The following is a 278,181-nucleotide window of genomic DNA, read 5'->3' as shown; positions in this document are numbered from 1 at the left end:
CTCAGTCGGGCGCCTGGACAGAGCAGCAGGCTAGAAGGTGCGGAGAGGGGAGTTGATGGTCGACAGAAAGCTGGGTAGAGCAGGAGGGGACTAGAGGAAGACCGGCCCTGATGGGCAAGGGCAGATTTCCCTGGCTGCTTCCCAGATGACGTGACCCAGGACAGGCCACACTGCAGAGTCACAGCCTCCCTACCTCCCCAAGCAGGGGAGCAGGGACCACAGCAGGGTCTGTTGCTGCTGACGATCAAGTCACAAGCCATCCCAGCACCTTCCCAAAGGCAGCTCAAGCCTGGACTACCCTCCCACCCCACCCACACAGCCGTGATACTCCCAACGAAACTGAAGGCAAGCCGTGTGCACTTCTCAAAGGTTAGAGGAATGAGACGGAATGTCCTTGAAGCATTTCTGCACACCCACCTGGGGTCATAATTACAGAGGCGAGAAGAGGCGAGGCATGACAGCTGGGCCCCTCCATCCTGGCCTGGACCCCAGCCTGCATGGGAGTGGGGTGGGGTCACCTCTGGTCACCCCACAGAGGAGCTCCGGGTCTGAAACCACAAGGAGAGCTGGCTGAGGCTTGGAGCCAGGGCGGCACAGGGCTCAGGGCAGGGATGCCCAGCCCCTGGAGGGGCCCTTTCATCTGAGCACCACAGTGGCCTCACTGCATGGCCCGGGCAGCAGACCTCCCAGCCGCCCAGAGCCCAGGAAGCAGTCGGCTTGCAGAGCTGGCTCTTCAAAGAACCTTCCAGCTAACAGAGGACATTCGGTAAGCGATCAGAGTCACCTCAACAGCCAGCCTTTCCAACAACTGCCAGCACCCCTGGCTATGAGCACCCATCTCAGAACTCTGGGGCCCAGAACCTCCCAGGACCCTTGCCCTCAGCCCAGCGCTCACACGTGTGCTCACACAGGGAACAGCGAGAGGGCAGGGGTCCCCTCTACAAACAGGGGACCCCCTATTGCCTGATTTCCTGATTTCCTTCTGGTCACCCGCTGGGCATCAGGGAGCGTGGCAGCGCGTCCCAGGATGTAAGCCCGGCATCCACCTGGAAGAAGCCCCAGCTGCTCACCAGCAGCAAGTCCAAGGCGCCAGAAACCATCTGGGAGTATTTCATTTCAAGGGTGGCCGCGGCTCTGCGCCCTGTCCCAGCAGGGCCCTGCGGGCTCCGTGTGCAACGAAGGGACTCTGAACAAAGCCCTGAGGAGCTCTCATGCCACCCCAACCCACCACTCACGGAAATGAGGATGCAGGACTGCAGGGGTTCTTGTGACAATTTTCATGCATTTGCATGCACCTTTCTTTCCAAAAATTCTTTGAGCCCACGCGCCTGCTCTGAGCCTGTCCCCACCCGCCACCCGCGGCATCATCAACATCTCCCCGCAGGACGGAGTGTACGGGGCTTGATTTTTACCATGTGTCAGGCTTCCAGTTTACAGATGCACCAAGGTTTATGCAACCAATCGCCCCAGGTGGGACCCAGGATGTCCCCCATCTTTCAACATTAAGGACATGAGAGCCTCCAGCAAGCAGGAGTACAGCTCGGAGACCCATGGGACCGGCTGCTTCCCAGCCTGCCCCGCGACCCCAGCCGGACCCTGCTGTCTCTGCGCCTACTGTCCCCATCCACAGAGGCAGGATTGGATGGTGGTCACTCAGATTATGGGGTACAGAGGCATCTGCCTAGGAAAGGGAACTCAGGGCCACTCCCTCCTCCCAACCACCTCAGATGGGCTGCAGGGAGCAGGGTGAGGGGATTGAGAATGCCTGTCCATGCAGGGACTGCCCCTGCACAGCTGTGCCTCCCCCCCCTCCGCCCATAGCCAGGGCCTCGGTGCCTGGAGGGGGCTCCACTCACCATACTGGCAGCGGGGGCCCTGGAAGCCTTGGGGACAGTGGCACAGTTGGGCTGAGCCAGGAACACAGCGGCCACCGTTAAAACAGAGGCCAACGCTGCATTTGGCTGTGGAGAGAGGAGAAAAGGCACATGAGGAGGTGCAGAGCCTGGCCAGGACACGAAGTCCCTGGGGACCTCCCCACCCCCACCCACTGGGTTAATCTCCCCATAAGCGGAGGCCTTGGGCCTGGATGGGACCCAGACCCTCAACACAGAGAGGAAAGCCCCTCCGCCCGCTGCACCTTGAATGCACTTTGAGGGCTGAGCCCCCAACCCCGGCAGGCAGCCCCAACCTCCCTCAGGTCACTGCCCCAGCTCTGCTGTCCTGGGCCACACACTGCCCCACCCTCACTGGAACCTGAACACCCCAACTCATTTCAGTTGGATGTGAGAGTTCCAGGGTATTTTCTGGAGGCAAGGACGGAGTGGGGGGTGGGGCCTGTGGAAGGAGGGTGGGGAGTGCGGGGGGCAGGGGAACAGCCCATGGCTGAAAGGGGGGCTGAGAGCTTGGCTAAGGACCCTCTCCAGCCCCTGCAAGACCCTGATGGTGGAAACTCTCAGGCTGGTCCCACGCCAAGGACGGGTAATGCCAGCCCAAGCCAGCAGGCCCTGGGGAGGGGAGGAGGGGGGATCCTGGGCTGGAGGTCAGGGCTGGGAAGAGCTGCCTCCTCCACTCTCCAGAGGACACTGCCTGCTCCCAGACCTCCCCACCCCAGCCCTCTGGGCCCACAGAGGCCGCCCACCCATGCCGTGGGTGGGTGCTAATGAGCCCCACCCTCCCAACAGGAGGCCACTAGTGTGGGTGGAGGAGGCTGCAGCTGGCCCAGGTCGGGGGCTCCAGGTGGGGAAGGACAGGTCCTTGAGGCTTGGCAGGCAGCTCCCCTGCGGCCTGACAGTCCCAAACTGCCCACTGTCCCCCATCACAGCAAGTACCCCAACTCCGGCTAGACCAAGTACCTCCTGGGGGGGCTTCCGCACCAATTTTCTCGGCCCTGTAGCCACCATCCTCACACCCCCACGTGCAGGAGGGCCAGGCCAGGCAGGTGGGCTGTACCCTCACCCCCGTGACCCCAACGACCCAGGCCTGAGTCCAGAGGCTTCAGGGGTTCTCACTGGGTGAGGGGACACTCTGAACAGTGACCTGCTCCCCCAGAGCTCCCGAGCCTGGTGCAACTCGTGGGTTCAGCGAGCTTAAATGTCACTGACGGCATTGCCAGCAGGAGCAGGGAGAGGAGCTCCAGACAGCCCCTGGGGGAGGGATGCTGGCCAGGCACATGAGTCCAAGCAGCGCTCTGGACCAGGTGCTGTGCCTGATGAGGAAACCGAGGCTCAGAGACATGCTGCACGTGGCCCCTGGCCACACAGCCAGTGAGGAGGGACCAGGTCCCAGGACTCTCCCACTTAGCATCTGGGGTCAGGAGGACCCGGCCCAGCCCAGGGAGAAACAGGTCCTGTTCAGGATGCATCTTCCTCCTCTACGTCCCATAACCCCAGTCTTGGAGGGATTCCCCCCTCAGGCCACCCTGCAGAGGTCCCAGCTGGCGCTTATTCATGCCCGGCAAACGCAGGCCCCACTGGCTTCCTCCTGCCTGCCCACACCTGCAGCTGGAGGATATGAGCGAAATGGGGTGGGAGTGGGGGCTGGGGGACAAAGTGGGTGCCACAGAGGGGTGGTGAGGAAGCACATAGTGATCCTGGAGACCACACTCATGCAGCATCAATATCCCAAGTGCTGAGGGTCTGAAACCTATTGACCCCTGCACTTCTCTTGAGGGAGAGAGGCCAGCTGTGTTTATTTTTCACATCTTAAGAAGGACTTCATTGTCCCGGAGACCTCCAGCCCCAAACCGCCAAGACGGGCCACGCCTGGGGTGGGGAGAAGGCACCCAGCCTGGAAGCCCACCCCCTGGACTGTGACCCCCAGGGCCCTCTCAGGTCCTGCCCACGTTAAGGACCAGCCTGGGGCCCCAGCTGCCAGCGCTCTGCCTTGCGTCCGCTTCTGATTTTGGTTTCAGAGCTCAGGAGAAAGCAGCCCCGGCAGCCTGTTCCCGCTCCCCTGGGCGGGCGCTCTGCCTGAAGCCTGTGGCTCCTCCATCCCCCAGGCTGGCCCGGCCCTCCCGGATGTCAGGTGCCCTCTCTGGAACCTGTGCCCACAGTGGTCACTCGCCCCTCATCCCACACCCTGCTCCATCACCCCCCAGACTAATCCTAAACAGAGGAAAGGAAACGAGCTCTGAAAAGCCCTATCAAGACCTCGACTCCTACTGTCCCCATGCAACATCCCCGGTGGTCTGGGCTGAAGACCCCATCTCTCGAGGTAAGTCGAGCCAAATCCCTCCCCTGGAGCAGGCAGCGACAAGCACATGGGCCAGGGGACCCCTTGTCTGTCCTGTGTCCCAGACAGACATCCCTCATCCATCGCCACCCTAGGCTGACACAGCTATGAGATCGCTGGACAGACCCCGGACGAGCCCATTGGACCAGTGTCTACAGAGAGACGGCTCTGTCATTTCTGAGCACGCAGTCAATGTAAACAGTGTCACCATCACCCAGAGGCTCGGGCCAGATGCCCAGGAGCCACCCTCACGGGCACTCGACAGCTCACACCGTGTCCAGCGCACAGTCAGGCCAATGGGTTCTACCCCCGCTGTACCTCGAGCACACCATCTCCCTCCATCTCCACACCGGTCAGAGCCGCCACATCGCTCCCCACAGATGCCTTGTAGCTGGCCCTGGCTTTTGCTCCTGTTTACCCACTTTCTCTACCCGCAGCCCTCAAGATATTTTACAACAGGAATCGGACGATGGCAATGGTGGAAAACCCTTTGGTGGCTTCCCACTGACTTGGCACAAAGCCCCCTGACCGCCCGTCAGACCCTGCCCAGCTCTCGGCTGCTGTCTGCCTGGATATCTTCTCTCTTCCCGAGATGTCACTTCCTCAGGGAGTCTTCCTAATCCCCAAATCAGCACTGTGGTACCCTGCAGTCTCCCACCATAGGGCCTCTCCACCGCACCCAAGCAGTTAACCGGGGCGACAGCTTATCTCCCTGGCCATGGCTCCCCAAGGGCAGGCACCAACTCCACCTTGCTCACCGTCGTGCTCCTCGCGCCACCGACACCTGGAAGGTGCTTGATAAGTTTTTTTGAATGAATGAGCAAACGAACAAGACAACTAATGGCAGGCAGAGCTGGAAGTGGACAAGGTATTTGTCGAGAAGCCTTAGGGGGAAGGACAGGAGCTCAGGATTCAAGACAGAGGGATGCAAACGGCAGCACAGCCAGAGATGGGAAAAAAGAAAAGGTTTCACAACAGAGATGCACAAAGCTATGCCCCAAACCCAGAAGGGGTGCTCCTGGTGGCTCCGAGGCTCGTGGGATGCTGGAAAGACAAGGACACCACAGACAGAGCCCGGGACCAGGGCCAGGGGTGGCACGGAGTGGTGCTGGGCACGTTCCACACGTGGCAGGAGTGGAGCTCGGGGCAGGACAGAGCACCGCCACAAAGGGACAGGGCCCCCCGCAGGGCACCCAGGGGTCCAGCCCTGCAGGACCCCACCCCTCAGGCCTGGCAGCACCACGGGGATCTGCCTCTCGTGTCAGAAGGATGTGGCAGTGGTCAGGGACCCCAGGGCAGCGGTCAGCAGCAGAGCCCACCCCTTCCCCTATCACTAAAACCAGCAAACAACGGTGGTGTCTCTCTCCAGGGCACAGCACAGACCAGATGGCGGTGGCACGTTGTCTCCGCCACAAGGACAAGCCCCCAAAAAAAGCCCCCAACAGGCGAGGAGAGAGACCCACAGTCAGAAGGCGGAAGAGCTCGCTCTGAGGAAACGGAGCTCAGGGGCATGAGCCCACGGCTCTAGAGAGCGTTGGGTCTCCTCCGAGGCAGAGGGCGGGCACCGTGTAATGAAGAGAGAGGGGCGGACAGCAGGAAGACCAGGGGACTCCTGGAGACCAGACTGTAAAACTCACAAACTGTCAAACTCACCACATGCTGTCCAACGGGGGCCACGGGGCTTCACAAAACAATGTAGAGGTTTCTAAGTAACGAATTGGTTTTATACTTACTATTAGTTAATTTAAAAAAAACAATGAATCTTACAAGCACCTACTGTGTGCCAGGGCCAAGGCAGGAGTTCTGCTTGGGGACTGTCCCTTGTGGCTGTCAGCTTGGCCGAGACGGCACTCACAGGCCCTTGGGCCCCAGAAGGAACCATCCGAACCCACAAGTGTGAGAAATGCAAGTTCAGGTGCAGGTGACCTGGGGCCACGGTGCCCACGTGCAGGCGGAGGGCAGGCCTGAGCTAGGGCGAGACACTCACAGCTGAAGAAGGCCCCCAGTAACTGCCACCTCAAACCCTGACTGGCTCCCCACCGCCCCAGAGGCTTCAGCAGGGCGAGGGCGCTTGGGTTTGTAGACATGTGTTCAAGTTCCAGTTCTGACACTTATCAGTTGGTTAGAAACTTGGGCTACGCTCCCTTACAGGCCATTTGCACACATCAAACTCGGTATTCTCAACGACCCTTCGCACTGTCCCTGTCACCTCCAACGATCACCTGAACCTGGAGAAGCACACCCCATCTGCAGAGCCCACTTCCAGGGCCGCACGGGTCTCCCTGCCCACGATGCAGAACATCTCTCCCTAGTGTACAGACTGAGAGCCGGAGGCACGGGGATGGTGACCATCACCCAACCGTCCCAGCTTTGGGGTGAGGCTGGGCGGGTCTGCCCACATTCCTAGAATCAATGGCTTGGAGGGCCCTGAGGGGTGTCCAGACCCGAGGGTGCTCTTGGCCGGGCCCGGGTGCAGGACGGCAGCTTTGGGGAGCACGGTGGCAGGGTGAGGGCAGCACGTCTAGACATTTTCTGCGGCATCTTAACAGCCACTGTCTGTTACGGAGAAAGGCCAGAAACATCTGCATGGCTGGACCTCCAATGAACCCGCTACGAGTGGCTGGAGCAGCGCCCAGCACAATGCCCCGTCCAGGACGGGCTGACTATAGAAACCCCCTCCTCTCCAAGGGCTTGGCTTTCGCTAGTTTGGACCCCAGGCCACTTCCCTGGAACTGCTGCCCGGCCGGGCCGCCGGTTCCTTCTCTTCTCTCCCCTGAGCAGCCATCTGGTGGAAAGTTGGAGCGAGCCCAGGCGGGCAGGTGTGATCCAGGCTGACCAGTTTCTCCCAGTCTGCTAAGCCACCCACCCACCACAGGCTGTGAACACAGGGCCGAGGTTGCCAAATGTGCACAGGGAAGAAACGTGGGGCCTTCTCAAAGCCAGCCCTGAGAGTGAGCAGTCGCCTGCATCCCCCGGCACCTCCACCACGGTGGCCCAGAGACCACGCAGGGCAGGCTGGTTCAGCACGAGAGCCCACGAGGACTCAGCGCTGCGGCTCAGGCGTGGTTCTCATCTCATGGCTGAGGGTGCTGGGCAGCGTTTCCTAAGCCTCGCCCAAGCCACTGATAAGAGCTGCCTGTGAGCAGGTAGGCGTGGGAAGCGCAGTGCCCACCTCACGGCCAGGAGTGGCTAAGGAAGGGAAGCCACTTCCTTGGGAACCCAAGGCCCCTCGAGGCCGTGAGCCCCTCCTGCCTTGTCCCTCTGTCCCTGTTCCTGCCACCCAAACCTGCTGGCCCACGACTCAACGCTGGCTGGGGGCTAGGAGCCCCAACCACATGTCCTGACCTCAACCTCCCCCAACCCAGACCCTTGCCACAGGGGAGTCAGTTCAGCTCCACGCTGGACACTGAGGCTCCAAGCTCCCAGAGAAGGGCCAAGGCCTCCAGGCCAGCCCCCTGTGCCATGTGCCGACACCAGCGCCCACCACACAGGTGGGTCCCGGGAGACAGGTGGGTGGACAGACTCTCTCTGCCCAGAGTCAGGCCCAGCTCCCAAAGCTGCTGCATGGCAGCAAGTCTGGGACACAAGCTGGCCACATGGGTTTGGGAGATCGTGTCCTGTCAATAAGAGAGGTGGCAGAGCAAGGGGACCTGATGATGATGACAGAAGCCCACTGCCCACTCCAGGCCAGCATCCATCCCAGGCTGTGAGCCCCTGAGAGCAGACGGGAGCAGGGCAGCATATCTCTGCCTACTCCCCCTCCTCCCTGACCCCCACCATGCCAGCCCCCAAAGGTGGTCGGCAGGCCAGGGGCCATGCACCTGAAACCTTCCAGAAGGGCTGGACCTGGACTGCCAGCTCCACCTGGCACTAGGATTGCTCCAGGTGGTAGTGGCATCTCTGTGTCTCATCACCTGTGCTCCCCACTACACCGGAGCCCCCGGGAGAGGCTCGGGGTCCTGTCACGGTGAATCAGCAGGGCCCCCTAAGGGACCAGAACCCAACTGACCATCAGTAATTCCTGGCCATATCGATGAGTGAAACTCCCCCACCCTCTGCTAAGGTCATGAAGTAAGTCCCAGGACCATGTCTGAGATAGCAACGACACAGAGCTCCACGTGGGTCTCAGCCGGAGGCCGGGGCTCAGTGGGCAGGCTGTCGGCCACCGCCCCGCCCCTGCCCCCCACCAGGCGTCCTGAGGACTCCAAAGCCTCCACATGGGCTCCACGTGCCCTGCAGCGGGACTGTGACTGTGAGTATGAGCACACATATGAGCGAGCGCACATATGTGGGTATGGACACACTTGTGCAAGTGTGAGAACGTACATACATGTGTGAATGAACATGAACCTACATGCACAGGTGTGTGAGCATGAGCACATGCATGCAAGTGCGCATGCGTGATTGAACACGTGTGAGCGAGCATATGTGAGTGTGAGCATGTGTGTTTGAATGGACCCAGGCACATGTGCATGTGTGTGGACACATATGTGTGAGGCTGTGAGTGTGGAAGCTTGTCTGGGTGGACAGCAGGTCCCATGCAGGAGCGGCATGGGTGTGCAAACGTGGGCACCAGGCCATGCTAGTCTGCATGTGACTCCACAGCTTGGAGAGACCCGGGGGGTCAGGGCTCAGCAGAACAACATGCCCCACCCCCGGCAACTGCGTGGGCATTTGTGTCCACACCGAGGACCGGAGAGCCGAGATGCTGGCCCTGCAAATTCCCACGCTGGGCGTGGGGCTGACGGGTGTCCAGAACGGAAAAGGAAAAGCGAACGGCAGAGGCAGGAAAGCAGAGGGCGGCCCTCCCTGGGGTCTCACGGCGGCCTTCCTGCCACTCCAACCAGCAGCCCAGAGCCACAGGATCACAGAGGAGGGAAGAGAGACCGGCATGGCTCACCTCCCAGCAGCGGACGCTGGACACAGGGGCACCAAGCCCAGGCCCTGCCCCAGGGGCCCCTGACCATAAGTACCAAGGCCAAAGGCACGTTAGCACCCAGACCCAGGGCTGCATCCAGCGGTCTGGGCTCCCATCCCCTCGGCCAAGCCCACTTGGGCAGGGGGCAATGGCACAGCCCCTCCTGGGTTCCTGCAGCAACAGACCATGTCAATCCCCCAGACGGGCTGGCATCCCCCGGGCAGCAGGAAGGCAGGAGTCAGTGAGGGGCAGGGACAGCCTGTGGAGAAAACTCTGGGTCACCACAGTCAGTGTCCTCCCAGGGCGCAGTGACCTCTGAGGGTCTCCTCCAGAGTCATGGGCCAGGCCGCCCCCAGCCACCCAGGGCACACACAGGGGGTCTGGAGGCCTCCAAGGTCCTGGGACCCCAAACTTCTCGGAGGCACAGCAAGGGCAGAGACTCCCAGACCCAGCGGCCACTCCATCAGCAAATCCAGAATCCCGCCACTTCTCACCCCCACGCCCCGACCACCCTGGGCCGAGTCCGCCACCTCTCCCCTGGGCCATCGTGAGCTCCTGGCCATCCTGCTCTGGCCTCTGCCCTGCACAGCAGACCGTGTCCCCCCTCCGCTCAAACCCTGCACCGGCTTCCCATCCTTACAAGAGCCCCAGGACCTGCCCCCTTGTGATGGGTTGAATCATGTCCCCCAAAGATTCATGTCCACCCAGGACCTCAGAAAGTGACTTGTTTGGAAATAGGGTCTTTGCAGGTGTGACTAAGGTAAGGACTGAGTTCACACTGCATGGGGATCAGCCCCAAATCCAATGAAGTCCTTATGAGAGAGAAAAGGACACAGACACACAGGAAGACGGCGGCCACGTGAAGACAGAGCAGAGACTGGAGTGACGCAGCCACAAGCCCAGGAACGCCGAGGACCGCCAGCAGCCGCCAGCAGCCAGAAGATGCAAGGGCTCCTCCCCCAGGGCTCCCAGACGCTCGCAGTCCTGCCGAGGCCTCGACTTCAGATGTCTGGCCTCCGGAACCGTGAGAGAGTAAATGCGAGTTTATTCAAGGCCCATATGAGCAAGGCCCACTGCTCACGTCACAAGGACCATCCATGCCCCAGACAGAGGGTCGTCCCAGACCCCCATCCAAGCCAGCAGCCCCTCCCTGGGCCCCTTCCCGCCTCGTTGCGCCCTGGAGCATTTTTCACACACCTGCTGCCACAGAACCGCTTGCTTGCTTTCCTGAGTGTTGCCTGCCATAGGACATGAGTTCACTGAGAACAGGGCTGGAGCCAGTCTCTGCCCTTGCCACCCTCGCGCACCAACCACAGCGCAGGGCCGCCACAAATGTTCGTCAAGTGGATGGCCCGTGTCAGCACTTCCCAGCAAATGCTTCAGGGGCACTTTTATTATTCTGACTTTGGTGCTTCTTTTCCTTCCTTTCTTTTGAAAGAAAGAATTAGTTTGGAAAACACTACATAGTCTGTCTCAGGAATCCACAGTGCCTGTTAGCATATTAAAGGCTCTCAGAAGTCCTGCAAAAACAGAACCTGCTTAACCGTGCTTTGCTCAGAGCTCCCTGGACCACAGAATCCCCTTCCCAGAGCTCTTCACATCCCACAGAGCTGGTGTGGCTCCTGTCACCTCCTCAGGCTGTGCCCCTCCATCCTGTGGCCTCCTCGGATGGACTGAGCCCAGCCAACATGGAGAGAGTTCGAGACCAGAGCTGCAGACGGTGTTCCTGGCACCTCACCCCTGGGGGCATCCACCTCAGGGTCTGCATGCTGAGGGTCTGGGCGGCACAGCTACTCCAGGCCTGGCACGTCTGTGCAGTCAGGGTCCCCCCCTTCAATGAGGGGAAGCCAGGACCCAGGGCAACTAGAGCTGAAACATGAGGAAGCTCCAGGCAAAATGCGTCACCCGAGTGTCACTGATAGGCATGGAATTCAGAGAATCACTGAGCAGGGAGACGGGGCCTCCACAGCAGAAGGGGTCAGAGCCCAGCTGCCCCCCGGGCGCACGTGTGCGGGGCCACGCGGATCCTGGGGAAGCCCCTGGTCATCAGGCAGCACCGCCCCGCCCAGCCAGCACTTCTTCTCTTCGGTCACGGCCTGGTCACAGTGCTGCTAAGTGGGTCTTGGAGAAGTCCCAGCAGCGTTCGGAGCTTCCTGCCATTGTCTCGCCCAGGCACTGCGCCTTCTCCTCAGTCCTACACACACACCCCAGGGCCCTGACACTGCCCCGCACGAAGCTGCATCTCCCAGGTGTGCAGGTGCCTTCCCCAGCCGCCCACACTCCTCCTGCCCGGGGCTCCCGTCAGCTCCCTCACACCCCAGGCCCCACCTGGCTGGCCTCGCCTGCCCGTCCTCACAGCGATGCCCCAGTTGGCTCTGTGCTCCCCATCACACCCTTGTCACATCAGAATCTGCCAGCAGCCAGCCTCCTCATCAGACCTGAGCTCCCCAGGGGCAGGCAGTGAATACTCACGGCTTGGTGGCAGCTGAGCAAAAGCCAAACGAATGAAGGAGTGCAAGAATGAATGAATGAATGAACAAACCAATGCACACGTGCCCACACCCCTCCCACCCGTGAGAACCCCCACCCCGTCTCCTGCACGCACTGGTGACCCAGACACTGGGGGACAAGCAAGGTCCCAAGAGGCCAGATCACAGGGCTTTTCCTGGATCATTAAAACAAACAGATAAAAGCCAAAAACATAAATCAGTAAATCCTGACCTAAAAATGATTTTTTAAAAACAAACAACCAAGAAAGCCAAAGCTTCAAGTTCAGGATACACATGGGGACCCTGTCCTGTGTCTCCGGCGGATGTGACAACCTGGACCTCCCGGGCCTGGCCCCGCATTTCCCCACCACCTCAGCCTGGCCCCAGCCCATTTCCCTCAGCCCCGCGAGGCTCAGGCTGCCCTGTGGAGGGTCCCAGCCGAGACCCCTCCCCAAGCTGAGGAACTTGAAGTGCTTCTGCCCTTCTGGGGCCCCACCTCCCAGTGAGCAGTGTGGCCTGGCCCCCCGCTGCATCCCTTCCCCTGCCGGCCCACCAGGCCAGGCATAAGAAGGCAGAGCTGTGGGATAGGCCCGGAGCTCACACAGAGCTAGACTGGGGATGAAACGCTGTCACAACCCTGGCCCTGTGGACCTGTCCCAATTTGAGCCCCAAATTCCCAAGAAGCCAGCACTCAGGCCTCAAATCCGAAGTAGGGAGAGGTCAACCTGGCCTCCCAGGGTGGGGCTGGGCCTTGGCCCTGCACTTCCCTCACCTGACCCTGGAACGGTTGCTCCAAGACACAGGTGAAACCAAGGATGACCGGACACCAGCTCAGGGGTGCAGGAAGAGACAATAATCACGGGGACGCTGCCGTGCAAACCTGGACCTGCCCCCCGGCTCCCTCCCCCAGCCCATGAGGGGCGCGCACACCCCCCACTCTGAGCCTGCACTGCACTTGTGCACCCATGTCCCTTTCTGGGTGTGAGAGGCCACGCTCCCCACCGTGAACCCCAGGGGTGGCAGGCCTAGGCCCCACTCCCTCTGCTCGCCCATTATTGGTTCACCAGTTACTGGAGCCACCTCTGGGAGGCCTGAGGAGCCCCACCTCAGAGCAGGAACCCGGGGGACCTCAGTTTTGATGTCCGCCTTGCACCCCCATTCAACAGACCCCTTTATTTTCCCAGATGCCAGAAGCAGAGACCGTCTCCCATCAGCCACTGCAATCACAGCGCCAGGGAGAAGGCCGCTGTCGGGGCCTGGCCACCTCGCTGAGGGCCCAGCTGGCCGGCACCCAGCCCCGGCGCCTCTCCTGCCCGCACCGGAGGCCCCTGAGCAGCTTCCTTCTATTGCGTCCTCCAACTCCCTTCCTGGAGAGAATTGTTCATTTCCTCTCCTGGGAAAACATTGCCACATCCTTTTCTTTCCCCTCTTCCCGCTGGAGTTGGCATGAGGACGTCTCTGGACCCTGTTTATGGGCCCCTTCATTTTCTGTGTGAGGAGGGACCCAGGGGCCATGAGGACCGCTGTGTCCAGTTCCCGTCCCAGCCACAGAACGACCCACCCACACTTAGCCCCCGACTCAGGGGAGCCCTGACCCCAGCCACTCCCCACAGCCCAGCCCCATCCCTCACCTCACGTCACCAGATGCCACGTCACTGTTCCAGGGGAGGCCAGACCTCTGGGCCGATCTCTCCAGGGAAGAGATGCTGACTACTCTTACCCAGTCAGCCTCACCTGCCAGTCCCCTGTTCCCACAGCCTCCCACCTGTGCCCATGCCCACTTGCAGGCCCACCTGTGCCCACACCCACCCACCTGTGCTCACAGCCTCCTGTCCCCACAGCCACCTGCAGGCCCACCTGTGCCCACACCCACAGGCCAGCTTCCCAAACAGCTGCTGCAGCTGGACTCCACTGCCGTGAGCCCTGTTCCTTTATGAAGCAGAGGCCTCACAGCCACCCGCTAGGATCAGACAAGTCACTTCCAGCCCCAGCCCGCTTCTCAGGGCCTCAGCCTCTTTGTCTATAAAAGAGGTTGCTGGTGCCCCCCTGGGGTTGGGTTGTCATGTGCGGTGTGGTGCCGCTCGTATGTGCTGATACTCAGGGGTCCCCCTCTCTCTCTGAGGGAGGCAGCGGCTGACTCCACTCAGTAGATGGGAAGACTGGGCCCAGGGTGCCAGCAAGTGGGAGGCGGGACAGGAGTCGCGCGTGCCCACAGAGGTCAAGGGCCCACTGCCCAGCACCAGACCTTTCTGGGAACAAAGCAGGCAGAAGGATCCCGAAAGCAGGGGCATGGGCATGGCCAGGCAGGTGGTCCAGGGGTCACACCCCCTAACACCCACCCTGAGCCAGGCTCAGAGTCGCCTGAGCCCACGGACACCAACTCGTGGCCCACAGCCACCCTCAAACCCCTTCCTGATGCCAGGCTCTCAGGCGCCAGCAGCCAGCCCCAGACCCTCCAGCTCAGAGCCCCCACAGCCCAAGCTTGCTCTTTCTGCAGCTCCTGCCAGCATCAGCGCCGGGGGAATCCACCGTTCCTTCTGTCAGTGTCTCGTTCTAACAGCCTGTGGCGACAGAGTGGCTGAATGAGAGGCCCTGGATGTCGCTCACGCTGCTGGGAGCAGTCGCACGAGCGGGGAAACGCAGGGCCTGCATCCCACCGCAGCCGGAGGAACCCGGTCCCTTAGACACGGCCTCTGCCAAGGGCCGATGTAGTGTCTGCAGAGTGGCAGGCGAGACAGCGGGAGGGCACTCACGGGAGAGGCAGCCCCGGTCGCCAGGCTGCTGGCTCCACCCTGGGCAGCACCTGAACACGGTCTGGGCCTCCATGGTGTACACCTGCCTGTAGCTTGTGTAGTACACGGTTCTAGAAAAGAAAGAGAGAAGGGAAGTGTTGACCATGGAGAGCCCAGCGCTCTTGCCACACCGCCTCCCCAAGACTGCGTCTCCAAGCGTCCCCACTTCACAGCTGAGCAGGTGGAGGCTTGGAGGCAGGTAGAAGGTCTATGACCCTAGGCCGGGCCACACCCGCGTGGACGAGGGGCCAGCAGGGGGGTGCACGGCCATCCGGGAGCCAGCAACAGTGGCCTCGTGCCGTGCTCTGCCAGAGAACACGCTGCCCCGCCCCCACCCCACCCCCACTCAGCTGGGTCACGCTGCCCTGGGTTCTGGCTGCACCCCCGACCGCAGGGCTCCTACACCCCAGCTCCTCTTCAGGTGTCCACAAGGACAGGACTGGACAAATGGACGTGTGGGGGCAGGAGGGAGGGAGAGGGACAGAGAGTGGAGTCACCCAAGGAGAGGAAGGGGACACCCCTGGGGCCACCCTGTAGCCTCCAGACACAGCAACCTCCCCCCCCCCACTGCAGTCTGTAGGAACAGAGACCGACAGCGGCCAACAGCTGCTGGGTCAAGAGCCCTTGAGCCCCTGGGATGCCCAGAGGGCCTGGGCTCCCGTCTCCAGGGAACAAACACACCCTGGCGTGCAGAGGCTCAGCTCTCGGGCCACCCTGGGGACCCAGACCCCATAGACAAACAAGGGCCACTGCCCGGAAGCGTGAGTGTGTGCACACTGCACAGGGCGCCTCGGGAGGGCTGTGCAAAACCCGCCTTGGCAGGACATGAAACCACTTGCCTGGACAGAAACTGACCGCAGCAGCGGACAGGATTTGGCAGAGCGGAGAGTGTTTGGGCCTTCCACCGTAAATATTTATCCCTCTCCCGGGGCTACGTGCTGCTCCCTTCGGGCACCCGGAAGACGGGGCCCACCGGCCCATCGGCCACCCCTGTGTCCTCGAAAGTTAGAGATCCCTGGAGAGATCTGGTCAGCCTGTGCCTCCACGGCCCTCAAGAAAGCTGACCCCTCATTCCCCTGCAGCTCACATGGGACACAGCTCACACGGGACAGCTCACATGGGACACAGCTCACATGGGACATGGCACATGGGACACAACTCACATGGGACACGGCACATGGGATACAGCTCACATGGGAGACAGCTCACACGGGACAGCTCATGGGACACAGCTCACACGGGACAGCTCACATGGGACACAGCTCACCTGGGACATGGCACATGGGATAGAGCTCACATGGGAGACAGCTCACATGGGACAGCTCACATGGGATACAGTTCACACGGGACATCGCACATGGGATAGCTCACACGGGACAGCTCACATAGGACACAGCTCACATGGGACGACTCACATAGGACAGTTCACATGGGATACAGCTCACACGGGACAGCTCACACAGGACACAGCTCACATGGGACAGCTCACATAGGACACAGCTCACACGGGATACAGCTCACAGGGACAGGTCACACGGGACACCTCACATGGGACACAGCTCACACAGGACACAGCTCACACGGAACACAACTCACATGAGACAGCTCATCCAGGACACCTCACATGGGACACAGCTCACATGGGACACAGCTCAGACGGACAGCTCACACAGGACACCTCACATGGGACACAGCTCACATGGGACACAGCTCACGTGAACACAGCTCACATGGGACAGCTCACATGGGACACAGCTCACATGGGACACAGCTCACATGAACACAGCTCACATGGGACAGCTCACACGGGACACAGCTCCCATGGGACACAGCTCAAATGGGACAGCTCACATGGCATACAGTTCACACGGGACAGCTCACACAGGACAGCTCACATAGGACACCTCACACAGGATAGCACATGAGTTACAGCTCACATGGGATACAGCTCACGTGGGATACAGCTCACACGGGACAGCTCACATAGGACAGCTCACAGGGGACACAGCACACACAGGACACACCTCACACAGGAAACAGCTCATGTGGGACACACCTCACATGGGATACACCTCATGCCGGACACACCTCACACGGGACACAGCTCCCACAGGAAACAGTTCACACAGGCTCCCAGGCGCCACCGCAGACCTGGCTCATGGCAGGTCCACGGTCAACAGTGGCTATCAGGCTGGTGCCCGACCCTCCACCTTCTGTGGCCACCTCCGAGCCCAAGCCACAGCATGGTGGGCTCTCAGGAGGCCCTCAGGGGAGGGGTACTGTGTGTGCTCGGTGCTCCGGCCGTGACCTCCCCCCCCCCCTCCCTCCCTGCTCTCTTCCTTTGCGTGGACCACAGCCCCAGAGGGCAGCAGGCCCCTGATGCAGCCTGGGCAGCCCCCCTGCCTGGGGTGGCCTTGCATGCTGGCGGGTTTATCGGGGAAATGCTCCTGATACACTAGGAGCAGGGGGGACATGGATGAAGGAGGGCTGGACGCTGGTCTGGCAGATGGGGAAGGGAGGGTGGGGGCTCAGGGTCAGCTTCACGGGGAAGCTGCAGCCTCTGTGGGCTGGTGAAGGATGAACAGGAGCAGGTCAGCAAGAGGTCATCCTCGGCGCCGGCCACAGCCTAGACAGCTGTTGGAGGGACCCCCGGACGAGGCATTTGGGAACCTCCCACGGCCGGCTCGGTGGGCTCAGTCATGGGCGTCACGGAAGGGAATACGACACGTTAACGGTGCCCAGGGCCCTCCAGAAGGGAAGTGAGGCTGGGTCCTCCCAAACACTGGGTGCTGGGTCCAGGAGACCCCACAGGCCACCTGACCGCCCATGGGCACAGAGGTGGCGAGACGGCTCCCACTCACCTTGAGCGAAGGGGTACCTCGGCTATGTCCCTGAGCCGGGCAAACCAGACGGCTACCCGTCCACCCAGCTGCCCCCAGCCCCGCCAGTGAAGCAAACTGCCCCCGCCAATCCCCGAGTGGGACCACCGTGTTTTGGGGAGGGAGGCTCCCAGGCCCCTCGAGCCGGGCCATGCGAGGAGAGGATCCCCAAACCCACTTTGTGCACAGGCCCCTCCTGAGCCTTCCCAGGAGACCCTGACACAGAGCACAGACCCCCAGGCACGCAGCATGGCAGAGAGCCTGTGGCCCTGCCCGCACATGGCCGGGCAGCATGGCCCCCTGACAGTTGGACTCGCCCTGCCAGATACCCCGCCAGGACGCTGCAGGCACTCCGCCACTTTGGAAATCCTACTCCTGCCCTGCCCAGGCCAGCCTGGAGACTGGCGACGAGAATCGCCTGACCGCCACCACGGGGGCTTCCCCAGTGCAGCCACCACCACACTCGCCAGTCCTGGGTCCACAGGGCTTCTAGCTGCTTCCAAAGCAGTACCCTTTCACCAGGAGCTGCGGAGGAGGATGCAAAGGACGGGACCTGAGTCCCGTTTTGTAAACACACACACATCCTCGAGAGCGTGGAGGCTGGAGGACAGGCTGCAGCATGTGCCTCTGGGGGAAGCATGAGAGAGCTTTCTTCTTTTTGCCCAGGTGTCTCCACCTCAGCTTCCGGACATTCGGGGGGCCCTTCACGGCTGCGGGGCCAGCCTGCGTGCCCAGGAACTCGAGCACTCCTTCTCTGGCTCCAGCAGCCTGTCCTCCCAGCTACCCTACACAACCCAAACTCTCCAGACACTCTAGGGTCCTCGGGGTCAAGGACCACCATTAGAGCTCCGCTGCACCTTCTCTCTCATGAACACGTATGTATCGTACAGCAAACCCACGTTCAAAATGAAAGCTACACCCCCCATGGGGCAAACCAGCCGCCCTGGGGCTCCCGGGTCAGACACAGCAGGTTCACGCCCCACACAGACAACACCACGCAGGCAACTTCCCAAAGACCTCGCCGAGAGGCTGGATACCACACCTATCCGAGGACACAGCCCCATATTCCCTCATCCAAACCAGAGCTGCCCCAGCTGAGCCCCCTCCACCATCCAGCTTCGCACCCAGGCAGAGTCCAGGACCCGCATCTATAAGAAGAGGAGAGGTATGCAAAGGCACACCCTGCGTTTGATTTTGAAATAAAATCTTGAGCAATAAAAGGTTTTGCACGGGCTTGGGAACGAGGCCCAGGGTGAGGCAGCAGCCATCTCCAGCCAGGGACTCAGCAGGCTGGGCGCCCATGTCTCACCTGCTTGAGTGACCAGCACCCTCCCTGCAGGGCCCCAGTCGGCCCCATGGGGTCCTCCCCCGCAGAGACTCCCTTTCCGAAGGGTATTCCTTCTCCCCAAAGGGTCTCCACCTCCCCCACAGGGCCCCCAATCCCCCTCAGAGCCCCTCCTCCCTGCAGAGTGCCCCCCAGCCCACCAAGGCCCGGGTGCCCGCGCAGCAGGAATGCTACAGTCTGGGAATTGGCACTGTGGCAGCCTCACCCCAAGGGGCCTGTGAGAGGTCTTGACCTCAGATGAGGGGTTCAGGGGGCTGCAGGTGGCCCTGAGACCAGGACAGCCCCCGCCCTGGCCACCTCGCTCCTGGGTAGTCAATGCTGCTCTTGGTGTGAGCAGTGACCCCACTCCCATGAGGGACCTCAGGACCACAGCACATACCTCCGCTCGTGGCCAACACACCACACCTGCCGCCCACAGCCCGGCTTCCACACGGGCACTGTTTGGCTGAAGGCCCGCACACAGGGCTGGCGGCGGCCCACCAGGGTCAGCTCCTGCTCAGCACACACATGGGGCCTGGGACAGAGGACAGACAGTCAGCACCCCGACTACCAACAGCTGGCAGGCAGCAGTCCCCCTGCATGCCTGCTCTCAAGTGTCCAGTCATCCGGAGCGGGGTCCAGACCCCAGGCCAGTCCCCACGGCAGGATGCCCAGCCAGATGCCCACCCCAGGCCTGCACGGGGGCTCAAAAGGAAAAGAAACAATGACCACAGGGCCACATCTGAGCATTCCCCCACACATGGGCCACATGCTGCCCATAGCATCGCTCCAATCCTCCCAAGACCCTGACTGGTTGATACCACTGCCCCCTTGAAAAGGGAACTGGGGGTCAGCGGGAACAGCAACAACGTTGACCCTGAGTCTGTCTGATGGCACTCCTAGGTTCTCTCTGCCCCACCATCCCGGCCTCAGAGATGTCCCCCGAGCTGGGCATGCTGGGGCACGCAGCTAAGTGGGAGCTTGCTCCTGGCAGGACAAGCAGAGCAGCAAGGTGTGGAAGAGACGGGAGTATCCAGGCAGCGTGGAGTGGGGGCATGCGGGGCAGGGGCACTGCCGGCTCCCAGTGACCACCATCCCTGCAACTTCAGGGGTTCCCCAGCCCTCCTGAGCCCCGACAGGTGAACGTGTGGACAACGAACATGCCCGCTCGGGAAGGAAGCGGTGGTGAGTGGGACAATGAAGAAGGGGCCCACCCTGCTCCGGAAGGTGAGGGGAGAGGCATCCTGGAGACAGGCCAAGCAAGATGTCCAGAGCTCGGCCCGCCCCTCGCCTGCCCTGATTCAGGGACCGGGTGGTCCCCACAGAGGCAAACTTCAGGAGAGATGGCAAGGCTTCACTGCTCCATGGGGTTTTTGAGCCGGCCAGATTCCACAGGGCCTCCGAGAAAGAGGGTCCGGCCCAGAGCAAGGCGCCTCCTCCTGCATGAGCCAAGCTCTAGGCTCGCGCCTCAGATGAGTCTGCCTTCCAAGCTGGGGGCACAGCAGGCCTGGAAAATGGGGCACAGGCCCCTCCCCAACTCCCACCTGAGGTCCCCACTCTGCCAGGCCACATCGGCCCAGCCCACAGCCCCTGTACCTAAAATCATCTGGCCTCATTTCCACCCTCCCACCCCACGCCAGGCAGGGACTTCATCATCCTGACAAGGCCCCAATGTCCATGGCTGGTCTGCTGGTCTGGCTGGTCCTCCCAGGCTCAGCACTCGGAGACTCTGGCCTGCCCTGGCCCAAGGCCGGCCACAGGCATGCACACCCACATACATGCACACACACATGCACTCACAAGCATGGGTGCACATACATGCAAGTACATGCACACAAATGCACGTGCATACATACACACTCACAAGCATGCGCACACACACATCCTTGCCCTCTGGCTCCAGGTGGCTCTGCCCACGGGAGGACCAGCAGGAGATGGGGGGGCGAGAGGAGAGAGAAGCTGGGTACTTGTCCTTTCTCGCTCCCCTCCTGCCACGGGTGGTTGGGCAGGGGCTGCACACCTCACCCCAGGCCACAGCACCCTTGGGTGCCCCACCTGCAGCTGCAGCTCCCTGGATTCCAGGGAATGGGCCCTCCATGTCCTTCACCTCAGCGATGGAATTGCCTTCCCATGGCTGCCACCCGAGACACCCTCTCTGACCTCGCCCTTCGCCCAGGGAGCAGAGTGCCATGCAGTGGGGAGTCCCCAGCTGCCTCTCCTGGGAGCTCATCAGAAATGCAAATTCTCTGGGCGCCTGGACCCACTGACTCAGAAGCTGGGGAGGCGGGCATCCCACTGTAACGAGCCCTCTGGGGGATACTGAGGCACACTCATGTGTGAGATCCACTAGCCCAGCAGCTCGCAGCACGGACCCTGCTGCCAGGCGGCCTGGGCTTGGACCTCAGCTCCCATGCACATCGAGGAGACTCGCGAGCTGCAGCATGTCTCCGCACCTCGGTTCCTCGCTGGACGATGAGGACTCAGCCCTGACCTCGCAGGCTGTCGTGGGGGTTAAATGAGCCAGTTCAGAAGGCTCCTGACAGCCATGTGGGTGTGAGCTGGTATCGCTACCGATGCTGGCGCACGCGGGCAGCAAACGACTGCTTCTCTATTCAGGGAAAACAGTGCCATTTGCAAACTGAAATCAGCCCAAATGAACTGCTACAGGTGTTGCATCACTTTTGTTCCAAATTCTTTTGCCCACACCTGTGCCTCGCAAGGCAAATACCTACTCTCAGCACTCCCAGTCAAGAGTGGAAGGGAGCGGGCCTCTGAGCTTCCTGGCAGCAGGCCCCAGCCTGACCCTGAAACAGCCCCCGTGCTGTGGGTGGCCATCATGAGTGGCTCCGTCATCCTCTGAGGATGGAGGTGACACTGAGGAGAGCAGTTACAAGCTTTAGAACCAACAACCCAGGCTTGGGGCCTGCTGCGCAGTCTGAGGAAAGTCACTGGCCCTCTCTGAGCCTCTTTCAGCATCTGTAAAGAGGGTGCAATGGCAGCAAGTGCCTCTACAGCTCCTGTGCTCTTGAGATGAGACTGCATGTCTGGAACCTGGCACGGACCCTGGCTCAGAGGAAGGCCCTGTGTTTCTGGGTCCCAGGGTCCCACATGCCCTGGGATGTCACCACCATGCCCTCCTGCCAACCCCAGCTCAGCACACAGGATGCAGCACTGGGGCCTCAGGGAGGTGACGTCACAGAGCGCAGGGGTCCTTAGGGGCGCCAGGGGCTGCAGGGGGAGCTGGGGCAGTGGTCTGGCCACGGGTCAGCAGGAGGAGGGGCAGGCCATGCAGAGCTTGGAAAGTCAGGACGAGGCAGGAGACTACAAAGTGAACACAGCTCCATCGGAGAGGGCTCATCGCAGCCACGGGGCCATCCACTCCCAGACAGAGCACGGCTCCTGGAGGCTGGCGGGCTTTGCCTAGAGCTGGGGGTGAGGGTGGGCACGACATGCATCTTTCCAGGTGGGTGTTCCAGGCCCCTGGGCTTCAGGGTGAGGCAGTTAGGCTGAGAAAACTAGGGACGGCCAACCTGGCCCAAGCAGGGATGGTCGGCTGCACACACCCCCGTGTCCAGGAGGCCGCGCTGCCAAGGAGCGTCTCCATCACGCCTGTGCTCCCGGGCTCCCGTCTGTACCCCCACAGCTGGCCTCTGAACGTGCATCCCCTGGCCTGGGTGCAGCGGGTATGTGGGGAAGCTTCTCGCTCTGGGCTTGGGTGAGCCCAGTTCCAGCCCCAGGGCCTGAGAGTGTCATGACCCCTGGGGTCCCTCCCACTAGACAACTGGACAGTAAGTGCAACGTCACCACGTGTGCAGCGCCAAACACAGGGCCTGGCGTGCAGCAGCTGGCGACGCATGCGCACTATGTCCCCTTCCGCCAGGAGAGGCGGGGAGGCAGGGCCCCAAAGGGGAGGCTCCCAATAGCTGCCCACGGTTCCCTGAAAGTATAATTCAGCCTTCTGACTCCTGCCTGCTGGGCAGGGGGCTTCCAAACGGCCCGAGGAAGGCTCAGCCTGGCAAATGGGGCCGTTCCAGCCCTCAGGGCCAGTGGGTCCAAGAGCTACCTCCAGGTGGGGACTTGAGCTTGGGGGACCATCTCTCCCTGGATGGGAGGGGTCGATATAACTAGCTGACTCTGAAGCACTGGCCGTTTTCCTGGCGCAGCTGCCCAGAGCAGACTCCAGTCCCGGGGAAGCAGAGTCCTGGAGCGGATGTCTCCTCCGAGCTGTGCAGCCCCAGACCACGGCTGGCCAGGGCCCCAGTGTGTGTGCACATCACCTCCCCGTCCCCAGACTCTGCTCCCACAGCCCAGCCAGCAGCCTTGGGCCAGCCCTGCATGCAGTCAGCAGTCATTCCAGGCCCAGGAAGAAAGGCAAGCCATTCTTCCACGGCAGCAGAAATTCAGTTTAGAGGCATAAATAAGAGTTGGATGTTTTGAATCTGGTCACATTTGGCCTATGGGAGCCAAAGAACCAGCCACTTCGTTCTCCACAACCCAGCGGAGAAACGGCTCCAGGGTCCAGCAGAAGAGCCTTCCCCTTACCTCGCTGAACCAGCGGCACCCATGGGGCAAACTGTATGTCGGGGCATGTGCCAGGTGCTTACAAGACCCGCGTGGGCAGCAGGGAGCTCAGTGGGAGTGGGGCGGTCTGAGGATAGAAGCTCCAAGTGGCTACACCCCAGGGCCAAGAAAGAGGGACAGAGGCCCCTAGAGAGGCAGCCACCTCTGCGAGTGGGAGGTTCCCCAAGGAGGAGGAGGAGGAGCAGTGGGTGGAGCCTTGAAAGAGCCCAGGATTTGAAGAGCAGGGAGGAGGGAGGGAGAGGCGGCTTTGGGAAAAGCATGAAGCAGGGAGAGACAGACCTCTCATGTGGCCACTAGCTGCTGGGTGGAAAGGCTTTCCCCAGCCTGGCCAGGGGCCTCCCGGAGCCCCAGGTGAGCAGGCAGACATCACAGAAACGGGCTCTGGCTCCCCTCCCGGGGCTCAGGGACGGGAGTCCAGGAAGAGCGATCAGCAGTCTGCACCATGCACAGGGCAGGAGGCCCCCTCTTGAGAGCGGAGCACTCTGTCCTCATTGGCAGAGCAGCTGCCCACCCAGCCAGCAACCTGGAGTTCCAAGAAGCTTGGGTGTCTGGATGTCCCTGGCCAACCAGGTAAAAAGCTGGCACACTGAGCAGCCGACCGCCACCAGGATAATCCCGTCGGAGGCTGGAGATTTCCCTGGACAAACTAAGCTCCCTGGGACGGATCACAGGAAAGAGGAATGTCCGGCAGAAGTCACGTGGAGAGTAGCGACCTAGCCACTCACATTCCTGGATGCACAGGCTCCCAGAGCCTGCTCCCAGGGTGAGGGTCCTGGGGGCATGGACTGACCCCTCCCCAGCTCTGCCTGGAAGCCTGTCCTCTCCATCCTCCATGGCCAGGTGCACCAGGCCCTCCAGGAGGCCCTAACCCGGGCCAGGCCAGGGCTGCCCCCCGCCCCCCTGCAGCCCCTCGACAACCTTTCCAAGCTCTGCAGGCCCCAGGCCCAGCCCCCTGCAGAAGCACGGCCCTCCTGCTCTTCTTCCAGACTGGCTCACCACGGCACCAGTGTTCCTTTGAGGCCAACAAAGGATCGATTTGCTGTTTAAAAGAGACCGCTAAACGGCCCGTTGGGGAATCATCTTTCAAAATTAAATGCATCTCGGCTGGCTCCCTGACCCTCTCTTCCTGCCCATTCTGGTACTGAATTCCTTCTGTCTCTCAGCCCCAAAGCACACGTGTTTAACACACAAACCAACTCCCGGGCGGCCCCCTGTCTGGGCACAACCCGCCCCTGCACAGGCCCCCCAGGCCCCAGGAGACAGGCTTTGGGAGGAAGTGGGAACTGACTGCTTCCTTTCTTCCTTCTCCAAGCTGGGCTCCCTGGCCAGACCCTGCCCGGCAAGGAAGGACTCAGATTCCCTCACGTCGGGTGCAGAGCGCAGCATCTGCCTGAGTGTACAAACCCACATTGCAGACTTGAGAGAGAAGAGGAAGGGGAAGGGGAGAGGCGGGATGGCCCTGCCACGGAAGCGCCCCCAGACCCAACCCCGGAAACTTGTCTCTTAACCTCCCCCTCCCCAGTTACGGCAGAACCACTGTTCTCAGAGCTCCAGGGACAAAGCCGACCAGGGACCGGGGTCTCTCCGAGCCCTCCCGCTCCCGCTACTCACATGCTGGGCTGCAGGCGGAGCAGGGCGCTGGCGCCCGCTGGCACGGCAGGGAGGAGCAGCACCAGGGTCAGGGCCACCGCGCGCCCCGCCGCCCTCGCCTCCGGAAGGAAAGGCATCGTGCCCGCGGCCCCGCGCCGGGTCCCTCCTCCGGTCCCTAGCTCACAGGCAGCCCGGGGGGTTCGCAGAGCCGCCGCCTCCACGCGCACCATGACCCCGGGGTACGCACGGGGCGCAGCCGCAGGTGTCCGCGCGGGGTCTGCAGAGCCCGAGGACGCTGCAGGTGCGGAGGTTCCGGCTTCCCGCCCGCGCCCCTGGGGCAGCGCGGAGACCTGCCCCCCGCGGGCGAGCCCTGTGCGCGCCGAGCCGCGCGCCCGAGAGGCCGGCCCGCCTTCGCCACGCCCCCGGCCGAGACCCCAGCCCCGACCCCGCCCACGGCCCGTCCCCGCCCACCACGGCCGCGCCACGCCCCCGGCCCGCCCGGCCCGCCCAGACCCCTAGCCCTAGCCCGGCGCCTCCAGTCTTCCAGTCCCCCCCAGGCCCGCTCCAGTCCTCAACCGGTCACCAGCGCCCCCAGTCCCCCCTCCCCAGGCCGGCGCATCCCCTTCTCTCTGCCCACTCCCCTCAGGCTGCAAGTCCCAGGTCCCATGCGATCTGAGAGACCAACCCCGGAGGGACGGAGCGCCAAGGGGCACGCCCCTTACCCCCTGCAAAGGCAGTTTTCCGCGGACCCCGGACCCCAGAGGCCCGCGCTTGAGAGCAGCCCTCAGCCCTTCGTCCCTCTTAAGTACCCTGGGGAACCGGCCTCGCCTTGTCCTCCTTGCGGATGCTCCTTCCACCATCCCCTCTGGCACCCTGTCCCCTCCTGCACCCGGCGAGCCCTCCCTGTGCCTCTGAGCACTCCCACTTGGCACCTACGTTCGTGGTCACCGACCGCCCTCAGGGCATTTTTATCCCTATTCTGCTCAGAGCGTTCTTGGCCGATGGCCTGGGGTTGGGGGCACCCACCTAGTCACCTGAAGCTGTGTGGAGGGCAAGCCCCCGCCAGGCCCAGCTACAGAGGCCCACAGATGATCAGCCTCACTTGCAACGCCTTCCAGGGCCTCTTCCTTGGGACTTTCCTCCTCCAACGCTTCGTGGGGTCTGAGTGACCTGGAAGGCTGAAGAACCCCCACCCTCACACAGAGCATTGGCTGGAGGGGCTTGGGAGGCGGAGACCCCCAGCTGTCCAGAAGCAATGGAGATACAATAGTGCCCCCCATCTACCTGAGTCCTGCACACCACCTGGAGGGTTACAGTCATCCTAATTGGGGGGGGGGGTGTCCTGTCAGGTCTGCCGGCTGCCACTGTACTGTACAGATGGGGAACCTGAGGTCAGGGGGCAGCACCCCCAAGTCACCCAGCTTGTAAACTGCAGATCTGGGAATCGAACGCAGGGTTCTGGCTGTGGGGACCTTTGCTAAACCCCCTACTCTGTTGCCTGTAAATCAGAGAAGACCACTCAAGTGCAGACAGTAGACAAATGTCCGGCAAGTCTGATTGCCCCATGGCAGGGAGGGCATCTCAGTCAGCACGGGCTGTGTAACAAACACTGCAGACCAGGAGGTTTAAACAACAGACGTTTGTTTTCTTGCTGTTCTGGAGGCGGGAAGTCCAAGATCAAGGTGCTGGTGGTGGGGTGGCTGGTGAGCCCACTTCCTGGTTTGCAGAGGGTCCAGCCCCTCCCTGTGTCCTTGCAAGGTCAGGGAGACAGAGAGAGAGCACGAGCAAGCTCTGGGGTCCCTTCCTCTTCTTATAAAGCTCCAGCCCTAGAGGATCAGGGCCTCACCGCCTGACCTCATTTAACCTTCATCACCTCCTTCAAGGCCCCTCCAAATACAGTCACATTTGGGGTTAGGGCTGCAAGATGTGGATTTGGGGAGACACAGTTCAGTCCACAGCAGGGTGATTTCACTGTCTTCTGAAACCCCAAATACAGGCTGGCACCTGCTTGCTGATACCCCAAACGTGACCCTTGTGTGCCTGCTGGGCTCCCAGTCTTACTCCTCAGCCCCTCGCTGGGATCACAGCAGCAGGGCTGACCCACGCCTGGGTTCCCGGCCACACTCTCCCAGGCTCCCTGACACCTCGTCCTCCAAAGACAGGCTCTGAGTGCCCCACACTCCTGGGGTGCTGTATCCACAGTCCTGGGGTACAAGTAGGCATTTGTGAACCCCAAGAGCTTCCCAGCAGGTCCACCCATTTCTCCGTCTTTACAGCTTACCCTTCTCTTCTGGACCTGCCCGATAAGTGCGTGTTGAATGACTGAGTGAACACCTTTAAGATGTCACCAGCCTCTCCTCTGAATTCCATCCTGCCCCCAGACAGTGGAGTGAGGGTGACTCATGGTTTCATAAAATTCCCCAGTTTCTCAGAGGAAGAAGGAAAGAATTTGGGTGGATCCATGTTTGGTGGGGCCTGAAATATATAAAATTGGGGGGCCCTCTTTAAGAAAAGCAATGTAAATAAAAGTTATTTTGCTAATTGTACAAAAATACATGACCCGGTGCACACATTCCAGTCCCCTCCTGCCCCCAACTTGGAAGGGCCCCTGAAGTGCCCACCCACCCCACTGTCCAGGGCATCTCGTACAGGCACCAAGGGGACAGCCCTCAGGCAAGTGCCAGGTGGGCAGGCAGGTAGGAAAAGGGTGTGCTCTTCTTGCTGGAAGTCCCTTTGCTCGGCCACCTGCCCTTCCCCAGGAATCCACTCGGTAGGTCTGTGGCCACCCCCAGACAGAGCCGACATTCCTGGGTGTAGGTGTGGAGGAATGAATCCGCAGCACAGAGCTCCCCTCTCAAAGCAAAGCCACCCTCACGCAGGCCGTCCGGCCTCCCTGATGCTGCCCCCAGCACGCCCGCCCGTCTCCTCTGCCCAGTCTGAAACTTGAGAGGGGGGCAATGGGTAAGCATCTGATGGTTCGAATCCTACTGTGTTTTCTGCACAGATGACCAATGTGCCACAAGAGGGATGCTTAGACTTTATACGTGAAACAAGTAATCGAGCTGCACGTATGTGTTTAGTGCTCTCTCATAAGCGGATTTCACTCAAGGAAGTTTTCTTTTAGGGTCACCAAACCAAACAGATGACACACAGTAAATATCCCCTAAGAATTATCTATCTCTGTCCATTTTCGAAATAAAGGGACAGTGTGTGAGACGCTGCAGACATTTTCCTGGTCTGTACTTTCAGTTTTAATACAGTTGACGATGCTTCCAGATGATATGTTTCTAATTTTGTGTACTCAAACGTATAGTTTTGTTTTTTAGTTTAAACAGTTTTTTTTTAAAAGAAAGTATGGTTTTTCACTCTGCTGTTTCTTCCATTGCTTAGAAATAAGCAGTTAGTGTAGACAGATCATGAATATGTTCTTTCTTCACTGACTTTTTGTATGCGTTTATTCCACATGGGATTTACCCTGCTCTGTGCCGGAAGGCAGGACTCTCACTAGTTGTCCACTTGTGCCGGTGCCACCTGGCCAGCCTGCTTCCACCCACGTGACACAGCATCTCAACTGGACAAATTGCAAATAGGATCTGCCTGTGGGCACTTCCACTGACTCTGGCGCCACCTCCAAGTGGCTTCACCATCTGCCCTGCAGCCCGCAATGAGACAGGTGCGCCATGGTCGTCCTTCCAGAAGCTGCTGCTGACAGGCGTAGGTGACTGCATGGAGCACCTCCCTGTCCCTGCTTTACATTCCCCCGCACACGACACTAGTAATTCCCGCCCGTCATTCTTTCAAATGGACTTTGGAGTCCCTTTATGCAGTTCCTTCAAAGCTGCACTGGACATTTTGTTGGAATTGCACTAAACGTATACGTTAATGCCAGCAGAACCGACGTCTTCACAGTAATCCAACCTTGAGAAGGGCAAGAGTTATCGTGGGAAGATTCACCCTCTGGCAGGGGAGAAGAGGCTGGCAGCCCGCACTGTGGGGCGCTGCCCCTGCTGTAGGGCTGGAGAAGTGAAGCCCTTGGGCCCCACGCTGTGCTCACAAGCCTCTGTATATCCAAGGCATCAGACTCCCCTTGAGTCGAACTGGAGCTCAGGAGGGAGTGTTGCCCACCTCGGGTCTCAGGTCCCAGCCCAAATTCCCATCCCGGAAGCCTTTGCCAACCTGTAGCATGACGTCCCCCTTCCACCTTGGGATTCGCTGACTCGACTTCGCAGGTACAGACACCGTCTGCTCATCACCATCCCTTGTGTTGGTGGGTGTGTGACACCCGACGGAAGGCAACCCTCTCGGGCCAGAAAGAGAGCCCTGCTCAGCAGGCACCAGCGAGGAAGCCAGGCGTTGACAGCAGCCCCACCTCAGGCCTGGCAGACACTCACTAGCCCGCTGGTGACACCCCAGTGGCCTCTCCGGGCTCTCACGTGGAACTGGGCCTGGTGTGGAGCCTCCCCAAGCAGAGGTGGGAGAGAGCACCGTTCCCTTTCACATCAGGCAAACACAGCAAGGTGTGGGGAAAAGCATTTTTAAAAGACGCTGCTTTTCAATATTTTTGTCTCATTCTCTGCGGGAAACAATAAAGATGGCCTCTGGTCCAAAGAAAAATAACATGGGGAGGAGGGAGAGCCCCCCACAGCCGGGCTGGTCGTTTCCATACAAACGGCTTCCTCCCGCCGGCCCAGAGCCACCCGCTGCTCCTCTCCTGTGGTCCACTCGCATCCCTGGAGGGAGGGAAGACAGGGCCCCACGGAGAGGGCTCCACACAGCCTCTCAAGCTCCCGCACCCCCTTGTCGGCTGTCCAAGAGGAGAATCTCCGTCTGGGCTGAGGTTTTACAGACACTCTCCTGAGAGCAAGCAGGCAAATGAAGTAGCGCCAAAGGCATTTTCAGGCCCTCGGATGAGAGGCCCGCGTGCAGGGGGTCCCAGGGGTCTGTGCTCTGTACCAGAGAGGCAGCCTCTGCCGGTGTCCACAGACAGGCCCCCCGGGGGCTGCCTGTGAATCAGCATCACTTCTGATTGGAGCCAGAGGTGGAGGAACCTCCAGACCAGCAAAGTCTGGCATCTGAAACGCTACACCTGACGTTCTGCCAATTCAGTAGGAAGTCCTTGGGTAGCCCCAGAAAAGAAACCAAAGTCAAGGAAGCGGTCTACACAAACTTAAGGCAGGCCATGTGACGGGCCCCCAAGCTCAGTGGGTAGGATGGAGATTCGGAGCAGATGCCTGGGTCAGGGTTCCTCTGCTGACCAGCTGTGCCGCCCTGGACCAGGCGGGGTGCCTTTCTGTGCCTTGGTCCGCATGGATGAAACAGAAACAGCAGGGCAGCATCTCAGAAGCTGGTTCCCGCTCAGCTTCTGACCCGCCAGGCCTGTTGGGCTGGGTCAACATGCACAGCTGCTGTTTGGAAAGCAGACAGGCCTGGCCCGCACGCCCTCGCAGGCTCTCCTCCTCACTCATCCCTGCCCTTACCCGGGGCCGGGGCAGCATCGAGAAGGGTGTTTTAGATCACCTGCCAACACCAAGAGCAGAAACCTTCACCCATTCACATGACAGTGCCAGGTGATGGGGTCCAGCAGTGCAGTGGGGTGAACTGTGTCCCCGAAAAAGAGAGGTCCAAGTCCTAACCCCCAGTCCCTGAGAATGTGACTGGATTTGGAAACAGGGTCTTTGTAGATGTGCTTAAGGATGTTGGGATGAGGTCATCCAGAATTTAGGGTGGGCCCTAAAGCCAATGACAGGTGTCCTTATAGGAGGAAAGAGAGGGGCCAGCCCGGTGGCACAGCGGTTAAGTTTGCAGGTACTGCTTTGGCAGCCCAGGGTTTGCTGGTTTGGATCCTGGGTGCGGACATGGCACCACTTGGCAAGCCATGTAGTGGTAGGTGTCCCATGTATAAAGTAGAGGAAGATGGGCACGGATGTTAGCTCAGGGCCAGTCTTCCTCAGCAAAAAGAGGATTGGTGGCAGGTGTTAGCTCAGGGCTAATCTTCCTCAAAAAAAAAAGAAAACGAGGAAAGAGATGGAGATTTGAGACATACAGAGACACACGGAGAAGGCACACGGCCACACAGAGGCAGAGACCGGGCAATGCTTCTACAAGCCAAGAAACACGGGAGACTGCGGCGACCACCGGAAGCTGAGAGAGGCACCCACGGCCCTCCCTCAGAGCCTCTGGGGGGAGCCAGCCCTGCCCCACCTGGATCTCAGGCTTCAGCCTCCAGACTGTGAAAGAACAGATTTGTGTTGTTTTAGCCACTGAGGCTGTGGTCATTTCTTACGGCAGCCACAGGAAATTCATACAAGCTGTGACGACGCAGACCAGTGCCTGCCCTAGGGGAGCCCCCCCCCCAGAGAGGAGACGGACATGCACGGGGAGCCCAACAGACCCCTCCTGCCGGGGCGTCTCAGCAGCACGTGTCCGCGGGACAGACAGAGGCTCCTCCTGAAGCTGAGTCTGTGGACAGAACTTTGTTGCTGGACACGCTTTTGGCGGTGCAGCCCTTGCACTTCTCAGGAACGAGGCAATAGGCGTCTCCTTGTCCCTCACCTGCCATGCCGTCCGGAACAGAACCAACACCCCAGTCTCAGGCAACGCTCTTTCCAAGATCTCCTGGCCCCTAAACCTAACCTGCTGTTCCCCAGTGTCCTCCTGGCTCTCGCTTGCCGTGGTGTCAGACCTTCATGTGGTGGCTATAGCTCTCAACAGAGTAGGATGTGATGAAAGTTGCCAAGGAAACCACTTGGCCTTTCGAAACTGCAGAGAACTCTGTCCCATCCTAACTCTCCATATCCTGCTCTTGAGCCTTAAAGCCAAGACCTTCGGAAGCCTGTCCTCTTGATCCCGAAGGCCAACATCCCCATCTGCCAGGAAGGGTGTTTCTTTGTCGAAGTTGCCCCTACCTCTGTTGTGACCTGCCAAAGTCAAAGGTCGAGGGCAGTGTCTACCATACACTACACAGCCACTCTTAGTTGCGTCTCTAGGGGCCACAACAGCTGCCAAGCACTGTTCAGCTTTGGACGCAGCCCTGGGACCAGCTGACTGCACAGCTTGATTCCTTCAAGGAGGAAGAGGCTTCGCCCAGAAGGCAACTATCTCTGGAAGGTAAGCTCGGCCCACAGACCCCGCAAATGGGGATGTTCTCTGGGCGGCACATTACCCTCCAACCTGGGGGCCCTGGCCCCCGGAGCACCCTGCAGCTCTGAAGTCCCACCCTTGGGGCTCTCTCTGGCACATGCCTGGACCCACCACACCCCAGACCCCTACTTCCACCAGAGACAGATGTCAAAGGTGGGACCCATTGATTCTGTAAATTGCTGAACCACAGCATCTGGAAGTTAGGATAAGGAATCCACACTTCCCAGCTGAGACTTGGCATCTTCTGCAGGAAGAGAAGATAAATAATGACTTCATCTCCGGCTTAAGTACACACAGCACTGTGCACTGTGCTCCAATTTGGAGGTCCCGTGTGGGTGACTCTGCCACCTGCTGATGGGAGTGGGAACAACCTTTCAAAAGCCCCAGGAAAGAAGTGTCTCAAACACAGGGGGACCCAGCTCAGGGAAACTTCACAGCCAGACCCGTCGCGAGCCATCTTCCCTACCCTATGACCAAGGCGTGTGTATGGAGAGCAACGATTTCCATTTGAAACTTCTCATTGTTTGCACATATATTACCCATCTGTTAAGGGGAGGATTGTGTCCCCAAAAAGACATGCTCAAGTTCTAACCCCCAGTATCGATGAATGTGGCCTTATTTGGAGATGGAGTCTTTGTAGAGGTAATCAGGCTAAGATGAGGGCATGAGGGTAGACCCTGGCCCAACACGACTGGTGACCTTATAAGAAGAGGAGACAGAGACAAGGAGAAGACAGCCATGTGATGACAAAGGCAGGGATTGGGCTGATGCAGCCACAAGCCAAGGAACGCCAAGGATGGCCTGCAGCCACCAGAACCTGGAGGAGGCAAGGAAGGACTCTTCCCCAGAGCCTTGAGAGAGCATGGCCCTGGAGACACCTTGATCTTGGACTTCTGGCCTCCAGAACTGTGAAACACCAAATTTCTGTTGTTTGAAGCCCCCAGTTTGTGGTACTTTGGTATGGCAGCCCCAGGACATGAATATAGCATCAAATGCTGTGTATTGTCTAATACACACACAGTCATCTCCCTTATCACTTCTCAAATTTATGGACCTACAGCTTATACCCCACATCCACTGAAGGCCCTGAAACCTGGGTCAGCATCTCACTGTCATGCCTACTCCTGCCAACATCTTGGGGACCTCAGGACCCATTCATCTACTAGTCCTGGGCCTCCGCTTGCCCAGAGTTCTTTATCCCATTCACTGAGGCATCCACAATGCTCTCTCTCTCTCTGTGATATTTCCAATTCCAGTACCCCACTCACAGACCACAGCTTCTAGATATCCAGGTCTTTCCACCCTACAGCCATTCACTCCACCCAAGTCTCTGCTCTTCATCCCTCCATACTCTCCTAGTCACTAGTTCCTGTTAGATCTGCTGCCATCTCTAGCCAGATGGGAAGTCTGTAGTCAAGGTCCACCATGTTGACAATGTTGGGAGACACTCCTACACGTTCTGTTGGACGTGCCAGGAACACCATGCCCTGACACTTTTTCCTGGACCATTTCTCAGGCTTACGTTTGCAGAGAGAAATCTTGAGAGCGTAGGTAACATCTGTCTCTGGGACAAGGACCAAGCTTGCCCAAAGGCCTGGGTTCCTGCCCTGTGTGCAGCACCCATGTAGGCACAGTGGCATCACCCCTGTGGGAATTGCGGCTCCGGGAACCAGCACACCATGCTGATGGCTGTCCATTGGTTTTCCTGTGCATAAGAAGGTCTTTCATTTGTGACCCAGAGGTCTTGTGTCTTCTGCCAGCATCCGTGGAACTGTAGGAGGCCAGCCTGTTACCTGGAAAGTGGGGCAAAATTCCTGACCCCTCACAGTTCTTGGCAAATATTCCCTCACAGGATCTTGGCCTCTCCTTTCTCCTTTATCTCTAACCACAGCCACCCAGCAAACCCCCAGTCTAGACCAGTCCAGTTACTGGTTTCTCCCACTCCCACCAGCTGCTGGGTGGAAGGCTCCACTGCAAACCTCTCCAAGGTTTCCAGGCTGCTCAGTGATCCCCCCCTCCCCCGCCCCTACTCAGCTCCCTTGCTCATCACCACTCTTCCAAGCCACCTAGCTTTACCAAAATTGCCAGCTCCATCCCCGCCCCCATGAAGAAAATAGATGTCCTGAGACCTCCTCAATGCCCCCTCCCGCTGCATCCCCACCCTCACCTGTCCATACCAGCCTCACCTGTCCACGCCACCCTCACCTGTCCATACCAGCCTCACCTATCCATGCCACCCTCACCTGTCCATATCAGCCTCACCTGTCCACACCAGTCTCCTCTCTCTCCATCTTGTCCCCTGGCAGAGGGTGTCCTCCTTCCGTGAGCTAACACTGAGCCCTGGGCTCTAGGCTCTGGTTTGCCAGCCCCGCCAGGATCTGGTTCCATTAATTGGGCCCTTGTCCTCCTGCATCTTCAACTTCATTTTTGTCATTCACTCCACAGACACCCACTGAGCATCTCAAGGAGCCTGGCTGGGCAGGGGTATAAACACTGACTGAGGGCTAGTTCAGGCGGATCCTCTCTCTCTACGTATTAGCGCATTTAAGCCTTGTGACAACCTGTGAGCTGGGTTTTATCGTCCCAATTTCTAGACACGGAAAGGGAAGCCGGAAGGTTAAGTAACCCCTTCAAGGTCAGCCACAGCTACGCAAGGATGAGCCGGAGCTGAGACCCAGAGCAGGCTGGGCCCTCAGGGACTGGTAGTCCTGTGAAAATGACTCGGGGCCTCTTCCACCTCACCACTGCTACCACCTCCCGGAACCTCCTCCGGAGCACCAATGTCTCTGCTGTTGGCTTTCTACCCTTCCACCCTCAGCCTTGACCCCTGAACCTCGGTTCCCCTTCTCACCCCCTCCCCAGCTCGCTGAGATGACCCTGATCAAGGTCACCAGGAAGTCCTGCTGTCAAAGGAAACGCTGCCTTCTCCCTGGTTCTCACGTTCGAGCATGTGTAAGTGTACTGTTTGCTGGTGACATGAAGCAAGCGGGGAGTGTGTCAGTGGAGGACGGGCTCTCTCCCCACGCCCCTCCTGGGAGCCCCAGCACAGGGAGCAGGGGCGGCTGCTGAGCACTGGCTCTGGGCTGAAGAAGGTCCCAGCTCTTTGTTGATGTGCCACGTTCACAAAGTGACCATCTCTCTGGGACTGTTTCCTCCTCGGTAAAGGGGGTCAGTATTGCCTCCCACCATGCACGTGTGTTTGGAGCAAAGGTAATATTTTCAACACATGTGGCACTTGGCAGAGGCTCAACGGCCAGCATCAACAACCGTGGACACCGAGATGGTTCTAACAGGGGCCAGGCAGGGTGCCGTGCACATCACAGGTATTAACGCATTTAATCCTCCCAGCAGCCACTGGAAGTAGGAACTATCACTATCTACACTTGCCATAAAAGGAAACTGAGGCACAGAGAGCTTAAGCATCCAAGTCTACCTGGGCAGGAGTAGAGCAGCCGGATTCAAGCGCAGGCAGTCGGGCTCCTGAGTGCGCACCCAGCTGCCACCATGGATGGGCTGCTGGCTCTGCGCCGACTCCTCGCCAGGCCGAAGGGAGACTCAGGAGAGGGCTCAGTGGGCACCTCAAGCTCAAGCGCTCAGGCCGCCCCTCGGGGGCCTGATTCAGGCCCACCTGGCAGCGAGTGAGCAGAGCACACTCAGCCCGGGCTTGGCTGCCTGCAAAGAGGGGCTCCCCGGCCCACAGAGGCAGCAGTCCCCATCCCCCGAGCAGGCCGGGGGTCTAGAAGCACTCTGCTACCTGTATTTGCACAGTCACTTAGCACTCTTCAAGTTTTTTGTTTTTCCAGGAAGCAAGTGCAGAGCTATTTCAGCATCTGTGGTATTTCGGCGCCTCCCATTTCTGCTGATGTTGACATCTGAGTAGCAAGTGGCTGTTGAGGACCTACCGAGCCACAGCATTCTCCCTCGAGGCGGGTCCCGGGGAACAAAAGGCCAGGCCACCTTGAACCCTTCACAAACTGTGAGAGCGCCTAAGTCTGCACAACTCAGGAGAGATTTTGCTAACTGGCACAGCTGTGCCAGCCGTGAGGCTGCAGGCACGTGACCAGAACTCTCCAAACCTGTTTCTTCAACAGTAGCAAGTACACGATAGCGTGCTTACATCCCTGGGCTGTTGCGAAATTCAAAGAACTATGGAAGTGTTTATAAACCCAAAGCGCCAATCACATGCAAGGGACTAGTTCCATCAAACTTCCCCAACAAGTGGTGCACACAGACACGCACACCCCAAAAGGACCCAGCACACAGAGTGAACTAGATACAGGACACACACACACACAGCAGAATGACCCAGCATACACGGAGCAGATTATATATGATGCGGGCTTGGTGAGCCAAGGAGTCGAAAGAAAGATTTTTGGACTCTCAAGGTCTGGTGGTAGTGCTCCTTTATTCAGAGAATAGCATGGGGACAGGACCCGTGGGCAGTGAAGGGCTGTAGGCATGGGGACAGGACCCCTGGGCAGTGAAGGGCTGCAGGCATGGGGACAGGACCCGTGGGCAGTGAAGGGCTGCAGGCATGGGGACAGGACCCGTGGGCAGTGAAGGGCTGCAGGCATGGGGACAGGACCCCTGGGCAGTGAAGGGCTGCAGGCATGGGGACAGGACCCCTGGGCAGTGAAGGGCTGCAGGCATGGGGACAGGACCCCTGGGCAGTGAAGGGCTGCAGGCATGGGGACAGCACCCCAGGGCAGTGAAGGGCTGCAATGTCTTGAGGGTAGGGCTAATTTTATAAGGCATGGGTACGTGACTTATTTTCTACTAGACAAAGGAAAGACGATGTAAAAAATCATTAAATGGTATCAGTGCAGGTGGGGTCTGGTTATTGCATGGCCGTATAACTTTAGACATGAATCGGGTCGTATAGATCTGCATGTAGGCCAGGACGCCTTGGGCTTCTCTTCCTGGGGCAGCCTTGATCCACATCAATATATAGGACACAGACACACACACAGTGGAATGACCCAGCACACATGGAGCGGATTATATACAGGGCACACACACGGCAGAATGTCCCGATACACACAGATCGGATTATTACATGAGAGCAAAGAACAAAACAGTGAGGGAGTCGTGGTAAATTCAATGTCTCCTGGGGAGGGTGGTCTTAAACCCGGTGTTGGAGCATGGACACACTAGGGGTGAGGCAAGAAGGAGCTCTGGGTGGGGAGCGTAAGGGGGTGGTGTGAGTAGAGGCAGCAGAAGTCCGAAGTGACCAACTGGGTGAGGATCACAGGTGCTTACATTTGGGAGGAACTGTAAACTGTCATGGATGCACAGCCCTTGGGTTCCCAGGATGACAGTGCAAAGGGGATGGCGATGAGAGGGGCCTGTGGGGGCCAAGACCAGCAAGCTGAGGCCCCGTGGCAGGGATGGCAGACGCCCAGCGTGGCGCTAGCTCCTGGAGATCACTCACAGGGAGAACAGAAGCAATTCTAGTGCCCCCAAGACAAGAGCAGGGCCCGGAGACCTGACCAGAATGAATCCTGGCTCAGCCCTTGATGGAGTGATTGGGCAGGAGACCCCGCCCGGTGTCTGCGCGTCCCCTTCCTTGAAACAGGGGTCCTGGGAGCGACGCTTCCAGGGCGCAGTGAGGGCTCCCGGGACGCGGGCATTTAGCACAGCCCTGGGCCCGCCCTGGCTGCTCCACCCCTGAAGGCACCGGCCCCAGGAGAGTGCCCTGCCTCGCGGCGGCTCCTCCGATCCTGGAAGCCCGTGCGGCCTCTGCCTTCGAGGGGACACTTCCGCGCGAAGCCCCGACCCCTCCAGGCTGAGGGCCGCGCCCAGGGAGAGGTCACCCCGGGGTCGTGGTCCGCGTCCAGGGACCGTCACCCCGGGGCGGGTATCCGCGTCCATGGGGCGGTCACCTCGGGGCTAGGGTCCGCATCCAGGGGGTCGAGACCCCTTCTCGGATGTCCGCCGCACCTCAGCAGGGACTGAAGAACAGAGGGACGTGGACGCCGTGTCGGAGGTCGGGGGTCCAGGCCGCCGCGCGCGGGAGGTGCGAGCATCCTGTTTAGCGGGCGAAGGGTCGCTCGGCTCCTGACACCCCTTCCCGCGGACCCTCCGCGTCTCCCTGGCACCCAGCCTCGTCCCCGCACCTTCCGTCCCGTAAACAGGAAGTGGGCGTGCGCGCGGCGTGCGCTTCCTGCGCGGCGAAGGGCGGGAGCTATTGTGAACGGCGGCGAGCGGGGCCAATCGCGGAAGACGGCTGGGGAACAGCCAATCGCGAGGGCCGGCGGGCGGGGGCGGGGCCCAAGGCGGGGCTGGCGAGGCGGAGCCAATCGCGGCGGCTGCGAGGCGGGGCGGGGCCGGGCGGCGACGAAGGCGACAGCGGCCGTGTCGGGTCCAAGTCCGGGGTCGGGGTCTGCGGCTGGCGCAGCGATGCTGCAGCTACGGGACTCGGTGGACTCGGCGGGCACGAGCCCCACGGCGCTGCTGGCGGCCGGCGAGGAGGTCGGGGCGGGCGGCGACGGCGGTGCGGGCGCGGGGCGGCCCGGGGCGGGCACGCCGCTGCGACAGACGCTGTGGCCGCTCAGCGTCCACGACCCCACGCGCCGCGCCCGCGTCAAGGAGTACTTCGTGTTCCGGGTGAGGCTGGGGGCGGGGGGTGAGCGGAGGGGAAGGGGAGTGGGACAGACGGGGACGGGGAGGGGGACAGACGGGGAGGGACGCAGAGTGACCTCTGCCCTCGACCCCGCAGCCGGGCACCATCGAGCAGGCGGTGGAGGAGATCCGCATGGTTGTCCGGCCCGTGGAGGACGGCGACATCCAGGGGGTGTGGCTGCTGACCGAGTAAGCGGGGCGCGCGTCCTGCGGGGGGGAGGGCGACCCTGGCCCTGAGGCCCTGATCGCTCGCTGGCGCGGGGGTGACCCATCTCGTTCGCGGGCAGGGTTGATCACTGGAACAACGAGAAGGAGCGGCTGGTGCTCATCACCGACCAGGCGCTGCTCATCTGCAAATATGACTTCATCAGCCTGCAGTGCCAGCGGGTGGTCCGGATAGCCCTAAATGCCGTGGACACCATCTCCTACGGAGAGTTCCAGTTCCCCCCGAAATCGCTCAACAAGTGAGTGTTCAGCAGAGAGCCCAGCAGCAGAGCCTGGTAGCCGGCCTGTCTAAAGCCAGCCCCCAGGGGCTCTTGTGTCTGCCCTTAGAGAGAAACATGATGCCTTAGCTTCATAATCAATAGTTTCTTAGAGTGGAAGTGACTTGTGGGCAGCGGGTGCCTTGTAAGGAATCCTGGCACAAAGCGTAGCTGTTAGGCTTGTAGTCAGATGAATTCCAGATATACTGAAGTAGACCTGACGCTGGCAGTTCACCTCGGTCACATGGAGCCCTGCTCTGGTTAGTTTCTAAAAGAAAGAAGTAACAGTCGCTTTAATTGGCAGATATCCCTGAGGGTTAACTTTGAAGATGTTTAAAGCCTAACTTTCAAGAGCTGATCTTCATGCTTTAGGGGAATTTTCTGAAATAGGAGAAACCTAGATATCAGTATAGTCAATTAAACAGTAAATTTTAGAGTTTTGGTCTAGAGATTTGAATAGGGAATTCAGGAGGCTAAGATGAGCTAAAAATTTTAACCAACAATAAAACATTCAGGAAAAAGGACTTAAAGTTATAAAACTGTCACTCATTTAGTTATCCTGTGTATAATATGTTCCTATTACCTCTTTTACTAATTGTGTGAAAATGAAGTTTAGTTTAACCAAATCAGTATATTCCGTTTGTCATGTTTAACAGTACTTAGAGCAGTTGTTGCTGGAGACTGCTGATACTGCTGAAGCCCACAAGCCCTTTTCTGTTGTGAAAGGTCGTAGGTCTTTAGCCACGGAACAGCTTGTTAACATCATACTCCGTGGGTGCCCAGGCTGGCGTGGGAGCGCTGTGGCCTGCTCTGGGGTCTGGCTCATGTCTTCTAACTCCACAGGCGAGAAGGTTTTGGGATTCGCATTCAGTGGGACAAGCAGAGCCGCCCTTCCTTCATAAACAGATGGAACCCCTGGTCTAGCAATGTGCCCTACACCACCTTCATAGAGCACCCGATGGCCGGTGTGGATGAGAAGACGACCTCTCTGTGCCAAGTAAGGCAGGCCGTGACAGCAGCGCTGCGCAGTGGTGACAGAAACATAGGCCTGCACTGCCCAGTAGGGTGGGCACATGTGTCTGTTGAGCACTTGAACTGTGGCTAGTGAAACTGAGAAAATAAACTTTTAATTTTTAAAACTTTTAGTTACCTTAGATTTAAATAGCCCTGTGTGGTTAGTGGTTACTGGTCAGCATAGCTCTATAACGTGGCCCCTTGCAGCCATGATTGTCTTGCAGAAGGGCCCAGAAGGGCTTCAGGGTGACCCCAGCTTGTGCTAGAGCCAGGCAGTCCACATGCTCACCAGGAGAGGAGGCCTCCGGGCCAGTCATGAGCACGGCGCTGGGGCCTGGTGGTGGCTTCCCCACTTGCTCACTAGTCTGGTGGTGGTGGTGAGGACTAGGTAGGTCACTACGGCAAACCCAAGGCCTGCAGGGAGCAAGGATCTGCGTGCACTGCCTGCTGCCCGTCACTGTGTGCAGAGGGGAGAGGTGACGTTTCTAGAGAGCCACAGCGAGGAGGGGAGCTGAGGGCCACCAGGCCATGGCTGGAAGGCTGGGAGGGCTGACACGGATGAGTGGGGTCTTTCTTTGTATGCATCGCTGATTAAGCTCCATGTCTTCTCTCTTTAAAGTTGGAAAGCTTCAAAGCTCTGTTAATTCAAGCTGTCAAAAAAGCCCAGAAAGAGAGTCCCTTGCCGGGACAGGCCAACGGCGTGCTGGTCCTGGAGCGCCCCCTCCTCATCGAGACCTACGTGGGCCTGATGTCCTTCATCAACAACGAGGCCAAGCTGGGCTACTCCATGAGCAGAGGCAGAATTGGCTTTTAGACACGCACCCGGGGAGCTCCTCCTGGAGAAGGCCAGGCAGCCGCGGGGCTCCAGGGTCCGACTGGGGCAGCTCTGCGGCCGCTGCAGGCTCGGCCGCTTACCTTTAGGGATCTGAGTGCGATTAGAATAGTCAGGTGAATTATATTCCTCAACATCCAGCTGATGTGAGCTACAGACAAAAGCAAAATGCGTGTAGCTGTCACCGTGCTGGCTGGTGTCCCATTGTCCAGGACTTCTCGTGTTCTTCCTGGAGTGTCTCCATGTGGCTTCTCGTGGTCCTTCCCACCCCAGCCTTGCAGCATGTTAATAAACGTCGTGATTCCACCAGAACACACCTGTTAGCACTTCAGCTGTGTAGTTTCTTACATCCGGGGAGGACCTCATACCCCAGTGCCTGTAGTTGCAAATATGTTTACACTTGGTGTCAAATTTTGTATTTTGAAATTTAATCCTTTTTTTTTAAAGCTAAATAGAAAAGAAGCCAGCAGACTGGTGAAGTAAGCAAGAGCCAGTCTGCCTCGTCAGCTCCGGAATGAACAGTTGCTTTTGTGTTAAATATGTTTGACCTAAAGTCACACTTTTTCTAAAATTAATCTATATTATGTTAATACTTATGGCATCTTTCCCAGGCTGAAAAAGGTTTGCAGAAAATCACTTTAGGACAGTTCATTAATTTGAGACAGTCACCTTGATAGTTCTTTGCACACAGTTTTGACAACTATATGTATTCTAAGTTTGTATTGTCATATTCGTATTTAAAAAGGGAACTGCGTGGTTTGCTTTTAAAGAATGCACTTTAAAGGAAGCATCTTAGATTCTCATGAAGCAGCTGACACCCGCCTTGGTTACCACAGCTCTCCGTAGAAACAGCTGTATCAGAGCCTCGCCCTGGACGTGCCTGGGCCGCCACACGCCCGGCGCATTTCCACGTGGGGGCCCACGGCCGCGCCCCTGCACCCAGCCACAGCTACCTGGTTTGACTGGAAGCATCTGTTGATCAACCCGAGATGCTGGCTCGTGGGTTTCTTCCTCCTTTACAACTCTGGTGGGTGCAGCTCTAACTGGCATGGATGTGGTCTGAGTGCAGCAGCCTGTCCCAGTCGAAGGGCTGCCTCAGCCCCGCCTGGGCCTTGAGCCTCTGCTTTTTGTCTTGTAGTAAAGACATTAGAATCGAATGGTGGTGTTTCTTTCTTGAAATTGTAATTATTAAAGTAGGTGCAATCACCAAGAAAGTTCCCTCTTAAATGAGTGTATTTTAAAGCTTTAACTGTTTCTGTAATAGCTTTGTAAACCTGTCAGCTTGCTGTGCACGTACAGTCATGAGGATTCCAAGTGACTTACCCTGTACAGCTCTCTTTACAAAACACACCAGACAAGGTTTAGAGACGGCTGGAATCGTTCTGGGCAGCCAGCCAGGGTGGAGACACTACAACCAACTCAGCAGGTCGGGGACCCGACCCCGACCCTGCTGCCCCCTCTGTGGCACCACCTTCATGGCGCCTGGGCTCCCCGCCACACCCCAGAGCAGGCCCACGTGAAGCCCAAGCTGCGCTCCGGAAACCCTCAGTGACTGGCCGCTCTGGAGCGAGCGTGGGGGGTCGGAGGGCGCCGGCTGCTTGGGCCAGTCATGTTCCCCAAGACAGCGAATAAACTTAAACTAACCTAGAAGGGCTTCCGGTGACCCAAACCTTTCAAGAAAACAAGACTAGCTATTTTATGAATTACTGAATATTTATTTTAAGTAACAAAAATTACAGTTTTGTACCATATCTATTTACAAAAAAGCCTTGCTGTAAAAAAATAAAAGTAAATCATTTCACGTGGACCACCACGGCTGGAGAACTTGCCCCAGAGAAGCTCCATTCCTCCCCTGCTGACACGGCCGAGGGGTCCTGCGTCCATCTCACACAGGCCGCTTACGCACAGGTCCGACCTGTGGCCGCCCAGCTGTCTGACGGCTGCACAGACCCCGCCTCAGTCTCCAGGAAACACAGGCAGAAGTGGTCCTTGCTGAGGAGGGCCAGGGAGTCCCCATTTAAATGCCAGCACAGAGAAAGCACCTGAAAGTCACCTGGAGAAAGACAGGCGGCCAGAGGGTCAAGAGTGGGAGATGTGAGGGTCCCCTGGCCAGCGAAGCCCCAAATCCCATGGGCGTGTGGGTGGGCCCAGAGTGACCTAGCTAGAGCCCCAAAGCCACCTCAGCTCGGGTGGGCCTCTGCCCAGCCTATAAAGCGTAGAGCAGCAGGCCCTGTGTCAGCTGTGCACATTGGGGCCTGGCCTTGAGGTTCACCCAGAGGCTGAGGTGACTTTCACTCTATGTTCCAGACAGTGCTTCGAACGAGCCATGGTGTGTGTCTGCTGAAAGACGCTCGTTTGCTAGGGTTCCACCGAGGGGGCAGTGCTCACCTTCCCCGGGCACCTGCACCGACACGCAGCCTGCCGGCGACCACAGGTACACCTTGCTGCCTCCCGTGCAGATGGCCAGCCGCGGCTGCTGCGGGTCCCACTGGAAGGAGCGCACTGGGGACAGCTGCTCCAGCACCACGAAGAGCCTCAGCTTTTGTATGTCCCAGATCCAGATGGCGTTCGGGACATTGTCTGAGGATGGAGGACGCAGACAGGCCTGGGGCTCGTCACTCCTCGCTGCCTGTTTCAGCCCCCGCCCCCTTGGGGTCTACTGCTGAAGACGGACTGAGGAGGCAGACCACGGGGCATGTGGCGCAGCACTGGCCTCTGCACCAGGCTCTGTGGTGGACCTTGGTGCTCCAGTGTCTGCCAGGGGTGGACCGTCCCTACCTTAGATTTTTGGCCACACACACGTTTTGGGGTTTTTTTTATACCCTTTAAAAATGTAAAAATCCTTCTTATATAAACCAGGCCCACAGCTGCAGCTGGGCCTGGAGCCCTGTTTACTGCACACAGAGGAAGAAGAGCAGAGAGGCGGGGCACAGAGGTGGAACGGGGACCCGCTGCTGCTCTGACAAAGATGCAGCCCGACTGCTCTGCGGAGCCACCGTGACAGAACGTCCGCCGGCAGCAGGAGGACGGGAGGCCATGCGGAGGGCCGTCACCTGATCCTCCTCTCAGCCCGTCTGCATGCCTGGGCACCCAAGGAAACTGAGTGGACACAACACAGCATGGGCCCTCGGCCACTGACCGTTCCTCGTCGCCAGGAAGTAGCTGTTGGGACTGAAGGCCAGTGCTCCTATGCCAATTTTAGGGTTCGCTCTGTCAGCAACAGGTTTCAAAGTCTGTAAGGCAACTGGCACCGAGGCGATCTCGTCTAGAATATCAAAAGGGAGGAGACTCCGTCACAGTCTCAGCACAGGGCCCGCATGTCTAAGACCCATCATGGTCTGGGATCCGGCCCCACGGCCGGGAAGAGAGCCGCTACCCTCGTCTGCTCAGTTCAGATGGCAGGAAAAGACGACTTGACACTAAAAGCATTGGGGCAAAATTTTATCGAAAAAAGGGCTTAATGGGAACCTGGCTGTAGTGGTCAGAGGCCCACTGTAGGCCCCCTCACCGCCACGCCCTGCCCGTGGGGCACGCCCTGCAGCCTCAGGAGCACAGTGGCGCCGGGCCAGCAGGGAAGGGGTAGGGACGCTCCAGAACCACCTGCCCCAGCTACGGTCTCAGCAGCGCAAACACCCTGGCATTTCTCGTCTTCTCTCCACTTCTGGCATCTATTTACAATCTGCTTCAATCTCACCTTCAATATTCTGTTTTTAGACTTTTCAGATGTAGAAAAAGCCTCATAGAGCACAGAGGATTTCTAGGGCAGTGAGGATGCTCCGTGTGGTGTTAGTGATACAAAAGTGTCAACACAGGGTCATTGGCTGTAACAAATGTCCCATCTGTGGGGATGATGACAGTTGGGGTGGGTGTGAGTGTGTCAGGGCAGGGGGCATGTGGGAACTCTCTGTACCTTCCACTCAATTTTGTTGTAAACCTAAAACTGCTCTAAAAAAAATAAAGTCTTGGGGCCAGCCCCGTGGCACGGTGGTTAAGTTCTGCACGCTCTGCTTCAGTGGCCTGGGTTCACAGGTTCACATCCTGGGCAAGGACCTACACCACTTGTCAGCCATGCTGTGGCACCGTCCCACATATAAAGTAGAGGAAGCTGGGTGCAGATGTTAGCTCAGGGCGAATCTTCCTCAGCAAAAAAAATATAAAAAATATAAAGTCTTAAAAGAGAATAAAAACATTATAAAACCCAAAGCAGCAGGTTGTAAAATGACAATGATAAAGCTCACATAAGTAGACGCACTTCCTGTGTCCAGGGCACTCCCTGTCCCTGTGTGTTTACTGAGCCCTGTGACAGGCAGGCAACCTTCTAAGACCTCATGGCTGTTCCTACATTTCTTCTCTCTTAAAGCTCATTTGATGCCCTAATTATGCCCCTTTTACAGGCGAGGAAACTGAAGCATGAGTAAGCTGCCACACGGCCAGGATCCAGAACCAGCTCCGAGCTCCCTTTACCACTGCCTGCCTCCTGACCCCTTCTGGCTCATCCACGGAAATTTTATCATTCATTAAAAAATCTGGCCCTCAGAGCACGAGCTGTCAGCTGGATTTCCAGAGCTTGTGTTCAATCCACAAAAACAGTGCCCGGGGGGTCCCTAACTGATGGGGTAAGAAAGACTCTGACTATGAGCATCACCAGGAAGGAGAAACGAATTGAAAAAAAAAAAAAGACCATGTGAAATCTACCTGGACAAAGAGGACTCTATTTCATAAAAAAAAGAAAAGGAAAACCAGCAAATGCCCGCCCTCGGTTGCTCACATTTGCTCTCCGTGCTGGCGAGGGGGCTGGCCGCTGCTCTGGGCGGAGGGAAGGCAAGGCTGCCCAGTGCCAGGCGTGGGCTCTTCTCGGCTTCCTTATACACCACCTGGAAGACACGACAGGCCCCGCCACCACTCAGGACCGGCCGCGAGCGCTCGGTGACAGCAAGGCCTAGCCTGAACACAAGGAGCTGCCGTTGCTGGTAGGGGACGAGGAACCGTGGCCCCCACGTACGGCTCCTCATGGGCATTCTCAGTGTGGCCCCACCCCCAGGCCTGCTCCCTAAGAAAGGAGGACGACGTCTGGTAGCTGTACGTTTACACACCGCCCACCCTCCCATCACGCGGCCAGTCCCTAGGCCAGTGAGCACGTCAGTGGTGACAAGTGACAGAGACAGGCCCAGGGAATGAGGGGGCATCTGTGACCTGAAGCCTGACAGGCAAAAGGTGAGCTGCCCAGGCTGGGTCAAAGGCTGGCAGGCCACACCAAGGCATTGAGAAAGGGCCATCATCTGCCCTACGTCTTTAGAACACTCTCGGGCTGTGGGTGGAAGGGGCTGGAGCAAACCCTTCAAGGCCAGTGGGGTCAGCCCCCGCTACTCCTGCGATTCTATCCCTTGCTCGCCTGTGCCTCTGCTGGTCCTCCAGTCACCATAAGTGGACCCTATCTGACTCACAGACCCCAGATGCCCACTGGGCCCCTCCCCTCCTCTGCCCTTACTCAAACATCACAGCTCCCAGGCCACCTGCCCTCAGACCCTTCTCGCAGCCCCACTGCATGTGCTTGCTCTCCTCACCCAACCTGCCATGTCCTTGACTCAGGTCTCATCTGTGGGCAAACTCACCAACGCTGGGGTATCTGTCTGCATCCCTACTGTCCCCCCGAGGCTGGGGTTTCTGTCCATGTCCCTGCTGTCCCCCTGAGGCTGGGGTTTCTGTGTCCCTGCTGTCCCCCCGAGGCCGGAGTTTGTGTCCCTGCTGTCCCCCCGAGGCCGGGGTTTCTGTGTCCCTGCTGTCCCCCCGAGGCCGGAGTTTCTGTGTGCCTGCTGTCCCTCTGAGGCCGGGGTTTCTGCGTCCCTGCTGTCCCCCCGAGGCCAGGGTTTCTGTGTCCATGCTGTCTCCCCGAGGCTGGGGTTTCCGTCCATGTCTCTGTTGTCCCCCTGAGGCTGGGGTTTCTGTCTGCATCCCTGCTGTCCCCCAGCACTGGGACCAGCTCCTGCTGAGTGAAGGGATGCACACACCCAGCTCAGGGCCTTTGCACTTCCTGTTCCCACTGCCTGAAATACTCTTCGCCGGATCCTGCATCACTGCCTCCCGGCATCTGCCCCAGTGACCCCTCCAAGGGCAGCTGTCCCTGCCCGTCCCAGGGAGACACCCAGCCCCACCCCCACTCCCCAGGGTCAGGGGTCTGTCTGCTCTTTCCCACCATGGCCCAGAGCACAGTGCCCAGCCTGGCCACAGATACTCAGTGCCTCCAGGCAGGAGACCCTAGTTACTGTGCAGAGGCAGGAGCAGATCGGAGAATGAGCCCTCTGGGGAGGGGTGTGAAGGGGCAGGGCAAGGACACGGCATCTGATCCTTCAGGAAAGCAAAGGCCACGGGCAGAGTCCGACACAGGAAGTGTCACAGTGACAGGCTCATGGTGCTAGAGGCGCCTGGGTCACAGCAAGCAGCTTTCTACCTCCTTCCCCAAACATCCAACAGAAACACAGTCCAGACTTACTATTTTGGGATTAGTAATGGTTGCAGGATGCTCGAAGTCTGTGATCATTTTCCAAGTCACATGATTAAGGATGCGCACCTGAGGAGAGACCGTGCAGGTGAGAGCCGCCCTGGCCAGCGCTGGGCTGTGGGGTCTCTCTGCGTGCACTGCTGTTGCTCACCTTCCCATCATAGCTCCCGACTGCCAGGAACTGACTGCTGGGGCTCCAGGCCACGGACTTGATGCCCAGGGACCACTCGTAAGCACAGTACGCTGACAAGAGCCGGCCGTCCAAGGAGTACAGCAGAACCTTATACTGTAGGTGAGACATTCCAATTGGTGTGACAGGTCAGTTAACCTGGGGTGGGTAAGTGGCACAGCCCCGCCAGAGCGAGTGGGCCTCGGAGAGACAACGCAGAGTCGAGGAGGCACAGCGCCCTCCCCCGGTCGGGGACGGGGACGGGAGCTGGATGGGAGACGTGACTGAAGAGTGACAACGTTGTGGGAGAGGGGGAACCAGGGTGTGACGCTAATGACTTGCAGATGAAAGCTCTTCAAGTCAACACCTGAGAGCGAGCGTTCCATCCCGCAGCACAGAGCCTCAGACACACACAGGCAACGGGCTTCAGAGAGAAAGGGGCGGCTGGCTCCTTCCTCATACCTCCAGGCAGGTGTCCCACACCGCCAGCACACAGCCGTTCGGGGCCCATTCAATGCCGGCCAGGTCCTGGGTGTCTGTATCAAAGTGCTGCAAAGGGAGGTGGAGAACAGATCAAACCAAGATACTGTCTTTAACAAACATACATTTATCTTATAATTGATGTTCCTAAACGTTTAGCATCTAACTTCCCCATATAGAAATGGACAAAAACGTCCACAACTCTATCCTTCTCTGCCGTTAAAATACTGCTGAGTGCTGAGGAGGCTCAGGGCCCGCCCGCCCCCCGGTGGAGCCGGTGCCCGGCAGTCCTGGGCCTGGGCCCGCGCCTGGAGTCTGGTTGAAACGCAGCTCACGCTGAGGCCCTGCCCGACACACCACTCTCCTCTTTCCTTTTCTTGCCTAAGTCTCACCCCTTTAAGACCCAGCTCAGATAAGACCCTTCCAGGACGCTCTCCTGCCCTGGGTTGACGAGGCTTCTTCTGCGCTCTGACAGCATTCGGAGATTTCTCTGCCTCAGCCCTGTGTCTCAGTGTTGCCCCGCCTTCAGACGGGAACCCGGCCAGGGCAGGGCGCGGTGCCCAGGCCCTCGGCACCTTGAAGTCTTGCCCAGCGCAGGCACTGGGTCAGCGCTACATACAAGTTCTCTCCTCCCAACATACGAGACAAACGCAAATACCAGGAAACTGAGAAGAAAAGGAAAGTGGCTCGCATCTGAGGGCACAGTAACTTTGAATTGACTTGAAGTTACACGCAACCCCCTTGCCCTCTGGAAATACGAAATCACGTTGCTCTACGCTATACTGAAGACCCCTTGGACTCCTAGAGCACACTGCTCCTGCAGTCCCTCCCCACTGAACAGGGCGCCTTCACTGCCAGGTGGGAGAGGATGTCTCACCCGCAGGAGCTGCCAGTCGCTGCACACAAAGACGCTCACGTAGTCTTTACAGTCCCGTCTCTCAGCCAGCGCCATGTAGCGGCCATCCCTGGTAAAGGTTATTCCTGCCGGGAAGAGGACAGGCCCAGACGTCGAGAAGCAGCCAAATGGGAGGAAGCACACTGCTCATTTTGCAGGAAAAACAAGAACAAGAAAGCAGCGGTCCAAAGAAGGGGACACACAGGGACCAGCCCGGTGGTGTAGTAGTTAAGTTTGTGCGCTCTGCTTCGGCAGCCCAGGGTTCACCGGTTCAGATCCTGGGTGTGGACCCACTCACTGCTCATCAAGCCAGGCTGTGGCGGCCTCCCACATGGCACAACCGTAAGGATTTACAACTAGGATATATCATGTACTGGGGCTTTGGGGAGAAAAACAAGAAAACAAAAAAAGGGGACACAGGACCCAGGACACAAGACCACGTGTTTCCCTAGACAAGGAATGCATGTGTTCCCACGGGAGGAAACACAGCGAGTGCGGCCTGCACCATGGGGTGGCTGGGCTCCCACACTCACACGTCCACGATTTGCCAGGGATGTGTGAAAGATACAGTAACCTGATCCCTGATGAGTCACAAAAGAGAAGTGAAAAACGCAGCACCTCAAGGAGCAGAGCGTCAGGTTCCTCGAAGGGCAGCGGCAGGGGAGACAGCTCCTCACTGCCCTTCTTACTTTTACTTTTGAATTTAATTACTTGGAAGAAGTAAATCTAACGTAAGACTCGGAAATACCCTTTCACTTCTTTCTTTTACTTTTGAATTTAATTACTTGGAAGAAGTAAATTTAACATAAGGTTTGGAAATACCCTTTGGTTGAAATGTATATTTTCCAGTTTCATATTAGCTTAAAATGCCCTCGGCCACATTTTATACTTCCTGAGTCAAAAGAACACCTGCATGATGTAACTGTTGTTTCCACTCAAGAAATGTGTCTGTCGGGGGCGGCCCAGTGGCGCAGCGCTTAAGTGCGCACATTCTGCTTCTCGGAGGCCTGGGGTGCACTGGTTCGGATCCCGGCACCACTCGGTAAAAGCCCTGCTGTGGTAGGCGTCCCATGTATAAAGCAGAGGAAGATGAGCATGGATGTTAGGTCAGGGCCAGTCTTCCTCGGCAAAAAGAGGAAGATTGGTGGTAGCTCAGGGCTGATCTTCCTCAAAAAAAAAAAATGAAAGAAATGTGTCTGTCATCTGGAGGGACACTAACATTCAAACTATAAAAATAAATGTACAATTGTACTTCATTCAAACGCAAGTTTGCTGATGGCAACAAAATAATGGGAAAAACATTCAAATCAAGTCATGCTTTGTTCGTTTGTTAAATGAAAGGTCCATCACTGCAACCTCATGATTCAAGAGTGGACGTCGGCTAGCTCTCAGGGGTCCAATTAAATTGGGCAGTGGCGCTGCGTCCCCTCTCCCAGACGGCTCAGAGGATACTTGTCACTTCTCCCCCCTCTGGGACGTCCAGGTGGGACAGGTGACTGTTTCCCCTCCACAGAGATGGCAGAGTGAGTTAACAGAAGCCTTCGGGATTTCGAGTTCAGAATTCAGTGCAGGAGGTGGGGTCCCGGGACAGACGTCACCTGCAGGGATCTGAATCCAGGTCCTCACCGGGTGCAGGGGCTCCAGGAAAGCCCCGCCTCCTCCACGTCCTTTAGACCCTCTCTAGTACCCGTGATTGTGTCAAGGGGAGTCACACGTGGAAACACCGACAGACGAAGGATGAGGGGGCTGCGACGGGCTTTAAGATCATCGGGGGAGGGTAGAGCAAAGAGTGGCTGTCAGCTGACACACTGTTGAGGCTACTTCTGCCTGTGTTTGAAATTTCCCAGGATAAAAGATCAAGAAAACCCCAAAACAACTATAAAGAAATGGCTTTCGAGTAGCTTTGATTGACTCACCCTGCTGACAAGCTTTAGGATATTTGATGTAAGAGACGGATTTTGTGCACAAGGACCAGACAGTTATCCGCAGCTGTCAGGGAAAAAAGGGAGAAGAGAAGGGAAACGGCACACATTAGCATTTTCAGAGAGAGCTGCTGCAGGAGGAGCCGTCCAGCTGCAGGGCGTCTCCGCGGCGGCCACACCCACAGCTACTGGGGCTCAACTCCGCGCTCTCGGGGTCTTGTTTGCATTCTGCAACACTACTTGAGTGACACAAAGTTAAATATAAGGGCATTTTAGTGCACGAACAGTTTTCATATTACAGTAAACCTAGCAAGTTATGCAGTGAGAGAAACATCCTCCTGCAGGAAAGCCACGCAGGCTGCCTGCAGGGCTCCCGCGCAGCCGAGTCCGCTCCGAGTCGCGGTGGTCCCTCCCCTGCGGGCGCGTCCGGAAACGCAGGCGCAGGAGGGCAGCCTCGCTGTGCCGCTGCCCCTGCAGCCCAGGTGGGCGCGCCGCCCTCCTCCCTCCCCGTGCCTCACACAGGGGGCTGAGGGCTGACCGGCGCGCACACGAGGCCGGAAAAGACGGCGTCCTGACGAGGGACCAGGGCGAGCCCGCCCGGCGGACACGGACACGGACTGTGCTCAGGAGCAAGCACCCGGGCCCGGGCCTCCCGCCGCCCCCGCGCCCCGAGGCCCGCCGCGCACCCGCCGCCATCTGCACGCGATCCGGAGGTGCACGACCGGCCCCGACCCCCTGCGGGGCCCCTGAGCGAATAACCAGCCCCGACCGCAATTTCCCAAAATTTGCTTCTGAGAGCCGTCTGCACGCCCCTCCCGCCGGCTGCGGCGGCGCTTCCCGCTCCAAGGGTCCGCCAGGCGCACGGACACCGCGCGCCCCCGGCGCCCGCAGAGACCGCCCCTCCGGCCCGGGAGCGGAGCCGGACCCCGCGCCGGGCGGGCTTCCCGGGCCGCGGGGTGGGGGGAGCGGAGCGCGGGTCCGCACGTGTACCCCGGGGGGATTCCTGCAAACGGGGCCATCTGTGTTCAGTTTGGGAGGATAAGCAGTGAGTTAACTGCATTTCCCCCACATCGCCTTTCTCGGAAGAGGAAAGTACCTCGGCTGTCCCACTCCTCTCCGACCGCCGGCGCGCACCGCACCGAGGCCGCCGCTCCGGGCCGCGCTCCCGGGCGCAGAGGGCGCAGCGCGGCTGCCGCTGCACCGGCTCGATTCCCACGTCTGTCCTTCCGCGGGGACGGCGGCCCAGGGCGCCCGAGGCCCCGCCCAGGAGCGCGGCCACTCTGGGGACGGCGCCTGCTTCCCTGGGACCCCGGCGTCTCGGGTGACGGAGAAGAAGCGCGCAACTCCCACCCCGCCGCTCCGGGCCTTAAACCCCACCTGTGACCCTGCGACCACCGGGTCTGGCGGCCTCCTGCTGACCTTCCAGGTGTCCCTGTCGGTCACACCTGCCCTCAGGGCGGCCCTGCTGATCGGATGAGGAGCCGACAGCAGGCAGAATGCCTCGTACATTCCCCAAAACACATTGGGGTTTTCAAGAAACAGCGTCCGCGCCTTGTGCAGACAGGACCAGCGCTGGGAGGATTCTGACGGCAGAAAAACGCACAGACAGCCCTTCAAGCCTCATCTTTACCCTCCATCCCCCGTAAAAAACAAAAATTAAAAAAAAAAGGTCTAAAAAACCAAAAAACCAACAACTGTTTATAGCTTTAAAAATCCAATAGGAACAAAAGAGTTAGTTAATAGACACCCCCGCCAACTCTGCTAAGGGCCGCAGCACAGCCGGGGAAGCAGCTCCGGGCCGCCGGCCTCCAGCTCACCGCACAACACGAACCCAGGGGGGCCGAGGGCTCCTGGGGCTGACCGCACCCCACCTCCATCCGCACTCCCACACGCCCCCCACCCCACATCCTTGGTCAAAGGCAGGCACAACCCTGCACAGCCAAGGCGTTCTGCTCACAGGGGATGAACCCACAGGCCTGCCGCGTAGGATTTCAGTCCTGTCCAACTCTCTTCACAAGGGTCGGTCTTTCAGGAGGACTTCACTGTATCTTTCCTGGTCATATTGCACTTCCAAGCATTTCCACATTTAGGTGTACACCGAAATGCTCATTGCAAGAGAACATTCACTTCTGAAATGAGTTAATTTTCTCATCTCCTTTTCCATAATACTTTCAAGTTTTCTTGACATAAGAAATAAGCACATTTTTATTACTATATCATTTGCTGCTGGCAAACTGGAAAACCCTAGTACCAAAGCAAAAATACTCAAAATAACCTTTTCCAACTGAGAAATTGTTTGGAAAATTAACATAAACACAGCAAATTGATGGCAGCTCATCTGAGTTCTTCGTAAGAGAAATGCTGTGTTTCCCTATTTTGTTACAAGTGGGATATGCTGAGAGAGCAAATACCTCCGTGTTCAGATGTGTAACCCTGAGGGACATTCCAGAGCCAAACACGGCTCTTCTCTTGCACCAGTGCAACTAGTCAAGAGCTGATAAAACAAAACTTACAATTTAGGAATAAATTTTATAAAATATGTGCAAGACCTATGCAACAAAAACATTGCTTAGAAAAATTCAAAAAGACTTAAATAAACAGAAAAATATCCCATGTTCATGGATCCACAGACTCAGTCTTGTTAAGATGGCAGTCGTCCCCAAATTGGTCTATAGAGTCAATGCAATCTCAATTTAAAAATCTTAGCAGGATATTTTTTTTAAAGAAATTGACAAATTTATTCTAAAATTGATATGGAAATGAAATGGACCCAAAAATGGCCAAAATGACTTTGAAAAAGGACAAAATTGGAAAACTCACACTGATTTTGGTTTGCAGACTTCCTAGAGTAATGAGGAGAGTGTAGCACTGATACAAAGACAGATCAAGGGAACAGGACGACGTCCAGAAATAGACCCACACACGCACAGGGCAAAGTGGAAAAAGGACAGAAATGCAGAATAGGTCACACCTCTGAACTGAGGAGTTAAAGCCAGAAATTCTGGAAGAAACAGAAGAGACTCTGTGTGCTCTTGGGTGGGTGGGGAATTCTTTAAATACAAAACGCACAAATCATGGAAGAAAAAAATGGATCATTAGACTCCATCAAAATGAAAACCTTCTGCTCTTTAAGACAAACTGTTAACAAAATGAAAAGCAAGCCGTAGACCAGGAGAAAATATCTGCCAAACCTGCACCTGACAGAAGACTTGTAACCAGAATATCCCTCTAAACACCTGACAGCTCAATCATGCAACAAACAACCTAATAAAGAAATGGACAGAAGATATCGTTACAAGAGAAATAATAGGCCAAAAATGGAGTCATTTGCCCCACGACAGCAAACCAAGCCTTGACTGCAGTTTCAACCTCCCCCAGGAATGTGACCTTTCTAACAGTCAATCTGAAACTTCCTGATCAGCACCAGTGAGGTCATCTGCATGATGAAACTCTGTGGTCCTTTCCCCCTAAAAGACATCTGGCCTGAAACAATCCTTTCTTTTCTTCTGCTAATGAATAACTTCCTTGCCCCTTCTGCCTATAAAAACCTTCTATTTTGTACAACTCCTGGAGAGCCCTTCTATTTGCTGGATGGGATGGTGCCCAATTCATGAATCATTTAATAAAGCCAATGACACGTTCGAATTTACTCAGTCGCATTTTGTTTTTTAACAATATAAAGTCAAAAGTTATATGATGGCAAGCGCACAAAAGATGCTTGACATCATTAGTCATAAGGAAAATGTAAATTAAAACCACAATGTAACACCATTACATAGTGGATTGACTAACAGAAGAAAGGCTGTCATCACAAGTGTTCTCGAGAAGGTGGAGCAACTGGAGCTCTCACGCGCTGGGGGGAATGCAGAATGGCAGAGCCACTTTAGGAGCCAGTGGGCAGTTTCTTAAAATGTTAACCCCCCTCCAGCAATCCTACCCCAGGTATTTACCCCAGAGAAATGGAAACACATGTCCACAGATAGACTCACATGCAGATATTCTTAACAGCTCTGTTCATAATACCCTCACACTGCAAACAGCTTGTGTGCAGATTAAAAAACGTGGTCTACCCATGCGAGGGAGATACTCAGCTATAGGGAACCAGCTGCCGATTCTCATGACAACACAGATGAATCTCAAAAACAGCATGATGCCAAGGACAGAAGCCAAATGCAGAACTCTGCATGCCATGTGGTTCCATTTATATGGAATTCTTAAAGGTAACACTATAGCGACAGGAAGCTGGTCAGTGTTGTCTGGGGCCAGAGGTGAGGAGAGGAACTGACTACAGCGTACGAGGTGCCCACTCCGGTGACGTAAATGGTCTCAGTCTTTACCGTGGTGGTGGTTATATTCATCACAAACCACAGAACTGCACCCTGAAAGGGGGTGAATCTTATAAGATGTTTTAATTGGATTTATTGAGATATAGGAAAAAGGTTTTAAATTTGGGTGTATTTTTTTAAGCCAACCACAGGTGATTTACAACATATATATTAAAAGTTACAGATATGAAGAGGCTGAAAGTAAAGGGAGAGGAAAAGATATGCCATAAAAAGCCTAATCAAGGAAGGATGGGATTGCTATGCTAACATCCAATGAAACAGATTTCCCAATAAAAAGAACAAGACATGGAGAAGAACAGTTTATAATAAAAGGGCCAATTCAGCACAAAAATCTAACAGTTCTAAATTGGTACACAGCTAATAACACAGCCCCAAAAATACATCAAAGAGAGTGACATCAGCATCATGGTGGAGTGAGTTGTTCCCTTTGTCTCCCTTCTAAGTTACAACTAAATGGACATGCATTAACCAGCAGAGGGTCCCCTACACAGCACAATAGGGTGCCTCAGAGATCCACGCAGCCATGCATCTGAAGGAGGGTGGACTGGGCCCCTGGGAAGCAGTGGAACTCGATGAGCGCACCCCGACCCCTCCCCGGCAGCAGCGATGCAGGCAGCGGGTCCTCACGCAGCGGCTGGAGCAACTGTAAGAGGAGGCAGGGGCAGCCTGCACACAAACACTTCTGGAGTGGTGGCCCGGCCTGCAGGAGGGATCTGCTGTGGCACAGTGGCCCCGCCCATAGGAGTGCTCCCTGCTGAGTGGTGGCAGCTCAGCCCCACCAAAGGAGCCCTGCCCACCAAGCACAACAGCTCAGCCAAACCGCCTGCCAAGGAAGAGCTGGCCTCTGCGTGAAAGAAGGCGCCCCTCCCCTCCCACCTAGCGCAGCAGCTGAGCCAGTCCCTTGCTGAGCGCAGCAGTCCCACTTGCAGGACAGCGACTGGCCGGCAGAGCACAGAGGCCACACCTGCGTGTGCACGCGTGACCCACCAAGCAGCTGCGGCCAGCATGCAAACGCAGAGCAGCCGTACCTGCACAACTTCCAGCAGACAGGGCAGGATCAGAAACACAGCTCCTGCCCCCACCCCAGCAGTAGCAGGTGGAACCGAAACCTGATCCTACTACAAACATGCTAGCAAAGGGTCAGTTCATCGAACACCATGAAGAATGACAGTAACAATTCAGAGCAGGAGGAAAATGACAAGTCTCCAGAAACCAATCCTGAACTCACAGAAATTTACAATCTAAACGACAGAGAATTCAAAACACTTGTCACAAAGAAACTCAATGAGTTACAAGAAAACTCAGAAAGACAGTTCAATGAGCTCAGGAATAAAACTTATGAGTGGAAGGACTATTTCACCAAAGAGATTGAAGCTCTAAAAAAATAAAAACAGAAATTCTGGATAAGAAGAACACAATTAATGAGATAAAAAATAATCTAGAATCCAAAAAAAATAGAGCTGATTCTATGGAGGACAGAATTAGTGATTTAGAGGATAGAAATCTAGAAATGCTTCAGGTAGAGAAGAAGGGAGAATTAAGGTTTTAAAAAAATGAAGAAATTCTTTGAGAACTATCCAACTCAATTAGGAAAAGCAACATAAGGATTATAGGTATTCCAGAAGGGGAGGAGAGGGAAAAAGGAGCAGAGAGCTTGTCCGAAGAAATTACAGCTGAGAACTTCCCAAACCTGGGGAAAGAATCGGACTTACAAGTATGCGAAGCCAATAGAACTCCTAATTACATCAATCCAAAAAGACCTTCTCCAAGGCATATAATATTAAAACTGCCAAAAATCAAGGACAAAGGAAGAATATTAAGGGTAGCAAGGCAGATGAAAATAACCTACAAAAGAACCCCTATCAGGCTTTCAGAGGACTTCTCAGCAGAAATCCTACATGCTAGGAGAGAACGGAATGATGTATTCGAAATAGTGAAAGACAAAAACTTTCAGCCAAGAATACTCAGTCCAGCGAAGCTACGCTTCCGATATGATGGAGTAATAAAAGGTTTCCAAGATAAACAAAAGCTGATGGAGTTCATCACCACTGGGCCACAACATTACAAGAAACATTGAAAGAAGCCCTCCCATCTGAAACTAAAAAGCAAAGGTTTACAAAACCTTGAGCAAGGAGATAAATAGACAGGATCAGAAGATTTCAGCTCTACATCAGAATAGGTTAGTAAACACTTAATTATAACATAAAAGACAGAGGCAAGGAAAGTATCAAAAGTAACTATAAACACTTGAATTTAGTCACAAACTCACAACACAGAAAAGAACAATTTGTAACAACAATAACTCAGAAGGGGAAGAGGAAAAGGATAGAACCTGCTTAGGCTAATGGAGAAAAGAGGCTATGAGAAAATGGACTATTTCATCTATGAGATCTTTTATATAAACCTCATGGTAACCACTAAAGAAAAAATCATAAATAAAGAGAAAACTGAGAAAACCATCACAGAAAACCACCAAACTGAAATGGCAGTCAGAAACACAAGGGAAAAGAAATAGTGGAAATGTAGAACCACCAGGAAACAAGAGATAAAAGGGCAGTATTAAGCCCTCATGTATCAATAATCACTCTAAATGTCAATGGATTGAATTCTTCAATCAAAAGACACAGAGTGGCTGAATGGATTAAAAAACAAGACCCAACAATATACTGCCCCCAGGAAACACATCTCAGATCTAAAGACAAACAGAGGCTCAGAGTGAAGGGATGGAAGGTGATACTCCAAGCAAATGGCAAGCAAAAGAAAGCAGGTGTTGCCATACTTATATCAGACAGAGGAGATTTCAAGATAAAAACGTCAATGAGAGACAAAGAGGGTCAGTATATAATGATAAAAGGGACAAACACTTATGAATATGTATGCACCTAACAGTGGAGCACCAAAGTATATAAAATCACTACTAACAAATCTAAAGGAAGAAAGTGACAGCAACAAATAATAGTAGGGGACCTCAACACGCCACCTACATCAATGGATAGGTCATCCAGACAGAGAGTCAACAAGGAAACAGTAGCCCTAAATGAAATACTATACCAGACGGACTTAATAGACATATATGGAACAATCCATCCAAAACCAGCAGAATACACATTTTCTCAAGTGCACATGGAACATTCTCAAAGACAGACCACATGCTGGGAAACAAAGCAAGCCTCAATACATTTAAGAAGACTGAAATCATATGAGGCATCTTTTCCACCCACAATGCTAAGAAACTAGAAATCAACTACAAGAAAAAGGCTGGGAAAGTTACAAACATGTGGTGACTAAACAACATGCTACTGAACAACAACTGGATCAATGAAGAAATCAAAGGAGAAATAAAAAACCACTTGGAGACAAATGAAAATGAAAACACAACACACCAACTCTTAGGGGATGCAGCAAAAGCAGTACTAAGAGGGAAATTTATAGCAACACAGGCCTACCCCAACAAATAAGAAAAATCTCAACTAAGTAACCTTAAACTACACCTAACAGAATTAGAAAAAGAAGGAAAAGAAAATCCCAAAGTCAGCAGAAGGAGGGAAATAATAAAAATCAGAGCAGAAATAAATGAAATAGAGACTAAAAAACCCAGAAACAATCAATGAAACTAAGAGCTGCTTCTTTAAGAAGATAAACAAAATTGATAAACCCTTAGCCAGACTCACTAAGAAAAAAAGAGAGAAGCTCAAATAAATAAAATTAAAAATGAAAGAGGAGAAACTACAACAAATACAAAGGATTATAAGAAAATGCTATAAAAACTATATGCCAACAAATTGGACAACCTAGAAGAAATGAATATTCTTAGAGTCACACAACCTCCCAAAATTGACTCAAGAAGAAATAGAGAATGTGAATAGACCAGTAAAGAGATTGAAACAGTAATCAAAACCTCCCAAAAAAACAAAAGTCCAGGACCAGATGGCTTCTCAGGAGAATCCTACCAAACATTCAAAGAAGATTTAATACCTATCCTTCTCAAACTATTCCAAAAAGTTGAAGAAGACAGATTGAAGAAGACAGAACACTTCCTAACTCATTCTATGAGGCCAACATCACCCTGACACCAAAACCAGACAAGGACAACACAAAGAAGGAAAATTACAGGCCAGTATTGCTGATGAACATAGATGCAAAAATCCTTAACAAAATACTGACAAATCTGATACAACAATACATTAAAAGGATCATACACCACTATCAAGTGGGGTTTATACCAGGGACACAGGGATGGTTCAACATCTGCATATCAATCAATGTGATACACCACATCAACAAAATGAGGAATAAAAATCACATGATCATCTCAATAGATGCTGAGAAAGCATTTGATGAGATCCAACATCCATTTACAATAAAAACTCTCATAAAATAGGTATAGAAAGAAAGTATCTCAACATAATAAAACCCATATATGACAAACCCACAGCCAACATCACACTCAGTGGGGAAAAACTGAAAGCCATCCCTCTGAGAACAGGAACAAGACAAGGGTGCCCACTCTCACCATTCCTGTTCAACACAGTACTGGAGGTTTTGGCCAGAGCAATTAGGCAAGAAAAAGAAATACAAGGAATCCAAATTGGAAAGAAAAAAGTAAAACTCTATTTGCGGACAATATGACTCTATATATAGAAAACTCTAAAGAATCCAGCAGAAAGCTACTAGAAATAATCAACAACTACAGCAAAGTTTCAGGGTACAAAATCAACTTTCAAAAATGAGTTGCATTTCTATACGCTAATAAGAAACTAGCAAACAGAGAAGTCAAGAACATAATACCACTTACAATCACAAGAAAAAGAATAAAATATCTAGGAATAAATTTAACCAAGGAGGTGAAAGACCTATACACTGAAAACTATAAAACATTATTGAAAGAAATCAAAGAATACATAAAGAAACAGAAAGATATTCCATGCTCTGATTAGAGGAATAAACATAGTTAAAATGTCCACATTACCTAAAGCAATCTACAGATTCAATGCAATCCCAATTAGAATCCCAATGACATTCTTCACGGAAATAGAACAAAGAATCCTAAAATTTACAGGGAACAACAAAAGACTCTGAATAGCCAAAGCAATCCTGAGAAACAAGAACAAAGCTGGAGATATCACAATCCCTGACTTCAAAATATACTACAAAGCTATAGTAATCAAATCAGCACAGTAATAGCACAAAAACAGACACACAGATCACTGGAACAGAATCAAAAGTCCAGAAATAAAAACACACATCTATGGACAGCTAATCTTCGACAAAGGAGCCAACAACATACAATGGAGAAAGGAAAGTCTCTTCAATAAATGGCGCTGGGAAAACTGGACAGCCACATGCAAAAGAATGATGTAGACCTCTGTCTTACACTGTACACAAAAATTAACTCAAAATGGATCAAAGACTTGAAGGTAAGACATGAAACCATAAAACTCCTACAAGAAAATATAGGCAGTATGCTCTTTGACATCGATCTTAGCAGCATCTTTTCGAATACCATGTCTTCTCAGGTAAGGGAAACAAAAGAAAAAATAGACAAATGGGACTACGTTAAAGTAAAAAGCTTCCGCAAGGCAAAGGAAATCCCGAATAAAACAAAAAGACAACCCACCAACTAGGAGAAAATATTTGCAAATCATATATCTGACAAGGGGTTAATTTCCAAAATATATAAAGAACTCATACAACTCAACAACAAAAAGACAAAAAACCTGATCAAAAAATATGATATACAGATGGCCAACAGACACATGAAAAGATGTTCAACATCACTAATTATTAGGGAAATGCAAATCAAAACTACAATGAGATATCACCTCACACCCATCAGAATGGCTACAATTAACAAGACAAGAAATAACAGGTGTTGGAGAGGATGTGGAGAGAAGGGAGCTCTCATACTCTGCTGGTGGGAGTGCAAACTGGTGCAGCCACTATGGAAACCAGCATGGAGACTTCTCAAAAAATTAAACATAGAAATACCATATAACCCAGCTATCCTACTACTGGGTTTGATCCAAAGAACATTAAATAAACAATACAAAGATTTCTATGCACCCCTATGTTCACTGAAGCATTATTCACAATAGTCAAGATGTGGAAACAACTCAAGTGCCCATCAATTGATGAATGGATAAAGAAGATGTGATATATATATACAACGGACTACTACTCAGCCATAAAAAAGACAAAATCATTCCATTTGCAACAACATGGACGGACCTTGAGGATATTATGTTAAGTGAAATAAGCCAGACAGAGAAAGACAAACACTGTATGATTTCACTCATATGTGGAAGATAAACAAACACGTGGATAAAGAGAACAGATTAGTGGTTACCAGAGGGGAAGGGTGTTGAGGGGTGGGTGAAAGGGGTAAAGGGGCACATAGGTATGGTGACATAAAAACTAGACTATTGCTGGTGAGCATAATGCAGTCTATACAGAAACTGATAATATAATAATGTACACCTGAAATTACACAATGTTATAAACCAATATGACCTCAATAAAATTTTTTAAAAAATTAAAAAACTGGCAGACCACCAGGGCAACGAAGAGGGACCAGCCCTGTTAGATCCTAACATAGAAGAAAACCCCGCTAATGTAAGCAGAGTGGTATCAGTGGACCTGCAATGGAACAGAACGAAAAACCAGAAATGATACTGTCAGTATAAAGAAGTTTAGCTCTTGATACAGGTGGTAAAGATGGATTTTACCAACAAATGTTGTTGAGAATAGATAAAAATTGACTCCTACCTCACACCACACACCATTATAAACTCCACATGAACCTACTAAAAAATTTCAACTGTGTGTGCGTGTGTGTGTGTGTAAAACAAGACAGGAAAGCACTCAAGCTACTAATAATTAGGGAAATGAAAATTAAGACCAAATGCAACACACTGTTTCTACTGGAGTGGCAATCACTTTAAAATCCTGACACATACGCCCTCTCCTATAACCAGGCAATCCCCCCAGGTCACATCCCGGGAGGTCATCTCGAGGTGGGTGTTAGGAGACACGCAAAATACATTCTTGGTAACGTGGGTCATAACAACACAAATGCCCAGCAGCAGTAGAATGGCTAAGTAAATCGAGGCCTGATTTTTCTTACAAGGAATGAAGGACCAGCCATACCTTCAACATGCAAGAATCTCAAAAATAATGTCGGAGAGAGAAAGAAACCCCAGAGAACACATACAGCACAGTTCATCTAAGTAAACCTTCAACAAACCCACACCAAATGGTACAGCGTCTACACACACACACTAGACCCTCAAGAAAAGGAAGGAGGGCCCGGCCCTGTGGCCAAGTGGTTGCGCTCGCACACCACTGCAGCGGCCCAGGGTTTCGCTGGTTCGGATCCTGGGCGCAGACATGGCACCACTCATCAAGTCACGCTGAGGCGGCGTCCCACATGCCACAAGTGGAAGGACCCACAACTAAAAATATCCGACTATGTACTGGGGGGCTTTGGGGAAAAAATGGAAAAATTTTTTTAGAAGTCTTTAAAAAAAAAAGGCAATGCCTTTAACAAAAAAAAAAAAAAAAAAGGAAGGAGATGATGAACACAGGCAGGATAAGGGGCCCTCTGGCTGCGGCCTGACGGGGAGCATGCTATTACTCACCGAACCGTGTCCAAAGGGCACACGGTTTCTCTTCCACGTTGACATACGGGGGACAGGAACTCCATGCCATGTGTCCATCCAGAGGGTGGAATTTGGTCCGAAGAATTATACACACCAAGACTGTTAGTAGAGGCTATATGAAAAGCTCAAATTACCTCTGAACCCTGATTGTAAGCACCTTTCAAACGCCGACACGTACAGTGCTAAGAAACCAGGCAGCCCTTTGCTGCCGGCCTCGCTCCCCAACAGCCTCTTAGCAGACGTCAGATTAAAGATGTTTGAATATCGCAGCAGCAAACATGTGAAGCCACACAGCTGTCTGAAGCAGTTAATTTAGCCATCCTCTCACAGGTGGACACAGAATTTATCCCTGGCGATGACAACTTGGAAAAGCCGAGTGAGATCCTGGCGGAGAACAAACAGTGGCCCCAGTCATGCGCACACGCTGTCACCTATGCAGAGTCTGCGGCCCCCTGAGCCTGGGGTGAGGCTACGGCAAGGCATCCGGCAGCCCAGACCGCGGAACACGCTCAGCGGATTTAGGCCCAAACGCTGGGTTATAATACCCCCTCAAAAAAGCACATTATTAAAGCAATTCACGCATTTTTCTATATTTAAAAAAAACACTGCTGACACCAAAGATCTTATACCAAAACACCTTATATACGCCAAACTCCCTAATTTGATATATTTATGAGATATACTCATACTATGCAAGCTATCTCAGATTTCAAACGTTCATCTTCGCACTCAGAGCCCCAGTGCAGTGCCGGTGGGCCGGGCCAGCCCAGCGTTCAAAGGACCAATGAATGAAGTGGTTATCGACATCCACAGATCAGATGTCTTACAGGAAAGATTTAAATTAGCTCATATTGAAGTTCATTTTCCATTGTTGAATTAAAGGAACTCTTTAATTCCTTAAAAATGTAATTTAAGATTCTTTTTAGAAACCTGCTTTATTTTTCTTTAAAACTGGGCAAAAAAGTTATATAACACCACTGATGCGCTCATAATGCTTGATGACTTAAAATACACCTCCTTCTCCATAAATCACCCGATTTCATGCTCTCAAGCCATTTCAGGAGGAGGAGTGTAAGGAGGCATCCTCGTTTGATTAACGGGGCTTCACACTTACGTGGAATTCAGTCGTGTTGAGAATGTGGCGCCCATCTGGGCTCCAACAAGAAGCCACCAGCCCAGCTGAACCCTCGTCTATTCTGCAGTGCCATTCTGGCTGTTCCAGCGACCACACCTAGACTCAGGAGAGAAACGCAGATCACAAACTAGTCATGCACTAATTAAGCTTAAAAACAACTGGATGTCAGGGCTGGCCAGGTAGTGCAGTGGTTAAGTTCACACACTCCGCTTCAGTGGCCTGGGGTTCACAGGTTTGGATCCCAGGTGCTGACCTAGCACCACTCATTAAGCCACGCTGTGGCAGGTGTCCCACATACAAAATAGAGGAAGATGGGCACGGATGTTAGCTCAGGGCCAGTCTTCCTCACACACACACAAAAAAAACCCCAAAAAACACAACTGGATGAAAACTGCAGAGGCAAAGCACAGGGTATCTTTCAAAACCTTTCACTGTTACGAAGCGCTGGTTCTAGTTTGCACCAACATATAAGCCATACCTCCTGGTGATTTCACTTTGTTGTAGTTTTAAACAGTTTACTCACTTTGCCATCCCTCAGCCCTGACTGAGCTCAGCTTAGGTCTGCAAGCAAACACCACTTCTTAGCGCTTCCCCACACGCGTGCTTCCAAGCAGCTAGACGGCCATCTGTAACACTTCGGGGATGAGTTATAGCTGCTTACAGATTAAGAATATTTAAGTGTTTTCTGGTTTTAAAAGTACTTAAACTACTAGAGAACTACTATAATTTTAGAAGAAAACTAGCTTTGAGCTGCACTGCACGGCCTTGTTTTCCAAACTAGAAGGGCACAGGAAAAGACCATTCCGTCCAGGCTGGGACCTTGGGCAGGCTCCTTGGCTCTGCCCCTGCGGGCACCGTACCTGCACTAGCCCTCGTTTATACATGGCACACAGGATGAAGAGCGAGTCGGCCGACCACTCGATGTGCTGGATCTGGTCCAGGCAGGTGTACAGCTGAAGGATCTGAAGGGTGTTCACGTCCCGGACCACTAACCGATACTGGACACAGGAAGCCTACAAATGGAAAAGACAGCCCTGATGCTCTGCTCTCTCCAGGAAGGTGGCTTTCAGGAAGTCAATGCCCCCCATTCAGGAACTGTTTCCTTCTCTCCTTTCAACATGCTTTCTATCTAGATGGTCTCATGTTTATCATCAATTATATAGCCCATTCCAAAAATGGGTTAATTAAAAGATAAAGTTGAAATATACAAACTGGGTATTAAAACTGCTATATTCCAGTATTAAGTGTTATTTTAAAGCTCTGCTTGAGTCATTTTCCCCTCTAATCATATGTTAAAAACGAAACTTAAGTAGGAAATAGCACTGGGAGAAAGTTCTTATGTGAACTAACCAAACTCTCGCCTAGTTTTATCACTTGCAGACAATTTATGAGGAGTAAGAATTGAGGCCTCACATGCTGACAAGAATGACTACAGAAGCCAGAGTTCCCTTTGTACAAGGCCGAACTCTGAGCCAAACCAACAGAAAGTCAATATATGTGTTTTAACTTGTGCAAATGTAAGGACGCTTCATAATTGCTCATTTACCTACCATGAGATAATAGAAAATATATATTGGCCTCTGCTCCTGGGTGCTGACACAGGTCTCCTGGAACCCGTGCAATTTCCTGGGTGACAGGAGCATCTCTTGGTCTAATGAGGTGACTCTGGGTAGGCTCCTGGATGGGGCTGGTCACCAGAAAGACCAAGCCATAACTAGAAGCTTGGAATTTTCAGGCCCACTCCCCATTCTCTTGAGAAGGGCTGAAAATGAAGTTAATAACTGATCACACCTATGTGAGGAAGGCTCCTAAAACCCCAACAGTACGGGGTTCAGAGAGCTTCCAGGCTGGCAACACATCCACACCGGGAGAGTGATGCACCCCAGTTCCACGGGGACAGAAACGCCTGCCCTTGGGACCCTCCCAGTCCTGGCCCTATGCATCTCTTCATCTGGCTCTTCACCAGCATCCTTAATCACACCCTTTAATAAAGTGGTAAATGTAAGCGTTTCCCTGAGTTCTGTGAGCTGCTCTAACAAATTAACTGAGCGCGAGGAGGGGGGTGTGGGAACCCCTGATTTTTAGCCAAGTTGGAGGTGGCCTGGGGATCCCATATTGAGCACCTGAAGTGAGGGGGGTAGCCTTGTGGGACTGAGCCCTTAACCTGCGGGATCTGACACAATCTCCAAGCGGACGGTGTCAGAATTGAGTTAATTTGTAGGACACCCAGCTAGGGTCATGGATAATTACTTGGTGTGGGGGAAAACTCCCCCACATTTGGTGTCAGAAGTGTTGTGAGCATGGTAGCAGTGTGAGCAAAGGAGACTCAAGGGAGGGAAAAACGGGTGGATCTTCTTACATACCTACATTAACATACTGACTATGAAAGTGTTTGAGAGATGCTGTTTTCTTAAAAACACGGTTCATGTCCATATTTGTCAATAATATCCATATCTAAGCAAATAATTTCTATGTTTGAATGTACTTAGCTACTGATTGTTAATTATATTAGTTTTAAAATCAAAAACTGATTTTTATATGTTAATTGCTTCTTTTTGGTACTTTTCAAGGTCAAACTAGATTATTAGTTTGTGTTTTATGGATTTCCATTAAATCAAAGCCACATAAGTTTTCCATAGAAAAGGCGGAGAGGGAGGGCGACTGCAGATTAGAACAAACATGTGTCACGAGGCTGATTTTTTCACACCACAGCTTTGAAAACTGCTCAGTTACAACGAATTCCTTATGAAGTGGAACATTTGTATCAACACCTGGAAAAACCACTTCAAATCTGTTGCGAGATATTAAAAATGGCAACACGGACCTACTTCCTTCAGTATTTAGGATAGAGCTTCGAAGAACACGATTCCAGCAACATTATTACCAAGTGTTCACAATATCGACCAGTGTAAAAAGCAAAAAAGTACCAAAATTAAGCAAGGAAATATAACCTTTCTCTTTATAATTTGCTGGAATTTTCACAAATGACTTTTAAAAAACTAATTTGGGGGGGGCACTTTGAAAAATACACCAAGGTTTTTCGGGATGCCATTTAAACTAAAGATATTTTGCATTTTGCAGCTGAATACATTTTATGTGATTTAGAATAACACTTTCATAAAAATAAGCAGACACATAACTTGAGTTATATTTTCAAAGACCAAGAACAAAAAGAATATTAATAAAGGCTGAAACTGAAAAAGAACCATGAAGCATCAGTCAGTTAATAGACAGCAAAAGAAACTAAGTACACTTTTTATAATGCATCATTTTTTTTTCCTGAATGGCTTCCCAATGCCAATCATCTCCCACCCACCGCATCCCCTCCCCCAGATTCTGAGGATAAACACTGGTTATATTGGCATATTTCAAAACTTCAGTTTTGTGTGCAGGCTAGCTCAGCGATTTAAGCAGCATTCTGCCACCCATGGAAGGAACAGCCCAAATCCCCGGAGTGCGGACAACTCTCTTTATCTAGAGATAGAACGCTACTTATTTAAACCATTTATATGGCACCTGCTAGACACCGGGGAAAACGGCTGAAAAAGACGACAGAGACTAGCTACACCATTGCACCAGTTTACAGCCAATAGAATCATGTACTTGCCTTTTTGTGACAAAACAACAACGAGCTGATATCTCCTGTGTCCTCAAGTGTGTGAAGACGGCAATGCTTTTGCTTGCCTTTGACAGATGTAAACCCAGGTGCAGGGAGGCTGGTACCTGTCCGGGTCACCTGTCTGCGGCCCGTGCCTGAGTCCCCTGCCCGGGTCCTCTGTCTGCAGCATCTGCCCAGGTCACCCGTCTGCGGCACCTGCCCGGGGAACCGGCCCAGGTCCCGTGCCCAGGTCTCCTGACCGAGCTGCCTGCACCCCGGGCCCCGCGGCCGCCCGCTGCTCCCCGACCCGGGGTCCCCGCGGAGGACCCGCCCTCGGCCCAGGCTCCGCGGGCGCTCACCAGGTACTTGCCGTCCGGGGAGAACTTGCAGAGCAGGCCGGAGAGCTTGAACACCTCGGAGAAGTTCATGGCGGCCGCCGGACCTCGCGCCCGGGACCCCAAGCCCGCAGCCCCGCGCCCCTGCACTGTGCGCCGAGCCGGGACCGCCGCAACCGCCGCCTCCGCGGCCGGAAGTGATGGAAGGCGGGAAGCGCACCGGAGCCTATCAGGGCTCCGGACGACCGCGCGGCATTGTGGGGCTTGTAGTTCGCGCTAAAGGAACCGCCCCGGTTCTTCCGACGCGGGATTCCGCGATGCTGGAGGGTGGGAGGCCTCCGGGTCCGGTCCAGATGGGTTGCTAAGGAAAGGCAGGAGGGGCGCTGAAATTGAATTTCAGATAAACAACGAATCCTTTCTAGGATAAATGTGTTCCCAAATACTGCATGGGGCATATTTATGCTAGAGAACTACATGCTTATCTGAAATTTAAATGTAACTGGGCGTCCTGTGTACTTATGTTTATATATGTATTTATACTTATATGTAAATATATTCACACATAAATATGTAATAGTTTATATACATATGTTATATTTTATACATGGTGTATAAATAAATACTCGTTTGCGTTTGTTTTTTGGCTAAACCGGGCAGCCTGCCTGCAGCGAGACCCTCCCTCACTCTCGGAGCTGCTGGCATCTGGGGGAGAACGAATCCGACCCTCACTCCGCGGGGAGAGCGCCTGGGTCGCGCGCACCCGCCGGTTCCTCGCCGCGTTCGTCTGCGCTCAGACCCGCGCGGAGTCGAGGGACCTCGCTGGGGCCCGGACCCGGCGCGCAGCCGCAGCCTGCCCTCGGCTCGGATGGCAGAGAGCACCTGCGTCCGCGCTGGCTTTGCCCATTGTGCTGTCTTCCCAGCGCGTGCCGGTCCTCTCGCCCACTCAGGACCCGTAGTCCTCTTCCTCAGCCAGCCGCCTTCCCCACGCCCCCGCTGGGCCCCCCAGAGCCTCTGCAGCCCACGAGATCGCGCGGACCCGGACACCCGCGCCGGACCCTGAGTTCTGAGAGCAGAGACCAGGCCTGGGTCCTCCTCGCTTCTCCGCGCGCCCAGCCCCAGGCCTGCTCCCTGAGGACGCCCGCCAACTTCCCAGAACCAAGGGGTAGGGGATGGGTGCACCCGTACTGCTCAGCAGTGCCGGCCTTTTCTGTCCCTGGGCAGATCAAATCCTGTGTGTGATTCGTCTCTGTGTCTCCACCTCCCGAGCCTCGCAAACAGTAGGTGAGCAATAAAGGTGTGTAGAAGGCTGCCAGGCGCGCTGGGTGAGGTGTGGATTCCGTGCGGCCAGAGAACCCGGTCTGCACCAGCCGGTTCGCGCGCGGTTCCGTGGGGACACTGACTCGAAGGTCCCCCTAGTCTGGGGGCATCGGTTCGGAGGCAGATAACGGGTCCCCTGAGCAGGAGAAGGCAGCGCACCACAGGTCCCCGTCGCCAAGAGCCGCTCGAAACTCATCCTGTGTCGGATTCTTCAGCCGAGGCCCTGCGTATGGGGTGGGTGCCCTGGAAGACCCCGCCTGCCCTACGGGGTTAGGGGGATGGCCCATGGAGCTGCAAGTGTCGCGGGCCCGAAGGAAGCCTCGGCCTCAGGCTGGTCTCTGTGCGTGGAGAGCAATTTTTAGTGCTCGACACACGTGTCGCCGCAGACACCCGCGCGTACCTGCGAAAACGCGGAACAGAATCCAGCACCCGGGGCCAGGAGGCGGTGCTGGGGGAGGGAGTAGGGTGCGGGCTGCGACCCGGGAGTGTTTGTGTCCCGAGTTCTCCCTCGAGGCCTTCGGGCACAACCTCCGCCCTGGAAGAGAGCGGGCTGGGGCCGAGAGAATCGCGCCCGGAGGGTCCCCGCCGATCCGCAATGCTGGGCGGGGTCGGGGCGCGACCGTGACCTCAGCTCCTCCTTCTGGGCCGGCCGAGGAGTCCCGCTGGAGCCACCTGGACGCGAACGGCTCCATCTCACTCTCGGTCCTGGGGCTGCGACCCTTATCCCGGTCCCCCGTAGGCCACAGCCAGTGCGGACACTGCAGACCAGGATGGCAGCGCCACTACCATACGCGGCGCTTCTGCTGCCCTTCGGATTCCAAGCGCCCGGCGCGCGGAGTGGCCCAGCGCCGGTGGGGGTGGAGGGCATAGGACTGGGTGACGGGGAAGATGGGGCGTCTGGGGGAAAGGAAGGCGTCGGGACGCGGAGTCTGCATCTCCGACCCCCACCCCCACCCCCGCTCCCGCGCGCCCTTGCCCGCGCCCCCGAGTCGGCTGAAGGTCGCAGTCTTGTCTCGACAGTAGGACGGCCTCGCCGGGGCTCGGCAGGGGCGACGCGCGCCAAAAGACGGCGGGAAGGAAGCGGGGCGGAGCGCGCCGGCGACCCCGACTCGGACGCGGCCAGCTGCGGGGGCGGAGCGCCGGGCGGCAACCTTGGTCCCGGCCTGGCCCCGCCGCCCCGCGCTCCTCCCGCCACGCCTGAGCGGCCCGCGCTGCCTTCCCGCCCAGCGGGCTGCGGAAGGCGCTAACGCCCGCGGCCGCCCCCTTCCCCGCGGCGCCTCCCCGCCCCGCGGCCATATAACCCGCCTCGGGCCCCGCCGCCCGCCCTACCTTCCGGCCCGCGGCCGCCCAGGCGCAGCCGCCTCGCGGCCCGCGCCTGCCGCGCGCCCACGAAGGGGTTACGCGGCGAAGCTGGGGCCAGCGCCCGGCCGGCTCGGGCATCGATGCCCGGGGCTCCGACGGCACCAGGTAGGCAGCGCGGGGGCCCGGCGCGACGAGGGCCTAGGCGGGGCTGGGTTCCGCCTGCGGGGGCCGGAGTCCAGGGCAGCAGGCGCACGAGCTTGCGGCCCCGAAACGGAGAGGGGAGGCGGTGCACGAGCTGGGAGAGTGGGTGACATGAGGTCTACCCTGGAGCCAGACAGGCTACTGGAACGTGGCGTGGGGGACAGGGAGCCGGCCCAAGTTGAGCCGAGGAGGAGATGCGGGGTCCTGCCCAGCCGTGCGGCGGCCTCAGGGGCCTGGAGCGGCCTTACTGGGGTTCCCAGAGGCCCTTCCTTCCACGAACCCCTCCCCACCCCAGCTTCCGAGGAACGGTTCGGAATGTGATCCCGGGAGAGGGTCTTGGGGTGCAGATGCGGGTGGAAGTTGAGAGAAGCGTTTGTCGCTGAGGAGCTCCTCCCCGCCACGGCCAACTTGCTCTGCACCCGTGAGGGCTGTACCAATCCGGAGGCATTAGCCCCCCACCCTGGCAAGGCTGCGTGAGACCCAGGTCCTCCCCTGCGCCAGGAGAACTGGGCGGGACCACTAAGCTGGACCCATGAGGTCGGTTACTAAGGAGCTAGGTTCCAGAGGTGGCTGGGAGTTGCTTGGCCAGGGGCCTGTCTCCCTGGTCTGTTTCAGGTAGAGGAACGAGGAGGCAAAGTCAGACTCTTTCCTGCTCTCTTCCCGCCTGGCTCTCCTTGCCTTGCTGCCACAATCCTTTCAGCCTTTGGACTGGGGGCAGCTATTATTACCTCCTTACTCAGCTTGTATTTTTGTCTGGTCCCTCAGCAGATATGCACAAAGTATGCACATGTCTACATAAATAGATGGGTGACAGGTAGACTACTGTCAACCAGCAACGGGGTTAACTTCTGACCAGAGGTCAGTTGGTCCAAATGCACTGTGGTCTGTTTAGTAAATAGCTGAAGATTTGGGAGCCATTAGCGCAATGGTTTTGTTTTGTTTTGTTTTGTTTGCTGTCATTGTTGCTGTTTCTTTGTTTAGCCCTAATAATTAGCTTTCGGGGAAAATGAGTAAACTGAAATAAAATGCATTGCCCCTTTGATATTTACCAAGAGCCCAGCCACCTATCTTTTGATTTACTCATGAAAAGATGAAAAAGCATTACATCGAGAACGGAAGGGCAGAGTGTCTGAAATTTTGCAACATATGAATTTATGGACTATGCATGTAATTTAAAAAATAAGATAAACAATTGGGCACCAGAAGCTGAAAAAGTAACCTCCTCATCAGTCTGTCAGGGCTGCCCGAGGTGAGCTCCAGGGAGACCTGGCTATGGGTGCTTGTGGGATGACCACAGGATGCTCAGCCCCATCTTGTGGTCCTCCTGGTGAAGGCTCTGGAGCCCGGGGCGGCTGTCTTCAAACTCTGAAGGGCGCCCCGTGGAAAAGGCAGTCTAGAGCAGTGATTAATGGGGTAGATTGGAAGTCAGAATGCTGGAGTTCAAATCTCCTCTTCTCCGCTGACTAGGCATGGACCTCGAGCAAGCTACTTACCCACTCTGAGCCTCAGTTTACCCATCTGTAAAGAAGGGCAATGAGAGTCCCTGACCCAGAGAGTTGGAAGAACAGTAAACAAAATGCCATATCTAAAGTGCTCAGAACAGTGCCTGGCACCCACTAAGTGGCCCGAAAGTGATGGCTGCTGGTCCCAGGTGCTGCTCCAGAGTCCAGAACCAGGAGCCATGACGGAGAGGGCGGGGGGAAGTGCAGTTCCCTGGTAGCCAGCAGGTCTCCCCAGGTGGAATGGAATGGCTGGTGGCGAGGCAGGAATGTGCCGAGGCTCAGGCGGAGCTGATGGTGTTTGTCAGGGGTACTGTAGCAAGGAGGCCTCAGTTTAGTACTTATTTATAGAGTATGCCACACCCACATCCAAGAATGGATTTATAATGTTGAACACATGCAAACGACACAGCTAAAACAGAGATGAAAAGGAGAGGCCAGGGCCTTAGCTGAATAATTCATACGTTTATTTTTCCCATAGCCTTCACAACAGCCCACTGAAGTAGGTGGTATAATTATGCCCATTTACAGATGGAGAGACTGAGCTTTCAATAGGTTATGCAACTTGCCCAGGGTTGCCCAGGTGCAAAGTGCAGGAGTGGACGCTCCGATGCAGATGGTAAAGCCAGACCAGAGCTGCTGGACAGTCCTCTTGCCATCGCCTGGCGTAAATACAGACACAGTCCCCAGACCGCCCCCCACCCCAGTACCAAGGAACGTCCAGGCTGGAAGGGCTCTTCAAGACCACCTAAGCCAGAAGTGTGGAATTCAGGGGTACTTATTTCAGCATTTCCCTTCAGTTATGAAGGTGGGCACCAAACTGCGGCAGTTTTAGCAGTACCTGACTCTCTTCCCAATAGGAATCACTGGTATTTTCGTTGTGCATGACAGTTGCTGCAGAACTTTCAGAATTTCATTGTGCTTGTCACCAGGTTGAAACGATGAGTTGTCAGACCTGCTACAAGAGGCTAGTTAGTGCATAAATAAAGAAGCAGATGCGTTACTCTGTCACAAGGTAGCTTTGAAACTGTTACGATAACTGTGTCAGTTTCCTGGGCCTGCCAGTAATGAATGACCACAAACTACATCGCTTAAAAGAGCAGAAACTTACTCTCTCACAGGCTGGAGGCTGGAAGTCCCAGACAAAGGTGTGGGCGCCGTGGTTCCCTTTGGAGGTGCTGAGGGAGGGTCCCTCCGGTGCCTCTCTCCCAGCTTCTGGTGGCTGCAGGCGATCCTTGGTGTTCCTTGGCTTGTAGACACATCACCCCATCTCTGCCTCCGTGTTCACATGGACTTCTCTCTGTGTCTCTGTGTCGTCTCCTTTTCTGTCTCTTATAAGGATGCTTGTCATTGGGTTTAGGGCCCGCTCTAATCCAGGATAATCTCACCCTTAGATCTTTGTCTTATACATCTGCAAAGGCCCTAATTCCAAATAAGGTCATGTTCTGAGGTTCTGGGTGGACATATCATTTTGGGGGGGGGGTGCCATTCAACCCACTAGAATAACCATAATTCAATATAATTGGTTTCCTTTGTAATCTTTTGTATTTTGCTTTATGCATTTGGGATATTCCTCTGAGAAGGGGTCCACGACCTTCCCCAGGCTTTCAGAGAGTCATGGCACAAAAGGTGGAGAAGCTTGGTCTAAGCCACATCCCTCTTTTCTGGAAGAGGAGCGGGAGACACCCTTGCCCTGTTCCAAGCACGGCTGAGGGTGGGGGGAGATTCCTCGCTCAGCTCACTGCCTCTTCCCAGCCCCATCGCGCCTGGCCCCCACGTTCACAGCCTCTGCATCCTGCAAGACAGGCTGCTCCCAAACTCCAGCATCCCTTTCCTTGGGGACCTTTTGAGCCACCACAGCTCCCAGAGTTCAGGAGAGAGAGCAGACAAGTGGAGGGGCTGTCGGTGCTGTAGAGGTGCTTAGTTATGGGCGGGGACTTCAGCCCGGGCTGCAGGGCTGCAGGGGTCAGAGGAGGCACCCCTGAGGGAGCGAGGGAGCAGGGCAGAGAGGGAACAGCAATCAGGAGACACCAAGCAGCAGGAAGGGCTCTGCTGGGGACAGAGAGAGATGAGGCCACTAAAGGCAGGTGTCAGGCCCCGGAGTGGACACCAGGGCCGGGCACTCGAGGGTCAGTGGCTGGGACCCTCTGTGGGCCTTAGAGATGGAATCAGATTCCCCAAAGAGCAAGCCCTAGGATGGAAGCAGCGGAGTTGCCCCAGGATAGACCTGGGAGGGTGCAGGCGTGGGGGCTTCGCAGCAAGAGCAGCGCGGTCCTGGTGCTCCCAGCTCCCCGCCCCTTCTGTTCTCCCCTCTGTGTTTTGGGTGCAAGCATGAGTTATTACGATGACAGTAGACATTCGTACGTGCCGCCTCTGATGTACCTGCTTACAGATCAGTGCTTCTGGGTGTTTACCCCCACTTAGAGGTGGGCACCCAAGCCAGAAAGTTCAGACAATGTGACTAAGATCAGAGGCAGGCATCAGTCTGGCTGCCCGCGCCCGGCACACCGGGGCAGAGCGCACAGCAGGCAGGGCCCTGGGCTGGTGGTCCAGATCCTGGCTCCTCCACAGCCTTGGCAAGTCCCAGGCTCTTCATCCTTACGGAGGGAGTTGTGGGCCCACCCGTCTGCCTCCTATGTTGTAGAACCCATGCCCGTGAGCTCCCTCTGAGTGGCCCGTGGGGATGCACCTGAGAACCCTCGAGGGCAGACGCAAGGTGCCCAGGAAAGGCTGGTGCAGCCCATTCCTCTCCAACAGGCAGGTACGAGCACCTGGACGTCACCCATCCTGCCCTCCCGACAGCCAGGGTGCAGGGGCCCCGAGCAGGCAGGGCCAGGCAGGGTGACCTGGGCAGCCCAGGCGTCTCTCCTTTGTGATCCTGCTCAGGGTGGCTGCTTGGGGGAGGGACCCGTCCCGATGTGTCCCTGCCCAGCGCCAGCTGGCGAATCACTCCCTGAGGCCCTGGGTGCCTGTGGGGAGGGGGCAGGGGCCTCTAATTGTTCACCTGCTGCTCTGAGTGCCAGGCCCTGGGGGCTGGCACTTGGGGGAGGCTCTGGCTAATTGGGTAGGTGGCTTCTCCTGGGGGCAGCGATGCCTGGGTTGCAGTGGGTCCTTCAAAGTGGGCAGGGAAGATACCCCCAGCCCTCCCGCCCGATTTCCTGGAATGTTAGAGGTGACTTCTGAGCTACGTTTTCTCCATTGGGCTGAAACACGGGAGCAAGACTCAGGGGTTTCTCTTTTGCAGCCTCCTGGCCTCGTGGGGCTCGCCTGGGCGGTACCCACCTGCCAGACAGAGGCTGTTCCTGCGCCCTCGGGCACTTCTTGGCTCCTTGGGGCTGTCGGGGGCACAAGCCAGTGTGGGGATGAGAAGGGCAGCCCGAGTTCCAGTGAGGGTCCTGCCTTCCTGCGAAGTGATGTGGGGGTGTGGTGGCTTGAAGAGTCTCTGGCGGCCCCGGGGAGGGGTCTCACGCAGCAGCCCCCCATGGGTGCCCTCGGGGCTACCAGAGGGAGAGGTGGACTAAACAAATCAAATTGCCCCCCGGTCACCAGGCTGCCAGTCTCTCTGAGCTCCTCGGTCAGTCGTTTGCACTATGCGCAATGCAAATTCGGAGTCAGTTCCCAGAATTACAGACCCAGGGCTGCTAGTCTTTAGTATGCAAATCCGAGCAGGAACTCCCAGGTATTTCAGGAGCTGCGATCGGGATGCGCTGATCAAACCCTTCTCGATCTCCTTTTTACTTTCACATTCTCTGCTTCCCGCAGTCAGTCGATGACTACCGACAAAACCCTCGTAATTAAGAGTCTCCTGTCAATTTTTTTCTTTCGGAGTAAGGCATGCTCCAACTTGCTTCTGGGTTCTTAATTTTTGATCAGAGACGCTCCTTGACTAATTACTTGGCAGTAATGAGGGAGGAGAAATCAAGTTGTGAAAGTTTCCCTGAGCTTTTAGAGTGAAGCTGCAAATTAAAAAATGAGGTATTGGTAAACAGGATGCTAATTGGATTAATATGAAAATAATGAATTCTGATAAAAATAGCAAAATTGACAATTGGAAGATTGAGGTCAAGATAATTCCAAGAACACCACCGAATCTTCATCTGGTTGACGTGGTTTTTAAAAGTATTGGGATAATAGAAAGAGGCAGTTCGCTAGAGTAAAACGTGCAGGCTAAGTAATTTTCGGAAAACGCATTTTGAAACGAGACCGACTTGGTGTGCGCTGAATGTGTGTAAATCGTTCGTAATCCTGGCAGGCTGTTTGTTCAGAGTTTCGAGACAATCTGACCCAGTGTCATTTTGAGTGAGCAACAGAACCTGAGGTCACCGACTTCTTCTTTCTTTTCTCTGTTGTAGTCAAACTCCTCCGTTTCCTTACCTCCCGACAAATCCCCTTCTCAATCGACGTGATGGCAGCTGTACCCTGGGGACGGGAGCCGAGGTCTGGGGATGGCCCGGGTGGGAGCAAGACCTGCTTTGCCCTCTCGGAACCTTTTTGCACACTTTGACTTTTGTGCCGTTCGATGGCGTTTCGTTGACGAGAATCCTCGGAGGGAGAAGGTCGCAGAAGTCGCCGCGGTAGGGTGGTCGACTTGAGAATCAGCCAGAAGTGGGCTCCAGGCCACCCCAGATCTGCCACTTATCTGCGTGGTCTTTCCAAGCTTGGCTTTTGTAAGATCAGGGGAAAACAACACCTTGCTGTGAGGAGAAGGTGCTGGAAGGCAGAGAGCTCTGCACACGGGGGTCCCAGGGAGCGGCCCCACTGCCCGCATCCCGCTCTCCTGGAGCTGGACCATGGGGCTCATCAGGACTTACAAAGAGTCCATGGTGCCTCTCAAAGGGGACGTGCTTTGCCCTACCTTATGGTCCACCACCCCCTATCCCATACCCCTGGGCTCCTGATGTTTCAGAATTCAGATTTTAAAAAAATTTTATTTTAGAAAAGTAACACAGTACCTGAATCCTATATTTTATACACCACCAAGGGGTCTGACAGAAACACCCACCATCAAGCTCATCCTTGTTTCTGCAACAACACACACGGATATTTACCCTCACTGGAATGAGGACCATGAAGAGCCTTGCGTGCCCCCGAGAGGAGTCAGCCCCAATTGTACAGAAAGACTGGTTTTCTGGGCTTTTAGGATAAGTGACTTATTCTCTCTGTGCCTCAGTTTCCTCATCTGCAAAATGGAGATAATAGTTTTTCTCCTGGAGTTGATGTGATCATTGGATGATTAATCTATGTAAAATGCTTAAAATGGTGGCCTGGTGCATAGTAAGCCATTCCTTAGGTATAAAACATTCGCTGTGTGTTCCCTGAGATGTGTCTGCTGTTTGACTTCCAAACGTGTTTTTGGGAACTTGTCGTTGTGCAAGGAGAGGCTACTGGTAAATACTGAAGATGGAGGGAGCAAAGGCAAGGAAGGATAATCCACCAATGAAAGATCGGATGCGAGGATGTCTTAACTGTCCCCTCTGTGGCCCTTCCCCACCTGCCCACCTCACCTGCCCTTGGCTGTAAGCCAGGCTGACCTCTGACCTCTGAGAGGCGTGTTCCCTGGTTGACTGAGCAGGACTGGGGCTGCCCCAGGAAGCCCATCAGCCTCCGAGATGACTAAGTGTTGACCGTTCATCGCACAATCTGCGCACCAGTGTGAAGCAGGGGTTTCTGCTTAGAGGCCCAGAGCGGCTTTAGCTGAACCCCTGCACAGAGAGCTCACAGACGTGTCTTTGAATGAAGGACATTTAGAGAAGGCAAAATAATGGCTCCCCAAAGGCATCCACATCCTCATCCCCAGAGCCTATGGCTGTCTTATTTCACATGGTGAAAAGGACTGTGATTCAGTCAAGGACCTTGACAGAGCGATGATCCTGGAGTGGCTGGTGGGCCCAATGTCATCACAAAGGTCCTTATAAGAGGGAGGCAGGAGGGTCGGAGTCAGAGAGACCTGAGGTGGACGCAGGGGCGGAGCCGTGCGCTTTGTAGATGGGACAAGGGGCTGCCAGCCGAGGAATGTGGTGGCCTCCAGATGCTAGAAAAGGCAAGGGAGTCGATGTCGTCCCAGAGCCTCTAGAAGGAACAAGCCTGCCAACACCTTGAATTCAGCCCCGCAAGACTCATTTCGGACTTCTGACCTCCGGAACTGTAAGAGAACGAAGTTGTGTTTTTCAGCTGCCACGCGGTCCTCTGTTACAGCAGTGACAGGAAACTAGGACAAGGCTCGTGTCTGCGTGGTCGGCCATTCAGCTCTCATCCTGATGGAGACAAGCAGAGGCCTCGCCTTGTGGCTCACACCTGGGCCTCCCAGTTCAAACCCGGGCAAGCGTGTCTTCAGAAGCTTTCTAACCGTGTCTTACGGTGAATGCCCCACCCAGAGCTGCTGGCCCTTTTTTGTGTCAACTGCTCTTTGGCCAGAGGTCTGGCTGCCATCATCAGTCAAGGGCCACCCGCCCACCTTTTGTCTCTGACAGGTTGTCAGAGGCTGTGCTGGGGAAGTTTGGGGCTGTGTCTCCACCATCCCAGCTTCGAAACCCAGACACCAGCCTCCCTGAGCTCAGGCCTTTCCTCTCTCTGTGGGGGAGGGGGAGCTGCCAGGGGGTCACCCCCACAGGAGCCCAGGATGGTGAGCTGCGTCCATCTAAGCTTGGGAATGGGCAGTGGGGACCCCTCCCAGAGTCACCTGGCTTCAATGGGGGACCACCTCCCAGAGGCTCGGGTCCCCGGACCTGCCTGCTGCAGCCACAGCTGCCTGAGGATGGCTTGGCAGTGCCAGGGTGGGGGCGGGGGCACCCACAGCATCCCACTGCCTTCTTTGCCTCTTTTCCAAGGGTGAGGAAACACTTACCTCCCAGCACCGCACACTCACTGTGCAGTCATAACGCCTCACACCTGCATGTGTGCATTGTCACCTTCATGCACACCATACAGGTGCATGTGCACCTGCCATCCCCCACCAACACCCCCCCACACTGGTGCAGCCTCATTCCACGCACGCACACACGGACCACACACAGACACGGGCTGCCCTGCAGAGACAGGTCTGCTTTCCCTGGGAGTCGGGGACCCCAAAGCTGCTTCTTGACACTTTCACAGCCACAGAGCGAGAGCCACTTTCCCCAGGTGACCGGCCCAGACGCTGGCCTCGCCCTGCCTGCCCCAGGGAGTCGAGGGGCAAGCGCCAGATGTCCCTGCCAGCATCCCTCAGAAGCGTGTGTGTGTGTGACATCCCTGAGGGGCGAGGGGTTCAGCTCCAGTGATGGCAGCATCCGGTGGGGGATGTCATCCTGCAAAGCATCTCGCTTCCCAAGGGTTTCTTCTCAATCGCTCCCAGGAGAGGTTGGAACCACCGCAAATGGTGTTTCCCAAACTTGTGTTGTGTGCACTGCATTAGTTTTCTATCGCTGCTGTAACAAATCACCACTGATTTAGTGGCTTAAAACAACATAGATTTATTTTCTTATAGCTCTGGAGGCCGGATGGCTGAAGTGACACTCACCAGAGTGAAGTCCAGGTGCTGGCGGGGCTGCTCCGTCTGCACGCTCCAGGGGAGAATCCATTTCTTGCCTTTTCCGGCTTCTGGAGGGGCCTCATTCCTTGGCTTGTGGCCCCATCCTCCCTCTGCAAAGCCAGCAGCACCGCACCTCTCTCCTCCCTGACCTCCTGCCTCCCTCTCTGAGGGTGCCTGTGGATAAGCCGGGATGCTCCCATCTCCAGATCCTTAATTCCATCTGCAATGTCCCTTTCGCCGTGTCCACGCGGAGCTCTCAGTGCAGCTGCCATGCTGGGGGAAGGAAGGGACAGTGCACGCTGACACAGACTCGTCTCCCAAATCTGGAGGGCCCTCCTCAAAGTCCTTCTGACCAGCAGTTAAAACAGGGGCCTGGAAACTCCGCAGGTGGTATTATGGCTGCAGATTTCATAGGATTATCTGAACTTGCTCCGTGTGTGTGTGTGTGTGTGTGTGTGTGTGTGTGTGTGTGTGTGTTAGACCAAAAACAATTGACTATCAGCAATTTCTTGATTGGACCTAATGTTGCAGAAGATGGGTTCTTTTCTGTTAGGAACACCTGCTCACATACGGCACGTGAAATTATATAATCTGTAGAATTTGCTACAGCCAGAGGGCAGACTGATGTTGAGGCCGGGCAACAGATTCGTGGGTTCATTGCCCCGTTTTCTCTACTTCTGTGTGTGTGTGGACATTTCTACAATGAGGAGTGCAAGAGAAGCGTGCGAACACAGGTGGAGACAGGGGCACCAATCCCGGCTCCCCGCCTCCTGCTCTGGCTCCCTGTGAGCGGGGACCTGTGCGAGTCAGTGTGCGGAGGGCCCGGCTCAGACTGAGCGCAGGCTGGGCCCACCAGCACCAGGGCTCCCAGCCACGCTCCGCCCCGGCCTGCCCCAGGCTTCAAGCCGCTACGCTGCTGCTTCCGCGGCTCCAATGTCATCGCCTAGGAGACCGGACGCTGCTGCCACCGCGGCCACCACCAGCCTGCGGAGCCACAAGCGGAGGGCCTCCCAGCTGCCTCCCCTCCGCACCGACCCTGAGGTAGGCTCAGGTTCAGCCTGGCCCTCAGCTTTCAGGCTCAAGCGCACGGTCCTGTCACTGCCCTCTGTGCATCGGCTCCTCAGGGCCACCCCAGGTGCAGAGCTCCCTCCCCACTGCCTCCTCTCGGGCGCCTGGGCACGGGGTGTGCTGGGGGCAGGGGCACAGTCAGGTGGGCTGGTGGCCAGGCCAGTGAGAGGAGGCTGTGCTGGGGTCCCGGTCTGGGTTCCCCTGGTGGGAGGATGGAGCTGCTGCTGCGGGGCACTCTGGAGTGCCAGCCGGCGGGGTGACTAGCATGGCCCCGGGGCAGGGGGTCAGACTGGGCAGGGGCAGAAGCCACTCCAGTGCTGCCATCTCCATCCCTTGGACCGCTGGGAACTCTCCACTTCCTGCCAAGGAGGCATGGAGCAGCGCAGCTGCCACGGCCCTGCCCCGGCCGGCACTTCCAGGGGCTTGCCTGGCTGGGGGCCAGCCCACAACCCGCCAGCTTTCCCGGAACCTGCCCTGGCACTCAGCAGGCTGCCTCCAAGACATCACTGAGACCTGGGCAGCTGGAGTCCAGCTCCTCTGCCTGGGCCACCTGCCACTGCTTCGGCTTATGTGGCTGGACCCCTGAGGCCAGGGAATCCTCAGGGTTGCCTCAAACTTGAGGGAAGGGCTTGGAGTGGGCGATTCACTGTGATGAGGTCAGAGTGTGTGTGCTTGTGTATGTGTGCATGTGTGAGTGCACATGTGCAGGAGTGTGCGTTGCACACGTGCGTGTAGGAGTGTACTGTGTGCATGCATGCACACACGTGTAGGAGTATGCACGTATGAGCACACTGTGTGCATGTATGGTGCACGCACATGTGCAGGAGTGTGCATTGCACACGTGCGTGTAGGAGTGTACTGTGTGCATGCATGCACACACGTGTAGGAGTATGCACGTATGAGCACACTGTGTGCATGTATGATGCACGCACGTGTGCAGGAGTGTGCGTGTGTGCATGCCGTTGGTGGTGGTGAGAGGGTGAGTGGGGAACCTGAGTGACCGGCTCTCCTCCCCTTGTGATGCTGGTCAAGATGCGGCCCTCAGGGAGCCCGAGGAGAGCGGAGGGGCGAGGACTCACCGAGCGATGCCTAACTCGCAGATGTGTGTGTGGTCCCAGCAGTTACACAGGAAGCCACACTGTGTGCCCCTGAGACACCCAGGGAGCCTGCTAGATGCTTTCATACAGATCCACCCTGGTGGGAGGAGTCACCACCCCTGATCTTCAGACGGGAGGATGGAGGCCCCCAAATGTGCACACGGCTGGTCTGTGGCTGAAGGCGCCTGAAGTCGAAAGTGCATTAACTAGCGTGAGTTGGCTTGCAAGGGGGTCCCAGGGCAGGATGCACGTCCTCATCCCTTCCTGGCTCTCCTGCATCCCCAGCTCCATCCCTTTGGCCCATGGACCCGACCTCACCTGACCCCCAAGGCCTGCCTCACTGACCTCCGGCCTCTGGGTTCACCAGAGGGTGACCTTCCCCACAAAAATCCCACTGTGACCTTCCAGGAGCCGAACCGCTCCTCCCTGCCCTCAGCCCACAGGCTCAGGTCATGGGCCTTCCTGTGGTCGAAACCTCGGGGGGCCCTGTCCACTCTCCAGCGCTATTCCTGTCCCCTCCTGACCTGAAGAGCTGTCCAGGGCCTTCCTCAGCTGAGCTCCACTCCATTGGTGCCCCCCCACCCCTCGTCCCCCAAGCTCTCCATCAGCTTGTGAGACCCACTAATGACAAACCGCCATGGGCCTTCAAGTACTCTTGGACTGACCCTGGCCCATACCCTTTTAGGGTGCCCTTCAAACTCGGGGGTGAAGCCTGGTTTGCTTGTCTGTCCCCCAGGGGAAGGGGCTTCCCAGAGGATGGGGCTGCCTCGTGGGAAAGGGTTAGGTGGAACCCAACCAGAGTAGACTGAAACCCAGCCTTGGTACTTTCGAGCTGTGTGGCCCCAGACAAGTGGCCCGCCCTCTCTGTGCTTCTGTAAGGACATCTAGAGAGTAGAGACCCGGCAGTGCCTTCCTCCTGGGGTTGATTTGAGGATTGAGAGCAATCACTGCAGAGGATTCCAGGCTGGGGCTGGCACAGAGTGTTTGGGAACAACCGTCCAGGGCATGCTTGAAGGAGCACAAGAACTTGTCTAGGGGGAGAGAAGATTCCGGAGGACCGAGCAGGCACCTCCAACCATGGCGCGCTGGCATGTAGAAGGAGTGACATGTCCAGCATGAGGCCTTGGGACAGAAGGGGGCCTGGGAGGCAGGATTGGAGGAGACGGACAGAAAGAGCAGGGGTGCCTGGCAGCCTGGCGGGCGAGGGGTGGCATCTGGTCACGTGAGGCTCCATGGCAGTCCCCTTCCAGGTGGTCCCTGAGGTCGTGGCTCCTCCAGTGAGGGCAGCTATCTGCCCTGCCTGGGCCCGTGCCAGTCCCCTAAACACATGGTGTTGGTCCCACTTGTTCTGCATGTGCCTTGTTCCCAGAGAGCCCACTGGAGGGGCAGTGCTCTGCAGAGGAACGCGGCATGGGGGCAGGTTTTAGTCGAGCAGTACAGGAGTGAGCCCGGCAGGGTCTGGTGGGAGGGCAGTCCGGCACGCACGGCCCCGAGGCCAGCTTGGCGCTCCTTCAGCGGAGTGCCAGTAAGGCTGGAGAGTCACAAACTGCCGGAGAGGCGGGAGATGTGGAGAGCGAGCGGGCCCTGGGGGCTTCCCGGGCCAGAAAAACTCCTCTGACTCAGTTCTGGCTGAGATAAGAGCCGAAGGGTCCAGAGGGATGGGGGACATGGTCCCACCTATGTCCCTCGCTGTGTTGGGAACATCAAGCGAAGCAGAAGCAGGGGGACCAGCAAAGAGGCTGCTGCAGTCACGTAGGGGGACCTGAGGGGCCTGGGACCCGCGTGGCCCTGCGTTGGGAGCACAGGGTTCTAGATAGATGTGGAGGGTGGGGTTGGATGTGGGCAGTGTGACAGAGGAGTCCAGGTTGACCAAGCTGCCATCCACTCCTCAGCCCTCACCCGACATGCACCCGAGCAGGAGGCTCAAACTCAGTAGCCACTCTGACCACAAGCTTCTCTTTGTCTCCAGCCTCAAGAGACTCCCAGCCCTGTAGCCGCCCCTCCTCCCGGGTGGGTCCCCTTCCTGTCCCCCATGCTGGTCTGAACCTGCGTCACCAACACCCACACCTCTGCTCCCACCCCCCAGCTGGGGGCTCCACCCCCTCCTCCAACAGGTGGCTGGTTCTGCTGTGGAAACGCCCCGCCATGGTACAGGGGGCTCATGGCATGTCACATCTCCAGCTCAGGGGTGTAGTGTCAGCCACCCTTGACCTGTCCCTGCTCTGTCCCCTTCCTGGGCCTAGGACCCCCACACACACCAGCATTACGCCCCTGCCCCCCCCCACTGCCCCCTTCTTAGAGGAAGTTTACCCCCTCAGGCCCCTCATGCCTCTGACTCCCCCTTGAACTCACCTGCTCCCCATTTCCTCCAGGCCCCATCTCCCACCCTGCGGCAGGGGCTTGGGTCAGGACCTCTCTTCCGCTCGACCTCCCCTCCTAGTGTCAGCCTCTGGAGCCCGAGCAGGTGTAAGTTATTTCGCCTCCGGCGGCGGGTTATCTACCGCCCACCTTGGCCGGCTCCCGGATGGCGCACTGGGTTTCCACTGCAATGGGGTGTTGGTTCTACTCATTTTGAAGGTGCCTCGTTCCTGAGGAGGCCAGTGATGGGGAGGCCTCTGCAAATGAACAGGGACAGGGCAGCGACCAGACCCGACCTCTCTGCCGTCTGCCCTGCCCTCCGCCCGCCTTGGGACCAGGCCGGGTTGATTCTTCCTCCATGCTCCCACCTGATGCTAAGAACGTCAAGCATGCGACCCTCTCCTGCTGATGGAGCTCCTACTATGTGCCTGTATCCACGCCCTGCTCAGGGCTTTTGCTTTTTCCATGCATCGTGGGAAACAGGCTCAGAACGGGCAAGCCCCCTGTCCAGGGTCACACAGCTGCAGAGCAGCAGAGGGGCCCAGGCGTGTGCTGAGCAGGGCAGAGCAGGAAACCGAGGGACAGGCACCGTGTGTATTGGCATGACCTGCATACTGGGGCGGGGGGAGGAAGACTGTGGGCAGGTCAGCGGACGGCAGAGTGGGCCCCGGATGTGGGTAGGGCCTCGAAGAAAGAGAGGGGCAAGGGACTTCCCAGCCAGGGGCGTGGTTGGCCATGCGGGTGGGAATGCAGGCTGGGGCGCCTCCTTTGCTCGCCTGTGGGAGGACAAGCTGGGGTTAGGAGCAAGGACGCCGGAGCCTGACTGCTGGGTTTGACTCACCGCCCGACCAGCTGTGTGCCCTTGGTGGGGTGACATAACTGCTCTGCGAACGTTTCCACGTGAGCCATGCTCCTCACTGGCCGTCACGGGGGTGGCAAGGCTTCGGTGTCTCTTTGTTCCCGGTGGCTGCCCGCGTGCTGCTCTACCAGGAGCCGGTCTGCGGCAACCCTCTCCCAGCAGAGACCTGTGGGAACCCCAGGCCCTGCCGCACTGTGAAGCTCGGTTAACGTTTTTTGCTTCCAGAAGTGCGTGAAGCCCACGTGGCCTCAGGGCTGCCACCGGTCTCCCTGCCTCACGTGGGTGCTAAGCCAACCTTTAGATTCAAACAGAAACTGCTGGCACCCTCGCAGTGCTCCAGATGGGGCCCGGGCGCTGAGGGAGGCCACCCCGTCCCTGGCCTGGCTGTGGGAAGGCCCCGTGTGCCGAGGCGGAGGCCGGTGGCTGTGAAGGGGGCTGGAGTACAGGGTAAGAGGCTGCTGGGGCTAGAAGCAGCGGGGCTGGGGGATTCCTGGGGCCGCACCCAGAGTCTGCCCCACCGCCTGCCGACAGGCCCTGGCCCAGGAGGGAGAGAGGGCAGCTTAATCGGGCACCTCCAGCTGTTTTCATATTTCACAAGTGCACCCTGCCCCAGGGTGGGGAGGCTAAATTCGTCCCTGAGTGCAGTGCTTGGTCTCGCTGGAGCAGGGCCGAGGGGGAGCAGGGAGCCATCCCCAGGTGACATAAGGCTCTTAGCTGGGCCCTCCTTGCCAGGCCCTGCAGGACCTGCTCTTTCTGCAAGAGGTCCAGGGCGCAGTGCTGGCCGGCCCTGGCTGAGGGTCTTGTCCTGACCTCACCCCGCCCCACCCCACCCTGCTTGGCGAGCGGGGACAGAGGGCGGCCCAGCGCTCCTGTGGCCACGTGGTCCAGGCCGCCAGCGGGAGGGGTGGGCGAAGATGGCCACGGCCCTCGCTCCCTGAGGAGCCTGTGTCCTGGCCTTCATTCCAGGTGGGACCCCTGGCCGGCCCCACCCTGCCGGGCGAGAGCGGCCCCTGTTCTGGGGGTGGCTGGGCCAGCAGAGGCCTCTCCTTACTGAGGGCCCTGGAAGGCTGGGCTCTGGGTGTCCTGCTGGAATCGGGCTGGGCGGTGGCCAGCCCTCGGAGGAACGCCATTTTCTAGCTGGGCTGCCTGCTTCCCTTCCCCCCCGTGTGACAGCCGTGTGACGGCCGCCTGACACTTCTGCCCAGGTAGGGGGACTTCTGGGCACTGGGCCATCCTGCAGTCCCCTGGAGACGGCACCTCGGGGGTGGTTGGAAGGGGCCCGGGAGGCCTGGGCATCCGGCCTACAATGGTCTGGGTTTAGCCTTCATGTCAGGTTTCAGCCCATCCAGCTTTCCTGAAATAAAAAGTAGAATAAACGGTGGGAAGGGAACCACTGGCACAACCGCCGTGTGACTAAGAATAATGGAGACGGATCACTGGGGTGTGGGGTGGCACGTGGAGGTCTTGGGTCTTTTCTTTGCTGAACTGAAGGAAAGCCAGTGTCCCAAAGTTGGGTGTGCTCTCCACGTTGTCCGTCCCTGCGCTCAGGCCAAATGTCGTCGCCCTGCCTAGGGGCTCTGTGGGGGGCAGTAGGAGCCCCTGTGACCAGGGCCCTGGCAGGTGGGAGGGGCTGTCCCCACAGACCAGGTGCCACTTCTGGGGGCACACAGGGACCTCAATTTACGGGAACTGGTTTTGGAGCTCTGGGCAGGGGCGGGCGGAGGGGCCAGGGGACAGGAGGGCGCTGCAATCCTGCCCGACCAACAGGGCTGTCCATGCAGGCCACACAGCTGGAGGGTCTGTGCTCTGCCGCCTGCCAGGTGATGTGGCAGGATGAGGGGGAGCCCTGACTCGGGGTCAGGTGGGCCGATGACCGCCTAGAGCAGGCCGAGTCTGGGCGGGCCTGGAAGGAGAAGGTGGGGACGGGGGGCAGGCTGAGCACAGAGGCAGCTCCCAGCTGGGGTACAGGGGGACAGAGAGGACACAGGACAGCGCAGGGGGTCCAGGGGAGGCTGGAAGCCCTGGAAGACAAGGTCGGCGGAGGGTTGGGCGGAGCGCATGAAGGATGAGCTTCAGGTCCCTCAGGGCCTTTGACTCCCACCGGCCTAGAGCAGAGGGGACCACGCAGGGTCAGGTCCCAGCCAGGACCCTTGGTATCTTGGGGTGAGTTCCCCAGGCCTCTGAGCCACCTGCTCATCCCCGACCTGGGCTGGTGGTTGATACGTGACCAGTGGTGTGAGAGCCAGGAGGCCCTGCCCGGGGCTCGGCCAGCACCAGCACCAGCCTGAAGAAGCAGCACAGCTCAGAGGTCCCCTGCGGCATTCGACCTCTGGTCTAGAACGTTCTCTGCTGTAGGGGCTGCAGTGCATCATAGGATGTTGAGCAGCGTCCCATCCCCCATCAGCAGTAACAATTGAAAATGTCGGCAGATGTGGCCCATGGCCCCACCTGGAAACCGTTGGGTGGAACCCGTGAGTCACACCGAGAAGTCAGTGAGGCGTAGAGTTGAGTCTCCCTCAAGGGAGCTTGGGCCGAGGGCTCGGAGCTGTACCGCTCGCCCGCCCCCAGCCTGAGCTCTGCGGGTCCTGGGCCCCGGGGCACTGCGGGCGGGGAGGGCCTGTTGGGCTGCAGACCCCATCCCAGGCCCAGCTGCCAGCACCGGGGCCCTCTCTGTCCCTCCTGAGTCACAAATATTTGGGGAAATTCCTTTTTTCAGAGAGCCTCCTTTCCATTGCGAACATGGGTCCAAATTTAAAATGCAGCTCGTTGGGGAAATTGGATAGAATTTACAGAAGGTGGTTTTGGAGTTCCTTTTTGTGTCGCCTCTGTAATCCTTGGCCAAAATGCAGCTGATGGGTGATGTCCCTGCCCTGGAGGGAAGAGGACCCATGGGGCCCCAGGGGTCCGGATGAGGGGCTGAGTCTCTGCACAGCACCGTCTTTGGTGAACATCAGCATTTCCTCTTCCTCATGCCCCGAGCTCCTGCTAAGCTGGCAGGTGCTCCCTGATGCCTGCAGGGACCAGGTCTGCTGCTCTGTCACTCGTGACTCGTGGCTTTGGGGGACCTGGGTTCGGTGCAACCAGCTCTTGAGAGTTTCCCAGGGAAGCTGGAATCCCGCAGTGCGTGGCTTCCTGGTTCAAGTCCCACAGTACCCTCTAGGCGGCTTTCTGGACCCTTGTTTTGCTCATGAAGGACCTGAGTGGAAGCCACTAGTGGAGGCTGATGGCCGTCCTCAGGTGGGCAGCTGAAGGGGCCCCACGTGGTGGGCGAGGTCAGTCTGTGTGATGCTCTGCGCCCCCCAGGGGTGCACCTCATGGTGAGTCCTCCCCGGATGCTGGTTAAAGATGCAGATGCCTGGGTCCCCAAAATGGAGCCCCTCAGGGTGGGGCCCTGGAATACCCATCTGACTGGTGTTTCTGCAGCTGGAGACCTGCTGCCGAAGTCTGGGGGTGAGCTTGGGAGGCGCATGTCCTTGCCCAGAGGAAGCCCCTTCCCGGCCCCATGCAGGCCTGCCTCCCCCTGCGGCACCCGGAGCTGCTCCTGGTGGTCGCAGCTAGGTATGTGTGCGTGGCCGTCCGTGTGCGTGGCTGAGTGTGGCCGTGGGACGGGCAGGGATGCTCAGACAGGAAGGGACGCCTTTCTTAGTTTGAGGTTCCGTGGGAAGGACGGGTGTGACGTAAGAAGACAAACGGGAGTGAAAAGTGATGTCCCCTTAAACGTACGGCTGATGCCCAGGTTCAGCACTTGGTCAGAGCCGCAATTCACTGACGAGCTGCCTGCGGGCCCTGCACGGAGGGGCGCCTGTCCACGTTCCTGCACCGACCCCGCGTGCTGAGCACTTGCACTGAGCCCGCCTCAGCTGGGGCCAGCGGGGTGCGGTCGGGCGAGCGCCTGCTGTCTCTGTCTCTGTCTCTGTCTACTTCTCTCTCTGTCTCTCCGTCTCTCTCCTTAGAGTCTGGGGGAGATGATTCTCAGGGGCAGATAATGAGCAAGGTGTTGTTGGAGAGCCATAGGAGGTAGGAGAAAGTGGGACAGGTTGTAGGCTGGATGCCGGGACGGCCTCTGGGAAGGGGCCTTCGGGGCCTGGGGCAAGGGGACGTGTCTGCAGCCGAGGAGCGAGGAGCGAGGAGGGAGGAGCGAGGAGCATGGTGTAGAGGTTTGGGGCTGGAGGAGCCCCTGGGGGCCGAGGGGGCGGGGGTGGTCTCCAGCCCAGGGCCTGGAGGCCACAGTCAGGCAGCTGGGGCTTCCCCCGAGCTTGGGGCACGGCCTGCTGGGGCTTTAGCCTGGGAGGTGACAGGTCTGAGGTCCTGCGGGGCCAGGGTAGAGGCAGGGAGAGCCTGGGCCGGGCGCCAGGTGGTGGGTGAGCAGTGGACCAGGAGCCCCGGGTTTGGCGGTGTATTTGGGGGCAGAAGTAGCAGGACCTGCTGATGGCCTTGGAGTTTGGTGGCCCCAGCCCGCCCATCCTCCCTGCCCTCGCCAGGGCCCCGGGGACTCTGTGTCACCTAGCTTTGTGCGCTGCACTTACTGCCTTCCAGGGAGGCTGAGGCGTCTCCGTCTGCCCGTTCTGGCGGTGAGCGCCAGGGGGGACCCCTGCTCCCTCTCTCTGCTTCCCCAGAGGGCCGGCCCTGCAGGCCTCTCCCCGAGCCACAGCCAGCCTGGCGGGGTGCAGGGCCTCTGAGACCAGCAGCCCGGGGGAAGCAGGGGAGTATGTGGAAGCGGGAGGCGCTAATTGAGGCCCTCGCCTCCCACCTCCCAGCTGTTCCTGTGGGAGGCCCTGCGGGAACCGGGGAGGAGAGGGGGCATCGGGCCCTCAGCCCCCCGGGAGATTCCCGGTGCTGACTGTCTCCTCAAATGCTGGGTGGTGGTCAGCGCTTCATTCCTTCGTATTCTGTTGCATGGGCTGACTACGATGTGTGTGTCCATTGTTCCCTGGTGCACCTTTGGGCCGTTCCCACCTTTTGGCTATTGTGAATGGTGCTGCCACGAAAGAGACAGGATCTTGTCATTCACTTGCTGTATGATGTTAGCCAGGTTGTTTTCCATCTCTGGACTTAGATAGTCCATCAGCAAAATGAAGGGGGTGGATTAAACGGCCCGGCCTATTGAGTCTCGTGTTGGCACACCCTGACCACCCCAATAAGCGGCCCTGACTGACGCCTGCTCACCCAAAAAGAACCAGCCATGGGGAACGCGTGAGGACAGGTGTCTGCCCAGCCAGGCAGCCCGTGCTATTCTGCTTCTTACCAAGTTCACCCCATTCTGAATTACCAAGTGGCCAGCTCCATGCCCAACACTCGGCTCCACTGGGTTTTGCACAGCCCAGCCCATGATGGGAGTGACCTCCCTAGCACAGGAGGTATGCAAGTGAACACTGGCCAGCGCCTTGTTAGAACCCTTGTGGATTGTGTTGGGGTGGCAGCAACTAAGTTAATTTCCAATTCTGAGAAAACCATTTAGTCATTCCTGCACTTGTAGCTGCGCTGTGTGACCCCAGCAGGTCACTTAACCTCTCTGAGCCTCAGTCTTCTGAAAAGTGAGTGGAGTGGTCTATGAGCCTGCAAGAGAATTGGTTTGTGGTGAGTGCTTTCTAAGCTGCTTGTCTCAGGCCATCCTCGCTTGGCCCCACCTTTGCCCTTGGGCCTCCCTTCGCCCATACCCTGCCCAGCTCCTGCGGTGGCCCTCCCGGCTCGAGCCACTGCTCCAGGGATGGGCGGCATGGCACGTGGCGGCCCCGGGAGAGTGTCACAGGCCTCTGTCAGTGCCGGCCTGCCTGGGGAGAAACAAAGCGACAGATTGCGGGCGCGCCCTCCCTCCCCGACAGCCGTGGGCAGGTCCAGGCCTGCCCGCTTGGGCACTGCCAGGCGGTGGCCAAGCTGATTCCCACAGCCTTGCGCCAAGGACGCGGAGGCGGGCCCAGGGGAGACGTCACCTCCGCCTGCATGGGGCAGTGGTCTCCCTGGCCCTCCCTCCACGGTGGGACGGCCTGGTCACTGCCCCCGAGCCTGGATCAGAAGCCAGGCTTGCCGTCTGCAAGGCCTGCTCCTGCCCACCCACCAGGGCCTCAGTTTCCCGCCTGGGAACCGGCAGGATGAAATGAGGGGGCGCATGAAGGGCGAGCGCCTGCCGGTGCTCCGGGATGTCCCCACATGGTCATCGGGGGTCGGCCCTGCCCGCCCCCCGGGATGCTGGAGGAGCACGGAGCACCCCTTCCCAAAGCACTCATGTTGCCCTTTCCTCCTGGCAGAGCCAGCTGCCGCCGGGCCGGGTGTGGGGAAGATGTCCCAGTCCACCGCCACCGACGAGGGGGCCACGTTCGAGCACCTCTGGAGCTCTCTGTGAGTATTTCCTCTGAGCAGCCCAGGCTGGCCTTGGGCTAGCCTCGGCCACCTCACCTGCCCAGCTCAGGGGCAGGGGTAGGCGAGAGGGGTAGGCAGGGGGAGCTGCTGCCTTGGGCCTTCCCCTGGGGACCCGGGGCCCAAAGTCTGAGCTGTTTCCACTGGCCAGCCTTCCAGAGGGCCAGGGCCCAGGACAGGTCCAGGGGCCAGAGCCCATGTGTGGCCACAACTCCCTGGTGCTCACCCAGCCCTGGAGAATCCAGCAGAGGAGGAGGGGGAGGCGGGAGGATGTGGGAGCTGAGGGTCAGCAGGAAGGGGCAGAGGAGACAAAGGACCCAAGGACTCCTTGGGGGCAGGAGAGGTAGGCCCCCACAGGAGCCATGGCCCCACCCCGAGCTCTGGGCCAGGGCAGCCTGGGGCTGACGGCTCTGTCCCCTCTTCCCAGGGAGCCAGACAGCACCTACTTTGACCTTCCCCAGTCGAGCCGGGGGAGCCGTGAGGTGGTGGGTGGCACAGAGGCCAGCATGGATGTCTTCCACCTGCAGGGCATGACCACATCTGTCATGGTAAGTGGGGCTGCCGTTTGCGGAGGACTCAGGGTGGAGGCAGTAAATGTGGACTGTCCTGTCTTGGGACTCCACAGAAGCAGAAACAGGGTCTCAGATGTACAGCTTCCTCTGTGGGTTTTGTCTGGACATTTCAAATTGCAAAGTAGAAAATGTATCGGCTCGTGGATTCAGGCATCTCTGGATCCAGGTATAGGAAGGCCTTTAGGCATGGCTGGATCTAGGTGTTCCAGTGGCTGCCTCTCTGTCTTTTCCCCATGGTGGCTTTGTCTTAGGCACCCTCTCCTTTTGTGGTGAAGGGTAAAGGCTCCACCAGCACCTCCCTCCCAGTGGGGCTGGACCCCTCATTGGTCTGAATGTGGTCATGTGCCCATCTCTGAGCCTCTGATCAGCCTGGGTCCCCTGGAACAGGGTCAGGATGGAATGGAGTGGAGTGGGCTCTGTGCACCACAGGGACTGAGTCATGCGGAAGACGGCCCCAAAGGAAGATCAAGATGCTGTTCCCAGAAGGAGGGGACTGGATGGGGGCATGCAGGGGCAATTGAGGCCCCCGACACCCTGCCAGCCCTGTGGGGTCTCAGGTCCTGACACACTGGACATTCCTCTTGGCAAGAAGGCAGGGCTGTGGTAACTGGGTGGCAGCTGTGTCCTGGCCTTTCTCTCTGGACAACTATTGCCAGGTCCTGGTGTGCCAGGAGGCGGGTGGCAGGTGGGACACAAGAAGGGGGTGTGAGGACCCAGCAATGCCTGCTGTCCTCAGCGCCCCCACCCTGCCGTCACCTCCTTGGGACACCCCCTGCCGGACCCCCGGGCTGCTCGGTCCCTCCTATGAGACTTGCTGCCCAGGGCTCCCTCAGGTGGGGCTCCTGGAGGGAACTTCGCTAGGCACGTGAGGGGACATGTCGGAAATGGCGGTCCCGTCGGGGCACTGGCTTTGCTGGCTCTCGGCTCAGCGGCTGTGCCGGCTGCTGGCCTCCCCCTGCACCGGGCTGAGAGCATCTCGTCTCCAGGCCGGGGGCTGGGGGGCCGGGGGTGATGGTGCTGGCAACTCTGGAGGCCAAGAGGGCACTGAGCCCGGCCCCCTCCCTACAGCACTCCCTCCAGAAGTTGGAGCCCTCACCCAGCACCCACCTGTCTGAGGCACCTTGAGCATCCAGAGAATTGTGGGCCCGTGGGGCTCGAGTCTGTGAATGAGCCAGGTGAAGCGGGGTTGAGGGGAGGCAGGAGGGTCTCCGTCTCCTCCGTTCGGTCTCCATCTCGGATGCTGGGCTGGTGCAGGACCCGCCAGCCCATGGGGGACTAGGGGAGAGCATCTGCTTGTGCAGTCACAGCCCGGAGTGGGGTGAGGGTCTGGTGGGCAGTGAGCTCCCCGTGATGTCCGCTCCTCTGAGGAGCCCCTGAGACTGGATCTGAGGCATCAGACTGCCTGGCCCCGGCCTCCTGCCTCTGCTCAGGAGACTGTCACAGTGGACACAGTCCGCCTGCATTTAGCACCTGTAATATCCCCACTTTACAGGTGGGGAAACTGAGGCAGGTGCTGGGACAGGGCTGGACAGTGTCATCCTCTCCCTTTAGAATGTTCTCTGTTCTGCCAACTGCTCCCCAGGGGCCATCAGTCCCAACCTCTCACCTTTCAGGCCCCCCTCCTGGACTTCAGTGTCCCCCACTGTCCTGAGTTGGTCTCAGCCTATGACAGTGATGCTGTTGGCTGGGAATGCCTCACCGGGGCCCAGACTACCTGCAGGAGCCGCGCTGCATCCCGACCGGCCCTTGTGGTTCTTATTGTGGTTGCAGGACGCCCAGCAACACCCAGCCAGCGGGGAACTTTGAGGAACGAGGTTTTTACTCACAGGTCCTGGGGGCACGTGGCACACCTGGGGCCACACAGCGAGGTCGCGGGTAGAGAGAGAGAGTGCACACACGGACCTGGGGTTCTGGCTCTGTTGGGGTCGGGGTAGGGGGCCTAGGGTTTCTCGGGTTCATCTTTATTGGTGGATTTAAAACATAAGAGGGAAACTAAATCTCGGAGGGAAAAGCAGAGTCGCTGGAGCCGTCAGTTATCTGGGTCGCCCAGCGCTTGCTAGAGGGGAACCTCGTGGGGCGGGCGGCCTGGCTCCCTATCTGGTTGTTTTGCTAGTAGCTGTGTCATCCAGCTGGCAACATGTTTGTTGAGATGGATACCTGTGAAATGGACACCCGGATGACCAAAAGCTTCATGTCAGGCGTTTACATTACCACCAAAAATTTAATTGTCTCAGGCTCTCACAAACTCTCTGTGGAGGGTCCGGAGCTGCCTCCAGGCTCCAGGGAGAGGACCCCTGAGTACCGTCTCTAAGAGGTCTGTCTTTGGAGTTCCGGAAGCCACTGCCCAGCTTACTTACCCCCACCCCCCAGGGCTGAGGGCCTCGGAGACCCCACAGACCCAGGGTCCAGAGTGGGTCCTGGGCGCCGGGAGGCAGAGGGTCCAGTCCCAGGTTCCTGCAGGGTGCAATGGGCTCCCACTGGGAGGATGCCCAGTGCTGAGTGTGTCTGGGCTGGGGATGGGGGTACACGTCTCTCACCAGCCGTGGGGTAATGAGGGTGGATCCTCCCACGTCTGCAGACAACAAGAGAGCTGAATCTGTCAGGTAACAACCCGCCTCCTAGTAAAAGTCATGCATGAAATACCTGAGTGCAAAGCTCAGTTCTCGGAGGTGGGAATTCCCTGGAACCACGCTGGTCTCGGCGGGGGGGTAGGGGGACTGGGCCCCCTGGCTGGGCACCATGCGGTGAGCTTGCCCGTAGGCCACCCCTAACCCTCACGCAGGTGGACAGAGCCCAGGGCCAGAGACAGAGGCTCAGAGAACATCTCGGGCAGCTGGCTGCAGAGCCCCAGTGCCCAGCTGCCTTGCACAAGGGCCTCTGCCCACTGAGTCGAGGCCTGGAGCTCGGGGTGCAGGCACGGAGGCTCCCAGAGCTGAGCTGGGCGCCCCTCCGGCCAGGAGGCAGCCCCTGGAGGAGGCTGTACTGCTGAGGGTGGGGACCTGGGCCCGGCTTGGTGGTGATGCCGGGGGGCTTCTGAGTGCCTCGTCCTCCACCCCCATGGCCACTGGCACGTCCACGTCACTCAGGGAGAGCCTCAGGCTCGGGGGCAGTGGGCTCCAGGTTCCCAGGTCCGGCCTCGGTCAAGAAAGCAGTTGTGGAGTCGAATGTTCTCAGGATCCACCAGCCCTGTGGGCCTGACTCAGGATGCAGGCCCGGGTATCAAGGCTGGCACACAGGTGCCCCCCATCGCGCACTCTCCTGCAGGTGCCCACTGTGTTCGGTGCTCGCCCTGGCCGGCTCTTTCTCTGCTGATGGGTGCCTGTCCCCCACCCCCAGGCTCTGGGCACCCCCCGCTCCCGTTACTGTTGTGGGGCTCCAGTTTAAGAAAGCTGTTCCCTCAGGGACTGGAACAGGGGGGTCAAGGAAGGACCTGACGCCCCAGGCCCACCCTGGGGGTCCTGCGGGTGGAGCTCTCGCACTGGGTGGTAGCCTGGGTTCTGGTGGTCCCTGCAGACCCCTGGGGTCTCACACACACACAGGACCTCTAAAATAGGCCCCCTACCTCCTGCAAGAGGAGAGCTGAGAGAAGCCTGCCGGTCACTGGCCTCAGGACGTCTCCCCTGGCCCTGGAGGCCCCCGCTGTCCGCTGTCCGGGAGGAGCGTGGACAGGATGCAGCCCTCCATCACGAGCGGTCGCGGTGTCACGGCAGGCAGGGGGACCATGCCTCAGAGGCAGGAATGCTTCCCGCCCATCTCCCATCCCCGCGCTGGGCCTGGCTTTGGGCCACGGTGTCCTCTCTGAGTCTGGGTGTCTCCTGTGACAAGAGGAGGGCAGGGCTTTTCGAGGGAGCCCCTCCCAGCTCTGACGATGCGAGAAAAGGGGAGACGATGTGAGAAAAGGGGAGACAGCAGGCGTCGCCAGGCCGGCTCTCCTCCCTCCGCCACGCCTCCCCAGTGTCCCCTGCGGAGTCTGTGGGGCTCCCTCCCATTGGTCCTGCAAGGGTCTGAAACCTTCCTGCTGGTCCTGGCAGCCGGCGCCTCTCCCCTCTCTCCTTGAGCCCTTTCCCGCCTCTGCTGGCGCCTTTCTCTGACGACAGCTGTGGTGGGCAGGTGGGCCACGGGGGTGGGGGAGGGGGGGAGGGTGGTGGGAGGGCTGCAGCAGGCAGGGGTGGCAGGTGGGGCTGATCCACTCCCGCCCCCACCGCCCCCTCCTCAGGTGCCCACAGTGAACTGCACAGAGGGACAGACGCCTGGGGTTAGAAGCTGGCGACACCTGGGGCTCCAGACCCCTGTGGTCACCTAGGGCAGGCTTTCCGGCTGGGGAGGAGACATTTCTCCACAGGGCCAGGAGAAGGGAGGGCATGGTATATACACTCCCCAGAATAGGAATTATCAGAGAACGGGGCCAGCCCCCAGGAGGGGACGGGTGGGCAGAGGGAGGGAAAGGACCCTCCCTCCTTCCAAGGAGGGTCTGCAGCCCCTGGGAAGGTGGGAGTGGAGCTCAGGAGCAGGGAGTGGGCTCAGTCCCATGGTCAGCTCTGGGACCCCCAGCCCGCCCACCTCCAGGAGTGAGCCCCCACCAGCCCTTCCCTCCACAGGCGTCAGGGGGCAGGGCCTCTGGGGTGGACAGAGCGGAGCCCCAGCCAGCCACCAGGTCCCAGGACGGCCTCCGTGGGGTGGGACAGAGCCACCTGCCTATGGATGGTCGGGACGGGTGTGAGGAGTGTGGCCCTGAGCTGGCACATCGCGGGTGCCTTTCTGGGGCATCGTCCCTTCCTGTGCAGGTGGGAGAAAAGAAACGTCCCACCTGGTCCCTCCCACCACAAGTCCTGCGGAAGGTGGTCTGTGAGGTGCAATCCCCGTAAGTTAGTTAGAAGAACAGGTGCCCAGGGCCCCGTGGGGCTGCCTGGGAGGCCACCTGGAGGAAGCAGCAGGGCCGAGCGAGAAGGCCCAGTTCCTGGGGACAGAGGCCCCCGCGCCCCCGTCCCTGTCCCCCAGATGGCCGGGATTTTGGATAAGTGCACAGGAAGTGGGGGACGCTCTGGCACTTTTAGAGTTGGAACCCGGCTCTCAGTCACGCTGGGCATCCCAGCCTGGCTCAGGCTCATGAGGTGGGGACAGTGCAGGCTCTCAGGCCCAGGTGTCCCGAGCCTCTTCAGGGGGGCCCCACAGTGTGGGCGGGGCGTGACCCCTCTGCCCTGGACCCTCTGCCTTCAGTGCTTCCCCCGGGGCTCCTGAGAGGAGGCCTACCTGATTCTGCCTCCCGCTGGGCAGCTTCCAGACCGGGGCACACGTGTGGCCAGCTCCTCCTGGGGCCCAGCCTTGTGTCCTGCAGGCCTGAGCCCTGGAGCCCAGAGGGAGGGCAAGGCCACCCCTGGGCCATCTCTGGCCCCAGGTCCCACAGAGCCCTGGCCTCCTTCCTCCCAAGGCCTTTGCTTGATTCCCTATTCTCCTGGTGAATTAGCCGTTCCTATGTACCAGTCACCGCAAACTTGAAACAGCTCCCGGTTATTATCTCACGGTTCCTGTGGCTCAGGAGTCCTGATGTTTCCACTGGGTCCTCTGCTCAGGGTCTCACCAGGCTGCAGGCAAAGTGTCGGCCAGGACCACAGTCTTATCTGAGGCTGAGGGGCCTCTTCCAGGCTCTGTTCCTTGGCAGAATTCAGTTCCTTGCAGATGTAGAACTGAGATTTCTTCTTTCTTGGTGGCGGTTCACCGAGGGCCCACTGTTCTCAGCTCCTAGAGGCCACCCGCCATCCCCTGCCACGTGGCCCCTCCACAACCTGACAGTTTGCTCCTCAAGGCCATCAGGAGGGTGTCTCCCTGACCTCTTTGAAGGGCTCACCTAATTAGGCCAGGCCCACCTGGATAATCTCCCTTTAGATCAACTCAAAGTCAATTGGTTCATAACCTGTGACTACACAGGTGATGTCCTCACATTCGCAGCCCCGCCTACAGGAGGGGGTGTGCAGGGCATGTACCTGGGAAGCATCTTGGGATTGAGGCCCCATCCCTGGGTCTCTCCTTTGTGTTACCCTTTGCCCATCCTGGTGTCTTTCACCTCAAATTCTTCTTCCCTTTGCCCTCCCCTTTTGGCTATTTATAAAACTGGTTCAATTAAGAAGACGCCCAGCCTTCCACAGCCTCCCTGAGCCAGGCCCTATGCCCGGAGCTTCGGCTGGGGCTCTTTTCCAGCAGGTCCTCCCTTGACAGGCCAGGACACCCGGCTGCAGGACGTCGGGCACTTTGCCCACCTTCCCACAATGCCCTATGGGGGTGGGGGTTCAAACCCAGGCCCCCCTCCTCTCCAGCTGGCTCTCGTGTCCCTCCGTCCAGCCCTCCCGCCCATCCCAAGAGGCGCCCCACCCCAGGCCCTCTTTGTGCAAGGCCCAGCCACATCCTGCAGGAATCTCGCTGAACAGCAGACCCTCCGGGATGGGCGCGGGGGCTCCCTGCCCCAGGCCTTCCCTTCTGCGAGCGTCTTGGACAAGGAAGGCTCTCGGCCACTGCCTCTGGCCAGAACTCCCGACCTGGGCCCCGCTGCAGGCCCCCTTCCTGAACAGCTATGTGCCCCGCAGACCTCTCTTTTCCTCAATTATCTCATTGCGAGGGAGGGAGGCCTGTGCTTTGGGAACTACAGCCACCGCCATGCAGAGTCACGGGAGTCCAGCCCTGGTTGGCTGCGTGTGCCAGGTCATGCCTCTGGCTGCTCCCGCCAAGGTCCCTGGAGCCTGAGCTGGGGGCTCCCCACCCAGTGCCTCGGTGGGCAGCATCTGGCTGCCCGGCCCCACCCAGACTCCCCTTCCCATTAGCCGGAGGAGCAGGTGGCTGGAGCAGCGGCAGGCTCCGTGGTGGACAGCGGCCCAGCCTCCCTCTGCCTGACCCGGCTGCTCTCAGCTCCCCGGGGAGCCCGAAGGTGGTGGGAGACGTGGCAAGAGCAGGCTGAAGACGAGGACCTCGGTGACACCTTCCCGGCACCCTGGGCGCTAGTAAGCCTTTGTTGGGAGGCGGATGCAGCTGATTGGGGGGCAGGGGGGCGGTGCTTGGAAGCATCTTCGGCACGTCCACCTTCTCAGGATTTATTTGTGTGTAACTGATGCCCTGCCTGCCTCCACGGGCGATTCTGGCCTCTGCCAAGTCTGGCAAGGGCAACTTTGTGCCAAAGATGGTTAAATTAGAATGGAAATTCAGACGCCTCTGCAAAGGTGGTGGCAGTGGCCCTCGAAAAGGCCCGGGCTAGACGGGCCACCATCACAGGGACCCGGCGGTGTCGAGGGCTGTCGGTGCACTGTCATGGCTGGGGCCCCAGGAGTCTCCCTTCTGGGCCACGTCCTGTTTCTGGGGGCTCCACACCGGCAGGGACAAGGCTGGCGGCAGCAGGGCCTGGAGCGGCTGGCTCTGGGTTCTCTGACTCCATCTGCTGCTTTGGGTCACGCCTGGGCCGCTCGTTCTGTCACCAGACTCCCTGTGGGATCTAGGGGTGCCTCTCCTCCCCGATCAGCCCTTTGGGGTGGCCCTGGTGGACCACTTACCTTCCCCAGGCAGGAGGGAGATTCACTCCACCCTGGGCGCAGGGGCTGCGGCCACCATCTCTTCCCTTTGGGGGGGGCCCGGCCTTGCCTACTGAGGTCTCAAGGGCCCAGACTGGCCCCCTCATGCTCAGAGGTGGAAGCCTGTGGCCCCCGGGGCCTCCGGCGGGCAGTGGCTCAGGAGCAGCCTGGTGCGGCTTAATTATGGAGCCGGCCAGTGGCCCGGCGCGCTGCGCCCTCCCCTCGCAGCCTCCTTGGTGTGGTCCGACACAGCAGTGGGCAAGCTGGGGCCTGCCCTGGACTTGATGAATAGTCATGAGGAATAAAGGGGCGGGCCGCCAGTTTTGTTGTTGGATGCAGCTCGTTGACAGAACTAAGGGAGATGGAGAGATCGCAAATGCCAGCAGACAGCCCACATGTACCCGAGCATCCTCGCGCCCTCCTTCCCTAGCCGCGGCGCCTCTCTGCCTGGGCCCACCCTGCCAGGTGGCCACCTCCCTGACCCCTGACCCCCAGCCACCCAGACCCATGCCTTGCCCCGTGGCGCGCCAACTCCCCGGCGTGTGCAGACCCCCGCGCACCCACCATGCTGTACGTCAGTGACCCCATGCAGCCCTTCACCACGGTAGGTGTGCCCCATGTGCCCTTTGGATCTATTCGGGGACCCCGTCTCTGTCCTTCTTGGGGGCCTGGTTGGGGCTTTCATCATGGTGGAGGGGTCAGAGGGGCGTTCTCTTGTCTGTCCCCCTGGTGGGGCCCCTGCTGCTGGTTAGGGTGCTGCCATTCGGGGTGCACAGAGGCAGGCAGGAGGGGCTGAGGGGCTGGGAGGAGGTCCCAGTCATAGAGGCAGACACCTGCCTGTCCTGGAGAAGCTCTGAGGACCAGCGCCCACTGGCTAGGCAGGACCAACAGCCAGGGAGGGGCAGGGGTGTCTGGTCACGGCCGGGCGGCTGCCTCTCTCTCCATGTGGGGTTTCTGATGCTGCCTGGCTTTGGGCTGGTGGCTCTGTCCTAGGCTTGGTTCTTGAGCTGCCCTGCCCTCCTCCCAGCTATCAGGAGCTCAGTGTACCCCGGAGGTTATCTTTGCTCCCAGGGCTCTGGCTGTGAGGTTGACACCACCTGCTCCCAGGCCGCGAGCATCCTCACCTGGGAATCTGCTCACTTGGCAGCAGCGACAGGAGTGTTTCCCTGGCCGAGGGCCGGCTCAGTGCAGGTCTGAGCTCCAGGTCAGGGACTTGCAGCAGGCTGGCCTCGAGGTGGAGGTGTCCTGTTGCCCCTCACGGAGGGGCAGCCAGCCTGGCAGAGGCAAAGGAAGGGACTGCAGCTTGTGCTTGGCCCCTGTGGCCCGAGCCCTGGGGACCTGGGCTCATTTCCAGACTTGCCAGGTCCCCGAGGCCAGGCAGGCACCAGGCTGCTAATTGAGCAGGTCGAGGGTGGGGCGCAGGTGCTCCACGCAGGGCCCTTTCTGCTGCCAGGGAGGCAGATAGAGCGGGGGCCATTGGTACCGTGTGCCCTGTGGGAAACCCAGCAGTGGATGGAGGGACAGCATGGACAGTTGGACAGAGTCCAGGTGTCCCCAAGCTCTGCAGGCAGAGGACAGGATCTGTGGATGCCGAGCCACAGAGACCGGGGGGGTACAGTAGCCTCTGGAGACCTGCGGGCTCTCGGCAGTATGCATGCACAGGTGTGTTTAGGTGTGTGTACACACACGTGTGTTTATGTGCATGAGTGTGTCTTCAGCATGGACATGCATGTGAATGAGAATGTGTGTGTGTGGGTGTGTGCATTGTGTATTGGGACAGGTACATGACTGGTGGTGCCTGTGGGTGTGTGTTACCAGGCAAGGCCATGGGAAGAGTGACAGTGTGCATGTGGGCCAGGAGGGGTGAAGGACGTGGGAGACCCGTCTACGTGGCCTGACCCAGGCGCTGGCTCCTCGCACTCGAGTCTGGAAACTCCATGGCATCTCCACCCCCACGCCCCCACGAACTTTTTATCCGAAACTCAGCCCTGGGAAAGGAAGTGGCTGTCCCCGAGTGGGCCAGTGCTGGGGCGGGGAGGAGGCGTCCTTCCCCCTTATCCCTCTGTCTCTGACTCCTTCACCGATTCATTTATCCACCACACACATCATTGGGCTCACACGGCAGGCCGGGGTCCCGTGGGGAGCAGCCTCGTCCCCCAGACTCTCCGTGCAGGTGGAGTGTGAGCCAGGAGGGCTGTCTCGCTGCTGCAGGGGTGTCTGGTTGTCACTTGTGGAACCCAAGACGCAGCCAGAAGGCCCCGGGTCCTGGAGGCCGGTGTCCCTGCCCAGCCAGCCGTGCAGCCCTGAGGACTCGAGGGACTATGGTGTCGCCTTTTCTTGAATGAAGTGGGTGTCGCGGTCTAAGTCAGCCCCGGCTGAGCTCCGCAGCTTTGCGGCGCCTTTCCTGGGTTGAGGGTGGGGCAGAGACCTGCTTCCCTGAGCCCTGGAGCATCGCCTCCCACGTGAGCTGTGGGCAGCAGGGAGCCGCTGGCGTCCACCTGCTGCTGCCGCCTGGGCCCTGGGGACCAGCAGTGGCCAGCCCTGCCATTGCTAGGCTTCTCTGTGGACCAAGAATGACCGTGCCCCTTCGTTTGTCTGTTGGTTCGGTCAGCGTGTCTGTCAAGCAGCGCCAATGCCCCCCAGCCTGGCCCAGGGAGAAGGCAGAGCCTCTTCCCCAGCAGGTGGGCTGTGCTGTGTCGTGCTGATTTGTGAAAGTGTCTGTGTCCTGTTTCTGTCCCAGAAGGAGAGTATTCCAGACCCTTCCCACCGTATGCAAATGTTATGGGTCTGTCGCCTTCATTGTTGCTGAGTGCCCGCTGGGCCGCCTGGCCAGGAAGGAAGCGTGGGGCTGCAGGTGCTGTTGGAGCACCTGGCCGGGCTTCCTGCACGACCACCTTGCTGAGCCCCGGTTCCTAGCTGAGAGCAGGATAGTGCTACCCACGATGCCTGCTGGATGCCTGCTCCGCCGGTGCTGAGCTGGGGCTCGGGGGGCCAGGCGGCTCTGATCCTGCTGGCTTAGCTGCACTCTGGGTTTGCTTTGCCGACTGTCCTTCCCCGTGAGGGCTGAACACCCACCCGCTTACTGGGGTCCTTCAGCTGCCGCCAAAGCAGGGCTCAGGGAGCATGGGGACCAGGCGCTGACTGCACAGGAAGGAGCCAAGGATGCGCTCAAGGGGCCCTTCTCAGATGACAAGCCCTCTCAGATCTGGCTTGGCCCCTGGGTCTCCCCAACTTTTCCCTGTCAGAAACCTCGCGATTTCCTCTGTACCACTCTTTCGGGTGAGTGGCTTGTGACCCCACCCAGCCTCCTCTGGGCCGTTATTTCACTGTTCGTCAGTCAAAAGATCAACAAGGGCAGCATCAGACATCTCTGGCTCTTCCTGCGTCCATCTCTGTTGATGGGGGCCCGGCCTGTCTGGGCTGCAGGGTCCTCACGAGCCGGATCCAGAGCGACTGGGCCTGCGTGGTGTGTGCTGTGCGAACTCGGTCACCTCTGTGCCAGAGCAGCGTGGCTCAGGGTCACCCTCTGGTCCTACGGACAGTGCAGCCTCTGGGCAGGAAGCGCCCCAGGTGGGAAAAGCCAATCAGAGCATCAAGATATATTTACTAAGCACCTATTACCTACAAGGGTATACAGAGCTGCAAGGGACCTGATCTCACAGGGTTCCACACGGGCCTCTGCTGCAGTGCTGAGAGCAGACCACAGGAGGGCAGGGCCGAGGCTGGGAGCCGACTGGAGGCTCCCGGAATAATCCAGGGAGAGCCGCTGGCACCTCGGGCCAGGTGGGAACAGGGGAGGTGGAAACGGCGGTTCTGGATGGGATTTGCTGATGGGCTGGGTGTGAGGCTAGGGGTGACCTGAGGTTTGGATCTAGGTGATTGGGTGAAGGGAGGGGCCATTTATTCAGATGGGCAACTGCGGAAGGGGGATTTGGAGTGAAAAGTAAGTGTTCTGCTTCAACTGTGCTGTGTGTGAGATGCTCATCAGCCATGCGCAGGTGAGAAGGAGCAGCGGGCAGGGAGGAGAGGAGGAGTGAGAGGAAGAGGAGAAGAGAGGAGGGGAGGGGAGGGGAGGGAGGGAGAGCAGGTGAGTGTGGAGTTCCTGAAGTCACTCACGTGAGGGAGGGAGGGGGCGGGAGGGGATGTCCGGGTGAAGCAGGATGGGCCTGAGGAGCATCCTGGAGCAGAGGCATCAGGGAGGTGGTGGGACGCAGGCAGATTAGACTTTGAAGATGACCTTCGGAGTAAGGGCAGGAGAAGAATCAAAGAAAATGTCGAGGTTTTGATTTGAGCCTTGCAGGTGGGAGGGCGGGGTGGGGAGTCTGGGCCATGTTGGCTGGACCCAAGCGGCCACTTGGACACTCTGCGGCAGGTGTCAGGCGGGCAGGAGGGCGTGGGTGGAGATGACCAGGGGAGAGTCCCGGCATGGGGGTTATGGTCAGGGTTGGGCGGGGGCTGCATGGAGGGACAGTAACCGGAGAGGAGACAGCAGGCCTGGGGCCTGACACCCGCCTCCCTGAGGCGGAAATGAACAGAGGGAGAGACACCGCACAGGAGAGGAGGGGGCAGCTTGGAAAGCCAGGGGAGGGTGTGGAGGAGACAGGGAGGGGCAGTGGGGGATCCCGCCTGAGAGGTGGGAGGCGGCGAGGACAGAAAAGAGACGGGGACCACTGGGACCCCTGCAGGAGAGGACAGAGCTGAACTGAGAGTGGCCGAGGGAGACTGGGCTTAGGAATGAGGGGGGCGTCACAAGGCACCCCAACCATGGGCTGCGAGGGCGTGAGGCTCTCCAGGGCCTGGGGAGGGACTGACTGTTCAGAAGGGAGAAAGCAGAGCCTGAGTTGGAGGGATAGAGGGGACCCCATTCACCGGGCTCGCTGCACCTGCTCAGGCTCCTGCCCGCTCAGCCAGGTTCCGCGTCTACCCCGTAGTCCCAGGGCCCGCCCAGCCTGCCCCGAGGGCCAGCCGCCTCTCCCCATCCCCACGTGGATGTCTGGTGGGACCTCAGCTTACCAGCCCGAGCGGAGCTCCCACCTTCCCCGTGGGGGATGCATCCCATCCCAGCTGGTGGGAAATCCCCTCTTCCTCCATGAGGCCGAACCCTGGAGCTATTCTTGACGCCCCCTTCCTGCAGCACCCAACACCCCAATTATTATGGAGCTGTCAGTGTGACCTCCGAATGTACCAGGCCCCCATGCTGCCCCGACACAACCACAGGTCTCTCCATCACGGCCTTTGACTCGGGCCAGAGGGACCCCTGTCTGAGTGACATCCGTCCTCGGCTCACCCTCCATGGGCTCCTGCCTCTTTCCCCTCCCGTGGGGAGGGCCATGCTCCTCTGACCAGAGTCCTGCACTCGCCCTGCCCCTGGCCCTTGCTTCAGCTGCAGGCCGTCTGCCCGCTGCTCTTCCCCGCCTGTCCAGGACCCTGTGGCATCGTTCCCTTCCTGCGGGGCTCTGCTAAGTGCTGCCTTTGCCTGTGGAGCCCCCTGGCCTGGGCGCCCCTGCCCACCTGCCTGTTTTGAAGCTCCGAGCCCCCTACTCGCTCGCTTCCTGGTTTGTTTGCTGGGAGATGAGCTCGGGGAGGGCGTGGGCCTCTGCATCCTGCCTCTCCCAGTGCCTGGGACGGTGTTGAAGGAATGTGCCACCCTCACCTGCCAGGAAGCTGGTCCTGGTCACTGAGCTGGTGGGAGGGGCTGTCCCCACCAGAGCCCTGAACTGGGGAGGGAATGAGTGAACCAGGGCTCAACGACTCCCCGAGTGAGTGCGTGGCTCCCTCCGCCTGGACTGCCCTCCCCCCAGCTCTCTGCTGTTCCTCTGTCTTTGGGCCCCCCCCCGCCCCGCCCCCGCTGTCGCTCGGAGGGCCATCCACAGTGGCACACCCGTGACACCTGCCTTGCCCTCCCTGTGACCTTCGTTGCACTGGTCACAATCCAAATTCTCCTGTTCGTTCTTGTTCTCCCCAACTAGGGAGGGCAGCGACCCTGCCACGATACCTGGTGTGTGTGGGTGGGCCTGATTAGCATCTGTAGGACAGACAGACAGAGGATGCATAGATGCACACAGGATGTCAGGGCCGACACCTGGGCCAGGCTCTTGGGCTGCAGGCGGGTCCACTGCCTCCAGCGGTGCTCAGGGAGGAGGGGGAGCAGTACAAGAACGCCCCACCTTCATTCCAGGCTCCTGGCATCCTAGGAGGTCGGGCCTGGACTGGGTCCATTTCCTGTGGGTTAAATAAAGTCTGTGCCTCCTGTGGGCCACCTGGCTGCTCACGGGCAGTTCCGCAGAGCCTGGCAGGCTGCAGCCCAGAGACCCCACGGGCCCCGCGGATGCTCCATGGTCCAGGCTGCCCACCCGCGCATGTCCCAGCAGCACTGTCTGCAGGTGGAGGCGGCTCTGGGCCTCACGGTCCTGCAGACACACGCCTCGGCAGCCGAGCGGGGCTTCTGGGGGCACGTTTCTCCGGCGTGAGGTGTGGAAAGTTCCATATGGCCCTGGCGTAGGATTGGGCAAGGCCTTGCCCCAGCCCTGTGAGAGGAGAGAGTGTGTGTGCATATTTTCAGGAGGAGAGGGAGCCTTTCCCCCCCAAACACAAGTCGAATCTTGTTGGCATTTCCATCCGTTTAATCACAGACTCCAGGAGATAGTGTGGGAAATACCAGCGGGATGGAGGTCTTGAACCGAATGGGATGGGTTCGCTCCACACTGCAGCCCGGCGTGCATGTCAGTCGCTCACCTCTGGGTGAGGTTGCACCCAAGCCCAGACACGCCTGCAAGAGAAGATCAGGGAGTTGGAAGTTTCAGACTCTATAAAAAAATGCCTGGTCTTGGTATTCTCCTGGGAGCATGAGGGCACAGGGGGTCAGAGCAGACACCTGCCTGGGGGTAGAGAGAGAGAGACCCCAGGGAGAGGGTGCCTGGCTAGCCCTCCCCACGACGCTCCAGGCAGACTCCTCTGAGATCAGTCCCCAGGGCCTCAAAGCCGGGGCTAGTGCCCGCCCTGGACCACACAGTAGCGACAGTGGTGATAACACAGATGGGTGTCTGCCCCCTCAGAGCTCCTCTTCCAGTGGGGGGAGTCCAGTGAAGAGCAAGGTAGAACAAGGTAGCAACAAGGTAGAAGCCAGGGGCTGGGGCGCTGGGTACCGGCAGTGGGGAGTGCTGGGCTGGGCCTCACCCCAGGGGGTGAAGGAGGCAGCTCAGCAGAGATCTAGGGAGGTGTGTGTCTGGGCCCAGCAGTGTCCCTGTGCTGGTCACTACGGAGGCCCTTGCCGTCAGCCCCTCTCCGATTCGGACCCACACTCTGGTCCCATGAGGAAGCCACTGCCGACACTCTTTACCCGGTTTTCCAGAGAGGGGACCACATGGCCAGGCCGTAGTGAAGCTGAGGCTCGGACCCCAGCCTCCTGATTCCCCTGCCAAGCCCAGGGCCTCGTGACGTGTTTCCCACAATACAACCTTGCCGACCTGACCTGGGAGGGACAGATCTGAGCACCGTGCCTTTTGGGCTCAGCTCCAGCCCCTGGCCAGGAGGGGCCAGCCAGGCCAGGCTGCTGGAGGGGGCATCCAGGGAGGTGGGCTCTGAGCAGGCCTGGAGGCTGGGGGCAGAGTCTAGCTGGGGGGTGGGGAGGGGCTGGGGGGAGTGAGGGGAAGGCCTGGGCACCTATCATGTCAAAGGCTGCAGGGCGTGGCGGTTCCCCAGGAGAGGCCTTGTCCTGGGCCAGTGGCGGGTGCGTACAGGCTGGCTTTGGAGGGGAGCCTCGAAGACTGATTACTTGGGGCTGTGAAGGGAGAGGTGTTTGTGGGGCAGAGAGGGAGGGAGGGAGGGAGGAGAGAAGGAGGCAAGGAGGGATTTTCACTGTGAAGCCTCGGGCCCCCATGGGTCACCACCTTCCCCCTCTAGGAAGGTCACTGGCAGATTTTCCTGGGAGATGCTTTCGCGCCCCTGGTTTTCTTCGGAAAGGTTTTGGAGATGTCCTCACTCCCCATCGTCCCTCCCGCGTCTGGGGAAGGGCTGGAGGACTCTGATCTGACCAACTCAGCAGCCAGGCCTCCCCTTCTGGGCCCTCCGGGTCTTGGGAGGGGTGCTGTGTGAGACTATGTCATCCTGACCAGACCTTGAAAGAACAGTATAAACCTTACAAGCCTGAAACCTCCATTTCTGCCATAAACACAAATGAATGCAGGAGGAGCGAGCTGGCCTGCCTGTGGTTTATAAAAGACACAGACTTTAAAAAACAATTTATTTTCCATCTACACCCCAAAATCATTTGAGATGGTTTGCAAATTTTAAATGATAAACACATAAAGTAGGATTTGTATAAAATGGCGAAATCCAGCTTACAATGAAAGGACCGACACCCTGGAGCGGGAAGGGCTGTATTCCCGGAGAATTCACCAGTGGGTGATCTGGTGTGGGGAGGTCAGAAACAGGTGCAGGGGAGACGCCCGCCTGCCCTCAAGGAGAGCTGGCCTGGCCCTGGGTCACTGGCCGGGCTTGGGCCTGGCTGGCCTGGATGATGGTCGGTGCACTTTGTGGCCACTCCCACCAGGGGCTCCTGGAAGGGTTGCCGTGGGCTGGAGCTGCCTTTGAGCACAAAGTGTGCACAGAGCAGGAGTGGGCGTGGTGGGCCTGCAGGAGTGCCGGGGTCTGTTTGTGAGTTCCAGGGTCTGTTTCATTCAACCCGGTTTCTGAGGGTCCAGTCCGGCACCAAGTGTGACGTGACAGGTGGGAACTGACCTCCCTGGGGCATGAGGGTCTCCTGGTTACCCCATCCCTGTGCCTGGTGCTGGGCGACCATGCCCTGAGTGAGTGAATGAGGGTCTGGGTGCCCCCTCTGCTCCTCAGCGTGGCCAGCCCGGCCTCAGTTTCCTCATCTGCAGCTCTTGTCTTGTTGGGCTTTTCTGCGGATGAGGATCCCTATGGCTGTTCTCCAAGTGTGCCTTGACTTCATCCCCACTTTGCAGAGGAGAAAACTGAGGCCTCAGGAGGTGGAATCATGCTCTGGGTCAATAGTGGGGCTGGGACTCGGCCCCTGGGTCTCCTGCCTTCAATGCCCTGCTCTGCCCTCCTGGACCGGGGAGGGCCCTCCTTCCCAATCTCCTCCTGCCCCCAGGACACGTCCTTGTGGGTGCTGCCCACCCTGGACCTGGATGGGCAGAGAGGCCTGCTTCTGAGAGTGGTGGGGTGGGCAGTAGGATGCCCAGGAGAGCCCCCTGTCCTGGGACAGCCAGCCAGGGCCTCCATCTCCTGCCACCTCTGGGGATCCCCACCCAGCTTGGCTGACAAAGGGCACTGGAGGCTTGGGCTGGGATGCCCAGCCTGTGGAGCAGGGGCCGCAGGGCAGGGCTGAGTTCAGGCTCCCGGGCAGGCAGACCAGTGGGCAGGCAGGACCCTCAGCTGCCTCGAGGGTATGGCACAGGGCCTGGCCCTGGATCTGGGAACCTGGTTCGCATGCAGCCTCTGCACCCCTAGCCCCTATTCTTTGCTAAGGTCACATCCCGGCATGCCTCCCCAGGGTGGGGCCTGGGGAGGACCAAAGGCAACAAGGTCTGGGAATGGGGCTGGAACCTCCCATTTTTGAGCCAGCACACCACCTGCTGTCCCCAGCTCGCTATCCCCAGCCAGGTGCTAACCATGAGCACATGTGTGCCTGGAAGGCCCACAGCAGATCTGCAGGGACTGGAGAGGAGGCCCCCCCAAGGCTGAGGATGTGGTGGGGTGGGGTGGGGTGGGAGCTAGAACTGGATCCCACCCAGGCTGGCCCCCTCTGGCCTCTCCCTGCCTCGGAGAATCCTCAATGCCTTGGGACTCCAGGAGTCCTGGGCAGAGGCTGGCTACCTTCCCAGAGGAGTGGGTGCCCAGACACAGTTTAGGACATCCTTCCAGGGACAGGACCTCTGCTTACTCCCTCCCCATCCGGCAGCCTCCTCCCTCTGCAGACAGATGGGTGGCCACAGCCTGAGGTCTAAGCATCCTTGTCTGTGTTCTGGGCCCTGTGTGTGAGCACGCATGTGCACGTGGCCTTGAGGGACACAGCCCATGTGTGCCCTTGCCTGACAGAGCAGAAATAGGCCACCGTGGGATTCTGGTCCAAGAAGCGCTGACCTAGAAGCAAGCCTGGCTACCCTGTGGCAACTGAGATGTGGACCAGGGAGCACGGTGCACAGACTGCCCACGCCCTGAGGGCAGGTCTGACACCCTCCGCCCCTGCCCAGCATCCACATGGGCAGAGAGCCTCAGAATGCATGTTTGCGGAGCAAATGCACAGGGATGGTCGTGGAGGGGCCTGCCTGGTCCTCGTGGGAGAGGTTCCCAGGGCACCGTCCTGCTCTGCTGGACACACTGAAGATCTGAGAGGGGTGCGCTCTCCCAGGCTGGCCCCAACCCCCTTCCAGAGCTCCAGCCCCCGCCCAGCAGGCCTTGGGTGGGGCCTCAGAAACAGGCCCATCGGATACCTGGACGCTGGAGGCGAGGCCACCCGCTGGCTCCCTCACTCTCGCTGGCTCGCTGGGCCCTCCTTGGGTCGGGCCCAGGAGCCCTGCACGTGCATGTAGACACATGTGGGCTGCCTCAGGCCGGGCGTGTCCTAATTAGCCCACTCTCTTGGGAGTTCTTATTGAAAGCAAAACAAACCAAAAATGTCCTGGTTTTGCCCAGGTTCCTCCCTGCTGCCAAGTGGGTCTCGCCTTGGCTTCCGGGGCCGCTGGTTCTGGAGGAATCCCCCCTAAGGCTTCCGTGCAGCCGTGTTGGGCCTCTGACATGAGCCTGGCCTCTGCCCGGGGTCCAGCCTGCCTTGGTCGCAGGTGAGGCAGCTGGCAAAGCTCCCCAGCCGTTTGAGGAAAGAAATGCAAAGGACTTTCCCAGGGTCAGGAAGGAGGGCCCCTGGGGAGCCACACAGTGACCCCACACTTCCTCATCAGTGGGGTCCCCTGCTGCACTCAGAGCCACAGTGTGGGAAGCAGACGGGAGGGAAACTCTGCCGTCTCCTGGGGAAGCGAGACCAGAGAAGGGGCAGTCCCAACGGCGTCCACTCAGACAGCGTCCCCTGGGCATGAGCCGCTATGGTCCGGCTCCCTGGGGAAGAGGGAGCTTCAGAGGCACTGAAGTGGAAAACGCCACCGAGCCTGACATCTCAGAGGGCCAGCAGGAGGAGGGTCCGCAGAGGAGAGCGTGGACCCTCCCCCCTCACTGGCTCCCTCCGAGGGCAGGGGCGGACACTCTGTGTTGAGAGGCTGCAGGTCGTAGAGCGGCTTCTTCGCATGTCGTTAGGACCCTGGCCCACACAGGCCCTGCCCGCTGGAGGCCCCGGTTCCCTCCTGCTATGGCTGCTGGGCCCAGAGATCCTATCGGCCCTGCTCCTTTTGGTTCAGTGACTAATTCCCTGGCACCTGCCTCCGATGGTAAAGAATGTGGACAAGTTAAAATCTGAACAGTGTTGTCGTGGGGCTGCTTCCTGCGCCTCCTGAACAGGGAGGCAGGAGCTGTCTGTCCCACTGGCCTGGGCCGTCCTCCTGTCGGGGATGGAGCGGGGAGGGCATACCTGGAACCCCGCCTGGGCTGTCCTCGATTTTGAGGCCAGGATGGAGGCAAGCTCCCTGCAGCCCTCGGGCAGGCAGCTCAGGGCCCAACCTGGAGAGGGACTCTGGGCAGTGGGCAGGCTGGGTCCCCCTCCCCACCCCAGGGCGCACCAGGCTCTCAGCCTCTGCCGGCGGGAGGGGCAGGCTCACGTCTGGACCACATTCCTGGGCATCCGTTATACTGGGGGAGCTGTCCTGCTGCCGGGCACACCTGCCTTCATCATTCATTCATTCATTCATTCATTCATTTGTTCGTCTGCTGGTCTCCTTGTGCAGCAAACCTCTTGGGTGACCACTCCGTAATGAGAATCCCATGACACCCTGCAAAGGGAGCGCTAATTATAATAAGACGGTAATCGCAGCTGCGAGTCCTTCTTGGCCCGGTGGACACTGATTGAGGGTCCAGTCCGGTGGCGTCCAGGAGAATGGAATTTGAGCCACATATGCAATTTTGCGTTTTCTAGTAGCCACGTTAAAAAAGATGAAAAGAAGCCCGTGGGAGTAATGTAGTAATTTATTTTATTTATCCCAAACTGTGCTTGTTTCAGTACATAATCACGATGAAATTGCGAATGAGATTCTATTTTAGGATCTTCTCTTGGCCCTGAGTCTTTGGAATCGGGGAGCCTTGCCGCCCACAGCACGGCTCAGCTTGCACTCGCCACGTTCCACATCTGTGGCCACTGGCTGCCGTATCGGACGGTTCCACGCGTAGGGGCGCATCCCTAACCCATAGGACGCCTGTCCTTGTAGGGCCCGCAGTCCAGCCTGGGAGACTGAAACTGCGGGCTCACACAGCATGCACCCTCGGGAGCAGCGCTGATGGTCCAGGGGGCGTGAGAAAGCACTTGGGGGTCCCCCTCCCAGCCCCGCCCCCCACCCGGCCCAGGGATGGCTTGTTCTGTCTCCTTATCTTCTCGGGGCTGCGGCTGTGCCTTCCCACCTCCCTTCACTTCCCACCTCCCTTCACAACAGCCTGGGGCCAGGAGAGATGAGGGTGTCCCTTTCTTGTTTTATTTTAAACATGTAGCTTTACAGACTTCTCATTTACATACCACACAACTCACCTATTTTAGGTGTATGGTTCAGCGGTTTTTACACTAAATTCGCAGATAGATGCACCCGTCATCACCGTCAAGTTTAGAACAGTTCTGTTGCCTTAAAGGAAACCCTGCATCCCTCAGCTCTCGGCCTCCAGCCCCCTGGCCCCAGGGCCACCCGTGTCCGTCTGTCCCTGTGTCTCTAATTCTCGGGACTCTTGTAGAAATGGAGCCGCATGATGAGGAAGCTCTCGCATCAGCTTCTCTCACTCAGCACGTCCTCGCGTTTCCCCCAGGTTGTAGCGCATATCAGGATTTCATTTCTTGTGGCGGAGTAATGAGCTCCCGCTGTAAGGACTGCAGTGTGTTCCTGCCCTCCCGTCTGACACGGGAGGGACAGCTCTGACCACTGACATCTGTGCGAGTGGCAGTTAACGTCTGGGGCTGGAGCAGGGAGGAAAGCTCCAGGAGCGCAGGGCTGTGGCGTCGGTGAGGACCCGCCGCCTGTCACCTGTCGCCTCCCTCCCTCTCGGCCCGTCCCCTGTGCTGAGCTTCTCCCAGGCTGGGCAGCCTTCAGCAGAGGATTGTCCCTACTGAGAATCCCCCTCCTCAGGCCGGGAGGGGGCTGGGGCGCTCTGAGGACCCTTGTCACGGACACACCAGGAATGTGTGCCCTCAGTGTGCTGAGCTGGAGGGGGCCCAACCCCTCGGATAGAGACCAAGACTGGGGTGCGAAAGAGGCTGAGCCGGGGTCACCCGTGGTCCTGGGAGAGACCCGGGAATGTGCTGTTTTGCTTTTCCAACCTGGAGGAGGCAGGCTGGTGGCGGGGAGGGCGGTGCCCCGCTGAAGAGTGTGCAGGGCAAGGGACCCTGGTCTCGCGGCCGCCCGCCTCTGCCCTGTGTGGGGACCTGGGCCTTCTGCCCACCAGATAGAAGCCCCCAGTTCACCATCCCACCTGGGGTTCCCAGGGCCTCTGCCCCTTGGATGGTTGGTCTCCTGTGTCGTCTGCCAGACCCACCATAATACCCTGGACAAAGTCACTCCTCACCCTGTGCCTCAGTTTCCTCACCTGTAGACCGAGGATAATAGCACCTCGGGCCTGTGGAGCGGATTTTTTTGGGTGTGTATGCGGAAGACTGGCCCAGAGCTAACATCTGTGGCCATCTTCCTCTATTTTATGTGGGTCGCTGCCGCAGCATGGCTTGACAAGCGGTGCTAGGTCCATGTCTGGGGTCGGAGCCTGTCAACCCCGGCCGCTGAAGCACAGTACGAACTTAACCACTACGCCACAGGGGCCAGCCCCCCTGTGGAGCAGATTAAATTAAACCTCGGAGCCGTCCTGGCACCGAGAAAGAGCCGTTTAAGCATTTGCGGTTAGAGGCCTTTCTGGCCAATGTCAGCTGTTCTGTTACCCTCTGAACCCGAACCTGCCTCCCACCTGAAGCCTCCAGACTGGGGAGGGGTCTCCCTGGCGGGCCCTGCAGGTGGGATCTGATCTGCCCTGGGTCAGAGGTATGAGGCCAGCACCCTTCCCTCCCTCGCTGGGGCCTCCCTTAACTCCTGGAGGGGGCTGATCCATCTCGGGGTCCCAGGGCCCCACAGAGGGTGACCCAGGGGACACACCCACACTGGACAGCTCAGAGTTTCTATTCCTTCGGTGTGTGGCCCTGGGGGAGGGGCCGGGTTGCCAGGGCCCGTGCCTGGGGTAGGGGCAGAGAGTGTGGACCACACAGAACTCTTCCAGCAGGAGGGAAATGTGTGGGGTGGAGGAGGAGGCGGGCAGCACTCTGATGCAGATGGCGGCAGCCCTATTGAAGGGGCCCTTTGAAAGCCACTGACCTTCGGCACCCACCCCCACCCCACCACCTAGAGGGCCAGACCTACGGGCCAGATCTGGTCCCCCACGGCCTCCTGGGCATCCTCTGCACCAGAGCCCAGGGTGAACCCACTGCCCGGCTCCCTGGGGCTGGGGTCTCCCCACTTTGAGTGGTAATGGGGAGACTGGAGGCAAGGATGTCCAGGCTCCGATGCTGCCCCTGCAGAATGCAGTCGGAGCCCAGGAGAGTGTCCAGGGGCTGGGAGCTGCCCGCCCCCACAGGCAGCTCCCTCCAGGTGTGCTTGGTGGAGCCCCAGAAACCCTGGCACCAGGGAGCTTGATGGAGAGGGGAGGGCGAGGTGAATGTCAGTTTATCCCAACACAAGTAGTGACCTGTCGGGTGGGGGGGCACCGAGGGAATATTTGGGATGACTGAGCCGCTGGCCCTTTAAGGCTCCTGTAACAGGACACCTCCCGCCCGGCGCTTCCACTCTCCAGCCTGACTGTGTGTCTCCCCCTCCCTCCTCCCCCTTCCCGCGCCAGTCCCAGTTCAATTTGCTGAGCAGCACCATGGACCAGATGAGCAGCCGCGCGGCCTCGGCCAGCCCCTACACCCCGGAGCACGCCGCCAGCGTGCCCACCCACTCACCCTACGCGCAGCCCAGCTCCACCTTCGACACCATGTCGCCGGCGCCGGTCATCCCCTCCAACACCGACTACCCGGGCCCCCACCACTTTGATGTCACCTTCCAGCAGTCGAGCACGGCCAAGTCGGCCACCTGGACGGTGAGTTGCACCCCTGCTCCCAGCGGGCATCTGTGGGGCACAGGGTGTGGCGAGCGTGGCCGGGTCCCGGGCACCGAAGGTGGGTGGAGCGTGCCCAGCTGTCCGCACAGTGTTCCCGCCTGGCCTGGGAGGCCGGCCGGGAGGAGTGTCGGGCAGGAGGCGGGTCTTGGGGCTGGGCAGTCTGGGCGTACCCACTCCTCAGACCATGGCCAGAGCCGGCCGGCCAGCCTCCCTCAGGCCCCAGAGGGGATGGGCGTGGCCCCCCAGCGAGGTCCGTGGGGCAGAGGCAGACCGTCCTCCCCAAGTTTGTCTGGCTGACGGCAGTCGGTGCGTGCAGCTGGGAGCTGGGGGCTCCGGGTGAAACCCTGTCCTGGGCGGGCAAGAGGCGCGGGCTGCCTGGAGCCATCTGAGGCTGGCCCGGGGTCCCTGAGGATGCTTCCTCCAGGCATCGCGGAGTCAACAAGGAGCGTCTGGTGGTCCGAGGGTCTGGGCTTTGCCAGCAGGGTCTCTGGTCTGTCATTTCTAAGCACAGGTGTGAGACAGGGAAGCTGGGGTAGAACCTTGGTGCTGTGGGCTCGGGTCGTGCCACTGCCACTGTGCCCTTGGGAGCATTCTGGCCGCCATCGGCATTTTGCCAACTTTGATAACATCCCGTGGACCCACGGCTGCTCCCTGAAAGCTAGACATCCTCATGAGTGCTTTGAGTTTGTGTTACCTCTTGAGCCCGCCCTGCAACCCACAGGGTGGAATCTGTTATTGCCCCATTTTACAGCCAAGGAAACTGAGGCATGGAGAGGGAAAGTAGCTTGCTCAGAGTTTGCGGATAGTGAGCAGGGGTTCTGGTGTGGGAAGCCGGTGGCTGGGTTCCTGCAGCTGTGTTCCTAACCACTGGGATGCTCTGTCCTTACTGCAGCTGGGAGAGGAAGGGGCTGCCAGACGTGTCTGCTGGGGCACGGTAAAGGCTGCAGGGAGGCCGAGACCCCCAGAGAGACCGCAGGCTCACCTCCGAGTGTGGGGTAGGGCACTGAGCAGGAAAGGCAGCCCCATGGGCCCTCTGGGTCTCCTGCCCCCAGCAGGAGGGGGGAGTGGGCCTTGCCCTGCGCTCGCCCCATGGACACCTGGCAGGTCCTGGCCATGGGGCAGCAGCACTTCCTCCAGGGAGCAGCAGCTCTGTGCTCACCCCTGCTCCCTAGAAATGAGACCCTGGAGCAGAGAAGCAGGGTGGCCACATCCCCGCCCCACAGGAGCACTGAGCAGGTGACCCCAAGGCTCTGTCGCTTTAAGACCCCGGTCCCACGGTCCCCACTGCCCTGTGCTGGAGGTGGGGTGGAACCTCAGGTAGCCGGTCAGGCTCCGCAGGGGCCAACTGGGGTCAGGGTTCCTGTCCACGGCCCCCTGCGGCTGTCTCTGGTTCTCGCTTGCTGTAGGCCCCTCAAGCTGCTGGCCCGTTGCTGATTAAGGCTCAGCCTGACTCCAGGGCTTCCACTGGCCGAGAGGGGCACCTGGGCCAGAGCCCCCGCCCTGTCAGTGCCTGGTTTTCCTCTTTTGTGAATTTTTACTCCCATGTTCCTTCTTGGTGGTGGTGATGATAGGTTTAAATGAGATGATGCCTGTGGAGCACGGGGCTTAGCACAGTAGGAGCTGGCGTGTTGTCTTTATTATTGTCTTGGTGGGCAGAGGTGGCAATGGAGTGTCATGGAGCCTGGTCCTTCTGGATGAGTCGTTCAGCAGCAGCTGCACCTGCCAGAGGGTTCTCTTGGTTCTTTATTTCCTGTGGGGTCCTGGGCTCCCCACCCTAGCTTTGAGATCCAGCTGGGTGACCAGAAGCCAGGTCAGGAGGCCTCTGTAGCATCCCCACACTTGCGCACCTCTGGTGACAAGAGGCTCACTACTGATCCTATTCCATGTTCAGACTTGTTTCCTAAGCACTTTCTTTCCCCTCTAAGAGGAGCACTGACGTTCTGTCATCAGGGCCTGAGCGTCTGGTCCCCTAGGAATCCTGGCGGGCACTGTGGGGGTCCTGGCTTCCTTCCTCTCCACTGTTTGAGGATGCTGGTGCAGTCTCTGCAGTGTCTGGGGAGCTTGGAGCTCCTTGGATGCTCTGAGCTGGTCCTCAGGGAAGGCTGGGAGCTGCCCCGCTGCCGGCTGCCTCCTCCACCTGGGGGCCCTCTGCCACTTTCCCGGTTCCCTCCACCACCACCTGCCAGGTGTGTGGCCTCAGGGATGAAAGGGCTCATGGCTTGGGCTCATACTTCAGGGCTGGAGTGGTCTACCCTGGCCAGCCTCTCCGGGGAGCAGGAGAAGGCTCACCTGTGCCCAGCAGCTCTGCCTCAGAGCTCCCCTCCCGCTCCCCCATGCCTGAGCAGCAGCGCCTCCCTCCCACCCCCCCCACCCCCCACCCCCCCCCCCCCGCCTGGGCCCTCTGATGCTCTGGATGCTCTCGTGGGGCTGCGTCGAGGAGGAGGGGCTGTTGTCATCATCCATGCTTCCCCCTCCCCAGCCCTTATCGGTGCAGGGGGTGGAGGTGGGACAAACATTGATAATGAGATTTTTGGCACCTCAGCTCTCTGGGAGCAGACCCCCTGCAGGTTCCTTTCCTTGTCCAGGGAGGAGGTGGGCAGGCAGTGGCTCGCGGTGCAGGAAGGGGACTGCCGGGCAGCCCGCCTGCTCACAGCTCGGGGGGTCTGACCGCGTGGGTGCTGCCCAGACTTGCTGTCCAGGCCCCTGCGCCATGCTGTGCGCAGCCCCGCCACGCCAGCCGGCTGGTAACTGATAGATAATTCATATTTTTCTCAAGTACAATTCCAAATTGACTGCTGCCTTCACTCCTTTCCGTGCTCAGGAAACACCCTCACCAGCCCCCAAGTGTCCACAGCTGTTAATGGGGTCTTTGGCTTCTGTCTGGCCCAGGCCCCTGCGGGTCGCCCCAGCCCTGGGTGGTTCAGCTGCCGTGACCAGCTTCCCTTGGACCTCACATCACCCGCCTGTTCTCCTTGGGCACTGAGGGTCTGGAACCCTCAGCTCACAGACCTGTGTGTGCACGCACACATGCATGCATGCACACTCACACACCTGCAAAACCACACACTCAGGTGGACACAAAAGCAGACATGCACAGATGTGCATGCACGCACATACACACATGCATGCACACGTACACACATAGTTGCACACACATGCAGCCTCCTCCAGGTCGCTACCCAGGGTCTAAGGACCCCTCCCCTCCCACTGAAGGCCAGGAGGAGGTGGGTCCCAGGTCACTGAGCAGCCAGAGGAGGGATTGGTGCTCTTCCTTGAGAGAGCCTGTAAACCAGGGACCAGGGCAAGATGGGAGTTTGCCTGGCAGGGTCACTGTGCGGCCAGAGGGGCTGGAGTGCCCCCCAACATTTGCTGCTTGCCAGCATCCTGGCTGAGGCTGTCCACTTCAGGGCCCAGCTGGGGCTTTGGGGAGAGATAGATCCAGTGAAAGATCACGATTTCAAATGAGGGCTGGCACCCTTGGGCACTGATGCTCTCTGGACTGGTGGGTGAGTGGAACTGGGGCAAGGACGGCAGCACCTGGTGCCTTTGTTCCTGTTCCACACCCTCCCCGGGACACCGTGGGTGTCGGAGCATGGCAGGGCCCTCGGCACGGCCTGGCCTTTGGGCCCTGATGGCCACTCTCATCCCGGGGCCTCCCATGGGTTGGTAGTGATGGACACAGCTGGTGACAGGAGTCCTGAGGAGCAGAGAGGGGCAGGAGCCTGGTGGTGGAGGGGGGGGCCTCTGGACACTGTCCAGCCCAGCTCAGCCTCATCCTACTCTCAGGCTTGGCCTCACCAGGGAAGGGGCTGTCCTTGATGTTCAGGAGGTTTTGAGAGGGGACTCTGAGGTCAGGAAGGAAGGCTTGGTATGGTTGGAGCCCTAGCCCAGCCTGGCACCTGTGGGCACCTGGGGGCCGGGGGGCTGAGTCTTACTGCCCACGCGGGCAGCCATGGGGCGTGACGGTGAGGGTGTGTGTGCACGGTGCAGTGGCACAGCCCATCACTGGGGGCCTCTGGACCACCTGCCAGCCTGGACCTCCAGCTGCCCCCAGACCCAGGCGGGTGTGTATGTGTTCCTCCGTCCCTCCTAGGGGCAAGCTGGCCCACATGGTGTGAGCGCCGCCCCTCCTGCCCCCAGGAGGAACATGTGGAAGGTGCTACACGGGATTCCTGGGTAGAATGCGGCTGAGTCAACACTAATGGGTTCGGGAGAAAACTTTCCAGCCCCTCGGAGGTTTGCAAGCAGGAAAATAATAGTGGAGGTGCCCCAACATGATCTTGGTATCAATTGCGTTATCCTAAAAGTTTATGGAATGCATAAGTGGAATTAATACATGTTACTGGCCCCAGAGCAATTACACGTATTTAAAGCCAAGGGAAGAGTTCTAACACTGTTTATTGTGGGGATGAAACAGGGATTATTAAGGGGAAACGGGAGCACTCAGGGAGAAATTGCGGCAATTGCTTGCATTGTGGGAAGCTCTGTGGGGCGGAGGTGAGCTTCCCGCGGTCTGGGCCTGGCTGGGGTCGGTGCCCCAGGTTCACGGCCTCAGGTGGGGTCACCTCTTCTCCCCCCATCTTCTCCAGCAGCTGGGAAGCCCCAGGGCCTGGAGGTCACAAAACTTGGCCTTAGGGACCCTTAGTCGCCAGGTCCTGGCTCGTCCAGCCTAGATGATCCCAGGGGCTTAGGGATGCCCCCAAGGCGGCCCCCGCCCCACACCCCCTGGCTTCTTGTGGGGGACACAAAGGAGAGCCCCTTGGGGACAGGAGTCAGTTCCACAGGTTTGGGGCTGTGCATGGCGCATGACACAATTGGTGTTTTAGGAAGAATCGTCTATTTTCTGGGACTTGTTTACAGAACGGAGATGTGCGTGGACTCTGAGCGTCTGGTTAGCAGTATTGACCGTAACATCCAGAGCTCCTCCTGGCAGGCCCCACAGAGCACGCTGGGTGCCTGACCAAGCGTCTCCCTCCCAGCAGCCGTGTCATAGGCGCTCATGTTCTCCCCACTTTACAGATGAGGAAACCGAGGCTCGTAGAGGTTAGGTCCCTGCTCAGAGTCACTCATCAGCAAAGGGCAGAGTGGGGACCTCTACCCCGGCAGCCTGACCCCCAGCTTTCATCACGCAGCTTGTCGGGGGAGCAGCCTGTGCACCCCCAGGACCCCAGTGAGCCAGTGGTAAGGGGGACTGACCCCACAGAGGTCCAGGGCCTGCCCCTGGGGGAGGGAGCACCTGGGTCCCAGCGAGCTTCAATGACTGTTTGTCAATGAGTGAGTGACAGCTGCGTCCACCTTGGCTGCCTGTTTTTTGTGACAAACAAAATTCCTCAAGAATTTATAATCAGAATGCTCCCAGGCTGACCAGCCTCAGAGGTGAAGGTGGCGACGTGCTGGAGGGGCCCGGGAGGAGGCCAGCTGGGCCTGGGACCGCTCCTCCTTGCCCCGTTCCACACTCTCCCAGGCCTGCTGCCCCCACACCCCCACTTCCATTCGCCCCCTTTACAGGTGGGAAAGTGGGGACTGGAGGAGACATCCTTCCCTGGCTTCTCCTGGAGCCAGTGCTGAAGGCTCGATGCTGTCCTGGACCCTGGGCTTTGGGACTCTGGGGGAGGGTCACGGCTGAGCAGTGAGTGGGGACTGAGCTGGCTGGTTGTGGGGAAAATCCACTTTGGGATTTTTCTGAGATGCCAAGCTCAAGTCCATGGACCTCAGCCCCCAGAATTCCACTGGCCGCGACTCTGGGGGCCCTGGCACAGAGCCCTGCTGGTCCAGCCTCCTCCTAGGTGGAGAAGCCCCTCACCACATCCAGGCATTCTGTCCATTTGCCCAAGCAGTCTCAGGATGAGGGGAGGAGGAGAAATCCTAGGGTGTCAGAGCTGGAATGAAAAGTGCCTGCCCTGAGGAGGTGGCAGGTCGGGCTGTGCACACAAGCTGGGGCTTGGTGGTGGTGGGGGGAGGGCTCCTGGGCTCCAACGGCCGCAAGGGCTCTGAGGGGGCAGCTCATGAGGGCAGGAAAGCGCCCGTGGAAACATGAGTGCTCTCTGGGCTTCTGTGAGGTGGAAGGAGGTTCGGGGGGAAGCACGCAGCGGCCTAAAGCCTGGGGTCCCCCTAGGATTGCACACCTGCCTCCTCCACCGCAGCCGTGCACCCCGGGGCGTGGCACCCCATCTCCCCCTCCACAGCGTCTCCGTGTGCAGGGGGGCGCCCAGCAGTGCCTCCAGGACCTTGGGGAGGATGCCCTGGCAGTGCCAGGTGCCCACCTAGCCTCAGGAACCTGGAACTCTGCAGGGTCAGACATTTAGAAGCCAGTGCCCTCCCTGCCCCAGGCACTTGGCTGGGTATTTAGAGGGTCACTGAAACTTCAATTCCATCCAACTGGAATTAAAAGCTGAAAATGACCACCTCCAAGTGCACAGGGCGGGCGGTCCCCAAGCATGCTGCGGAAGCCGCGGGCTCCTCTCCTGCTGGCCGGGAGGGGGGTTTGTTTGGCATGAAGAGACTGAAGAGACAGCACTCCTGCTTCTGGGCCAGCAGGCGTGTCCTGAACACAGTCCTGACCTGGGGATTTAGCTGCAGCATCCATGGCAGGAAGGTCAGAGATGAGAGGGCTCCACGCTGGAGCCAAGGTGATGGCCCTCCAGAGATACCAGCCTGAGCATCTGCCACAGCTGTGGCCACAGCCTGCTCCCTCCAACTCCCCCACAGCCTCTCCCAGCCGCGCCCCCCCCGCCCCCCCCCCCCCGCCTGCAGCTGGTGCAGCTCCCACCCCGCCTCCATCCAGGCTATCAGGAAGCCACAGGGCGCTGGGGGAAGGAGCTGACCCACCTGTGCCTGCCCAAACCGGACCAGCACAGTGTCCAGAATGATGTGCCCACAGTCAGAGGCTTCCGGGACTGTCCTGTGGGCGGAGGTGCCAGCTGACCCCAGCGCCCCACCCAGGTGGGCTCACCCTTGCAATCACCGTGGGTCAAGGCCAACAAGGTCAGGCCAGCTCAGGGACAAGTGAGGTGGGCATGTGGGTAGTGGGAGGCTCCTTCCCCCTGCAGTGGGCAGCGCTGGGCTGGTCGCCTGCACCCTCACTCCATCCCGAGCTGGGCGTTCTGTGGTCTGGCCTGCAGCCCCGCTTGCTGGGTCCTTGCCAGAGAAAGGCCAGCCGGGGGAAGACCTGCTACACCAGAGATGCCGGCCTTCTCCAGGACAGGTAGGCACTGCTCTCTGGCTGGCAAAGTCAGACACCAAGTTCCTGGGCAGAGGAACCCATGTGTGGGCCTGGCTGAGGCTGAGTGTGCTGCTTTAGACGTGGCCACCGTTTGTGCCCGTGGAGCGGGAGGGGCAGCTGCTGGTGGGAGTTCTGGGGCTCCCTGCAAGTCCAGCCCTGCCCCCAATGACTCAGAACATGCCCTGCTCACCCCTCCATCCCCAAGGTCCTCTCCTCAGTGTCCAGAGGAGGCCAGATGTGCCTGGGTTACAGAATAAGGACAGGATGGAGGCCCAGGGATCCCCACCCTGCTGGGGCGAGTGGGCCAGAGTGAGGGTGATAACAATAGGACCCGCCGGGTGCCCAACGTCGCCTCCTGGCTTCCCTGGACCCCCTTGGGCCCCTCCCCTCTTCACAGGGCCCGCCCCATCTCCCACTGTCCAGGCTTCTGGTGTGGGCCTCAGCTCCTGAGCCATTGGTGTGCAGGACCTCCACACTGCACAGCAGACTGGGCGCCTGCTGGGCTCTTTCCTGGGTCAGCTCAGTGCACATGCTGCCCACCCTCACCCCAACTTTAGCCCAGGATGGAAGCTACTGGAGGCATCCCCTGCCAGCCTGCAAATGTGTGTGGGACAGGGGGCTGCACAGGCCCAAGGCCTTGTGCTTCCAGGCCCTGAGGGTCCCAGTGCCTCCTGCTGACCGGTTGGCACCTGGCTGGAGGGTGTTGAGGGGCAGGCTGCCTAGCTCACGAGCAGTGTCCTTGCCAGCTCCAGGCTCTCCTCTCCCCACTGGGCATCTTACTCCCCGCAGCCTCTGCAGGCTCCCCAGACAGTGCTCAGGGTCACTGGGCACCTGCAGAGCGTGTTTCCACCTCTCATTCCTCCTCTGGGCTCCTGGCAAAGGGAACCCCCGCTGTCCAGCCTGCAGGGTGGTGTCAGCAGATGCATCTGTCCCCTCCTCTAGCCAGGAGCTCTCAAGGAATCACAGCAGCCTCCATGATCCAGCACATCCGCTAGGCCAGGCACTGGCTGCGGCCCTATAGGTGTCCAGGAGCTCCCTGGAGCCTCCAGCCACCCAGGCCGCCGGCCAAGGTGAAGTGTTGGGCGTGAATTTCCTTGTGTGTAGATCCTCACTGCCTTCTGACCATGGGGGCTCTGAAGCAGGCTGGGTGATTGTCACAGGTGCCCTCACCCCCACTCTAGGCTGGTGGCTTCACTGTTACCCTGTCCAGACCTCCTGACACCTCCTAGAGCCCACTCCATTCTCCCAGCAGCTCTCCACTGAGTGAGGACATGAAAAAAGGTCGAGAGGTCCCATGAGGGGGCTGTAGCTGAGTGCCCCTGTGGCTTGTGTCACCCTGGAGGCCACTCTTTACCTGGAAGAAGCATAGGGGTCCCTTACTAGGGGGACTGTAAATGGGGGCTGTTGACCTGGGCTCCCTGTGAGTTTCAGGGCATCGCTCTGTGAACCCACGTGCTCTGTGTATCAGCCCTGGAGCTTTTCAAGGGTGAGAGAGGGTCTGTGGCCTTGAGGAGGTCCTCAAGGGGCTTATAACCCAAGAGAAGAGAGAAATGTGGCTCTGAACACGTGTGCCACACACGCACACACACAGGCTCACAAGGAAAGCAGATAAAAGTGGGCTATATTAAAAAAAAAATTTTTTTAAATAAAAGCCCCCACTGCTGGCCCCGTCTTCCAGAATCTGTTGTAACAGATTCACCCAAGCTGGTTAACGGTATTTGCGGTTTGCAAGATGCTACACGTCCCTGGAAAATGACAGACAAGTTATTATCAGCTCTCCACTCTCCTCCTGCCCAAACCTGTCTGTGCTGGGCACCCAGCTGCCGGGAGCAGGGCGAGGAAATTAACAGCCACCGCGCCGCGCCCGCCACCCGCTGCCCTCTCACCCACCGCCCCCGCACCAGCCCTGCCAGGCCGGGGCTCCGAGCCAGGCCGGGTCCGTCGTGGCTGGGGGTGGGGGAGTCCGAGGAGAGAAGGGGAGGGGAGGGCAGGGATGGGCATACACTGGCGTGTAGGCACACCATTTCCCGCAGACACGAAGGAATACACGCATCCCCAAGCAGGCAAGTCTAGACGGCTCTGTGTCAACAGCCGAAGATAAATAAGATTTTATCAGCTCAGAATCTGTTGAAACACATCCATCTAGCGGTTCTAGGGAAGGAGACGCGGGAGGGAGGGAGGGAGCATCTCCATGCAGCCTTTTATATGGGACAGAAGGACCCAGGAGTCCTCCTCCTCTCTCTCCGGTTTTCCTCAGCACCAAACCCCAAGGCCCAGGAGCTCTGGGAGGAGGGGAAGGAGCTGGGGCGGGGGAGGGCCCACACCCTCCTGGATTCAGACCTGGCTCTTCAGTATTCCAGGGCTTCTTCATCTCCTGAAGGTCCCACCCCCACCCCCTACCCCTGGTTTGGCCACCCCAGGCTCCCCTCCTGCCCTGCAGCCCAGCAGCCACTGTGTCACTGCCAGATGGTACCGGGTGTGGGGTAACCTCAGGCATCCTTCCCTGAGGCTGCCCGACAGGGGCCAGGCTGGGCATCCGTGGGACCAACCCCTTGCCGGTGTAGAGGCTGGCAGGCTTGTGTGCCTGAAGGCCATATGAGCAGCCAGCTAGGGCAGCACTGGGCTGGGGACACCCCTGTGGGGAGTAGGGCCAGGTCCAAAGACGGCAGCAGCCTTGCCTGGGACGCAGAGGGAGGGAGGGGTGTCCTCCTCTCTCCATCCTGAGGCCCGGGCTCCACTGGCCTCGGTGAGGACCTGCCCACTCCAGGCTGTTCTGTGTTCCCAGCCCCAGCCCAGCTCGGAGGGGTGGCTGCTGCCGCCCGCACAGTACCAGGGACAGCTCCTGGCGGCTCCTCCCTGGGGCGGGGCATCCCCACACCCCGCCCCCAATCCCCTACCCAGACTTGCACGCTTGTCCCTGCGTTTTCCCCAGGACCTCGGGCCTGGGGAATCCAGATCCCAGGAGCACCCGCTAGGGCCCCCACCCCACCTGGGCTTCTAGAGGGGGACTTGCGCACTGTCCCGCCCAGGCTCTGCCCACCTTTGCCAAGGAAGGGGGCCCTGACACCCTGACTCCACAGAGGCAAGGCGCCCACCAGCCATCAATGCTGCTTCTCCAGCCATCAGGGGACACAGTGGACCCGTGACTGCCGGTCTGCAGAATGGGTGCGGAGTCCCCGCTGCTGCCCAGGACAGTGCCAAGGAGGCAGTCAGTGGGGCTGGGGTGGGGGGCTTGGAAGTGGTGCCCCCACTGTTTAGACCTGAAGGGGCTATCCAGACGGAGGGGGAACTGCGGGCACCTTCGCTCCGCTGCGCCTGGAACCCCACTCCATCACTGTAGGCGCTCACTGGTGAGCCAAGGGAGCCTCCCCGCCTTGGGATGTTGTGTTGGGGCTGCCCAGGAATGCGCTGGCCACAGGCCCCTGCACTCCTCACCCACCCATTCCAGCCCGCCTGGGACTCGCTGTTCGCTATTCATGGACTTGGACTTGCTGAGACTATGAGAGCCTGAGGGTCCACGGTGTCCCCTGATGGCTGGAGAAGCAGCACTGGTGGCTGGTGGGGGCCTTATGTTTGTGGGGTCAGGGTGTCAGGGCCCCCTTCCTTGGCGAAGGTGGGCTGAGACCTGCTCCTTCCTGGTTCTGCCAGCAGCTCCCTGTTTCTAGTCTCAGTTTCCCCAACTGTACCATGGGGTGCAATGGGCACTCTCTGGGGCCTTGTGGCTGGGGGAAACTCCAAGTCCCCACTGTCCATGGGAAAGGGGCATGAGGCGCCCCGGATGGGTCCCCAGGAGCCAATCATTGGGAAATCAGGCAGCTTGGAAATGAGTGGGCACCCTTGTGGTCACCAGCAGGGTCAACTTTGGACTCGGGAGAGCCAGCCTGGGTCTCAGGTGGGCTACCTGGGCCCCTGGGCACTGGCTCCAGAGGTCCCTGCTGGGCTCAGGAAGGGCACCATCCAGTCATGCCTTGGGCAGGGTCCTGGGCCGGGGGTACTGGGACTGCGTGGTCAGAGGGCTCCCCACCCAGTGGTCAAAACCAAGCCAGAGAGCTCAGCCCCTCAGACTCCACGTTCCAGGGAGTTCTCTCCCGAAGCTCGAGTGCATGGGGTACCCGGCGTGTCTGAAAATGACACGTTTCCTCTGCACAAATGCCAGAAAAGCCTAACTCTGGGCTTTTACAAACTGAGACTCGACCCCCCCCCCCCGCCCCGACCCCGCTTCAAACCACTGCGGGCTGGGGGCTCAGCATCCACAGCAGGGAGAGCCGGCTTGACTGGGCGGACCTGGCTCCCAGCCCCCAACCCCCATCTCAGTCTTCAGGCTCCAGCAGCTTTCCTGGCCTTTACTGTCCTCCTCCATAAGGTGGACACAATGGCACCCACCTCTCCAGCCAGTGAGATCGACAGAGAGTCTGGGCCTGACTGCAGTGGGCTCAGGGCAACCCTCACTGTGCCCGAAGAAGCCAAACACTCTGAGGGGTGCCTGGCAGTTGGGGGAGGCGCTTTGAGGGCACTTGGCGGAGGGGAGGGGCATGCATGTGGAGGCCGTCATCAGAGAGCTTGGGGAAAGGACTCCTGACTGCCAGCAGACAACCAGGCACTCCTGGAGGGGTGCACAGCCGGGGAGGGTGTGGAGTTGAAACTCCCAGCCTCAAGCTGGCTCCCCCAACAGTACTCCCCGCTGTTGAAGAAACTCTACTGCCAAATCGCCAAGACGTGCCCCATCCAGATCAAGGTGTCCACCCCGCCGCCCCCGGGCACCGCCATCCGCGCCATGCCCGTCTACAAGAAGGCGGAGCACGTGACGGAGGTCGTGAAGCGCTGCCCCAACCACGAGCTGGGGCGGGACCTCAATGAAGGTGAGGGCCCCCAGCTCCCCTGCCCAGCTGTCAGGGCGCCCCAGCCGGGAAGGGGAGGGTTGGCCCAGGGCCTCCTACTGGGAGACAGCAGGGGCTGGTGGGAGGGGCTGATGGTGGGCTCAGCTTTCCCCCAGCCCCATTTCCTCCCAGCTCTGCCTGGGCCTGGGATGCTGGTGCCCACAGGAGAACTGCTGCTGGGCAGGCGACCCGAGGGCACAAGGGCTGCCAGTGGCCTGAGCCCCACCTGGGAGGTCCCCAGGACCAGACCTTCTGGTCCCAAATGCTGCAATGCACATGGCCCAGGGGTGGCTGGACCCAGGCTGGGCACCTCTCTGAGGTGGCATCCCCTCCCAACAGGACAGTCTGCCCCAGCCAGCCACCTCATCCGCGTGGAGGGCAACAACCTCTCACAGTACGTGGACGACCCTGTTACCGGCAGGCAGAGCGTCATGGTACCCTACGAGCCCCCACAGGTAGGCCAGCCCCCCCCGCAAGCAAAGACCCCTCATGTCACTTCCATCGGCCACCCATTTGTTCCAAGTGTCTCCAAGTGCAGTCCGTGCAGGGGAGGTCCCTGCTGGTTTCTGACCACGCCCTCGGTCCTCTCTGGGCTTCAGCATGCCCAGCTACCATGGGGGGTGGGCCTGATGACCTCTGAGCCTCAGCCCTGCACTTCTGTCCTCTTTTCACCTGTCCATTCCCTACTGGCTGGTCCGCCCTGGGGCTCGGGGGGATGGAGGGGCCGAGGCCTGGAGGACTGGAGTTAGCCAGGTGGAGTGGGAGAGTGAGGAAGGGAAGCAGAGAGAACTGTGGTCAGGGACATGGGGGCGCAGGCCCTGGTGGTGGGGGGAGCCGCAAGAGACAGACAGAGGCAGAGACAGCCTGAGGGTCCGACTTGGACCTAAGGGCAGCAGAAGGTTCTGGGCTGACATGGGGGCCCAGCTGGAATGAAAAGCTGGGGTGGAAAGAAGTGGAGGGGCTGCGGGATGATGGTGGGATGGGGGCCAGGAGTGGTGGAGAGCAGGTCCCAGCTCTGGGCTCCCTGGGCTCCCAAGCACCCTTGCAAGGTCCTCTAAGAGCAGCCCTCATGTCAGCGGGCCCAGGGCCCAGGGAGGAATGTGACCAGCCTCTCCTCCTTCCCCCTGTGCCAGACCCTCGCCTGCCAAAGCGGCCCAGGAAAGCAGGACTCTCCCGCCCCCTGGTGGCAGTTTTGTGAAAGGCCAGGTTTCCCCAAGCCAGTGACTGGCTTTTAGATCCTGACCCAGGGAGACTATGACAACTGCCCCTTTTGTGGTCCCAGCTGGTCAGGAGTCCTGGGTTCATGACTCAGCAAACCCCCTGGGAGATGGGCATGTGTGCTGGGGCTGGGCGTCCACTGGCACAGCTCTGGCCCCGCCCTCTGCCAGAGCAGTGCTGTGCATCCTTCTGCCCAGCAGGGCCCACAGCGTGTTAAACACACACCTGTACCCACAGAGGCCTGTGCACATGCCTGCTCACACCCAGCCTCCAGGGCCTGACCTCCAACCTGTGTCAGGGGGATTGGTTGGGGCAACCAGACCATAGCACTCTGCGCCCTCTGAGAGCAGAGGCCAGGTCTGAGCTCTCTTGGTACTGAGAGCAAGTGTGGTGCATGGCGTTCAGTGTGTTGCATAAATGGATAGATGGGTGGATGGTAGGTGGATGTGGATGGATGGGTGGATAAATGATGGGTGGAGAGATGGTACAGGACCACAGAGCAGGGCCCAGTTCCCACAAGCCTACTGAGAGCCAGCACCAAATATGAGGGAGGGATGCTTTGAGGCCCAGGAGCCTCCACCTTAGTGAGTTGGAGCCCGCATGCTGACCCCACGGCCCTCTCCCTGCTTCCCGTGTGTAGGTGGGGACGGAATTCACCACCATCCTGTACAACTTCATGTGCAACAGCAGCTGTGTGGGGGGCATGAACCGGCGGCCCATCCTCATCATCATCACCCTGGAGACCCGGGAGTGAGTCTGCACGTGGGCTGGGGGGCTTGGTGTGGAGACAGGAGGGCAAAGGGCACAGAGTGGTGCCGGCCCTGGAGGCGAGTTTGGGGAGGCCCTGCAGGCCGTGCTGCTGGGAGGGAGGCCTCCCCTGGCTGTAGGGGCTGCCTGGGCAGGAGCTGGGCCTTGGAAGGGAGACAGGGGACCTGGTGTCCCAGAGCAGCTGGGTGCTCAGCCCTGATCCCTTGGCCCATCAAGGCCAGTATCTGGGGTCCAAGGTGGGTGGGAATGGTGGGCAGGCTGGGTTGGGCTCCAAAGCTCACTGTTCTGGCTGTGCCCCGCAACAGTGGACAGGTGCTGGGCCGCCGGTCCTTCGAGGGCCGTATCTGTGCCTGTCCTGGCCGAGACCGCAAAGCCGATGAGGACCACTACCGCGAACAGCAGGCCCTGAACGAGAGTGCCGCCAAGAATGGGGCCGCCGGCAAGCGTGGTAAGCGGGGCTCCAGGCCAGGGTGCAGAGGGCAACCCCAGAAAGTTAGAGCCAGTACACCCCGCAGGATGGGGCTGGACCTGCCTCAGGGCCCAGGTGGAAGCTGGCAGGGCACAGCACGAGCCTGTGTCCAGGGGGACAGAGCCAGCCCCATCCATGTGTCCACCCTGGGTCCAGCTCCATCCAGCATGGGCGGCTTCCCTGGGTGCCCCTCTAAGTGGGTTATGGTCTCTGAGCTGTCCACGAGGTGCACGCACGTGAGGGCCAGCTCCTGGTGTGGCAGTGTCGCAGTGGCTGTGCCTGCCATGGCCCACCCCCTCCCCGCCTGCTCACAAAGCCCTCCCCGCCTCACCTCCAGCCTTCAAGCAGAGCCCCCCTGCCATCCCTGCCCTGGGCACCAACGTGAAGAAGAGGCGGCACGGGGACGAGGACACGTACTACATGCACGTGAGTGCTCTCTGTGGGGCACAGGCTGGGGGCGGCTGGGGAGGCAGGAGACCACAGCCGCCCTGAGCTGGGCCCCGAGCTCGCAGGCGGCAGGGGAGGAGACGCGGGGCCACTGGGGAGGCAGGAGACCACAGCCGCCCTGAGCTGGGCCCCGAGCTCGCAGGCGGCAGGGGAGGGGACGCGGGGCCACTGGGGAGGCAGAAGACCACAGCCGCCCTGAGCTGGGCCCCGAGCTCGCAGGCAGCAGGGGAGGAGACGCGGGGCGGCTGGGGAGGCAGGAGACCACAGCCGCCCTGAGCTGGGCCCCGAGCTCGCAGGCAGCAGGGGAGGAGACGCGGGGCGGCTGGGGAGGCAGGAGACCACAGCCGCCCTGAGCTGGGCCCCGAGCTCGCAGGCGGCTGGGGAGGAGACGCGGGGCGGCTGGGGAGGCAGGAGACCACAGCCGCCCTGAGCTGGGCCCCGAGCTCGCAGGCGGCTGGGGAGGGGACGCGGGGCCACTGGGGAGGCAGGAGACCACAGCCGCCCTGAGCTGGGCCCCGAGCTCGCAGGCAGCAGGGGAGGAGACGCGGGGCGGCTGGGGAGGCAGGAGACCACAGCCGCCCTGAGCTGGGCCCCGAGCTCGCAGGCGGCTGGGGAGGAGACGCGGGGCGGCTGGGGAGGCAGGAGAGACCACAGCCGCCCTGAGCTGGGCCCCGAGCTCGCAGGCAGCAGGGGAGGGGACGCGGGGCCACTGGGGAGGCAGGAGACCACAGCCGCCCTGAGCTGGGCCCCGAGCTCGCAGGCGGCTGGGGAGGAGACGCGGGGCCACTGGGGAGGCAGGAGACCACAGCCGCCCTGAGCTGGGCCCCGAGCTCGCAGGCAGCAGGGGAGGAGACGCGGGGCCACTGGGGAGGCAGGAGAGACCACAGCCGCCCTGAGCTGGGCCCCGAGCTCGCAGGCAGCAGGGGAGGGGACGCGGGGCCACTGGGGAGGCAGGAGAGACCACAGCCGCCCTGAGAGCTGGGGCCCCGAGCTCGGCAGGCAGCAGGGCCGCAAAAGGAGAATTAGGTTACAAAGAGCCAGACCAGACAGGGCCAGGCTGCAGGGAAACCCGGATCCGCCAAGTCGCGGACTCTGGGTGACACTACTCCCAACTTCAGAAGTCTTGCTGTAAACACGATGTGTGGGATGACAAGACTCCCACTGAGCAGTGCAGGAGGAATCCCACGGCCCAAAGTCTGGCGGGCCACCTCACTGTAACCCGAGTTTACACGATGGACCCGAGAGTGACCACTCCAGCTGGTGATGCAATCACCCACGTGCTTTGCTTGGACTGGTCTTGCGTTGTGTGAGCTTGTCGTTTTTTGAGGTTTTTTTTAGGAATGAGTCCCTCGTTCTAAAAGCCTCCTATTTGTTGAGTGCCCCCCAGCACCCCGAGTGTGCTGGGCACTGGGGAGCAGAGGGGGGAAGGCGGGGGGAAGGCTCAGGGGCAGGCAGCAGTGGACAGAGGAGACCTGGCCACCTGCTCCTGGGGAACAGGAAGGAAGGAGCACAGACCCCAGCCTGCGGGGTGCCATGGGACCCCGTGAAAGGAGAGATGCTTCGCTACAAGCCCAGGGTCCCCCAGAGGCTCCCACTCCGGGTCTGGGGCCCAGAGGAGCCCCACAGGCACCTGGGCAGAGGGTCCACCTCTCGTGCTCAGGTGCGGGGCCGGGAGAACTTTGAGATCCTGATGAAGGTCAAGGAGAGTCTGGAGCTGATGGAGCTGGTGCCGCAGCAGCTGGTCGACTCCTACCGGCAGCAGCAGCAGCAGCTCCTGCAGAGGCCGTGAGTGCCGCCCCCTCCCGCCCTGGGGTTTCACCCCTCCCCCCCAACTGCCTAGGGGGGAAGGGTGGGACCAGTTGCACCCAGCAGGAAAAATGCCAGCAGCACCAGAAATCCCTCCCAAAAGTACAGCTGCCCAGGACAGGCAGCAAGGACCCTGTTTGGTGTCCCCTCCTCCAGGCCTTCCTTGAACCACAGCAGCCACAGCCATCACTACACTTTTCTCTCCCACCAAGGGGTCCTCCCAGATCTCTGCTGAGTGGAGGGTGAGAACGGGGTGCTCAGAGTGACGCAAGCCCACCGATGCCGATTCCGGAGGCATGAGCCGCCCCACCTCCCTCCCACCCACCGCCGGGGTCCTGAGGATGGAGGTGCTCTCTGACACCTCAGCAGGGTCAAGTTCCCCATCCCCCTGCAGCTCGGGTAGTACGTGGAGGTGACTGGAGGGAAAGAAGCTGCCTGTGCGCTAACCTACATGAGTTGTCGTTTTCTGAGCAGGAGCCCCCTGCAGTCTCCGTCCTATGGGCCCGTCCTCTCACCCATGAACAAAGCACATGGTGGCATCAGCAAGCTGCCCTCGGTCAACCAGCTGGTGGGCCAGCCTCCCCCGCACAGCTCGGCGGCCGGGCCCAACCTGGGGCCCATGGGTGAGTTGCTTGGGCAGTGACGGCCTGGGGTGGGCTGAGGAGGCCCAAAGGGTGGGCCTGGCTTGAGACACTTCTGCTCAGCTCAGGACCCACGCGTGGGGCTCCCGACAGCTGCCTCCCTCCAGCAGCTTCGGCCCACCAGCACTAGGCAAGGCCACAGCCAGTCCCCTCGGTCCATTCCTGATCTCAGGGAGGGCCACGCCTTGAGAGCTTCCGGTGGCTGGCAGAGCCCAGGATGCCTGGCCCGGCTCTCTGACACTCCGACCTGCCTCTCGCCCAGGCCCCGGGATCCTCAACAACCATGGCCACGCCCTGCCGGCCAACGGTGAGATGAACGGCAGCCACAGCTCCCAGTCCATGGTCTCGGGGTCCCACTGCACCCCACCACCCCCCTACCATGCCGACCCCAGCCTGGTCAGGTACGTGGGCTGCTGCTGGGCCCTGCCACTAACCCACTAACCTGGTAACCCCCGCCGGGTGGGTGGTCTCTGCATGCTGCCGCCTGTCCTGGTGTTTTAACCTCTCTGCCATCGCAAGAACAGACAGAGGCCAGGGAAATGTCAGGAGTGAGTATCCTACAGATGCTCGAGGCAAAACACAGAAAGCCTGGGGCTCCCTGGAGGCTGTACCCGGGGTCAGCATGTCCCCAGTGCTGTAGCCAGCAGCAGGCAGAGGTGGCCGGTGGGGTGGCCAGGAAGCGTCCTTCAGGAGGCAGTCCCCACCCAGGTAGCCACACAGCCGGTACTTAGAAGCTAATGCTGCTTTATTTCCCAAATTCTCTCTGCAGTTTTTTAACAGGATTGGGGTGTCCAAACTGCATCGAGTATTTCACCTCCCAAGGGTTACAGAACATTTACCACCTGCAGAACCTAACGATAGAGGTAACTGCCCGGCCAGCCCTCTGCCTGCCCCACAGACCCAGCGTGCGCAGGGCCCGGTCCGGAGGGCAAAGAGCTCTCCCTTCTTTCTGGGGCAGCTGCTGTCTCTGGTTCTCGCCTGTGTGAGGGGGAGCTGGGAAATTTGGAAAACCCTCCTTCCCACGAGCGAGACCAACTGTATCCTCACATCTAACTCCTGCGCTGAAGTCAGCTCACAAGCTGTCAGCAAGTTCAGTTGCACAGGCAGTGGGCTGGATGGGCCTCCCACCCAGGCCCCCCACAGCCGGACCGCTCCTTTGGACTTGAGTCTTCTCTCATGCCCTCTCTGGCACCCAGAATCTCTGGCACCCAGTGACCAGGCTGCCTTTGATTTTAGGGGGGGGGGGGGCGGTGCTTCCAAGGCGCAAAGAATTGTGGGAGGCAAAGACCAGGAGGGTCTCAGAGCTGGTCTAGTTCAGCGCCATTTGCACAGGGAAAAACTGAGGCCCAAAGAAGATGAGACACACCTCACTCGCTGTACACACACTACTGAACCTCCTGGGTTGAGGGTGTGGGGCTAGCAGCATGCTGGGCATCATGACCAGAGAGCCACAGCTCATCTTCAGGTTAAACAGGAACGCGGGCAGTGTGTCCCCCCTAAACAGGGCCACAGGCAAGAGATGCTGGTTTGTCAGAGGACATGGGGCCAGTGGCTCAGAAGGTAGCCGTGTCTGTGTGTCTGCTACTGTCCCCATCCCTGGCTAGCTCAGTGCTAACCCCTGCCTCACCAGCACGACGTGTGGGCTTGGTGTGTGTGTGGAGTGGGGAGAGCAACAGGAGCCACGATGGTCTGCTCTGGTCCCAAGGGGCAGACCAGGGGGTGGCCCACCCTGAGGCTGGGAGGCAGGCGGCCCTCCATCTGTCAGTCTGACTGTGATCAGGGACCCAGCTTCACCCCTACACATACACACATCACTTCTTAGCTCTCTGGCCACCTCTGGCTGGGGCCCCAAGAATGGGATGTGGCAAGATCACTGCACATAAGGTGGGTCCAGTGCTGCCCATCCTTCTAGGCCCTTCAGAGCTGCATGGCCCTCCGGGTCAGGGGCTCCTCGGCCACCCTCACAATCAGCTCTGCAGGAGCCGGGTGAGCCCGCAGACTGACATCCCTGGTGGGAGGGGGAGAAGCAGGGCCGGAAGCTCAGCCCTCTAATGGGGCGGCTGGGCGCCCACTGCTCTTGCAGGACCTCGGGGCCCTGAAGATCCCGGACCAGTACCGGATGACCATCTGGAGGGGTCTGCAGGACCTGAAGCAGGGCCACGACTACGGGGCGCAGCAGCTGATCCGCTCCAGCAGCAACGCCTCCACCATCTCCATCGGCAGCTCCGGGGAGCTGCAGAGGCAGCGGGTCATGGAGGCTGTGCACTTCCGCGTGCGCCACACCATCACCATCCCCAACCGCGGTGGTCCGGGCGGGGGCTCTGGGCCTGACGAGTGGGCAGACTTCGGTTTCGACCTCCCAGACTGCAAGTCCCGAAAACAGTCCATCAAAGAGGAGTTCACGGAGAGCTAGATCAACTGAGGGGGGTGGGGACGGCGCAGGCCGGGGGGCCCTGCCTGCTGGCTTCTGGAGGAGTCCACCTGACCTGGTGCACAGAGCAGAGCGTGAGCACCTGTGGCCTGGAGTCCCAAGAAGCCTTGCTTTATCTCATCCTTTTTGTCAGACTGCCCTGGGAGGCAGGACCTCTGGGTTGTACCCAGGAAAAGGCAAGGTCCAGCCCTGCAGCCTGCCTTCACCAGCCCCAGGAGATGCCTCTGGCCAGCGCAGCCAGCCAGCCAGTGGGAATGGCCCATGAGGGTGCCTGGAGCTGCACTGAGGGCGTGCTCTGAGGGCCAGCATCCTCTGGGATGGGCCTCACTCCTTGGCCTAATCTTTAGGGACTCTGCTGCTCCCAAGCGAGATCCCTCGAAATAAAGGGTCGCCTTTGCTGATGGACTGCCAAAAAGTATTTTTCATTGTCTTTTGGGTCTGAGTAGCAATGAGTGGCTTGTGATTGTATCCAAAACACAGTTCTTTTCGGGTCACTGCTCCAGACTGTGTCTCTGCCCAAGGATGGGTCCCTCTGCTGGACTTGAGGGTCAGTCTATTCCTCACACACTTGACCACTAGTTCAAACCCCACTGCAGCTACCTTCCACTTCCTGCCCAAAGTGAACAGCAGAGTTTCACTAGAATTGGAGAAGACTGGAGAGGAGTTACCAGGGGCACGGCCCTTCCCAGGAGGCGAGGAAGCTTCTGGACAGTCGATACAGCCAAAACCCATGCCAACGCTGCTGGCCACAGTCGCTGCTCTTCAGTGACCCTCTCAGCGTCAACATGGACAGCATGCTCCTCAAACTACTGGAAATTGTCAATATTTGATAAAATCATACCCTTTTCTACATGGTGGGTCAGCTTTTTTTTAACTCATCCTCAACCTGGTGGTCTTCCAGAGTCCAACCTGGTGGCCTTCTTGGCCTCCCAGGTGGATGGCAACAAGCCAGGCTAAGAAAGCTGAGGAGTAAACCAGGTGGGGGTCCAAACCGAGTGAGGGACCATCGCTTGTTCCTGGGTGGCTGGATGGGAATGAAGCCCAGAGCAAGAGGCCGCCGAGGAAGTGCAGGGCACATGCGTCCGCACCACCGCTCTTGGCTGGGAGGCTCTCCGGCTGGAGCAGCTCCCATGTCCCCTGGCTACTTTTGCAGTGGGGGTAGGGCAGTGGACTGCTTTCTCGGGGCCACAGGGAGAGCCCCTCCCAGGTGGAGGGAGCAGGTGGCAGGAAGGCCCACCCCTTGGGCTCAGGGGCTGGGCTCTGTGCTGGCAGAGGCCCTCGTGTGTTCACGGGCACAGCACTGCGGCAGGGAGGGGGGTGCAGTGCTTCGTGAGGCAGTGGGCTTTGGGGAGACAGCTTTCGCACGCCCAGCTTTTGTAGTGATGGGGCCATTTAGGTCCGCATGGAACCTTCGGAGCCTTTGCAGCCAGAGAATTGAGTCCCAGAGCTCGGCTGCAGAGCGGGAACAAGACTACAGAGAAATGTGGGCGTAGGGCATGAAGCCAACCCCATTCCAGGCAGCTGGGATGAAGGGAATCCTGGCTAACACAAGCGGAGACACCGCCTTGGGCACAGGCCGCCAGGTGCCTGCCAAACACAAGTGGGTCCCCATCCGTTTGCCTGGGGCACGCGTGGAGTTACGTTATTTCTAGGCTGGGCTCTCCTGTCACTGATGTCCCCAGAGAAGCAGGTAAGCCCCAGGCCAGGGGAGGTGTAGACACAGCCGTTAATCACCCTCTGGGTCTCTTCTTGTTGCCATAAACCACCCAGAAGATGCCCTGCTCTTCGGGGAAGCGAGGAAGGGCTGTCTTCAGGTTGCCTGTTCAGAGAAAAAGCAACAGATCCTGTGGAGGGTCCATTCAGAAGTCAAGCTCCATCCCTCTGCTCATTGAACAAAGAATGGGTGTTAAAATGCCAATTTCTTTGTTAGATTTCCAGTCTCTGGAGAAAGCTGGACATTGGGAGGAGGAAGGAGTGTTAATTGTATTAAAATGGTTCAGAGACTAGCCAGCAGGGGAAGGGAGCTCTCGAGTGGCTCAGACCCCATCCAACTCCAGTGAACAAAGCCACAGAGTCAGCTCTGCCCCAAACCCACCATTGGGGTTGCGCCGACTAGGACTTCATCTCAGGAAAAAGCATAAACATCGCCAGTCTCTGTTGATTTAAAAGCAGCAATTTGTGTTGACGCAAGTGCCTGTGTCTAGGATAATGCCCCCAGCTGGCCCCCTCCACCGTGCGCTCCCTGGGGACCACCTTTCAGGGTTGTGAGAGCACCCAGGATGCTCCGCCTGCAGCCAGGGCTGAGAGTCATGTGGTCACAGAACCAGCTCACTCTGACAGGCATCAGGCTTTGCCAATTAGCCCGGAGAAGCTCAGCTCCTGGGGGATCTGCAGTTCCCCCAGAATACACAGCACGCCCAGGCGGCCACAGTCACAGTGGCCACAGACTCAGGGCTACTGCGGGCTGGGCAGACCGCCCCATCCGTGCATTTCCTCATCTCTCTCTCCCAAGCCCGGGGTAAGGACACTGTTCTTGCCATTTCACAGACAAGGGAGCTGAGGCACAGGAGCGCTAAGTCTTGTGACTCAAGTGTCACAGCCAGCTCATAGCGGAGCCGGGCTGGAGTCTCGCACTTGCTCTCGGGCCACCTGCTGGAGTCCCCCAGTTGTCCCCCTTGTACCACCTCAGGAGTGCAAGGGCCCATCCCCGACTCCCTGGGGTCCACAAACCCAGCTGAGATGCAGCTGAGTTCCCAGGTCTTGCATGGCTTTGTTTCTTAGGCATGTTTCCCATCGGCCCAAGTCTGGCAGGGGACGCCACAAGGGCCCCCACCGTATGCTCCTGGAAAGGGTTAGTGGGAGTGTGACACTGCAGGCAAGGGTGGGCAGAGCCCCCAGCCAAATGACGAGGAAGGAAGGAAGGAAGAAGGAAGGAAGGCCTTGGGGCTGTGAAAGGTGACTGTCCTCCCAGTGGGGGCCCCAGGTGCACAGGGGCTCCTCAGACCCCCAACCCGCCTGTGTGAGGAGCTCACGGACCACGAGCCTGTTCTTCCTTTGCTGATGGAGGAGAGAACAGCTCTGAGAATAAAGGAGTCTCGGCGGGGAGAAAATACAAAGCAACAAAAGCTTTCAAGGCGTAAGGTTTTCCCAGGGGGACGGGGCGGGAGGGCAGCTGCTCGCTGTGCTGAGTGACAGCCAGGCAGGAGAGCCAGCACACCAACACCTGCAGAGGTGGTTTCAGCAGGAAAACAACAGCTAGCCAGTCACTCCTCTGTCTCCCATGGCCACAGCGGGCTGTGGCTGTACCCAGACGTTCGCCACCAGGGCTGGGCGGCCACGAAGTGGTCGTTCCTCGCAGGTTTGATTGCACAGTCCGAGGCCCAGGCCCCCGACATGCATGGATCTGGGACACAGTGTAACTTGTCCCTGTGAACAGATCAGCGTTTCACCCACAAACATCCACTTCTGTCATGGTCAGTTAAAGCACTTTAATGCTTTAAGGTTGGAAAAAAATACCTACCACCCATGTTTTTAATGTAATATAATGCTTCTTCAAGCAGTATTAATGGATATATTCCAATGATACTAACTGTTTTTGGTAATGTAATCTTGGGAAAATGTGTTATTTTTTTAGCTGTGTTTTGGTGGGAATTTTTGTCTTTGTAACATAATAAAGCACATGTTCCAATGACTGTCTCATAAATACGTCAGATTCGACAACAGCACAGACGGAGAGGCGGCTCCTTATAGGCGAGGGAACCCACGGCCTGGCCTGCGCTCCTCTCGAGTGTTCGGCGGGCGTGAGGAGCCCGCGGGGTGCCCTCTCCCCTGCGCCTCGGAGCCGCGTGCTCAGCCCTGACTCAAGTCACAGGAACAACCTGCGGGCAGACAGACGGGCGGTTCTGTCCAGGCAGAGCCTGCTAACCTCCCAGGACTGACCTCGGCCTCAGCCTGGCCACCTCAGGCCTCCTGAAGTGCAGGCCATGACCATGATGAGGATCCAACCCCCTGAGGCCTGGGGGTCTCAACTTCAGAAAGGTCATACAGGGCGTCTGTGTAGGTCATGAACACCCTCCTTGCTGTCTGGAGTCCGGTGTGTTCACATTTCTCTGCAAAACTTAGCAAAACAAAAGATGGCTGGGAGCTCAAGTTGGCTCCACTCAGGCTCTAGGCCACCTGCGCTTCCTTTCGGCTCCCCCACTTCTCAGATTCCTGGATTTCAGAACTGTGAGTAAGGCATTGGGGACCTGCCACAGCACAACTGCGCTCTCGAAATCCATGCAACCTTGAGCAAGGCCTGAGCCACTGGGCTGAAAGGAAGCAGAACGGAGCAGGGAGCCCACGCCCCCCAGCACTCACTGAGCGGGGAGAGCTCGGCTGAGCGGGGAGAGCTCGGCTGGGCGGCGAGCCAGCACGGGTTGGGGGGAGGGGCTGCCTCCCTGGCCGGGCTACTCACCCACACTCCTTCACACCAAACCCACTCATCCCTTTCCCCAGGGCCCACTGGGGAGGGCTGAGCGAGAGGTGCCCCCACCCTATCACAGGGACAGGAATCTGAATCACAAACACGCCGACCCTCAGAAACAGGACGGGACACAAAGACTCGGGATGTTTAACTAGAGAGACTGCCGCACACACCACAGAAACAGGGACTTTGAACGCCCTCGGAGGAACGAACACAATAATCTAGTGGTCTCAGCACGAGCGCAATTTTAATATCTTTGTTAAAAAAGTTTTTGTTTTTAAAGTAGAGTACAATACAATTATTTTCAAATACCTAAAAACACGTCCAATAAATTTGATGTGTAATTTTAGAAAGATAACATGAGGGCCAGCCCGGTAGCATAGTGGTTAAGTTCACATGTTCCACTTTGGCAGCCCAGGGTTTGTGGGTTTGGATCCCTGGCACAGACCTATACATTGCTCATCAAGCCATTCTGTAGCGGCATCCCACATACAAAACAGAGGAAGATGGGCACAGATGTTAGCTCACAGCCATTCTTCCTCAAGTAAAAAGAGGAAGATTGGCAATAGATGTTAACTCAGGGCCTGGTTCAAAGCAGATCTGCCACTTTGCAAGGCACTATGTTTCTTGGAATGTAACTGCTCAGAAGAGAAGAGCAGGCTGTTGCTGAGACGTTTCCCATGCCCCTGCGGGACACAAAGTATTGGAGCATTTCCCTACCGACATCCAGAGAGAAAGTCTGTATTGAGGCAAGAAAAGAACAACGGTGTTTAATATCATATGCAGTACTTATCCTGTTTCTCAGGAACGGTGCTGCATAATATTACTGTGCACAAACTCAGACTCTTCAAGAAAACTGTTTCACTTTGAAACACTGCTATAACTGCCCCAAAAGGCCCAACAAACTGGGCAGGCTGCTTCGTGCAGGCACCGTTTAGGCTAACACCCTGAACGGCCTTCAGCTCTGCTCACCACACGGAAAAGCAGACGCTCAGAGCGCAACTGCAGCTTCTGGGTCAGTTCACACGGTCGAGTTCCGGACGTGTGTTCTGCTGAGGAGACTCCGACAGGAGGGCAGCCCTCACTCACCAGGCCCGAGCTCCAAACAGAGAAGCAGCCCAACCTGTCCCCTGGCTCTGATGTCACATCCTCAACAACCCCAATACACCAGGAATGAGACTCACTCGGCTTTCAAAGGCTCCCTTCTCAGTCTCCAGAGAGGACAATGCCACGGGAGGCTCTATCTGTCTCCGTGACGGGCACAAGTGGACAGGCCGTCAGACCTCAGGCAGGTCCCGGGTTCCATGAGTGCTGCGGCTCATGGTGTTTCTGTCCTGACCACAGAGGCCTCGACTGCTCCATGTCGCAGGTCCATGGTGGAGCGGTTCCGCCAGGACTGCTCTGCAGCAGTGGCCCCCGGAAGGGCCCCAAGCAGCTACTCTTCGGTGACTGCAGCAGGTTCTTTCCCCAGACACGGAGTGTGTTTGCACAGATTCAGGGCGAAAACCAAGAAACCAACCAGAGCCAAAGACATTCCACTTCTGGTTGGGGATGTGGAAAGGCCTTGGGCCTCCAGGGTGGGCCCCGAAGGGATCACTGGGGGAGGCCCACTGCCTCTATCTGATGCGCCCAACCCCTACCAAGACTCCTGCCCACCCTCCTGTCATCTATGCTGCCCTTCCAGGCACATTCTTCAAGGACCCATGAAATTCAGCAGATCCCAGGAATTTGGAAGTAACTGTCACTTTGCATGCTTCAGAGCTAAAAGGCATTCCTACAAGACTGCAGGCAGCACGTATATCTGCACAACCTAACGGGGCCCCGTCAGACTGTATCTAAAACACATGCAATGCAAACGATCACTCAGACAAACAACTCCGACACGGAGTGGACATGCAGAACCGACCCGAGCTTTGAAAACGGCACAGCCACTGTGCCGGCTGTAAGCGGACAGGAAACAGTCTCGCTGAAAGTCAGTGTGTCAAAGTTCTTCCTCAGAGTTCGCTACCTTTAAGGGCTCTGAGAAAGTGTCTGAAGAGCCCTTGGTACGCCCTCTGGTAGTGCCCAGCCTGGGTCGGGGAGTCCAGGGAGAGGGCTGTGCCCCAGCTGGAGCTGCCCAGGGGAGTGTGGCTATCCATCCGTAAGGTGCCTTGAGAACCACGTACCTAGGGCAGCCATCAGACAGGACTGGAAAGTGCGCGTGATCAGAAATGGCCAGTCTATGTGGCGATAACTTGTAATTGGGGGCAGGGGGCACATGACACCCTATTTTCCAGGAGTGTTTCGATCCTACTCTATGGCACACTGTGATGCAAGCTTTACATGTAACGACCAAAGGACCACGGGTATCTTCGAAATAATCACCAAAGTAAAGGAAAATCACCTTTGGGAAGACAATTCCTTGAAGCATTATTGGAACCAAAGACTGAACCTCAGTCATCAAAGTACAGAAAATTTGGCTCTCACCACACAAGACTAAAATTACTTTTTACAAATGAAGACCAACATTCACTAAGCACCAGTCCAGAGTGGGGCTGCCGGAGCGCTGCTCCTCCTGCACACTCCCAACAGGCACGGCCAGGTCAGACAAGGAGTCCGACCAGTCAGAAGGAGACTCCCTTCTTCATGACTGACCCTGGCTGGGGCAGGGGGCGCGGCCTCCCATCTGATCACAGCTCTTTGTGCAGGGCTGGCTGATGGCCATGCTGACAACAGCCCTGCTAGGAAATTTCATGCTGATCACAACAGTGTCTGCATCTTTTAAGGAGGCCATATCCAGGTAGAAGGACATTAGTTACTACAGAAGTTAATTCAGGCAAACTGCAAAACTTCGGATACCTAAAAAAGGCATGCAAATTTTCTTTAAAAACATGGTCAGGGTGGGGTGGAACAGTAAATCGAGGCCAGAGGAGAGGTCCTGGGGTGATGGCCAAAGGAAAACCTGCAGGGATGGAGAAGCCGGGGATGACGCATGCAAGCCCCAAGGAGGGGCCTGCCTGGTGCCCTGAGAACACCAAGAATGGCCATGGCGGGGGGCGGGTCACTGCTATAGGGCCTGGTGAGTCAGCAAGGAGGTGGCATCTTCTACCGGAAGTGAGAGGAGACCCCCTGGAGGGTTTGGAACAGACACGGACCTGGTGTGACTTTCACGGCCACTGTGCGGGGAGACAGCCGCAGCGGGACCAGTAAGAGGCTGTGGCCAGGACCAGGGTGGGTGCCCAGAAGGCAGGGGTAGGAGGATGAACTCCCTGTGGAAGCCAAAGGTAGTGTCAACACAAGCTGCCGATGGATGGGATGTGAAGTGGAGAAATGAGAGGAGCCAAAGGTGGCAACAGGCTGTGGCTCGAGCAACGCAGGAGGGCGGGCCATGTACCGGGACAGGCAAGAAGGAGCTCTGCTTTGAGCACGTTAAGGACCAGCTGGGCAGCTAGAATGTGGGGCTGGGGCTCAGGGGAAAGCTCTGGCCAGGATGTGGAAATGGGATGGTCAGCAGCAGTAGCTGAAGGGGAAGACTGAGTGTGGGGGCATCACCCAGGACTCAGCATGGGCTAATCCATCTTCCGAGTGGAGATCTGAGTAGGGGGAAATGAGATGGAACAGTGTCCAGAAAGACGGGAGGAAGCTAGAGGACATGTGCTCTTGTAGTGTCTTTCCAGGGAGGAGAAAGGGACCAGGCTCGCAGAGCTATGACTGATGCCAAGGAGGGGGACAGGCTTGGACCCATAAGGGGTCAGCGGGGTTCTGCAGAAGCAGCTCCCATGGAGCAGATTCCAGAGAGAAGGGAAGGAGGGATGGAAGACCTGGAGAGCGGACGGCTCAAGAGGTTCTGCTACGAGGACAGGAAACAGGCAGCTGAAGTTCAGGAGGAGCCCAGTCAGGAGAGGGATTTCTTTCTGAGACAGAGAGCAGTGCCCTCCACATGGCGACCTCCCCCTGCCAGGCGCCCCAGACTCACCCTTCTGCTGGGGCTCTGATCTCCCACATGCAGCTTCCCTGCACCACAGTCAGCCAGTGAGAAGCTGGCGTCCACTTTCACTCCTTGCCCCACACACCACTCACTGCCCAAGACTTGGGATGTCACCTACCGAGTATTTTTCCAGTGAGGGCTCTAGAGGCCAAGACTGTCACTCCTGCTTAAGTACAATCACATGGTGCCCTGTCTGGTCCTCCCCTCTTCACCCCATCTCATGTCACTCAGGGTGACACAGGTGTCCATGGTCCCCCAGGGCACCCTGCTGTCTCCTGCTTCGGTCCTGGGTCCAGATCCTTCTTTCTGCCTGGCTGCCCTCTCCTAGCCCTCCACCATTCTTCCCAAGGTTTAACCAGCTCTTTCTGGGCACATCTGCTGCAGTGGAGGCCCCCAGTGACCCATGCCTCGTGGTTCTCACTCCTGAGCAGGCCCTTCCCTCGAACCCACAGTGGCCTGGGACCTGCCCAACCCACAGCCCGCAGCAGAGATGGCGCTGCGCTAGTTCTGGGCCCAAGCCTCGAGAGGCCCAGGGGCTCCTGCTTTTGCGCTCCTGGGGCCCTGAGATGTGTGGCCAACCTGTAGGGGAGGCCTGCGGAGGGGCTATATAGTGGAGGATGGACCCTAAGACCACACAGAAGAGAACTCAGGTGACAGCAAGACCTGGCCCTGTGATCCTGGTTGAGCTGTTCCAGGCCAGCCACCAACCAGCGGACTGTAGCCACGTGATGACCACCAGCAAGACCACAAGGACCTCGCCCAGCCCAGTCTGCAGAATCCTGAAATCCTAGGTGGCTGTCATTTCAAGCTGTTAAGTGTGAGCAGTGTATCGCTGGCAACAAATAACCCATCCATTTCCTCCGCCCTTAGACTCACCCAGGCCTCATCTGCCAGGCCAGGGCCTGGGAACCACCCATCCCGCCCTGACCTTCCCAGGGTGCTGAGAAACGACCTGCTAATCTGTGCGTGCCGGACCTGGCTGTGACTTCCTCCAGGACAGGGACTGCATCTCATTCATCTCTGCAACCTCAGAGACTACAAAGGGCCTGTCACATGGGAGGTGCTAGAGAAACATTTACTAAAATAATGAATCTCAAAGTTCACCAAATATGAAATGCTTCTTGCATGATGCCTTTTAACTGAGAGAAAGTTGAGGAATTCAGTGACGTTATCTGACTTGAATGTGACCATTTATACATCTTTTTTATACATGTCCTATGTTATTTTACTTGCTCCTGAAACTAAGGGGGTGGGGAACGGGCCGGACCCTGCACAGGGTCTCCAGCCCGTGCTGCATTTTCAGCCTCGCTGGGGGTAGGAGAGCCTTGAAAGGAGAGCCACGCCCTCACCTGGGCAGAGGGCAGAGCGCACTCCCCAAGGCAAATAACACATCTGGGGCGGGTTCTCCCAGCAGCACACTAGCGACACCCACGTCGTGCAGGGCAGCGCCACAGAAAACCTGACCTGGACACAGAGGGGAGCAAACGCTGGCATCTGGCCGGGAGCATGAGCAGGGTTCTCTGGCCAGAAGGGAGGCGAGTGGGCCTCCACTCGGGGATTCCCCGCCTGGCTTCCTCTGGAGACCCAGAGAAGCTGCTGGGCACAGATGCTGACAGCAGTGACCGGCCACACCCGTCCCAGGGCACAGCCCCCGGACCTCCTTGTGTAAGAACTGGAGAGCCGGGTCAAAGCGCCTGGAAGAGAAGAAACAGAACAGGGCAAGTCGGCCCCCAAGCCCGCTCACCTGAGAGGCACATCTGGCCAGCCGAGCTCCCAAGGCCAAGTTCGCCGCCAGAGTCTCTTCCGGGCCACGTCCCTCAGAACCCTTTCAACACATGTAAATTCCGAGGCCCACAATGGTGACCGTTCACTGGGCATAAGCGGGGCAGCGGGCAGCATACTGGACGCTTTACTTGAATCTCAGTCCTACCTTTTTTATATGCTGACACTTCAAACATTGTGCAGTTCTGTAATCACACACATGGCTGTTTACTTGTTTAACAGCTGTTCCTTGCTCCAGACCCTGAGCCCACGAGGGCAAAAGCCATTCTGTTTTATTCCCCAGTAACATTCAACACCCAGCACGGTTCCTGGCAACCAGGAGCCATTCAATAAACTCCGGTCATAGCAATAATGTGATCCAGACCATCTGCATTTTACAGAAGCCAAAACAGGCCCCAAGAGGCTATCGACATTCCCAAAGTCACACATTGGCAATCAGCAGAGCCATCACCGAGAACCCGGCTGGATTCATTCCAAAGTCTGCATTCTTCCCGCACGACACCCAACTGCTACCCATCTCTTTAGAACAAATAATCAAATGAAAAAAGCTGATAATATCCCTCTCTCACCTCTGGAAATGAGAATCTCATTTAGAGATTGCAGGTTAGCTGCTTAAAAAAGGTACTCTGAGTAGTTCACATGATTTTATTTAAAAATTCTTTGAAAATTGCCAAGAGGCTGCTTTTACTCGTAAAATCCAGACCAAAGGCTTTCCGCACCTGTCGGCTTCACCAGAGCAGGACTCAGCAGTCTGTGTTCCAACTGGGCAGCCGCTCGCAGAGCACGCCCTTCCCCGGAAACTGTGAGGACACTGAGAGGTCACGGCATGGAGAGCAGGTCACAGACAGAAAATCCCAATCTTGTTCTTCTCTATGACCACAGACCACTCCTAGGCCTGGCAGCTGTCACCCAGAGCCCATCCCTGGTGACAAACGGAGTTGGGCACACTGCTTTAACAGGATGGCACGAGGCAGGGAAAAAATAGATCCACCTCCAAATTTATAAATACAGAATGTAATTTCTACCAGTGTTTCTCAAACTTGAATAAGATATAGATGCCTATTAAAGGAAAAATTCTCTCAGATCCCCAGTGTTGACAAATTATTCTAAATATAACATACTTAACATAAAACCAGGTATTAATTCCTCTTATATAACTATTAAACCAACACTAATTTATAAGCTACATATAAAGTCACAAAACCAACTAAATCCAAATAAACATTTATTTGACGTGCAAAAGCTTTGCTGCAACTACCCAGTGCCCGCAGAGGGACCCCCACTGCCGCCTCCACCCAGGTTTTCAACGTGACGCGCTCCCTGCTCGCAGGCTCCCAATCCTCACCACTCTGCTCTATTCGAACTGCTGCAGATGCTGCCCAGCTCTGAGGGCATCACTTACAACACAGTCCAAGACGATTAAAGTCTATGGCTTGATGCCAACGTGTCGATGGACATGACAGTCCGGTCACTGAAATTACATGGCATTACTGACTACAAAGTGGCCCCCCAGCTGACAGGAGCAGTGCCAAGAACTAACATCGAGACTGAGCACTTACTATGACCTGGGCACTGTAAACACAGGTACCAGCTTCCCTTTCTGTAACATGGCAGAGGGAGAGAAAGGTGCCCAGGGTCACACAGCTCACAGGTGGTTGAGCCATAGGGGGACACCTGCAGAGTGGCTCCAGTCAATGTGGCCCTTATCAATGACCAAATATGGTCCAATTTTCTTAAATCACCAAAATGTAAATGCGGAATCACGAAATGTTTGTGGAGAAAACTTCCAGGTCTCAAGAACACCCCAAAGTCCTGGAGGCTGCTGCCACCAGCTTGAGAAACACAGGCCCCACTTTGTATGTAAGACTTCCTGTCTCCCAACGGCCAGGACATCAGCCCCTAGGTGAGCGGGCACTTCCAGGAGAAGCACTATCAAGCAGTTTCCACACTCACGCAACACAGACCTGCCGCAGCCTCACGGAAGAACCCCTGAAGCACTCCCAAAACCTCTTCCCCCAAGCAACTGTCAGCCCCGTACAGTCTCGAACAAAAAGCCTGCAACTCAGGAGCCTAAGCTAACTGAACACTGAAATTCTTGGCTTACAACAAAAGCAAGTTACAATGACCTAGCTTCTACCTTAAGAGACAAGAGTTGGCAAACTAGAGCTGAGGCTGTGTGTACACATCCTGAGGAGCTAAGAATGCTTTTTACATTTTTAAGAATCAGAACGTATTCTACACAAGCACGTCCAGAAAACTGGAAAGGGGGAGCACTCCCAACTCAGTCTATGAGGCAAGTGCTACCCTGAAACCAAAACCAGATAAAGACATTAGGAGAAAAGAAACCTCAGATGAGTATCTCTCCTGAACGCAGACACAAAAGTACTTAAACATTTAGCAAACAGATCCAACCACGTCTACAAAGGGATAAGGCAGCAGGATCGGGGGGCTTTTCCCAGGAACACAAGGCTGGCTCGACAGGAGAAGACTGATCATTTATCATCTCAACAGACGCAGAAAACGCATCTGACAAAGTTCCACGTCCATTCGTGATAAAAACTCAGCAGAGGAGGAACAGGAGGGAAATTTCTCCAGCTGTTAGAACTCAGAGCTGGCACCATACTCACAGGGAAAGACAGAACACCTCTGTCCAAAGACTGGGCACGAGGCAAGGCTCACATCACGCCTACGCCACACCCTGACAGGTCCCCGCCAGAACACCTAGGCAAGGAAGAAAACGGAAGAAACTGTCTCTATTCACAAACAACGTGGCTGTCAACACAGAAAATCACAAGAACTGATGGCAAAGCCAATGGAACTAACAAGTGAGTTTAGCGAGGTCACAAAGACAAGATCAGTATACGAAAACCAATCGTATTTCTATGTGCTTGCAATGAACAACTGAAAATAGAAATTTTAAAAAGCACCATTTACAATAAACAAAAAAACTAACAAAACATGGCAAGACCTGAAATTTACAAAAGTACAAAGTACAAAACGTGATGTAAGAAATCCAAGACCTCAATAAACGCAGAGGTAGGGTGTGACGCTACTGAGAAGATGTCATTTCTCTCAGGACCCATCTACAGATGCAGTGTGATTTTAGTCAAAATCCTAACAGGACTTTTGCTGTAGAAACCAAGAGGGTGAGTCCAAAATTTATATGGAAAGGCAAAGGATCTAGAATAACCAAAACAATAATGAAAGTGAACAAACTGGAGGACCCAGGCTACCCCATTTCAACTTACTAACAGCTGTAGTAATCAGGACAGAGTGGTACTGGCGAAACAGCAGACAGAGTGTTCAAAGGAGAGGAAGAGAGATGGGTTTTGACAAAAGTAGAAAGGCAGCTCCATGGAGAAAACAGTCACTTCCACAGCATCCCAGGGGCCTGTCACCAGCCTGCCGTCAAGGTGACCGTGGTGGGAGAGCCTTCCCGACCAGGTGTCCTGACCCCTGGACCATGGCTCTCACAGCCAACAGCTGCAGGGGCAGCCTCCTGAAGGGTGGCTGGTGGAGGCAAGTGGCATTTGGTCCTCTGGGGCAGACACGTCACTGGTGGTAGAGCTGACAGCACTGGGAGGGGCTGGCAGCAGACACGTGTGGCCAGCAGGAGGAGAGGGCACCCTGGTGCAGGCGCTGGCGGGGCTGCCTGAGAGGAAAAGCGAAGGCCGAGGACGCACACCTGGGCCATTTCGGAGGGAGGGAAGGCCAGCTGCAGCAAGCTCCGAGGCTGCGCAACTAGACAGAGGATGACAGATCCCTCACTCGACAAAGCCTGGCAAGACTCGATGTCCCCCGTCCCCGAAACATCCCATCGACGCTAAGAGTGGGGAAGCGCTCACTCTAGGATGCCTCTGGACGTCCCAAGGAAGCATTAAGAGGGCTGGTCACAAGAGACACCGCGCAGGGACAGAGCACACGATTCCAAGACCTCACAGGATTCATCCCTCAGTTAACGAGCCACTAGCAGCTTAGCAAAACCAAGGCACCATCGGGCGGCCTGTCCACGCGATAAGCGATCGTCTGCAGGGCAGGGAGCCCTAAAGCGACCACAGGCCCTCGGCCCGCTCGGATCTCTCCCGAAGCGCTGGCGTTGACGGGTCCCGTCCAGGCCGGGGTGACACTCACATGAGAACCGGGGTCCGGAGGCCGAGCCGCCCGGGGAGCCTGGCAGTGCCGGCCCGAGGACAGGCGCTCCGGGACGCGGGCCCTCCTGACCCTCAGGGGAGCTCGCAGGCCTCGCAGTAGAGGGTCTCCTCCACGGAGGCGTTCCCAGAGTCGCTGAGCTCGCCCGGCGCAGCTTCACCACCAGGCCCGCGACCTCGGCCGCACAGTCGTGTGACGTCCTCCTCTTCCGGCCCTTCCTGGGGTCACCAGGCCCCAGGGTGGGAGCGGGGCGGCGGGGCCCTCCGCTGGGGGACCCCGGGAGCTGCGGGCAGCGCTGATCCTCAGGACCGGGGACCAGCGCGACCCCACCGCGGGCGCTTCCCCGCCACGAGGGCGCCCTCCGCGGGGCTGACGGGCCCGGGCCTCCGAGGGCGGGTTACGGCGTCCAGGGGGTCCCGCCCCGCCGTCGTCAGCCCCGCCCGGCCCGGGAGGAGCCGCAGCGCCGGCCCCCGCGGGCCCCGGCCCACCCACAGCGCCTCCGGGCGCACGCCACTTGGGACGCTGCAGCCGGCCTCAGCGCTGTGGATTAACGCCCCAGCGACCCCGCAGCAACCCGGAGGCGGAAGCGCGGAGGCGGAAATCCGGGACGGGACCCAGGCGTGGGGCGCGGATCTGGGCGTGGGGCGGGGCCTCGGTGGGGCGGGGCCTCGGTGGGGGCGGGGCCTCGGTGGGGGCGGGGCGTAAAACCCACCTCTGACCCGCTGGAAACGCATCTGTCCCAGGTGCCCGCCGCTCCCACCTTATGGCGGTTTCTCTGCGCTTTCATCTCCAGGTGAAGCCTCTCCCCCAACAGGATGTCTCTGATGGGCGAGAGGGCTTTTTTTACTTACTAATTTTCATTTTTGTGAAAACTGACACTGCAATTAAAATTTTAAAAAAATAACCAAAAAGGTCATAGGTTTTTTTCCCATTTGAATTTCCACTCAGGTTTTATTCAAGAGGGCCCCCACACTCCCAGGTTGCTCTTCCATGAGTGCAAGGACACAGTGTGGGGCACCGAGTTCAAGACGGCCCCTGGACCTGGATGCCGGCAAACAGACCCAGGTGTGGGCGCCCTTCTTTCACACCAGCCGAGCACCTTGGCTCCCGAGAAATGTGGCTGCAGCAGGAGATTCCCACTGTTAGCCCCGCCCCCACGACGGCCTGACTTCCAGGGTCTCCCCAAATTTCCAAATACATTTTCTGGTGCCACCCAGCCTGAAATTAAGCCAACTCCCAACATATTCTCCAAATTTGGTGAAAATCTAACCCTTTTCTTAGGACAAGACCAGAAAACTTGATTTGTTTACGTGATGGAATGACTGCTCCAAGGTAAGTTTTCTATTTAATGCTGGCTTCTCTATTGATTGATTTGGGTTTCTGTTAACCAAATCAGAAATCTACTTGTGTTTTAATATATAAGGACCTATTCAAATTGAATTTAAAAGACCAGTGTAAAAACCAAAGGAAGGACAATATATGTGATTTTCAAACATGTTGGACCTCAAGCAAGTTGATAAAATTTTATGAGGTCTATGTCCCAAAATAATTAGAAATTGCATATTGAAGATCACAAAGTCATTACGAAAAGAGAAATCAACAAGGTGAGAAGTATTTCCCAAAATTTGAGGATGGGAGAATAGCTCTGCTTCTTATTAAAGTGTCAAAAGTTCAAATACATAATAGGCTGGTTTTGTAATTTCCTATTTAGCTGCAAAAATAATATGAAAGCATTTTGGGATGGTGGGTTTATTATTTATTTATTTATTTATTTATTTATTTATTTTCTTGGTGAGGAATATTTTCTTGGCGCTGAGCAAACATCTGTCGCCAATCTTCCTCATTTTTTTTTTTCCTCCCCAAAGCCCCAGTACATAGTTGTATATCTTAGTTGTGTGTCCTTCTAGTTCTTCTATATGGGACGCTGCCACAGCATGGCTTTGATGAGCAGTGCCATGTCCACACCCAGGATCTGAACTGGTGAACCCCGGGCCACCAAATCAGAGCACGTGAACTTAACCACTCAGCCACAGGGCTGGCCCCAAATTTATTTTTTTATAAAATTTTCTTGAAAGAGATTGTGTCATGCATTTCCTTCAGCCAACAAGAAAAGAAGACTTTTTTTCCCCACCTCCACTCCCACCCCGCTAGAGGGATGGATAATTAGGGTTTTGTTTCTGTGTCATTAAAGGTGTTCTGAGGTAGGCATCTGAGGGCTGGGGGATCATCAGCTGGGAGGCAGGCTTCTCTTTCTCTTCTGGGTCTCTCTTGGCCAAACGGTTTCATTGGCAAGGTCACCTCCCGGTCTCGCACTTTGGACATTGCTTTAAAGGTGAGGAAGTGGAAGGTGAAAAGACCACAATTTGAACCTAAGCAGCCTCTCTCTGCATAAAGAACTCTGTGAAAGCCAAGCAACTCCTTTTGCATGGCTGGGAACTGTCTTCTTAGCTGGATTCATTCCTGCCAGGCATAGACAAGGGTTCTGTTTACAGAGAGAAAGAGATGTTGGGTAAGCAGCTGCCCCGTGGTGATCTGGTCTCATTTCTAGATTTTGAACGCAGGATGCATTCATGGGTGCAGCTGAGTGCAAATACAGGTGAAGACCAGTGTTTGAGGCCAGAGTGTGAGCTCCATGGCGGCAGAGAACTTGCCTCGTTTGCACCCCACTGTCCCCAGCGCCTACAACAAGCCTGGCATTTTTACTGGCCTTAAATATTTACTGAATTAAAGTTTGAAACTAAGCTGGAATACTCTCAGCTTTTTGCTGCATTTTTCATCAGAAAGTCTTGTAAGCGAGAAAGGATGCTTCATTCATTCAACCAGACACTCTTCAAGCACCTGCTGGATGCAGGCGCATTTTAGGTGCTCTGAGGTGAGGGGATCAGGTCTGGAGTGCTCCCTGCACTTAACGTTGCTGACAGAGGGCAGTTGTTATGGGTTGAATTGTGTCTCCCCAAGATTCACATGTTGAAGTCCTCACCCCCAGTCCCTGTGAATGTGACCTTATTAGAAGATAGAGTCGTTGCATATGTAATTGGTTGACTTAAGATGAGGTCATACTGGAGGGTGGGTGCCTAACCCCATATGACTGATGTCCTTACAAAAAGGGAAATTTGGACATAGGCACGTGCACAGGGAGAATGCCATGTGAAGATGAAGCAGACACGGGGATGAAGCTTCTACAAGACAAGGAACACCAAGGATGGTCAGCAAACCACCAGAGGCTGAGGGAGAAGCCTGGAATGGATTGTCCCTCACAGCCCCAGAAGGAACCAGCCCTAGTGACGCCTCGATCTTGGACTTCTGGCCTCCAGAACCGAGCGAGAATAACTCTCTGTCTGTGGTGGTGTGTTATAGAAGCCACAGGAAACCAGTACAGTAATATTCACCCTTGGAGATTCTGGCTGCGTCTAAGAGCTCTTACATCTTCCTGATGGTCAGTCCCCATCACGCGGAGCAAAGGCCCCAAGGAGCTGGCCTCTGCTGCTGTTCGAACACACCAAGCTCGCTTCTGCCCCAGCTGATGAACTTGCTCCGTCTGCCGGGAATGCTCTTCTCCACATTCCACTTTCTGACTCTATGAGTTTGATGGCTCTCCAGACCTTGTATAAGTGGAATCACCCAATATTTGTCCTTTTGTGGCTGGCTTATTTCACTTAGCATAACGTCCTTAAGGTTCCATCCATGTTATAGCGTATGTCAGAACTTCCTTCCTTTTTCAGGCTGAATAATATGCCACTGTATGGATGGACCACATTTTGCTTACCCCTTCATCTGTTGATGGACACTTGGGTTACCTCCATCTTTTGGCGATTAGGAATAATGCTGTTACGAACACGGGTGTGCAAATGTCTTCTACACCTTTTTAATCCCCCGCAAAGCGGTTACGATTACATTTGGAACTCTACGTTATCAAAGGTCGAATCCTTTTGTTCGTCTTTTTGGATGATCTCCGGATTGGAGGCTCTGCAAGAGAAAGGACCCAGCAGGTCTGATTTTCCATTGTATCTGAGCTGGGAGCACTGGGCCGGGCCCGAGGGAGATGCGCGTCAGGGGAAAGGAAGGACGAAAGGAAGCTTGCTGAGGCTCGAACAGGTTAGGAAAAATACAGTGTATTAATGCTTCTCTGGTCTTCCAGATGGTATTGCTCAATCTTTGGGATGAATCTGTGAAAATGAAATGGCTTATTACTTCATCATGTGAAAGTGTCTCCACGGACTCTCAATAAGTTTCAAGGTCATGTCTAGGATAAATTGACTTAAAATATAGGCCGTGCAGCATGGATTACATCCTGGAGGCACCGGGAGACACAGGCAACCCTTTGGTGAGATGCTTTACAGGTGCAAGAGACATGGACTGCTGCCAGTGGTAAAAACTACGCTTCCTGCAACTGTGTGGCCCGGGGTTTGCCGGTTTGAATCCCCGGCCACCCAGCGGGAAGCAGAACGTGCAAACTTAACCTCTGCACTACTGGGCCGGCCCCTCTAAACTCTCTACATTTATGAATTAAATCCTCACAACAACTCTGTGAGATAGGTATTATTTTTATCCCCATTTGAGAGATGAGCAAATTGGCCCAGAGAGATGAACTATCTTACTCAAGGGCACACAGCTTCTAATAGGTTGGAGCTGGTATCTAAACTCGAGCAGCCAGGCTCTAGTGCTGTGCTCTAACTTCTTTGCCATTCTGTCTTGGATCCAATCACAACAGAATGTGGTGCATCCCTTTTTGCAAGTCAACCAATTCAATGAAGGGCGATGTAGACAGGGATGTTTAAAACATGGACCCCGAAATCAGGTTGCCAGGGTGTGAGTCCCTGCTGTGCCCCTTCCTAGCTGTGTGACATTGGGAAAGTTATATAACCCCTCTCTGCCTCATTGTCCTCATCTGTAAAGTGGGGTCACCCTAATACCTACCTCACTGGGTTGTATTGAGAAATACAGGAGTTACTGTATGTAAAGTGACAAATAGAAATGGCAAGCAATAGAATATTGGAGTATATAAGGAAGTCATTTGGTGTAAACCTAATTCAGCCTGACTTTGTTTTTCCAAAAGGGCCTGACATGGCCATTGGGCATGCATCATATGTCTGCTTTAAGCATTTGCTATGTCCCAAAGGCAAGAAAAAATAGCCTTAAGATAAAGGTGCAACTTCCCTGCATTGGCATTTCTTTAAGCATAAGCATTTCTCCCTAGGCTAGGAACTGATTGCTGCACTCACCTGTGACCACCCAGCTCACCTGTGACCACCCAGCTCCAGACAACAGACCTGCCACCCTTCTGTGTCCACTGAGACAGCAGACCTACCTGCTGTGTCCATCAATCACTGTGCCAACAGCAGTCTTGCGACTATTGTAAAAGGGACGTTTCAATCATATGTGAAACATCCTCTTTGGTGGTATATAACCACTCCGTACACCCCACTTCTTTGGTGCCCTTTCTTCCTTGGGGAAGGAAGGCCCTGGGCTATATGGTCCTCCCATTTTGGCTCAGAATAAACTTACCCCAATTTTCTTTTATAGATTGATTATGGATTATTTGCATCAACAAAAGCATGAAAAAAATTTAAGTGAGGAATCCCAGGCAGGAAAGAAACAGAAATGCTTCCTCATCAGTTTTAACAGCAAACAGTCTTTGAGTCACCAAGACCCTGAGGGTTCCTAGCTAAGGACTCAGACAGCTTACAGCGTCTATCCCGCATGGACTCTGCTTTTCTTCCAAGGTAATTGGGAGCCTGAGGATTCCTTGATCTGTTCTGCTAATGGTGTCACATGACGATGAAAGTGAGTCTGTAAGCCTGACAAGCACCTGCCTGCAGTGAAGGAGGGACACAGCGCCTCCTGCAGACGGCGCCCTGTGGCTGCCCATTCATTTTGCTATTCTCAGAATTGCACTGCAAAGTGTTTTGTAGCTTTCAAATTTTAAACAGTTCTTCCCATGGGATTTTATTTCCCAAGAAAAGAAGTCTCTCGCAGGTGATCTGACAGCTCCAAATCTATGAAGACAACGTGCTTGGTTTCCTCAGATGCTACATTAAAACCCGTCTCCGTTCAGAACTGGCCACAATGTTATCTTGTATTCAGTCTGGAGGAAGAAAATCAAGGAAAGGAGCAGGTGCTTCCGTGTAGCTCATTTCCTTGGACAGCACTTCTTCCATTCAGAGAGAGCTCTGTTGGTCCTTCCCCAACTGCACCCTGATGAGCCGTTTCTGCCTGAGTCCCCACAGCGCTGTGAGCTCAGAAAGGCGGGCTGGGGGCTCGGGTCCTATTCACGGCCCACTGCAGTGTTTGCTGGGTATGATCCCATGTGATTCGCACTAAATGTTGGATGAATGAACAAGAATTCCCTCCTTCAAACCTGAGTCTCCACTGCCACTGAAGTTGTATTTAATATTCTTATTTGCATTACGCTTGGGTTCAAATGGAGGTGTTCCCCATCACTCCCAGAGGCTCTCCCACCTGCCAGGAGTCCCTGCTTCACCCATTTCAGCAGCTCCAGCCATTCTGGTGACTTTCCTGTGCTCCAGGATCCCTCTTGTCTTAGTCTGTTCGGCTGCTGTAACAAAACACCATAGATGGGGCAGCTTAAACAACAGACATTTATGTCTCACAGTTCTGGAGACTGGAAGTCTGAGATCAGAGTGCCGGCATGTTGGGTTCTGGTGAGGACCTGCTTCCTGCCTTGTAGACAGCTCCGTTCTCGCTGTGTCCTCCTGTGGTCTTTCCTGTGCATATGCTGGAGAGAGAGCTCTCTCTCTTCCTTTCCTTATAAGGGTGCTAATCCCATCACGAGGACCCCACCCTCATGACCTCATCTGAACTATCACCTCCCAAAGACCCCCCTCCCAATACCATCACACTGGGGGTTGGGGCTTCAACAGGCATTTCAGGGAGGCACAGACATTCAGTCTCTAACGCCTCCTGCTGAAGAGCCCGTGGTGGCCTGAGGAGGGCACTCCATGCGAGGGCCTCTCCACTAGCTCCTCCCTGCTACTGGGCACCACTACCCATTCTTCAGTAGGTTTCTGGAGGTCCGTCTACAAGACCGCCCTGGAGAGATTTCCCGTTCTGCTTCAGAGTGGAGGAGGGAGCTCCCACGAGAGGGACCCCCCAACCCCTCCAACAGATGACAGTGATAAACTTGGGACAGAATGCGAAAAACGACTCCTGAGCTCTCTGAAGAGGATGAAAACAGGACTACTTTGGAGGGGGGTGAAAACTTGCAGGGAGCACCCAGCAAGGGGCAGGTTCCCCTTTCTGCTGCTTTTCTCTGAGGACAAGCATAGTTGCAGTGTGGGGAAGGTGGCTAAACATCTGAGGGAAAGGTCTCTCTGCCATCTGTCTGGCTGGAGTGAGCAGGGAAGGAGTCCAGGGGAACCAGGGCAGCTGGACAGTGAAGGAGGAAGGCCAGGAAGGACAGCCAGACAGGGGCAACCCCAAATCCTGTGTGTAAACTCTGCCCAAGCCTTGCTGACCCTCAGGCCACGTGCTTGGGGCAGACAGAGGCAGTCTACACTGAGACACAGAGCTGCAGTGAAGTTCACCACGTGAGTTGACCACTAAAATGAAAGCATCAACACTCTTCAGAGAATATAACAGAATTCAGAGTCTCCACAGCATAACATTCACAATGTCCCAGATAGAATCTAAAATGACTCAACCAGGAGAATATGACCTGCTCTGAAGGGAAACGACAGTCAACAGAGCCAGCCTCGAGATGACCCGGACTCATTGGAATTGTCAGACAATGACTTGAAGAAGCTATTGTCACTACGCTTAGTTAGGCAAATTCTCTCATGATGAGTGAGGCGATACGGAATCTCAGCTGACAAATAGCAAATATAGAAAAGAACCAAATGGAAATTTTAGAACTGAAGAATATATCTGAAAAAATTTTAAAATCACTGGAATGAGCTTAATGGTAGGATCAAGGTAATGGAGGAAAGACGAAGTGAACTTGAAGACAGATCTATAGAAATGATCCAATCTGAAGAAGAGGAAAAGAAGATTTTTAAAAATGAACAGGGGGCCGGCCCAGTGGCACAGTGGTTAAGTGTGCACATTCCACTTCGGCGGCCCGGGGTCCACCAGTTTGGATCCGGGTGCAGATGTGGCACTGCTTGGCACGCCAGGCTGTGGCAGGCCTCCCACATATAAAGTAGAGGAAGATGGGCATGGTTGTTAGCTCAGGGCCGGTCTTCCTCAGCAAAAAGAAGAGGATCGGCAGCAGTTAGCTCAGGGCTAATCTTCCTCAAAAAAAAAAAAAAAAGAACAGAACCTCAGGGACTTGTAGGGCAATATTAAAAGGCCTAATATATGGGTAATTGGACTTCCCAAAGGAGAACAGAGAACAGTGCTGGAAAATTATTAGAAGAAATAATGGCTAAAAACTTCTCAATTTGGTGGAAGTCATTCAATTGTAGATTTAAGAAGTTAATGAAGCCCAAACAGGATAAATGCAAAGAAAATCACCCCTAGGCACATCAGAGTCAAACTGCTGAAAGATGAAGACAAAAATCTTGAAATCCACTAAGAGGAAAATTAAACGTTATGTACAAGGAACGAGGATGAAAATGACTACAGACTTCTCATCAGAAATCAGAGAGGCCAGAATCCGGTGGGACATCTTCACAGTGCTGAGACAAAAACAAAGTTGCTAACCCAGAACTCTGTATTCATAAAAGTATCCTTCAAGAATGTCTAGATGAAGAAAAACTAAGAGAATGTGTTGCCACCAGACCTGCATCACAAGAAATGCTCAGTGGAGTTTTTCAGGCTGAAGGGAAATATATGTGTAAATACAAAAGACTATCTCTCCTCTCAATTTCTTTGAAATACTGTCAAAAGCAAAATGTATTACACTGTCTCATAGGACTTACAATGTAGGTAATGTAATATTTATGACAACTACAGCATAAAATGTGGTGGGGGGTTAAGGACCCTGTTGGTCCCAAGATTTCTGTATGTTACATAAAATGGTGCAACATTAACTCTGCTAGACTGTGAAAAGTTGAGGGTGCATATTGTGACATCTAGAGCAACCTCTAAGATATAATGCCAAGAGATATATCGAAAAGTCCAATAGATGAATTCAGATGCAAGTCTATAAAGTAAACAACAAACCCCCCCAAAATAAGGAGAGGGATGCAGAGAACAAGAAAGATGTGGGCAAAGAGAAAACAAATAATAAAACGGTAGACCTAATCTAACCACATCAATAATTACATTCAATATTAATGGACTGAGCACTCCGATTAACAGAGATGGTCGGAGTGAAGAAGCAGACAGGATCCAACCATACACCGTCTGTGAGAGACGGGCTTTAAACATAAAGACAAACGGGGTCGGAGACGAATGGATGGAAAAAGTATGCCATGAGACAGTAAGCATAAGAACGTAGAAGCGACTATATTGATGTCAGATAAAATAGACTTCAAGGCCAGAAATATCATAAACGATAGAGACTTTACACAAAGAGAAAGGAATTGACTCACGAGGGAGACACGGCGATCTTAAATGTATATTTGCCTAATAACACAGCTCCAAAATACATAAAGCAAAATTTACAGAATTAAAGACAATTTCACACCATAGCTGGAAGATTTCAATACCCCTCTCTCAGCAAATGATGGGGAAATCAGTAAAGACACAGAGGATCTGAACAACACCTTCAGTCACCTTTACTAGATGCTATTTGTAAAAACTATACCCAACATAGACAAACGGAGCTGGGTGGATCTGCAGGCTGCCTCTAACCCAGACAGAGTTGGCCACAGAGACACCAAAGCAGATGAAAAATAAAAGAGGGAAGAATTTAGCAGATTCAGAGAAAGCGTTAATATAGCCGTCATGGGAATGATCAATACTGGATTTCCTTACATTTATTTTATGATTCAGGATTACCCTTGTACTGTCTTTATCTCTATTAACATGGGGTAGGCACCAAAATCTTTGCCGTGTTCCCTCTCTCGTTCTCGTTCACACGTTTGTTCCCCCAGGTCCCTCCAGCCCCGCACACAGGCCCCTGCCCGCTCTCAGAGCCTCTGAGTCCAGACGGACACTTTCCTTTTAGACTCAAGCTCACAGTCAGGAGTAGAAACCAAGATGGCAGGTTCGACCTTCCATGAATGCAGAAGGACTGAGAACTTCGTGACTGAAATGTCCCTCGAGTGGACTGGAGAAAAAGCAATGGCACGTGACACTGAAATAGGCTTAAGACTTTAATTCAAAACAATACTCCAAATTCCTTCGAACCTTGGAGCTGGTCCAGACCAGCTACTGGTTGGAGGAGAAAACAGCAAGCAGGATGAGGAGGCCGTTGCTGAGCTGTGGGAGACCCAGGGGTGATCCAGAGGGGACCAACACTGGGGGGGCACCTTGATGCCCTTGGAAGAAATCGAGGCAACTTAAAAACCCAGCTATACATGCTGCCTTCAGGGTCTGGCATTTTCCATCCGCCTGAAGGATGAGCTGAAAGAAAGGGGGCTCAAACTATAGTTGTTTTTTTTTTTTTTAATTAAGATAAACCCCATCATTTTAAAGTGTCTAGTCCCACGGCATTTAGTACCCTCACAAAATTGTGCAACCATCACCACCATCTAGTTCCAGAACCTTTTCGTCTCCCTGAAAGGAAACCCCATAGCCATTGAGCAGTCACTCCCGACTCCTCCCTCCCTCCTGCTCCCGGCACCACCAATTTGTGCTCTGTCTCTACGGATTTGCCTATTCTGGACATTTCATGTAAACGGAATCACACGCTATATGGCCTTTTGTGTCTGGCTTCTTTCACTGAACGTAATGTTCTCAAAGTCAAAATGAACTTTGAGAAACCTGAAGCGGCCAAAAAGAAACAGTTGCCAGCTGCGGGCTCTGACTTATTGCTCTCGCCTTGCTGAAGCGTGCAGGTGTTCCATTCTCTGATGTCCTTAAGTTGCTGGTTTCAGCTGTTGCAGGAAGAAGATCTCAACACCAGCCACCCTGAACCGGTCCAGACTCCAACCGCAAGAGTGACACCTGCGCAGACGTGCAGAGAAGCGTAAAAATGTAACCTGTGCCTCATTGTAATACTAAAATCACCACCCCAGGACGATCTTAAGCCTTATTAGCACAACGCGCGATGCATGCAAAAGCATGATTTCAGACTACACCTGCACAGGCTTATACCCACCTCCACATGTGACGTATTCTCTTTGGAATATTCATTCCCTGTCCCAAATAAAGTCCCCGATTTTCCTTTGCTGGAGCAGCCACAGCTTTGTGAAGTCATTCCCTGTGGTCTCCTTTATTTGCAAATAAAAATTTTTACTTTGTGTGACAACTACATCTGGCAAAGACTTTATTTCGACTCACCAGGAAGCGGACCCACCATGGACTGGTAACAAAACCTTTTCGGGCAGTAGCCTGGACGTGGCGACCATGCCAACACGACTTCTTAATGTCTTTTGCGAGCCCAAGGCCTGTGTGTTCAAGAATCTGGGACGGTGAGGTTTTACTGAAATCACAGTAAGCTTTTCTCCAGAAGACGTCTCTCCCCTCTCCACCACCAACTCTATTTTTAAAAAAGAATTACAATTTTCAGGTGTTAAGAAATGCTTCTGAATTGTGGATTTTAACCGAGGATGTTAAATTTTCGCATCGGAGGCACTGATGTCAGATTTTGAATAAGGTGAAACACTGATGATTGGAGGAAAAACCCCCAGGAGAACAGGCTGCTAATGCCTCGGCCACGTCTCCCAGGCTTGTAACATCCTGAGATGTAGCGGAAACAGCTTCCAGGGCCCCTCCCAGTAGAAAATTAACCCGAATGACGTGCCCTGTTTCTATGGAGACATCTGTGATGCCATACACTGCTCCCAGGATCCGAGAGGACATGGAATTTCAGAAGCTGGTCTCCTGCTGGCCTGTGTCAGGGGCAACTCCACGCTGGGGGCCGTGCTCCCCTCACACCCTGCTCCAGACTGAGATGCCCATAGGAGCAGTCTGTCTAAGTTATCATTCAGGAGGCAACCCTTGGTCCTTTTGTCCCACCCTCCCGATGTTGCCTATCGGAACCAGCACACCCAAGAAGCGGAGTCTGGTGCCCAACTTGATGGAGAAGGGCCTGATGGTCCTCCGGAGTGTGGCCAGCCGGGACTACCAGGCCCCAGAATGGAAACTTCGCCAGAAACAGCGCTCCCTCAGCAAGTCGGCTCAGGCCATCAGCAGCTACTACAGGAAGATGGTATGGGGTCTCGAGGGAGGGTGGCCGGCCACGTGCAGCTCACTTGGAGATGACCTGCTTCTCCTGCTTGACGAAAGGCCTCACGGGCTGGTCAGCCCATACAGCATTCCAAATATGTTTTGGTGATGGATTAAGATAGGTAGATTCCAGGAGTGCGAAGAATGGAGCAGACCCGAAGCCCAGGAGAGGAGACGCACTGTTGCCCTGAGCCTTCCTTAGGGGGTCTTGTAAAGGAGTGAAGGGGGGAGAAGAGAAAATAAGGAAGGAAGAACCCGGTTGGGAGGGTCATGCACCTCCCATGCGCTGGGAGTCTAGAGAGCCAGCCCCCAGCTCTCAGGGGCTTCCTGAATGCACGCTGTCCAGGCTGAGCTGACGGCAGCTTCTAGAGCAGGGCCCACATGACTTGCAGTTTGTTGGGAGAGGGGAAGACGGCTGCAGTGGGGAGCCATGGCCAGGCCCTCAGGATCCGCTGCCAGGAGAGTGGCTTCCCGGGTCTCTTCTCTCAGCAACTGTCGTTTTTCCCACTCTGCCAGAGCGAATCCAGGCAAGTCGCCAGTGCCGAGGACACCAGCTTTGTGTCTGGAATGGAGGAACTACGAAAGGCATTTCTCATGCGTCCTGGCTGCCCCCAGTTTAGCACCAGGGCCACGTCCATGTCTCACTTTGGTGAGAGCCACCAACAAGGGGACCCATGTGCACACCTCCTCCCTCCCTGTCTGTGTCGGGCCACCTTCCAGCACATGGCAGCCTGTGGGGGGTGGCCAGATCGGATGTGCACCTGCAGCTTCTGAAATTCCCTCTGTGCGGAAGCTTGAGCTGGAACAAGCAGCTGAGACCGCAGAGGGAGGGACCCTTCTCCCTGTCACTATTCCTACTATCTGTCTCCCAGCCTTCTTGCTTTCCTATTGTCTCATTCAGTAGGGTTGTGGGGCAGGGAAGAGGGAGAAGTTGAAGATTCTGGAAGCTTCCAGAAGGAGGTCAGTAAGGCCAAAGATAGCTCATTAGGAACCAGTCGCTGTAAGAATCCTTAGCAATGGCTTTGTCTAACCCGACATTGTTCTGATACAAAATATGAGGCTCAGAGAGGGCAACCAAGACGATCAGTGGTTACCGAGGGAGCATCAGTCAGGCCAGCCATTGTTCCAGACCTCTAGGCTCCAGGACCCGGGCTGGTCCCATCTCCCTACACATGATATTATCCTTAGGGAAGGTGGAATCAAGACTTAGTGCTTGCAGCCAGCAACTGGGGCCCTGTTCATGGATGGAGCCAGCAGTCGAGCAAAAGTGGGGACCCCAACCACCCATCTAGGCTCTAAGCTCCCCCTTTCTCAGTGCCAGGGCCTCAGAGAGTGGCCAATGCTCCAGGACCATGAGTCGTGTGGGCAGGTGTGTAGGAGGGGCTGAGGGACCACACAGCATCCTGGGTGCAGGATCTGTGCCAACATACTGCTCCCAGGGCGCCTGCCATTGGTACAATTCGCGACAGCTTAGAGGAAATGGGGTCTGCCCTTTGGGGTGAAGGGGCTTCTGCAAAACTTTGAGGAGGAGCTGTTCTGACAGAAGGGAACTCGGGGTCCATCCTCCCAGGGGAGGGGATGCATCAATTTGCAGAGATTAAGTTGCTCCTGCTCAATTTCCAGTGGACACACCAAAGTGGGTAGGAGGACGGAACAATGTTCTGATTCAGTTCCAGGGCTCAATCCCGTGCATCCACAGAGAGAAGAAGTCACCTTCAACCCTACCCCATGTTTAAAAAGAAATGAAAGAATAGTGCCTGCCCTGGAGGTCCTGGTGAGGTGCAACCTTAGCGGTCACCAGCCGGCATTTTAACATCCTGCAGGTTCAGCCACGACCGTCGCTCTGCCAGAGGAACTGTGTGTCAGCCCCAGGACCTGGAGGAAGAGTGATGACTTATTCGACAGCCAGCAGGGTTCAGATGTGAAGGCGGACGGTGAGGGCAGGGCCTGCTGGGCGCCAGGGCGGGTGCACCCATGGGGTCCCGTGGGGGCCTCTCCTCGGCACCCAGCGCCGAGGGCCTCTGCCTGCACCTGCAGGGGCCTCTGCTACCTGCTCCTTTCCCATGGAACTCCCTCCCCAGGACTGCCTGCCTGGCCCTGCGTCCCTGACACACAGGCCCCTGGGATGCATCGCTTCTTGAGTCAGGAGACCCAATGTGACTGTTCCTACAGAAAAATGTACTTCTGTTTATCCAAAGATGTACTCCACACCCACATGTCTGCTTTGCCTGAATGCAAGGAAACCCCTTGCAGTGTCCAGGGCCACCTGTGCATGGGGCAGCATTGGGATGACCTTGTTGCCCTGACTCCCAGGCTCTGGGAATCTCCAGGGGTGCTGACGCTTCCCTCCATGTCTTCAACACGCACCCTGGGCTGGGTATGGGCAGATGGACGATGGTGGTACGAACCAGGAGACAGAGAGGAGCCCAGCAGGGCAGCGAAGGGTTTCTGAGGGGAGTCTTGACAGGGGGACGTTATCCTGGAAGACGCTAGGTGACTCAGCACAGGAGGACTGTGAATGCTCCCTGCTTCTTGGCAGGGCACCTGCTCCCCTTCAGCAAGAGTGCCTGCGAGTTCAATTACTTGCGGAAGAAGAGCGAAGAGTTGAGCCCGGTCACCAGCAGTTCGGTCCTAGAGCAGAGCCACCCGACAAAGCGGATACCCTGGTACATCTCGGTCATCCACGAGAAGGTAAGGCCGGGCGCGGAGCCCTGGGCACGGATACTGGCCCTACTGCCCCAGCTCTGCATCCTGCTGGAGAGGAGGCCCCACCCACCCCGGGGGCTCTTGTTCTGGTCGCCCCTGCGAGCAGGTCCCCAGATGTGGCCTACATTGGCCTCCAGATCCTCTCCTTTGGCTTCTGTGAATCAGACATTTGACAAATCTTCTGTCCTTTGTCCATCTTCTTCCCAGCGGGTGGCCCTTAAAGCTGGCACGGATCTCGCCAACTTGTATGCAGCTCAACACACATTATCCTGACCGTCAACTAGCCACACACCTTTGACTTAGTAATTCCATTTGGGAGAATATCTTCTTAAAAATAGTAATAATCAGCTTGATACGTAAAGATCCACCTGTGAGTCAGTTCCTTGTGGTCTTTGCGTTTTCATCAATGTTTGTGAGAGATTGGCTTGTAATTCCCTCGTCTGCTTTTGGTGTCAGAGTCATTCTGGCCTCAAAACAACAACAACAAAAAAGGTTGGGAAGCATTTCCTATTTTTCTTTTTCTATTCTCTGGAAGACTTTGCACAGATCAGTTTTATCTCTTTGGTAAATTCTGAAGAATTCATCACAGGGGCCATCTGTGCCTGGAGATTTCTTACAGGGTTGGTTTTTAAAGTAAGAAATTTCTTTTAAGATATTCAGATTTCCTTTTTCCTCTTGTTGCAGTTTTGGTAAGCTATGTTTTCCTAGGAATATGTCCATTTCAAGTAAATTTTCAGATTTATTAGCCTAACTGTGTACATAATAGTCTCGTATTACCTCTCCAGCATCTGCAGGAGAGTCTGCAGGAGATTAGAGAGCCTCCGTCATTCCTGACGCCGCTGACTTGTGCCTTCTCTCTTTTTCTCTCCATCAGTCTTGTTAGAGGTTTATCAACGTTCACAGTCTTAGAATCAGCTCCTTCTTCTTTTTTTTAAGCTGGTAAAGCTTTAATGACAATTATGGAAATGAGTAACACAAAATATCGGGTAGTTGGTGGGTACACGACAGGGACTTGCAGGGCCCTGCTGGGGCGGGTCCATGAGTATTCAGTTCACTTTATTCCTGAAACGCTACCCCTGCGTTTATGATAGACTTCACAGTTTAAAAAGTGTTCATACCCTTTGACCAAGCAATTCCACTTTTGGGAAATAGCTTGAGGATGTAAGACGATAGAGTCACACAGTGGGACTGGTACTTATTTATGGGGCCAGCCCCATGGCTGAGTGGTTAAGTTCGCAAGCTCTGCTTCGGCGGCCCAGGGTTTTGCTGGTTCAGATCCTGGGTGCGGACATGGCACCGCTCATCAGGCCACACCAAGGCAGCGTCCCACATGCTACAATTAGAAGGACCCACAACTACAATATACAACTACATACTGGGGGGATTTGGGGAGGAAAAAAAAGTTGCTAGAGTCACACAGATAGATATAAAAGGATGTTCTTTTCACTGCTGTTATTAATCCAAACAGCAGGGAAGGGATTTACTAGCTCGTGTATGTGAACCAACCAGGGGAAGGGCTGCAGGCTTGGCTGCCTCCAGGAGCTCAAATGGTATCCTTAGGGTTCTGTTTCTTGTGTCTCTGCTGTCATCTGAGCTGTCACAGGTAGTGCTTCTCCTCTGGAGGCAAGAGAGCCACCAGCAGCAATAAGCTCGAGGTGTGCGAAGTGAGAAGCCCCATCAGAAATGAGGGTCTCCTTCCCAGGAAGCATTTTCTGGTCTGGGACTCGTGCATGTGTTTCTGCATGATTACTTTCCCCTTTGACTTTAATAGTACAAATAATTCCCACATACCCTTCAGATTCCCTGAACACTGAAATTTTGCCATATTTGCGCCATCCTTCTCCCCTACCCACCCTCCCTTCCTGTATCATCCATTCTTGCAGTTAACGAACGTAGAAGGAAGGGAATAATTCAGTTTAGTGTGCAGTTCTTTTTCTGAATTCTTAAGATGGATACCTAGGTCATTGATTTTCCATTTTTCCCCCAATAGGTGCATCTTAAAGCTATACATTTGCCCTTAGTCACAGCTTTAGCTATACCCCATAAGTCTTGATATGTCCAAATGTTCATTATTATTTAGCTTAAAATATTTTCTAATTTCCTTTTGGATTCCTTTTTTGACTTGTGGGCTACAGGGAAGCCTATCATGTAATTTCCAAACATTTAGAAGACTTTCCAGTTACTTTTCCTTCCAGAATTCTGTCTGGGATCACCTCCCTCCTTCCCTCTAGTATTTCTCAAGGTTCAGGTCTGCTGGTGGTAAATTCTTTCAGCTTCTGTTTGTCTGAAAACATCTTGCATCTCCAACTTGGAAGAATTTAGGGTGTTGAGATTTGGGGAATGGAAGGCTGAGGGGCAGAGGGCCCTGGGGTGACTCTCGGAGGGAGGGTGTTGCTGATTAGATGTGGGGCCACATAAAGACTGGCATCCTCAGTCACAACTGGAGGGCTGCCCAGGAGCCCCAGGCCTGAAGCAGAGGCTGCCACAAATCTCCCCAGCAAGGATTTCAGACCTGCCCGTAGGCAGGATGTGGCTGCAGTAAAGAAGCTCACATCGCGGGCTCGGGATTTCAGGGTCCCGGGGCAGCAGGTCTGCTCTTCCTGGGCCCGGAGCTGCTGTCCTGTGGGTGGGCTGGAGAGAAAGGAGGAAGAGTCTGTGTGGCTCTATGGCACATGGGGCTGCCCTCGTTTTTCTGCCCAGGACCGCTGCCTGTTCACGCTGGGGGAGGAAGTCCAGCGCCTCTCTGAGCTGCAGGTGCAGGTTCAGAAGAAAGACGAGGAGATCTTGGCCCTCCAGGAGGAGCGGGAGGCCCTGAAGAGGCAGCTGAAATACCTCCTCAAAAGCAAAGGCGAAGAGGCCTCAGGGTACCAGGGCATGCGGGTGAGCTGAGCGCCTGTGCCACAGGCTCTGCTTCCAAAGCGTCCAGACCTCCTGGTGACCCTCAGGCCACCTGGAAAATCCCCGGTCATCCTGGAGGGTTGCCAGGTCCTCAAAGGAGCTCCCACTGGGTCTCAGGGTTTTGAGCTACAGGCCAGAATCCAGAGGACAGTAAATAGGAGGATGATATGAAGAAAGAGCCATGAGCTGACAGCTAGACCCCTGTGCTTTGCTGCCGGCTTGCTTTTTCCCTGGAGCAGGTTATGGTACTCTCTGGGCTCAGTTTCCCTACCTGTAAGATGAGGGCCCCATTCCTCTGAAATCCTGGAGGATGGAAGGCCCCCTCCAGGTGATGTCCCCAGACCTGGCCTGGCTGTGGGCCCCATGGGTCATGGTGGCTTGGATTAGCCTGACCCTTTCTGGCTGTGGGATGCTCAGTGTTCTTGCTTGTAAAATAGGGATGGGGGTGCTGTCCTCCCCCAGGGCTGGGCAGAGGCCTGGATGGGGCAGGTCCTGGCAGTGTGCAGGAGCAGCTCTGTGTGGCCCCAGGAAGCAGTCACTGGTCTTTCTCACACCTGACTGCTTTCATCCCTGAGGAGGCAGCCCACGTTTATGCTGGGGGCACACATGAAGTGGGGGTTGGGGGCTTCAGACCATTATAGAATCATCCAGAGAAAGCTGCCCAGACATGATGGTAGGGGGCCAGTAGGCAGGGGGCAGCAGGAGTCTGGAGAGGCCTGGAAGCATCGCCTGCATTTCCAGCTCCCCGGCCTCCCAGGAGCTGTGAGATAGGCGTGAGAGGGCAGGGCGACAGCAGTGACATGCAGCGTGAGCATGTCTGAAGCTGGCCCCCGTCAACTCTTCCAAATGAGCGTGTTCATTACTGGAAGGCCACTCACCGGGGCCATTCTGGGGAGCCAGGAGTCGTACGGCCCCCCAGGGCTGCCATCTGCAGGCCACTGCCCCCTCCCCGCACTGACACAGCACCCTTGGCACGAGCATGGCGGGCAGAGAGGCTGCCGTCCCCCTTCCAGGAGGAAGGGTCTCGGCAGCACATCACCTGGGGGAGCTGAGGGAGCAGTCTGAAACCCTGAGGCTCATGCGGGCATCTTGCAGGAGCGGTCCTCAGAGTCTGCACCAAAGGCGGTGGGGAGGCTGAGCATCCTGAAATCGTTCTTCAGAGATGAGGAGGAGCAGCACTGCTTGAGGCAGGTGTGGGCGGGCCCGGAGGCTGGACGAGCAGCTTGGGGCCCGGGTGATGCCCAGGCCACATTATCCCACCTGCAGCCCTAACCTGGTGGCCTTCCCCCAGGTGTAGGCCCTCAGCCGCCCTCTGGGGAACAGGAGAGGGGTGGCGGGGCAGATGCCAGGAAAGCAACCCCAGGCCCCGAACCTGGGGAGACTATGCGGCTCGCATGTCTGCGGCAGGGTGGCGGCACAGTGCCCCTGCCCAGCACCCATCCCTCTCTCAGATGCAAGAGGAGTATGCCGTGAGCGACAGAGGCAAGGACCTGGAGGCAGGCGGTGTTGAAGAGGAAGAGAGCCTGGAAGGGGAGGCTGAGAGGGCAGCGGACAAGGGAGCACAGGACCGTGAGGGCGGGACGGGGTCTGTGCAAGAGGAGAGAGGTCAGGAGGAGGAGGAGGAAGTGGAAGTGGAAGAGGAAAAGGAGGTGCAGGAGGAGGAGGACGCCGACGCCAACCTCGGCAGGAAGAGGACTTGGTCCCTGGACGAGGTGTTTGAGCAGGAGCTGATGGCGCAGCTGGAGGAGTATGAGCAGGTGATCCAGGAGTTCCAGTTCGAGCTGGAGATCACCAAGACCAGATACTCCCTCGCAATAGGTACGATGCTGGAGGATGCCAAGGCAGAACCAGCGGGCCCGGGCTTAGCAGCTGGGATGCCCAGGCACTGCCAGCTTTGTCCGGTGGGCAGAACGGTCAAGGGTCCACCCTGTCCTGCTTAGCTGGGAGGCACCCAAAGGAAGGCACCCTGGGAAACTGAAGGAGGGGGTGCCTGGTGCTGGACGCCTGGGTAGGAGTCAGCAACCCTCAGCCTGGGGTCGCAGGGCCCCTTGGAGCTGACGTGGTGACCCCAGCCCCTCTCTTCCGCGTCTCATCATCACCTCTGGCTCCCGCCTCTCCTCTCTCCCACTGCTCACTCAGGGGTCATCACATCTTTGCAACGACAAGTGGATTTCCAAGAATCCCAGCTGCAAAAGATCAACACGGAAAACGAGATGCTGGAGAAGGAGCTGCGAGAGCGGAAGCGTCAGTTACAGGCCATGTCGGACAAGGTGCGGTGTCCTCAGTCACTCTGCAAGCACCGCATCCCTTCACTGGCCCTCCCAGCAGCTTGGAGAGGGGGCGCCATCCATCCCATCCCACTGATGGAGATGCTGAACTTAGGGAGCTGAGCGACTTGCCCAGGGTCACACCACTGATAGTGGCGGAGCTGGGCTTCGCATCACACCCCGCCACAGCCTGGCATTGCCCTCTGGTCCAAAGGGTGGTCCTGTCTCCTAGGCCACTTGGCTCCTGGCCACTTCTCGAGCATCTCCTGGCCCCTGCGTCCCAGGGGTGAGATCCCCACCATGCTTAGAGAGGTGGCCCCTCTGCTGAGCCCACTCCTCGTGAAGCTTTTAGTTTCTACTTTTATCGAAGTTATTCGTGCACATAGCTTAAAGAATCAAATGGTTCCACAGGGCTTGTTATGTGAAACAGGGGTGTCCACCCATCTCCCTCCCCCAAGGCAGCCACTTTCAACTCTTCTAGCTGGTTCTTTAAGAACTGCTCTCCATGTCTCTAGATAGCACGTCTATAATGCCCATTCTAGATTTTTCTCCATCTTAGCCTTATCTGACGCTTCCCTCTTTCCTCCTCTGGCTCCCCCACACAGGAAGTCTACCGCCAGTCCCATTCTCTCACGGTGTCAGTGGGTTGACGTTGCATTTACAGCATTAGGACACTTACCGGTAGCACACGCATGAACTGAAACCCGTTTTGTGAAACGGTATTAAGATTCGTAAACCACATTTTAAAACTGCTGCACCCCACATCTTTCTCTTTCTTGATCTGCTCCCCTTATCTTCTTTGGAGCACATCCTTCGGTAGTTTTTTGAGAAGAGATGAGTGGGAGTAAATAGGTCTGCAGATGTCCTTGTTCCACACAGGAATAGAACTTGGCTGGATCCAGAATTCCAGTTTGGAAAGCACTTTCCCTCAGAACTGTGAAGGCCTTGCTCCATCATCTCCTAGCTCCCGGGGTTGCTGGCGGGAAGCCCACCGTCTCCCTCATGCTTGTGCTTCCTTACAACGTGGTTCTTGGTGTTGGCTGGTTCCTCTCTAGAAAGTTGCAAGATCCTACCTTTGTCCCAAGTGTTCTGAAATCCCACCAAGTTGCACCTTATTGAGCGTCTCTTTTCATTGTCCTGGCTCGCAGTGGCCAACTGGAGACTTGGGCCCTTCAGTTCTGGAATTTTTCTTTGTTTATATTGTTTTTCATTTCCTCTTCTTTTTAGGAGATTTCCTTGACTTTGCCAACAGCCCTCCGCCTGAGTTTTAATTTTGTTCCAACACTCACAATTCTCGAGACCTCTCTTCTGTTCTCTGAACGGTCCTTTCTCTCCCTTTTTGAGGCGTGCTCTTTTTTTCCCCCTCAGTTGCGATATCTTCTCTTACTTGGATGAAAGCGTTAATGAGAGTAGTTGTTTTAACTTCTTGCACCACTTCTATCTCTTACAAGATCCTTTTGTAAGTGTGTTTGTGGTCCCTGTCACCCATGGGAGAACTCTGTTCCAGAGTCAGAGCTGGCTGACCCCTCCGAGCGCGGTGACAACGTTGTGCTTCGTGGCAGAGGCGTGTGCTTGGGCGTTTAAACGGAGAGTTCAGTGCTGGTTTTCTTAGGTCTTTCCTCTTGGTTTGGTTAACTTCCCCTGGAATCTGGGAAAACTGCATGAATTTCTTGCCTGGAATGTAAAGGCCTGGCTGCCTGTATTCTGGGAGCCAAGTGGGGACGAAGGCTGGAGTCTGCATGTTCAGCACCCACACTCCACCTGGGGTCTGGGATCCTCCCCCCACCCCCCACCCCCCCGCCCCGCCCCCACCCCCCCCAACATCCGGTCTCCTGCCAGGTAGGGAGGGGCGGGTACCTGTCTACTGAGGGTTGGAGGCAGTCTGCGGCCGTTAGTTTCTGAAACAATGTCGCACCGATTCTCCCCATTTGAGCCTCCACGTCCAGGAGAGCCGGCACACCAATTTCTGAGACTCTGGGGACTGAGTGTGAATCCGGCTTGTCTTCAGCTGTCCCTGCTGCCGGCTCAGGATTCAGCTTTCCCGGGTCTGCTCCCCAACTCCCCCAGCATCTCTGGCATTCCTTCTCCTCTTCTCCCCTCCTTGACAGAAAGCTCCCTGCTTTCGTCTTACTGAGGTTCACGGGGTTGAAAGGTAGACATGAGTGTTCAACCTGCTACCTCGCCACGGAGCCCCTGAGCCCGCCCCTCCTCTCTGCCTTCCAGTTCTCCAACCTCCGAGAAGACAAGAAGCACACAGAGATGATGGGGCTCATTGAGAAGGATAACCATCTTCTCCGACAGGTGACCACTGCGGGGATTAAAAGGTCAGCAGGTCACTGTTCTTGCTGTAAGTCTTGATGCGGTGATGGGGGAAGGTGAAGCTGGGCAATCCCTTCACAGCTGAGTTGGCGCCCACTCGTGGGCAGCGCCCCATTCAACACACCTCAGGAGCGCAAATGCACACAGCGGCTCCTCCCATTGCTGGGTCCGGATTTGACCTGAGGAACTCAGTGAGAGTTGGTGGCTTTTGGGGGAAACAGGGATGGGAACAGGTGTAATCATTTTGGGCCAGATCGGCCGACTCCTCTGTCCCCCATGGCTGCCTCCCCCCGGCCCCCGGCCCCTAGAAAGTGTTGGAGCTGGAGAGTGAACTCACCAAGCGAGAGCAGACCATCTCGGAGTGTGACGCCAAGGTCAGCCAGCTGCAGGCCCAGGTGGACCTGAACCAGAAGCACCTGCAGAGATGGAAGCAGCTGCAGGAGGAGATGCAGAACAAGAATGAGATGGTCCAGCAGGCAGAGCAGCGGGCCCTCATGGCCCTGGAGATCGCCCACTCCAGGGTAGGCCCGGCTCCCTCCTCCTGAGGGTCCTGGTCCAGCAGCAGGCAGCGCAGAGCATCAGGACCTTGTGGGCGGCTGACCGGGGGCGGACCATGCTCTGAGTGGCCAGGCGCTCTGACTCAGTCCCCTGCATCCCAGCCCCTGGCACGGAGTCGATGCTCCAGAAATGGTGGTGGAGGAGGGGGCAGGGGTGCGATGGGGCACAGACACTTTACTCAGCCATCGAGGCAGGAGGCAGCCGGGTGGGCGAAGGTGGCCTTGATGACCCCGTTTGTGGAGAGCGTCTTGGGTTGTGCTGTGAAGGGCCACAAGGATGTGGACAGCCAGCCAGGAAGGAGAAGGGCCCCCAGTGGGAGGGACATAGTAATAATCTGTAACTTATTGAGTGCGTGCCATGGGGCACGCAGTGTCTGAGCATTTTATATGAGTCATGTGACCCTGTTAACAAAGCCAGATGTCCTCAGTATCCTCACCCTACAGAGGAGGAGGCTGCAGCAGGAGAGGACAAATATTCCCCCCGAGACCCCAGAGCTGCCTAGAGGTGGGGTTTGAAGAGAAGGACCCCTCAGAGCCCCCAGCCAGACGTGAGCAAAAGCACAGTGGGAGGCCGGGTGCACCCTGCTTAGGAGGAACCAGGCCAAAACGGGAAACCAGTGAGGAGCTGACCTGACTCAAGTCACCAAACCAGCCAAGTGAAAGGCCCCTCCCACACACGTAGGCTTTTGAAGCATTTTCCCCACCCTCCAGGAGCACCAGCTCTGAGCCAGCTGTGTTCTCCTGCCTGTTTGGGGCTGGCCTCCTGCCGACTGGCTCAGGCAGCATCACTGAGGGCCCCCCCACATGCCTGTTATCTTTTATGAGACCGTGTTTCCCATCCAGCAGTAGTCCCAGCTGGAGCATCAGATGGCCGATGGTGTCTAGATTTCATTTCCTGTGCCAAATCACGTTGGTTTGGTAGAGCCTAGAATGCTGTGTTGAGAAAGATTCTGAGGCTAAGTCTGGGGTCAGTGGAAAGGAACGCCGTGAGTGATGAGTGGTGCCTGAGACAGGCCTGTGCACGGGGCACTGTGGCTGGACACCCTGGTGACCGCCACCCCTTAGGCAGCGGAAGTCACTTCTGGCACAGAGAGAGCACCCCCATTCCCTCGGTAACCCCCACACCTAGCACGGTGCCTGGCACAGAGCTGGCATCGATACATAGAAGACAGAAGGAAAGGAAGCCCCTCCCCACATTTGCAGTCCGGGGCCTTTAATATCCCCGCTGTCGCTTGAATCCTTTCCCAGAGGCAAAGCAGACATGCTCACAACCCTTTTAGACAATGCCGAGTCTCCTAGCCTGGCTCTCACTCAGCATTTCTGCATCTCCAGGGCTTCTGGACACTCAGGATCCAGGAGATGGCGCTGAGCTGGTTGCCATAAGTTGGGGGACCCTGTCTGAGGGCTTCTTGGGTACAGATTGGAGGGGTTTATTCTGAAGTCACTGGGGGCATGATCAGCTCACCTCTGGGGAGGCGGGCTGGGGCCGTGCACATGCACAAGGATGCTGATGACAGCAAGAGACTAGACAGCCTCAGCGGTCCATCCTGGTTAACACCTGGTTAAACGCACAGCTTGAAGTGTCTCCCAGTCCTGATAGGGAGGGGCCGCCAAGCGTTTCATTGAATCCCAAAGCGAGGGGCTGACTGAGCCTGCAGGACATGCCACTGTGTCCTGGAGAGCCCCCCTCCCCCGGTGTCGGGAGGAGATGGTGCCCAAAGCTCCTGGGGGTCGTTGGGAGCTTTTGTGGTTTTTTTTTTTAACCATGTGCGGGTTTTACTTTTTCCATTAAGACGAGTTAGTATGGTAGAAAATCTTTGGTTCAGGCCACGCTGGGTGGCTTTGATGGGGCACCGTCTAGCTCTCAGGCTGACCACGCCGACCTCTCCCACCCTCAGTTCCCAGTTCCTAAAGCCCAAAAAGCGAGCATTCGGCTACCTCCTGTAAGCCTTACACGGGGCAGTGGGCGTGGCTCACGCCTTCCTTATCCTCCCTTTGCTGGCAGCTTGAAAGACTGAGAAACAAGATCATCCAGGCCACCTTCAGCACCTCAGGCATCAAGTCCTTGGCCACCGAGATCTCTGACAATGACATCCTGGAAGTCCTACAGGTACATCCAATGCTTGGCCGCCGCCTCATCCCTAGGGCCACATCTCCAGGCCAGAGCTCCCCGATCTGCAATGGGGCCAAAGGGACAGGCCTGGATTGGATGCTGGGGACCCCCATTCTCACCCTGGCTCACCCTCGTTCACTGTGACCCTGGGGTCATCCTTTCTTTCTGCTCAGGCAGAGACCAGATCTCCCGCAGGGCTGGTGATGTCAGGCAGCTGGCGAGGCTGGCGTGCTCTCGGCATTCCGTGACCGGTGGCAGCAGCAAGCCGTCTGGGGTGCAGTGGGGAGAGGGCCAGGCTGCTGGGGTCCTGGAGAGTCTCCTGCCGCAGGAGCCCTCCCCAGGCTCTGCCCAGCTTAGCCTTCTTGGCCATGCTTCTTAGCACCTTGGCATGGCCTCCACTGGAATTGTCATCTGCTGAGCCAGGACCCTGGCAAGGAGCTCTCTCCCCAGCCTCAGCCCCTGCCAGCTCCTCGCTGACCCCAAGCAGAGGCCTCAGAGGGACAGGGTGGTGTGGGAGAAATAGTGCAGGCTTTGGGGCCAGCAGGGGTGAGCTGTTGTCTGCCTCCCTTGGCGGAGAAGCTGTGGGCAGGTTCCCTCGACTTGGCTGAGCCCTAGAGCTTCCCCCTGCACGTGGGAGAGAGCAGGCATGGTGGGGCCCGGAGCTCTGGGGGAAGAGCCCCCGACTGACAGGTGCCCTGTGGGGGCCACGCAGGCTTCTCACCAGGGGCTGCTCTGTCTTCAAGCCCCAAGTCTCCCTGACAGCACAGCCCTTTGACCCCAGCAGGTGTCCATGACCTTCCGTCACCCCTGTTTCCCTGGGCCTGGCTCCTTTCCTCTGTGAAGTGGGGCAGGCCCTGGTCAAGAGTGTTCCTGTAGGGCAGTGGTCCTCAGGGGAGAGGACCCCTGCATGGGGACCTGCGGAGAGGTCTCTGCCCCTAGCTAACATTGTTTGGCGGAGGAGTGGGCGAGAGAGGATGGCCGGAGAGAGAGGATGGGAGGGAGAGAGAGAGGGATAGAAGGAGGCAGAAGGTAAGGAGGGAGGGGGGATGGGAGGAAAATGGGGAGGAATGGAGAGATGGAGGGAGGGATGCAAGGAGTCCTCAGCACCACCTAGTAGCCAGGAAAGATCCCCTTTCCTTTGCTGACGCCAGACACAAAACAGCAATGGGCCAGAGAGGAGGAGGGAGGGAGGAAATGGGACAGCCTCCCTGTGTGCAGGACAGAAAGGACTTGAGGGACAGACTTGAAAGGCTCTGAGGTCTCCGAGTCTAGGCTCCTTGCAATTCTCAGAGGACTAAAGTGATTTTAGCACCAGCTTCAGGGGTGAGCCCACCCGGAGCCCCCGTGGGCATCTCTCCCCAGCTGGGAGTTCCGCAGCTTCACATCTGTGGCTGGACCAGCCCGTGGTGGGAGTGTTTTCAGCACAGAAATGGCAAATGCTCCAAACCAGAGCTTTTTCTTTTTACCCCTGGAGAGCGGTTGTAAACGTTCCCCAGTAGCACACCACCGCTGCAGTGAGCCCCTCGGGGGAGGACGGGTGGGGTCCCCGGCAGCCAGCATGGACCGCCGCCCTGGCTGCATTTCTCTTCCAGAAGATCATCTCGGAGAGAACCGACTACTACAATCAGTTGAAAATGAAAGGGGTCAAAGTTCCTCCCCTGCAGCAGCTGGAAATCTTATCCTCGGTGGGCAAACCCAAGAAGCCGGCCGCCAAGTAGGCCCCGCCCCACCCCCAGGTCTGGCCGGCCGCGGAGGCAGGACCCGCTGGGGAAGCGTCCCTGCGCCCTGCGGCCCCGCCTCTGCGCGCTGATTCCGGAGTAAACCTTGCTGTTGGCCACGGTCTCACCTTTTCCTTCCTGGGACTCAGAGGAGGCTTGGGCTATATCGACACCCCTGATTCCAATACTCACTCCTTGGGGGTCAGCACAGCAGCCCGCACCCCTGGCTCCTTACTGAGGAGACCCCACACTGAGAAGGGTCCTTCCGGTGGTCCCAGGTTTAGGAGGCCTGAGCCTGGGCTCCTGTCCACGGCAGTTCAGATCAGACCCCGCATCTGTCCTTTCCTTCTGCCAGCTGCACACACCTCTGAGGGCGCCCTGCCATGGGGGCTCCCCTAGCAGTGGAAGAAGGTGGGTGGAGGTGGGGCACCTCCGCTCCCACCCCCGCTGCTGGAATGAGAGCCCCGGGAGGGCAGGTTTGTCTGTGTTGGCCACCGATGTCTGTCTCCAGCGCACAGCAGGCTTCAGGCATATAACCACGTGCGGAAAGAAGGCGTCGGTCACGGCATCTTCTCTCTGCTCTCCACGCCGCCGTCCACGCATCCTCCCATTCACGCAGCACCTGCTTGCTGAGCGCGGACCCTGCGCGTGGCCGCCTCGCCCCGGCCTCTGGCCCCTGGTAGCGAGCGCAAGGACAACCCCAGCCGGGGCTCCGAACAGGGCGCGCCGAGCCCCGCGCAGGCCCCGGGGCGCCCCAGGGGAGCCGCCTCGTCTCTGTTCAAACCCAGACGGCCGGAGGCTCTCGGAGCTCCGCTTCTGCCTTCGAGCCGAGTCAGCTGGGTCTGGGGGGAGGACCGGGCGCCAGCGCAGGGCTGCAGCAGTGGGGAGGGCCGCGGAGATCCTGGCCGCGGCCGGGCCTTGGGAGGCGCCTCTCGTTGCGGCCCCTAGCCCCTGCGGCCCCTAGCCCCCTAGCCCCGGCAACAAGCACCTCCTCCGCGGCGCGGTCAGCTCCCCAGCTCGCTCCACCCCGGCCCCGGGCCCGGCCCCGGGCCCGCCCCCGCCCCCGCCCCCGCCCCCGCCCCCGCCCCCGCCCCCGCCCCTCAGCTCGGCCCCCTCGCGGCCAGGCGTCTCTCCCCGCCAGCCCCATCTCCCCCGGCCTGACCCCGCCTCTCCCCAGGCCCCACCTCGGGCCCCGCCCACCTCGGCCCGGCCCCCGCGCAGGCACCACCCACCCACGGCCCAGGCCCGCCCACCCTGGCCGGGCCGGGACACGTCTGCCGCACGCGGGGCGGCCCGGGCCGCAGGCGCCAGGTGAGACGCGGGGCCGGGTGCAGCTTCCTGGTGCGGCCACGAGGAGGAGGTGGGTCTGGCTGCGCAGCCCCCGGCCTCGGAGGCGGCGGCGCCCCTGGCCTGCGAGCGGCGGGCCTGGGAGAGTGAAACTACGGGGGTGGGGGGCGGGGAGGAGGGGCTGTCCGCGGCCCACCGAGCCCCGGGGCCAACCCTAGGAGGGGCGACCAGAGGTCCGAACTGGCCCCTAGCTTCTGCTGACCGCCTGAGGACGCCCCAGGGCCCTTTCCCTTCCCGGCGGCCCCTATCAGGCTGCTTCTCTTTGGCTTTTCTTTATTTTCTATTTTTTTTAAGGTGGGGGGCACCGGCTGCACCTCAGACCCCGACCCTTGGGCTGGGAGGAGGTGAGATCCACTTACCAGGCTCTGACCGTCTTCCGGGGCTCCAGAGGACGCCAGGACCCCACCGTTGTAAGTTATGGGCTCCTTGGAGGGGTTTTGGGGTCAAAGGGGTCTAAGGTATGGGGAACCAGTTCTCACCCTCCGGAGGCCGCCGTACCCCCTGAGGCTCCCAGGGCTTGGCAGGTGCCCCTGGCTGGCAACACAGCCCCGGGCTTCTGTGACACGGTATGCCGTTGTGTGGGGGTTGGACACACACTTCCTGAGCGAGTGAGTGAAGTCCTCCAGAGCCTAGCTCCAGAACCTCACCGGCTTTGGTGACTTTGTCCAACCAGGACGACTTTGAGAACCACGGTCTGCATCAGTCAGGAATGCATTCTGCGGGTCGTGGCAGGAGCTGTGCTGGGAGGCCCCCAGGGAGTGGGCCGCGTGGAAATCAGCCGCTCACATTCCTGAGGCAGGGCTTGGCGGACTTCAGCCTCCCTGGGTTGGAATTCCTGCTTTGCCTCCTCCCCTGTGACCCTGGGCAAGGGGCTTGACCACTGTGTCTTGGCTACCTTAGAAGCCAGATGAGGGGCTGCGGTAAAGAGGTCAGCCCCGCCCCCAGGCAGCCCCTCCTCGCCCTCAAAGTAGCCCCGCAGGGAGGCCACACTGCCCTCACCCGGCCTGCTTTGCAGTGAAGTCAGAGCCCTGAAGGAACGCACGCCTGCCTCGGTTTCCCCGCCCGTGAAGGCCTCCCCGGCCCTCTGCCCTCTGCCGCCCTCAGCATGCAGCCCCAGGACAGCAGCGTCCAGTACAGCCGGTGGAACAACAGCAGCCAAGATGAAGTCAGCGTGGCCCCTGTGTCCAGCACAGAGGAGGCCTCGGGCTATGCGAGGTGAGGGCCCGGGAGGAGCAGCCCCACGTGGTCCCACAGGCCGGTCCCACCCTCCACCTCCTCTGAGTCCCTCCTCCGTGTCCTTCCTCCAGCGTCCCCCATCCAGCCTCCCCTCCGCTCCACGCCGCTGGGTGCTCACCCGCAGTCGCAGCCCTGGGCCCTACACCTCCGTCTTTCCCCGCTCACCTCCCTCCTGTCACCCAGGTCCAGCAGAGTGCCCAGGCTGCCCTCCTGGGGCGCCCCCTGCCCCAGGCCCCCTCCTCCCCCAGCCAGCACCCTGCAGTCCACTCGGGCCCGTCTAGGTTCACGTGCCCGTGATTCTCACCCTAGGATCTCCCGGAAGCTGTGCTCGGGCAAGCTGGGCATCTCCCTGAAGGTGCTGGGCGGAGTGACCCTCTTCTGGGCTGTCTTCATCCTGGGCTACCTCACCGGCTACTACGTGCACAAGTGCAAATAGCGGTGCCCAGCACGCACCCTTGGGGTGGCCACACGCGCACACTCAGGGGCACGAGAGGGACACTGCTATATACGAGAAACCCCTCTGTATACACGTGTCCCTATATATACAAACCTTCCTATACAAAGCCTCCCCTGTGTACACGGACCCTCCTCCATATACATGGCCCCACTGGTACACACAGATCCCCATATACACAGCCCTCTTATATACACAGCATCCCTTGTATATACGCACCCCCCCCCCAAATACACAGACCCTCCTCCATATACACAGACCAACTCGTACACACAGATCCCCATATACACAGAACCTCCTAAATACGGTGCCCCCATATATACAGACTCCCCCCATATACACAGATCCCCCTATACACAGACTCCCTTCAATATACACAGAACCTCCTATACACAGCCCTATTCCTATACATAGCCTGCTCCACGCACAGACCTCAGGGGCAGACACAGCTCACAGGGCACAGGTATTGGCCCCAGGCACATGCGGACACCAGTGTGCTCAGCAGTCACAGGCCCCCACAATGGGCCCAGGCCTGGTGGCCTCAGGGTGGCATCTTCCCTGGATGGGTCCTGTGTGGAGCTGTATGGCCCTGGGCATGCCCCTGCCTTCTCTGGGCTCTTCTGACAACAGCTGTGCAAGGATGGCTCTGAGCAGGGCTGTGTCCCTCTGTCCACCCTCTGAGGGCCCGAGACCCCGTCCTGGAAGTCATTTCCTGCGCAGAGTGGGGAGATGGGCCTCGGCCCATCACTGTGTCTCCCCTCCAGTACAGTGGGCGTGGTTCTCCCTGGGCCGTCCACCTCACTGGGGCGGGCCCGGCGGGAAGGCTTGGTTCCTCCATCTGTGCTGTGCACATGGCCTGCGCCGTCATTAAACGTCTGCTGAAAGAAAGATGGATGACGGCCTCTCCCACGGGTCCTCCAAGCCAGGGGTGATTCTCGGTATCCACCTGAGGGGAGGCTAGCTGGAGGGTGTCTGGACAGCAGCTGAGAGGCCTGTGGGAATGGTCTGTGCCGCCCCCGCCTTGGCCCTGGGCCTTGGAATGTGCGCCCTTGTGGTTGGGCCCTCTGGTGGGAAGCCAGAACATGGCACAGGCCTGAGGGCCAGGATGTGCCCAGACCTGTTCCTGCCTCACCTGAGCCCGGACAAGGCCGACTCTGGGGTCAGTCCTGCCACTGCCGGGCCTTCACTCCCATCTCCTGGCCCCCTGAGGGTCTTCAGTGCCGTCTCCTGGCCCCCCGTTCTCTGTAGGTGCCCTCCTGGGCCATACATTCGGCCCTCACCTACTGCAAACTCATGTCTCAGGCCTCACAGACCCTTGCCAGAAACATCTTAGGAAAGTGGTCCTCACCCCAGGACTGAGAGTGGGAGTCGAGGGCCGGTCATGGTCCTTGTGAGCCCTGAGATCGGAGGCCATCTTGCAGACCTGGTATCAGAGGCCAACCTGGCGGAGGGCAGGGCAGGCAGAGACCCCACAGGACTAGCCTTTGGGGACAGCAGCCCCACTTGAGGTCTGCCTAGGCCGGGCGGAAGTCGGGGAGCTGCACAGCCAGTTTCTGCAGCATCTGCAGATGCTCCCTGGCTCTGACCCGAGGAGGGAGGCCAGGCAGGGGTCTGGGAGCGGTGCCTGGTGGGTGTGCCTGGGCTGGGGTCCCCCAGCAGCAGTGCTTCACGAGGGGCTGGTGGGGGGCTGAGGGCTAGGGAAGCAGGTTAAGAGGCAGCGGCGGTGCGTCTGGTTCACTCAGCCCTGGTGTCTGAGCATAAGCTCAGAAAAGCCGCTGAAAAAACTCCTCCGAAAAGAGACCCCCACCTCCCATCCCTGTTTGGCCACACTTGGGGAGGGAGGGGTGCCAGCTGACCCACACTCGTGTGGCATCGCCCTGGCACCCCATCTGGAGTCCCCCCCTGCCATCACAGGATGGGCACTGGGGTGGGGGCTGTGGAGAGGTGGCCAGGGGCCACTGGCCTGGCATAGTTGGGCTGCATGGCCTCAGTGGGCTCCAAGAGGTGGGCAGTCTGCTCTGGAGGTGCAGGGGCTGGGCCCCCCAAGACCTGGTGCAGCGTCAGCCAGGCGCCAGGCAAGGCTGCAGGACAGAAGGGAGGTGGGTCCTGGCCGCCCCCGGCCTCTCCTCCTCCCTCTCTCAGGCTGCTCTAGCCTCCCTGGCTTCCAAGATGCCCTGCAGGCTCCAGGGCCACGCTCCCTAAGCAGTTCCAGGCAGGAACAGGTCTGCTGAGGGACAGGTCAGATACAACTGGTCGGGGCAAGGCAGCAGCACAGTGGGGAGGGGGGGCGGGGGGAGGGCCAGGGAGCAGGTGCAGTCCATGAAAGGGGGGCAGTACTTGGGGCAAGAGGGGAAGTCACCTCAGTCTCTCCAGCTCAGTCCAGCACCACAGGGCAATGCCTGTGGGTCCTCACAAACACCTCCTGGGGTCAGGGGAACTGCATGGGCAGTGGATAGCAGAGGCCCATGCTGGGCTCCAGCCTGGATCTGGCCAGTCAAGCCCCGTGCACCCTGAGGCCAGCAGGTCTCAGGAGCCTGGTGCACCAGCCTGGTTGGTGGATACAGTGTCCCCTGCCCGTGGGCTCCACCAACATCCCTTACCTGGCCCCTGTGGGGGAGGCTGCAGGCAGAGGCCCTCAGGGTGCACCCCACTTCCATGCCAGCTGCCTCCATGAAATGGGACCCCCAGGCTCCAGCCAGACGGAGTGGTCAGGCTGGAGGCAGCAGCTCACGCCCCACGGTTCCCCAGGCCCTGCACCCTGGGCCGAGTCCTTACAGCCCTGGGAGGGTTGGGGAGAGGATGGGACAGGACCCTGCTGAGTCCCCAGCCAGCCTCCTCTCCCATAGAAGTTCAGGAACTGGATGATTGCTAGGGGTGGGTCTCAGTGACTTGACTCCTTTGCGCATGCCCCTGGATGGGATCTACCAGGGGCTCCAGGGCAGCAGGGCCCAGGGGGTGGCGCAGGGTGCTGCAGGAAGCTGGTTCCCAGGGTCTCGGGGTCAAGGGCAGTGGCTTCTTGGGCTGGGGCCTGTGCAACAGCAGTTAAGTGCCTCTTGCTCTGTGCTGGCAAGATCTGGGCTGGGGTGGGAGGGCGGCCAGGTCCTCAGTTTCCCCATAGACACTTCCAACACCCACCTCCAGAAATACCAGCAGGACAGGATTCACTGGGAAGGAGTCAAGATGTTCTTATTAAATATTTTTTATTAGAGGGTCGGACTGGCAAAGAAAAAGATGTCAAAAAGGTTTTCTGCTCTAAGTTAAATACATTTTCAAATCTCACATGGAATCAAGCATCAGAAGAAAGCAGCAGATGCTGGTGGCTTCATCAGTGAGGTCACAGATGTGACATGGCCACTGAACCCTTAGTCCTGGGAGCCAAGAGGACAGCTTGGCTGTGACCCACATGCCCACACATGCCTGACACCCGCCATAGCATCAGCAGCCTTGACTGCCCAAAGGTCATGATGACAAGCCAGAGCCACCAACACACACAGACGTTGGAAGGTTTTGGGGGGGAAACAAAACAGAAGGAAAAGCTGTTATTAGGCACATCCACTCCAGCCCAGCCAAGCAACCGCCACCTCCAGGGACCGATGGGAAGGCTTGGCGGTGGCCCAAGAGCCAGGTCAGGGTTTCAAGGCAGCCCCACCTGTGTCCTACAAAGCGGGCTGGCCGAGCTTTGGGAGAACCATGTGGCTTCGTTGGTATGCCCAACATGTGGGGTCTTGGGCCTCATATGTGTCTGGTTCTGACAGCTAAACGTGTGGGTTCAGCGGGGCTCTTGCAAATGCCCCCCAAAAATCGTCTGTCATATCTACAAAACTCAAATGGTGTCATGAACTAGCCAGAAGCCGCTGAGGCAGCTTCTCCCTGTCCAGCCAGACGATAAAGCAGTGAGGCCAGCACAAACCACCTCTTCAGGGAGGCCGTGAGCGTGTGCTCCCGCACACGAACGAGCACACGACAGACACAGACGGTCTGTAGCCCGAGACATTCAGAACTGGAAACAGCTAGAATGTAAAATGCTGAAGCAGCACTCATCTGGCGCACTCTCTGATTCCTGGCTTCAAAAACCTCACAGCTGCAGTCCCTGACGACCGCCGGGGGACAGTTGACAAACAGGACTGTCCTGTCCCATCGTGGAGGCTTCGTTTCTAAGGGGAAACCTGCATGTTGACCTCGAGACGCAGGTTCTGATGATTAAAGTCCACGGACCCCCTCCCTGCTCGGGGGCGCGGCCCAGGGCACTCAGACCGTGGGGCCGCCACGAGGGGACTCTGCGCATCTCTGCTCCCCTAAAGCTTCCAACAGCAATATTACGAAAAACGATCTTGCCAATTCTGAAGTCACATTAAAAAAATTTTTAATAAAAAGATTACGATTTGCTGCCAGCTGGAAAATATGATGTCATTCCACATTTGTAAGCTGTGCTACTGGCACAGTATGATTTTAAAAGATGCTATATCGTAGAAAAATAATTGTGCAATTCAATAAAATGCATGTCGTTCAGCTTCTCAATTTAGAACTGAACATTTAAACCAATTATAGTGTCCTTTTTCCCCATAAATAGTTATTTGCTGTGTCTCTACATGATTTGAGAACACTTTCAACAGTTAATTCCGATACTGATATTCGGATCAAGTAATATTGATGTTTTGGATCAAGTAAAATTGATGTTACTTGATATTCAAGTAATTTCATAAAAAGCATTAGTAAAATCAGTTTGGTGCTGTAAAGGCAAATCAATTTAAGCACATGACAACATGGCACTCCTTTACGACAGAATTGTCCAGAAAACTGAACAAAGAACTCAGGTATCTTAAAAAACATGACAAATAACTTAACATCACCACATACAACCCCTGTAGAAAGACAGGTGACACCACGTGTGACCAGCAGCCTGCTGGCACGGAGCCGCAAGCCCGGCTTCTCAGCGGATCACGGTCACGTGGGAAGCTGCCACTGTGCCCAGGTCCGTCTTGGACGGGTAGACCACCTTCAGGCGGCCCTCCTCGTCCACCACGCGGACCTGCTCCACCACCAGGGGGGAGTGCGCGTCTTTCTCAGCTTGGGAACTCGTTCTGGGAGCCGCAAGTTGTCCCGAAATTGCATCAGCTTCAGTGTCTGAGAGTGAGCCTTCCTCTTTATTTTCCAAGGTGTATTTGTTGAGTTCTGCCATTTTCTGCAAATGGAAAATAACTCTTTAACCTGGAGATCAGATGGACCCGAGAAGACTGCTGCAAGAGGCAGCCATACACAGGGCGGTGGGGATAGAAGACGCCTCCATCACAGCCGGCGGACGCGAGGACGAGCCCGCAGGACTCACCAGAATGAGGGCATCCATGATGTCTTTGCATATCTGCAGACTAGTAGCACTTGTCACTTCCAAAAACAAATCAGAAGTTGTTTTCTTAATCTTAGAAAGAAATCAGAAAGATTTCAGAAAAAAATAAAGTTATCAAAAGTAGCCATCAGCAACTGCAATTCTTAATCTGAAAAAACCTCGTAAAATGTCACCCAAACCAAGACTGTCACCTTCCTACAAAGAGACACAAACTGGAATGCTGCCCACGTGGTAAGTCCCGGGGCAGCACCAAGTGCGAGCAGGGGTGCACGCTCTGAAGGCCAATGCAGCCTGGCTTAGGGTCTGTGCTTCTATTGCGCAGAGGGAGGGGCCTGCACAGGAGACAGACACCTGGTCTACTCTGCACGGGAAACAGCCTCCAAGACACACAGACATTCACAGACGTGGCCCTACCTTCGTCTTCTCACTGTTTGTTATTGGTGGGAAAGAAATCACATCACCATCAGCATCCACAAGGCAAGGGTAATTTTCTTTTCCATCCAGTAAGTGAAGGTATCTGTGTGGGGCAAAATAACCATAGGCAGAGCTACAGAAAACATACCTAAAGCATAAACTGGACAAATCAAAGTTGTTTAGACAAAGTGTGCGTGAGATCAGAGGCACGTTTAACAAGCTTACAAGAAGCCTGTGTTTACTCGGGGCGGCAAGAGGCTTCTGTGTAATGAAGGCAGGTCCAGGGACCTCCACTGGGCACTGACCCCAGCCACCCACAATCTGACACACGCGGTGGGTGTGACTGTGCGATTTCCCATCGCTAGTGGGCAATGTTTCCTCCTCTCTTGTGCGTCTCTCTTGTCTGTGCTTGGGCACGCCAGGAGGGCCACCATCCCGTGAGATGACACAAAACCTGCATTCCTGGATCTCTGAAGCAGGGGCCACCTTCCCACACGTCCGAGCCCAGGGCCCATCTAGATAACAGACTGATCTAACAGCATTTCCTCTGACCCCACGCAAGAACCCGACAGGAGAGTGAAAAAAGTGTGGGGAGATGCCTTTTCTTTCTGTTTTTCACACCTGCAACAAGTTTCAGGTTTGAGGGATGTTAGGAGCTTCCTAAGGGGCCTGAGTTAAGGAAACGGAGGATGGCCTGTCATGATTGCCTGAGCGTGCACCCGCGGGCCCGCAGGGGTCCTGGCGGCGCCCCCACCCAGGAGGGATGCGCAGACTGACCTGTGCAGGCCCGAGACGTTCTGCCTCTTCTTCTGCTTCCTGTGCTCCTCGGCCTCCTGCTGCAACTGCCGCACCAGGTCCTTGGCCTTGACTTCTCTCCGCCCCAAGGGGATGATCTAGGGATAGAAACCTCAGTCAGCTCGCACGAAAACAGACTTGCATTAGGCTCACAGCCACAAACACGCTGTCCTTCCGTTCGCTCTGGCTCCACCACTCATCCCTCTCAACTCTCTCCTCCATTAACCTGCATGACAGGGAGAGGCATCCGAGAGCTGGCAATGCTCCGAGCGGAGAGCAAGCTGACCAAGGACGGAGCCTGCCCTCCACGTCACACGTGAACACGCTTTGCCTTCGGACATCCCCTCAGGGTTCCGAATGCCCGAACACCCAAGCATGTTCCAAGCTGGGCTTAACCTTGAGCCTGCCCTGCACACAACTGCGTTTCCAAGGTGAGCCGAGGAGGAGGGCCAGGGAAGCCACTGGCACAGGTCAGGTCAGGAGCACAGCCCAGCACTGAGGTCCAGGCAGCGGCTGCTGGACACCTGCCACGCCCACGGACCTTGGTGCGCTATACAGGCCAGGGGCAGGACAGCAAAGGAACAACTCACACTGAAGTCAGCCCCATATTAGGGGTTTTGCAATTGGGATACAAACCACAATTTTTGGCTAAAAGTTACTGAGTAAATGAAGAAAATCACTTTCAAATTCCTCTGATGAGTTTGCTTTCAAAAGTAACTGTAAACATGGACTGTTTTACTATTACCATTATTATTTTTTTTGGTGAGGAAGACTAGCCCTGAGCTAACATCTGTTGCCAATCTTCCTTTTTGTTTGAGGAAGATTGTTGCTGAGCTGACATCTGTTGCCAGCTGTCTTCTACTTTATATGGGACACCACCACAGCACGGCTTGACAAGCAGTGCTAGGGCCATGCCTGGGATCTGAACCTGCAAACCGTGGGCCGCTGAAGTGGAGCATGTGAACTTAACCACTACATCACTGGCTGGCCCGTTTTATCATTCTACTTATGTACTTGCTAGGAGCAGTGTCAGATTCTACTCTAAAATGCTCCGAGGCAATCCTTAGCATGTGTATTTTTTTGAAAAACACCAAAGGAACACCTCAAATCCCAAACACAGGCAGGGATGTGCGGGTCACCTTGAGGTCCTGTGGCAGGCGAGTGGTGTACAGCAGAGGCCCTCGGACAGCACTGAGGTCGTGGGTCGCGATGGTGGCCGCCGTTCTCTTCTCACAAAGGTCCTCGTGGAGCTTCGTCTGCAACACAGAGCAAAGGAGAGCGAAGCTGGGGGGCCGGGGTCCAGCGAGGTGCCAGGCGCATCGCAGGCAGGAGCACCCCCTGCGTGCCCCCCGCCACCCGCAGCCTCTCCCCTCCGCCTCCAAGCTGAATATTTATCGTGTGGAACCATCATCGGAAAACCATTTTATCTGTCTATCAGCAGGATTTCTTCTTTCTCTCCCTCTAGAACACAACGTTTGACACTTCTAAGGATCTGCCCTGAACTAAAATTTCTGACTGACTAAACAAAAGTGCAACTGAAAAAGAAGACTCCTCCCAAACACCGATCTCTGAGCTCCAAACGCCGGGCGTGAGCTGTGTGCTTCCCGCCGGAGCGCAGGATCCTGAGACACAGCGGAGGAAACTCCAGAAGCCACCTCCACCCCGGGGGCCGCACTTGGGGGTTTCTCCCACGTGCAAAGATGTGCTTTTTATTTTAAAAGCTGGACAGACCTCACAGAAAAACAAATTAGGAAGCACATCTAGCTAAAAACTAAACAAAAACTGAACAGTTCACTTAAGAACATGCTGGTAAGACTTGACAATTTTAACGCTGTCTTGTATGAAACTAAATGTGTAATTTAATACAGAAATAGAAAAACCCCCAAAATCTCAGAAATTGGAGGAACACTGATTTCCCATCGCAACAAATCTGTGTTCAGAAACAAGGCTCAACTGTCAGGGCAACGCGAGGAGCAGCAGGCGGCGGTGAGGCCCTGACGGCGCCGGCCACACACACGTTGTCTGCGGGAGGCGCTCACAGCTCGTGAGGTGCGTCTGCTGCGTGCTCGCCCCGTGTGTCGAGGGCCAGGGTGATGGGCCTCATGGAGCGCTCCAGATCTAGGTCCGTCAGGCCCACTGCGCAGACTCCTGTCTTCCTCACTAACCCCAGGAGCCCCCTCTTGCAGGTGAGGAAACTGAGGCATGCAGAAGTGATAGGCCAAGGCCACCCGGCCCCCGCTCCTCCCCACCCCTGTCTGCTGGCCACATGGACCCACCTGGGAGGTGAGGAACCGCTTGAGCGAGTTGCCGGCGTGCAGGTCCATGCCCCTCACAACGGCACCCACGATGAACGGCCGGACGTCCCTGACCTCGGGGCTCACCCTGACTGTCAGCGGGGCGGGGTTCTCGGAGACGTGCAGGACCCTGAGCAGCAGCCTGCCGGCACCGTCCGCGTCCTCCTCCTCGGCCTCGCCGCTCTCCTTCTTCTTCCTCTCCCTCCTCCTCCTGCGGCCCTCTTCCTTCTCCGGGCCCTCGGCCTTGCCCTTGCCCCGCCCGCCCCCGCGGCCTCCAACACGCAGGTACTCCAGGATGGACCTGGTCTGGCAGCCGCTGACCATCTTCTCCAGGCGCCTGTCCTTCAGCTTGTTGCCTCGGAAGTTGATCTCCTTGAGCTTGGGGCAGTCGGCCAGCTCGGCCGGGATCTCACTGAGCTGGTTGTTGGAGAGGTCCAGTGTCTGCAAGAGAGACGGAGAACACGTCAGACTCCTGGCACTTTGGCCTGGCCAGGGACAGGCCTGAGTGCCTGTCACTCAGCGAGAGCCCTGCTGCCCGTCAGTCGCAGCATGCCCCTCGGCCACTTCGGCCATGACATGGCAAGACCTGCTTTCCTGTTGCCGCATGCCCTGTGCCCACCTGCGGGTCTGAGCCGCCCCCCACCCCTCCGAGCTCTGTACCAGCACCGCCAATGTCCGCAATCACAGTGGCTCCGCGAAGGGAGAGGAGGCAGCGAGGGTGATTAACGGTCTCTGCGAGGCACTGCTCTTATTCTTCCTGCTCACTGCACGGCCCCAGAGGGACCGGCCACAGTGCCTTTGCAGACGGACAGGCAGGCTTGAGACAAGGACAGGGGACTGTCAGGTTATGAACAACTTAAGTACTTCAGGTGAGAGATTGGTTCCCCACAAAATGACGCTAAGCTTTTTAAGTTAAATGAGCTAAAAAGAACACATTACTCTTCCTGTTGAAACATGAGGTCGTCAGTAATGCCACACACAATGCTCTCGTACTTTGTGTGTGCAAAAAAATGGTGACCTGGCTTCAGTACTGGGATGGGTTCTCAGCCCTTCATAGGACCCGGGAAAAGGGCACAGGGCACTGCTGTCTGTGCCACAGAGGCTCACAAGGGGCCAGCCCGGTGGCGTAGTAGTTAAGTTCACACTCTGCTTCGGCGACCTGGGATTCACAGGTTTGGATCCCAGGCACAAACCTAGCACGGCTCGTCAAGCCACACTGTGGCCAGCATCCTACATAAAAGAGAGGAAGACCGGCACAGATGTTAGCTCAGCAACAATCTTCCTCAAGCAAAAAGAGGGCTGGCAATGGATGTCAGCTCAGGGCCAATCTTCCTCAAAGAAAAAGAAGAGGCTCATGAAATCCTACAGCCCATGTGAAAGAACCTTCTATCAGCATTATCGACTGGACTTTGACAAAACATGCTGCTGGTGTCAGTATCACTGACGTCATGAAGACAAGCAAAGCAGCACCTTACATGGTCACGGTGGCTTTCTCGGAGCCACAGGGGTAGGATGAGGGACACCAAGGTGAGCCGTCTGATTCCGGACGCTGATGGGACTATGTCCACAGTGGGTGGGGTCCTTGCTGGGCAGGGTCTTCTGCCTTCCCTCCTCACCTGGGTGGGAGAGGACAGGCCCCTCCCAGGAGGAGGCCCAGCCACTGCCCCCTTCTCTGCTCTTTTCCCAGCATGACTGTCCCAGGGGCAGCATTTCGGACTGTGTGTAAATGGCTTCTTTCTCATTCTCCTCCCAGGCCAGGGGAAGCTCTGGACTGGCTCTGCTCGGTGCTGTGAAGACCTGACACAGGGCTTGGGGGCTAACTGGGTGGCCTTGGGGGACACCTTATTACCTGGTTTGGTTGGAGCGGAGACACACATTTGGAAAGCGAGGCAGCAAGGGGCAGCAGGGGACTCCCGACCGGCCGCAGCTCGGGGAGAGCTCTGGGTGGACGTAGCCCACCTGGACCACACCTGGCGTCCAAGTGACAGCACAGCAGGCAGGCCCTCTGCGCACACTCACAGCAAAGCAGGTGCGCACACTTGGTCTTCGTGGCCTGAGTCCTGGTCCCGACTGGGGATTTGACAGGCCCTGAGACCCACCACACTCGGGCCACAGAGGGTGGTACATTTTATCATGAACTGAAAAAGGGGGAAAGGGCTCTGACTATTCAAAAGATGCATCTGCTTTGGCTGGTATAGTGGACGATTTTAATGGAATTTCACAGACTCCAGTGATGAAGGAATTCAAAAGGCATCTGTTTGTTTGGAATCCTCTGGCTCAATCAGGCTGCTGAGAGGCCGGGAGAGAAGAGTGGAGAAGGGGGCGTCACCACAGACTTGGTCTTCATTCAAACCACCAGCTCCACATGGGCCAAGGGGGCCATGGGTAACACCATTCCACACAATTGTCACCCTTTATGCTTCTCCAGGACCTCCTCCAATCTTAAGGCAGGACCAGACAGGGTAGGGTACATGGACCATCTGGTGGCCCTTCCAGGCCTCCCCGTGCCCCACCGCTGGCACTTGGCAGCTCTTCCCACCAAGAGGCAGAGCCTGTTGCCTCCCCTGGGGTCTGGGCTGGCCTCCGGACGTGCTAGGAACTGGCAGCCACAGTGCCAGTGCCATGGCTCAGAGCCCAGGTTTGCAGAGCCCACACACTGCTCTCTCAAAAGCCCACCTCCAGCATTAGAACCCTCCTGGGCAGGCCTGCTAGACCAGATGTCCCCATGTGGACACATGAGCCCGGCTTAGGCCAAAAGAATGGGGTCACCCGACCGCCTGCTCAGAGGCTTGTGAGCAAAGATGTCAAGGTCAGGTTTGGGGAGGTCTGTACACAGCTCCCCCGTACACACCAGCTTTGGGGTCTCCTGTACTGTCCAAAGGGGCTTTGGCCAAACAGCTTGAGAACGCCACTGGGGTAACCCTCATGGCTGCATGGAAACACGGCCAGCCGGGTGATGGACTGTGTCTGCCTCCACGCTGAGAAACCTGGAACAGCGGCAGAGGAAGAGCCGGTGAGGAGGGGAGGGCAGGGAGGGGGCAGGGGAGGGGGGAGCTGGGAGGGGGCAGGGGAGGGGAGGGCAGGGATGGGGCAGAGGAGGGGAGGGGCGGGCTGGGATGGGGCAGGGGAGGGGGGGGCCGGGATGGGGCAGGGGCTGCGCCTCACTGGTTCCCAGCCCCAACCAGAGCAGCTTTAGGCCAGCAGCCTGGTGACTGGTGACGTCTCCACAGAGGACAAAGGTGCCAGGGTATCGGGGGGGATCTTCTCTCAGGAGCAACAATCACCAAATAACGGGCTTTTCAGAGCAGCAGTGGCGGGAGCCACGTGCCACATGTGGCCGCTCAGGACCTGTGCTTGGGCCCTGTGGGAATATAAATGTGGGAGGAGGGAGGCAGGCAGCAGGGGCAGGGTTCTAGGGGTGCCAAGCCTCAGATGATGGAGTCCTGTAAAAAGGCAGAGACCTCCAACGGGACTGCAAGCTGGTCCCTACAGCAAAACCAGCTCAACCTGGCACTGAGCAGCCAGAGCAGCAGCTTCAACCGAGTGTGAGTTCACACGTCCACCGGGAACGCTGACGGCAGCCGGGAGTCTCAGGAGAGGCCCTGGGGCGAGAGGTCATGCCAGCACCGAGTTTAAACTACGCCAGAGGGCCAGAGGGTTGAGCACTCACTTCTGCGGGGGAAGCTGTGTTTGGCTTATGCGCTCCCACCCAGAAAGGTGCTGAAGGGGGAAGAAAGTGCACGTGGAGGGAGCTGCTGCGTTAACTGCAGTTGCCTGGACCTGACACACAGCAGACGCGTTTCTCTCCTCCCTGCAGGTAACAGACGCGCTCGTGAAGTGTGGTCGGTCCCTGCCCCTAGACTGTGAGCTGCCTGCCTTATGGGAATGTCACCCTCGCATGGGACGAGCTGCTGGGGAAGGGACCCTAAATTCCAGGTTGAGAGAACCTGAGACAAAACGCTCCCCTCTGGAGGTGTGTAAGGAACCTCCTTCGTTCTAGCAGGCGATGCCAGGTGGTGGCTGCTGAGGGGACCTGGACTCTGCCTGGACACCTGAGTGAGCCCCGCTACCTCCAGCAGCAATGAGAAAATAAGATTGAGGAAGGATTTTTTTTACTTCAATGTCTCTTATCAGTGGGAGAAAGGTTTCACCTCCAAAGTTTAACTTCTCTGCGAAGCTTGACTACAGGAGGAGTCCCATATGTGAGCAACACTGGGTGACCTGAGTGGGCACAACTCCTGGCAGGAAGTGGGGAAATCCTGGATGCTATAGTCTCTTAGCTGGCTGCCGTGCTGTGCTGGCCCATTTCAGAAGTTTAGGGGAACATGTATCTTGTCCATCCCTCCGTCAGTCCAATGGGCAGTGCCATGGGTCTGGGCAAGTCACTTAAAACGCAGGCGGCAGTGACATGAGGGTGTCGCCCATCCTTGGCCCACCACAGCCCTGGCAGTTGGGCCCAACCGGTCACAGAAGCCCGGTGCAAGAAGGTATGCAAGTGGGGAGAAGCCCACTCCAGCCTCTCTTGGGTCTCCCCCAGAGAGCAAGCCATGTGGAATGGGTCAGAGGCCAAGACGCTGATGAAGCCAGGCTCCCCACAGGCAGAGGTAACTGAGTAGTGAAGGAAAGCACAGCATCTCTTCAGCTTCATTGTCCCAGGTGGCTGGTGTGGGGCAGAAGGTCAGGCCTTCACAGCTGCGAGGTCTGGGGCCAGCACCTGGCGGCAGCTCCCTGGGGAGCGGGCCAAGCAGAGGTCTGTGTGCTGTTACTTTGGTGGCCCCTAGAGAACCAGGCCTCCAGGTATTCACATCCTTGTGTGATGTCTCCCACCAATCTGTACTGGGCTCTACTTCATTAATCGACAGGATGCAGTGAAAGTGAGAGGGTGCTCATTCCAGGTCTATGCCATAAGGCCTAACAGCTTCTGCTTTTGTGCTCTGAGGACCCCTGAGCTGCCACCTAAGAAGTCAGACTATGCTGCTGGGGAAGGAGAGGTCCCCAGATGACATGGAGAGAGAGAAGCCCAGCCACCCCAGCATTCCAGCTTAGCCCACGGCCTGCTGAACGCAGCCGCATGAGCGATCGACAGCAGGACAGTGGACCGTGGAGCTGAGCCAGCCCAGGATGGAGAATGCTACCAAACAAAACGACTGCTGTTGTTGGAAGCCACAGAGTTCTGGAGCGGTAATGCAGCCCTGGATGACCCACAGAAGCCATCGCCTCTCCCCCCACCGGCACTATGGCCATCCTCACAGTTCTCTCACAGATGAGGAGACAGGTGCGGAGCCCACGGCACTGCACGAGACGCTGAGCTGAAACCCACACTTCCTGCTTCTGAGCCCAATTTTCTCCCCTCTAAGCTGTCTTCCCACAGCACCAGGAAGGACAAGGAACACCTCTGTACCGCAAACTCCAGCGTGTGTGTGGCAATGTTGCTTCACACAGTTTTAGCAGTCATTCCTCATGGAGGCATCATTTTAGAAAAGGCCCCCAAAAGGACATCCAAGCCCAAAAGGGATTCCAAGTAGCTCTTGCAGGACACGCTCCAAAAAACAGGTCTCTTCACGTGAAAGAGAGCAGATGGGAGTCTACAGACGGTGAACAGAACGGACCAGGAGAGGGGGACTGAGCAAGGGAGACATTCTCTTTGACCTGAACGAGGGTTTTTTGGACACAATAAAGGCGACGGATGGCTTTACAGAGTGGGTACGAGAGAGAGTAGTCCAGAGCATCAAGACAAAACAACACAACTTGAATACTGGTAAGACATTACGGATTTGAAGAGAACCGTAATAACTGATGGTACACTCCCATGATGCTACATTGAGAGACACATCTGGCACATCAACCTTCTGAAAAACTAAAAGATCATGGGGGAAGTTGAAGCAGAAAGTGTCGTACATCACGTGTCATGGCCCTTGCCTTAGAGGGACACCTACAGCCCTGGGCGACCGGGGCGTCCCAGGGAGCCACCCCTCACAGCTTCCTCCTGGAAATGCCAGCACGAGTCATTCTGCAGTGCTCTCATCTATTTCTCTTAACTGCAAACATACGCGCTTGTATGCGCACATCTTTACACAGACAGAGACATATTTGTAAAAGGGGTTGGTAACACCTTAAGAGTAATTTCCGCTGCAGATACATCAGCTGCTAAATTGTATACACATTTTATTGCTTAAAGTCTGTATAAAAGAATGAAAAACTGGAGAAAGAAGAAATACAGGCCTTTCTTTTTTTGCTGAGGGAGATGGGCCCTGAGCTGACATCTGTGCCAGGCTTCCTCTATTTTGTATGCGGGTCGCTGCCACAGCATGGCTGCCAACAAGTGATGTAGGTCAACGCCTGGGAACCAAGCCCCGGCGGCGAAAGCAGAGCGTGCCAAACTTAATCACTAGGCCACGGTGCTGGCCCAGGCCTGCCTTTTGAAGAATGAAAAGGGAAGATGCAGGGGAAAGAGCATCGAACAGGAACCTACTAACTTGATTTAGGCCGTTTCTCTGTGACTTCCATGCTCCCACCTCTTACTCAACAGAGTTAAAGAGCGCCTATTATGAGCCAAGCCTTATGCTGGGGCCTGGGGACCTAAGATGAATAAGTAAGAGGTCCACAGACAATGTCATCTAGAGGAAGCCCCAAATTATTTGCTGTTTACTTTCGGCAACCCCATCTTGCCTCCAGTAAAACAGGAATACTAACTCCTACCTTAGAAGACTGTTGTTAGGGTTAAGTAAAATATCACATATGAAATCACATTGTGGGCATTATGCAAATTCTATTCATTTCACATCTTCATGCCTTGTCCGGGTGGCCCCACACACAGGGCTCACACACTCATTTCAAAAATACTTGGAGATAAACTATCTAGACATGAGTCCCTGCTGTTGACCTGCTTCCAACCTGAGAGAGAAGCCAAGTTTGCTAACAATTACGAAACAGTGGTTACGTGGGAAAGTCCAGTTGGGAACAGCCTAGCGCGAGTGGAGAGAACCACCCGAGGATGTAGGCCACGTTAGTGGGAGGGGAAAGGGGGTAGGGAGCGCTTCCCAGAGGTGCTGACACTGGCGCTGGCTCTTCCCGGCCAGTAGAGACTTCCCAGGCCCGTCCCCGTGGGACGTCCCCGGGACGGCTCAGCACCGGGAGGAGCTCCCTAGCCGCGACTACGCCAGGCCCCGCCCCGCCCGCGCCAGGCAGCCCCGCTGACCTTGAGCGAGGCCAGGTGGGCGATGTCAGGGCTGAGCTCTCGGAGGCAGTTGTCGGCGGCCGCCAGTTCGCTGAGCAGGGGCAGCGCGCCGGGGCGGAAGAGCGCGGCGGGGAAGGAGTCCAGACAGTTCCCGGTGAGGTTGAGGGTCTGCAGGCGCGGGGCGCAGCGCGCCAGGTCGGCGGGCAGCTCGCGTAGCCGGTTGCCGCTGAGATTGAGGCTCTGCAGCTGCGGGAGGCCCGGCGGGTCGGCGGGGCCCAGGCCCTGGCCCGGCGGCAGCGCCTCCAGCGCGTTGCCCGACAGGTCGAGCACGCGCAGCGCGGGCAGCGGGCCGAGCTCGGGGCTCAGGCCGGGCCCCAGCGCGTTGCGCCGCAGCACCAGGCTGTGCAGCTGCGGGAGGCCCTGCGCCAGGCCCGGGCCTGGCTCGCGCAGGCTCCCGCAGCCGCTCACCTCCAGGTAGTGCAGCAGCGGCAGGGTGAAGAGCCGCGGCGGCAGCCGCCCGCCCGCCGCCCGCACCCGCTCTTCCAGCCCGGGCCCGGTCAGCAGCAGCTCCCGCCGCCGCTCCCGCTCCGCCAGCTCCAGCTCGGGCCAGGGCTCGGACACCGCCGCCGCCGCCATCGCGCCGCCGCTTCCGCAGCCACTCCCGGCGTGTTTCCGGGGCACCCTCGCGTCACTTCCTGCCAAGGCCGGAAGGGGCCATAGAGAACACGCTCGGACGCTAGAGCGCCACAGCGAGTGCCACAGAGGAGCGGGTCTTCCCCCAAGTGGGGCCGTGGGGCGGGGTTGGGAGGTTCGTTCCGTTCCAAGTCTCGTCAGCCCCGAGCTCGGGAATCCGGGGGACCGCTCCCTCCTGGCCTGGCCTTGACCCCTTGCCTCTGATCCCCTCTCCTAGACGGAGCCCGCCTTCCTGGCCGGTGAAACTCCCGGATCCGTGCTCAGGTGGAGAAGGGGATTAGAGAAAGCCCCGCCCTGCACCTGCTGTTTCCCAGGAGCCTGAGCCCGAAATAACCCGGATGCCAGAGCGGGGCGTTTAGGGGCGTGCTCGGCCGCCTTCAATACCCGATCAAGCTCCCCTAGTAATTTTCCGTGCGCTGCCCTCCTCTCCTGCCCGGGCGTGAACGCCCAGCTGCCCTGCTGTGTTCAGGGTCGGGTTCGCTCTCTCATCACGATGATCTTGGGTTAAACCTTCCTTGCATTTTTTTTCTTTTTTTAAAGATTGGCACCTGGGCTAACAACTGTTGCCAATCTTCTTTTTTTTTTTTAAAGATCGGCACCTGAGCTAACAACTATTCCCAACTTTTTTTTTCTTTTTCTGCTTTATCTGTGTGTCTTTTTGCTTGCTCAGTTTCTCCAGAATAGATTTTTGGGGAAGAGTCCAACAGTTCATGCTATTATATGCCATTTTGACAGGCTTTGAGAATATTCATAGTTTGATAGTAGCCAGCCCTGGAAACGACCCAACTGTCCACCAACAGAAGAGTGATAAGTCAGTTGTGAGACATTTATCAAAATGGACGGCCCCATTGAGAAGTGCTAAGCTACACACAACAGCATGAATGCCTATCAGGATGGTGACATAGAGGGAAAAAGCGGATCACAGAAGAACGCATCTAGTATGATTCCATTTGCGTAGCTTAACACGTCAGACTGAAGATTATATTACTTAGGGTTACCTTCATATGTGGTAAATCTATGAAGACAACCCAGTGTCGATACATTATTCCCGAAAAGCGGAGCTGAACTTACTGTCTCTAAGGCCTCGTGTCGACTGTGCAAGTGAGTCGTAAGTGATTCATTTTTCTGGAGCCCAACTAACATCTCTGAGCCGACTTCGTGACCCTGTAGGGGTCAGCTTTTGCGGTGGTGACGTTGGCCAAAAAGCAACTGTGAACTCCCAGGGCTCTCCAACAGTACACGGCGACAGCCATTCCCTCAGCGTGGTGGCTGTGTCGGCTGCGGCGCCGCGTCCTCACCGTCGGGGCCCTGGCTGCGGGGATGCCCCTCTGGTGCCAGCTGTGCTCTCACGGCACAGGGAAGGGACAAGATGGGCAGGGCGACTCCCTCAAGCACTGGGGACGCTTCTGCGTGTTGATCCGTCATGTCCGCTCGTGTGCAGGGGCCGAGGGACCACACCACGAGCTCGCACATGGGGCGGGGGCCTGTGCTGCCTCCAGGACACAAGGCAAGAACAGGTGCAAACGTATAGCAGGAGCCTCCACAGATACTGAGGGAAAAATCTTTAGAACCACAGTCTTAGGGCTGGAGGGAACCTCAGACTTGAATCCTCTCGCTGCTTCCCCTGCCAGGAGCTTCTCTCCTTCATCACAGACTCGGCTCTTCCACCCCAGCTGAGCCCTGCCGATGACAGACCCACCCTCTTCCCGAAGCAGCTCTGTTGGAAAGTGCATCCCTCTGATAAGCCCCAATCTCGCTCTCCCTCACCCCGGCTGGTTCTCGTTCTGCCCTCGGCACACCTCATCCCCCCGCCTCATGACAGCCTGGCACAGACGCTGCTGGCTGCCTGACCTGCAGCCGTGGCATCCTTCTCACTCCCAGAAGGCTGTGTTTAGGTGGTATTTGCCCTGCCCCAAGGGAAGAATCAGGGTTGGTCATGGAAATCCTCTTTGCCAACATTTATTCTAAGGAAAGACTGTGACATCGACCTGGTCAATAAGATAAAAGGGGATGTTTGCTAGGGGCTCCTGGGAAATTTTTCCTCCCTGAGAAAAGAGAGGCATGTGAAGTGAAGGCTATCTCTTATCCACGTTTGTTTTGGCTCAGCACACCAGACTGTAGAATGTGATGCTTGGTGCTGCAGCAGCTATCTTGTGACGATGAGGAAAGACATCACCAAATCAGTAAGAGAAAGGAGCAGAAATGTGGAAGGAGCCTGGATCATTTCCAGTGGTTTTACTGTTGTTCAGGTATTTTTAAATTTTTGAAAATTTAAGTTATACACTGAATTAGCATTGCTAATCTAACAAGGTGACATGCGCTATGTTCAGAAAGTGTTCTTGTATATCTACCTAATCCTCAAGAGAAGAAAGAAAGTGCTAATCAACAAAGCACAGCTTCTGTTGCAAGAATAATCCTTATTCTGGTCAAAGACTTTTTGATCAAGTGGAAGACGAACAGGCTGGTTTTGAAAGCAATGCAGTAACCTGGCCATGGAGTCTCTGAGGGCTCATGATTACCTGAAGCCTAGGACACACTGGAAATATTTCCTTTGAAACAAAAAACACATCTCATTATCATTATAAATGATAACAGTCCATGTGCAAATCCCAAAATGTTCACAGCATCCTCTCTGAATTATCATCCCCCCCCACCTGCTAGCGTAGAATGAAAAAGAGCATTTTGGGCACCTAGTACAATTTTCACAAAAATACACCATGACTCAGAGATGGCCCATTGATATGTTTTGTCTTTTAAGATTGAGCTTTAAAAAAGATAAAATATTATTGTATCACTTAAAAATGTTTATTATTAATTGTATTTTCCACTTGTATAGTTTAATTTGTTTTTAATATTTTAATAAATTTTACCTGCTAATATTTTATTTGCTAATTGAATGATTAATTATATTTAATCTTTACCTTTATGAATTTATGGTTCATTTGATGTTTTGTAATATGTTTATAACATATTTTAAATGCATTGGATATTAAGTTGCCTTAACATTTTTATCATATGAATTACAAACTATTTTCAGTAAAAATACTGTATTTATGTAAAAAAGATGCTGAAATGCTGGTATTGTTTCTTTCTCTGGTATTGCCATCTCTAGTCCCTGTTAAACTTTTTCTGAATATCTCCCAGGTTGTGGGGACCTTTTAGAAATGTGATACAAACATCAGGCACGTCATGTTCTGGTGTTTATTATGGTGGACAGAATAATGGCTCCAGAGACGTCCATGTCCTGACTCCCAGAACCTGTGAAGATATTAGGTTTGAGGGCAAAGGGGAATTAAGGCTGCAGATGGGATTAAGATTGATAGTGACCTTGAGATGGGAGATTCTCCTGTGGGCCCAGTGCAGTCACAAAGGTCCTTAAAAGTAGGAGAGGGAAGGAAGACAGGGAACCGGAGAGAAGGCAGCCTGGAGAGCTGGCCCTCTGTTGCTGGCTTTGAACATGGAGGAAGGGGCTCAGCGCTAAGGAAAGTGGGCAGCCTCTAGGAACTGGGAAAGGCGAGGATTCTCCCTGCAGCCTCCAGGAGGGCAGGCAGCCCGCCGACACTGCGGTTGTAGCCCGGTTGCCTCTGTCAGGCTTCTGACGTACAGATGCGAGCTAACACGTCGTGGTTTAGAAGCCACTAAGCTCGTGATAATTTGTCACAGCAGCAACAGAAAACTAATGTAGTAGCATGTTCTGAAATTGTTTACACATTTCCCTTCACACTTTAAAAACCAGGCTAGAGAGCTGCTTGTTCCTTTCCTCGTGACATGTAGGAATGCTCTCTGTGTCTTTGGACGCATTCTTCGTGGAGTAAGTGTGGTCAGTGCATCCTCCCAGTTTCTCATTTCTTTAAGGTGTCTTCGGATGCACAGACGTTCATAATTTTAGGAGGTTTTTGATGACTGTTTCAATCTCTTCACTTGTGGTTGGTCTATGTAGGTTCTCTGTTTCTTCTTGATTCAGTTTTGGGAGGTTGTGAGTCTAAGAATTTATCCATTTCAGGTGTTCATAATTTTATATTCATAACTTCAGAAAGTGTTCTTGTATATCTGCCTAATCCCCAGGAGAAGTCAGACGATCGATCTGTCTTTTACAGTCATCTTTTTTGTGTCTTTTAAAACAGATCTTTAATTCAAGAACAGAAAGAAATAGTCACATATTTTTCCAGTTGAAAGTTTTAAAGGTTTGCTTTGTACATTGACGTCTAGAATCTACCTGGAGCTGACGTTTTGTATTTCAGGTGAGATAAGGATCCTATTTGGCTTTTCCACAGGGATAATAATTTTCTTTCCAGACCATAGATCTCTGTCCTAATCAAAAATCCACATATATGTGGACCCATTTCTCTGGGAGGGGAAATCCCTTCTTGTCCCCTTCTTTCTTTCTCCCTTTCTTTTTCCCTCTCATTTTTCTTCTTCTCTCTTCCTTCTCCCCCTCCTTTTTCAGTGCACTGGGCACTCTTTTGTGTAAAACTTAAAATTATTTTATTCAAGTTTCACAAAAACTGCTGTTGGGATTTTGATTTTTGATATTAGTCAAAAATCTAAAAACATGGAATGTTTCTGTCTTAGCTACAGGCCATGCACATTTTTGTTAGATTTATTTATGTGCTTTATAGTCATTGCTACCATTGAATATTACTTCTTGCTGGTGCATAAAAATGCAACTGATTTTTTTTTTTTCCAGATTTTATTTTTTCCTTTTTCTCCCCAAAGCCCCCCGGTACACAGTTGTATATTTTAGTTGTGGATCCTTCTATCTGTGGCATGCGGGACGCCGCCTCAGCATGGCCTGATGAATGGTGCCATGTCCGCGCCCAGGACTCGAACCAGCGAAACCCTGGGCCGCCAAAGCAGAGTGCACGAACTTAACCACTCGGCCACGGGGCCAGCCCAATGCAACTGATTTTTGTATAATGATCTTATGTCACCTATTAGTTTTAACAATTTTTCTAAAGATTCTTTTGAGTTTTCTAGTTATTCAAATCATTCTACAATCAATGAGAGTTTTGTTTCACCTTCCCAATCTTTGTGGCTTTATTTTTCTTGTCTTATTTCCTCTCTCTTCTTGTCTACTTCATTTTCTTGTCTTATTATGTGTTGTCTCATCTTGGCTAGAAAATCCAAAACAATACTAAATAGAAGAGATGGCAGTGAACATCCTCATCGTATTCTTGATTTTCAAGAACATGCGTCTGGCGCTTCCTCACCTAGAATAATACTGCTGTGGACATAGTCTTACCTGTTCACCTTTTCCTCCTACTTCCAGTTCACTAACAGGCTTTTCGTGGTTGAGTTTAGTCCAGATTTCTCCCTTCATTTGAGTATTTGCACAGCTTTTCTCATTAGTCAATCAATGTGGTGAACTGCATCTGTAGATTGTCCTGCACTGAAAGGTCATCGGACCTTCTGCTTCTGGTCAAGATTCAGTAACAGGGACCGAATTTACCCTCTAGCAGGAACGATAAAAACAGATGTGAGAAATAGAGGAAACAACAGTTTTCAAGACCCTGGACACCAGGTAACAGAAGAGAATGGTGCCTAGGAGATGGGAAACCAACCGGGTGAGCCCTGCTGAGCTCCCTGCCTCGGGAGCCTCTGGGCTGTGGAGCGGGGAGGGGAGCCGGGCGGAGCCGGCAGCCTCCCTGAGCTGGGGAGACACAGCCCAGAGCGGGGAGACCGAGGCAGCCCGGATCAGAGAACAGAGTAGCTGTAGCGCCACGCTGAGCGCTAGCCGCTCTGCCCTACACGGTCCTCCCTACTCGTGGAATAGGACAAATGTTACACTGTGCTTCCTGTGGGACAACCAAGATCTGTTAAACTGTGAGACCTGAGAAAAGGAATTCCTCTGTGTTCTCAAGATGTTTGAGACCCTCAAGTAACAGAGACAGGGCCTCTGACCTATATTTCTATGAGAAATAGTATAAGGTATGTGGGAGAAGGTACGTTTTCTTGGCATGGTCAGAACAAGTGTACTATGTAATTGTGTCTGGTTTATATTGAAATATCCAAGAGTACCACCTGATGCTGCTGGATGGAGCCATACGGGGCCCAGCGGTTCAATTAACGTTCTAGAAGCTAACAAACGGCCGGTCATACTGATGTTGGTGATCAGGTATTTTGAGAGGTGGAATTAATGCCTCTGAGGACACTATCCCGGCAGAGGAGAGTTGGCCTGAAGTCTTAGCCTTGATGAACGATCGTTGATTATGGGTCTCAGTCGCTCGGCTGATGTAAACCAGAAAGGGCAGAGAGCTGCAGACTGGGGGGGCAAACGAGCTGTGAAGTTGGCACAAAATGACAAGGATCAATGGTCGTGCCAGTGTCCTTCACGGAGCCCTAATCCTTAATTGCCTTGTTATCCAGTCTGTTGATTTTTTTCTATCTTGTTTAAAAAGTTCTCCATCCCAAGGTTGCAGAGATGCTCTCTGTTTTCTTCCGTGGCTTCACAGTTTCTAAAGCTTTATGGTTTTAGGCTTTGTCTTTAGGTCTTTGTTTCTTGAGGGGTAATTTCATCCTTGGATATGGTGCAGTTTTGGACAGGGGTTCAACTTAATTTTCTTCCGCATGATGAGCCAGTCTTCCTACTAAACGCTCCATCCTTTCCTGTGGTGTCGCTTTGGTCACATATCAAGTTCCACATGGTGGCAGCCAGCAGTCTCCGAGATGCCCCCAAGGACCCCCCTCCTGTGGTTACGCCCTCTGTAGCCCCTCCGCGTTGAGCAGGGCTGACCTGTGTCCCCAACAGGCTACTGCAGAAGTGACAGAGCATGACCTCTAGGACCAGGCCTTAAGAGACATTGTGGCTTCCATCTTGGTCTTGGCCACTCGCCCTAGGGGAATCAGCCACCATGTTGTGACATTGAGGGGACACCCAAGCAGCCCTGTGGAGAGGCTCCCACAGCAGGGGACTGAGGTCCCCAGCCACCAGCCAGTACTGCCTTGCCAGCCACGTGAGGGCCTCTTGGAACTGGATCCTCCCACTCCCTCCGGCTTTCAGAGGATGCAGCTGAGGGGAGAAAATGATCCCCAGGTGTGCCCCTGGGAGACCCTACAAGAAACAGGCAGACACAGCTCATCCAGCATCAACCAGCTCCTGGGGTCCCAGTCCAAGGCCGGCCCATGGCCCTCCGCTCCAAGCCTGGAGCACCACCCGCCCAAGGTGATGACGGCAAGGACCCGGGGTCGGTGGCCTCCCTACCTCTGCAGCCCCAGGCCCACAAGGGTCTCCCTCTGCACAAAGCTCTGCCAACCGAAACAAAGCGTCCAGGTAAATGTCAGTGAAGGAGTTTATTCAATAATCAAGGGGAGGAACTGGAGCCCCGGGAAACAGCTCGACAGAATGCTCTGATGGAAGTGCTCCGAGGTGTGTGGGTTCAAGTGCAGCTTATACATCTTACAAACAGTATATGTGCAGAAAAAAATGTACAACTAAATTTCATATGTGTCAAAAGGCGTAGGGTACATCTGGTTTTTCTCTAGTTTGTATATTAAAGATAACATAAAGAAGGATTTCTTGGTTATGCATCAAAGTTCTGGGATGCTGATGTTATCCACGTGTGGAGGGAGGCAAGGACCAGGGTGGCTAATTACTCCCTCCATCTCTAAGAAATGCGGCTGGCATGCAGGAGCTAGGTCCCCTTTCTCTTTTCTGCTGTTGGTTTCTCCAGCTGGCGGCTTCCGTCACGAGACGGGGGTTGCAAGTTCATTCTGACACAGGCTGAGGAGGGCGTGGACGGCAGCTTCGCAGCACAGCATGGAGTTTACTGTGCTGACTTAGAGCAGACGCCGTTTGCTGGCTAGATTTGTCTCTTAGACCAGGGAGAGGGGTCCCAAAAGTTTGTTCACAGCTCCAAGTTGTGCCAGTCCCACCCACCACCAACCCCCCCCCCACAGGAATCCTGTGCAGCCTTGGGGGCCTGCGTGGGCTTCTGGAGGAGTCCTGGCACTTTTGGGAAGGCAGGCGCCTGTGAGATGGTCTATTCTGGGGGCCGCAAACTTTCTTTTGCATGGAAACTTTCTGCAAAGGCAATCTTAGGCGGGTCCAATAAGCAAAAGTGAGCAGATCAAAATGAGCTCTTCTTGCGGGTGGGGGACCTGGACGCATTCCAGGGAAGACCTGGAGGCGCTGGGGCCTCCCAGTCAGCAGACTGCACCTGTGCATGCTGGGCATTTAGAAAGGGGTGTGTATGTGTGTGTTGGGGCGGGGGGCGCTGCTTTCTCCCTCTGATCCCCTCCGGGATGGCAATGCTGGCTCCGACTGCAGCCCGCCCAAGGCCACGGCATTAGGCCCCAGACTGGGCTCAGCGCTCTGGGTTGCCTGCGAGCAGCAGCCCTGGCGCGCCCGCCACTCCCGGGGCTGGTGCCGGCACGTCCGCGTGCGCGCCCGCGCGCTCCAGCCCGGATCCCCGCGTCGGGTGAGTTCTCCTCTGGCAGACGCGCCGACCAGGGTGTCGAGAGGGACACCATTGCCAGGTCCGAGGACCCGGCCTTCTAGGGGACCCCGGGGATTAGAGTGGCAGGACCGGGGTGGCCTCCGGCCCCACCTGAGGCCTCGGTCACCCGGCAGGAGCAGGGACGCAGGGGCGTCAGGTCCAGGGCCAGGGGTGCGGGTGGGGGAGGCTGGGCACAACCCGGACCCCAACCCGGTCCCCGACCCTGACCCCGACGCCGCCCAGGCTGAGGCCGGGAGCCAGAGTCCCCAGACACCTGCAGTCCTCACCCTTCTGCTTCTGTTCCAACCACCAGGGTGCCCCCCTACCCCCCAGATTAGGGACCCGGAATTTGGGAAACAGCATTCCCAAGGCGCTCCTTACCCACGGGGAGGGAAAGATCTCGGTCCAGAACCGTCGCAGTGGTTTCTGCAAGGTCCCCCACCTTCAGGCAGGACGCTGCGCCCCCATTTCCAGGACTGGTCCTTGGACACCGGGAGGCACCAAGGAGGGCCTGGCCAGGTGAGCGGCGTGGAGGCGGCTGTAGGACACGCTCCTGGGGCAGAGGGCCCAGAAAGGGCCTCGTTTGGGGAGGAGCCGGCAGCAGGCCTCCCGAGGGGTCGCCTTCAACCGCCCAGTCCGGCCCCCCTCCCTGCCACTTTCCCTGCGGGAAGATCACTCCCGTCCCAGAAGCTCGAGCGCTCGGAGACCCGCAGGCCCAGGCGGGGCGGCGTGGCCCCTCCTCCCGGGGCCATCCTTCCCAGGAGACACGCCTCCCCCCCCACCCCCCACCCCCCCAACCCCCCCCCGCTCCGCCCCGGGAACCCCGGAGGCTGGAAGGCAGCTCCCTGGAATTTCGGCGCCCTCTGGGCAGGTGGAGGCCGTGCCGCAGTCTCCTCACCCGCACTTCCCAGTCGGCTGAGCCTAACCCGGTGCAGGACTGGAGGCTGCGCGCCGGAGTGCTGGGCGCTTGCAGCGGGCGCTGGCTTCCCCGCGCCGACGACGCACAGCGGCCGGGCTGCGCAGAGGTGGGAAGCGCCAAGCGTGCACCCAAGGAACGTGGCGCCTCCTCCAAGCCCGAGCCGGCCTCATCGGCTCTTTTCCCTCAGCTCCATTCCCCAGAGGGGGAAACTGAGGCAGAGACCGGTTGTTGTCCTCAGTCCTCCTGTATCTGTTCCTTTCAGGAGCCAGGACCTAGACAGCGCTGGGGGGCCCTCCCCACACCCCCAACCCCGGAGTGGCAGAGGCGGCGGAAGCACAGAGCACAGGGTCCACATCTGGGCGCACAGCCTTCCAGCATTGAGCGCGCGCTTGGGCGCCGAGCCAGTGTCCCTGCCTACCCTGGGGGATGACACGCCTGCCTTTCAGGTCCTTGTAGGATTCCAGAACACCCGCGCCCGGGGCGCTCAGCTGAATCGCTTCCAGCAGCTTGCCAGGGTCACCGCTCCAAACGCCGACATTACCCTCCTGTCCAGCAGCGGCCTCCCCAGCGGTCCAGGTGCAGGAGGCTCAGCCCCTGCCCAGGACTTTCCCGGTCCGGGGAGGGCGGCGGCGGCGGGGCGGGGCTGCGTAGAGGCCCGAAGGCCGACAGGACAGCAGGAGCACGGCCGGCGCTGCCGACACAGCCACAACCGGGCCACACGGTTAAGAGCGCACGGTGCGGGAGCAGGCTCCCGTTGCTAGAACCGTCTAGTTTTCAAGAGCAAGTGGAGCACACTCCAGATTCCTCTAGGTCAATCGTGATAGGGCCCAGCAGCTGGAATTAGAGCTCATGCCGCACCACTGTCAGTTTTCTCCAGAAAGCGAACTCTTTTCTCCCAGAAGGGCTCTCGAGTGCACACCTAGCCTCTCAGTGTACACGCCCCACTTAACCAAGATACAACGTTTAAAGTACTTTTTGCTGTTTAAACTGTAATGCCACGCTTTTGGGTTTTTTTTTTGGTGAGGAAGATTGTCCCTGAGCTAACATCTGTGACCATCTTCCTCTATTTTGTATCTGGGACACCCCCACCGCATGGCTTGATGAGCTGTGCATAGGTCTGCGCCCAGAATAGGAGCCCGCAAACCCTGGGCCACTGAAGCGCAGTGCGCAAACTTAACCGCTGTGCTGGGGGACAGCCCCTGTCATGCCATGTTTTAAGTTAATATATATTTGTGTAAAGGAAAAAACTGTACATTATAACTTCAAAATGGAAACAATTACAAAATTATCATAGCTGATAGTTTAAAAGCACTCTACAAATCTAGAGAAAATACTGCATTTTTACTTATTTGAAAAGCAAAATAGCCTTGTTGGCTGGTAAAAATATACCTTCTTCGAAGAGGGGAAGAATCACAGCAAGAGACCAGAAAGACGAAGCCTCCACTGGGCACTGTCAGAGCCTTTATGGAGCATCCTGACTTTACTCCACACGAAAGAATTGGTCAATAATTTCCTCTAATTTGTATGTAGCTTAAAATCTTTTAGCTTCTTCAGCAGTGAACCCACGTTGACAATACCTCCCTCTGGGCAGCTCTCCTCGCTGCCCCTTCTCAGCAGATCTCGGCCTCCCACCGGGCTGAGCCCCCTGCCGGCTTAGGAAAGTACGTGTAGCTTACAAATGGCTTTTACTTATAATCTTGAAATAAAAGTAACAAAACACTTAGTGATGTTTTTATTATATTAACATTCTCAGGGTGAGTTAACCCCTGAGCCCTAAGCAACAATATATTCCTGAGAGATTTTATAATTCTGGTGCCTGAAATAAAGACAAATAGAAAAGTGTGTTAAAACATGAGAAAGTTGCAAATTTTCATTAAAAGTATTTACATTTGTATTCTAATACCACATTTATAGACACAACACTTTTAAATTAATAGAATATTTTGAAATATGAAAATAGAAATATTGTTAAATAGCCACAACACATTCATGAATGAAAATTCAATTTTAATTACTGTTCCAAATTTAGATATTTATTTATGAATGGCCAAGGGATCTTACAGTTCCTTTTTAATTTTTTATTCTCTATTCTTGGTTCCTTCATAGTACATAACTCTGTAAAGCTTTTAATAGCCACTAATCACTTCCAGGAGTCATTTCAACAGAAATGCATGATTTCTCTGTGACAAGACTAACCTGTTTTCAATGCACCCAATTTTGTCTGTCAATCACTAAAAATTAAATATTTTTATAAATATTTTGTTACAATATATAGAAAACATGATATATGTATTTCTTAAATTTTAATTGGCGAGAGAGAATAATTTCCCGGTTGACTTTCCCCGTTTGTTTTATTTGAAGAAGCGTTTTATCTGTGCTTCAAACGTGGCCAGACGACAGGAGCCAGCAGCTTTGCGAAACCAGGAAGGATCACTTTACAGTTAATCCGGCATCTGTACTCTGCTTTTCTAGGAAAGGTTCACCTTATTCCTACTCCACACTTACTTTTTAATAGAGCATCCTTTTGAAGGTAATTGTCTTGATCAGTCTCACTCTGGCTGTATTTTGAGTTAACCATATGAGAAGGTATTAGTTTACCAAGAATGCAGATTGATTAGTGCATATTCATGGTCACTAGCTGTTAGTTTTCTAAAATAGATTTTGTTGTTTGACAAGGTTCGGCATTAAAAATATTTATACACTAACAGGGTAGTACCAATCTCATCAATCCATGCATTTCCAGCTGGCATGTGGAAAGCCTGCCCGTGCAGCGCTCAGGAGGAAGGCGCGCTGGGCACGTGGCGGGATGGGGAGGCCGACTTCCTTGGTCTCCAGTTGCCTTGGCCTCAGGGGTTCGTTTCCGAGCAGACTTCAGACAAATGCCGGCTTTCCCCCCCACTGCCAGACATGAAGCAAGGTGGACCACTTCCCCGGGGCACGAGGGCTGGGCAGGAGACTGGGTTTTGAGGTTTGGTTTCATCATTTTAAGTGATGTTTTGGTGTTTTAAGTTTCATACGAAGTGTCTGGGAAAGTGGACTCACAGTTGATTACCATGTGGATTTGAGGGGGACAGGGGGACAGCCCGAGCCTGGTGGTCTGAGTCTGCGGTTCTGTGTTGAAGGCCCCCTTGTGAATGTTAAACAAAGTAGAAGTGACCACGTGCTGGAGTCAGGACAATGCACCGCCCTGAGGGTTTCAGAAGGGGTTGTTCTGAGCGACACCGGTGGCTGGGAGCCCAGGATAACCGGTGGGAAGTCATTTCATCATTGTTTTTAGCACTTCGCACGTGTAAAGACTGTGAAGGCCCCTGAGGAAAAGCATGACGTGACCCACACCAGTGTGACCTCAGTTCCCCTGGGACTGACTGTGGGGTGGGGATGGGGGCGAGAGGGGGGGTCTGCCACGAGGGCAAGTCTGCCAGAGACAGAGCACTGTGCACGGAGCACCTAGCAGGGTGAGTGCTGACGGGCACCAAGTCTCAGGAATGCGTGTTTTTTACCTTTATTTTTTGCTCTAGTGGAAACACAGTTGTGTGGGTACTGACCGCCCTCCTGCCCTGCGAGGAGGGGCAGTGAGCAGATGGCTGAGCAGACAGTGCCTGCGGGAGGAGAAGGCACAGGGAGATCCTCGAGCATGCCGCGGCTCTCAATCGTGTCACTGCTTAGCAGCGAGCAGAGCCCTGCGGACCTTCCACCCCGTGGGAGAGACCAAACGCGGAGGGTCACAGTGAAGCTCCCAGGGGAATCGCTCCAGGCGGTTGTGCACAGAGGACGCTGGGCTCGCACTGTGCCCTTCACACGCGGACCCGCCCCGGCCACTGCGCTCAGTGAGCTCCCGGCCAGGAGGCGGACCCTCTCCGAACAGAATGACTCCTCCTCTGTTGACTCTGCGCCTGAGAAGGCAGAGGCCTGGCAGCTTGAAACGACAGCGAGACCAGCTCCTAACTGGGCTGCAGGGCTTTGGTCAGTTCCACACACGGTGCCGACAAGGAAGGACGAGCACGGCCGGGAGCTGAGGGACGGCAGGGGTGGGCACGGGGGCGCCACATCCAAAGGCGGTTTTAGGAGAAATGGTTCACAGTCAGGAAACTCGCTCTGTCTCTCATGGAGACAAAGGAGACGGACGGAGTGCTGTCATCGCTTTGTGTATGTCCTGCCAGAGCCCTTACTCAGGCCTCCCTTTGGGGTTGGGATCTTGCTTCCGGCCTTTGGTCCTGAGGTCCCTGATTTGGTCACAGCTGGGCTTTTACCTGCAGCGTACGCACAGACACACAGAGCACAGGCACGGAGTTAGAAGGGGACTAACACACGAGTCAGAGTGCAAGACCTCGGCAACAGGATGTGTGGCCAGGCGTCATCAGACACGGGGGGAGGAACAGGACATGAGGGCTGTGACACTCTTCACCTGTCTAGGGGTCGGCCTGAGCGTGCGGGGGTCTCAGGCCACAGGTGGCTGGGCTGAGCGGGGGAGTGTGAGAAGTAGCCGTGCCGGCCACTGAGGAGGCGGCACGTGTGATGGCAGGGAGGAAGGCCGGAGAGCTCGGAGGAGCGCCTGACACAGGGTCAGAAGAAAGAGTGGAGCCATTCACCTAACTGTTGGCTTCATGAGATCAGCTCCAGAAACAAGGAAAAGGAGCTCCCTCTGCCATGCCGGGGGGCAGGCCCTCCCGACCCCCATCTACAGGAGGCAGTGGCGGAGGGCGGCCTGTGCTAGGCCCACCCAGTCCTTAGCACTGGCACAGACGAGCGCAGACACATGGGCTGCTGCCCTCGTGTTTCTTACAAACCCTAAACTCAAGCTCTGTATCCGGAAGGCTTCTGGTCAGGAATAATTTCCTAATGAAACGGTCATATTTCCCTGTAAGGGCTCTAAGGCTGACGTAAACTAGCCAGGGTGACGTTTGCAAGCCAGGTGGGAGCGTCGTGTCTGGGCCGTGATTCAGCTTCAGGTCTGTAGACCCTCTGGAGTTGGGGTGCAGGAAGACACCAGGAACCAGGCTGTGCCCCTCACAACGCCCAGTGAGTCTGGTTGGTTAACTCAAGGAATGCCGCCCACAGAGCCTTGGGGAAGAGCAGAACCAGGATGAAGGGGCCTGCGACAAGAGTTTGGTGCCAGCGAGAAGAATTCTGGTTACACGATTAACCTGCTCGTTAATTAAGGAACCAGAGATAGAACAGAAAGACGCTGGTGGGGCGCTCCTGACTGGGTGAGGATGGCGGGCTGGGAGCCGAGGGCACGGCTCCGACGCGGGGCCTGGTCCTCACCCGGTGGCAGAGTCGGAGCCGTGTGCAGCACGTGTGTCTTGCGCAGGTTCATTGTGCAGCCCGCGGGGCCCATGAGGTGAGCTTTCCATGCCTGAAAGGAGAAAGGAGGCACGCAGTGTGTCAGTCAGGCAACCGAGAGGGACTTGGTGGCTCTTGCAGCATCTGAGACAACCTCCCGTCAAAGACGAAACCAGAGGCAGCTACAGCTGCAGGAGGAGCGGCTCCTGAGCTCTCCGCACGCGTCCACGATGACCGCCTCCCAGCTGCTGATGAGCGCTGTGTGCAGAGCAAGCTCCGGAAGCCCCCGCGGCTGACTCAGTGACCACGCGTGTCCCGTGCCCCCTGTGGACAGGGCACCCTGGCTGAGCCCTGAGCACAACAGCTCAGACTGCCATCACACAGGAGCGTGCAAATGTGCAATCCAGTTTAGGGAGTACATGGCGCAGGGGACTTTGGGTAGCTTCTAGGAGCTGAGAGTGGCCCCAGGTTGACAGCCAGCAAGAAAACAGGGATCTTGGTCCTCTAATGACAAAGAAAAGAATTCTGCCAGCGACAGAATGAGCTTGAAGGCGGATCCCTCCCCAGTGGAGCCCATGGAGGAGAAGGCAGCCCACCGACGGCATGACTGCAGCCTGTGGCACCCTGAGCAGAGGGCCCAGCTGAGTCGTGCGCAGACTCCCGAGTGGAGGCTGCAGAAACTGAGAGATAATAAACGGGGGTTCAAGCTGCTAAATGTGTGGTGATGTGTTATGCAACACGGGTGACTCAAATATGTAGAAGGCAGAGGAAAGGCAGAACAAGCCTGGTGACTGCCGCATAGCTGTTTACCGTGGGCACGAGGCTGTCACTTCAAATCAGGTGTTGAGGGACACGAAGGCAAGGAGGAAAAGGAGGCCACCAGCTAATGTTTGCATTGCTCAGAGTAGGGAACCAACAGAGAGTAACCACACAGAAAGATGGGCAGCATGTGACAGTGTCAGGGTAAAGGTGGCAATCAGAACAAAACACAAAGGCTCTTCAATTCTAAAAATAAACAAGGAGAGAGAGAATGTGGGTGTGCATGTGAGAGCTGCTTTTATTAAAAAAAGATGATAAACCATAAAAAAAATTTGTTCTGTAAGAGGACGGAAAGGCGAGCAGAGGCAGAGCCAGCAGCTTCTGTCTGGTCTTCTCTGAATATGCCTCACTGGATAGATTTTGCAACCATGCAAGTATTTTATATACTTATACAACTTAATTGTTAAAAATCCCCTAAAAGTTGCATATGAATATGAAAATGAAACTATTGAATGTAAACGAATTTCCAGTTGATGGCATAACCAGGTGGAATGATTCCGAGTGCCGGTGCACAGAGCCGTCGACCCGCCTCACCAGTGAGCACACGTAAAGACAGGCAGAGCGGGGAGAGGACTTCCAGCAGTCGTCTCATGCCCGTAGTGCTGGCGCTGCTGCTCTGAGATGGCCTGTGTGTAAAGAGGGGCAAGGCCAGTGCATAATTTGCGATATTCTAATTCTAACATCTCCAGGGGCTTTGAGAACTGGATTCTTGAGAGGGAAGGAAGGAGATGTGAGACAGAAGAGGTTGAAGAAAACCCTGACCACTCAGGCTCTGAATCGGAAATGTCAACTGAACTGAAGATGTCTCTATCTTGACACTCCCTGGTTCTGTCCACTGAGAGGCCAGCAACATGACCGGCCCAGGAGCAATGAGCATCTGAGGCAGCCAGTGGTGGTCTTGAAATACCGATTTCCTCTAAAAGGAACCTGGCCTCTCTGAAGAAATGGATGCTCTCAGGTCTGTGGCACCGTGTTCACCAGATGGCCAGGAAGGTCGACACCCATTAGGGTCCCATCCATAACATGAGGAGCCCATGTGACAAGGCTACCCCGGCTGGAGGAGACGGTGCATGCATCACTGAGGGTGGTGACTGCAATGACTGGAGCACATCCAATAGCTTAACCCCATGAGTTCACAATGATACTAAAGCCAAAACAAAACAAATAAGCTACTGCTAGAACACCGTGGTGACCCAGCTTGTTAGTTAGAAAACCAGTCAACAATGGAAGAGAATTAAACATTTATCTTGCCTTTCCAGGACAAAGTCTAGCCCAGGCAGACTGAAGGGCAGAGGAGGGAAAGTTTCTGCTTAAAGAAACGTGCAAGCTAATGAGTGGAGAAGGAGGCAGAAGTGGGACATGTAGATCTTGTGGAGTCCCTAATGAGCTCGTGGATCTGGCCTGGAGAGTCAACAGCTGCTGACATCACACACGCCATGAGCCTCCGCATGAGAGCCCACCACCAACCATGAAGCAGCCACAGGAAGAGAAAGGCGTAAAGAGTCACACCTGTATCTGATCAGGCTCTAGTCAACCTCCAATTCACAGGAGATACAGAGGACAGAGACGCGTGTTAAACGACACCATGTGGGGTCCAATGAGCCAGTCCACATGATGGAAAACCCTACAGGACAAATGGCCGCCTCATCAAATGGTAAGAAAAGCAAGCATGAGAAGGAAGTTATTTAAAAACATACCAACCCATCTCAACGAGTGGGCGTGTGGGCCTTCTCTGGGTCCTGATGAACAAAGCCTCTGTGGCTACCTGGAGAAGGCCTTACGTCTAGAGCCCTGTGGTGGGACGTTTAGAGAGGAAGCCACCTGCTGTCTTGGTGTGCTTCAACACAACGTGAGAGGGGAGCAGGCAGGTGGGGGTGGGGCTGCAACAAGGAGCTATGAGCGAGTTATTCAGGGGCATGGGGCCGACAGGGCACCTACGGTTCCTCTGCTTTCTCGTGTCCTTTATTACGGAGCTGACATTTTCTAAGAGAGAGGATGAGCCTTGGACAACTGGATGGATGAAAGGGCTGGGAGCAGCTGGGGGAAGCCTGTACCTGCTGTTTCATAGGTGGGTTTTCTGTGGTCAAGAGGAAGCTGCAGGGCATTGCTGGGTCTGGGCCATCTTGCTGGCACCGCATCCCAGGGGGCTGGCACAAGGAGAGCCCAGCAGCAGGATGCTGCGGCTGGACTGCAGGTGGCAGTGGCTAAAGGGGATGACGCAGAAGTGGCTGAGCCAGAGGCAGGTCTCCAAAACTGGGCCCTGGGCGGGCCCCACAGGGGCTCAGCATGGCTGTCTGGCACAGAGAGGGCATCACCTGCCATCGTGTTAGCCAGAATGACCAATATGGAGTCTCTGACTCCCTGTGGTCCCTCCTCCTTGTCCCCAGCTCCAGAGGAGCAGGGCACATGGGGAAGGAGAGGGTGGGAATGGAAGACCTTGCCTACTTTCACCCAAGCCACTGAGTTGCAAGCTAACTTATACTGGGGAAGGGAGGAGAGCCTGGATCAGATGTAAAGCAGAATTTCCAAACTGGACTGGGCTCAGTTTTATTATTCAAAAGGGACCAGCGTGTTACAGAATCTGGCTAAGATGCCATTTAGGGCCCCAAATATAGATGAAAGCAATGACCAGGAAAAAATAAAACCATTTCCTGCTCATGTTCCAAAGAGCTGAGACTCCTCAAAGAGACATTTATAGATGTTACGGCAAGAGATGGCGTGACTATGTAGGTAAATGGAAGAACTGTCTGCCAGAGCTAAAGCAGGACCAGCCTGCTCCCTGCAGGCTCAGAATGTTTCCACGTCGTGGTCCAGCACTGACAACGACTTCATCAGCATCACCTAGAAGTGGGCTAGTTACCCCCGTGTTAGGTCACATCCCCGCGTCAGGCCCCTCACCTCTTCTCCAGGTGTGAAGTTCTCATGGCACAAAGGACACCGGTTTGCCAGCTTTTCTGATTTGGCAGCTGAAATGATTTCAATAAAACAAGATTTAGTTACTTCTCTGAAACTTGAACGAATTGCAGAAAAACAGGACGTATCAACCGATGGCCCAGTGGACACTTGGTCTGACACCCCTCCAGCTGGGCCTTGCCCAGGGAGCACACTGGTGACACAGGGCGTGAGGGCTCTTGGCGGGGGCCTGAGGAGGCACTCACGGTTACAGTCTTTCATTTTTATGTGTCTAGGCAGCTCTTCTTTTAAAATGGCCTCGCTGCAGCGGTAACACTTTCCAAACCCGTCTTTTTTGTCACATTCTGTCAGCAAGTGCTCCGTCAAGCTGGATATCTCGACCACCTGGATTCCAAAACACAGAAGAGAGCTGAGAACACGGCCGTGTGTCCTGCCCTGGCCACCCTGCGCAATGTGTGCCTGGCTTCCTGTGACGAGCAAGATGAGCACGGTTTCCTGTGTCGCCGCACAAGAAGGTCAGCTCTGCTTGGGAATTTGTTGCCTCTGGCACTTATCCACCGGGCTTCTGTGGTCATTATTCTACTTGCTAAGGACCCCATGTCCATCTTGTCCTGTTACCTTGGTGGCAGGTGAAGGCCACTGCTCAGGGTGGGGATGTGGAAGCTCCAGTTAACCCCAGTGTGACACTTGTCTCGGGCAGAATGGCTTGGAGGTTCAACCTGTGGCTTTTGGGCTCCAATCCCAGCCCCCTGCCCTTTCCCGAATGTGCACAGAGACAGGCCCACAAGGAGTGCCACAGGACTCTCTCGTCACTCGGACATCTTGGGCAGGATGACTTATAGACGTCCTAAAACTTCATGCCATGGACTTTGACACACTGCTGAGGAGGCTGGTCACTCTCTCGGGTCCAGATCTGTAGCCCCAGGCTGAGGGGTAACTGCTCAGAGGGCGCTGTGTCCCTTCCAGCTCTCCTCTGCAAGACAGAGCCTGGGACAGAGTCCCGGGTCGAGGGAGGAAGTCACTCTCCTCTCACTTCTCCCCCTTTTTAAGAGGAAGGCCTCCTGCAGCAGAGGAGATTAAAAATTGGGGGTAGGGGAAGATTTTTTAAACAGGACTCAAAAAGTATTAACCATAAAAAAGGTTGATGAGGTGGATAGCATTAAAATTAAAAGCTTCTGTTCGTCAAAAGATACATAAGACAATGAAGAGGCCAGACAGAGTGGGGAGGGTGGACCAGCACACACACTGGAGAGGGCTTGCATCCAGTCATGTACAGAGTATGCACCAATCAGTGAGACAAGATCACTGACCGACTTCAAACACGGGCAGGGCACTAGAAGGTGCTTTACAAGAGGGCGGCCAAACGGCCACCCAGTGGACATCAAGAGAGACGCAGGCCGGGAGTGTGACGAGCGCCACCAGGAAGGCTGACTGCGCGCGGCTGGCCAGGGTGTGGAGTGCTGGCCTCGTGCATGGCTTTCACTAGCTCTACAGTGAACATGGGCACACCCAGTGATTCCATAACTAGGTGTGCAGCTACAGCAGTGCATTCACGCGCGCCAGAAGACGTACACAACCATGTCTCTAGCAACATCCCTCATATAGTCTCAAACTGGGCCCACCTACATTCCTAAAACAGTAGAACGGATGGATAAATCGTGGAATTCAAACAAGGGAAGACCACAAAGCAAGGAAACAAACATGACACACAAAAATTACATAACGTATGGTTACGGTTATATAAAACTCAGAAAGCAAGAAACACTAACTTGTGGTGTCAGAAACCAGGACAGCGATGACACTGGGGAGCAGGGGTGTACTTCGAGGGTACTTGGCCTGCGTGGTTGTTACACGGGGCATTTACTTCGTGATAATTCAGGGAGCTGTAACACGTATGATGTGTTCACATTTACATACATGTGTTATACTTCAATGAAAAAGTAAGAAAAACAAATTGTAGTGATATACATTCAATTACTTTTCCCACAACTTTTCCTCTGGAAATACTAAGGGGGGATATTTTGGGACGCGGCCTTTCAAGCACGCGTGTCCAGCGCCTGACCTGTTTGCAGTAGTCACATCTCGTCAGCATGAGGCACTGCTTCCAGTAATGGAGATCCAGGCCTTCTTCTGTGAAGGAGTCACTCCTTTCCCCACAAAAAATACATAAACTGAAACAAAGCAGAAGAGCGCGACCTGAAGGTGCAGGCCTGGTTTAGAAACACCTATGCTGCTCCGGACGCCGCGCTCGGCACCCTGTTCACCCCCCAACAGTGTGCTCTCGGGGACAGGTCCCACCTCACTGGGGGCTCAGGAGGGGCCGTGAGTGTGAAAAAGAGGAGGTATTCCAGTGAAAAGCTTAAGATCCCTTCCAATTCTAACTTTATTTGGCAGAATCAAGCCGAAAGCATATTTAAGTCACAAGAAAAGATAAGACAAAGACATTCCCTTAAATTCCTTATAGATTTGTCTTGGCCACCGCACAGGAAGAGGCTTTTGCTGCTGTGGTGTTTTGTGCCTGTAGTGGCACCTGGACAAACAGGCTCTACCTCTATTGGGTAATGACATGGGAAGCGGTCTTGACTCAGAGTTAATGCTGGTCACTTTAGAGGACCATTTCCCTAGCTTTTAAAACTACCAGCAAGAGCCAGTTAGGGTTTCCATCATCACAATGCACCTGGGAGACTATCTTTATCTCACAGCGTTGTTACGCAGTCCGTCCCTCCGGTCATTACCTGGCGGGTTACAGACAGCGTTACTCACTTGTCCAGATAGTGATTATCTGGAATTTCTGCAGCATCAGGCGGGGCTGCTTTTCTTCCTTGAGTGTCTACAGAATTTAAAAGGAAAGCAATTTAAGTAACTTCTTATAGAAATTACTTTCAAACTTTTAGTAACCAGTTTGATGTGACGCAGATTTTAAAAACACACGAGTTAACAAAGGTAGTAGTGTTTTACATCAGCCCTGGACGGGCTGAGATGCGGCAGGTGTTCAACAGACATCCGACGGATGAAGAAAGCGGGTTTGACAGGCAGTTGCCACAATGCACATTTTACCTACCCTGGTTCTTTGCCTTCACAGCATCGCTTTCTTTTTCCTAAGACACAAAAACAGAGTGATCAGGGACAAATGGCAGTGGTATGAGCGAGAGTCTATCCAGGAGACATTTTGACCCTGAAAGAACGTGCCTAGGTTTGTTTCAAAATGTCTGTCAACAAATAACACAAGTCTATGAAAGAGTCAGCGACACTCTAACGTCTGCAGTCTCCCCTCTCCAGGCTCTTGTCCCCTCACTCCCTGGAGACCACTCTGTCAAGGCCACCGCCCTCCTCCAAGTTGCTCACCCATCACCATGTCCCCCTCATCTCCCGCTGGTCTCACAGCCCAGGATTCGTCACCCCTTCTCCTTAAATCCCTTCTTAGTCTGGCTCCCAGGGCGCCCCACGTGCCTCGTCTCCTCCAGCTTCACTGGCTTCACCTTCCTGACGCCAGGGCTGCCTTCTCCAGGATGCAGCCATCGCCCCTTCTATCTGGACTCACCCTATTGCTGCTCTAGCCAGTCCCCAGGCTTGAAACCCATCTCTGTGCCGAGGACCAAACACGTAAGCCTTTAGTGCGGACTTCTCTGCTTACTCAGCATCTCTGTTTGGAACTTTACTAGTCATCTTAACCTTCATTTGCCCAGACCAAACTCCTGCGCACCCCTCAAGCCTGCTCCTCTGTCTTCTCTGTCACAGATCCCAGCATCTTCAGTCTTCCAGTTACTGAGGGCACAAACTCCGGAGAGACAGCTGACTTCTCTCCCTCTCCCTCTAGAACCTCATCAGACCCATCAGCAAATCCTATAGGCTCGACTTCAAAACATACACAGAGTCCAGTCGCTTCTCCCCACCTACACTGCAAGCACCACCGTGTCTCATCAGGACCCTGGTGACTGCTTCCAAAGGCTCCTAGCACAGTGGCCAGAGTGACTCCATTAATGCCTCATAAGGTGATTGACCTTTGCTCAAAACCCTGGACGGCCTTCTAAGTCACTCTCTCAACTCATCTCCAGTGTCCACGCTGTTCACTGTGCACCAACCACGTTGCCTTCCCTGCTGCTCCTCAGCATGCAGGCTGGTTTTCACCTCTGGGCCTTTGCACCTGCAGTTCTCGGCTCTTTCTCCAATGATCTGGAGGTTTTCCTCCACTTCCTCCAGCTCTTTCCTCAAGACCACCTCTCCCATGAGGCCTCTCCTGCCACACTATTTCAGCATGCTGCCCTCCTCCCACTGGAATTCCCTTCTTGGCTTTATTTTTCTGCTTAGCATGTACCACCCTCTCCAATAAGGATGTATTTTCCTTGCCGATCTCGTTTATTGTCTGTCTCCACTATGAGAAGCAGAGGTGCATGACGGCAGGGATTTTGTTTGTTCTGTTCATTGGTGTATCCCCAGTACCTAGAATACCGCCTGGCACACAGTAAGTGCTTAATAAATATTGGTTGACTAAATGAATAATTTAGGCATCACACAGTTCTTTATGCCAAGGTGGACTCCCGGCAGCACAGGCAGTGATCTGTCACACTCTTCTCCGCCAAGCTCTTTTCCTCGTGTTAGGTGTGCTAACGACAGGGGGGGACTGGACGGAAAAGCTTAGTTACTAGCGGTAGAGTTCACCGCTGGTTGTCGGGCTCAGCTGCTGCGGCCCATGGTGGGATATACGGCCCACGGGAGGTTCCGGGGCTGGGCCTTCGCGCCACCACTCCGGAGCTGCCTCCCAGTACTCTTCCTAGTCTGCTCTCTCTGCCCTAAAACTCTGGGACACACTTTATCAAGCTTTTCTCCCTGCCACTCAGCCTGCTAAACACTGCTATTTTCATTGTCAGTGCTGTTGAGTTGATTCCAACTCCTAGCGACCCCGTGGACAGCAGAGCGGAACCCTGCCCAGCCTTTCTGCGCCATCCTCTCACCTCCCGGTGCTACATCAGACAATGCTTTGCTGCTATTCAAAGGGTTTTCGTGACCAATTTTTTCAGAAGTGGGTGGCCAGGTCCTTCTTCCTAGTCTGTCTAGTCTGGAAGCTCCGCTGAAGCCTGTCCACCATGGGTGATCCTGCTGGTATTTGAAATCCCAGTGGCAGAGATTTCAGCATCATAGCAACACGCAGCTGCCACAGTGTGACAAGCAACAGATGGTGGTGTGGTTCCCTGGCTGGGACATGAACCCGGGCTGTAGTGAGAGTGCCAGATCTTAACCCCTAGACCCCAAGAAACACTGCTATAGTCTCTACAAAAACTGAACACGTAAACGCACACTGTCTGGGTGAGCAACCAGCCCAGCCTGGGGGGTGAGGGGCTTCTTGGAGTTTCAGTTTGGCAGGAGAACAGCATTCAGTGATGTGGTACAAACACGGATGCCGTCTACTACATTTGTAGAAAATTAAACTTTGCACGACAATAAGTAACTTCTATCAAATCCAATCAATGAATATGAAAAACACACATAAGAATGCAACCTTAGAACCGCAAGAGGACTTAATAGGTAAATATTAAACTTGCAAGTGGGGTTCACGTGATTCATGCGCCCACAGGGTAAAGAAAGCAAACTTAACATAACTGGATTGTAGGCACCAAAAAGATTCTTATTAATGAGAGGTGGGTTTGTACATTTTGCAGGGAGACAATATAAACAATGCCAAAAGTTGAATTTTAGTTTTCAGAATTTTAGTATACCTTACCTATGCTTTGAACAACTTAGAAAACTGATTAGCAAATTTTAAATCCTTTTTTCTAAAACTCAGGAGCAATTTAAATCAGTCAATTTAAAAATATTCTGTCTTTCACCGAAGTTGTGGAGATGGATGGTGGCAATGATTGCTAACGATGTGAATGCACTTAATGGCACGGAACTGTGCACTTGAAAATGGTCGGGGCCGGCCCCGTGGCCCAGTGGTTAAGTTCGCGCGCTCCGCTGCAGGCGGCCCAGGGTTTCGTCGGTTCAATCCTGGGCGCGGACACGGCACTGCTCATCAGACCACGCCGAGGCAGCGTCCCACATGCCACAACTAGAAGGACCCACAACGAAGAATATACAACTATGTACCAGGGGGCTTTGGGGAGAAAAAGGAAAAATAAAATCTTCTAAAAAATGGTTAAAATGATAAATTTTATGTTATGTACATTTTACCACAATAAAAAAATAGAAAGTGAAAGTCTTAAACCACCATTTCTCCACGGGCATCAGGCATTGGCCCCGCCCCAGGCCCCCCTCAGTGGCCTCCTTTTTCCTTCTCTTAGTGCTGTTCTCATATTCTAGCATTTAGTTGAAATGTTACTGTGACTCTTTGCCAGGCACTTCAACACACAGTCAATCATATTTTCTTCTTTTTCATTTTTTTTAAAACAATTCTATTCTTTTTTTTAAAAACTGGTGCGAACACTGGCCCTGAGGCAGCAGACTGTTAAGTGCACAGGCCCAGTGCTGTACCACAGAGCTCTGGACCTACCGTCACGCGCTGGGACTCCCTGTTTAGCAACTCCCCGCTCCCTCGCCCTTTCTCTTTCTTTTTAAAAGAAATTTTCTTTCAACTTAGGGAACTTAATTACAAAATCAGTGCTATGAAATTGATTTAACCACAGATGCAGGCAGTTTAGAAGGGACATGTCCACATTCCACACCATCCGACCCCTATTCACAAGCCTCCATAGGCTTAGGACTGGGGGCTGCCCCAGGTGCAACAGTGATCTGAAATTCCCTTTTTCATGCTGGAAACCAGACCTGCACACTCAGGCTTCTCTCTCTCCTTTGCTTCTGAAGGAGGCTGAGCTGCTGAGAGAGGAGACCGTCCCTCCACCTCCTCCTCTCTCGTTATGGCAGCTCACTCCACCTCTGGAGCATGAGAGCCTGGATGATGAGCTGACATTGAATCCAAGCCAGCTAACGGAGCATTCCTGGTATTTACCCCAAAACTAATTAAAGAAAAAAAGAGAATAAAGACGCCCATTCGCATAATGCTGGAGAAGTAAATCAAGCACGCTGTGCATCTCTATAAGGAAACAAACAGCCAGGATTGCAACTCGAATTGCATCGACTGATGAAAGCCATGTTAGCCTTCCCTACCTGGACCTCGGCCTGCATTTCTCTCAGTGCTGCCAGCTGCCCTTGTAAAGCTTTAATTTCTTCTTTCTTTCGTTTTTCTGCTTCTTCTGTAGCTGCTTTTTTCTGTGCCTGGTATAAAAATTATTTTTCCATTAGAATAGCTTATGAGGGTAGTCTTAGAAATTGGGAGACAAATTACAGCATATACAAATTATGTTTCTTATCCATTATAACAGTCACTAAGACTAATACTAAAACCAGGCTTAAAAGTCAATTCACCAGATTACCTTAATAAATGTTCACTGTCAGATAAACTGCAAATGTCCTCACAGCTATCACCCTCCTGTTTAGCTGGGGAACTGGGAGGGAGAGCAGAGGCAGAGTGGAGCCAGGAGCTGACCTCCGGGACCAACATTCTCAGAGGGCTGTGCTTCCTCAACACGCAGCTCCTTGAAGAACTTGTCAGTTTATTCATGTACCAAGTAACTCACTCAAAATAGGATCGAACATAATTTCATAAAAGTTAACTTACCCTAATTTCAGCATCTGTAGGTCTGCCATCTATTTTAGCGAATCCCTCAAAAATTGTTTTGTAGAGAACGTTCTTGCGTGTGGTGCTGTCGTCTGGAGGGAGGTACTCCAGGACAGAAGCCCCGTGCTGTTTATACATGTCCAAGATAATTGTAACTGCAGTTTCTCGAACCTCATACACTCTGTGCTCCAGGGCACTCACTGAAAACTGAAAAGAAAGTTGGGAGGGGCTCTTGTTGTTATCGATTCTTGAAACAATGAAGTTTATTTTCTCCAGCATAAAAGAAATATAGGTACATCATAAAAATTTGAAAAATATAGAAAAAGAAAACAACATCCACCGCATTCCAGCCATTAGGTACAGAGTTTTCTCACTTCGTTTACTTTCCATTTGAGGTTCAATTTACGTTGTATATGTAATTTGTTTTGCTTTTATCCACTTAACATATTAACAAGCATCTTTTAGGTTACATCTTCCATAAACTTCAATATTAAGTATTATAAGATATCCCAATCATAGAGAACAGGAAATATAAACTTCATGCCTCCACCATCTAGATTAACCAATGTTGTAATTTTGCTGTATTTGCTCCCGATCTTTTTGTGGTGAAGAAATAAACCACTGTGGCTCTCATGCAAGTCCCCTTTGGAGTCCCCCAGCCCCAACGTCTCCTTGTCCTGAAGCTGACGTGTGTGGTCCCACCCAACTTCATCTACTACAAAGTGTACACACCATGAGTGCATGTATTTGTGTGTATGTACAGGTTTTTTCTTTAACATTATAAATGGTATACCATGCTTATCATTCTGAAACTTCATTTTTTCCAGCTCAACATTTCTTTTTCAAGATCTGTGTACCTTCATTTCTCATGATCTATTTCATTCATTCTAACTGCTTTATGGTATTTTGTCATACGAATCTGTCATAATATAGGTATCCCATCCCAGACTGATGTTATGTGCTAGGAAATCGACATCTCCCCATGGTCCTTTGGGTGCATGGCCTCTCAGTTCTTGGGCTCCCTCATCCCCACAGTCTCAGCGTGCCATGCACTCTTAGGTGTTACCCTAGACCTTGTCATTCCCATCACTGCACCCCTCTGGAAGCCATGAGCGTAAGGACCCGCCCTCTGACGATCACCTCCTACCTTTCCAGTTCATTTTTTGGTACACCCTCCCCTGACAATTCCTCAATCCCCTCGGTACCTGCAGTCCATTCCCACCACCCACTACATCTTTTCCCATCTGCCATCTCCCTCAAGTCTTTACTGCCCTTGTGTGTGCAGCCTGGACAGCATGGTCCATCATTATAAGTCACTTCTGGCATTCACGCACACCCTCAATATCCAGGACCCCTTCTCCTTTCTTTGTATTCACCAGGCAAAGTGGAATGTGAGTGCAGACTTGAGAATCATGCTGACTGGTTTTATGCTGGATTTACAGCCACAGATATCATGGGGGTCCTTGGCGTTGCATAGTAGACTGACTTGCAACAGTACCCTCTCAGATGTCAAGGGGAGCATTTCATACTTCCCCTCGCCTCTCAAACCTCCATTATGCATTCTTGGCTTTGAGCTGACTTCTTCCTGTTAGGAGGATGACTGGCCCCTGCTCCACACCGAGCCAACCCTTCTGTGTGTACCCTGGGGCCCAGTCCCTTTGGCTATCAGGGACTTTGCTCCTGCAGTTAACTCCCCTCGCCCCCAATTTCCTACTTTTATTCATTTCTCCTTCCTTTCCCTCTGTCTGGATCAATCCCACCAGCAACTAGATGGGCCAGAACAGGAGAAGGTGCTCAGTAACCTCTCTGCTCTTCCTTGGTGCACAGCTATGCCACACTTGCAGGTCCCTGTAGTTAGGATGGGGCCATCTGGGTCAATGGAAATGTGGGTGGGAGTGGCTTGGTCCATAGAGACATCCCCCTCACAATATTCCTTTATTCAGTGACCTCAGAGGTCATGTGTAAAAGTTGGTGGCATCATACTTGGAGGAGACTGAGTCCCTGAGTGCCTGCATGGAGCAGAGCACCTCTCTCCTAGCAAACTACCCTGGACCAGGATGAGGGAGGGCCATAAACTTTTAGTGTTATGCTACTGAAATCATAGTGTTTGTCACTGCAGCACAGCTTACTGTGACTAGTGCTCACACTGACTTGAAGTGGGTGCTGCCACAACAGGAACGTAAACATGTGGGCAGACTTTGTGCTTCTGTGGTGGGAACAAGGAAACGGAACTTGGAGGCAGGAAAGATGGTGATCCATGTTATGCACAGCAAAAGAGTAGATGCAAGTGTTGCCTAATATAGCTCAGAAGGCAAACCAGGGGCCTACTGAGCTGGTAGTGCTAGAAGTGGATGGAAAGAATCAGTGTTGGTGTATCTGAGCTAAAATTGGCTGGGCTTACTAAAATTGGCTGCCTTTGGCATTTTTACAAAACAAAGAGATGAGCTCAGGAAAGAATGGCAGTTTGCAATCAGAAATGAAAAGACTTTTTCTCTGAGTACAACGGGGAGCATGGCGGGTCTGAGGAGATGAGCATCCTGATCTGACTTGTGTTAACGGCGGCTCTCCGAGTGCTGGTTGAGAACAGACTGCAGGGGCCAAGGACATAAGTGGGAAGTCCACTGAGGAGTCTGTGACAACAGTCCAGACAGGAGACGGTGGTGGCTGGACCTGGCTGGCAGCAGTGGAGGTGTGAGACCTGGCCAGGTTCTGGATGTATTTTAAGGAAGAGCCCACAGCACTTGCTGATGGAGGTGTGAGACAAAAGGAAGGATCAAAGATGACTCCAGCGCGTGGCCGAGCAAAGAGACGAATGGCAGTGCCATTCATGGAACTGGGGACGGCAGAGAAGGAGCCATTTGGAGTGGAAAGGCAGAGTCTGATGTGATGCGGGAAGTGTGCGGCTTACTGACCCCCAGGGAGATGCTGAGTGGACAATAGATGAGTGAGGTGTTTGGGGACAGCCAGGCTGGAGCCAGGGATGTGAGTCTCCCAATAACTGTGGGGTGTGGGTAAGGCCATCAAGGGAGTATGTGTAAATAACAAGAGAAGAACAAGGCTTGATTCTTCAAACTGAACCGGCGGGAAGATGAAGAACCAGTAAAGGACTGAGATGACGAGGCTGAGCGCTCCGAGAGAACCAGGCGCATGTGTTGTTCTGGAAGCCAAGTGCGGAAAGTATTACAGAAGTTTTATTTATTTCAGTGTCTACATCATACCTCTGTGAATAAAACAGATGAATAAAAATGGCCTTATAGGATCCTGCCTCTCCTGCTGGTAAACTTACTTATGTCAGGTCCAAATCCAGGCTCTGAGTCGATGGACATGTGGAATCCACAGACAAGAAAAGAGGCGTTTAAATACTGCCTCCACCTCCTCCATTGATAGGAATGGACACAGAGAACTGACATACGGGCTGGCCCACGAGCGTAACACTGTGAGCAGTTTATGTGCACGGCTGGCCAAGACGCCGGCTACATCCTCAGAGCTATACTTGCAACACGTTTGAAATCAGAAGTAGGGAATTTTTGAGCTGGCAGGAAATATCTCTCCTGCAACTTCCATAGCTTCATTAGCTTGTCCAGAGCACAAAAAATACACATACTTCCATATACTTGATAATCTCCGTTACAGCGCAGTTAACTCTTATGGACAAAGGTTCTTTACAACTGTTTACTGCCATGGACATAAACCTGCACATATTGAGTAACGATTGGTGGAAGGAGGAGGAGCAGGATGAGCCTGCACGTACCACGTGCTGACCGCGGGAGGAGGAGGAGCAGAAAGGCTTTAGGTGCGTTCATTTGTTAGATGAAACCATGACAATTTTTCTGAAATCGCTCCTTTATTCATTGGGTAAACCCTGCCCAGACTCACCGTGCTGCAGGCAGCATCCTGACGCCGAGGCCGTGGAGGCGCGGGGCATGCTTACCTTCATCACGCTGTCGGCGGTGAGGCCCGAGCACTCCGGGCCCAGGTCTCTCAGCAGTCGTGCGAGGAGGGCCACCTGGCTCAGCGCCACGTGAGGGGAAGACTTTGCTTTGAACGGTTGTACCAGATAAGATGGAATAATTTGGAGAGACTTAACTTCCTTAAACAAGGCCATTTCCTGTAAAAACCAACATAATTTGTTAATTTTTACTGGAAAATGCTAAAGGTTATTTAGTACGATCCTCAAAGTATACACTGAAGGAAAGAATAGGGAATGAAAAATGACAGTGACAAATGGCAGTACAATCATTGATCTACAAGCTTATATTTCTATTTAAGACATAGTAACAATTAAAAACAAAACCCTGAAGCATAAGAAAGAACACCATGAGCACCTGGAGATTAGTGAAAGCTTTACAGAAAACGTGATTGAGAGCTTAAGGTTTCTCTGAGTCTCAGGATTTCCCAACCTCAAGAAAACGGTTTCCTAACTTCTAAAATTCTAAAAGAAATTAGTTTTGCTGTGAAAATCACATTAGTATTTATGAAATGTCAACCAAGAGTGTAACAATGTATAATACTCTAAGATTACTAATGGGTTAAGATGAAAGAATGTAAATACCACTACATTTTTTTATCCTGAGGAAGACTGGCCCTGAGCTAACATCTGTTGCCAATCTTCTTCTTTTTGCTTGGGCAAGATTGGCCCTGTGCTAACATCTGTGCCAGTCTTCCTCTCTTTTGTATGTGAGTCGCTGCCACAGCATGGCTGCCACCAACTGGTGTAGGTCCATGCCTGGGAACCGAGCCCTGAGAGCTGAAGTGAAGTGCACCCAACTTAACCACTAGGTTATGGGGCCTGCCCCAACACTATATATTTTAATGTCTCCACACCAACAAGTCTTTCTATAATTAAGATATTTACCGCTCAATTAGCCAGACACAGAAAAAGAAAGAAATTATAAAATATTGAAGCATACGATTTGCAATATAGAAAAAAATCAATTTTTAATAGGTCTGCAGGTCATATCACCTAAAATAACTTTTCATTCTGCCAACACAATTAACTTTATATTTGGGCCTGTGAGTGACTCTGTACAAAGATGAAAGAAAAAAGAAGAACGAGCATTCTTCAGCGAAAGAGTAACAGTAAACACCCTATATGACAAACAGATGCTGCCAATAGTGTAACTGCAGATTCAGCTGACAAGCACGCTGTGCAGAGCAGGGGCCCAGCCTGTGCTGCACTGGAGTCGACAGCCTCAAACATGGCCAAACAACCGAAATCAACAGGGCTTAAAAACAGCTGAAGCGATGACATGTCCTCGTTTTTAACATATCCTTTGAAAGATGATCTCTCCCCCAAATTCTAAGCTATGTTAACCAGGAATATATTGTAGGACTTGAATATTACTTATTTTTACCTTCTAATTAGTATCACTTATTTCTCCTTATTCATTTTCCCTGAAAATTTGTCATTAATTAAATGAAATGAGATCAGTGGTTCTTCATATTGGAAAAATGGTCCCTTTGAGAAACTATGAAAACTTTGGACTCCTTCCCGAGAAAGATGTGCACATTTGCAAAATTTTGTATAAAATTTTAAGGACTTCACAGACTTTCTGAAGCCCAAACATAGGCCCAAACTTAAGAACGCCTAGATTAGACGAATTCATTAGCTAATCTAAAGACAGCAAAATATATTTTCATGCTATTTGGTATAAGCGCATGCCAAAACCTCACACCCGTTTAATTCTGCGGCAACACCCCCCACAGCCCTAGCCCAGAGCAGCCGTGTTGGCTGAAAGAACAAAAATATTTAGATCAAGACAGTTACACATTTATTATTTCTTTACTCCCAAATTTTCCACACTGATTTGGTTTTCTATATTTTTTTATTGAAAAAATTAATATCATATGTTGAATAAGAGGGCCCCTAGAAAAACCAAACTGTCTATCTTAATCACAGTTTGTGTCTAACAGAATTTACCTCGTGGAGCGTAAGGCAAGTACGAGAGCGCGTCCCGAGGCTCCTGAGTAGAGACAGAATCTTGTAAAGTATTAACAAAGTCAAACACCTGTAGGAATGTTCATTATCTATGGTTCTGAATTTACAGTAATGTTCATACCTGAACAAAATTTGAAGCTATAACACGGAGCCGAGCAGAAGAATCTCCAGTTCTGGTGAGCAAAATGGGAATGGTTCTTTCCACACAGTGAGTTGTTTCAAGTTTACTCAGTTTATGTTTAGGAATATATTGTGTAATTATCATTTTCAACAATTTCAAAGAAGCCTGAAAGACCTAAGAAAAAAATGATAACAGGTGAGCTACCATAATTGAATTCCACCAAAAGTGAATATGAATTTACTATTAGCAATAAATATGGACATTATATGGAAAATTACATGTTGTCTGAAAGGCTGAAAATGGCAAATTGAACACTGCTTTCTAAACACAGTAGCCTGCAGGTGGAAGACACATGCACGTATTTCAGAGCATCATACAGTACTCCACACTTCCCCCTGAGGCCAAACATCTGACATTCCTGTTAACTGGATGAGCTCCTGTATAATGCAGACGATGCGTGACTGTGGGACATTCGTTCTTAAGGCCCTTTCTGAGTTAGAAAAATTCCACAGTAGTCCCCAAGCTCCTCAGGCTTCATGGAAAATAAAAACATAAGCTGAATGTTCCATGGTCAGTGAATCAGTCCTGTGTGAAGAGAGGCTTTGAGGAGCGTGGAGAGAGTTACGGCTGTTCAGGACCAGACAGAATGCCCGAGCACAGACAGACCTCGCGGCCTCCTCCCTGACCACGTTTCTTGCTGCAGCCCTGCTTCCTGGCTGTGCGGGCTGACGACGATGCCAGTGACCAGGCTACCTCTTGGGCTACTGTGGCCTCCTGGGGAATGTCACGCATCTCATCCGCAGACACTGGGGCTGCTGAGGGGAACATGGGACTCACCGGGGTCACTATGTCTCTGATGGCTCTTCTAATGAGAAAGACCGATGCTCTCAGTGTGCTCTTTAAATCTTCTTTTGGGGTTCCAACAGGCATCTCCATCAGCTGTTTATACAAGGCGAGCAGTGCATCTTCCCGGTGTGACCACGTCTTGGAATAGGCCCCGGCAACCTACCACAGACCAAGAGCCCTGCTTCACTCAGGGTGGGCGTTTCAATGACATGGCCACCACCCCCAATACTGTGCAACCAGAGGTTTTGTTTGTCTCAAATGAAGAAAAATCTTCTCTAATAACAGGACCTCTACAGAATAAATATGTGCATTTAGAGAAATAATTTTTTCTAATATGGAAAACTTAAGACCATGTTAAACTATGGAAAGTATTAAAAGCTCCACTCAGAAATACTTTGAAGCTGAGAATCGCAGGAAAGATCCACTACGCTCATTTCAACAGGGAGACACTTTCATCTTTTGTTTTGCTCTGTCATCCTTTTTCCCTCGAATTAGCTGTTCACAGCGGGAGCAGATTCTCACTACCAGCTCTGTCAATGCCAGAAAGAAACACCTGTCTTAAATGAATACTCATTCACAAAATCTTAAATTCCAGCTTATGTTTCTGCTGTTTCATATAATTAGTAACTATCAAAAGACTTTTCAACTGAATAATGCAGACAAAGGGAAGTCAACAATGTCACAAATATGAAGGCCTGGGAGCTCTTCCTGCCCGCTTCCTTTCTACATTATAAGTGCACGTTTATATGGTATTTGCTTTTTTACCAAGGACTCCCCAAGGACATCGATGGCAGAGCTGGCTTCTCTCAAGGCCTTCTCCGTTAAAGGCTCTGGGTCGCCTGCAGCGCCTGCTCTGGGACCCTCGCTGACGTCCCCGTCACTCTTTTCTGGTCCCACAGCTGCAGCCCCAGGCTGCTTGCGGACGGCGGGAAGCGGCCGCTCATCGTAGGGCAGAGACTCGAGCTGCAGGACAGGAAGGGCGGCTGCAGAGTCCCATGCAGGGTTCTCCCCACCCGCCAACACCGTCTACACCCACAGACTCACTGCTCTGGACTCACTTGGATTGAAGGATGGTATTTTGCTAGGTATCAGTCTTCCTAGAATAATTTATACAATAGGACGTAACTACAAAAATTAGGTCAGGGTTTCTATTCCTTTCTAAACTCATTATAGACCTCAAGTAAAAGTTATTACTTTATTTTCTGACAAGACCTCTGATATTTTCTTAGTTTATGGCTTAGAAACAAGTATCAAGCTTCATTTTAAACAAGTTCATTAACAGGCAGCCTTATACTTAAAACAGGCAGCCAGTGTTAAAGATCTTTAAACAACCTTTTTCTGCAGTGCCTGCTAAAACTCTGCACGGGCAGCTGTCTGTTCCACCCATCTCAGACTTCAGCAGATGTTACTGAGCACCTAATTCAGGCCCCATGTAGACCAGATGGACTTCGCATCCTCATGGTGTACACACTCATCAGGGAGACAGAGATGTATCATTAAACAAGTAAATACGTAGCAGACTTTTGGATAATTAGGTGAGAATAGAAAGAGAGCAATTGCTGAGTCATTTTCTGAGGCAGGTGTCACTGTGACACTGAACAGACAAGAGTAACTATTTTTTCGTATGAAGACCTCCTGAGATGTTAATTGAGTGCATACCATGTGTGAGAATGTTTCTCATATTCTAAAATTTACTCATAATTGTAAAACAAAATACTTTGAGATGCTAAAAAAGGAGAAATTAGAATATTTTTAAATTGAAGTATTAAATCTAACTTATAACAATGAAGTTAGAGACAAGATATTGCCAGTGGGGCTGATGGTGACACTCAAAGATGTGCCAGGGAAAGCCAGCGGCACGAGTGCCGTGGAGGTTGCTGTGGCGCAGTGGTCCTTTCTATACTTCCTGGGCCTCTGGCTGCAGCAGACACTTGCCTGTGCCCACCTGGCATCCTTCCTTCCTCCTCAGAGTCCACTGGCCACATGGCCACGCCGTCAGCAGAAGCTCCAGGGAGGCCCTAACAAGCCAATGGACATGTTTCCCTCCTTTGTCCTTGTCATCACTTCAGAGGCTGGCGTGTGGCTGATGCTGATCAATAAGGGTAAACCTGGGACTCTTGCTTAGAATGGGACGTGCTCTCTCCATCAGATGGGACAATGTACAGACCTGAAGCTGAGGGCTACATGACAGTTCCAGCGCTAGGGTGATTTGGAACCACGGAAAACAGAGTTGAGAGAGAGGAGGAAACCAGGCTTTGATGACACTGTTAAGCTACTGAATCAATCTGACCCTGAAACCCACATGATCTCTTAAGTTCCTTGTTACAAAAGCCTATAAAGCCCCCAGTTTGGACCAGGTTTTCTGCTACTTACAGCGTAGAAAGTTCTAATAGGTATAGCAACTATACATGACTTGTGCCGAGGTTCTACTGAGGCTAGCTCACGTTAGGCACTTTACAAATACTGTCTCATTTATTCCTAGAAACAATCCTTTAAGTAGATGACCATACATTTTTAGAGAGAATAAAGAAGAGGCTCGGAAGGACGAAGCGTGTCTTAGACCACTGGCTGACGGGGCAGAAGCAGCTGGGAGGCCTGGCACGTCTGCTCCAGAAGGGCCTCCCAGTGAGGAGGGACCACATGCTGGTTGCTTATGTCATCGTGTCCTGGCTTCGATGTTTACCTCCCTCTCCTGGAATGTGGGGCAGGAAGGGGTGTGGTGTTTTGTACCCCGATACATCCCAGCACTGGGAAAGCACCCACACAAGGCAGGTCCTCACTACATGCCTGCTGAATAAGCTGCACATAATCCGAAACTGAGTTACCTACATGGGTCCTGCGAGGAGGGTCTATGGTGGGCGGCGCCCAGTCCCCTGTGGGGTGCTGCGGAGAAATGTCCAGGGAATGTGACGAAGGCTTCTCCTGGGGGAAAGGGTCTGCAAACCGGTTTTCTGTCACCCTTTCTTCTTGTTGTGGTAGCGAGAGCGTTGCTGGCTGGTGGCGAGGACTGCCAGAGTGAACAAGGGGCTGGAGGGGCAAGTCAAAAGGCCTTCGCATCTGGGGAAAAAACAGGAGCTTTAATCCAGTGCCACTGCCACACCAGAGCCACCAGGTGAGCAAAAGAATAGGAGGCAGGGAGCGATAATCTACACTGAAGATGTCCTACGGTCCTGTCACGTCCTGCACCTGCCTCTCCATGTTCCTGTGTGGACTGTAGAAGTGACTGCACACCACAAGCACCAGTGTGATGGTGAGCCCTAGTGCATGGGGCACCACAGTGTGGGAGCACGCCCAAGTGGACGTGTCAGCCGAGAAGTGGCAGGAAGCCCCCTGGCTGGACCCAAAATAGACTGTGTTCAGAACCCAGCACTGCCATTTGCTCTGTGTCTGCAAAGCAGGTGATTTTCTGTCAAGTAAGCAGTACAGCTGACGTGGCAGCTCTCGTGCCCTGGGCATGCTGGCTAGTGCTTTAGAGGCAGCACCTCATTTAATGCTCACCATTTCTACCCCCGTTGTAAATGTGACGGGGAAACTGAGGCATAGAGTGGATGAGGAATTAATCCAAGATCACATAGCTGGAACGGTGGGGCCAGGATTTGAGCCCAGGCAGTCCAGCTTGAGTCTGCACTCTCAGCCACTCCTCTCTGTGGCTCTGGGCCTCAGTTTCCTAATCTGTAATGTGGGATCCTTACAACCTGCAAGTGTGGCTTCTAAAGATCAGAGGCAGAGCACCTCCCACGAAACACATTCTCAACAAGCTGCAGCTGTCAGGATTACGCTCTCACAGCGCCCCGGGGGTCCACGGGGCAGGGCTGTCATCAATGCGTTTTACGAATGAGGAAACCGAGAGCCAGGGAGATGAAGGGACTCACTGGGATCTCCCCGGCCCGACTCTCCCTCCCTCCTCTCCTGTGGATCTGCCTGCTCCAGCACGTTACCGTGAAAGCCCACCTGCCACAGGGACGCAGGAGCTGAGTGACCTACAAGCTGTTGCCTGAGCACGACGAAGCCTTTCCGCTCTATGAACACACACTCGTGAACTCCACCACTGCACTCTCCGGAGGCTTCTGTCTGTCCACGCTGGACGCAGCCCTGGGCACCTACCAGCTCGGCGTCCGCGAGGCTGTGCAGCTCCAGCTGCTCGTACACCTTGGCGCGGTACTGCTCCATCTGCTGCTTCTTCTCCTTGGCGAGGTCGTAGTCCTCCTTCTCCACCGCGCAGCGCTTCTCCACCTCGTACCTTCCGAGGCGCTCGCCGACCTGAAGCACAGCGCGTTTGCTTTCTGTCTCAGACACGGTCAGTTCACCTCAGGGGCAAAGATAATCTCTAGGGTGACGCCTAAACGACAGTGGCAAGGGCCATCTACAGATGTGGTGGGGAGGAGGGAAGGACACAGGAGAACCAAGGGCCCACACCACATTCGCCTGCAAAGGTTGTGCTGCCTGTCACTGCAGCAGCTCCAAGAAGCCCGAGTTCATGGTGATTTTAAAACATCTCTTACATTTTTCTACCATCTTATGATAGCAACACGGCACCTGAGGATGATGTCTGAGGGGAGTCTGAAGAGGCACAGAATATGCTTTCACTCACGTTTTTAAAATTTATTTTTTTAAATAATTTTTGTTTTTTGGGAAGATTAGCCCTGAGCTAACATTTGCCACCAATCCTCCTCTTTTTGCTGAGGAAGACTGGCCCTGAGCTAAAATCTGTGCCCATCTTCCTCTACTTTATAGGTGGGATGCCTGCCACAGTATGGCTTGACAAGTGGTGTGTAGGTCCACACCCGGGATCTGAATCGGCAAACCCTAGGCCACCGAAGTGGAATGTGCAAACTTAACCGCTGTGCCACTGGGGCCGGCCCCCTCACTTACATTTTTATTGCGCCTTGTCTGCCCATCACTTCATTTTGCTTGGATCTCTGAACCACACTGACTCCCGCAGCTTCTAGTAACCTGCTCGTTTGTTTTAACATATGTACTATGGTAATTAACAGAAAACGTATCACAGGCAGGAAAGAAAAACGGTTTTCTCCAGAAGCCATACCTTTTGCAAATCAGCAATAGCTTGTTTCAGTTTCTTGGCGTAGTCATAGCGCTCCTTTTGGACAGCTTCACGTTTTCTTTCATCTAATTTGCGTATTATCTGTGCAACTTCTGGATCTTGGTACATATCGAAAGCTAAGTCATCCAGTGGAGAAATATAGTCAGACTTCCTAAAGGAAAGAAGCGAGTAACTGAGAGCCAGTTTCAATCCACATGATAGCACAGTGGTGGGGAGCCCTCCAGGCTCAATGCTGAAGATCCACCAACGGTCGTGAAGATGGCACTCCCCACGGCCACTCCCGGAGGGTTTCCTCCCTGAGAAGATGGAGTCTTAGAGAACTCAGGAACAGGCTTCAGGTCACACAGCTCTGAAGTGCAAGTGAGTCTTTCTGACACCGCAGCTTATGCTCCTGACGATTAATCAGACTGCACTTTGAGGCTTCTGAGCCTCTGCTGCATTCATTCATTCACTCATTCAGTAAGTACTCAGAATGCAGACTCTGCACCAGGCTCTGTTCTAGGCACAGAAGACAGGACAGTGCATGTGGACCGTTTGTAGATGGGGAAAACCAAAACCAAAGCCCGTGGATGACCAGGCCCCATTCCCTGAGAGTCTGACTTGGTGGCGCCAAGTGGCGCCCAGGCATCCATGTTTCATACCAGCCCCACAGTGATTGTGATGAACACTAAAGACAGAGAATTGCTACTAGGGGCTTTTACCTCTGAGTGTCAGACTGTGTGCCATCACCATCAAGTCCTGTAGGAGACCAGAAAAATTCTTCCAGGAATAAATGAGCTTTTTAGTTACCTGAATAACCCATTTCTGATTAGTATCACCTCTATTCTTTCTTTTAAATTCTATAGTAGGCTAGTGGCTTTCTTTTGGGTCTAACATTTAGAACAATAATGCCAGTCTAACTACTCAACAAAAGTAGAGGACAAGTTTCGAAGGCTCCCAGCCTGCCGTCATGAAATAAGCTAGTTGTTAACTTTGATTTGGTTATCTTTATATATAGGTAAATTTCAATTAAAATGTTATTTGTCATAAAAAATTTGGTCGTATAATAATAAATTTAAACAGGGCACAGGACTACATCACCTTTCAAAACGCCCCGGTGTCCCCAACACTTCCCCACTCCTTCAGTTCAGGCAGTTTGCTCACAGCACAGCACCAGGCTGGGGGCCGGGAGGCGCAGGCAGCTGTGAACAGTATCAACTCATCTCAGTGGTGACTACTGCAGTGCGTTTCGATGTCTCTACAAGGTCACTATAGCCATTTTTATCTAAATATATGTTACACTCTTAAGTGTAAGTCGCTTTGCCTTGAAGTCCTAGAGATGAAAACAAAGACTTCATTTTATTATTAATCCCTCAAAGGAAAAAACGATGTCAGGACTCCAGGGCCATGAGCAGCGTCAGGCACCAGGCTCGCCACTTGACACAGAAGGCCCCCTAGCGGTAACCAGTGGACTCCTGCCTAGGACTGCTCAGCTCTCGGTGCACAGCCTTTTCACAGACCTCGCCTCACCTGCAGAAAAACCCAGCGGGATGAGGCAAGACAGGCGCACTGCAGTCTCCTGTCCCCACTGGCTAACCTGACAAAGAACTGATTTAATCAGAATCAAAATAACCCAAAGACCTTCCATGGGAGATACTGAAACCACCCAGTGAGTGTGGCTGTCCCTGTTCTCCTGGCTCGAGCTTCACTGAGCCACGGGTCAGGGGACAGGAGGGGAGAGACAGAGTGGCCCCAGGTTTCCAACCCTGCCCAGAAGGCAGGGAGGGTGCTGCTGCCACTCCCTGAGGCACAGGCAGGGTCTGAGGCGGAGACTGAGGAGCTGGTGTAGGCACGATGTCACTTTTCTCACTAGTTGCTATACCCATTCTAAGAACAGCTTGCACTTTCTAAGCCCTCCACACTCACAACCACACTGTGACCGCCTGGTCTGCCTCAGCTGAGTCCTTGTGAAGCTCAGGCCGCAGGGGCCGGGGCGGCCTCTGCAGGAAGCAGGGCTCCCTGTCTTCACTGTCCACTGGTGCACATACCTGGCAGAGCCAATGGCCCCCCCAGCAAGCGCTCGGGACATATGGAGAATCTACTCCATATTTTACGCAAACTGAAGAGCCTGGCTTAAGTGTTAATTACTTTGTGTCAGAAGTTTGGACTATATGCAAGTGACCAACCAAAAGCTGTGGACAAACTCCAAATGTCGATTAAAATCTAAGTGTTTTATCTTTTCTTTATCAGGCAGCTGCTGTCAGAAGGGGAGCTGGGTATTGCTTTTTTAGGCTGGGAACCTCTGGAATGGGGACCCCTTGCTTTGATAAAGAGTGGGCACGTGGCAAGGGCGCTGAAGGAGCTCTCTGTCCCAAAAGGCGCCCAGGGAACAGAGAGGGTAAGAAGGACCATGTGAACCAGCGCTCCTCAGCTCGCCCTCCGCTCTGGACCTACCAAGAGTGCTTATACTGCTAAACAAGAGGCAGTAAAAGAAATACGTAAATAAAATTGTTAATGTGAAGAATGTAAAGAGGAATTGGTAAAAATGGTACTTATAAAAACTGATATAGGTATTTCTCACTCCCTTAAAGAATAAAGTTTTTTTTTTTTGGAGGAAGATTAGCCCTCAGCTAACTACTGCCAGTCCTCCTCTTTTTGCTGAGGAAGCCTGGCTCTGAGCTAACATCCGTGCCCATCTTCCTCTACTTTATACGTGGGACGCCTACCACAGCATGGTTGCCAAGCAGTGCCATGTCCGCACCCGGGATCCGAACCAGCGAACCCCGGGCCGCCGAGAAGCGGAACGTGCGAACTTAACCGCTGTGCCACCGGGCCAGCCCCCAAGAATAAAGTTTTAAAGCAGACATAAGATGAAATCTTTAGTAACCGATAATTTGGGTCAATTAATACCTTTAATTATTACCTATAAATTTGCCTGTGCCAATAACATATCAAAAGATGGCTGACGGATCTTTTATCCAAATGCATTTTAGGAACTTTCTCGTAATACCTGAACACACGAGAACTGAAGTCATCTGTGAAGGGCAATAAACGGAGATGTGCTAAATAAAACAGTGACCTTAATCTGTAAGTGTGTTGAAGACAATCCCATCAGTGGCTTACCCAGCCGTAAACCGAACGTAGAGGCCCTCAAGTCCAGAACCCTTTGGACATGACTCACGCTGCCGTGCCTTTAAGGGGTCAGTGAACTTTACTGACCCGGAGGAGAAGTTTCTTACCCAGCACAGCTTCCTTCCAGAGCTGGGTCCTCGGTGTTGTGCCCCAGGTAATGGTCAATCAGCTTCTCTCTAGAGGTCTTTGGGAGCAAAGAGTTCTGCTTAGTATCTCAGAGAAAAAAAGGAACAACACAAAACCTTAACTAAGAGCTGATGTGATATAAGGATGTCAGCAAGCTTCAGTGATCCTAGTCTTTTGGAGGGACAACTAAAATTCTTGAGTAAAACAAAGATTAATATGCTAGCTGCTAAAAATTATCTGATAGTTATTCACCAGAAAATTTTACAAAGATTTTTAAGATGGCACTTTTTGTGACATAAATAAATGATCCCCTCCTGTTAGAAATAAATTTTCTTCTTTAGGAATGAAGCTTCTCAAACTTACAATATTGCTGTCATCACTGAAATCTGCAGGGTCCCCAATGATATTTATTGCAACCAGAGCAACCTAAGAAAGAGTTAAATCAACAGAAATTAAGTATAAAATGTTTGTGATGACTTACCTCCTTTATACCAAGCTGCTGACCTACACTGGCAACAAATAGGGTAACGTACATGAAAGCACATTAAATGGAAAATTTGTCATGCTAATGTAGAGAATTATTATTAATAATTTTTATAAATTACATAAGTTAATATTCTAATGCTGAACAAAATGGCTATTTTAATGTTTAAAGGATGTTAAAACGGTAATAGCTAAAAAACCTCCCAAGTTCTAACATAGCCTCGCATTGAACCATTCATTCAAGGTTAAATATGAGGTCACAGCTACATGATCTTGGTAAATTACACAACGAAATGAAAACCTCAATTAACACAGCTTGGTCTGCCGAAGTCAGGGATTCTCACCTGAGGGGCGGAGTCCCCTTCTCAGACCCTCCCTTCCTTGAGAACCACTAAGGAGCCTACGGAACCGGGATGTTGCTGGTGAACACAGCAGATGGGGTGGAGGAAGAAAAAGGTCAAGAATCATTCTCCAGTTTACTGTCACAAACTGCGGCAATGGCCCAAGCAGCGTAACTCGCCCTCAGAGCTCCTTCAGCTCACTGGTTGGTATAAGACTTTTATATGCTGGAATGGCTGCATTCCTCTCTTAGAGGGGAAGGGAGTACTGTAAATATTTGTGCTGATTAAAAGATTGCTTTGGGGCCGGCCCTATGGCTCAGTGGTTGGGTTCATGTGCTCCACTTGGGTGGCCCAGGGTTCGCTGGTTTGGATCCTCGGCGCGGACCTAGCACTGCTCATCAAGCCATGCTGAGGCGGCATCCCATGTAGCAGAACCAGAAGGACCTACAACTACAATATACAACTATGTACTAGGGGGCTGTGGGGAGAAGAGTACAAAAAAAAGAGAAAAAAAAAGAAGATTGGCAACAGATGTTAGCTCAGGGCCAATCTTTAAAAAAAAAAAAAAAGATTGCTTTGGACACACTTTTTTTCCATTGCACTAATCATGTCCCCAGAAAATGAACGAGAGGGAGGGGGCAGATGTGAAGAGCTGGGAGCCTGGAGCTGGAGAGATTCTGGATTGCATGCAACAGGAAACCACATTCCCCATTCTACCATGGGATTGATCTTGTAAAGGTTTAGTGGGTTTATCTGGAACAGCACTGTCCAAGAGAAATATTATGCAAGCCATACATGCAATTAAGTTTCCTAGTAGATACAGTAAAAAAAATTAAAAATAGATAAAATTAATTTTAATAATATATTTAAACCTAATATATCCAAAATATTATCATTTCTTTGTGTAACTGACTCTTCTTTGCGTACTGAGTCTTTGAAGTCCAGCGTCTAGCTGACGTGTGTAGCCCCCTGCACTTGGACTAGCTGTGCTCCCAGCGTGCCACGCCACAGGTGGCCAGCGGCTCCTGAGTGGACAGCACAGCTCCAGAGGAGCTTCACGTTCTCCATAAAGGGGACCGTCTTCAAGAAGACTCTGGAAGTGCCTTTACTAAGAGGTACAGGACGACGCAATCCTGGAAGAGGTGGGGGCAGGCGAAGGCGGAGGCGCGTGAGTCTCACCTGATTATATACATTGTATTTGTTGACGTGGTTCTGGTGAAAAATCAGCTTAAGAAACTGGCCTACTGCATCCACATACACGGATTTTAGCTCCCGGGCCTTGCAGCCCGTCTTTTCGTTGTCACAGAGAGAGACATAGCTAGAAGAGAAGACGTAACCCAAGAACCATGTTGATATGCAAACATGCTGTCAATCAAACAGCCCCTCTTCTCCTACTGAACTCAATGTGTTTCAATAAAAGTTAGGTCTAGAATGAAAACCACCTAGGAAAAAAGCCCAGAAATCAAATTCTAATGAGTATTCTTCTTAAGACAAGTTTCGCAACGGAAAGGGGCAGTTCATTAGTTTTTAGTTGCTTTGAGGCAATTAGTCAGGTTAGGAGTGACCACGACAAATTTTAAATTTCATTCTTACCCAAGTCTGCGAAATCTCTCTGCTTGATACGGTACGAAATATTCAGGCAGGCTTTCACTGATGTAGAACTCAATTTTACTTGAGATCATATACTGGTGAGCAAGTAACTGGAGTTTTCTTATTCGACATCTCTCTACCATTTGAAGAACAATTTCTTGCGGAAACTGGCAAAATCTGAAAGCAAATACATTTTTGTTTTTTCTGCACGGTGACTGCAGAGGGTTTTCAGATGTCTGCATCCCACTCTTCCCCATAATACGGTAGGTCTGTAGGAACTGAGGATACAAGAGGCCCACGATGCTAGTCCTGCTCTCTCCGGCTCTGCCGGTGGGAGTTGAAGCTCAGAGTTAAAATTTGATTTGATCTCCCTGCCACGCAACATGAATCACACTTTTGGCAGCTAGTAAATGGTTTGAAATGAAACCTGAAGTTTATTATGGGATAAACATATCAGTCTTTTTTTTTTTTTTTAGGAAGATTAGCCCTGAGCTAACTACTGCCAATCCTCCTCTTTTTGCTGAGGAAGCCTGGCCCTGAGCTAACATCCGTGCCCATCTTCCTCTACTTTATATGTGGGATGCCTACCTCAGCATGGTGTGCCAAGCAGTGCCATGTCCGCACCTGGGATCTGAACCGGTGAACCCTGGGCCGCTGAGAAGCGGAACGTGCGAACTTAACCGCTGCGCCACTGGCCCGGCCCCAAACATATCAGTCTTAATGGGCTGTACTAGTGGGCAAGACAGACCAAAGGACTTTCCGCAGGAACCTAAACTTCAGGAAAGGCACAGGCTTACGGAATCCCGAGTTATGACTGAAAAGCAACAATGAGAGTTGAAGGAGTGCCGACCATGTGTGCTCAGCAGTCTGGAAGAGAAGCCCACAACTGTCCACATGGGACTTCTAATTTTGCTTAGAAGCAATGTAGCATGTTAAAAACCTAAACGAGAACTGGGTAGAGAACCACAGTGTCAGCAAAGACCTCACACTGCAATATATGGTCATGACCGAGGCATTCGAGCACAATACTTAAAGACAGTATATGCTACATATGTTGAGCTGGCAAGCGCTGGTTAATGCAACAGTGGGGCATCAGTGCACTTGGAGCAGCAGCATCGAGGGCACTGGAGCACTGAGGATGGGTCAGCTGAGAAAGGCCCTTCCACCAATAGCATCACTGCTCTCCGTGAGCTCAGAGCCCCCGCGAGTGTGCATTCCTGCCCACTGGCTCTGCCCGGCCCCTCTCATCACATCTCTTCCACCTCTCTTCCCAGCAGCCCCACCCTCCCCGCTCACCCAGCTGAACTGCACCAGAGGCAGCTGGTCCCAGCGCCGGACTCACCTGGCCTTTCTCTCTACCCGACCACTCCCACCAATAGACAAGCGCACTCTAGAAACCCTCCTGTGACCCTGCACCCCTCTCCAGCTCTGGCCGCACTTCTTGGCTGCCTGCCTCAGCAAAGATCATGCAGGAGCCGTCTGCAGTCACCAGGGCAGCTTTCTCAAGCCCCCCTTTCCAAACCCTGCAGGCCGCTTCTGTCCCACACCTCCCTGTCACTCTTGTGAAGGCCACCACTGACCTCCATGATGCCAAGTGCAATGTGGGCTTCCTGGTCCTGACCTCACTTAGCCCACGTGACTGAGCCCACAGGACCACCCCCTCTTGGCTCTCCTCCTAGCTCAGGCCTCCCTCCCTTTGTCCAGCCTTCAGTGTGCCCCTGGGCTAGGTTCCAGGCCCCCTTCTCCATCTACACTCACCATGGCGGATCCTATCAGCCCCGTGCTTATCAAAGAACCCCAACTGAACATCGCCCTGAGTCCCATCCTGTAGTCTAGTTGGCGACTTGTCATTTCCATATAGGCATCTGAAAGACACCAGATGTGACACAGACAAAACAAACTCCTGACCCCAGCCGCCCCATCCTGCCCAGACCGACTAGTCTCCTCCTTCTGCAGCTTCTCCCACCTCAGCAGTGGCACTGCCACCCACCTAGTAGCCCACACCTATCCTTAAGCTTCTAAGAGAATGACTAGGCCTATCAGTGGTGAGGCCATCTGGGGCCTCCCCCCAGCTCACTGCTGAGTAATGAGCACCCAGCATCACAGGAGGCACGTGGTGAGCACCCCAACCCTCGGGGGACAGAACAAAAGAAGAGGGAAGATGTAGAAAGAAGCAGGCTGAATGGCTGCAACTCTGTGGAAAGCTTTATGTTTACCTCTGAGGGACGTACAAGGATGGACAGGGAGAGGATGTGATGAGAAAGTGGGGCCGGTGGCCACGGATGGAATGGACTCTAATTCCGGGGGCACACTCGCCGGGTACCTCCTAACACCGAGTTCTAAGACAGGTGCCTTTGGGGCAGGAGGGCAGCTGGAAGCAGTGGGAAAGCAGGCAGCTCATGACACAGATGCTGTTCACCTTGATGGCAGTCAAATGCTGCTTTGGACACTGAAAACATCAGAACTTGTGGTGAGATCTTCTAGACATAAGGACACCTAGTAATCTATTATGAAAAAAAATCCTTTATTATTAAAAAAACCCTCCAAAGCCGTTCAAAGAAAACTGAGACAACTGACAAAATCTGGAAATTGTATACTTTTAAAAATCCTTTAAAAAAAGATTTAGGGGCTGGCCCCGTGGCCGAGTGGTTGAGTTCACATGCTCTGCTTCAGAGGCCCAGGGTCTCGCTGGTTCGAATCCTGGGCGTGGACATGGCACTGCTGGTCAGGCCATGCTGAGGTGGCATCCCACATGCCACAGCTAGAAGGACCCACAACTAAAAATACATAACTATGTACCAGGGGGCTTTGAGAGAAAAAGGAAAAAATAAAATCTTAAAAAAAAAAAAGATTTAGCTACAAATGTAGCTTATAGTTTATAGATGAATCAAAAACATCTTTCAAGCTGATTATAAAATGAAACAATACATTTAAAAAGCCTAGTATGTATCTACCTTTTCAAGATAAAGTGATAGCTCTAGATTTCTTTTTGAATAAAAATAACTTGGCAATAAAAACATTCATGCCCAGAGGCTCTAGTGGTTGGTATAAGCTTTGGCTCTCTTAGAGAAGCGTGTCTCACCCTCCAGAGTCTAGGCTCTTCGAGTTCCTGGTCGTGGAAGGGTACAGGAGGAGCTTCCCACGCGTCCGGCACGCCCGAGGCCGGCCCAGGGGAGCCATCTGTCCTGGCCTGGAGCATGCCCTCTCGGACCTGGGCTAACAGAGTGGTCCGTCCTCTCTCTAGGGGACGCAGTTGGAGGGTATTTTCTTTTGCCTTCCTGCTTTGAGCTTGACCTCGGGGAACACTCTGTGTTGAATTCAGGAGACCCCAAGCGAAACCGAGGTTGAGTCTGTGGTGACCAAGGTACATATATCCCTTTCTTTGGTGTAGTCTGAAAGCTAACTACTAAAACGACTACAGCTCACGCCTTAAAGAGATGCATGTCAATGCACGAACGCAGCATACTAGTGCTGTCTTGATAAATATTCCTAACGGGGTACCGTCTCTGTGTATGTAAGTACCTTTAATCCACAGGTAAGCACAAATGCAGTCCGCAGGAAGGACTCTGCTGAAGGGAAGTGCTGGCGGGGAAGGGGAGTGCATCTGCGGATGACTGTGGCCCCGGCCGCCGGAGGAGAGGCAGCGCTGGACTGACCGGTGAGTCTGGGGCAGCTGCCCGCACGGGTGTGCTCCCATGCTGCCCCTCCGGCCCGGCTCCCGCAGGTCAGGCTGCCCTGGCTGGGCAAGCACACGGCCACGGCGGGTTTGGTCCTAGGAAGCCCACCTGCCTGCACAGACAGCCCCTGCCCCAGTATCAGCCTCATCAGCGACAGACGAGCTATCTGTCCCCAGCTGCTTTCCTCTTTTGTTTCATTCCTCAGCTCATGCAGGACTGGGGCAGGGAACGGGAGTCTCTGTTGGGTCCCCTCAAAAACTCCAAAAGGAAAACAGATTTTAATTTTAAATGGAATTTATAGTCAACTTTTCAGCAACATATCTTCTGAATAAAAGCAAGTCCTAAGTATATATACTGAACTTAAAATATCATACATATTTACACATTTACAAGTTAGGAGCAAATAGTACTTCTACTCAGACTTGGAAAACAAGTCATGAGGAGCAGGGACAGTGAGGAGGTGACAGGACTGGGTGTGTGACCATGAGGAACAGGGACACTGAGGAGGAGGTGACAGGGCCAGGTGGGTAACCATGAGGAGCCAGGACACTGAGGTGACGGGACCAGGTGGGTGACATGAGGAGCAGAGACACTGGGGAGGTGAGGCAGCGCGAGGCGAGCAGGCCTCACAGGACCGACACCACCGACGTGCACGAAGCCCGAGCAGGCACTCGGCTGCTCAACAACTCTGACTCTGCCTTTGGTGAAGAGTGAACATCTCTCAGGAAAAGACTCAAATGTTTCAGAGAAATACTAACTAGTATTACATTACTCAAGTAATGAACATTTTTATAAAGGTGTGCAAATATTCAAGACAAATTCGAAAGAGACCTTTTTGGTTAAAATTCAGCATTATACAAAAGCAGTTAGATGCAAGATATTTACCAAGGAGCATAAACATGAAAGCAAGAAATCTGCAAACACAAACTTGCGTCCAGAACACGGATGAGGATGTGATATCCGCACATGGTCAGGGAACACGGCTAAACCACCATGGGGGACCACTTTTCTTCCTTCTACTCGTCCATATTTGTGCCTTTCTTAAGTGAGTATGGGTTAATGTGATAAGGGAAAAAGATCCAACAAACTTTCCTTAAAAACATAACCACAAGGAAAAAATCCATCACGTAACTAGACAGATGACAGTGCAGCACAATCTGATGATCCTGGGGTTCTCATGTCTGAATTATAATAAAATTAGCAGCTTAGAATGAAAGGAGCCCACGTGCCCTTCAGAACCCGTGCCACCCCCAGCCCATGGCCCCCTGTCCAGCCCACCTCGGTGACCTCCACCCGCTGACGGTCGGTGCATGGATCATTAGCTCCCGGGCACTGAAGCCGTCTTCATGTCCAGACGAGCTGACAACTACAAATCCAATCTTGTGGGGCATTCTGTGAGCTGGGGCTGTTTATAAGAGCAGGAAAGACTGCTTTAGAATAAAGGAACTGAGCAACATATTCTAACCATATTATAACATGGAAAGTGTTAGTCATGCCTTGCTAACATACAAAGTAATTCACAACGTATTCAGAATTTTTCCATCACATTGAAACAGTCTGTTTTTTTCTTAAGTGCTTTTTATAGGAGCCTCTACTTGTACTTAAAGTATCATTTAAGTTGTCTCAACTTTTCCCGAACATATGTCCAGAGAGCATGACCAGTGCTGTGGGTTGAACTGTGTCTTCCAAAAAGATCCATTCAAGTCCCACCGCTGGTACCTGTGCATGTGACCTCACTTGAAAACAGGGTCTCCATAGACGTAATCTAGTGAAGATGAGGTCATACTGCGGTAGGGTGGGCCCTACTCCAATGTGACTGGTGTCCTTACAAGAAAAAGCACACAGACACACACACACAGGGAGAAGGCCATGTGACAATGGCCAAGCGACTGGAGCAATGCTTCTACAAGCCAAGGAATGCCAAGGATTGCTGGAGACCACCAGAAGCTGGAAGAGGCAGGAAGGATCCTCCCCTAGAGCCTTCAGAGGGAGCACGGCCCTGCTGACACCTTGACTTTGGACTTCTAGCCTCCAGAGTAAACTTTTGTTATTTTAAGCCATCCAGGTTGAGGTACTTTGTATGGCAAAAACAAAAGTTTTTTTGCTAAGACACAAGTACTAAGTTTTTTATATTAGTTAAGAAACTAATACAATCAGCATGTTAATAAGTTATACAAAAAAGAGCAGTTTAATCAATCGCGTAATAATAACTGCTGAATGAGAATGACCAGAGAAGAGAGAGCAGTACAGACAGACACAGTAAGTGCAGAACTGTGCCTGCAGAGCCTGGCGAGTGACTGACTTCTAGGACATATTTGCACACTGGCTGAATGATTTTTCAGTGAACCTGACTTTGTTCATAGTTAAACATCATCGCTCTGAAGGTAGACGCTGTGATGTCTGTTTTCGCCTGCTCATTTGAAAGCAGCACCTCACTCCCAATTTCTCTGGGTGACTATGCCCTCCCCACACCCACATCTGCGGGGCTGCTGACCCCACCCCACGCTCCTCAGCTCCCTGCCTGCAGCGGGCATGTTTCCCGGGCGTGGGCCTTCCAGGAGCTCCACGTGGCTCCTCAGTGACTGGCTCAGGGATGGGAACATGAGAACAGGACCCAGTGGACCAAGGCCACTCAATCCCAGGACTGGGCTGGCACAGCTGGGAGAGAGCAGCTTTCCTCCTGCTGGGCCTGTGGCAGTGGGATAACATTTGCCTGGAGCTGCTGGAGGCCACCAGGCAGGAGGTGCTGCTGGAGAGCGGGGGGACGGGGGCAGTAGTGCTGAGAGGCATGGACACCTGCGAGACTTTGGTTCACATTTAAAACCCCAACTACTCATGGACTTCTGGTCACTCTCCAGTCACTGAGCCAATCAAATTCCTCTTCAATTCAAATTCCAGTTTGAGTTAGCTTTAAGTATTTGCGGCCAAAAGAGTCCTCACTAAAACAGAGGATAAAGAATTTTCCAGAAAATTCTCTGGGGTAGGACATACTATTAACTGAAATTCTCCACAGGAAGTAACATATAAACACCTCACATGAAATTTTGCCTTTTAAACATGCTGGATGCATGAGCTGGATCTTTCTTTTACTTTCATTGAGAACCTGAAGAAGAGCACATCAATAAATCAATCATTGGCTGGCATCTAATGTTTCTTGGAATGTACAAACAAAAGCATTAAAAATAGAATGATAAACCACTATTAAAGATCTAGTTTTTTATATACAAAGTTCACTGCAGATGTTATAGTATAGCAGAGGAAAATTAAAGTAGCCTAACCCAGAAAACCAGGAAAAGCAGGCATAAAAAATGGACAAGTGTGATTTAATCCACGGTGTGCTGCACAGCCCCACCTGTGCTCCCAGCACCCCGGGCAGGAAGGGGAATCCTCTCGACACCCGCCCTCTCCACCCGCCATCTACTTCTGCATCTCTGCCTCCCCCTCCCAATGCATCGAGTGGGAAGTCTCATTGGTCCTGCCTTTGGAACAGCAATTCTTCTTCCTCTGTCTCTCTTTCTCTATCTCACTGTCTTTAGACAACAGTAACCACGGCCAGGTCTCCCCACCTGCAGCGCTGCCCCTGCCCACTCGCCTTGTGCTCCTGCCGACACACCCTCCTCACGCCCAGCCAGCTCACCATCATCTATGCCCTAGCTCAGGAACCCTCGATGGGCTCCCTGTCCAGGGCCAAAGGGCCGACTCCGTGTCCTGACTCAGCTTGTGGTTCTGAGCCTCACTTCTTGTTCTGAATTCTAAAGTCTATCCCTCTGCTCTGAATGCACCAAATCCTTTGATCTTTAGGGGCAGGGGCTGTTCCTTCCTGTCCCACCTTGAAAATAGTAGGTGTCTATTAAATATTTTCAACTGAATGTGATTATCTATCTTAAAATGCGGAATACTATTCGTATTACCCACATGTGTATAGACTGACTCCTTCACACAGCCCTTCACCGGCAGATGGACACTTCCCGCAGAGCACTCAGCGGGTGAGGGACTGTCCTCAGCATTTGACACAGATTGATACCTTCCTAACAACTCTGATGTGAGTTTCGTCACCCCAACTTTGAGAGGAGGAAACTGAGGCACACAGAGGCCCGTGTCCAGGGTCATTCAGCTAGTAAGCCCTGCAGGCAGGGTTTGTTCTCAGCCGGTCACATGGTCAGGTTCCAGAGCCTGACCTTGACCAGTACTCTCTGCTAGCTAAGATTTAAACATAGGGCCTCTTAAGTTGAAACAGAGGTGTGTCCACTATACTATGTTGCTTCAATAAATCCAAAACAAAGTGCTGGCATTTATGAACCAGGTGGGAGAAATGCCTGGGCACTGTAGTGGCAACGTTGTGACCTCAGTTTCAGGATTGGAAAAGGATTCCTTTCTAGCCACGCCCATCTAAAGCCCTTCCCCCTTGCACCCTGGGGTCCTCTATGTAAAACCTTCAAGTGTTGCAAGAGATACTTGGGGGTGTCACTAAAGGGTGCTATTCTTAGGCTCTATAAAAATCACCCTTAACATTTTGAGAAGAACCAAAGCTCTGCTGGGTGCTCAGTAGCACGCGGGGCCCCAACTGTCCTGGTGCACAGGAGCGGTCCTCGTCCCCAGCAAGCTCCAGATGGCATTTCTTCCCAAGCAGCAGCCGCTCCCTCCCCACCGCTCCCTTACTGCACCTACTGGTCCCGGCACCGAAGAAGCTAACTCCGGAGCTCCTTCTAGAAAGTACCTGTCAATACGTATCAGGGGTACCGACATCTATGCATTAAACTGAAACAATTTAGCAACTTCCAAACATTTTGCTACAAGACTAGGAGACAAAACTTGTTTCCACTTTTCTTTCTAAGAAGAGTAAATGTTACACAATTAAATGATTTTTGGTCAAGTAATTTTAAGGATTGAAATCCCAGAATATCTGAAATTTAAGAGTACCAAAAAAAAAAAAAAGAAAAAAAGGCGGGGGATCAGGACGGAAGCCGCCTGGGGCAGAGCCACCTTCTTCCCGCATTTTGGTCAGTCATGGAGCCCTGGGTCACCGCAGCTGAGCGTCCAGAGTAGGGGGGATCCGAGAAGAGGCTCCGACGCTAAATCCAGGAACCGAGCGGGGCGCACCAGGGGCGGGCCCGGGGCGGTGACGCAGCGCGCAGGAGCGCCCACCCGGCCCGGCGCTCCGGACCCCGCCCCGCCGGCCCTCCGGACAGCAGGTCCGGCCCACACCCGCGAGGCCTGGGCCTGAAGCCCGCCCGGGCCTGTGCCCCGGCCCGCGCCCGCGCCCGCGCTCCCGGCCAGCTTGGGGTACCTGTCAGGACCGCAGGCCTCGCCCGGACCTCCGCCCGCACGACCCCCTCCGCCGCCCCTCGGTAGCGCCACGCCGTCGGCGGAGCTCAGGTGGCACCTCCTCCGCCGCCCCGGGCCGGCCCGCACCCGCGAGCCGCAGCGGCGCCGGCAGCAGAGGAGAAGCCGCGGCCGCCAGCGTTCATCACCCGGGCTGCGGCCGCCGCTCTCATGACAACCAGGCCGGCCGGGCCAGGACATCGCGCGTGCGCGACCCCACCCCGTTGCGCTGCGCCTGCGCACAAGATAGGGCCCCCCCCCGCCTTCGCTTCCCCGGGCTTTCTGGGTAATGGAGTTTCAGGAGGACGGCGCCTGCTCACAGGACGAGGTCGAGCCTCCGCTTCCCTGGCCACCTTGGTACCGGCGCTTTCGGTGACTGCACATGCGCACAAGGTGAGATCGCGCCTTCCTCTCTCGTGCCTTCTGGGTAATGTAGTTTCCGGGGACGGCGCGCGGCCTTCGTCACCTCAGCGGAGCCTACCCCGCGCAGACGCCAGGGGCCAGGGTGAGGCCCTGAGTATGTTTGCGGTGTTCCGGAAGCCCAAGACATTCAAGCTGCGGGCCCTGCACAGCCAGAGCAAGTTTGGGGTGGCGGGCAGGAGCTGCGAGGAGGTGCTGCGGAAGGGGTGCCTCCACCTGCAGGTGCCCGCGGGGCGGGGGCTGGGCCGGGGGCTGGGTGCCTCCACTTGCAGGTGCCCCGTGGGGCCCGGGGCTGGGGGTCTCCACTCTCAGGTGCCCGGCGCTGGGCCGGAGGGCTGGGTGCTGCCGGCGGGCAGGGGACTGGTTGCCTCCACTCGCAGGTGCCCCGGGCCCGGACAGGGGCGAGGGCGCTGTGCCAGCTTGCCCAGAGTGTGCTGGGTTGGATGGGACAGTGCTGACCGTTCATCTTTTGCCACCGGGACTGGTGGAGCTCTGGCCGCGCCGAGCGCACAGTGTGTCACCGAGTCCTGACACGTCCTGGAAGGGGGGACTGTCCACGTCGCTCCCGCAGGCGGAGAACCCGAGCACGACCACAGTTGACGCCCTCCCCACCACGTAGCAGAACTCTAGGCGGGTACCCTCTCGCTCTTCACGTGGGTTGTCACGGAGTCCATGACAAAATCCAGTGAATCGGTGCAAAGGCCCTCATTCCACAGAGGAGGAAACTGAGGCTCGGAGCCACTAAGTAACCTGCCGTAGCTATGGAGTAAGGGGCCGGCGTTGAAACCCAGGACTAGCTAAGCTCAAAGCCCAAAGCTGGTCCCCGGGATCTTAGCAGAGCCTCTGAGTGTGCATAGAGCTGCTGCGAGTGGGCGGAATTTGGGTCCTCCTCGGGCTTCCAGTGCTGCCTGGTGCACCCGGAGGTGCCACATCTCACCAAGCAGCTTTAGTGAAGTCTCGGCCCTAGTGTTCGGGTGCTGATCTGCTTGGGAGAAATTTGGGAGAGTAAGAGGTGCTGCTTTTCCACTTCAAAGCCGGAGGGTGTGGGAGATGTCTGAGCTCCAGGGAATAAATCCCCATTTCGTGTGCTACCAGCAGGCAGTGGGCCTGACCCCTTGAGTCCCGAACTTCTTCCTCCAGCTCCTCAGCCCCATTCAGAGGAAGGGGGACCGTGGAGGGGATCTGGAACACCTCCCTCTTCTGACCCTGCGGGACGTGACAGCTCTGGCCTGACATTCAGGAACCTGGTTCTAGTGCACATCTGATAACTCGCTGTGTGCTGCCGAACACAGCCGCTTAGCCTCTCTGTGCCTCAGTTTCTCCTTGTGTGAAATGAAGGGGTTAGGCTCAGAGGCCTCTAAAGGCCCTTCCAGCACTAATGTCCTAGGGATTTCAGCCATCATTCTTGCTCATATTGTATTAGTTTCCTTGACTGGTCTTAGACCTGTGCTGGGGTTGTGAGTGTGTACACGTGTGGGGTAGCGGGTGGAGGAGGTGCTATAAAAATTCTTGAAACTGATCAGTGTCAAGCAACAGAGAACCAAACCTCAGCAAACTAATGGTACTGTGTGCTGGTCACACTTCTGTAGACAGAAGCAATAAGTCATTTGCAGTAAGATGTTCTCCTTGATTGATCAGTGCCCAGGAAAAAACGAGGGCCTTAAGCGGGGGTGTCCTGCCGAGGGGCCTCATTGATGGGATGTATTTACAGGCTTAGTGGAAGCAGGCATGCGTCATTTTCAGAAACAGGCTTCTGTTTTAAGCACCCTTGAGGAGCTCATCTTGAAAAGGTCCATGTGGTGAATCCCCAAAAGCAGTCACCAATGTATATGTATTTTTACGTGACTTTTCATATTTAGAATGCCCTACAGTGGGTGCCGTCATTTCGACACACTGATTCTTTAGACACTGAGTGCTTGTCTCAGGTGTTCGTCCTGCTGTAGCATGCAGAGCATGATTCTTTAAAACATAGTTCATTCTTGTTCTTTGTGAGGATTGCAGATGAATAGACCTCATGTTGCTGCTCCGAGGGTGGCCCACCTGAGACCACCCTTGTAAGTGTCCTGCCCTGCTCTCCCCTCTCTCCCCAGCTCCCTATTGCTGGCTCCCGCCTCTGCCTCTATGAAGATGGCACGGAGCTGACTGGAGATTACTTCTGGAGCGTTCCTGACAACTCCGAGCTTGTGCTTCTCACCAAGGGCCAGACTTGGCAGGGCTGTAAGTGGTAGAGACCTTGGAGATTGGAGGGGAAGCAGGTGGGGCTATGGAGATGCTGAGGGCAAAGGATCTGACAGATGTTTCTCTAAGGAAGATATATAAATGGTCAATAAGCACATGAAAAGGTGCTTGATGTCATTAGTCATCAGGGAAATGCAAATCAAACCCACAGTGAGACACCACTTCATACCCACTAGAATGATAATAGGTGCTGGTGAGGAGGTAGAGGAATTGGAACCCTCACACAAAATGGTGCAGCCACTGTGGAAAACACTCTGGCGGTCCTTTAAACTATTAAACAGAATCACATGTGACCCAGACATTCTGTTACCGCCTACGAACATAGGTTCCCTACCCGCCACACAAGAGGTGCCAAATGAAAACTGACACACCAAGCTGACGGCAAAGAAAAGGGTTTTATTTTGGATGATGTCAGCCAGGAGACAGATGAGAGTGAGCCCTCAAACTCGTTTTGTCTCATCTCTTCTCATCTCCCTGAAAGATGGGAAGCAAGGGGTTTTAAAGGTTGCAAGGAATGTTTTTGCATGCGGGGCAGGGTCGGGGTGGGGGGTATCTGTGGCCTTGCTGTTCTGAGCTTTCCCCCGAGCCTGCGTTCAGCCTTGTAAGGCTGCTTACGGAGAGGAGGGTGATAAGGGAATCCTGGTGGCTGTTCTTGGTTGTCTGTCTCCATGGATAGTGGATTCTGGAGCCGGGAAGCCAGGGAGTAAGCAAGGAATGAGTGCTTTGGTTTTAACCCCATATATGCTGGGTTTAATGTAGGGGAACTGATGTCAGGGCCAGTATCAATTCCACTCCTAGGTATATACCCAAGAGAAATGAAAACACATGTCCGCATAAAAGCTTTTACCGGAATGTTCATAGCAGCTTTATTCATAATGGCCAAAAGGTGGAAACAATCCACATGTCCATTGATGGACAAATGGATAAACAAAATATAGTGTATTCTACAGCAGAGTATTATTTGACCATGAAAAGGAATGAAGTCCTGACCCACGCTACAACATGATGACCCTGCAAAACATCATGCTCAGTGAAAGAAGCCAGTCACAAGAGGCCACTTAGAATATGGTTCCATCCATGTGAAGTGTCCAGAACAGAGAAGTCTGTAGAGACAGAAAGTAGATTAGTGGCTGTTTGGGGGATGGAGGGGGAGGAGGATTGCTGAAGGATACGAGGTACCTTTTTGAGGTGATGGAATGTTCTAAAATTGAATGTGGAGATGGTTGCACAACTCTGTGAATAACTAAAAACTGTTGAGTTGTACATTTTAAATGGGTGAATTGTAAGGAATGGAAATTAAATCTCAATAAAGTTGTTAAAAAGAAAAAGAAAAAGAAAAGAAACTGCCACGCTCTTTTCCAGAGCGGCTGTACCGTTTTACATTTCCGCCATGGATGTATGCAAGATGCAGCCTCTCCAGCTGTTGGCATTGTTGCTGTTTCTATTGTAGCTGTTCAGCTGGGTGTGCTGTAATGTCTCATTGTGGTCTTAATTTGCATTTCCCTAACGGCTATTGGTGGCGAGCATCTTTTCCTGTGATCACTTGCATCTGTATATCCTCTTAGGTGAAATGTCTGTTCATGTCTTTTGTTATGTTCATGTCATTTTCTGATTGGATTTTTTTACTGTTGAGTTTTGAGTCTTTTCTAATATTCTGGATATGAGTCTCACCAGAGAGGTGGTTGGCAGACGTGCTCTCCTTCTCTGTAGCTTGTCTTTTCATTCTCCTGACAGGATCTTTCACAGAACAAACGTTTTTAACTTTGGTGAAGCCCAGCTTGTCCGCTTGTTTTGTCTCATGCTTCTGCTTTTGGAGTTAAGTCTGAGAATGCTTCATCGAGCCCAAGGTCCCGAAGGTTTTCTCCTCTGTTTTCTACATCAATTGCAAGGATGATGCAACTTTTCTTCTTTAGCCTGTTAAGGGCGCATTACACTGAGTGATTCCTGAGCACTGAACACCCTTGTGTCCTGGGTGACCGCGGCCATGGTGCACAGCGCGTGTGTGCACTGCTGCCCTCTGTGCGAGGGCCGTTAGGGCCCGGCCGACCCCGTGTGCACTGCTGCTTCTGTGTGAGGCCGTGAGGACCCGGCCGACCCCGTGTGCGCTGCTGCTTCTGTGTGAGGGCCATGAGGGCCCGGCCGAACCCGTGTGCCCTGCTGCTTCTGTGTGAGGGCCATGAGGGCCCGGCCGACTGGCTCCATGTGACACAGTGCTTGCTTGGAGGGCCGCTCCTGGGGCGTGTAGATCGGCTCCAGGAGAGAGCAGCGCAGTGATGGAAGGCCTGGAGAGGAGGCCCAAAAATGCGGTGCTTTCGTTTGTGAGGGAGAAGCCAGGAGGAAGGGCAGCCTTTTGGAGGGTGCTTTCATTTGCCAGATTGTGCCCCGCACCTCCCCGTGGTTCTCACACCGCCCTGCGGGAGGGCGGCCAGGCCCGAGGCCCAGAGGAATGGGCTGGTTGGTGTCACGACAGGGTCTCGGGCCTGGGACTTCCTTGAGGTGTGGTGGTCCCCAGGTGATGAGGTGGGTGACGTGGGGACAGCCCTTCCCTGGCTGGGTGGCATGTGTCTTCCTACGCAGTGCTCCAAGGACTCCTGGCTTTTCCCTTTGTCCCCCTTCTGGTGGCAGATGTGAGTGACATCAGTCACTTCCTCAGCGTGTTCCACAAGCCGCACGAGGGCCTCATCCAGGCCGCCCGGCAACTGCTCTCTGGTGAGCTGGCCCCGCTGCGGCAGAAGCTTCTGGTCGACCTGCTGCACACTGTCAGTGAGAACATCGCGGCTGAGACCCGGGCCGAGGACCCGCCGTGGTTCGAAGGTACCTTGTGGGTTCGAGGTCTGGGAGGGAGCTGGGGGTGGGAGGGCTTCCTCCAGCCGGACTCGCCTGGAGGACCCGGGTTCTGTTCCAGTTCCCGGAGTGAGGGGCTCCCCAGCAAGGGGCTTGCCTGGCTCCTCTGCTCGTGGCCGGCCAGAGTCTGGGCAGCCCTGGGACTGGCCGTTTACTTCTGTTTATTTTTTAATTGTGGAAAAGTATACATAACACAAAACTTACTATTTTAACCATTTTAAGTGTACTGTTCACTAGTGTTGGGCACATTCACGTTGTTGTGCAGCCGTCACCACTGTCCCAGCATAGAATGTGTTCATCTCCACACTGAAGCTCTGCCCATTGAACACCAACGCCCCCTCCCCCAGCCCCTGGCACCCACCATTCACTTTCTGTCTCTGTGACTTTGACTCCTCTGGGGATGTCGGATGGGTGGAACCATTCAGTATCTGTCCTGCTATGACGGGCTGATTTCACTCAGCATGATGTTCTCAAGGTCCATTCGTGTTGTAGTGTGTGTCAGAATTTCCTTCCTTTTTAAGGCTGAGTAATATTCCAGTGTATGGGGGATGACATCTTCTTTATCCGTTCATCCATCCATGGACACTTGGGTCGCTTCCACCTTTTGGACTGGTTTTTTGAGCCAGTGGAAGCAACCCTGAGAGTCTGCAGCTCTCTTAGAAGAGGGGGGCTTGAGGTGCCACATGCAGAAGCCCCTCAGTGGTGTTTGAGATGCTCCATGCTGGTGAAACAAAGAACCCTCCCCGAACACACGAAACCAGAGACTGTGCACAGCCCTCCAGGGTATTTCTCAGCCGAAGCGGTTCGACCCGCCCAGGAGAGGACAGACATGGGCTCCAGGGCTCTTCTCTTCTTCCTGGCAGGTTTGGAGTCCCGGTTTAGGAGTAAGTCCAGCTATCTGAGATACAGCTGCGAGAGCCGGATCCGGGGCTACCTGAGAGAGGTGGGTCCACGTTTGTGGCAGGTGCGCCAGGCGGTGTAGGAAGCCAGCTCTGCTGTCAGGAAGCTGCGGTCCCCAGGCGGGCGTGGGCACGCCGCTTCATGGGCCCTCTGGCACAGTTAGCACCTGCCTCCCCTCTCCTCCGAGCGTGGTGCTGGGATCTGTCCCCAGCTGCTGCCCTTTGGCTTGGGCTGCCGTGCCTGAGCCAGAGCAGCTTTCGTACGCCCTCCATTTTGCATGTAATTTTCCCTCCGGGTTCCGAATAGAGCTCACTTCGGAGTGTCTTCCTGTATCAGGTGCTTCACTTTTGACGTGAACTTATCCCAAAGAAACATCTCTTTGTCCCCCGTTAGCTCTGACGGATGCCACACAGCAGACAGCTGCTTCTCGCTTTTCTCTCTGTGGCAAAGTACGGTTGTGTGAGCTCTGACAAGAGCTGGAAGGGCCCTGAGCAGTTGCGGGTCGGAGCTCCGACTCTGTGGGCTTTCTCCTCCGGGAGGCGTGAGAAGTAGGCTGATGTACATGTAAAGCCGAGACGCTCCCCGTGGAAACGGCGTTGCACCTCCAAGAAGAAATGAGTCCTTGGGTCCAGGGCCCAATGTGGTCTCTGTTCCACTTCCCTTTCCACAAGGAGCAGACCTAGCTGACAGGTGAAGTGCAGGGGAGAGGATGCCGCGGGGAGCCGGGCCTGCTGGGGACAAGGGAACGCGGTCCTGTCTGGGGAACAGTCTGGCTGCGGGGAGCCTGCACTTTTTCATGAGTTTGGGTTTGGTGCAGCTCCTTTCAGGCCTGTTACAGTAGGACAGATAGAGGAGGGGTGCATTTGGGGGCAGCTTCAAGAAGGGGTTCTGGGCCCTGACCTCTTTAAGATAAATACACGCACACACAGACACACACACACAGACACACACACACAGACACACACACACACACACACACACGTCGGTTCCTCAGAATGTGCTGGCTCCAAGAGCCGAGGCTGCATGTCTACTGCCGCTGTTTCTGCCCTCTGAGCCGGGCCCACTGTGGCCGGCTGGGGGCCAGGCGCCTCCCACTGAGCCGGTGGGGCTTTGTCTGTTTTAACAGCACTGCTGCCCCTAAGCTCAGTGGTCGGAAGTCAGTCCTGAGGCTGTCTTGCCCCCTAACCTTGTAGATGGCTCTTACCCCCATGCCTGACTCTCCACACCCAGGCACGTGTCTTGGACTAAATTTTAATGTTTGTGGTAGAAAACCGCCCAGAGCTAGTGCTCCATTGAGATCCTGTGACGCAGAAGGAAGCCTCAGGAGTGGGTGTCTGTGGCCCTGTGTCCCAGCCCAGCTCCCTGTCGCTGCCCCTGTCACTGTCTGACCGTGGCCGCCCTGGTCCAGCCCCGCTCGCTCCACCTCCTGCTGGTGCCGAGAGCGTGCTTCCCGCACTGGCCAACCCGGCCCGTCTCCAGGCCGGTGCCAACCCTCTGTACTGTGTTAACATGCCTGCTGTCCTGTCGCTCCCAGGAGCTCATCAGGGAGGGGACAGTGGTCTCCTGGCCTCTGCCTGGTGCTCAGCACAGGCTTGGGTGCACCCAGCGTGCGAGTCTCCACCTGCATTTGAGTGGGCAGTGTGGGAGGCGGGGTGGGCGATGGCGACGCAGGGGCTGCTCCTCGAGTTTCTTCCCAGGCAGCACTGACGAGTTCCGGGGAGCTGGGGTGGCCAGGCTGCCCAAAGTTTGAGCGCGTTCTCTGCCCAACTGTGACCCAAGCTCCGTCTCATGGGCCCAGAGAAATTTTGCAGGGTTGGACAGCCATGGTGTGTGTGAACTCAGAGCCCCTGACTGCAGGGCCGTGCCGGGCCCTCAGGCGCCAGGGTCTCTGAGGGCCGTGGCGTGAATGGATGGGAGGTGACGGTGGGTTTCAGGCATGGTGCACCAGTGTTCAGCGATGTCCCTTGGTTTCTTGAAGGTGGGCGCTTACTCCTCCCTGGTCGGCGCCGAGGCTCAGGAGGAGTTTGTGCAGATCGTTGAGGCCATGTCCCGGAGGCTCAGGGCTGTGAGTTACAATGGCAGCTACTTCGACAGAGGAGCTAAGGCAAGCCGGCTCTGCACGCCGGAAGGCTGGTTCTCCTGCCAGGTGAGCTGCGTGCTGTTTATCCTGGGGCCACCCGGTGCCTGCTGAGCCAGCCCTCCCGTGGCGAGGTAGGCAAGGACAGTCCTCCTTGGCCTGCCTGGGCAAGGCCTCATGAGGAGGGGCAGCCCTCTGGGGAACAGCTCACGTTCAAGTGACCTTTGTGAGGACAGGCAGAGGCCGTTCTGCTGCCCACACCTCCTTCTTGCCGCCTCCCCCGGTTTCACTGCTGTGATTGCCGGGTTGGTCTAGCCTTTGGTGCTGATGACATCGGGGCTTTGGCGAGTGCTCGGCCCCCTGGGCTGTGGAGAGCACCTGAAGTGGGGCCTCTTGCCCTTTACAAGCTGCAAATTGCATCTCCAGTAAAATCCCCTCCCGCGCTGGTGGTCTTCATAGCGCCACTAAGAGGTTGCGGAGCAGGATCCAGGGCAGGCATGGCTCCCCCCGCCCACAGACAGGCTCCTTGTGCTTCTGCCCTGGCAGTTCTTCCCATGGGTGATGCGCTCTGACCATCAAAACACTTCTTTCCAGCAGCTTCAGTGTGGACTTCAAATGAGCTCACCTGCTCTCAGTGGGTGTTCCCGGAGCCAGGCACAGCGAGGGGGACAAAGATGACTGACCTCGCCCTGACCTTGGGAGGCTCTAGGTCAAAGGCGTGTGCCAGTGAGCGCAGTGGGCTTCGTGCAGGGAGGCTGTGAAGGCCCCTGGGGGATGGGCCAGTCCTCTTGGGTGGAGTGGAGTTGGGGCTTCAGTGGGGAGGTGACGCTTTAGGGCGGAGTTGGCGGATGTGTGGGGGTTGGTGGGAGTGGGCAGTCCCTGCGAGGGGAGTGGGTGGGCCCTGGCACAGAGGTGGGAGGCAGTGCACTCTGTGGGGTGACTGGCACGTGGGTGGTGGGTGGGGCCATGGCCCACAGCCCACGTTTGACACGTGTCTGTGAACAAGTGGCTGAGCGTGCTGAATGGCCAGTTCCCAGGGCGCCTTCAGCAGGGCACCCAGACTCTGTTCGGGCCTCTCCACTGGCCAGTCTGTGTTGGGATGACGGGGAAATGTGGGGAAGCCACGTGGAGCAGACAGGAAGGGAACAGCCAGTGTGTGGGTCCTGGCCCCGCCCCTGCTGGTGTGGGCCTCCGTTTCCCTGAGGATGGTTGGAGACAATGGGTTTGGGTGTGGAGACACACACGGAGGTGCACAGTAAAGGCAGCTGGTGTTCCTAACAATGGAGAACGAACTTGTCCCCTTTGCAAATGCAGAATGTCATGCTAGGATAACGAGGGATGGGGGGCGGGGATGCCACTCCAAAGGTAGAATTCCTAATTGCCCCAAACAGCAGGCCATTTATCAGGGACTGACCCCCTCCTAGCTGGGCCTCCTTCTTCAGCAAATCCTCCAGCTGGCTGTGAGACTGGCGGCTCAGAAGTCACTCGTGGCCTTCACCTTGTTCCGTTTTGGCCCAGGGTCCTTTTGATGTGGACGACTGTGCGTCTAAGCACTCCATCAACCCCTACAGCAACAGGGAGAGCCGGGTCCTCTTCAGCACCTGGAACCTGGACCACGTGTGAGTGCGCGTTCCGCAGCGTCAGGAGTGTTCATCCTGGAGAACCACGTTCACTAACCCAAAGAGCGCCCACTGGAGGCTGTCCCTGCCGCGGTGCCCCTGGCTCGCCGGCTCCCTTGTGTTCACGTGCTGAGCTCGTGGGTTACGGACCCAAAGATGTCATGGGTGGGCAGGCTGTTAGGGGCTGCTGGGCACACACTGTGCATCTGCCCCTAACCCGCATGATGGGGTGTCATCCAGTGGCCGGTGGGCTCTGACAGGAGCTGGCCCAGATCTCCGTCCACATCTGTGTGACCTTGCGAGTTTCCCCTCTCTCACCTCCAGCTCCCACCTGTGGATGGAGTTGGTGGTCTGTGTGCCTGCTTCGCAGGGCTGTGGGAGGAGGGGCCTCCCAGGGCCCAGTAAGCGGCTGTCACGGGTACTGCACCATGAGGGCATCTCCTGTCTCAACCAGGATGTGCTCAGAGAGCAGAAACTCTCGGCTGCTGGAATGTGTAGGGCAGCTCCTGCTTGAACCAGGATGAGCTAAAGTCTTGGCCAGCAGGATTGTTTTTATAACTATACTAGCTCATTCTATATAAAGGGCAGAAATGGAAAATTTTATTATTTTAACTGAGACGCTTTCCTTGAATAGACAGTCATGTGCCACACAATGACATCTGGGTCAGCGATGGACTATATGTATGGTGCTGGTCCCACAAGATCAGTGCCATAGAGCCTAGGTGTGTGGCAGGCTCTACATCTCAGTTTGTGTGAGGGCATTCTGTGATGTTTGCACAGTGACAAAATCGCCTAACAGTGTGTTTCTCAGAATGCATCCCCGTTGTTAAGTGACACACGACTGTAATTGTATCCTTGCCCCCGCTTTCTGAAGAAAGATCTTCAGATGCCCCTAAAATGGCTGGCTACAGTTGAGGCCCCCTTTCACCTGTCTGTAGTTAGCCCCTCCCCACCCTCAGGGACCGCTGTCCTGAGATGTGTGTGTCCTTCTGATACCTGTTTATGCACCTTTCCCATTTCCGTTTGTGTTTAAAATACACTTCATGGAGCCTCGCCGGCTGTGCTTTTCCACACCACGCTGGGCGACACTGGTGCGTTTGTAGCTTTGCAACATTCATTTCACCAGTGCAGAGTGCTTCACTTCTTGACTCCAATTTTAACATCCATTTCCATATGTAGGCATGTAGGTTTTTTCTAGTCTTCCACTTGTATAAGAAACCCTGGGATGAACACCCACAGGGGATGAACCCACATGGTCCCCTGGTTCCGGTATGTTCTGTGGGTGGCAGCATCAGCAACAACTGGGGCTGGTCAGGAGTGCAGGTTCTTGGGGCCGCCCCCAACATTACCCAGGAGCCCGGGATTGGGGTCTGCAGGGTTGGAAGGGCCATCCTGGTACCTGAGCTGCCCTCGAGGGGGCTGCTGGGTCTCGACAACACCTATCTTCCCCTTCTGAGTATTGCCAGGTTGCCTTCCAGGGCAGCCCAGTTTACACACTCGCTGACTGTGCGAGTTCACGTGATGCTCTGTGTCCTTGCCACCACTTGGTGTCATTGTACTTTTTTGCGTCTTCCCAGTCTCATGGATGAGAAAGGTTTTCCTGTTTTAATTCGTCTTCCTGATTACTAGGAAGGCCGAGTGTCTCTTGATATGTTTATTGGCCGTCACTTCTGTGAAGTGGCTGTTGCTTTTTTTGTGTGTGTGAGGAAGAGTGTTGCTGAGCTAACATCTGTGCCCATCTTCCTCTATTTTGTATGTGGGACGCTGCCACAGCATGGCTGGATGAGCAGGGGTGTAGGTCTGAACCCACAGACCCCGGGCTGCCGAAGTGGAACACGCAAACTTAACCACTATGCCACTGGGCTGGCCCCTGGCTGTTGCTTCTTTTGCTCATTTTTTATTGGGTTTTGTTCTTATTTATTTGTAGGAATTGTTTACCTATCCTAGATACTGATTCTTTGCTGGCTATTTATGTTACAGATATCTTTTGCCTTTTAATTCTATGGGCTTGCCTTTTAATTCTATGATGTCTTTGATAATGACAAGTTTTAAATTTAATGTACTGAGATGTACCTTTTCCTTTTTGTGTGTTAAGAAATCCTTCCCTTTCCTCTATTTTTTTCTCTGCTGGTTTGCTGAGCTCCTTCTGATGTGCACTGAGCACCCAAAGACTTCTGGGCTGTCCAGGCCATCCATCTACTTTGGGTCTTTTCATGACCCATTAGAGGCGGGGACATCACTCTAGGGGACACCGCCAGCAATTGAAAAATGAAATAGGTCAGCCTAGAACAGAGCGCAGGTGGAAGAGCAGAATGCACGGCAGGAGCCAGAGCGATGTTTCAAGAAATGTTTGTTTCGGTTATATTGTCTCTCTCTCTCAATACATATATTATGCATTACACATAGATGTGTGTACTGGGTTTTAATCAGAAATGTAGTTTTTACTACGAGGCATCAAAAGTTTGAGAACATTGGTCTGATTGTTTCCCTGAGCCACGGCCACAGGCCTGCCCCTGGCTCCCGTGGGGCTCGAAGCCGCATGCCCCATGTTTAATAGGTAAACATTAGAAAGTAACAAACCGTTAAATAACATACGTGCTATCATTCTACCTGGATGATAGATGGCCGCAGCCAGGAGGGCCAGGTTCCTGCTTGGCATTTGCAGACTTCACAGCGTTCCGGAACATGGCTGTGCAGGGGAGCCGGCCTGGCACCCCCACGGCCTGTGCTCCACAGCCTGCCCCCTTCTCCCAGCTGCCTCGCCCTGTCACACCACGAGGGCCTGCACACATGCATGGCCAGGCTCTGACCATCCCCTCGGGCTTAGGGGGCTGTGCACTGGGGTGCAGCCTGTCCTGGGAAGAAGGGCCAGTGAGGAGGCCATGCAGGCCCTGGAAGCAGTGCTGGGGACATCTGGCAGGATGCTCTGGGAGTGTGGTCTGGGCGGGTGGGGCAGGTGTCCACGTGGCTCTGGGAGGCCATGGCTCCTCAGCCCAGAGCATCCTGCCCCCACTGGCACCCTCGGAAGCACGGGTCCCTTTTCCCAAGGGCGCTTCCTTCAACACTGGCTGTTCCATGGTGGTTGGGTAGCACATGCCAAGCCTTCCCGTCCAGCGCAGGCGTCTCCTGCCCAGTCCTCTCCCAAACCACCTTGGCTTTTTACTGAACTTCAGCCATTTCTGCTTTTATCTTCTCTTCCTTCTTTCTGCTTTTTCAGGTTTCTCTTGTTTACTCACTAATTTGTATCTCTTTTGTATTCTAATGTGTACAGTTAAAGCTATAAATTCCTCCTAATGCTGCGCTAGCTGCTTCCCACGACTGCAGTGTTTGTATTTGTTACTCAGCTCTAAAGATTTTATAATTGCCATTGTGATTGTATTTTTGATCCATGAATTATTTGCAAGTCTTTGTAGTTTCCAAACCCGTGTTTGTGTTTGTTTTCAGTGTCTGTTTTATTCCTGATTTCCTCCTTGTGGTCTGTGACCGTGGTGAGTGTTGAGAGCTCCCCTCAGTCTTGGAGACAGCCGTGTCTGTAGATGCTCCTGCCTCAGCTTCCCCTTGGCCGGATCAGAAGTTGCTCTGCAGCTTTCTCTTGGGGAACACAGTGTTTCCCGCCCCTTTACCTCCGACCTGGATGTGCCATTGGGTTTGGGGTGGATCCCCTGTTGGCTGCATCTCTGCCTTCTGTCTTCATGGCATCTGAGATTCTCTGGTTTGCAGGCACCTAGAACCCACTGCCTTTGTTAAGGCTGAGCACGAACTCTGCAAGGTCAGGGGTCTTCTGTCTGTTCTCAGCTGTATTCCCAGTGTCCTGGGCAGTGGCTGGCCACAGTGGCTGTTTAGTAAACGTCTGGTGAGTAAATGGTGTATCTGGACTGATTTTAACCACTTTATTCGGGGTTTCCTATTCGCTGCACCATTTCTTTACTTTTTTGGTTTCCATTGTGCTTTCTATAGGTTTAACTGAGTTTTCTTTTTCCTCTGGCCCATCACCCCACCCTACACTAGTTCAGAAAAGAGGTGTTTCCTTCTGTCCCCTGAGTGGGGTGCCTAGACGTGGACAGCGTCTGGAGGTGGCATCGTTGTCCTCACTCCCCGTCCTGCACGGTGTCACATGGACTGTTGGCTGCCCGGCTGATTGGTAACCCTGAACAAAATGCTTGTGTGTTTCGTGGTCAATGCTCAGGTATATATTCAGCAACATGTTGGCCCGTGTCTGCCTGCATCTCACGTCTGGTTTCCCTTCTCACGTACAACGTGCTGCCTTCAGCATTTCTCTCATGAGGGTGTGAGGGGTCCACGTCCCCGCTGAGCGACCGTTTACTGAAGTGATTCTGGGTCGACAGGTGTCCTACCTTCAGAGCTTCCCAGACGTGACTCCAGTGTCTTCTGTGCTCGAGAAGCCTGCTGTCAGTCTGATCTCTGCCTTTTTTATGGCAGTTTTAGATTTTCCCTTTCTCTTTGAACATGATGTATCTAGGTGTAGGTCTTTATTTTAAATTCTGACTGGGATGTGTATTCTTTGTTCTGAATACACGTTTTTCTTTAATTTTGGAAAATTCTTCAGCATTTATTAGTGTTGCTTTCCTGATTCCCCCCATTCAGTTTCTCTGGAACTCTTGCCGGCCGGGTGTTGGACCTTCTGGTTCTGTCCCCGTGTGCTGTGCCTGCTCTGTCATGTTTCCAGCTCTGCTGCTATGTTGCTGCTGACTTCCTGCCATGCACTGAACTGTGTCCCCAGAATTCACATGTTGACACCCTAATCCCTGATGTGACCATATCTGGGGATGGGACCTTCAAGAGGAGACTAAGGTTACATGAGGTCATAAGGGTGGGGCCCTGATCCCACAGGACGGTAGTCTTCTAAGAAGAGGAAGAGAGCTCTCTTTCTGCCATGTGAGGACACGTGAGAAGGCGGCCGCCCGGGAGCCAGGAGGAGGGCCCTCACGGGAACCCACCCCTGCTGGCTCCCTGGCCTCAGAGTGCCAGCCTCCAGAACTGTGGGGAAATTTTTGTTGTTTAAGCCGGCCTGTCGGGGGCGTTTTGTTTCGGCAGCCTGAGCTGACTGTGCACGTCCTGTGTGGCTCAGTGCACTGATTCTCTCTTCACCTCCAATGCATTCACTCTGCCCGTTGAGGACGTATTTCCTGCCTGGAAGTGGGTTCTTTTTAAAACAAGCCTTTTCATACCAGTTGTTCTGCCACAAGCCCAGCTGGGCTAGGATGGCGGGGTATCATGCCGAGAGACCAAAGAAACGACCCGGAGACTGCGAACGAGACATATAGGTTTATTGGGACTGACTTACAGGGAGTGTCCAGTGGCGGCTGGCTGGACGGAAGTGTGCACCCGCATCTGCCCCCTGAGAGAAGCTTGCTTAAGTAGGCACAGGAACAAAGGCTGCATGCTTGCCAGAGGGCTGTCCTTGGTACGACCAGCGGTCCCAGGAACAGAAGCTCACATGGAGGGGCTCTGTGTCCCCGTAAGACATGATGTTCTTGTGGGATAAAGGAGGATCCGGGCTGGCCAGGCCCAGATGGTTACAAAGCCCGGTAGCTGGACTGCCTGCCCAGAGGGGAACCAGAAGGACACACGGTTGCAATGGGCCTGAGGCTTTCTGCTGAGTAAGCAAGGCCCAGGCCCCACACCCGTCTTGTAAGTCACTTTAATCATTCATTTTAAGCATATTTATTTTGTGGTTGTGCGTGAAGAACGTAACTGCCCAAAGAGAGGTCTGGCCTTTGTCCCCGACCCCTGGGAAGTCACACCCCAGCCCTTGGAGTCTCCTGCCTGTTGGTGTCATTGTTCACCTGGGGCCATGGGTCCCTGGACAGGCTAACAGTGTGGTTAGGGTGGGGGCTTTGGGCTGCCTGTTTCAACTTGACCTCTGGGAGGGCTGGAGATGAGGTCAGGCATTTGGGTGGTCAGCCATGCCCATGTGACAGAGTCAGAGAAGACTCTGGACACTGAGGCTTGGGGGAGCATCCCTGGCTGGTGATACTCCACATGTGGTCACCACTGCTGCCGGGAGGAGTTAGCACTGTCCTCGCCTCACTGGAAGCTGCCGGACCTTTCCTAGGCTCTGCTCTGTGCCTCCCTTCCCTTGGATGATTTTAATCTGCATCCTTACCTTGTGATTAAGCCATAACCATGAGTATAACAGCTTTCAGGGGCTTCTGAGTCCTTTTAACAAATTATTGAACCTGAGGGTGGTCTTGGGAGCCAGTTACAGATGGTGTCAGAAGTGGGGGAGGTCTCGGGGATGTTCCCTGACCTCTTGGTGGTCTCCTTCAGATGCTTCTAGCCTGTGGCTCTTGGGGGTACTGCCGTTGACTGTGCCTCTCCTGCCCATTGCAGTCTGTTCCTTATGCTGTTTGTGTGTCTGGAGTTGGAGTTCATCCTCAGTGGGAACTGTGTTTTCTGTAGACATCCTTCGTGTGCTGGCTTCTCAGAGTATCCCTACAGAGCGGCTTGCGTTTGTTTCTGCCAGAAGCCCAGGGCTTTCAGTGGTTCCAAAACAACTGCATGTAATTTCTTGCTTGTGGCTCCCATACTGCGTGGTGACGTACAGTTGCACTGTGCGCCTGTGTGAGAGGTGGGCCAAGGGTCCTGGTTTTCCGGTGACTGTGGAAGCCGGTTACACTAACAGTTCCCCGTGAATCACACCTCCTGGTGTCCTTGCCTTGTGTGTTCCCTGCGCCCCACTCCCAACACTGAATCAGTTTCGCCGTGGGACTCCAGCAGACTGGACACAGATGGGGGACACAGATGGGGGCCTGATAAGTGCTTGCACAGAGGAGCTTGTCCTCTTTGAATGCTGCCATCACCACATGAGGGAGCCTGACCTGGCCTCCTTGAGGACGAAAGACCCCATGGAGAAGGGCCAGCCCCCAGCCAACCGTCCAGCAGAGTGCAGCCGCATTATTAGGCCAGGAAAACCAGCAGAAGCCCTGCCAGGCCTGCCCACAGAAACCACTAAGTTTTGGGGGGCTGGTTATGAGCAATAGGTAATTGACAGTGGCTTCTCCTCCCTCCTCCCCAAGTCCTGGACTCCCCTGCAGCTTCTCTATTCCCCTGTAATGAGGGGAGCGGGGGTCTCAGTCCCAGCCACCCTGGCCTCTCTCAGGACCAGAACCCTGGTGAGCAGCTGAAGGGGGGCTTGCCCCATGGATCAAGCACTCGTTTCTCTGTTGCTGGCAGCTGAGAAGCCGCCTCTTTTCTTTTGATCTATGTATTTTTTATAAAAAGGTGCCTTTGATTGAGTATTTCCCGGTCCTGTAGGGGAGAGGAATCAGTCTGGGCCGCGCTGTTGCCAGCAGCCGTTCCAGCTGTGGGATTGCCAGTTCCGTCTTGCCAGGTTACAAGCTTTTACACTGGCTATTGCACAGCCTTTTGAATTGTTTGTTTATATGTGAAACAAGTTTACACAAAACACGTAACTGTTCTGAGTGGTCACACGTATGCATATACAAGCACAAGATTAGGACTAGGAACACTTACCAGTGCTCATGGGAGATTGTCCCTGGGGGGCGCAGTGAGGTTAAAGGTGGAAGTCAGAGGGGACTTTGGCCTTACTGTAAGGTTCTATTTAAAAGTGTTCATACAGCATTGTGCAATGTTTTGGTAAATCTACACATAGGTAAAAGTGTGGAAGCAAGCAGACCAAATTGTTGTTGGGGAGTAATTGTGATGGGAATACGGTTGACTCCCATTTTTTCCTGTGTACTTTTCTATATTGAAAAATATAAGCACCAATCCAATTTTAAAAAGTGAGATGAAGGAAAGTTGCTTGCATCGGGCTCTGCCAGGCAGACCTGGCCAGCAGGCGTGGCAACACTCAGTGATGACGCTTGGAGAAGCGCGTGAAGGAATGTCCCCAGTGCTCCTCCTGCTGACAGCTCATGAGGCCTCTCTGTGTCCTTGCCGCCCTGCTCCCTCTGGGGTTTCCAAGGTGGTTCCTTTTGAAATCTTAACAATTTTACTCATCTTTTCCTGTAAGCAGCCAAACATGGTTTTATGTTTTAGCTACAACCACCAAATAGAAACTATATTTAACTGGCTCTGTGGCTTAATAAGAAACATGCCTCGGCAGGTGCTGTGGGATTGTGACAACAGAAAGTGACCGTCTCTAACTTTCCTTTGCAGAATAGAGAAGAAACGCACCATTGTTCCCACGCTGGCTGAAGCGATTAAAGAACAAGATGGAAGAGAAATAGACTGGGAGTATTTTTACAGCCTGCTTTTTACCTCGGAGAATCTAAAGTTAGTTCACATTGCCTGCCATAAGAAAACCAACCACAAACTCAGCTGCGACCCAGACAGAATCTACAAACCCCTGACAAAGCCGAAGAGGAAGCGGCCTGCTAAAAAGTGCCCGTGACCTGGGCACACACCTTGACCTCACGCATGGCCTGACAGTGTGTGGGTAATTTTAATAGGTGCTAATTAATTTTGGTCACTCCAGTAGTCTCTGGAAGAAAACTTAAAAAAAAAATCTTTCTACAAATTCTGACTCCAGTATCTTTCTGCCTCTGTCTTCTGCACCTCTGAGAGCCCAGCTGCCAGAGGCCCAGTGTGGTGTGCTCCCTGGCGCCTGTGCGTCCTGGGAGTGCCGGCTGGCAGGGTCGGGAACAGTCCTTGTGCTCAGGAATCCTTTCCTCCTCTGACTTCACCACTGGTGTGTATGCTCCTGTAGCATCTCCATCCTAAAACGGCCTCACGGCCAAACCTGGCCACTCTTGAGGGACCAGTTGTTTATGCGCCAGCTCTCTGCTGCTGCGTTTCCATCTGCCTTGGAGAGCTCCATCCTCTGGACTCTTCTAAATGCTCAAGAAACAGCTGTGACCCTTTTGGGGTAAAGTGTTGTACTCCATAAAGAACATACAAGGATAGTCATTGTTGTGTTATTTCTAATGCATTCTTTATAATGGCAAAAGCAGAAAACTCTCCAAATGTCTGTCTGTGGGGAAAGGCTGATGGGGGCCTTCTGTTGAACCATGTGAAACTGCTGTTTCTGTAGGTTAAAAATGGTCAGATATCACTGATTTCATGATTCAACCTAATACGTCTATAAATTGCAAAACTATGTAGCAGTTTGAAGTGTTTATGTACGGAAATGGGGAGCTGTCTGTTAAATGCATGAGGCAAGCGCTTAACCAGGCAGAGTAGGAGCCGTTGGTTTTATAAAAGGTTCTGAGTGTATGTCACATGTGTGACAATGCGTACAGAGACAGCCTGCAAGGAAACACACCATCTGTGAATGGCAATAATCCTGGGGGACAAGGTTGGGGTCCGAGTGGATTACAAAGGACTCATTTTATAAATCGTGTATTTTATAATACTTGAAGTTTTTGAAATGAGCATTTATTTCATAATTTAAAAAAATTTAAAGTCATAATGTTTTGTACTATTTGAATTTTTACATTTATTGTATAATCAGAAAAAGCAATAAAGATTTTTATTAAATAGGCATGTCAAAAGAGTTTGCAATCATTGATAATGACAAAAATAAGGATAAAAATAAGGGGTCAATGATTTTTAAAAGATTAACCCAATCGTCCCGTTTTCTTCTCTGAAATATAGAAACACCTTAGAATGAGCCAGTTCTAGATGCAGAATTTTAGAAGTTCCGTCTCATTAAGTGGCGTTTATCTGTATGATCAGGAAGTGCGGAGGGCGAGCTGGCGCCCAGGATGCCTGGATCCTCTCCCCATGTCCCTCGTGCCCAGGCCAAACTCTCCAGAGCTCAGCAGCTGCCATCTGTGCAGTGAGGGGCTGGGCTGGGCCTGGCAGCCTCCAAGCTCCTTCCAGCTCGTTCACTGAGTTTGGGGAAGGGCTAGCCTGCTCTCCGGGGCCGGAAGTCCCCTTTCTGCAGCGCGTCTTTGTCAGAGCCTTTCCTGACGGCCGTCTTGGTAGAGTTGTTCTAGTGGAGGCTCCTCCTCCCACACAGGAGAGTGACAGTGCCCCCGCCTCGCCACGGGACACACAGGGCTGCTGCCCCTCCACCAGCGGGCTCCGGGTGCCACGCCCATCGCTGGGCTCTGTGAGATTGGCTCTGTTAGGGCTTTTCCCGCCTTCACTGCTGTCGGCTCCTGTACCTGTTTCTCCTGCCCTTCCTAACCTGCAGTTGCATCTCCGCCACGGCAGGAAACCAGAAATGCGCTCTGCCCGAAGCTCTGTGCAGACAGGCGCCTTCGAGCAGGAGCTGCAAGGCTCTCCCGGTGTGATGTTGTTTGTTGTTTTCCACTTTCTTCCAGGCCCTGAGCTTGGGTGCTGGGCGACTGTGATTGGCGAGAGGCGTCACCAGTCAGGAGTTATGTCACCCAAACCCTCAGACTCCCAGGTTAGAGGAGGTAGCTGAACCTCTTTGCAAAATATGGGCTTACGGTCTGTCCATTCTCAACAAAAGGAAAGAAGAAAAATCTTGGAGCTGGGAGTGTATAGTCGTGTGATCTGTGGTGTGAGATCCAGGCACCGGGTCCCCCACTGCTGGAAGGCCCTGGCGTCAGCGATGGGCTTCCAAGGAAAAGCCCGGTGGGTGGCCTTCACAAGGCCTCAAGTGGCTGCGTCCCAGGCTCTATTGTGTCGCAAGGCTGTGGTGATCAGAGCTCCTGCAGCTTACAGGAGGAAGGGAGCCAGGCAGCCAGCCTCTGATGGGGCTGCGAGGGGGCAGAGGGTGCTGAGATGGAGAGCGCGGGCAGAGACTGCGTAAGCAAAGGGAGGCTCAGGAGGGAGCTGGCTGTTCAGGGGCTGAGGGTGAGGAGGCGTGTCAGTCCTGGGAGGGGCCGCAGGCTGAAGGGTGTGAGGAGGGGGAGGAGTGTCCACGAGGTGAGACTCCAGGCCGCACTGCAAAGTGAGGCCAGGGCAAAGAGTGGGTTTAATTCCAGATGCCCTAGAAGCACTTGAAGGGCTTTAGGGAGGGAGCCTGACTTACATCTTAAACCCTGCCCATTCCATAGAAAGGCCTGTTTTCAGGGCTGCCTTGACTCCTCCTGGGGGGCCCCTGAGCCCTTGGACACTCCTGCAGAGGAGTGTCTTTGTATGCCCGAGGACTGGGCCCCTCTCTCTACTGACCTGGGGGCTGGAGTCTGAGCAGCTAAGTTCCTCAGATGGGCACTCCATGCCTACGTGGCTGACCCCCAATAAAACGCTGGGCCCTGAGGCCCGGGGGAGCCTCCTCAGCTGTAACACTTCGCACGTGTAGTCCCCCATCATGCCCGTCTCCATGTGACTCCACGGGAGAGACACCTGAAGCCTGTGACGGGTCTCTCCTGGACTCTGCCCCATGTGCCTTTTCCCTCTGCTGTCTTTGATCTGTGTCCTTTCCAGAGATAAACAGTGACTGTGAGTATAACGGCTCTCCTGAGTCCTGTGTGTTCTGTGAATTGTTGAGCCTGAGGTGGGCTCAGGGCCCTATGCAGACGTGCATGAGGGAGGAAGACATCCACAGCTTATTGTGGTCCTCAGCTCTGCGGGAGTAGACTTCCAGGGGTACGTATTCTGTACCGCTCAAGCACTCTAGTCCTTTCGTGAAGACCCATGTTACAGAGTGCTTCTAAAAATGTGCATCTGTCACGCAGCCCGGCCTCTGGCAGTAGCCTAGGTCAGGCAGTCACTTCACATGCTGGCAGAACGTATCATTGGAATACCCACAGTTAGAGTGATTTTAACATCTACTTTAATATGCTTTTTGGGATGTCACCCTTAGGGCTTATCCTACATTTCTTTTGTATTGCTGGTCCTCAGTCATCCTGAACTGGCCTCAGCGTAACGTTTCTGTTGTGCTGTTGGCACTGTGAGCACAGAGTGGGCTTCCTGATGCTCCACGAGGCTCCGGAACCACCACAGCCTGTGCGGCTCCTCCCCTAGTGTTTCCACCTGGGGACATTTCACTCTCAGTCGAGGGTGACCATCACGGATACAGATTTGCCACCTCCGCCACTTTCTCAACACCAGAGATGCCACATGGAGTTTTCTGCACCTCAAAAACTCTTCAACTACCACGTGAAATGACAGAGCTTTGATTCAGCGGAGCCCGCCGCTGCCGCGTTCTCCGTGATAGAAGGGAAGCGCCCGCACACGCCGCGGCCTCCTTCCCAGACGCCGCTGAGAAGCCTCGGCAGACGGGAGGCTGTCTCCCCGATGATGCTCCCGTCAGTGCAGGTTGGAAACTGCGAGTGAGGGAGGGTGGTCGTCCTTGGAGTGAACAGTTTTCATTTCCCACTTTGCTGGAGCATAACCTGGTGTCTCTTCCGCAGGTGTGCTGGGATTCAGGACGATGCTTCTCCCGGGGGACAGTGTGCAGGGAAGACAAAATTGCCACACTGAGGCAGCTCGAGCACGACGGGTCCAGGTGCAGTGATTAACGATCGTTCCTGCGTGATCTCAAGCTATAAATTATTTCCCCTGGCTGCTATCAAGAGGCTTTTACAAGCAACGTTTTCAAATTACTAAATATAGAGTAGTTCACTGATCAATAAATCACCAAATTATTCAGAGTAGGCAAAGGTCACTGCTGCTAATGGGAAAATGATCCCATCGGAAGCAAAGAACGCCGGCTGGGGAGAGTCTCTTTCTGGCAGGGCAGGTGGAGCCATCAGGGAGCTGAAACATCCCTTACAGGGCACTTCAACTGCATTTTGCCCCCAATTATCTCTTACGTAAAATACTTCTGTGTTTCACAGTTGAATGGGGTACATCTAGCTGCTGTTATAACTAAACCAGAAAGGTGTAAACAGTCAGACTCTGTTGCTCACTCAGGGAGATGCAACACCGTCCTGCTGCCTTGCAGGCAGCTTTCCTCCTTGTTTCGGGTCATCTGGGAACCTGGCTCCCACCTGGACCCTCTCACCTCCTGGATGCTCCTCCTCCTGCGCGCTCTCCAGTCCTAGGCCCTGCGTGGTCTCTGCACGCAGCTGGTGGCAGTCAGAGGCATGCAGAGCACACCTGCGCTGCTCTCCACAGTGCACAGGCGAGAATGCACCACAGGCGCTCCTGGACGCAAGGGGGACTGGGCAGTGCAGTCTCTGGCGGGGCGCTGTGCCTGTGACCCTCCACAGCAGGGAGGAGAGTGCGGCGCTCGCGGGACGGCTAGCCTCCCCACCCCACGGGGCGAAGAGTGTGCTGAACACCTCTGCTGTCTCAGAAATCCCAGACCTACACCAGAGGTCACATCCCTTCAAGGTCACAGCTCTGCTCTTAACTCTCGGGCCGCACGGGGCCTCCCCCTGCTGGTGTGCAGGCACATGGGCTGGCCCAGACATACAAGCAGACGGCACGACCGCACTTGTTCTCTCCCCTAGCTCTCCAACGTTTTCGAAAGGAATACAGCTTTGGGGACATAAGACTTCTTTAGAAATATTTTCAAAATATATTTTATTTCTTTCCCATATGTATTTTGCAAAATTTCTAAGGTAAACATTGGCTTCATATACAGAAATAAAGGAGAGTTCTTTAAGAACTGGCATTAAATCAATCACAAGAATGATCAAATTTTGATAAAGGAAAATAAACTTGCATATTTTCAAAACTAAAGAGCTTAAGTGAAGAGTTTTCTTTACAAAGATCTCTCTCATTTAACCCCAAGCCCCCTCAGTGTACTCACCATCATCACATATGTACAGACATGAGAAAATAGCTCCGTGTGGAGACAGCAGCTTGACACCCACTCTCGAAGATCACTAGTTCACATGTGTCGTTCTCCCCAAAGGTATCCGGTGTTCCGCACTGCTGACTTTCATGAGTCAGTTTTGAAGTCTGATTCAGAATACGTTCTCTTGGAGATAAATTTTATACAAATCCCATAATCTGCTCAATTGTCAAACTGTTAACTATACTGAATATGCAAAGAAATCGTCGTGTATACTTTATTCTCTACATTTCCGCGTCGTCGTCGTCGTCGTCGTCTTTGGCTCTGAAATGCATCTTCCTGAATTCTCGCCTGCTCATTGAGGGACACGAGGAAGATGCCGGTGGAAGGTCCTTGGGGGAAGGAAACATCCAGTGAGTCAGCCAGCTTCAGTCACAGTGACCCCGTGTTAGCGCCTGGGGGTGGTTTGGCCCTATCCCAGGGCTGGGTCCTGCAGGATGGCCCTCCCCTGCAGACGGGGAAGTGACCGAGGCAGAGCACCTCTCTCCTGAGGACGGTTCATTCCCCATCAGGTCCACTGAGGGAAAGGCAGCGAGTTAAAGACAAAAGGAGCCCAGCAAGCGTGGGGTAGCTATTCACAAAACCTCAGGCACGATTCACAACCCTGCACAGGGTCCAGGGACAGCCTGTCCACACCCACCCCCACCCGACGGCTGTGGGCAGAGACAGGGCCTGCAGTAGCCGCTCACCATGGCAACGAGTCCCAGCTTGGGAGAGGGGAGGAGTGCCCCAAATGAGCAAATGTTTGGTTTTCTCCTTCGGAGTTAAAATTATGATTGTGCATTTGACTTGGTATTAAAGCAACACTGACATGCAGTAAGTGGGGAGCACATGACGTGGGTGGGGCAGCTGAGGAGCAGCCACGGGTCTTACTTGCATGAGCTCCACGTTTCCGAAGAAGCGACTCACTGGCATCGGCTGATTGCTGTCGTCGTCGAGAAACACGCTGTTGTCCATCTGCAGGGCGGGCCTCTGCGCTGGCTGGGGATCCGGCGCCGACCCGTCCCGCGCGGCGGGGCTGCTGGCGGACTCCTCTCCTGAAGGGGCGCCGCGCTGCGGCAGGGCCAGCTCCGCAGTCTCTGGTGAGCAGGCGTCACGCACGCCCCGGCAGCGCTGCGCAGCAACGGCCGCCTCCTCTGCCGGCCGCGCACCAGCCTCCGCAGCCCCCCGAGGCGCGGCTTCACAGGCGCTCGCAGGCGGCGCTCTGGCTTCAGCGGTGCTGGCGCTCTTAGGGGCCAGCTTCTGTAACTCCGATTTCACCAGATGACCTCTGTCATACTTGAACTTCTTGGAGGTTCGCCTGTCGGCGGCTTTGTGTGACAAGGAAGTCTGTCAAGAAGACAAAGATGAGGGGAAACCAGACACATCTCGGAGGACGAAGAGGACAGCACAAAGTCTCAATCCCAGAGGCTGGAGCGCCCGCTCACGTCTCAACAATGGAGACGCTGCAGCCAGCTCTCCTACCATAGTGCCATTTCACGGTCCCCCACAAAAGGGACAGAACCCACACAGCGGGTGGAGCTAGACACACTCCGCACGGCTCCCACACCTGCCGTTTCCCCAGGGGAGCTGTGTTTCCTGAGGCAAACTCAGAAGCATGTACAACAAGTGATAAAATTATAACAAAAGAAGGGGCCAGCCCCGTGGCCGAGTGGTTAGGTTCGCGCGCTCTGCTGCAGGCGGCCCAGTGTTTCGTTTGTTCGAATCCTGGGCGCGGACATGGCACTGCTCATCAAAACACGCTGAGGCAGCGTCCCACATGCCACAACTAGAAGGACCCACAACGACGAATATACAACTATGTACTGGGGGATTTTGGGGAGAAAAAGGAAAAAAATAAAAAAATCTTTAAAAACAAAAATTTTAACAAAAGAATCCAGCTCCATTCCTTTCTGCTAGAATGTAAGCTGCGTGAAGGCAGGGATCTCTGCTTTATGGCATGGGGTAGGTGCTCAATAAGTATGTGGAAAACTGACTCCAACACAGTTTTAATGAGTAGTAGACTGTGAGCGAAACTCTGCTAGTTGATGGTGTAAAACCAAGTCCCAACCACACCCCTGGGCTGGGGCTCCAGGAAGCAAATGGACTTTATGAGCCAATTTGGGCGCATGGCCTGCCTGGCCACCACAGCTGCGCCATGCTGAACGGCAGCCAGGGCTCCTCTCCCAGCCCACTTTCCCTTCTCTGAAAGCCTTCAGGGGTGAAGAGCAGGGCACCGCCAGCATCACTCAGAAGACTGCACTGGAAAGAGAAGGACGCAAGGTACACCTGGAGACCAGGTCCAAGACACACGCCCACCTGTGGACCAACACACGGAAAGCAAAGCCCTGGACTGGAGAGCACAGCTTTCTGAAAGCAGTTACAGCACTGCATGCGTGGACACACGTGCCTCTGGTACTTTAGCAACACTCAACGTTCTTCTAACACAACACAGCTCGGAGTGAAAATCCTGTACAAAAACGCACAGGCCAGTCAAGATTCACAAGGTCTTCGTGGTCACGAGACTCACCTGACATACTGTGCCGGCAGACGTGGTGATGTCGACGTCCTGAGCAGAGGCCAACCTGGCTGAGCAACTCCGGGCTCTTAGGCGCGCTGAGGACCGCACTCCACCTGTGAGCTAGACCAGATCCAGAGGCCAGTCAGAAGGTGCTCTCGTGAAAGGAACATGAGCAGAGAGATGGAGATTTCCTAACTAAAGAAAAACCTGAAGAGGGTCCCTCCCCCTGCCATGGTTTTATCATCTTTATGGAAAGATACCTGTGGCCTAAATGTGCAAATTCAAACAAAATTCTGTTTGGGTTTAAGATGCAAGATCTACCCTCTCCACGATCTTGGAAGCTTGTGGCAATTTGTCCCCCTTATCCTATACATTTCCAGGAACCTCCATTTATGAGTTAATAGATAGTAGTCAACTTCAATCGCGTTTAGAATAAGCAGCACGTATCTTTTCTCAGAAGTTCTTGAACTTTTCTATGGTGTCTAAGTTCTGGCAAAAGGTAACATGAAAAAACAAAAGCCAACTCTTGCGCTCCTAACTCCCTCCTTCAAATTATAGGCGGGAACAGTCCTACTTCTATCAGTTTAAAGCAGTTAACCTCCGTGTGACTAATCCTAACATTAACAAACTGGTCCCCCTCTAAATTTATTCTGAACACAAAGGAAAGTCTTCTAATAACAAGAAAAGAATTAATAAAAAATAAGAAAACTTAAAATAATTTTACTTGCAATAATTTTAGGTTTTCAGAAACAGTACAGGGAGTTCCCGTGTATGCTTCCCTAATGTGAGACCACCACAGTACATCCGTCAAAACTGAGAAATTAGCATTGCTACAACACTGTTACCCAAACGACTGACTGGATTTGAATTTCATCAGTTTTTCCACTAATTCCTTTTTCTGTTCCAGAATGGATACCACATACACTTGGAAAATAATAGATTTAAAGCTTAACTTAAAACTTGAAAATTAATGACAGTGAGTGATAAAGAGAGGGAGTAACGTAGGGCATTGCAAGTGAAAGGCTTGACAGCAGCTGTCAGGACGGGCCCTGGAACTGGGCCCCAGAGTGGATGGATGAAGGGCACTGCACGCAACGTAAGAGAAGAGAAATCAAAAAGGAAAGCAGCTAGTGTAGAAAGCTGGCAATGGTGTCTCATCCACCCCCACGGGCAGCCCACAGCCCGAGATGCCTTCAGAGGCCCCTGGAGGGGGGCAGCTCATCAAGGTTGCAGGATACCATGCAGTTCCTGGAGAGCATTTAAAAGGGAGGGAAAGATGGGGCTGGCCCCGTGGCGTAGTGGTTAAGTCCAGTGCGCTCTGTTTCAGGGGACTGGGTTTGTGGGTTTGGATCTGGGGCGCAGACCTACACCACTTGTCAAGCCACACTGTGGCAGCATTCCACATAAAATAGATGAAGATTGGCACAGACGTTAGCTCAGGGCTAATCTTCCTCACCAAAAAAAAGAGGATGACTGGCAACCGACGTTAGCTCAGAGCGAATCTTCCTCACCAAAAAAAAAAAAAAAAAAGAGGGAAAGAAAATGTAGCAACCCGTGGAAGGAGCAGACCCCACCCAGCTGTACGCGGTACCAACAAGGTGTGCCAGGCGAGGCAAAGGGCCTGCTGCCGTGGTGTGCCTGGGTCTGGGCTTGCAACGTCTCACACCGAAGGATCTGAGCCTAGATGTTACTGAGCCTCTCTGGGAGGGACAGGACGCTCCCACCCAGTGCCCCCCAACACCTTCCCTTCCATGGTGGGGAATGGACATGCTTGCGCAGGCTATGCTCAGCTCTCTCGGGAGGACTGGCCTGACAACGGCTGTGCTACCACTGAGTGCTGATGGAGCGGGCACTGTGCTCAGCACCTGAACAGCATGAAAAGGAGCAGCACCCCCACTTGGGGTGAGGACGGATTGGTGGGGGAACTGTCTGAGTTGACACAAGTGACGTCTGGCCTCAAAGTCCCTCTCTCCCTGCTTTGTCCCCCACGGCTCTCCCCAGATATGAGCTCTAAGAGCCGGCCGCAGGAGTGCTGCGCCGCTTGCAGAGGGACTGAACCCGGAGCCTGCCCTCCCAGCTCTGTGCTTCTAGCCTGGCCAGGTCCTTCTCTGGGGCAGCATGCTCCAGATGCTTCCCACCATAATCTCTGAAGTGTGGTTCTGAAGTCCCAGGGTGCAGGCCCCTCTGCAGAGGTAACTCGGTGGGCCTGGGCTGAGGCCTGGGAGCTGTGGTTGTCACAGGCACCTGAGCAGGCCACCTGTCGTCCACTCTAGATTTGCAAGAGGCTAATCTGGTAGCATTTTGGCTTTAGTTTAATCAAGGGTAAAACCATCTCAAGGTGCCAGCTCCAAAATGTCAAGAATCTAGTACATTTCTTCTAACTTGGAGAGTTGTCGCTCTTCACCTGGGCAACCTGGTTGCTTGCACGTAAACATCCCCAAATAAAAAACTTTCCATGATCAAGGTCTTCTTCCTTCCAAGAGACTGCTTAAAAACTGGGACGTCAAAGACAAAAATACAGATTCCCAAAAAGGGCAGGAAAAGAGCAAACTACAGCGTGAGGAGCTCTGCTGATCCCCTCCCAGGGACACTGGTAGAGTGCAGTTGTGGAGGACTGGAATTGGCCACCCACCCCAAAATATGTCTCTTTGGCATGAGGAATATTTTGGCCTGATTACTTTTAAAATCTGCAGACGGGAAAGAAACTGAAAAGTAGAATTTACTTACTCTTTGTTAAGAGACATTTACATTGTAAAGGAAATCTCCATCTGTAAAGGTGTCTCCTCCTCTGTACCAGGAAGAAGGGGGGATGACCTTATGTCTAGAAACTCTTAATCAATGTGGAAGGCAAGGACTTAAATCTGCATAATAACCTTCCTCTTGTTTACTGTGCTTGTCTGGTAACCTCCTGTAACTGACTCCCCCCCACCCCCAACATCCTCCTTTGTCTTTAGCTGAAGATGATATTTAAGGTGGTGGCTTCAGCCATTTTGGTGAGTTGCTCCGGTTGCCTGAGCCTCTCCCATGTATGCATGTTATCAGGCTTTGTTTCATTTTCTCCTGTTGTTCTGTTTCATGTGAATTTAATTCATTCTCCGGCCAGAAGAACCCACAGCGGGTAGAGGAAATGTCTTCCTCCCCTACACAGTCAACACCACCACTGAAAGACTGGCAATGGTCCTGTGGGCAAACGGCAAATGAAGAAAGGGTTGCTCAAGAACACCTACACAAATTCAGAACAAAGGCAGGAGCTGTGGTATCTGAGCTCGGGAGGCCACAGCCAGGAACACACAGCACCTCCCCCCGACTCTGGGAGGGCTTTCTGCCCAGGGGAGCAGGAGGGCGGTGCTTCTCATTGTGCCCTCATCCTGCCTGTAGTGAGGCAGTCCTGAGTGTGGTCGGGGGTGGCCCTTCTGCCCAGACCCCACGCGTGGAACAGGCTCTACTGGGGCCCCGTCACCCCGGCCCCTGCTTGTGAGGCGGTGGTTCGAGGCTAGGAGAGGCCAGCTGAACGGACCTCAGGCTGCTGCCCAGCGTCACCCTCCCCCAAGCACGCAGCTCCTAGAGCAGGAGTGTCACACGGAAGTATGTCACTGTCCCCAGCTACAGAACTCTGGTTCAGAGATTTTGCCTGGGGGAGAGGTGGGCATCAACACAGAGAACTCTGAATCTC

The 278,181-nt window shown here is 55.2% G+C and overlaps 10 protein-coding genes across 50 annotated transcripts in view; 5 read left to right on the top strand and 5 right to left on the bottom strand.

Annotated features, from left to right (window-relative positions):
• MEGF6 (multiple EGF like domains 6) overlaps positions 1-25,184 on the bottom strand; it is a 101,160-nt gene extending 75,976 nt beyond the window's left edge. For 6 of the 20 annotated variants that reach the window (XM_070511275.1, XM_070511278.1, XM_070511281.1 and 3 more), the window contains exons 1-4: positions 24,825-25,173; positions 19,033-19,167; positions 14,391-14,500; positions 1,857-1,961 (exon numbers count right to left, since the gene is read on the bottom strand). In XM_070511275.1, the coding sequence (XP_070367376.1) occupies positions 1,857-1,961; positions 14,391-14,500; positions 19,033-19,167; positions 24,825-25,033 (559 nt within the window). In that variant the 5' untranslated portion in view covers positions 25,034-25,173. Of the gene's footprint in view, positions 1-1,856; positions 1,962-14,390; positions 14,501-19,032; positions 19,168-24,824 lie in introns of all 20 variants that reach the window. The other 14 variants (XM_070511269.1, XM_070511271.1, XM_070511273.1 and 11 more) reach the window with 6 other exon arrangements.
• Positions 25,185-37,028: 11,844 nt separating this feature from the next.
• On the top strand, positions 37,029-41,743 carry TPRG1L (tumor protein p63 regulated 1 like). Of its 2 annotated transcripts, none has more exons than XM_044769530.2 (5): positions 37,029-38,549; positions 38,662-38,753; positions 38,852-39,028; positions 39,890-40,043; positions 40,680-41,743. In XM_044769530.2, exons 1-5 carry the CDS (start codon positions 38,343-38,345, stop codon positions 40,872-40,874), a joined length of 825 nt encoding a protein of 274 aa, XP_044625465.1. In that variant the 5' UTR covers positions 37,029-38,342; the 3' UTR covers positions 40,875-41,743. The 2 variants fall into 2 exon arrangements, with proteins under 2 accessions (XP_044625465.1, XP_044625466.1); XM_044769531.2 differs by having other exon boundaries at positions 38,246-38,414.
• An 841-nt stretch (positions 41,744-42,584) lies between these two features.
• On the bottom strand, positions 42,585-68,131 carry WRAP73 (WD repeat containing, antisense to TP73). Its single transcript, XM_014862360.3, is given in 13 exon segments — positions 42,585-42,844; positions 42,847-42,945; positions 43,281-43,472; positions 44,032-44,157; positions 45,661-45,766; positions 47,383-47,460; positions 47,543-47,677; positions 48,023-48,109; positions 48,918-49,021; positions 50,852-50,924; positions 63,976-64,092; positions 64,857-65,009; positions 67,954-68,131. Coding segments are annotated over 13 exon segments (1,539 nt in total). The 5' UTR covers positions 68,023-68,131; the 3' UTR covers positions 42,585-42,644.
• A 1,529-nt stretch (positions 68,132-69,660) lies between these two features.
• Positions 69,661-136,569, top strand: TP73 (tumor protein p73). 9 transcript variants are annotated; one of them, XM_070511266.1, is made up of 15 exons: positions 69,687-70,713; positions 76,601-80,796; positions 91,383-91,473; positions 91,919-92,039; positions 114,593-114,835; positions 126,751-126,937; positions 127,295-127,410; positions 128,814-128,923; positions 129,247-129,389; positions 129,748-129,836; positions 131,518-131,642; positions 132,138-132,286; positions 132,567-132,705; positions 133,074-133,167; positions 134,388-136,569. In XM_070511266.1, exons 3-15 carry the CDS (start codon positions 91,415-91,417, stop codon positions 134,715-134,717), a joined length of 1,905 nt encoding a protein of 634 aa, XP_070367367.1. In that variant the 5' UTR covers positions 69,687-70,713; positions 76,601-80,796; positions 91,383-91,414; the 3' UTR covers positions 134,718-136,569. The 9 variants fall into 9 exon arrangements, with proteins under 9 accessions (XP_070367366.1, XP_070367363.1, XP_044625472.2 ...); XM_070511262.1 differs by having other exon boundaries at positions 69,667-70,713; positions 126,751-127,410; XM_014862332.3 differs by lacking the exon at positions 76,601-80,796.
• A 21,669-nt stretch (positions 136,570-158,238) lies between these two features.
• Positions 158,239-176,966, top strand: CCDC27 (coiled-coil domain containing 27). The gene is made up of 12 exons (XM_070511430.1): positions 158,239-161,440; positions 161,710-161,984; positions 163,159-163,269; positions 163,875-164,026; positions 166,742-166,921; positions 168,035-168,119; positions 168,347-168,757; positions 169,079-169,209; positions 171,430-171,507; positions 171,834-172,046; positions 174,088-174,192; positions 175,788-176,966. Exons 1-12 carry the CDS (start codon positions 160,902-160,904, stop codon positions 175,911-175,913), a joined length of 2,406 nt encoding a protein of 801 aa, XP_070367531.1. The 5' UTR covers positions 158,239-160,901; the 3' UTR covers positions 175,914-176,966.
• Positions 176,967-177,109: 143 nt separating this feature from the next.
• Positions 177,110-179,201, top strand: SMIM1 (small integral membrane protein 1 (Vel blood group)). Of its 2 annotated transcripts, none has more exons than XM_014862297.3 (4): positions 177,110-177,224; positions 177,555-177,670; positions 178,276-178,475; positions 178,806-179,201. In XM_014862297.3, exons 3-4 carry the CDS (start codon positions 178,366-178,368, stop codon positions 178,930-178,932), a joined length of 237 nt encoding a protein of 78 aa, XP_014717783.1. In that variant the 5' UTR covers positions 177,110-177,224; positions 177,555-177,670; positions 178,276-178,365; the 3' UTR covers positions 178,933-179,201. The 2 variants fall into 2 exon arrangements, with proteins under 2 accessions (XP_014717783.1, XP_014717777.1); XM_014862291.3 differs by having other exon boundaries at positions 177,116-177,273.
• A 2,932-nt stretch (positions 179,202-182,133) lies between these two features.
• On the bottom strand, positions 182,134-204,218 carry LRRC47 (leucine rich repeat containing 47). The gene is made up of 7 exons (XM_014862278.3): positions 194,996-204,218; positions 187,780-188,238; positions 186,643-186,759; positions 185,486-185,601; positions 184,709-184,811; positions 184,277-184,366; positions 182,134-184,132 (listed from the first exon to the last, which is right to left on the bottom strand). The coding sequence occupies exons 1-7, from the start codon at positions 195,608-195,610 to the stop codon at positions 183,881-183,883; spliced, it is 1,752 nt and encodes a 583-aa protein (XP_014717764.2). The 5' UTR covers positions 195,611-204,218; the 3' UTR covers positions 182,134-183,880.
• Positions 204,219-206,696: 2,478 nt separating this feature from the next.
• CEP104 (centrosomal protein 104) lies at positions 206,697-248,466 on the bottom strand. Of its 10 annotated transcripts, none has more exons than XM_070511254.1 (23): positions 248,231-248,370; positions 244,222-244,348; positions 239,855-240,080; positions 239,270-239,443; positions 238,856-238,994; positions 237,216-237,278; positions 236,834-236,910; positions 233,598-233,766; positions 232,658-232,813; positions 231,383-231,610; positions 229,319-229,516; positions 228,545-228,712; positions 227,708-227,881; positions 225,580-225,756; positions 221,649-221,855; positions 221,138-221,245; positions 217,098-217,134; positions 216,800-216,866; positions 216,099-216,207; positions 214,282-214,420; positions 214,022-214,089; positions 210,287-210,377; positions 206,697-209,271 (listed from the first exon to the last, which is right to left on the bottom strand). In XM_070511254.1, the coding sequence occupies exons 3-23, from the start codon at positions 239,974-239,976 to the stop codon at positions 209,156-209,158; spliced, it is 2,787 nt and encodes a 928-aa protein (XP_070367355.1). In that variant the 5' UTR covers positions 239,977-240,080; positions 244,222-244,348; positions 248,231-248,370; the 3' UTR covers positions 206,697-209,155. The 10 variants fall into 10 exon arrangements, with proteins under 10 accessions (XP_070367355.1, XP_070367353.1, XP_044625470.2 ...); XM_070511252.1 differs by lacking the exon at positions 239,855-240,080 and adding an exon at positions 245,935-246,046 and having other exon boundaries at positions 248,231-248,266; XM_044769535.2 differs by lacking the exon at positions 239,855-240,080.
• DFFB (DNA fragmentation factor subunit beta) lies at positions 248,437-267,829 on the top strand. Of its 3 annotated transcripts, none has more exons than XM_070511260.1 (7): positions 248,437-248,658; positions 250,776-250,902; positions 253,549-253,737; positions 254,631-254,710; positions 256,646-256,813; positions 258,263-258,363; positions 266,506-267,829. In XM_070511260.1, the coding sequence occupies exons 1-7, from the start codon at positions 248,437-248,439 to the stop codon at positions 266,738-266,740; spliced, it is 1,122 nt and encodes a 373-aa protein (XP_070367361.1). In that variant the 3' UTR covers positions 266,741-267,829. The 3 variants fall into 3 exon arrangements, with proteins under 3 accessions (XP_070367361.1, XP_070367362.1, XP_014717730.1); XM_014862244.3 differs by having other exon boundaries at positions 248,658-248,907; XM_070511261.1 differs by lacking the exon at positions 258,263-258,363.
• Positions 267,830-271,706: 3,877 nt separating this feature from the next.
• C5H1orf174 (chromosome 5 C1orf174 homolog) overlaps positions 271,707-278,181 on the bottom strand; it is a 10,036-nt gene continuing 3,561 nt past the window's right edge. The window contains exons 2-4 of the mRNA XM_014862253.3: positions 274,518-274,628; positions 272,882-273,337; positions 271,707-272,340 (exon numbers count right to left, since the gene is read on the bottom strand). Coding sequence (XP_014717739.3) covers positions 272,233-272,340; positions 272,882-273,337; positions 274,518-274,628 — 675 coding nt within the window. The 3' untranslated portion in view covers positions 271,707-272,232. The remainder of the gene's footprint in view (positions 272,341-272,881; positions 273,338-274,517; positions 274,629-278,181) is intronic.

This window comes from Equus asinus, chromosome 5 (genome assembly GCF_041296235.1).
Source record: "Equus asinus isolate D_3611 breed Donkey chromosome 5, EquAss-T2T_v2, whole genome shotgun sequence".
Taxonomy (NCBI): Eukaryota; Metazoa; Chordata; class Mammalia; order Perissodactyla; family Equidae; genus Equus; species Equus asinus.
This window is presented reverse-complemented; position numbering and strand designations above follow the sequence as displayed.

What these genes read in the sequence shown, in the direction of transcription:
- SMIM1 (XM_014862297.3), top strand. Translation starts at nt 178,366, where the DNA reads ATGCAGCCCCAGGACAGCAGCGTCCAGTACAGCCGGTGGAACAACAGC. An exon ending in GAGGCCTCGGGCTATGCGAG is followed by an intron (nt 178,476 to 178,805) that starts GTGAGGGCCCGG and finishes TTCTCACCCTAG; the next exon opens with GATCTCCCGGAAGCTGTGCT.
- CEP104 (XM_044769532.2), bottom strand. Translation starts at nt 248,466, where the DNA reads ATGTCCTGGCCCGGCCGGCCTGGTTGTCATGAGAGCGGCGGCCGCAGC. An exon ending in GAGAGATTTCGCAGACTTGG is followed by an intron (nt 238,995 to 239,269) that starts GTAAGAATGAAA and finishes CTTCTCTTCTAG; the next exon opens with CTATGTCTCTCTCTGTGACA. An exon ending in CTGGAAGGAAGCTGTGCTGG is followed by an intron (nt 233,767 to 236,833) that starts GTAAGAAACTTC and finishes TCTTTCCTTTAG; the next exon opens with GAAGTCTGACTATATTTCTC.
- TPRG1L (XM_044769530.2), top strand. Translation starts at nt 38,343, where the DNA reads ATGCTGCAGCTACGGGACTCGGTGGACTCGGCGGGCACGAGCCCCACG. An exon ending in AGGAGTACTTCGTGTTCCGG is followed by an intron (nt 38,550 to 38,661) that starts GTGAGGCTGGGG and finishes TCGACCCCGCAG; the next exon opens with CCGGGCACCATCGAGCAGGC. An exon ending in AGACGACCTCTCTGTGCCAA is followed by an intron (nt 40,044 to 40,679) that starts GTAAGGCAGGCC and finishes CTCTCTTTAAAG; the next exon opens with TTGGAAAGCTTCAAAGCTCT.
- DFFB (XM_070511260.1), top strand. Translation starts at nt 248,437, where the DNA reads ATGACAACCAGGCCGGCCGGGCCAGGACATCGCGCGTGCGCGACCCCA. An exon ending in GGGCCAGACTTGGCAGGGCT is followed by an intron (nt 250,903 to 253,548) that starts GTAAGTGGTAGA and finishes TTCTGGTGGCAG; the next exon opens with ATGTGAGTGACATCAGTCAC. An exon ending in GGACCCGCCGTGGTTCGAAG is followed by an intron (nt 253,738 to 254,630) that starts GTACCTTGTGGG and finishes TCTTCCTGGCAG; the next exon opens with GTTTGGAGTCCCGGTTTAGG.
- CCDC27 (XM_070511430.1), top strand. Translation starts at nt 160,902, where the DNA reads ATGACGTGCCCTGTTTCTATGGAGACATCTGTGATGCCATACACTGCT. An exon ending in CACGTCCATGTCTCACTTTG is followed by an intron (nt 161,985 to 163,158) that starts GTGAGAGCCACC and finishes AACATCCTGCAG; the next exon opens with GTTCAGCCACGACCGTCGCT. An exon ending in ACATCCTGGAAGTCCTACAG is followed by an intron (nt 174,193 to 175,787) that starts GTACATCCAATG and finishes TTTCTCTTCCAG; the next exon opens with AAGATCATCTCGGAGAGAAC.
- LRRC47 (XM_014862278.3), bottom strand. Translation starts at nt 195,610, where the DNA reads ATGGCGGCGGCGGCGGTGTCCGAGCCCTGGCCCGAGCTGGAGCTGGCG. An exon ending in AGCGGTTCCTCACCTCCCAG is followed by an intron (nt 186,760 to 187,779) that starts GTGGGTCCATGT and finishes TCTGTGTTGCAG; the next exon opens with ACGAAGCTCCACGAGGACCT. An exon ending in AACGTCTCGGGCCTGCACAG is followed by an intron (nt 184,812 to 185,485) that starts GTCAGTCTGCGC and finishes TGCCCCACACAG; the next exon opens with ATACCTTCACTTACTGGATG.
- TP73 (XM_044769537.2), top strand. Translation starts at nt 70,689, where the DNA reads ATGCCCGGGGCTCCGACGGCACCAG. An exon ending in ATCACCCTGGAGACCCGGGA is followed by an intron (nt 128,924 to 129,246) that starts GTGAGTCTGCAC and finishes GCCCCGCAACAG; the next exon opens with TGGACAGGTGCTGGGCCGCC. An exon ending in TGCAGAACCTAACGATAGAG is followed by an intron (nt 133,168 to 134,387) that starts GTAACTGCCCGG and finishes CTGCTCTTGCAG; the next exon opens with GACCTCGGGGCCCTGAAGAT.